Raw genomic sequence first — 288,358 nt, 5'->3', positions numbered from 1 at the left:
GCCAACCAGAAACCCGATTTCTAACAGTAAGGAAGAAGCATGTTGTCTTCAAGCTGTAATGAACATATTTTATTGTAAGAATATGGACAGGTCATCGACCTGCTTCTTCAGAAGCAGCAGGAGAATGTATAAAATACTGAGTTACAGCACTGTAAGAAATATGGTTATTTTTTTTCCTAGCATTTTATATAGCGCAAACTTGACCCGAAGGTTTCAGGTATCAGAGCGCTTTACATGAGCACCTCTTGTGTTACCAGAGGACACATTCAGTTTTGTTTGGCATGGGGAGATTAAGTGATTTGCCCAGAATCACAGGATGTTGAGCATCCCTGCAAAGACTCGAACCCGGTTCCCCAGTGTCGCGGTCGACCGCTCTAGCTGTAAGGCCACATCCTCTCTTATTGGTGGAGGGGATGAAATGCTACTCAATCACAACCACAATCCTTGTCACTGTGAACCACAAAAGTCACTGAATTAAGCTGTGCTTAGCCCTCTGGTAGCTTGGCGCAAAAGATTTCTGGCTTAACTTATAGTCACTGTGTAAAGAATCTATGCAGCAAACAGTAATAAAGTGAAAACATAACACAAGAAAAAACCATCCCAATTTTGAAAAATAAGATACATTATAATAAATAAAATAACACCAATACAAATTAAATCCTATCAGTACAAACAGATTTTTTTATGTTTTCAGTGAAATCTAACACCTAAAAGACCAAAATGCCAACCATGCGTATCTGATTGCATAAGACCCGGATAAGGTCAAAAGTTACGTTTTGCCATGATGGAGCACAAGTCTACACAAGGTGGATTGGGCCTGGTCTTGGTTGACCTTCAGACTGAGATGAAATTTTGAAAAAGGCATGCTGCATCCAAAGAGGAGTTGCTATCGCCGGAGAGCGCTGGACAAAGTCTTGGTGAAGCCATAGACAATGGCAGGAAAAAGCTCTGAGCAGAAGTAGCATGATTTCCAGGCTGAGGAGTTTGTCATCATCGAGGGGGAGCTGGTCACCATCAAGCCCAGTGAAGATTTTTAACTTCAGACTTAGACAACTTTTTGGAAGTCAAGAACCTCCAGTGGGACAGAGTTACAAGCTGTAGCAGAAGAGGGCTCCATGAGGCCAGACACTGTCACTGAGATGTCCTGGTGAACAGGATTTGCTGCTGCATAGAATAACATAGCAGGAGCTACTGCAAAGCCAGACCAAATGGCAATGCACGTTGGGCAGCCACGGCCGCTGCAGGTAAGAGCGATGGGATGGTGGGGCTGGCTGGGAGGGGTTTCGAGAGACGACCACGAGGTGAAGTTAAATAAATAATTAATTTTCCCTTGTGGTCGTCTCTCGAAATCCCCCTCAGCCGGACCCACCGCACCACAGCTCTTACCTGCAGCGTCCGCGGCCGACCTTAGGCAAATCAACTGTCAGATAGACCCTTGTTTTCTGCCAATTCTTTGGGTACATTCCGTGAAACTATTTCAAAGTCCCATGTTTTAGGGTTAGGCAAGAGCAGCACCTCTAACACCACTTTCGAGAGTGCAGGACCTGGGAGGCACCATTTGGGGGGGGGGGGGGCGGGTTAAGGCTCACTTCAGCAAAAATGAGGTGCAGAGTTCAAGGTTTCTGAAGCTTGTTATGCACCTGCAGCTCACAATGAAGGCCAGCCAACTATCCCTTGGACTCATGTCTGGTGGTCCTGAGTTCATGGAGATGGTACAGTTCTCCTTCAAGCATCAAGGCAGGTCTCTAACAGCAGGGCAGGCACCAAATGCTCTACCATTCTGCTCTGCTCTAACGCTCTGACATTTACAGCCAGACCTGTCGACTTTAGAACTGGTTAACCAGGTTCAAGTCTCAACATCAGCTCAACATTCTGTGATTCGGGGCAAATCACTTAACCTCCCAATGCCCCAAAAAATTTGTTTTTTTTTAACAAATTTTATTGAGATTTTATTGGTAGTACAGCATGGCCTGAAAGGCCCATATCGAAACATATCAATCGTGGCACAGTTCTGAGCAATAACAATGTTTCAGAACTTCTAAAACACGGGCACAGCCCGGATACTACATCCCATACCACTCAGAATATCAGTCAACTGCAGTGAAATAGTGAAAACTATGAGCTGTTGTTGTGTCCATGACTATATTTCTGTATTTCCTGCTCTGTGAGGATTACTAGGGGCTGTGCATAAGGCAGGTCAATACCCCTGTACTCTGCCCACCGCTTAAAGATTTTTTTGTGTTTCTGAGGACTTCCCCATGCCTGGAATACTTCCAGTTCCATCCCAATAAATCTGCCCATGGCTTACTACCACCCACCCACCGAGGGTGGGGAGACCACTTCCAGTGTTGAGCAGTATCTCTCTTGGCATGTGTTGGACCCAAAAACAAGAGGTTTTGTTTATGCCTGTTCCCTCCGATCGCATCTGTGCTATGTAGGAAAACTAGTTTGGGTTCAAGGGGGAGCTTCCAGGACAACACTTGAGCTAGCCAAGAAATGATCCTGTGCCAAAAAGGTAGGAGTGCGGTGCAACTCCATACCATACCGTGTGGAGGGCAGGTCCCCTCCTCCATGCTGCATCGGAGACATGTGGGGGAAGATATTACTCCCATGCACCAGAGGCGGGGCCTTGTGTCATATCCTCGGTGTAGGTATTTGAACTGGATTAAATGATACTGTGTTGCAATGGCAGCACCTCTGGGACCTGCCAAGGTTTTTGTCCAGCCATCGTCATTTAGGTCTGTGATATCATCCTCCCACGTCACCCGCAACACACCCAACGTGGTGTGATTATGTGTGACTAAAGTTTGGTATAGTTGTCTGATCTTGTGGGCACCCATATCACCCATGTAAATCTGTCAGATCCTTAATATACGGTGTCAGTGCATGCCTAGGTTGTAGATACTTATAGAACTGGCTACGGTGGAGCTGATATTCATCCTGCAGCTTTTTAAGGATTTGAGCTCCGCCCCCGACATAATATCTCCTAGTGTGGATAGTCCAATAAGGTCCCAAGCACTGAACCCAGGCAGCCCAGCCACCTGCCACACATAGATTCCATTACACAGTGGGGTCGCCTGAGTCAAAAAATGGGACCTTGTTTAATGTAAATATTGCTGATGTAAAGCGCTCCAATGCCTTAGGGTTGAGTTTTCGTCAGAAAAAAATTACTGCAAAATGCACAAAGAGGTAATAACAAAGACTTAACATAATAAGGAGACACTATCACACGCATTTAGTGACTGATTTTTACAAAGTGAATCGCGGCTTCCCTCCTAACATTTTGTGATCTTAGGCATATTTTATTTCACAAGCACTTTCAAATAAGTGTTTCAGAATACCAGCTGCATAAAATCCTACTGTGTTTGAGTCAATTGACCGCAAAGTTGCTTGCTAGTGATCTGGGATGCAGACAGGGTTCACATAACAACTGTCTTGCCTCTTATTTTACTGAAGCCGCAGTCACCAATTTAGGGTCGGGGCAGAAATGGTTCTAAATCCATGGTTTTAAAACTATCACTTTTTTTTCTTTTTTTTAAATTTCAAGGTATTTTTTTTTTTTTTTACAAAAACATGTACATTCGCATTTTCGTTAAGGGTTCCAGATAAACGTAGCTGACATTAAAAAAATTACATGATACTGTTTTGAATATGTCCAACTGGACCCCCCTGTGCTGTCTAGCAGGAAAAAATTATAGACAGGGTAGGAAGAAGAGAGTAGAAGGGAGAGATAGAGTAGAGGTAGGGTATTAGTAGTGTTCATTCGCTCTGAGCCTAGTCTGGGGTTGTGTCACTATGTGCGGGCAAGTACTTTTCAGTGCAGCGCTATCATGTGACCTATTAATGTCAAAACTTCCCAATATTAATGCATTTGTTTTCAAGGTCCAGCTCCTGCACGGCTCTAAGAGCCAAGGCAGACCCTTGGTTTGGCTGTCCGTGTTAATTTGTTGTATAATCACGCCTGGGTTGAATAGGGAGGCAGAGAGGTGTCATGTGAAATATCACCACCAGGCAAATGTCTACATGCAAATAAGGAAAGCTTTTGCTGCTTCTGTCCATGTAGTATCTCGAAGGCTTTGAACATGTTTTATTATTGAAAAGCCAAATTGTTTTCTTTATCCATTTTTCCTCTCATTAATTCTCTCTCGTTCGTTTTCAATTGTGAAATTATTCCTTGTTCCCCCTTTGGTTTTTGCATTATTTCCTTGTTTTTTCAATTACTGTGATGCTTTCCTCTCCCTTTAAATTCTGTTTAACTCGTGTTCATTTGACTCTATTTCCTTAAACTAATCTTTTAGTTTTCTTTAGCATTGTATTGTATTGTACTGTAATTGCAGTTATATAGCGCTTACTATCTCTGACGAGGTGTCGCAGCGCTTTTTTGCCGAGTAGTACACTACTCCGGAACCCATATAGGATTAGTGGTGAATTAGTATAGTGAAATATGAAATTAATTTGAGATGTGGATATGTTAATCTGTTCTTTGGTTTGTGAAGGATAGTAGAGTAATAGAAGAGGGAAAGGTTTTGCATTTATATAGTGCTTGCTACCCTGATGAGGTGTTGAAGTGCTTTTAGGCGAGTAGCACGCTACTCCGGAACCAAAAAAGGATTACTGGTGAATTAGTCTGGGGAAATATGAAATTATTGTGAGCGGTGGACATGTTAGTTTGTTTTTTGGATTGAAAAGGATAGCAGAGGTACAGAAGAGGGAAGGATTTGCATTTATATAGTTCTGGCAACACCTGATGAGGTGTTGAAGTGGGTTTTGGCTAGAAGCACGCTACTCTGGAACCCAAACAGGATTAGTGGGTAATTAGTATAGGGAACAATTTAATTAATTTGAGTTGTGGACATATTAGTCTGTTATTTGGATTGAAAAGGAATAGTGGAGGGCTAGAAGTGGGAAGGGTCAACTAAGTATTATTTTTTGGGGGGGAGTTTATGGCAGTAGGAGGGTGTTGGGATGAGTAATGGGGAGGTGGAGGGGGAATAGTCAGAGGGAAGGGTTAATAAAGGCTTGTTCGGGAGATCTGAATAGTAAAAGAGGTATGAGATGATGCAAGGAGGGGTAGAGAAGGGAAGAGTCTAGAAAGGGTTTTTTGGGGGATCATAGTAGTGGTATGGGGTTTGGGATGAATGACAGATGTAGAGGATATATTGATAGAGGTATAGGGAGAGAAATAGGGTAGTGCATTGGAAAGAGTGGTAGAATGAGGTTTGAAATTAGTTAGAGAGTTGAGGTAGAGGATATATTGAGAGCGGTATAGGATGAGAAATAGTGCAGTGCATTGGAGTGAGTAGTAGAATGAGGTTTGAGATGAGTCAGAGTGGAGATAGAGGATATATTGCGAGAGATATAGGCTGAGATGTAGAGTAGTGCATTGGACATGTTGAATTAGAAGCAAAGTAATAAATATAAAGATGCAGAAGTACATGGAGGGTATATATATATATATATATATATATATATATATATATATATATATATATATATATATATATATATATATATATATATATGCATAAGAAAGGTAACATATGTATATTAAACGTGCATTTAATAAACTCAGACTTTCAAGTGTTGCTGTACTTTAATTTAATTTGTTTGAATTTTTTGTAATTCATAGTGAAGCAATTGTAGATAAATAGTTATGATAAAAAGATTTACTTATTTATGTAGTCACTTATATACATGTTAAACATAGAGTAATGTAACTGTAAGAAATATGTACATTTCTAAGCAAAACAAAAATCTATATCTTTAAAAACAAAATTATTATGCACACTTATACAAAGCAATACACATATGTAGGTACACATCTACAGTCCAAATAAATGCTTACATACAGAGGGATTTGCTGTATATTTATGTTTGAGTAAGGTGGCTGTATGGGGAAGAGCCAGTTTTTGAGTAATATTCTAAAGATAAGGTGGTTATCCATGGATCTTATGTTCGGGGGGTAAAGAGTTCCATTGTTTGGCTGAAGGATGTGCCACTCATGTTTTTTTCCTTTTATGAAGAGCAGTCCTATCCCATGTATCGCTTTGTGGGAGATCCAAAGCAGCTTGAATGTGGGTCTTCTGGCAACCGGTAACCAATGTAGGGCTTTCAAGGCAGGGGAGATGTGGGCTTGCATCTTTAGAAGTAAGAGCAGTCTGGCAGCAGAGTTCTGAATCAGTTGTAGTCTTTTCATTGTTATTAAAGGTGATCCGTGGTAGGGGGGCATGGCCAAACCAAGCACCAAGATGATGGCTTGATTCAGGACCTCTCGGGTGGCCGTTCTGATTTAGCTGCTCCACGATGCTGTTTCGCAGTAATCCTGGCCCCTGAAAGCTGCTGCCGCCATCGGATACATCAGTGCAGGGATGGAGTGAAGCGAAGCTCGCGAGGGTGCTCCTGATCCCCAAGTGCGCTGCCCCATAGCGGCGACCTGACGTGGCCCTCGGAGGCCCAGCGACAATAGGGGTCCCGGGCGGGCCTGAGGGCGGGGCCGCCGCTGCGGCAGTGACAGAGACCGCAGCTTTTTGGCCTATGAAGGAGGAGAGGCGGTGATGGCTGTGCCATGAAGAGTTTATTGGTACTGGAAGGGGTGAGTCTTGCTCATAATCCTGGGCTCCCCCAATGAAGTGAAATCCGCATCCTGCACAAACATGGCAACCGCATAACGCCAGCGCAACTTAAATGGCCGGAACTGCGAGGAGTAGCACCCGGATCATAAAGGCATGGCTTTCTTGCACTATACACTGCGTGGCAAGGAGGATATCGGTGGGTGATGCTCCCACTCACCCTATGCGCCCTGATATTCCTGCTCTGGAGTGAACTGAACTTGAGGCCACTCCTGGCTCCATTTAGCATTTAGATTGGATCACTGGTAATGCGACCATGTGGTGGGATACCCGGGATTCCTAGTATCTCCAACTGGGCATCATATTAAACGTATTGTGCTGCTGCAGTTCCTGCAACTGGGGAGTACTTGTTAGCCCTGCAACCATCCGTACACGTGCATTTTGGCCGCCTGCCTGTTCGTCATGGGGCGTGGTGCCCCCAAGGAGCAGCAGCTCTCCTTTGACACAACTAAGACCCCCTAGACGGGAAGGAGGAGACGACGCAACATGGGGAGAATCAACAGACCCTGAGCAGCCCGCACTGGAGTACGCTGCCGCCATAATGGTGGAGTTGCAGGTGGGCTTTATGGCCATCGACTCGCGTTTTTAAGACCTGAGTGCGCGCATTGACACCATTCATAACCGAGTTGAAAAACATGAAACCCGAATAGATGTGGCGGAAAAGGGCATCTCAGAGGTGGAGGATACGCAAGCAGCAATGTCTAAAAACCTCGACTGCACGGAGCGCCTCCTCAAAATGATGGTGGCGAAAGCAGAATACTTGGAGGTGAGGTCATGCCACAACAACCTTCGGATGGCGGAAGAGGCTGAGACGACCAACACAGGCCCTATGGAGCTCTGTGTTGAGAATTTACTAACCAAACTGGTTGGCAGAGACTGCTTTTCCACTACATTTGCTGTGGAAAGAGCCCACGGATCTCTCGCTCATAGATCGTCTCCTGTAGCTCCCCACGCCCCATTATAGCGTGACTGCTTAACTACCGTGACTGTGATGCCGCCTTGTGTAGAGCCAGAGGTGGGAGATCTACTATTTCAGGGTACGTCACTGTCCATACGCGCAAGTTTCGGTTCTTCAAACATATTTTGAGAAATGCCAATGCCCGCTATGCAATGCTGTACCCAGTGCACCTTCGCATACAGGTTGACGGCAAAACCTCAGTCTTTAACACTCCTGCAGAGGCGTCTGAATTCTGTATGTGCCACAAATCAAATAGAGGTTCCTCTCCTGGCAAGTTACCTACAATTGTCTGTAATGGTTTATGCTCTGTAAAGCGGCACTCTGGGCACATATGATGAACTCATTGTATGACAGCTCTATAAACATTTCAAAGACAATGTAGCAGTATCTCCCTTTCTATTTTCTAGCTGACTATTGCTTTGAACCCCCTACGTGAGCAGTTATATACATATTTGCAACCTATACCATTCATGTTCAGCGGTTCACTCGGGGAGTTGCTGCCTCCCCAGGAGATCTCCTAATTCTTGTAATTCTTTGTTGTCTTTTCTTTTTTTTGTAGAGATGGGTTGGGATTCACCGGATCCAAGTTGGGTGGTTATCCGATGATGGAGGAGGGTAGTGGGGTGGGCAATTAAGTTGCGTACGGTTCAATTTGTTTATATGTCACAGGTTGCTCGTATATTCACTGGGGCGCTATTCATATTTGTTCATAAAGACGCATTGATCCTTCTAAGTCTGCATTTAACTTGAGGGGCAATGTACAGGGGGTGGAGGGACTGGAACTTAAATGCATTACATGGAATGTGAGAGGGCTCTCAAATCCCCGCAAGGATGACAGATACTGGCCTATCGGACACAACACAAAATACATATTGCTCTGCTTCAAGAGGCCCATTATGCCCCAAACTCGAATAATCGATTTGCTGCTTCCTGGGGCAATAATAGATTCTTCTCAAATTACAGCACTTATTCCCATGGTGTGTGTGTGCTCATACACAAGACACTTCCCTTTGTATCCCAGTCTGTCATTACTGATCCTGAGAGGCGAGATCTGCTGGTGACTGGAAGTATTGGTGCAAAACAAATACTTATCATTGAGGTATATGCCCCCAATGTGGATGCCCGAGGCTTTTTTAATACTATATCCGCACACATTATCGCCTTACCAAGAGACTCCATCATATTTGACGGGGATTTCAACCTCACACTGCAACCGAACGCAGACACCACGGGTACAGGTCACGTCACAAAACCGTGTTCCACTCCAGAACTTGAGGCATTGCTACGTGCGCATTTATTAGCGGATTCATGGCACAACTTACATCCAATAGACAGGGGATTGTCATTTTATTTGGCACCACATGGCACCTGGCATGGCACCTGGTCTCGTATAGATATATGGTACTTGACACCGGACCTTTTGGTTTCATTACAAGAGGTTGATCACCTACCTCGTACCCTGTCGGACCACTCGCCCGTATTGTTGTTGGTGCTCCTGCCCACTGTTGCATGCCCCTACAGACCCTGGCGTTTTCCCACTGATGCCATATTGGATACTGTTTTTAAGAGAGAAGTTCAGGATGCAATTGTAGATTATTTTCATACCAATATGGGCTCTGTATCGCGCTACGCCACCATATGGGAGGCCTTCAAATTTTATACTAGGGGTGTTTGCATCACTAAGCAAGCTGGGGTATTGCGCACACTTAGAAGAGACCTCGACAAAACTGAGTAAGCATTGTGGGACCTAGATGCCAGGACCTTGGGATCCCTTCCATTACAACAACGGGCGAGTCTCTTGAGTGATTTCCAGGATCTTGCATTGCACAAGGCCGTCTATTTGGGGAAGTATGCGTGTGCTCGAGTGTATGGGGAGGGTGAGAGGCCAGGGCGCACGTTGGCCCGTCGACTTACCCCTCGACAGCAAATTACATATATTACCCGACTCCAGTCTGCGGACCACGCCTGGGACACACACAACGCAGATATCCTCTCCACCTTTAAGTCATATTATACTCGGTTATATGCCTCATGCTCCCTGCCGACTGGTACAGCCCTCTCGGACTATTTGAACGAAATAGCGATGGTTTGGCTGGAAAAGGGGCAACAGCCCTTCAAAGCTTCACCTATCGGTGCGGATGAAATTGAGGAGGCCATTGACAGGCTGGACGGCCCCCGAGCACCTGGCATGGATGGCCTTACTGGGATGTTTTATAAAAGTTATAAAGCTTCATTGATGCCACACCTTTTGGAGGTCTATGCGGAGGACCTAGAGTCGAGTGAACTACCTACTACTATGAGAGAGGCAATAGTCACATTGCTTCTTCAACCGGGCAAACCGCATAATAGGTGTGCGTCCTACAGGCTGCTATCTTTATTGAATCAAGATTATAAAATATTGCCAAAGGTCCTTGCAACAGGGATATCACTCATAGTTGATCAGATAGTTACTCCCCCCAATCAGGCTTTACTCCAGGCCGCTGTACATCTGTAAATCTATACACGCTGTTTGCCATCATAAACCAGATTAATCCCACACTTCCCGCAGCTGTGGTACTACTTGATGCTGAAAAAGCGTTTGATTCTCTAGAGTGGGAATTTCTCCAGGCAGCGCTCACCAAACTTGGCTTTCCACAGAATGTCTGCTCCTTAGTCCGTTTACTGTACACGAACCCGGTTGCACAGCTTCGGGTCAATGGGTTATTATCGGATGAATTTTCCCTATCACGCGGCACCAGGCAAGAATGCTCGCTATCATCCCTATTGTTCTTAACAGCGATAGACCCGTTGGTGCCGCATCTAAAAGAGCATCACCTCCAACGCGGGATTGGGTTCCACTGGGGCCCCCTTCTGGCTTCATTATATGCGGACCACATTCTCTTATTTGTTTGTGAACCCACCACAAACCTCTTCCCGATTATCCGTGACTTTGGTGCGGTTCGGGGTCTTCTCGGGGCTGGTCATAAACTGGTCCAAGTCTGAAGTCTTGCACTGGACTTCCCCTTGTGCTGGTGCAATGATCCTCCCAGATATCTTGGGGTAGTCTTACACCGCCCAGCTGTGGAGGTCATCTGTCTTAATTACGGCATGGCCATAGTCCGTCTGACGGGATAAATAGACCGCTAGATATCGCTTCCATTATCTATCGCTGGTCGTATAGCGATCATTAAAATGGTAGTACTGCCCCGTTTTCTGTATTTGTTCCTGAATATCACGATCCCACTCACGGTTACTTTGTTCAGCACCCTCCGTGGCATGTTGACAAGACTGATTTGGGCAGGGGGGCAGGCACGGGTGAAATGGCAGATACTCACTCAGCCGTTTGAGCGGGGTGGGTTTGGAGTTGCTGATTTTTATTTATACTATTTAGTGACGCAGACACACTATGCATATTTTTGGTATTATCCAGATGCGCAATTGCAGTTTCTTAAACCAGAGTTTACCCACACGCCCTTCTTCCCTCTCCTCCATTCTCCTGCTTGGGCTCACTAGGACTCCTGCTGAAATCCACACTTTGCAAACCACTAGCTGGGCTTGGGGACGTCTTTGTAAATATTTAGGGACTGAACATTTGTACTCTCCACATTTGCCCTTACTGGACAACCCATGGCTGCCTCCTACTACCGAAACACTGACGCAGTGGGCGATTGCCCACAACTGCCTTCAGACTTTGGGCGATATGTTTGATAACGGTCAAATGCGCTCCATAGCATATTTGACGAAGGATCGAGATGTGAGTGTATTGGACCACTTCCTGATACACAGAACGAGCACCTCGTTGGCTACAGCATTATGTCCCCTGGCAGCAGAACCCCCTGAATTCATGCCCCTCACCAAAATAATTACAACACATGACAATGCACACCTGGTCTCTAGAGTGTACCATCTCGCACAGACACTCCGACCGATGGTGGGTGGGCGAGGGTGGCCTGGAGGGAGATTTGCCACACCCTTTGACAGACAAAATGTGGACCTATTGTTGCGAACAGACCCGATATGTATCGAATAATTATAAACATAAACTTCTGCATTTTTAGTTTTTACATAGAATGTATGTTACTCCCATGTTGTTTGCCAAGATGAATCACGTTAAGCCAGACAATTGCCAGAGGTGTGCGATGAATCATGCCGATTTTATCCATTTGGTGTGGAATTGCCCCGCTGTCTTAACTTTCTGGGAGTCAGTCTTTGAACATCTTGGTTTAATGGATGAGACCAGCCTTACACCTTCACCGTTACTGGCGCTGCTGGGATATGTTCTTCCTCTGTGGGTTTGCATAAGGCATTTTACTGCAATTGCGCTCCTGTTGGCCAAGCGACAGGTCTCTTTGGATTGGGGTAGAATTTACCCACCATTAGTGAAGGTGTGGCTAAAGTATTTGAGGTACTGTGACACTATTAGCGATGTCTACTCATCCTTGCTTCCTCCTACCTCCCGGCCAAAAAATATCTGGGAACCGCTTTGCTCCTACTTGCTGCTTCATTCCAAACTCACTGATTGATGTGTCCTTCCACTATCAAACAATTGTGATGATGGCTGGCCAATTGTGATATAATGTGTTCTACAATCCACTGTTATTCGAATCTGCACTGTGTTGTTTATTGGTTATTTTGCTCTCTTTGCTATTATTTGTTTGCTTCTTTTTTGTTTATATTCCATATTTGTCAGTGTAATCTGCAATGCTCATCTATATGTCGACTTGTAGATCAGTATTATGCGCTTTATGGCTATTATTCTTTTGCTTTAAAAAAACCTCAATAAAAACAAGTTAAAAAAAAAGGTTATCCGTGGTAGAGGCTATCAGCATAATCGAGTTTGAACAGAACAAGAGATGGTAGCAAGAACCTTGTGTGTGAATCCCAGGTGGGAAAAGATCCATCGCAGAGTTTTGATATTAAACTTGCTAGTTTGTCCACTTTGGTATTCATTGATAGCTTGAAGTCCATGGTCATTCCAAGGTTTCTTACTTCCTTTGATACTTGATAGTTTGGTAGCAAACTTATCGGCACATTGAACCCACACAGATGCCAGTGTGGGATATTATGAAAAATGCACACAGAGGACATCTTAGAGATGCCTCCTGAAAATCGACCAGCCCATGTGTGGTTCCTGAATGGCTACCCACCATTTTCCACCACCAGACAAGTTTCTGGACCCCTGAATAGAGAGCCTCTACTCTCTGGTACTGAAACAAAGGCCATCCTGGGCAGAGGTGTCATGCCTCTCCCAGGATGAGCTGGATCGACAAGAGGGGAAGCTTCAAAGCCTGACACCTTTGCACACTGTCCCTGCCTTTTACTGCCCCCAGCAACTGTCTCCCACTACTTTTGGCCCCTACTGTGGGCAGGAGAATAGGCAGGAAATCCAAGCTAGGAAGAGAGAAGTGCCCACCTATGCCAACCCCACCCCTCCGGTGGGATAGGCGAGGTGAAGCACACATCTCAGTCCCCTCCATCTTGAAGATGTTGAGACTCAGCCAATTAGGAAGAGTATCATACACCCTCCCAGTGGAGGGTGGCATGATAGGGGGTGTACCCGCCCAAGGAAGGGACCTATTGGTCCAGACCTGCACATTCCTTTAATGCCCCTAAATCTAGTATTTAGGGGCAACCCTGAACCTTGCCTCTTCAGGTTTGAGGAAGAAAGAAGAAGGACCGAAGAGCCGTGCTGATCCAAGAAGGAGAAGAGGACACCAACTGCCTTGGACCCAGCCCTACTAGCCTATCCCGGCTATGACCTGCCAACAGCAAGAACCCTGGCTAGTCCAGCAGCCAGCAACCCCTACAGCCCAGAAGACCTGCCCTGCGACCTTCTCTGTCTCCCTTGAGCACCGGATTTGCTCAACCAAAGACTCACCTCCAGAATCCAGATTCCATTGCACCACTCTGCACCGGACGCCCATGACCCGAGTTTGAGTGTCCCGACACCCCAAGGAGGGCTCCCCAGTGATCCTGGCCTGGAATCTGGCAATCCTCAACCTCCCACAAGACTCTAGATGACGACTGAAGGGTCTCCCAGCCGCCACGAGAGCTGGTAAGAAAAGCCGATGCCAGAAGACACCCCTGCATCCAAACCCCCACGGCCTTGGGTGGCCCAACCAACTGTGCCCTGGTATCCCCCAAGATCCGTTCTTACTTCCCCAGCCAATGGTCGCGCTTCAAACAGTTTCCCAGCCCGAGCCTTCAGCATCTTTCAGAAACCGAAGTTCTCCATTGGAAAGCACAGGGTCCCTAATGTCCAATTTGCACCCTGCACCTGGCCGCCCGAGTGCAGCTGGTGGTGCAGCTGTGCTGGACATTGGGTCCTGCAGTGCTGATATTAACCCCAAGAGCTTGCCTCCCACAACCGAATGGCCTGCTTGTCAGCAGTCCCTAACCCAAGGCCCCCTTAGCCCCATTGGCTAACATTGGGCCCCTGCACTCTACACCCAGCTGCCCCAGTGCCGTTGGTGGTGCAGATTGAGTGACCTTGGTCCTAATCCCCAAAACTCACCCTTGTAGGTTGTGTACTTACCTCCAAAACCACTAACACTTTTCCCACATAGGAACCCATGTAAAGAGATATTGGGCCTAAAAAATATCTAAGTGTTGAACTGTGTTGTATGAAGAAAAGGAATTCCTGCAAAGTATAAAAAGTCATACTTACCTTGTATGTAGGTATCTTAAGGTGTACTCACTGTAATCCTGAAGTAACGAAAAAGTAATCTGAAAATACTAACTCTATGATACAAACTGCATTTAAAAGTGATAGAAACCTGTAACAACTGCAATTTCTAGTACAACTGCATTTCCATGAACAGTATTGCATTTTAGGTATATTTTACTCACCTGTGCCAAGTCCTGCTTGGTTCTAAAATAATACATAAGTATGTCTTTTTTATACTTACGTCATTGGTCTGGAATCGGTATCTGAGTGTGTGTATTAGTCCTTGATTAAGTGAATACAATAAATGCTTAACACACTCTCTGGATAAGCCTACCTGCTCACCCATACTACCACAAAGAGAGCTGTGGGTGCCTACCTAATTCAGCCTCTGCTATACCTCTGGAGACTCCCTGGACTCTGTGAACACTATACCTTACTTTGGTATAGTATATAGAGAGCCAGCTTCTTACACTCTTCCTGGACAGAATCCTGTTTGGAAATCTGAAAGTATAGTATTATCTTCAATGAACTGGTACATCTGGGCAAATGCTGCTCTTTCTATCAGTTTGTCCAGGAAAGGTCCATTTGTAATCGGTCTATGGTTGTCAGGGTTCAGCGGGTTCAGGTTTATTTTTGGGCGTATGAATTACTTTTTTAGTTCTTCTGGAAATTTTCCTATAGTTAAGGAATTGTTAATGATTTTTTCTTAATGGTGTGGCAGCAGAGGTTGTTAGAAGAATACTCTTGAAGGTTTGTGGTGGACTACTTGCTTTGACAAGGTTGATAAATTAATCGTGTGAAAATTGTTGGAAGAAATGGAGAGGCTGGGTTAGAGTATTCTTGGGTTGTTTGTTTTGGAAAAGGGTCAGTGATGGTGCTTTTTTGTTTTAAATATGAGTACAATGGTTCTGTTGTGGCCATATAATGATTCAACAGTTTGTCTGTGAAACCTTGAGTAACGGGATGAGCTCGTTCTACGCAATTTGGTTTACGAAATTCAGTGAGACTTTTATAGAATTCTTTATTTACACATTTAGCATTTTGAATTCATTCTGAATAGTACCTTTTCTGAGATTCTTCGATAGCTGTCTTGTATAATCTGTTAGGTTTCTTCGGCACAGTTTGTCTTGATTGGTGTTTGTTTTGAGCCAGGCCTGTTGCAGCATTCTAATTTGTTATTTTATCTTTTTTATCTCTGTATTTCTCCAAGGTGCCTGTTTTCTTTTGTTCTGTTGTTCAGATTTTAGTGGTATTACGATATCAAAAGCTTCCTGTAGCCACTCATATCGTTTTGTAACTGAATTTGTAGTATCTACATCTGTACTGGATGTTAGCTGTGTTTCTAAGTGTTCCAAATTGAGTTTGTTCCACGGTCAGTAGGTGGATGCACGTAAAGTGGTTTTAGGTGCGTTGCTTTGCGTAGTTTTATGTTGGAAAGCAAGCAAATGGTGGTCTGACGATGTGAATCAAAAGTAACATTTAGGATGTGTCCAGTAATGTGTGTGGGTTTGTGGAAGATCTGATGCAGGTTCAGTGCGTCTAGGCCAATGAGGATCGTTTTTGGATGGGGGCATATTGAGTTTGTCAAACCAAATGTTGAGGTCACCCAGAATGCATAGATTGGAATATAGTGTTATCATGTTTTAAACTGTGCCTAGAAGTTTGTTGGGGAATGTTGCATTGATATGTGGAGGACTGTAAAGAAGCTGGAAGTACCAGAAGGAAGATAGTGTAGGGTTGCATCTGGTGAAGAGTGTAGTGTGGTGGAATCTGATTGCATGGTTGCCCCCACTTTTTTCCTGGTGTTTTGATGGTTTTTGACTTAGTTTGGCTGGGAACCTGCTATTCAGGTCCCCAGCCTATCTGCTTTCTCTTATAAATTGATTGCATGTACTTTAGGTACACTCCAGATTGGATTCTGTGGTACCCTTGTGAGTCCCTAGTATATGGTGTACTATGTACCCAGGGCATAGGTACCCCAGAGGCCTACCAGGGGCTGAAGCATGTATTGTGCCACCCCTGGAAAGCCATGCAAAATGACACCACAGGTCTGCTACTGCAGCCTGGGTAAGGTGGTGCATGCACCCCTTACTGAGGTATAGGTTCACTTTACCTCACCTATCACTGTACATAGTAACCTATTAGTTACCCCTATGGCAGGCCTTATCATTCCTGAAGGCAGGGTGCTTGGTTATATGTGAGAGGGTGCCCAGGCATGAGCTGAGCCCCCCTGCAGCCTTCGGAATCTCTTCTCCGGGGTAGTCAGTGGTGCAGCCTGACCATATACTCTTAAGTGCATTATATCTAAAACAGTTAATGCTAACTTTGGACTGGCTGCAGGGAAACATGTTGTGTTTGGTGTCAAACACCTTGGAATCATAACCCAACATCAGTTCTTGATGTGATGATATGATCCCACCCTTCTAGAGGGAGAGAATTAGCAGTACTGGTATACCTGGTAGAAATCTAATAGAGCCCTGGCATCACAAAATGGATGCTGCAGCCACAGACACGGGTCTGGCCTCCTGCTGCTGACCGAAACTCCAGCAGGGAAGGCCTGGATAGTAGGTTCCCTGTCACAGTTCTGAGCCTAATCAGCATCTTATCCTTCTGAGCTGGATATAGTATGCATCAGAGTACTGACACGAAGGGCCCAGTCAGCTCTCCGTCATTCCAGTGTGCTTTAGAATGCTGAGACGAGGGTCATAGTCAGCATCTTATCCTTCAGAGCTGAATGTAGTACGCACCAGGGTGCTGGCACAAGGGGCCTAGTCAGCATCTTATCCTTCCGAGTTGAATGTTGTACACATCAGAGTGCTGGCACGAGGGGCCAAGTCAGCATCTTATCCTTCCCAGCTGGATATAGTATGCATCGAAGAGCTGACGCGAGGGGAATTTTCAGAATCTTATCTTTCTGAGCTCAATAGAGTGTGCATCGGGGTGCTGGCATGAGGGGCCTAGTCAAAATCTTATCCTTCCAAGCTGTAATATGTATGCATCAGAGTGCTGGCACGAGGTGCCTAATCAGCATCTTATCCTTCTGAGCTGGATATAGTACGCATCAGAGTTCTGGCTCGAGGGCCCAATCAGGATCTTATCCTTCCGAGCTGAATATAGTATGCATCAGAGTGCTGGCATGAAGGGCTTGATTAGCATTTTATCCTTCTGAGCTGTATTTAGCATGCATCAGAGTGCTGGCACAAAGGGCCTAGTCAGCACTCCGTCCTTCCAAAGTTGATACAGTGTGTTTCAGAGTACTAGGATGAGGGGCCTAGTCAGCATCTTATCCTTCTGAGTTCGATAGAGTGTGCATCAGAGTGCTGGCACGAGTGGCCTAGTCAGCATCTTATCCTTTCTGAGCTAAATGTAGTACACATCAGAGTGCTAGGATGGGCCTAGTTAGCATCTTATCCTTCTGAGTTTGAAAGAGTGTAGATCAGAGTGCTGGCATGAGGAGCCTAGTCAGCATCTTATCCTTCTGAGCTCGATAGAGTGTGCACCAAAGTGCTGGTACGACGGGCCTAGTCAGCCCTCTGTCCTTCCAAGGTCGATAGTGTGCTTCAGATTGCTGGGACGAGGGTCCTAGTCAGCATATTATCCTTCTGAGCTTAATGTAGTATGCATCAGAGTGCTGGCAAGAGGGGTCTAGTCATCATCTTGCCCTTCCGAGCTGGATATAGAACACATCACAGTGCTGGCACGAGGGGCCTAGTCAGCATCTTATCCTTCAAAGCTGGATATAGTATACAGCGGAGTGCTGGTATGATGGGCACAGAAAGCTCTCCATTCTTCCAAAGGTCGATGTGCTTCAGATTGCTGGGACAAGGGGCCTAGTCAGCATTTTATCCTTCCAAGCTCAATAGAGTGTGCATCAGACTGCTGGCAAGAGGGGCTTGATCAGCATCGTATCCTTCTGAGCTGGATACAGTACACATCAGAGTGCTGACACGAGGGGCCTAGTCAGCATCTTATCCTTCCGAGCTGGATAGAATATGGATCAGAGTGCTGGCATGAGGGGCCTAATCAGCATATTGTCCTTTGGAGCTGGTTATAGTACGAATCAGAGTGCCCACAAGAGGGGCCTGATCAGCATCTTATCCTTCCAAGCGGGATATAGTATGCATCAGAGTGCTGGCACGAGGGGCCTTGTTAGCATCTTATACTTCCGAGCTAGATATAGTATACATCAGAGTGCTGGCACGAGGGGCCTAGTCATCATCTTATCCTTCTGAGCTGGATATAGTACGCATCAGAGAGCTATCACGATGGGCCTATTCAGCCATTCGTCCTTCCAAGGTTGATACAGTTGGCATCAGAGTGCTGGCACGAAGGGCCTAGTCAGCATCTTATCTTCCCAAGCTGGATATAGCACGCATCAGAGTGCTGGCACGAAGGGCCTAGTCAGCATCTTATCCTTCTGAGCTGGATATAGTACGCATCAGAGTGCTGTCACGATGGGCCTATTCAGCCATTCGTCCTTCCAAGGTTGATACAGTTGGCATCAGAGTGCTGGCACGAAGGGCCTAGTCAGCATCTTATCTTCCCAAGCTGGATATAGCACGCATCAGAGTGCTGGCACGAAGGGCCTAGTCAGCATCTTATCCTTCTGAGCTGGATATAGTACGCATCAGAGTGCTGTCACGATGGGCCTATTCAGCCATTCGTCCTTCCAAGGTTGATACAGTTGGCATCAGAGTGCTGGCACGAAGGGCCTAGTCAGCATCTTAGCTTCCCAAGCTGGATATAGCACGCATCAGAGTGCTGGCACGAAGGGCCTAGTCAGCATCTTATCCTTCTGAGCTGGATATAGTACGCATCAGAGTGCTGTCACGATGGGCCTATTCAGCCATTCGTCCTTCCAAGGTTGATACAGTTGGCATCAGAGTGCTGGCGCGAAGGGCCTAGTCAGCATCTTATCTTCCCAAGCTGGATATAGCACGCATCAGAGTGCTGGCACGTAGGGCCTAGTCAGCATCTTATCCTTCTGAGCTGGATATAGTACGCATCAGAGTGCTGTCACGATGGGCCTATTCAGCCATTCATCCTTCCAAGGTTGATACAGTTGGCATCAGAGTGCTGGCACGAAGGGCCTAGTCAGCATCTTATCTTCCCAAGCTGGATATAGCACGCATCAGAGTGCTGGCACGAAGGGCCTAGTCAGCATCTTATCCTTCTGAGCTGGATATAGTACGCATCAGAGTGCTGTCACGATGGGCCTATTCAGCCATTCGTCCTTCCAAGGTTGATACAGTTGGCATCAGACTGCTGGCACGAAGGGCCTAGTCAGCATCTTATCTTCCCAAGCTGGATATAGCACGCATCAGAGTGCTGGCACGAAGGGCCTAGTCAGCATCTTATCCTTCTGAGCTGGATATAGTACGCATCAGAGTGCTGTCACGATGGGCCTATTCAGCCATTCGTCCTTCCAAGGTTGATACAGTTGGCATCAGAGTGCTGGCACGAAGGGCCTAGTCAGCATCTTATCTTCCTAAGCTGGATATAGCACGCATCAGAGTGCTGGCACGAAGGGCCTAGTCAGCATCTTATCCTTCTGAGATGGTTATAGTATGCATCAGAGTGCTGGCACGAGGTGCCTGATCAGCATCTTATCCTTCCGTGCTGGATATAGCACGCATCAGAGTGCTGACACAAGGGGCCTAATCAGGATCTTATCCTTCCAAGCTGGATATAGCACGCATCAGAGTGCTGGCTCGAAGAAGTGCCTAATCAGCATCTTATCCTTCTGAGCTCAATGGACTGTGCACCAGAGTAATGGCACAGGGGGACTAGTCAGCATCTTACCCTTCTGAGCTGGATATTGCACGCATCAGATTGCTGGCACGATGGGCCTAGTCAGCCTTCCGCCCTTCCAAGATTGATACAGTTTGCATCAGAGTGGTGGCACGAGGGACCTAGTCAGCATCTTATCCTTCTGAGCTCAATAGAGTGTGCATCAGAGTGGTGGCACGAGGGGTTTGGTCAGCATTTTATCCTTCCAAGCTGGATATAATACGTATTAGAGTACTGGTACAAAGGGCCTAGTCAACATCTTATCCTTCCAAGCTGGATCTAGTATGCGTCAGAGTACTGGCATGAGGTGCGTAATCAGAATCTTACCCTTCCAAGCTGGATAGTGTTTGCATCAGAGTGCTGGCAAGAGGGACCTACTCATCAACTTATCCTTTTGAACTCAATAGAGTGTGCATCAGAGTGCTGGCACGATGGGCCTAGTCAGCATCTTATACTTCTGAGCACGATAGAGTGTGCATCAGGGTGGTGGTACAAGGGGCCTAGTCAGCATCTTAACATTCCGAGCTCGATAGAATGTGCATCAGTGTGCTGGCACAAGGGCTAGTCAGACCACCTTCATTCTGAGGTACTGTGTGCATGGGTGTTCTGGAAATCTTCTGCATGCTTACAACAGCCAGATTGTCTGCAGAAGGGATGACAGGACTAGCTAGCCTCCCACCCTTCCGAGCTTGATACATTGTGCCTCAAAGTACCGGCACGATGGGCCTGGTGAGCCTCCCATCCTTCCGAGCTCGATACAGTGTTCTGTGCCGTGATGACTAGATAGATAGATAAGAAAAATAACAAATGGGGGAGGGAGTAAAGAGGTAACGAGATTGAATCAACCTCCTGTTCAACCTTTTTATAAACAATAAGATTCTACCCTTCAATACGAAGAATTGTTTTTCATTTTTTTGGGATAAGGGAAAGGTGTATTAGTGATCCATGAGATGTCATGGAAAGGCACTAAGTGTTTTTAAAATACCCCTCACACACTAAGAATTCCTTAGTGTCATGCTTCATCATAGGGGTCTTCCCGTCCCTCTAAGGGGCGGGGCGTGCTTCAACCTACGAGTCCGTGGGAGCACTATTTTGTGAAAATAGGTAATGTATGCTGTTGGAGTGAGAGAGGTAGGGTCTGTGAAGAATATGAAGTGAGTTATAAAAATTCCCTGGCTAGTGGAAAAAAACTAATTTTATTCACTTCCCTAGCTGAAAATATTTTAAATGGGGATGCGTAGGGGGTATACTTTAATGTGATGCCCCCTACTGGGTCAACATGTTTAGTAAGCCGTCCCCACGGCTTGCTCGTCAGGACCTAATATGATCCCTACTGCACTCAAAATATATCTATTGTTTTTTATAAATATTGTATGCCTATTTTTCAAAACAAAACATGCAACATTGGCATGTCAGAAAAAGAGGGGGAAATCGCCCTAGTAGCCTCGAAACCAAATTGGTATCTATAAGGATAGAAGAACATTGAATCAACAACGTCGATTGTATTGTTAAACACATCACCATAACGTGGAACCACATATGTGTGTTTCATTTAATAGCCTTGAGTTATCACCATTTGGGCAATATAACACCCGCTTTTAAAGAATAAGTAGGGTGCACCTGAACTTAGAGAAAATATATCTATAGATAGACAGACAGACAGACAGACAGACAGACAGACAGACAGACAGACAGACAGACAGACAGACAGACAGACAGACAGACAGACAGACAGACAGATAGATAGATAGATAGATAGATAGATAGATAGATAGATAGATAGATAGACAGACAGACAGACAGACAGACAGACAGACAGACAGACAGACAGACAGACAGACAGATAGATAGATAGATAGATAGATAGATAGATAGATAGATACACACTGCGCACCTTAGACACACCACCCCAGTTTTTTAAAATCTTCATAACTTTTTAAAGGAAAAATGGTTCTAATGTACTGGCAATTGCTGTCTTCAAATAAACATCAGGGACTTGGTTCTTCATGGTTTTGGAATGTTATCCTTCTTGAGAATCCCTTACTGCATACCTGCGTCTCATGAAAGTGCTCGGCATTAGGACCGCTTATTTTGTACATGCCAAGCATGCAGTGCCCTTAGGGCTGAAAGGGCTTCAGCCCCTCCCGTCGTGTGTCCCAGCCCATGCTGCTGCAGCTCGGGCTGCTGTGGGCTAGGCTGGGTAGTGTCTGGAGTGTCCGGCACGCCCAAGTTTTTTACAGGTCTTTAAAGACCATTTGCATATTTACATACCTTTGTAAACTGGTCACCGAGGCTTAGTTTTTTTTCTGGTTCCAGTACCCCCTGGGCCCCCTTACATTTGTATTTTACATTTACTGTCGTAGTGTAAGAATGCATTTCATGAAAAGGAATGCAATGTAAGGTTGCCGAAAGAAAAATGCCAGCCATGTGTTGTTTAAAGAGCCTGCAAAGACCTTGTCTTGACCCTAAATAGGGTTATAAATAAAAAAGTATGTATTCATTTGTAATGTGACTTCTCTGTCTTTGTTCCCTTTAATTATCAGTCATGGATCATTCAGGCAGCCCTAGAACACAATTAAAAGTGCTTTATATATATATTTGCTGTTTGAAGTATGCACAGACAAATGCTGAAAATACGGCATTATGTGACAGTTCATTTTTGTACCGTCTGGGACATCAAACTAATGAGCTGGCAACCCAATCATAAGACTGGAAGTTTGTTGCAGGATCAGCACATTATTTATTTCCTCTTCCCTTAATCCCTGATTAATGCCATAATAGCAGGACTTTAAGTGGGCCGGGTCCTGCCGGTGCTCAGCACTGCAGTTCTTAAAAGCAGGTGCCGGGACGGGTATCTATAGGGCTCTACATTTTCACCTTCATACTGGAATGGAAACAAATCTTAACTCTGCAGCAGTTCACTATTTTGATGTAACTTTATTTTTTTTGCTGTTCTGTATTGCCAAACTCAAAGTGCTTTACATCAACACCGTCTTCATTTATTTTTTGGTAGGCACGGACGATTACGTGATTTGCCCTTATAACACAGGATGTTGAGCCGACGCTGAGACTAAAACCTGCTTACTCAGCACCAAAGTTGACAGCTCTATCCATTACGCCATAAATGCTTGCGCAAGAACTAAAGCATTTTCTATTATAATATACCACAAAGCCATAGTTGCATGTATACACGTAGTGTATTTATCTTTATGCAACTAACAACCTTTGACAAAGCCAATAGTCCTGGCTTGTTGTACGTGCAATGTTACTTATTTGGAGGCAATAACAGAGGCAGCGAAATACCAGTCGGGTGGCACATAATGCTGAGCACAGATTTTTAGCATAAATGTTTTCATCATATCATCCACGCCCCTTTGAGAGAACCCCCCCCCCCGTTTTTTTATCCCACTCAAAGCCCTACATATTAGCAATAATTTAACTGATATCTGAAACCCTACGCCACCTTCAATAACATGCTGAGTTACTCCAAGTGTCTGGGAATGCACCCTGCATTCAGACAACTCACTCCTCATTCTCGCCCCTTCACTTTCACGCTCACCATGCACTCAAAGCGATCACAATGCACTCACACTAATCACCATGCACTCACACCATTCACCCGCTCACCCTGCATTCACAGTGATAACTCTGCAATCACAATGCACTTGCGCTGTTCACCCTGTACCTCACCCTGCAGTCACACGAGAACACTACTCACCCTGCACTTATGTGACACTTTACTCACCTGTCGCCCTCAATGCTCACTCTGCAATCTCACTCAAACAAGCCCATCACTAACCATGCATTCATTAGTCCCACTCTGCACTAACATGTGTGCCCAAATTCATATGGTCACCTCACTCACCGTACTCTCACACTGTCCCATCGCTCACAGTGCACTCACATGGGCCCTCCTGCCACCCACACAGTGCAGAGGGTTAATGTGCCTGCTACCAAGAAAATGTACCATGCAGATCACAGAACTGAGTGTAAGTAAACTATAAGTAGCGCTATAAAAAATTAAATTTTTGTCAGAAAGGTCCTACAGCGAGATGAGGTGCATTGTTGGTGACTGGTAGTGAGGGAATTCATGAAGAAGGAGGAAATGGGGCAGAGGGCCCCAAAAAAGACTGTTACACTGTGAGCAACCAGTGCTAAGGCCAGCCCTGGCTGGGAGTCTTAGCAAACCCCCTCCCCCGCCCCCGAAGTTCAGGTCTTGTGCTCAGGCACGCAACGCCCATTGGACTCAAAGGGCTTCAGCACATTGTGTGTGTCAGCGGGGGTTGAGAAAGCTTCTCGGGCACACACAGAACAGCACCCAAGTACTTCAAGGGTCTTTAAAAGACCTTTTGCTTGCTAATGAGGCTTTGATGTTTTTTCACCCTTTCTTAGAGCCCCTGCAGCTCGCCTCTGCATTTTGCTTGAAGAATCAGCCCCCCCCCATAATTTCTTCTTAGCCCATCCCCCCCCCCCCCAACCCCCCGAAATGTGGCTCTAGTTGCGCCTCCGGTTGTGCCCTTGGTACATGTCCGCACCCAAAGCGCTCTGGGGCAGGGATTTTGTGTCTTGTAGCGCTTTACCAAAACCCCATTATAAAAATAAACTTAAAAATTATCATAATACATATGACAATATACAACATAGCGCTGTGCTTACACAGATGTAAACCCCTCAATTAATTAAAAAACGAATGTCTGGCAGATAGTTTTAAAGTTGGAGCAAAGTACACGCATTTCACACTACTAATGCGGCATTTCCTCTGTTGCTTTTTAACTGAGTGAAAGCGTGTCCGAAATACAAGTTAGAGGGAAAACAACTCTTACAACAAGGGCTCCTAGTAAAATAATACGAACATAGAAGACATGCCACCAAGCCTTTCGGGTCATGTGCAGTTTTAAGCATCCTGTTTACGGACTGCCGCTTCCAATCCTACGATTTCCTTTAATTTGTAAACTGGTGATTTCCTTTTACAATTGTCATGAGTGAATCGACAAACGGCGTCTTAACCCTGTATGAATGCGATGGCTCCTCGGCTTTAGAGCAGAAAGGTGCAGTTCCAACAGCAGCTTGTCTCGGAGCGCTGCTGCTTCTGCCTGCTAAAGCCGAGGCTTGCCTCTCCAGCGGTGGGCGGGGCTTCCGTGGGCTCGTCCGAGGTGTCCAATAGACAGGACCTCCGGATTCTGCCGAAGGCAAGGGGATACACGATTCCGAGGGGATACCAGATATTACACAACACCACATTTTACCTCAAGAGCAGTCAAACAATGCGAACGACCAGAACACTGACTGCTCTTGCTTGGAACATGTGTTCTTTTTGTGTTTTTTTTTTTGGGTTGAGCGCGAAATGTGTGATACGCCATTTCCTGGACCCGTACACACACGTGTTTCCTCCACCCTCTCTCTTCCTCCACCCTCTCTCTCTCTACCTCTCTCTCTACCTCTCTTCCTCCACCCTCTCTCTCTACCTCTACCTCTCTCTACCTCTCTCTCTACCTCTACCTCTCTCTCTCTACCTCTCTCTCTCTACCTCTCTCTGCCTCTCTCTACTTCTACACCTCTCTACCCCTCTCTCCACCTCTCTCTACACACCTCTCTCTCTCTCTACACACCTCTCTCTCTCTACCTCTCTCTGCCTCTCTCTACTTCTACACCTCTCTACCCCTCTCTCCACCTCTCTCTCTACACACCTCTCTCTCTCTCTACACACCTCTCTCTCTCTACCTCTCTCTGCCTCTCTCTACTTCTACACCTCTCTACCCCTCTCTCCACCTCCCTCTCTACACACCTCTCTCTCTCTCTACACACCTCTCTCTCTCTACCTCTCTACTACCTCTCTCTCTACCTCTCTACTACCTCTCTCTCTACCTCTCTACTACCCCTCTCTCTACCTCTCTCTCTACCTCTACACCTCTCTACCTCCCTCTCTACACACCTCTCTCTCAGGGGCGGTGGGTGAGATTTGAAAGTGGTGGGGCGCAACCGAATTAGCATACAGCACCGTAGCGTGCGAGCGCAGCGAGCGAGCCCGAACCCCAAAAGGGGGGTTTGGGGGGGTTACCCCCCCCAAGAAAATTTTGGAAAAAAAGAAGAAAAATCGTGCATTTTCAAGCAAATTTGAGAAAGCAGGAAGGTTAAAGCAGCAATTGTGAAAGTGCAGTTATTACATTAATAGATGGCATAACATAGGTAGCTGCTTATTCAGTATTACCACAGAGCTTCATACTTTCTGTCCTATTTTGCTCAGGTGCTGAATTCAGACTATAAGACTCATGGAAATCTCAGCTCTAAGAGTAGAAGAAGTTGCACAGCAGTGTAATGGTTGCCAGGCTCGTTCCGCAGGAGCGTCAGGAACTTGAAGAAAAGTCCACAGTCTTCCCCTACGGCCTTCCGACTCTATTAGAATAGACTCTAGAGTAACGAATGGCACGCAAGGGGAAAACAGGGAAACAAAACAAGGAAAGGCGGGGGAAGAAAAACAGTCTTACAACATACTGAATATTAGACTCTAGAGTAACGAATGGCAAGCAAGGGGAAAACAGGGAAACAAAACAAGGAAAGGCGGGGGAAGAAAAACAGTCTTACAATATACTGAATATAAAAGAGGCAGCGCAATGCGCTGTTACCGTGATTCTGGTTGAGCTGAACTTTGTACACACACTTCACATAGGTCCACGCAAGTACCCCAAATATAAATGGTATAAAGCAGTGTTTCCCAAACTGTGGTCACATTCCCAGGGGGGTCCTCAGGCAGTAATTTTAAAAGCACAAAAAAGTTCCTTGTAGAATCAGCAGTTTTCCAGCAACAATAAAAGTGTCAAGATTACGTCGGTGATTAATGTACCTGCTGGAGAGAGATGAGAGTTGTGTCAAGTGGCAGCTTTGACTTATCTAATGTAGCACAGAGGGTTAATATGCCTACTGCAAAGAACGTGTACCATGCATTTTGAAAAACATTTTTTATGTGCCTAGGTTAGTGGGTTACTGCTTTAGTCACAGATTCTTTTGTTACTGTGCAGTTCATAAGTGACAATAGTAATCTAGCACAGTGACCTATAAACTGTCATCAAAGAGCTGCTTGCAAGCTGCATGATACAAGTTAGAAACATATGTTTGTTTCAAGTCTTTCATTATCCTAATCCTGCTAAAAAGGTTTATTTGGGTGGAAATACATTTTTATTGTTAAAGTCAATGCTAACCAGTGTTATGTTCTGAATCCTGAGTTTGTGCTTCTCCAGACCAAGCACTCTTTAAAAATGCCTACCAGTATGAATAACATGTGAATCCTACACCCTGTAGTCGCATTTGCCTTATGTAACATTTTCTATACACTGATTTACACGTATGAATCATTGTCTCCATGGGGCAGATTTGCAAGAAAATTGACTGTGTGTGTCGCAAGCCATTTGGCTGCGCCGCACTGAGTCACTTTCGAAGCACAGGGATGCGACATATTTACAACAATATGTTGCATCTCTGTGCTTCCCCCTGTGCTGGCGCACAAACTGCTGCCATACGCCTGCACAGGCACATTTGCACCATGGTGCAAGGATGCCTGTGTCGTGGGGAGATTGTTTATGTGCAGGAAGTAACCCTTCCTGCATGTAAACAATCAGAAATGGCGTTTTTCAACTTCTAAGTGTGCTGCATTAGCACACATAGAACTTGCAAAACGTCATTGTTTTACTGATTGTTTATGTGCATGAAGGGACACCTTCCTGTACATAAACAATCACCAGAGGTAATATCCTGTTTCTATGCGTGCTTCAGAATGCAACATGCATAGAAAGAGGAGAAATTAATAAATTTCTCCAAGTTGCCCCTCCCTACGCCTCCCCTGGGGTGGCGTAGCATTCAGACACATTTCCAGATGTACGATTCCTCGTAAATCTGGAAATGTGTCTGGTTCCATGGGTTATGCGTGGGAACACCCACAGCAACACTCATGGAACGTCCCTTTCACGTAAAGTGCTGTGTGCAATTGGGCCATATTTACAAGACCAGTAAAAGTCACGCAGGGTTGCTTTTCCTGCCTTGGAAATATGGGGCACTAAAATGCGTCACTGGTGCATCACTTTTTGTGACGCACCTGTGGCGCAAGGGGCTTGTAAATCAGCCCCTATATGTGTGTGATTTAAGGTGCTCTGACATCCTTCAATGGTATGAGAGATGTTATAAAACAAATTAAATACATGTGACAGAGGGGCTATGGAGAGATGAGAGGCACTGTTGGAGGAGGATAATATGGGAATCATTGAAGAACCCCAACAAAGATTGTCATATCCTGGTGCATAGTAAGGTCATCATTTACTACTCTTTAAAAGCTGATACAATTCAATATATAATGATACATTTGTTGTAGACTGCACCATTATTTCCTAAATTGTCTTGGGGGGAGAGCCTCCCAAAGCCCCCTTTGTAGTGGTCAGGCGCACTCACTGCACTAGGTGTGCACTGTATGGGGACTGGTCTGAAAACATTTGCCTGGGCTGCTTTGGGTTTCCAGTCTGGCCCTGGCAGGAGTCTCATACTGCGAAATAAAACCAACCATTTAAAAGTTAGTCATGGAGATGCAGCGCTAACCCTCCTGTTTTTTGCAAATTCTTTCAATATAAAATACTAAAATCCTTAGTAATTCGAGTATCCGTTTTGTGTGCACACGTGTGTTTATTGTTTTCGAATTACTGTTTTAATGTTTGAAATTTAAGTCATACAAATTGCTTGGGGGTCCCCGGCTTCCAGTGGTGACTCAATTGGGGTCCTCAGGAGTAAACAGTTTGGGAACCACTGGTATAAAGGTTTTCGCAAATTGCCAAGGGGAAAGGTTTGATAGGCAACACAAGCAACGAATCGTTCACCCTGCGGGAGACAGGTCCGGCCAGTGAACAAAGGTGAGCAAATCTGTGTAGTCTCCAAATAGAACAAACACTACAAAACTTTTAAAAACAGAGATAACAATGCATTTCTTACCTCAATCAGAATTTTTGGTATTCAAACAAGTAGCAGCATTCACTTTTTGTAGATGAAATCCGCACGTCTCTCTTTCAGTGTAGCAAACTTGTCAATTACTTTCATGTTGAAGTCCGGTATCTTTTGGACTAGCTTGCTCTCTACAGATAGCATCGCCAAAGCATTTAGTCTTTCCTCTAGCATGGTGTTCCTGAGGAATGTCTTTATGCGCTTTAAGGCTGAAAAACATCGTTCAGCTTCTACTGTTGTCATTGGAGTCGTAATCACAATTTTTAGTAAAGTCACTGTCTCTGTAAGTGAGTTTTCCATATGCAGTTTATGAATTAAACTCAGCAAAGTCAAGGCGCTTGTGGCCTTCCGGTACACAGGCATTCCGTAGAGTACAGTTAACTCAGTTCTCAGCTGCTCTTTTTTGAGCATAGGATACGCTTCCACAGCCTGATTCAGAGCACGCTCAGGGAAGGATTCATCATATTGTGCAAACTCTTTACCTTGCAATAAAGTCGCACTCACCAAATGTTTTGTGAACGAAAAGCGTTCTTTCGCCTGCACAATTACAATGTCACATATCTCCTTTCCAATTCGAACCAGAGAGGTGATGTTTTGTCTGCGGTTTGCAAAAACAGAATGCTGCGGCAGTTTGCTCTCTAAATCTTCAACCCCATCTCTCACTTTCATAATCTGTTGTACAAATGCAGATGTATTGGCTTTCACAGAGACAGTATCTAGGTCTTTTCTTTGCAACTGATCGTATAACACATCAACAGGAATCATTATGTCATGAAATAAAAACAGTAAGAACTGAAACTCTTTGTCTTGTAGTGTTCTAATAAAGCCATGGGCTTCATTCTGACTTGTGTGATCAAAGTCTGCTCTGGATGCTATGGCGACAAAACATTTCTCAAGGCCCTCCCTCTGTTCAAAGATTAAGTTGACTGTACGAATGTGAAAGTTCCAACGAGTTGAGGATCCCCTTGGTACGCTTTTGTCCACAATCTCATGAAGGGCTTCTGTTCTTTTGGGGGAACGTGTGAAGAATGCTGCTATGCCTCCGATATCCTGAAAGAAGACTCGTGTCTCTCTGATCTTTGATACCGCCTGTTGCATAATAAGATTGAGTTGGTGGGCGTAACAGTGCACAAAATGAGCATTAGGGTACACATCTCGAATTCTCTTCTGAACTCCACTAAGGCTCCCACTCATTACGGATGCACCGTCATAGCTTTGTGCGATAAGCTTTTGTTTTTGAGGCAGGTCCGGGAAAATTAAGTCCAGTTGACACAGTATTGCTTCAGTGATGGTTGCTGCACTAGAGTCACTTAAATGCGTGAAGCCATAAAATCTTTCCACAATGTTTCTGTCACTGTCAAGGTACCGAAACACTAACACGGACTGTGTTTGAGTGGACACATCAGTGGTGTCATCAGCCTGAATAGCCACAAAGTCTGTGTTTCGCAACTCTTGCACAATATGGCTTCTTATAATTTCGAGCATACAGTCAAGGAGTTCATTTTGTATTGTATTAGAGGTGCCCTTAAAGACTGTAGCATGTGCTAAATGTCTTTCCAAATCCTGGTCTATGGTTGACATTAAATCCACTAGGCCTCGGAAGATCCCAGGTTTTGAGGAAGTTTCCGATTCATCATGGCCTCGCAATGCCAGTTCGAAAGCACCACAGAAACGAATGCAATCAATGATCTTGGATAGATTTTGTCTGTTCTTATCCACAGCTTCATTGTGTTTTTGAATGGATTTGCGATACGCATCATTTATCTGCTGCTCAATTGGTGCGTCTTCCCCCAACATTCCCAGTCTTGTCAGGTTTTCCAGATGATTTCTTGTGAGAGCATGCTTCTTTATTTTTTCAGTGATGTGCTTCAGGTCGACCATTCCTTGCCGTGTCCAAGAAAAGTCACCGCCAAACAGCAAGCAGGGGAAGCAGAACAGAGAATTGCGTATAGGGCAGCCTGTAAGCCAATCAGCTTTTGTGTACCAGGCATTTGAGAATGTACGTTTTGACATTTTTCCTCTGTCCTGGGTAGTTTGCTGTAGGTTTATTTCAGGCTGATGAGGTCCCAATTCTTTTAACTTCAGTTTTTGTTCAAGTGGCCGTGACTGGAATGACTTTGTAATCAGCTCTTGTACTGTATTCATGATGGGGTGTCGGGTGTTGCTGGCCTTACCAATATATATATATATATATATATTAAAGAAACCTGTCAATAATCAAAGTACAACGTATAAGGTGCAGTGCAATAATATCAAATTTCAGTATAAATACATTATACATATATATTGTGCATTATCCTAATACATCTCAAATGACTGCTAAAAATAGAGCCGTACTGCCTCCTGCCTCTCTGTGCCATAGTGTTGCTGGAGGCACTGAAAGACACTGCTTGAGGGCCTTGAGAGTGACCACATGACATACATGCTCTAACTACGATGTAAAAAAATATATAGCATCAGTTGCCTTACCTTTAACACTGGTGTTTGCTGGGTTGTAGCCGGGGTCGGGTGAGAGAGCAGCAAAGGAGGTTGGGGTCCTCTTGTTGAGAGAGCAGCAAAGGAGGTTGGGGTCCTCTTGTTGTTTGCTGGAAAATTGCCCCAAAATGCGGTAATGTTTCAGGTTGTCAGGTGCTGAAAATGAAAAGATAACAATTTATTTTTGAAACAGTAGGGTAATGAAACAAAGACTGTGGGGAAAAAATATAACGCTCCAATAAGCATTAATATTAACAATACCCATTACAATTCACAAAACAATAAAGGCAGGCTCGCAACGCACTGGGAAATTCACAGATTTCATTTGAATCAGATTAAATATTCACCAGTGTACATTCAAAAGTTAAAACTTTTATTTAGCTATCCGCATGTTTTTGGACGTCAGCACACGGTGGTGAATTAATGAGCCTTGACATTTCCCTGCCTACGATCTGCTTGTTTGAAGTTTTGAGAGCGGCTCCTGAATTATTAATGAAAGAGCTGGTAAAAGGCACTTTGTGCCGTGTAAAAGTCGTGCTTGCGCTCTTCATCTCCTGCTCTATGAATTTGTCCTCGAATTGTTGGACACTTTCTAAAAGCCGCAGTCTCTATACGGGGCATACTAAGTTTGATGCATGTGGCCCCTAATGACTCAAATGGGACTTTCTGTAACATGGGAATGAGAAAAATAGGCTATCATTTAGGGTGAAAATCAAATGAAGACTTTTATAAAGGCGTTTGTGCAGGCCTTTTTTAATCCATTTCAAAGTCCACCTTCCCTTCTCGGCCCCATATTCACCTCCCTTCTACCAGACACTTAGCACAACTAACCTCTCCAACTAATGATTTATCTATATGCTGCATTTCAATTCACACCTCTTCCAAATGGAGACGGTTCAACTTCCCTGACACCTGCAGGCACTTAGAGCAGAGATACAGCCCGCTCTCGTCCTCTTGACAACTGCTTTGCATCTCAGTGGACCCCATATTGATCCCGTGGATGTCAGCTTCAATTCCATCAAACACTGCAACGCGAACCACAATGCAGTCATGCCTGCGGCAACATTATGTCATGTATGTGCTTTGGAGGTGTGCTGCTGCAGGATCAGAAATTTGAAACGCAAATTCACGTTTTTTTCTTACCTTTCAGAAGCATGGAGCGCAATGGCAGGCAGACAGAGGGTGATGCAAGTGTTGTGCACTGGCCTGCCAGGTTGCTGGCAGTGCATACACCACCCCCGCCCCCCCTCCCCTGTGTGGCAGCCCGGGCTGAAATAGCTTCCAGGGCGCACACACACACACGCAGCCGCCCCCCCACCCCGTTAATTCGCCTGTTAATTGGGCTTTGTTGGTTTTTCACCCCTTCTGGAGCCCCTGCATCGCCACTGACTATTGCTGGAGGAATTAGCACGTTACACAATACCAAGCCCTGTCAGCTGAAACCCCCGAGGAATCGGGTTTTTGCTTGCAGGAATCGGGAGGCGGGAGACTAGCCTTGAAATCGGTAGTCTCCCGCCTGAATCGGGAGAGTTGGCATGTCTGCTTGAACCCCAATCCTTCATGGACACTGGAGGCCTGTGCTTGCTATGATAAAATATTCCCCGTCCCACCTGTATTCTTTAATGCTGTCTACGTGACCTCTCCCTCTGGTGCTCATGAGTGCAATGCTGGGGTTGCCTGGTTACCAGCCTTGTATACCACGTTCCATTCACAGGATTCTGCTTCTGGTGCCGCTGGGACGGCACGCGCCTTTCAAATCAATATAAAATGCAGGCTTTTCTAAGTCTTTATTTTAAATAAATGAAACTTTTTATCATAGGCCTCATTACCATCCCTTGCTCAAACAGCGCTCCTTCATTGTACAAATTAAATGATTTTTACTGGGCCACATCACCGTCTCCAAGAGGGGAGAGGATGTGGTTTAACGGCTAGAGCGGCCGACCTTGAAGTTCGGGACGAGGTTCCAGTCTGACAGGGGGCTCAAACGCCCTGTAAGTTTTGGGCAAATCTCCCCCTGCCTTAATAATTAATGTGTTCCTCTGTCATGTAACTGGTGTTCAAGTAAAGCGCTCTGATAGCTTCGGGTCGATTTAGCGCTATAAAAAACTGCAACAACAAAATCTCCCCGTCTGGCCTGCTCCCCCCCCTCGAGTACTGTCCAGTAATGCACTCTTTCCTGTGTTACGAGTTACTACAGCTGTTAGACACTTCTGAGAAATTACCTATTTCCATTTTATGAATTGTTTGAAGAATACTTACATTTGACACTTTCTACTGTTTTAAATCCGTTGTATACAAATTGAACGGGATTAAAAAGCCATTCCACTCATTAACACGTAGAGAAGCCCTTCCCGTCCCCCTGCATGTCCCGGCACATTAATACATTCGCCCTGAAAGTTTTGGGCAAATCTCCCCCTGCCTTAAGAATTAATGTGTTCCTCTGTCATGTAACTGGTGTTCAAGTAAAGCGCTCTGATAGCTTCGGGTCGATTTAGCGCTATAAAAAACTGCAACAACAAAATCTCCCCGTCTGCCCTGCTCCTCCCCTCGAGTGCTGTCCAGTTATCCACTCCTTCCTGTGTTACGAGTTACGACAGCTGTTAGACACTTCGGAGAAATTACCTATTTCCATTTAATGAATTGTTCGAAGAATACTTACATTTGACACTTTCTACTGTTTTAAATCCGTTCAGGCTGGGCTCAGGCAGCGACGCGCACGAGTCAGTCGAGACAGAGTGAAGAAGTGAACCCGACCGTTACTTACGTCACGCGCTCGGCATCCAATATGGATTGCCCGCCCCTGCGGTGACCGGCCAATCCTGGCGCAGTGGCGCTGCATGCAGCACCAGGATTGGCTTGGAGGGCACAGTGACTCCTCGCCCTGTCGCCCTTTTGCTGCCAGCGCTGCCGCCAGCAGGTCCTGCACTCCCCCCCCCCCCTACTAGCTAATGGGGCCGGCCTGGGTGCGCATGCTCGGGCAAGTTGCTGCCCGAAGCATACATGCGGGGATAAACGTTTTTTTAAACACAGACACCAGCCAGCCCGGCCCGCCCCCCCCCCCCCCCCTGCACACTCCCGATAAAGTCGGGTGCTGCCCGGCGCCGTGGAATAAGTAATTAAGGTAATTATTTCGAGTTTCTGTTTAACATTTATTTTAATTCTTTAACGCGGGTCCAGGGCTGGTGGGGCTACGCCCCTACGCCCCAATGGACGCACCGCGGCTGCTCTCTCTACACCTCTCTCTCTCCACACCTCTCTCTCTCTCCACACCTCTCTCGCGCTCTCTCTCTCTCTCTTACACACATCTCTCTCTCTCTCTCTCTACACACCTCTCTCTCTCTCCACACCTCTCTCTCTCTACACACCTCTCTCACGCTCTCTCTCTCTCTCTCTCTCTCTCTCTCTCTCTTACACACATCTCTCTCTCTCTCTCTACACACATCTCTCTCTACTTCTAAGTGGCAGCCGGAGCCTGATAGCACTGATTGTCCTTTTAATAAAACAGGTCTCGACCTTGCTATCGCGTAAGCGATCGCAAAGCGAGACTATTGTAAGGGGGTTTGAAAAGTGCTCCCAAAAAGCGGATTGCATGGCTAGCACGCGCACAATCACACGCATCGTGCCGCCATGCAATCCGCTTTTTGGGAGCACTTCAAAGGGTCCGCTCCCCCGCCTGGAATGCGCTCCCCCGCCCCCAAGCGCGCGCGCCCCACGCTCTGCCAGGCTTGTCTTGTTCTTCTTGTTCTTTTTAACTTTAAGCGCGAGGCGCGCGTGCGGCCAATGCTTGTTTTTTTTATTACAACATTGTATCGGGAGGACTTTTTACCGCGTTATAAGTTTGAATAGTTTTCACAAAGGTTGTTGGCTGTGTTTGTTATTGCCGTATTTTGAGCACTCTGGCTCTGAACTGTTATCTGTTCCCCGGCATTTTTTTTTTCATGTAAACATTGTATTGGGAGGACCTTTTACCATGTTATAAGTTTGAAGAGCTTTCCGCGAGGTCGTAGGCTGTGTTGTTTTTGCCGTATTTTGAGCACGTATTTGAGACTTTCCAGCACCCTGGCTATTTATTTTCGTTTTAGTAATGAGCGAGGTCCCCCGGGCGGCTTGTTCAATGCTTGGGATATGCTTTAACTGTGAGCTCGGCTCCCTTGCGGCCGATACTTCAGTGTCAGCGTGGCGGCCGTTTCAGGAGCGCCTCGCTAAATTTTACAAATGTTTTGTTTGGGATGTACCATTATCGAAGTAGAAGGGGAGTATTTGTTTATATGGGTGTTAGGACAAATCCTTAACCATGCGCTATAATTGGTACAAAGTTCTTTTTAAGTTCCTTTAAAAAAAATACATTCAGTTCCGCTAGTGCGTATGCAATGTTGCGGAAGTGCGCTTTAGTGTTTTCCGGTAAATAAAGCAATAGTCTTGTGTCAACACAGGCAGGCAACAGAATGCCTAACCTTACGTAAGATCTGCCCAGCCTGCAGATGCTCTTTAACCTCTTTAAAACAGCTTCTACAGAGGCCGATGACGGCTGTTATCAGGCGCGCAACACCCATTGGACTCAAAGGGGTTCAGCCCCCCCCCCCGTCGTGTGTGGCAGCCCGGGATGAGACCGCTTCCCGGGCAGACACAAAGCCGCGCCCGAGCACTTCACAGGTCTTTAAAAAGACCATTTGCATGTTAATGAGGCCTCGCTGTTATTTCACCCCTTCTAAGAGCCCCTGCAGCCCCACTCTGCCTAGATTCAGCCCCCCCCACCCCCGAAATCAGCGCCACTCTGCCTACTGTTGAAAGATTCAGCCCCCCCCCGAAATTTTTGCTTAGCCCCCCCAATTCCCCCCCCCCCCCCCCCGAAATTTGGCTCTAGTTGTGCCTCTGGCTGTTATACAGGTAAAACGACTGGGCAGACATGCCCAAAGCAGACAGGAGACACGGCAATGAAAGTGCGCAGGTTTCGGGCAGACCCTGTACTCCGGACAACCTGAAACGTTAGCTGAGTGGCAACGCAGACTTAACCCCATTAACAGCTGACATAAAATTAAATTCCGGCACAACCAAACACCACATAGTCCCAACCAGCCCTGGCTACATAATGGGCGGGCAGGAAGTACATAACCACACCTGTGCCTTAAATTTCAGACACAGGATGCACTCGGTACAGGCTGCAAACACAATTTCAGCATGCACATGAAGTGAGGCAGCAGAGAGACTCGTCTCCCCACCAGGCAGCAGAGGCAGAGCCAAGACAGGGAACTAATACACAGCAGCCTTTGCACAGGCAGCAAACATGCACCTCGGTCAATGAAGCTTGCAACTCCACCAAAAATCAGTGTGCAGCCCTCATTTCGTTGACTTCATGTAGTTGCAGTACTGGCAGCAACAGTTACAAACACACCTCTCAGCCTCACCACATGTAGATGGAAACTAGATCTTAATTCCGAAACTGCACGCACGGTGCTCCGAACGCCTCCTAACAAGCCCGGGCATGTGTTTCATTCACTGCCAGGCAGCCCCGCACAATGGGGAAGAGAGAGGGCCTGGGACCTGGTACCCGTACTGGGCAGTGAGAAGTACTTGTGCCACAATGCAAGAAAACAAAGAGGAGCCTACCATTTGGTGCATATGAAATTTTCCCTGTTATGCATGTGTAAGGGTCACTGTGTGGACGCTCCATGATAAACAAACATAATGGCTAAATGCATAAAAAAACATTCAAAGGAACTCTTTAAAATATTTATGCAAGTTTACACCAAACTTTACGCTAAAAAAATAATGCACGAAGCCTGAAATCCCACTTGAAATTCATGCATCTAAATGTTATTATTAATATAACTGGGAATCAGAATTTTTTTTTTATAGTATTCACGTGAGGCACACTATGTTGCGAAAGACATCTGGCTTGTTTTAAGAGTCCCTTAACAAAATCGTTCTGCTTTTGAAGCTGGCTTGAAAATAGCAAAGTCTGAGTAAACAGCTCTATCACCCCTGTTACTGAGAGGTTACCGCGAGGTCCTCTTTCAGCACAAAGGGGATTAGCCTCACTGACAGACGTGCCAATTCTAAAGCTGGCGAACCAGGTTTGAGTCCTGACATCTGTTCCCCATTCCGGGATTCCGGGCAAAGCACTCAATCTTCCCGTGCCTAAAAACATGAATCTGACCTTCTGTAACAACCTAGTGCTTGTGTAAAGCGCTCTAATGCCGGTCAAGCGCTATACAACAAACCGTGGCAGCAGCGAAGGTAAGGGATATAGGGTTAGCTTATGCAAATTAATTTTTAAAGCACAAATATTACTTTAGCCACCACCAAAGGCTGCTAGCAGTCATTGCGCACTAACAGTACGCTGTCAGGACATTTTTACACATTGTAGCTGACACTTTTCCTAGAGTGCCCGTACCATGTGTTTTACGTTTATTTTATCTATAGCTTCTTTAGAAGCGTTTAGAAGCTAAACATATTCACTTCTTCTTAACAGAAATAAAAGCATCTATGTTTTCATAAAATATATAATAATGTAAAAATAAAAAAAAAAGGTAACATCGCGGGAAGGATTCTGGGTAACAAAGGAGTTAGTGTCTGCTTTCTGCCTGCTTAAGAGTTGGTGTAGATATCTGTTTTGTGTCACTCAGACAGCAGGGCATACAAAACATATGTGCTAAAAAGCTCCTCTCTCTGACAGGCATAAGTCGCATTTTGAATTCGGCAGAGGGTTGTTTTGCCATTGTCCTGAAGTTCCTTGCACATGTATGCCAACAGTGCGTAGTTTTATGTGAAAAACAACAACATTTGGAATGCAAAGTTTAAGCTATTGCTGTTGCATTATTATTAGCAACGCCAATAGCTCAAACTTTCAGTAATGCGAGACCTATTGCATTGCAAATGCTTGTTCTCCCATGGGCTGATGTTATTGCTGGTGAATGGAATGTTTTATATCCGTTAACATGCAGGGGGGACTCCAGCCAAGTTTCTTGCAGGTACAAAATGTTAAAATCTTCATCAACGTTTAACCATAGGGGATCACTGGCTTTAGATAGTAAGCCCCCCACATTCCAAAACAATGTTTTGCAAGTAGGTGATCTACCATTACCATCTGCACTAATTGTGATGTCGATATTATTGCATCCAATTCTATGGTGTTGATCTGTGTTTGTCGATATGTCCTGGACCTGGGCAGGAATATTAGCCAGAGATTGGAGGTTAAGGTGTTCCCCCTTGATAGTTCTCTTGTTTACAGGAGAAACAGGGCTTGCAGGAGTTCTGTATACATCAATTTTACTAGTTTCGGCACCACATATATCGAGGGCAATGTGTCAATCTACATCTTCTAGGGTAGGCAAGAAGTCAGAGCGGTTAGACACTGGAAAGTTATAGAAGTTAAGGAAGGTAGACTGGGGACTCCTATTCTGTATTCTTGATTCAATTACACAATGTGGCTGGGGTAGAAGTACCCCAGAGGCAAGATGTTAATGCCTGTGGCCATTATATGTTGGTTACCAGCTCTGGAGAGAATACCATGTATTAGATGAGGGGATCTGAATGTCAGTACTACACAGTCACCAGACAGCATTTTATGGTCTCCGCTAGGCCTGGGCTAAAATTCCGTTCCGCTTGCGGAAATTGCGATAATTTGACATTTTCGCGTTCCGTGGAGAACGCGAAAATGTCAAAATTTCCGCTTTCCGCAATCCGCATCTTACCGGAAATTTTTTTCTTGCTCGCGCTGTAAAAATATACATTCTCGCGTGCGATCGCCTTACCTGAATCCCCGCGTTCGCCGACAAGTTTTCCCGATCCGGTTGCGTTCTCCACGAGATGTCGGATTGTTGGTAGCCATTTGCGCTGTCTCGCGACAGTTCGCGCCCGCATTAACGTCATTTGTCACGCAATCACGTCATTCGTCGCGCGATCACGTCTTTCTTCTCGTGCTCATGCACCGCGAGAGTATGAGATGATTGAGATCTCGCGCCCGTGAGCAACCGCATGGGTAAGTTGGCGAGCCGCGATCACGCAGAAAATACCGCAAATGGGTGGGGAAAAAACTTCTGCGTCTTCGCGATATTTCCGTGTGTTTGCGGAGATTTTTAACATTTTCGCGATAGTTTGCAAAAGTGAATTTTGCAAATTCCGCCCACCCCTAGTCTCCGCCAACCCAGCTAACCCTTCTAGCCATCTTAAACTCCTCAAATAAAGCCTCTGTTAAACCTGTTTTTGGCCCTAGCCAGAAAAGGGCTTTATTTCTCAAAGCGTCCCAAGAATCTTTTATCTGTGTCGAAAGGACTGGGACGTTGGCTAAGACAATTATGTAGGGAGTTGCTGCCGGTGGAAGATCTAATGTGCAGCTTTCCATTAATGAATTCAGTGGAAGTCTAGGAGGGGGCTGCTGATGCACTCTCATATTTTGATGGGCAGGTAACCTCATTGTATATGGCTGTTAGCCATGTCACCAGTTATGGCAGAGGGGATTGATCCCACAACTGGATAAACAGGATTCTGTGACAACATTGGACCGATCATTTTATGAGGCTCAGCGCATAACGGTCCACCGTGCTTTTGCCCCTTTAACTGGGTCATGGATTCTCTCCTTGGGCAGGTGTCAACAGTAGCCTTTACGGGAAGATGTTGACTCTTGAGTAGGTCCTCAATTACTTCCACCCTGGCTGATAGCTTAGTTAATGCTTCGGTTTGGGTTATATGTAAAGCATCAATTTTATCTGCTATCTACTAACTGACTGATTAGTGATTAAAGAGTTTCCTGCCAGCATCATGTTTGCTAGATTTATTCATTTTCTTACGTTCCTTGTTAATGTCTGGCATTGTTGCTGAATTTATTATACCAGTATAGTTAGTATGATTAGGGCCTATCTCAGGATTTCTGGGACGCTTTCATGGGGGCTGTGGGTCGCAATGTGGCTCACTCACATATGTCTTCCCTGATGTGTTTTGGACACAGCCGTTCCCAAGTGAATGACTGACAGATACTTCGGATGGGGAGGTACATACAGTTATCTCGGGGTTCCTATCCGCCCCTCCTACTACCTTCCCCTGTGTTAGTGACTCTTCCACTGAGGAAATTTGTTTCTCAATGGCTCCCATTGCCGCAGTTAGATAATTCATTAAGGAATGCTGTGCGCCTCCTGCCGATACAGAGGTACACCCCACTTTTCTCTTACCCATCCCACACCCTCTCGTACAACCCTCTCTAACAGCGGTAAGTATAATTACAGTGATTGGTGAACTTAGTGCGTAATGCCCACTGGTTATAGGAAGTGTAGAACTGTCTACATGCGTTCAACAGGCTAGACAAGCTAGATATCCAGAAGATCTATCACCAGAAATTTAAAGAAAACAGACCTTCAGTAGGGTAGGGATCGAGGTCCCACACAGTATACACACCAATATACGGTTTTCCTAAAATAGGTGAGATATGTTGGAGAAATGACCCACAATGGTTGGTCTAAGTCCGCGGATGCCTGTTAGTAGAAAGTTTTGAGGCAGTTTACCCTTGCTTTTACACACCCCAAAAACACCATCCAATGGCTATCCCTAACAGTCTATTGAAAAGGAAAACGCTCCGGATGTAATTATGCAAGATGCAGGACTCCCCCCTGAAGAGTCAAGCGTCTGTTTGTGTATTCTCAGGGGCATGGCCCAGCCCAGTCTCTTTCGGGCTCTGACAGGCTAAGACGGGCCCGTCTTGGCCCGGTCTTTGCCTGGGCACAACCCGTGTGCCTCCCGCGCTGCAGTCGTGCAGCAAAGTTCAAGTGGTGCTAGGATGCCGAGTGCCCCTCCTCCGTGGCCAGCAAGGGACCGGAATAAGGTGCAGCGTGCAGCATGCAGGGTCCATAGGTCCGTGGGCAAAGTGACGTAGCTTTGTGTCAAATTGTATGACAAAAACAAGTTACTAATATTCAAATGTTTCCAGGGCATGTGACTACTGAGCAGACTCTGTAAAGTACAGTTCAACAGCATGGGGGGTTTAAGCTGCATTTGTACATGTTGTAAAAGGGACATATCACTTTGTATGATGTCAAAAGCTGATGATATAATGTTACTTTGAGAATAAATTCTAGTGGATAATGTAGTCATACTATTGTCAACCACTGCTAGAGCCTTTTCTAAATTTACTCTGTCAATTTCACTGCTCACCAAACTTTCCACAATTCGTTGTATATAGCATACAAAAATGGCTTTTGTTGTGGTTTTCTATTAACTACCAAAAGATCCTGTAAATTCATGTTTTCTGAGACACAAGTTTTCTTTCACCTCATTTAACGTGGAATATTTTGCCATTCTAGGCAAAATGTTCCCACGCTATATGTTGTTACAAGCCCCTAGTGTTATGTGTGCGCATAACGTGGGTCTGACCTATCGATCCTCAAACCCCTTGTGCTGTGAAAAAAACATGCAGGACACCCTTTAGTATCTATTGGCCCCAATAGCCACCCTCTGGACTGGAACATAAAGGATCAAATGTACCATTCTTGAGCATGCTGTTGAATGTGTTCTCTGTGTAATATGTGAATTGCTGCCAATTCTCAAAATGTGCAAATGTTTAAAAATTTGGTCTGTTCATATCCTTTATCTTGCCCAGGCCGAGGCAGAATGATTGCTGCACATTTTTGTTCCAAAACATAATCTGTCTTGATATAACGTAATCTCTAAACAAAACCTTGTTTGCCTGCATTTGCCAGTTTTTAGTTCCCCATACAGATTTTAAATCAATATTTTCTTTCCATAAATCGGACCTGTGTATTGACAACAGGGAAATAAAGGAATAAAAGGGGGGGGGCGAATAAATTAGCTGTGCATCAGTTAGCATATTTTTCTTTGCCGGGAAAGGGTGAAGTCTATAATAATAAAACTCCAGGTCTGTGGGGTTTTTGCCAGAAAAATGTGCAAACTTCAGTGCTAATGTTTTGGGGCAAGCCCATGGTGGCGTTGGGCAATGTTCCCATTCTGTGTAATTAAATACTGCATGTGGAGTTCTTGCTCTGTGTGTATAATGGTGTGCATAATGGTGACAACGGAACAGTTCATCATAATTAGATGTTACACTATACATATCTTCACTTTTCAAATACAGGATAAAGTCCTAATCCATCACATAGACCTCACTATACCAATGTCTCAATCATCAGAGATACTGCCAGGAGAAATAACAAAATTCAAAGAACTTTTAAACACATATAGTATATGCAAAGTCACTGTTGGTCCACATATATCATAGGGGACCTTATCCCAAACAATTCCATCAATTACTGGAGCTGCTGAAAGGTTCACCAGGGACAGGTCTCTTCACTCATTGTTTGATAAAGAATGAGGCTTCAATTCCTTGGTTACCAGTTCAACAGTAGAGCATTCTGGGAGATAGTGTCCATTCATAGGCAAAAAAAAAATACCGTCACAAAGCCAATCCAAAGGAAAAGCAATGAGATGGAAGTCCAAATGTAGATCCAAGGTGGAATGAAAAATGTGTAGTTTTTAGCCAAATTATAAATGCACCAGTTCTGTGCAGTTGTTTTCTGACTGATCCGAGGAAAGTAATCAATGTCGACAAAATAGCCTGAGGCAGTTTGCGCAAATATAAGGACTTCGTGGGGTTGCATAGAACTGGAAAATAACTCCAATGGTGGATCATAATAAACAACATCGTTGTTGTAATGTGGTGTTATAACCTGTGAATTTGCATACAGTTTTTATATGGTGTTGGCAGATTTTACTAGAAGTAGCAGAACTTCAGTGTCAAGCAACCTTATGGTTAAAGCTTGCAATGGGATTTCCTGTATGGTAGTGAGAGGAGGCAGGTAACTACCCAGGGGCCCTTGTGGCCTACCACATAGAACATCAGCTCTATTGACATAAACCTTTTGTGTTTACTACCAGGGTTGGTAAAAATATACTTCTGGTACCTTCAACAGCCACGAATGGCACTGGCGCTCAGTAAGATGGGCCGAGCTCCTTTTGTCTCCAATATTCTCTCGAACCAGATCCCTGATCTTTAGAATCTAGCCAGGAGTTGCTGGTAGTGCCTTTAGCAGTGGCAGAACATTTCACAAGCTTGTTGCTTTGCTCGTTTCTGAAGTCTTTCAGTTCCTGTAAAGCAGCCAAACATTCCCTGATATCAAAAGGTGTTTCCGCCATCATTGTACTAGAATTGTCAAGGTCTGGAACCCACATCTTGACCCCAAACAGGACTTCAGAGGTAGTCAAACCACCCAAAGATCTTGGCAGATTGCTTAAGTCTCTCTGTATCCCATACAGGTGATGGACCCAACTGCGATCGGAACCTAATACTCTAGCTGCTAAAGACTCCTTTAAGTCATGTTTTTTCCTCTGGATGATATGGTGAGGACTCGGAGTAGTGCACAGTCACACTCAATGTTCCATGGTATCCTGGTAAGCCCTAGAGGCAAACGTTGGGCCCTGGTCTGAATAGAATGTGGCTACTGCATATCTGCCAATGAAGACTTGAAAATCTTTCATATTAGTTTGAGCATCAGCTGATCGCTGTGGCCACAGCCATAGGATTCGAGAACAGGAATCCCCTGCTAACATAATGTATTTAAAGGAGCCATCAGTGTGTAGGGGCCTGCAGTGGTTGAGATAAACACAAGAAAGAGGCTTGTTTGAAATCAGGAGAGGCGTCTATGGTGGGCATGCTGTGATGTAAACCTTTATTTGTTGACAATTGTCACATTTAAGTACATAATCTCTAGTCTGTTTATATAGACTTGGCCACCAGTATTGTAACTGCAATAGTAGAACTGTTGCCGCCACCCCTGTGTGATCAGATTCCGGAACCTCAAGTGCTGCTGGTATTAATTCTAGCCTGTGGTCTGAATTTAAAATCACTCGATCCCCTTCCATAAAGATGAGCAAACTGAATGTTTTGTGCACTTAGCTGGTAGGAGTGTTTTGCTGGAAAACCTTTAGGTAAGGGTGTGACAGCGTGAGCTGTAATGGCCATCCTTATTTCTCCATCTTTCCTCGTGTTAGAACAAGTCACTGCAGCTACGACAGCAGTTTGCACTGCTGCCTTTGCAGCCTCACCAGGCAATGACTACATTTTGCCACTTGTCCCCAAAGCATCTTGTGCTTGATAGTTTACCCTTTAGAATCTCTGAACCTACTCTGGTTCCAATAGTGTAGATACTCATTTTAAGACTGGACACAGTAATACGAATCCCATACTCTATTTGTGTGGAATTCAGGATCACTATTCTCAAGTGTCAGAATTAGAGCTTTCAGTTTAGTCAGCTGTGCGGTGGAATCACCTAGTGACTGTGTAAATGTTTTTAGAGGTTAGAAAACTCCATCTCCAATTTTGCCCTATACTGCTGCGCAAGTGGCGGAGAATCATTATTTTGTTCCGACTGCAGTATATATTATAAAGTTGTTCCGATCTAGAGGCATTATCTCACTGGGCATACATAATTCTTGCTCATATTGTAGGTATGCTTGTGTTTGTAATGTAGAGTCAAAGACATAATCTATGTCTGTTGCTGTTAGTGAGTTGGCCCACTGTATCAACCTTGGATGTAAAGTTTTTGCATTAAGGACTCTGGCCTTTGTGACAGTCAGTAAGGCTGGAATTGGAGTCTTGACAATTATGTATTTCCACTGAGCCATTGATCTTTCTGTGACTACAGCTGTCTGTACTGATGTCAGTATCTTGGTGCAGAACACATTTCTGAATTGGAATATAAATGTGATTTATATGCAGTCGGTACTGTGTCATCCTTGTTGAATATGAAATATGTATAGCCTGTAGTTCCCACAATAACGCGGCTCACCAAGTTCTTAGTGTTAACACATGTGTGTAAGTGTTTTGAAGCTAGCACATCAGCTTGTACTAATTGCAAGATTTGTGTGTGTTCTGGTGTCCAATGTGTGCTTGAAAAGTCTGGACGACTTAATTCATAAATGGTTATACCCATTGTGCAAAATCTGGTATGTATGTTCTACAAAAATTTAGGAAGCCCAATAGTGATTGTTGCTTTTTTATCGTGTTTGGTGGTTATAAGTGAGCACATTTCTTTAAGAAATGTGACGCTAAGCTCTTGCCTTCATTTGAGAGCTCAATTTTTTTTTCCATTGAATGTATAGCAAATTCCACAATAATGCGATCTACTCTGGCTAAATGTGTTTGTAAGTCATCCTCTGTTAAGTATATATCATCAACATAGGGCAATGCTTCATGGTCAAAGTTTTCTAACAGTCCTGTTACACAGGCTGAGAGCAACCCGGGGCTATTTTATACCCTTGTGGCAATCGACAAAATTGGTATGTGGCCCACCGCGGTAAATGCAGTTAAATACCGGCTCTCAGGTGCTATGTTTTGGCAGAAAAAGCCATTTAAGATGTCTAATGTTGTTTTGTATTTTTTCCGCACTAAGTTGTTCATTAGTGCAATGCTGTGTGTATTTTGTACTACGAATGTGCGAGTGTGACTATTTAACTGTTTATAGTCTAAAACTAGGCGATATGAATGATCTAATTTCACTACCAGAAACAATTGATCGTTCATTGGTCAGCTGAAAGTCTCAATTACACCTTGACATTCAAGTTGGTATGATTTCTCTAACCTGCCATTTTGCTTCATGTTTAATGGGGGACTGTGGTTGTACTTGTGAGTTGGGCCTTATGGATATCATATGGTAAGGTGAATTTTCATCCCAATCAATGTGATTGCGGTATAATGCCAGGGCTTATGCTAAGGCCCACTCCTTGGCATATGAATGTTTAGCTGATTCTGGAACAAGAGCAGAGAAGGCTGGGAATATCATGTTTTTTTCTTGCAGGACATCTCGTACAAACTCTCGCAGCCAATCCCTTTCCGCCAATAGAATAATTTAGGCAAATGTTAGGTTCTTTCAAAAGAGAAGATTTAATAGAGTGAGGCATGTCACCATACATTTTTGTAGTCATAAATTATATAATCTGCTTGCAGCACTAGCTCTCTGATCCGGTGTTTCCACCTTGACAAATTCATTAGTTGCTTTAGCCACCAGATATTTTTGAAGATTCTGGTGAACTATTGTGACTTCTGCGGCACTATCTGCCGGAATCAAAACCCACTCCTTGTTCAGAAGCAGAGTACTCAATGTGTGTGACATGTCTAAGTGAGGCCCCAGCCACCTTCTTTTTAAATTGAGGATTTTGCTGTGGAAGCTTCGGAGGAGATCCGCCCCATGGCTTAGTCCCTTCTTTATTATTCTTATCCCAGCATTTTGTTTTAGAAGACTCTGGTGCCTTTTTTGAGCTATCCATCTCAGGATTACCCTTAAGTTGTGGTAACAGGACTGTTAGAAAACTTTGACCATGAAGCATTGCCCTATGTTGATGATATATACTTAACAGAGGATGACTTACAAACACATTTAGCCAGAGTAGATCGCATTATTGTGGAATTTGCTATACATTCAATGGAAAAAAAAATTGAGCTCTCAAATGAAGGCAGGAGCTTAGCGTCACATTTCTTAAAGAAATGTGCTCACTTATAACCACCAAACACGATAAAAAAGCAACAATCACTATTGGGCTTCCTAAATTTTTGTAGAACATACATACCAGATTTTGCACAATGGGTATAACCATTTATGATCCAGCGCAATTATCCTAACCTATTGATGTATAGGTTTTGGCAATAATTTTAGGTAGTGCGCACTCTTGGTCTGCCAGAGCGACCTGTGCAAGACGTTGGCATATGTCCAATACTGCTGCTTCCCCTTTAATATTTCTTAATATGATAGAGGGAACTGTAACAATATTGCCAATTAATTTCATTCCAAAATCCAGGGCTGGGGCTACTCATATTCATTTTGAATCTGTTTAGGCACCGCTGTTAAAACAGCTATTGATGGTGTAGCATATGTTATTGTATAGATTGCAGCAAATACTGTGCACCATGTGGCACAGTCCTCTACAGGGGGAACCATCCCCAATGGAAGGCACACTGTGAGAATTCTAGGTTTATCTTGGAGTCCTGTATCGGGAAACACTGCTTCAAGCTCATTTGGATCTTGTTCAATCTAGAATGGAATCTCCTCCCATCTGATGGGATCCTTACCCACAATTGCATTAATAGTCACTGGACTCATTGCGGGCATTGCCAAATGAGGTTGCGCAGCTTGAACAGCCCTTGCTAGGGTTATAGTCATTGTTAGGACAAGGAATTGAGTTAGTCTTCTGCATAGAGTAACTATACCTGTGTAAAGTCTACAAAGTTCTGCGGCTTTTAGGACTCCTATTTGCATATATGATGTGGGACTTGCCATGGTGCCCCCCTCATTACTGAGGGGACCCAGTCTGATATTTTCTAATGTATGTGGTAGGGCGCCTTGGAAACAGTTCACGTGTTCCTGATATTCAGTAGAACTTCTAAATCTTCATATGCTCTATAGTTGTTTGGTACTGGTGTTTAGTGTATGTGTGAAATTTTCCTGTGTTGGCATTTACTGCCGACAATGTTACCCTTGAATAAAATACCTCTGTTTTATACACTTTGTGGGCTTCTACCATGAAGGTAGCATTCCAAATGGTGATACAACAAGGGTTCCCTCTTCCTAGAGGGAACCCTTGTTGTATTAACATTTGTGTTCATGCATGTCTGCAATTTAGCAGTAAAACTACCATTTCTGGATTAGTCATTTGACAATGTGGGTTTCAGCGAGAGTAGCTATTGTGGGGTGATCCATTTTAAAGGTTCAAGCTTGAACAACCTTCAGCCAAAATAGGGTTTCCTTACTTTGCTGGAGAGTTTTTTTCCCTACACCATGGATGTATCCAAATTAAATGGTGAGTAGGGTCTTTGGGCACACAAAACAAAACTACTCAGGAGACCAATTAAAGAAGTACCCATGGTAGAACTTTGGTGGTGCCATATCGGATGGTTCCTCCTAATTCAGTAAGACTGTGCGTTTGGACAACATGAACGGCAGAACTATGCAGGATTGAGGCAATGCACACCATCAGTATATGCCGACCTAATTCCTGGCTAGCTCTTAGTGTGCCATCTAGACCTTTAAACCTTACGAGGTACTGGATGGAGTCTGCAACCTCAGAAGATGACAACCTTGATTCTTAAAAAAAAACATGGAAACAGATCTACCGTTTTGTTTTTGACTTGGGCATGCCCAAAGTGGAGACAAGAAGTACACGAACTAGCATTTCAAACATTTATTGAAGCAATTGGATCCAATGTAGAGAATGGAGCAAAACAGTGTTATCAATATTACAAGAATGGTGAAAAGAGAGAGGCGTTGTATCTACCGGATTCTGTGGAGAATGATTGTCATGTGCTAACTCAATTGTAATGCTATGTTTCTCTCTTGCTCGAACTTAATAAAAAGTTATTTTAAAAAAATGGTGAAGAGAATAAACAGTTCAACCGCTGTGCAATTGCATGGATTATATGAATACATATAATTATACTCCTACCTAGTGCTGTCTATCCTCGAAAGCATAAGGTGTGCAGTCTGTCAGAATACCTTACAGTGGCCTAACTCCCCTTTTAACTTTGGGTGAGTGTCATCTGGGAGCCAGTCTTGGTGCAGAGCAGGCCACTGTCCTTCTCAGAATGGTGAAGGGATTCAGATGGGCTAGAATTCCAGCATGGGGCGAATTCGACAACCCGTCGAAATGCTCCTCTACCTGAAAAGGGGTTGGTGCAGTCAATACCCAGCCAGAGTTGTGGTCGAATGGAGAACAACATTTTGCTCAGTGTACCTAGTCTTTATACAGAATGTTCTGAGGCCTGATAATTTGCCTACGAAGAAGTGTAAATGAAAGTGAAACCATCTTTGGAGAATATTATCCCATACAAACGCGCAAGCAAATGTGTGTAAAAAGAAATCGCTGTAAAAAATTTCAACTTTAAACATGGAGTAAAAAGGAGGTGCTTGTGCCCGGGGCCCATGTAACCTAAAGACAGTAGAAGCTATGGCACAATTAAGCATGCAGGCTCCTACCTCTCTTATATGACACTTAGTATGTTTGAGATAAATTCTTGGAGTGTAGGATCCATAGTCAAAATCTGCCATTGTTTGCACAGATTTTATACATTGTACTGCTATGACTATTGTATGGTGTAATTAAAGGACCAGTCTGTTTGGTTTTTTTCGTACATTTTATTAATAAAGAACAATTCACTCTAAGGATTCTGTCTTTGGATCTACAGAGAAGAGTACTAGTGTACCCTCTATCAAGGAATCTCATTTCCATTATCAACAGTTCTTGCTGGAAAACAGTATCACCACTACAGTTGTGTCTAACACGAGTCATCTCTCCAAAGGGGATGGATTGTATTTGGTTCCTTGGGTGAGCAGTACTATCATGTAAAATTGCATTACATACCGTGGGTTTCCTAATACAGTTTATTTCCATTTTTTGAGTCTGTGTATAAACGGTTTGTGGTAATAATTCACAAGTAAAGGTAAGTCCATAACTTCTTTATTTATGAAGATAAAGCATACACCCTCAGCTTGCTGGTGTCAGAAAAACCGAACTCAGGTCCACCTTGACAACATTCTAAGGCAGCCTTCCGTGAAGGTTCTAAGGGTGAACCAAAGGAGAGGTGGGGTGGGGGAGAGAGGAATAAACCATGGGATAAATTACAACACATCTTCCTCCCTGAAGAGAAGAGAAAAGGGGAAGGAAGAAGGAGGAAGGGGAAAGAGAGAGAATACTGGAAGATAAGGTACAACCAAACTACAGAAGAATAGCAATAAAGGTGTCTTACGCAGAAGACAAAAATGCATATACAGTTACAATAAAATTGCCTTTCTGACCCCACTCTGTAATCTTTGTGCCAACCAGGAGCAATTCAAAATCTTATTCCTCTTCTCACTTGTACATCACCAGACCTGGTACCAAGGACGGGGGGCCATCTGTCCTTCCTATGTCCTTCAACCTTGGGGCCTATGGTGACACGATCCATGCTCAATTTTTTCCCATCTTCCATAATGACCACATTTTTCTTAACCTCTTTTCTTTTCTCAGGAGCATAATATTTGTTACCTTTACCACAAATGCCTTCAGGTTTTCTTATGTGAACTTTTTGACCCGGTCGTAGATTTCTATCCTTCGCACCCCATCTCTTGTCATACCATTCCTTGTACCTCTTTTGTTTGGATTCCACCCTCGTACTGAAATCCTCCAGATTGACTTCTACTTTATCTTTCGGGCACAGCCAGTTGGGAGACAACTTTGAGCCCGCCTTCCTCCCCCTAAGCAATTCAAAGGGAGTATTACCAGTGGTGAGACTGGGTGTTGTATGGTATGACCACAGCATGTCTCTTATGGCAGACTCAATGTGCTTTCCCGATTTTACAGCAAGTTGGATGCACTCTTTTATCATACGAGTTGCCCTCTCAACTTCTCCATTTGCCTTGGGACAATACAAAGGGGTTCTTATGTGGGTAATGGACATGTCCTTTAAAAACTCTTTCATTTCCTCCGATACCAACTGAACTCCATTGTCAGTAATTATGGTGGAGGGAATACCTTCCTTAGAGAACACATCACTCAAAAACACAATTAGGCTTTTCGTGTTGATGTGATTCACAAATGTATATGTGATCCAGTTCGAGTGATAGTCAATGAGCGCTAAAAGGTACCAATCCTGCGGTCCCCTTGCAGATATTGGGCCTGTGATGTCAAAACCCAGCTTGTCCCAAGGCGACTTGGGAACTTCAACAGGTATGAGAGGGCTATGTCTGGTGCTTCTGGATTTATCACTCAATCCACAAGCACAACAGTCCCTTACCTTTTCTTTCATTAAATGATCCATGCCAGGGAACCAATATTCTGCTCTTAATCTCGCCTTGCAAGACTCCTCCCTAAATGTCCCTCATGAGTGAGCTCAATAATTGGAATTCTCATCCCTTTAGGTGGAACAATTTTCCCTGATTTGAGAAGTAGATTTCCATCAATTGACAGATCATCTCTTACGTTCCAGTAAGGTTGTATGTCTTCAGGAAGACTTTTACATTTGTTGGGCCAACCATTAGTTACATATGTTTTTACTTTCCTGATGACATCATCCTGTTCCATGTGATGATCCCATTGAATTTTTGTTACAGCAGGAAGTCTAACCTCTAGTACACTCTCATTACCTGTAGCATCTACGTTATCCTTCTCAACAGGTGCTCTAGATAAGAAGTCTGCTACTTTATTCAGTTGTCCAGGTACATAGACCATCTTGAAATTGTAGCTTTGAAGACCCAGAGCCCATTTTGCAATGCGGGGAGTCATGTTTTCCATTTCTTTTTTTGTGAATAAAGACAGTAAGGGTTTGTGATCTGTACATACTTCAAAAGGTAAACCCCAAACGTAGAAACTGAAGTGTTTAATTGCCCAAAACACTGCTAGCGCCTCTTTTTCTACTGTGGAATAGTTTGTTTCAGCCTTAGACAAAGTTCTGGAAGCAAATGCCACAATTTTAACCTTGTTGTCAACTCTTTGTGATAGTGTGGCACCAATGCCTCTTCCACTGGCATCTGTGGAAATGATGGTGCCCTTACCTACATCAAAATTGACAATGAATGGGGCCGAAATTATCGCTTCCTTTATTCTCTCAAACGCTTCCATTTGATCATTACCCCAAATGAACATGCTGTTTTTTTTTATGAGATCTCTGAGAGGTTGTGAAAGCATAGCAACATTTCTAATGTACTTAGCCATATATTCAGCTAAACCTAAAAAGGACAATATGTCTTCTTTACCCTTGGGGATGGGCGCTCTTCTCACTGCATCCACAAGATCAATCTTAGGTTTTATACCTATCTCTGAGATTGTGTGACCCAGGTAGTCTACGACGGTAACACCTAGTTTACATTTGCTTACTTTAGTGGTGAACCCCACATCTCTTAATTTCTTGAGAACCAAGGTTGCATTGGAGTTGTGTTCTGTTTCACTTGAACCATAGATCAAAATATCGTCCTGAAAGCACATAGTCTTAGGGCAATCTTTTATTGCATGTTGCATTGCTCGTTGAAATGCAAAAGCAGCAGACGCGAGCCCAAATGGCATCCTTAAAAATGTATAGTTGCCAAAAGGGGTGGTCAATGCTGTCAAAGGTTGCGAATCAGGATGTAATTTGATTTGATAATATGCCGAGGAAAGGTCGAGCACACTGAAAAACTTAGCCCCTTGAATCGTGCTCACCATCTCATGGATCCTCGGTAAAGGATGTCTATCTACTACAATGTTGGCATTCAAGGCTCTCAAGTCCACACAAAGTCTAATACTGTGTCCCCTGTCCTTGGTTGTGAAAACAATGGGTGCCAACCATGCTGAACTTTCTATTTCCTGAATGACACCTTGGCTGACTAGTTTCTCTAATTCTATTTTTAATGGTTCTCTCATGATCAAAGGTATTGACCGTGTTTTGTGTATTACTGGGATAGCGCCTTCTTTTAGGACAATTTTGTGCATATAGTTCTTTAACAAACCCACATTTTCAGTAAAAACATCAGGAAATTCTTTTGTAAGATTGTCACCAATTACTGGGGGATCAATTAGTAATTCTTGTTCGAGATTATTTGGGTCCAGAGTTATCCCTAAATTTTTTTGATGTTTCCATCCTAAAAGACTCAAACCTTGCTTGGTAATGTATACCTTCCCCACAGTGTCCTTAAAAGAAATTCTCATTCTCACCATACCTTCCAAGGGTATAGGTTCTCTGTTGTACCCTGATGGACTTATATCAGCTTTTTCCCGTTTTATGTTGTGTTTAGAGAATTTCTCATCAAAAATCCTCTTCTCCACTAGGGTAAAAGGGGAACATGAGTCGGCATACACAGGGAATTTTTCATCATCTAGTCCAATCTCACATGTAGGATACTGAGTATTTTCCTCCGTGCTCCCTTCCTCAATCTGAAAAACAAATACTTTCTCCTCCCCTTCCTCTGCCACCTGATTCTCAACGACATGTACTTTGGGGCTAAAAGTTTTACATACTTTGGAAAAGTGACCCCTCTTGTTACATTTCCTACATAATATGTTTCTAGCTGGACATTTCCAATTGTTAGCCAAATGATTAAGACTTCCACATCTAAAACACTGCAACTCAACTGATTTTTTACTGGGTACTTCTCTATTTTTAGCACTAACTTTGCAAACAGCATCCTCACTATTATATGCCTTAGGTTCGCCCTTCTCTTTTGGCACCTCTGTTATTTTCATTTCACGCATACATAGTGCAGTGTGTTCCAATCCCTTGGCTATACTAATAGCTTCATCTAGGTCAGGGTTTCTAGTAAGTAATTCCTCCTGAATTTTTCCATCCTTAGTGCACCTCACTATTTGGTCCCTAATTAATGAGTCTGTGAGTGCACCAAACTCACAAGTGGCAGCCATGCCCCTCAGCACCGCTACGTAAGAAGAAACTTTCTCATCCTTTTTTTGACATCTCTTAAAAAATGTATGTCTTTCAAGTACCACATTGACTTTAACTCTAAAGTGTTCCTCTAACTTCCTTAACGTATATTCATATACATCAACACCAGCTTCCTTCTCCAAAGGTTCATCCTCCACTAATCTTCCTGTAATATCCTCAAAATCTTTTCTTCCCTGTATTCCTAGGTTGTGCAACAAAATATAAACGTCTCACCAAACACTCCTGACGCTTAACGGATCATGTCCGCGCTAGCTTCATTACCACTGGGTGTCACTGGATCACAAATGCCGAGGAGTGGACGACACGCACTTCAATAACCCACCGGGGAGCGGGACTTAACCCTTGCGCTCCGATCCTCGATAAGCTCCTCACGGACGTAAGAGGCGCAGCTTGCAGTGACGGTACTTCGCAGCAAATAGAAAATGTCTGTCACACCAGAAAGATGTAAGCCCCAGGATGCGTAACTCAAGGATCCATCCTGCTAACTTTTCCGTCGGCATGCACACACGATACAACTGAAGACAATTCTTGTTCGTAGCCGATGGGGAACAAAGCACAAAGGCAGCTCTCTAACGTGGGTGACAGGGTAACACCTTCCATATATCAGCAACCATTGAACTGAAGATTTCAAGACTGCCACCCCACTAGACTTGTGTGGGAGTATAAATGGCCAAGCAAGAACCATTAGACTATAAGTCCAAATGTCCCATAAACAGCACAGTCCCCAAATATCACGAGGGGAATCTGACCACCTGTAATGGACATCAGTATCCACCGTCCATGAAGAAGTTAGTCCACTTCTACTCGACTCGTTATCATCTTGAGCAGACATCCAGCAAGACGAAAGTCCACAGGGGAGGGAGCAGCGCTGTCCCTGTCACAGCATCCCATCCTCGTCGCCAAAATGTGGTAATAATTGACAAGTAAAGGTAAGTCCATAACTTCTTTATTTATGAAGATAAAGCATACACCCTCAGCTTGCTGGTGTCAGAAAAACCGAACTCAGGTCCACCTTGTCAACATTCTAAGGCAGCCTTTGTGAAGATTCTAAGGGTGAACCAAAGGAGAGGTGGGGTGGGGGAGAGAGGAATAAACCATGGGATACATTACAACACGGTTACATCTAAAATCTCAATAAAAGTCTTAATGTATTGATATATAAAGTTCAGATCATAATCATTGTTTAGATGTTAAACAAATCCTTAATGAGTCATCAGTAGCTGTCCAAATTAGAAAAATGTTGTCAATTTACCTGTCCCAAAACAAGATGTTATATGTTAGTGCAGGTATACATGACTTCTATAGATGTAATTGTTCCAAATGGCCAATTGAAAGATTAGCATATATAGGTGAGCAGCAGGCCTCATAGCTACACCTTGCATCTGTCTGTACCATTTGTGGTGATTAGCAGATCAATCATGTCAATAATCTTCTTAGAATGTTCCTAAAGGATGGCTTTCCTATTTTCAAGAAAGTGTTGTATAGCCATAAGTCTTTTGTATTTAGGGAAACAGGTATACAAAGAGCAAACATCCAAAGTCACAAAGGTAATTACTTCTGATAAGGCCATGTCAGCTAACTTATTCAACAGATCTCTACCATCTTGTAGGTATGAGGGAAGATTGGCTACATAAGTTTGTAAGATAGGTAATATATTTAGAGATTTTCTATAGGGGATAGCCCATATCAGAAATAATGGGTCAACCCAGTTGGAATGACGCAGATTTATGTACTTTTCAGAGTATCTAGATGTATGGAAATGTAGAAAAGGTTTGGTTCAAAAATCTGTACTCTAGATCAGTAATCATACATTGATCACACCATTTGTTCAACTTTCTTGTGGTAACCCTAGTAAGGTCTAAAATGGGATTTGTTTGTAGACCTAAATAGGTTCTGTAATCACTCAATTGTCTGTCATTCTCTTGGAAATAGTCTGTTCTGTTCATATTTACTATGTTACCTCCTTTGTCTGCCTCCTTGAAGATATCAAATATAAAAAATTTCAAGGATCTTCATTCGGAGAGTCACATATTAAGAAAGGGCCAGGTTTGTTTCTTCTTTCGATTGTCCTCCAAGAAATAGTTCTACCTTAACAAGTTTGTGATAAAGATTTATATTTAAGATCACATTCTACAGCTGGATTAAAAATGTATTGTGGTGGACTATATCTTGTTGGTGCAGATTCTATGACTGGAACTTCTGTACACTTATGTTATTTGTTATAATCTTTAATGAGTACACCTTAGTAATGGTTCCGGTTTTAACATCAACTGTTGTTTATACGTTATGCTGTTTTTCTTAGGTGGTTTACTCAGCACGATGGAGGGTCTCTCTCTGTAGTTCTTCTGTTACTACCTCTGATGTACAGACAGAACTCACTGATCTGTACCTTCCCAACTCAGTTGTTACTGTTATATTATGCATGGATGCACTTTACTCACTATATACAGAAGATTAGGGATTGGGTAAACAGTCTCTGGTATATTTCACTATTTCTTTGTTACATGGTACTTTTGTACACTTTGTTCTGCTCAGGTCATCTATTGCAGAATCTATAATGGACTTGCACTTATTTCTTTTGTACTTTTAACATGATTATCTTTGGCACTTTTAAGGTGGAGTTAAGACAGTGGTTCTTCTATCCTTACTGTTTTCTAATCAAATAATCAATCATATGTTACATAAGGACTAGCTTCTTAGCTGTAACTCCAGTTCTCTTGTAGGGGAATCTCTATTGAAGTCATAAGCAATGAACAGTCTTACCCACATACGGGGAACCCTGAGCACTTTTTCACAATATATCTTCTTAAGTGCATATGTTCGCCTTTGTTCAGGAAGGCCTGCAGAGTCACTTGAGAAAGAAAAAGATCATGCAGCCTATAGGAATAGGCTACAATGGCGCAATTCTTCATTTGTACTTAAAAAATGGACCAGGAGAATTGTATATGTGTATAATTTCATGATGTTTTCATAAAACAGCATACATCTTTCACAAACCTTTTTTTGATGGAGATGGAGAGCAGGACAGTGTAGCCACTCAGGCTGTCATTAAATGAGTTACAAATAGAAGCCCTGCCTTTAAAAACCCAGGAACCACCAGTATCCCATCATGCTCAGTGGGTGGCTGTTGCTTCAGTTCGTTTTGAGGCAATGAGTGATAATATTTAGGTTCCTCTTTCCACTCCACCAGGAAGGAGGGAGGGTTGCTTTTGACTTCAATGGAGATTCCCCCACGAGAACTGGAGTTACAGGTAAGAAACTATCCCTTCTCTCATAGGGTATCTCCATTGATAGTCATAAGCACTGAATAGAGTAGCAAGCCCATCCCTACAAAGAGTGGTGGAGATGACAGAAGACTAACTAATGTGGCCATTTAAGCAAATAGATTTCGGATGGAGGCCTGTCCCACTCAAGCATCTGCTCTAGCATCAGAGTCTAGGCATTAATGCTTGATGAATGTGTAAACAGATCACCATGTGGCTGCTTTGCAAATATTCGGTATCCTCATTAAAGTAGCAGTAGTCGCTTTAACTCTGGTGGAATGAGCCTTAGGTCTAGCTGATAGTGTCTTCTTAGCTTTTTAATAGCACAATAGGGTACAGGAAACTATCCATCGGGATATGGATTACTTGGAAGTGGCTAACACTGTACGGACTTGACCATAGTTGACAAACAATTGGTTCGACCTCAAAGATGTCACGTGTTATATCAAGATAAAACTTCAAGACTCTCGTCACATCTTGAAGAAATGTTTTTTCTGCTGCCACCTTGGGGGACTGGATTAGCTGGTGGCGCCATTGCACTGAGCGCTCTAGTGCTCAGGTGAACCGGGGGGGAGCTACTATTTAACCCTCCCTTGGCTCGTGCAGCGGTGACGCGCAGCGGTCGTGCCTGACTCGTGCTTGAGTCAGGCCAGAGTCCTGCCCATCTGCGCCCGTCAGCGCCAAGGAGGCGCGGAAGCGGTACCCCTGAGGTAAGCCATTAGGACCTTCCAGTGTCGTTATGGTTATGTTGGATATGTTGCCTAGGATGGATGTGCCATATCCCGCTCCTCACTCGCTGCACCATAAGACAATCGCCAACTCAATTATCCTTCGAGGTGGCCTTATTAATGCTCGTTCAATTTGCACAAATGCTCAGAACATTCATGATCTGATCTCTGACAACATGCTTGATTGGCTATTGGTTACGGAAACCTGGCTGAAGCCGTGGTGTAACCCTGATTTAGCCATAGCCCTACCGCAGAACTATGCTATTCAGCGGTTAGATAGACCTACACAACGAGGAGGAGGCATTGCTATCATTTATCGAAATTCCTTAAAATGTTCTGCCTATGAACTGGTAGACATTAAAGGAGCTGAAGCATTAGCTTTCTCTCTGGCTATCCATGAGTCCTTTACTTTTTCAGGTGTATTGGTTTATCGCCCCCCAGGCCCATCGAAAGATTTTCTGGACAATTTGGGAAATGCACTAAGTGATCTAGTGCTTAGATTTGCCAATTTTACTTTGCTAGGAGATCTAAACCTGCATCTTGATGTCCCTTCAGCTCCTGGAGTTGATTGCTTTATGGAGATCATTAAGGTTCTGGGACTCACTCTCCTGACCAATGAAAGCACACATTCAGGAGGTCATCTCTTGGATTGTATTTGTTCTAATTCTACGGGACTTGCTGTAAAATCACCTTGCCCTCAGATTTGGTCTGATCATTTTTTTATACCTTTTCATATTGCAATAAACCAAAAAAATACGAGACCTAATTCCAATAATAAATTTATTTCCAAGTCTATAGGTAAACCAAATTGGAAGAAACTATCCAGCAGACCTGATGTGATTGAATTTCTCACATCTAGTGCACCTAGGGCAACAGGGAAAACATCTGGAGACAATCAAGGTCTCTGTGATTGGTTAACCAAGGCAAGCCACCGTTTAGACCCTATTAGGTTTCAGATCTCAACCTCTAATATCAGAGCAATAAAGAGGAGGGCCCCCTGGTTCTCATCTGCCTTGAGACTAGAATTGACAGTGTTAAAAAAACTGGAACGGAGATGGCGCAGGTCATATGAAGCCTCTGCTCGTGACAACTACAAACAAGCAAGAAGAAACTATCATGCTAGTATCAAATCAGCTAAGAAAGCCTATTATCTACAGGCCATTTCTATGGTAGCTCCAGAAAATAAAGGAAAAGAAATTTTTAAAATAGTCAAGGACTTCACGAATCCTTCAGTCCTTTTGCAGGAAATCCCTCCATCTCAGAAACTCTGTGATGAAATCTCAGATTACTTTGAACATAAAATTCTTGATATTGTCAAGACTTTCCCGCAAACATCGTCCATTTTAGAAACCACTGGAAACGCAGAGAGCATGAAAGGTTTAACTACTCTAGAAAAATTCTCTTATGTTCCGTTGGAAGACTCTCTAAAGGCCATTCTCGCCTGTAAATCGGGCTCTCCTTTTGATCCCTGTCCTCCATCAGTCTTACAAATTCTAGCCACAGTAACGAACCCCATTATTAATGGGATCATTAATTCATCTCTTGCCACAGCGGAGGTTCCAAATGATTGGAAACTTGCAGCTCTTAAGCCTCTTCAGAAAAAGGCACTAGCTGACCCGACCACCCTTTCCAACTTACGGCCAATATCCCTGCTCCCGGCTGTATCCAAAATGGCTGAGAAGTTCGTGAATTATCAACTCACGAACTTCTTGGAAGGAAATGACATTCTGCATCCTAATCAGTCAGGGTTTCGGTCCAATCACTCTACCGAATCTGCCCTGCTGTTTTCAGCAGAGTCCCTTCGGATGGCCCTGGACCAGGGTAAGAAAGCTGTATTAATCCTACTTGACCTGTCGGCAGCCTTTGATACGGTTTCTCAGAACATCCTTTTGAACCGTCTGGCTGCCGCAGGAGTAGGTGGGGTGGTGTTGGCCTGGCTAAAAAATTTCCTCATAGATAGGCGACAAATCACAGTGTTAGGTGATTTTCAATCAGAGGCCAAGCCCCTTAGCTCCGGAGTCCCCCAAGGATCAAGCCTGAGCCCTCTGCTGTTTAACTTGTATATGGTCCCCCTGATGAAACTAATCACTAGCTTTCAGATTAATAGTATTTCGTATGCTGATGATACTCAGCTTATCTTAGTACTGGACAGTGACCAGTCAGATACTGAGGAAAACTTCAGACAGTGCCTAGCAGCTACTTTTCACTGGATGGCGGATAACCACCTTAAATGCAATGCCGGTAAAACCGAAATCATTCCCTTTGGAAAACAAAATTTGTTTTCTCCAACAACTTGCTGGCCTGACGATGCAGAGGCTCCTCCTATGACCATTACCTCTGCGCGAAATTTGGGCGTTAAGTTCGATTGCCAACTATCCTTTAAACAACAAGCATTGACGGTAGCGGGTTCATGCTTTTGCATAATAAAATCTTTAAGGAAATTTTTCGATCTTTTGCCTTTGCCAGCTAGGAAGACAGTCGCGGTGGCCTTGATTGCCTCCAGGCTGGACTATTGTAATAGTCTATACGCTGGAGCCAATAAATCAGTATTACATAGACTACAAATAGTCCAGCATGCTGCGGCTCGGTTAGTACTCCGCTGGCCTCGTAAATCTTCAGCTTCAGCAGCATTAAATACGCTTCATTGGCTGCCTATTTGCAAAGGGATTCTTTTTAAGATCCTTTTACTTACGTTTAGGGCCTTTTATCAGCGAGGTCCTAAATACCTGTGTAATGGTTTTAAACGTTATCTTCCAGCACGCTGCCTAAGATCATCAGGACTGAACCTGCTTACTGTCCCCAAATTCAGGCTAACCACTAAAGGTGGCAAATCTCTCTTTGTCTTGGGCGCTAAGGCCTGGAATAATCTTCCCGCTTCCATTCGATCCCTGTCTCAGGAGACTCTGTTTAGAAAGGCCCTGAAGACATGGATCTTTTCTCTTACTGATGCAGCCTGTTTAGCAATTGTGTAGGTATTGGTGTTAGCGTGAATTTGTCTGCCCCCCCCAACCATTCCATCTGGTTGGCTTAGCGCCAAGATACTCCCTGGAGTGGTAGCCGCGCTATATAAGTACACCTTTACATTACATTACATTACATTACAGGGATTCTGTAAGAATGTTGCTAGTGAGATGGTCTGATTAACATGGAAATCCGAAATAACCTAAGGGAGGAATTTATTGTGAGTCGCCATTACCACTTTGCCTGAGTAAAAAACTATGTATGGTACATGAGAACATAATGCTTGGATCTCACCAACTCTGGAGGCTGATGTGATCTACAAAGAATAGTGCTTTTCCATGAAAGATGTTGTAGGGATGCCTTGTGAATGGGCTTGAAAGGGTCCTGCATAGGAAGGACTACATTGAGTTCCCAGGGAGGGGAAGAATGCCTACTGGGAGGGAAAAACTTCTTCAAACCTTCTAGAAAATCCTTGCTCATGGGCATTTTGGGCGTTTTGAAAAAGAGGTTTGTGAAGGACGTTTTCTCTAGGCAATAAGGGCTGCCAAGTGAACCTTTATAGAAGAGAATTGCAAGTCAGATTTTGCCAACTGGAGTAGGTATGGTAGAATGACATCTTCCTGGCAAGTTGTAGGGTCCACGTTTTAGAGAAACACCAGCTGCAAAATCTCTTCCATTTGAAGGCATATGCAGAACGTGTTGAAGGCCGCTTAGCCTCCTTGAGGAAGTTGAAGCAGTCTTGTGGCAGATTCTAGTGTCTGGCCTGCACTAGCTCAGGAGCCATGCAGCCAAATTCAAGGATTAGAGATTGGGGTAAACCATCTGGCCTTCGAATTTTGTAAGCAGGTCTAGTCTGCATGGAAGCTTGAGATGTGGACGCTCTGACCAATAAAGAGAGTCCGTGAACTACCATTGACATAGCCACTCTGGAGCTGTTAGGATCATTTTGGCTCTTGAATGGGACAGCTTGATGAGGACTGATGGAATTTGAGGAATAGGTGGAAAGGCATGAAGAAATTTGCCGGATGAGTCGATCCATAGGGTATTTTCCGAGTGTCCCTCGATGGAAGTACCTCAAGGTGAAGTTTAGGCATTTTTTGTTTTCGGCAGTGGCGGACAAGTCAAAGGTTGGAGTGCCCCACAGCTTGAAGATCTTTTGTACGATGTTGTCGTGTATGAGCCATTTGTGATTTTCTTGTAGAACGCTGCTGATTGAGTCTGCCTGGGCATTTTGAACATATTTTGATGAGATTGATGTGATAGGTCAGCTCTCTCTGTGACCACTTGTCCTGAATTTGAAGCTGATCCATGTGGGCTCCTCATCCTAGTAGTGATGCATCTGTCACTATTGTTGGAAGAGGAACCTGCTGATGAAATGGCATTCCTCGAAAAAGGTTGGCTGGAGAGCACCAACATTTCAGGGACAGCTTCGCATGAAGATATCGTTTTATCCTGTCTTCCCAGTTGCCTGTCAGTTGGTTCCTCTAGTCCTCGAGACATTCCTGGAGAGGTCGTATATGGAAATGGCAATTCGGTGTGAGGAAGATACAGGAGGTCATTAAGCCAAGAAGAGACAATACTGCTATTACCGTTGGATGAGAGGCTCTTGTGAGAGAATTACACTTCTGAAGTATTGATAAGTGTCTCCCCTCCGAAGGACACAATCTTGCCTGTATTGTGTTGATGAAGGCTTCCAGATTATGCAAGGTTAAATCTGGGTAGGTGTGGATTTGCTGAGGTTGACATGAAGCCCTAACCTTTGAAGGAGATTGCAAGTCCAGTTTTAATGAAGCTGGGCTTCCTGAGACGTTGATACCTTGATTAGCCAATCGTCTAGGTATTGGTAGACGAAGATTTGGTGCTTTCCTAGGTGGACAGCCACTACTGCCATGCACTTGGAGAATGTTCTGGGTGCTGACTTTAGGCCAAATGGAAGTACTTGGTACTGATAGTGGTCCTGCCACACAATGAACCTCAAGAACTTTTGATGTTTTCTGGTGATTGGAATATGAACATATGCATCTTGAAAGTCGATGGAACGAAGCCAATTCCCCTGGAGTATTTGGAGATAGATTTGATTCAATGTCAGCATCCAGAACTTTTCTAGCTGAATCCATCTGTTGGCTGTTTTGAGGTCGAGTGTGTGTCTGAATTTCACCAGAAAGTATCTGGACTAAATGCCTGTTCCTCAGTGTCTGTGGGGAACGGGTTCCACAGCTTGATTTTGTAAGAGTATGTTGACATCCCACCGTAGCAATGGGAAATCGAAATTGGACAGTTTCGGAGGTATGGATGGTGGAGGACTGGTGAATCTGAGAGAATATACATTCTGCACAATATTGAGAATCCAGGCCGCTTGTGTTATGTTTTGCCATTCTGCCAGATAATGAGAAATGCTTCCCCCTACCAGAGTGGGTAACAGAAGAAGGGGAAGTAATAATTCAGGGTTTCAATCCCGATGGTTGTTTGCCCCCTTGAACAGGTTGCTAGGTGGATCTTCCTCAAGTCTGCTTTCATTGTTATTGCTGATAAGGTAGTGTTGGCTAGAATGATACCATTGAAGTGTTTGAACCCTCTGAGTATAGAAATGGCATTGATAGGGCCTGAAATATTTCCATTGTTCCTTGGGTTTCTCTAAGCCAACTGGCTTAAGAGTTTCCATTTCAGGCTTCATGTGTGCTATCCCATCATCACTGTGGCTTCTGAAGAGGGTAGAACCGGAGAATGGGAGATTTAGCCGTCTCTGTTGAGACTCTGGTTTGAGGGATGTGAGGTGGAGCCAAGAATACCTCCTCGGAACGACACAGTGGCAGTATTTATGTGCCACTAATAGGGAAGAGTCTGCTGCAGCAACTATGACTTGACTGGAAACCATTAAGTCTTCATTAAAAATTCCCATAAAATCTTACCATTTGTCTCTGGGGAGATGTTCTGCGAACTGCTGAATGGATGCCAGTAGTGCCCTATCATTCCTGCCGAGTAGGGCAGTTACACTGGCCGCTTTGGTGGTGGTTGCCGCAGTGCTCCAAACTTTACCACCCACTGAGTCTAGCTTTTGGCTTTCCTTATCAGGAAGCTCTGTAGAAGTAGGAGTAGTGGCATGGTGCTCTTTTGCCACTACTACAATCACTGAGTGGGGAGACAGGCCAGCATGAAGGAAGGCAGGATCTTTCTCCAGAGGACGATATTTCTTTTGAAGTCTTGGAGCCGGTTTAACTGTGGCTGGAGTCACAAAAAAGACCCATAGCCATTTCTAGGAGACCTGGCACCAGTGGCAGTAATGGTCTTGATGCTGATTGGTGTTGGAGAGTTTCAAAGATCACTGATGTTGAGTGGGTCGGAGACAAAATGCATATGTTGAGCTTTTCTGCCGCCCTCACCAAGACCTCCTGTAACATGGTGATATCATCCACTGGTGAAATACGAGATGGTGGGGAATCCTAAAGTGTCTGAGAGTATTGTCCGGTAGAAGTGGAGGATGTATCGGTAGAAAGGTGTATTGAACAAGACCATCGTGAATAGTGACGATGACGGGAGTGCCTGGTAGATGAAGATAAGCGCCTGGAGCTATGATGACTTGAATGTTGGCACATTCTGACAGAGATCTGGGTCTTAGTATGGGAGTGCCTACTGGTCGTAAGATTGGTGCTGGTGTAGGAGGCCTTGGAGGAGGTGGGGATGGTAGTGGCGAAGGTGGTGGAGGAGAATATGACACTGGTGGGGAACACGTTGGCTTGAGGCCTTGAAGAAGGGGAGTATGTCCTGGAATACTCTGAGTCAGGGGATGAATAAATAAGTCTCCTCTTTTTTATTGCCTCCTGTAGTCTTGAAAGACTTCTCAACATCAACCCCCTTCGAGGTCGATCTACTTCTCAATGATGATCTTCGACAGCACCTCAATGCCGATGTGGTCCTTGACGAAGACTTATGGTGGCATCTCGACCTAGATCTGGACCTTGATGGCAACAGTAGTCGATAGACTCCTAGATGTCGAACAAGGTCTGAGTGTTGCATGTGTCTTCAACATCGATCCACCTTGCCTCGACGATGATCTTTGGCACTTCCTCGACCTAGAACTGGCTGTTGACGGTGAGCAGGTGGACGTTGCCTCGCCATCATCCTCTTGATGTTGACTGTGACCAATTATGTTTTCTGCATTTGTTTGCTTGCTTGCCTTTGAGAGACAGATGACTGAGCCCTGGTAGAGTTCTGACCCTCTCCTCGCTCCCAGGTCCAACCTTCAGACTGCATTTGTTATCCTCATCACTCTTTGGGCCCATGGAGGTGAATTTTCTCCATTTCCCTCAGGGTACGTCTTGAAAAGTTCCTGTAGTGGTGACAAGACTCAGGAACATGACTTTCTGGGAGGCGAATGATGCAAACCTCATAAGGGTTCGTTTTAGCCTTCTTTCTCCCACAGGCTGTGGATTTATTAAATAAAGAATGCATTTTATCGGACTAAATAACAGAAAAAGCCAAGGAGAGACAAAAATTGTTGAGTGAAATGGTTGTCTACCAAAACTTCTGAGAGCCTTTTAGAAAAAAAGTCAAAATTGCCTGAGCTCAATGCTCCAGGATCCTGTCAGCAGGAGCCAGGAAAAAGAACTGAAGCATCTGTCACCTGCTGAGCATGATGGGATACTCATATAATGACAGCCTGTAGGGCTACACTCTCCTGCTCTTTCTCATCTCTATAATCTATCAAAAAAGGGTTTGTTAAAGATTTATGCTGTTTAATAAAAACATTATGAAATTATACACATATATAATTCTCCTTGCCCCTTTTTTAAGTACAAGATAAAGAAGTGGGCAATTGCAGCCTATTACTATAGGCTGATTACTTGTTTCCTTCTTAAGTGACTCGGCAGGGCTTCCTGAAGAAAGGGGAACATCTACAATTATATATTGTGAAAAAGTGCTCTGGGTTCCCTGCACGTGGGAAGGACTATTCAGTGCTTATGACTATCAATGGAGATCCCCTACAAGAGAATTATTTGTTCCTACAGCCTTGAAGTCAACCTGATGAAACATGCATCCACTGTATCTGTCTGGTATCAAGAAGGGACTTCTAAAATAAAGGAACATTTACATCACACTGTAACACCACTTTGTACTTTTTGTACAGGGTTTCTACAAAACACTGCTTTGCTGTTGTATATTTGATGCTACCAGCATGTTATGACAATATATCCTGTTGTATTTCAGTACATTGGATGCAAATAATGCTTCATGTTTATCTTATTGTAAGGGAATTAACTTTACAATCATTTAATTTTACTAACATTTCCACATAATACTTGTGTGCTCCAGACAAGTCGGAATATATACCATCTGAAAACATGCCAGCAGCTTGCCCCTGCTCTCGTGAATAAAGGAAATCCTGGTCTGAAATGAACATGCCTTTCTCTTGCATCCATTAAGGTCCTTGTATGTGAAATCAGTTTTCAGCATTTTTCAAGAGAAATGCATGTTTCCGGTACATTCACTTTAAGTCATGGAAAATAAACCAATTATCCTTTATAAAAAAAGGAGAAAAAACAGATCTTGCATATTTTGTTTCAATACTCCGAGACAAAGATAAGCTCTCATAAATAATGTCAATATCTCAATTTCTGCATTTTGCCCTAGTTGTACCTTGGTGGCACTAGGTCTAGGTTCCACAAAAAAAAAAGACTATTGGAATGTTATACTGGAAGAAATGGGCAATAGAACAGGACAACTGGCTCAATTACACTTCCTTTTCTAAAGGAGTCCTATCTTCTGTATGGAAAGTAAGTTATCCATTTAGTCTAGTTGTGATATATTGATCCTCTTCATGAGATTGCTGTTTCAGTCAATAGTAATCGATGAAACAGTTGTCTCAAAGCAGTCCTATGCCAATGACCTTGGGTTTATGGATTTAATTGACACATTTTCGGTGGAACTGAAATAACAGAGTCCTGCGTTTCTGCCATTGGACCCTGTGTGGTAGCCTTCTGTATCACATTCCCTCCCTCAATCCTTCCCCATCATGAGGTGAGCAGAGCATCAGTGCTTGCTCATTGAAAGACCATGTTCTTGGAAGAGCATGCACAGGATATTGTTCACTACAGCTGTAAAGTGGTGGATGGTCCTCTGGCTGTTTTGTCCAGCTAGAAACTGGGCTGCAGCAAGGGAAGCTGCCTGAAGATGCTTTGCAGTGTTGCAGCAGGAAGTGAATGTGAAGAAAATCCGGTGCCTTTGCAGTACTAAGTGAGCATGTTTATCCCTCAGTTTTACCCCGTGTTTACACACAGGCTTGAGCTGCTGCTGCAGATGCTGTCCACGTTCTGTGCATGTGAGGGAAGCTTGCATTGTTTCATACCAGATCGGCATGTGTTCTATTGGTGTGAGGGAGTACCACTCTTGTTCGATGTCTTTAAAGGATGCTTGTACTGGCTGGCCCTGCAGAATTACACTCATTCCATATCTTTGAAGAAAGCTTGCACTGTCCCTGCAGTACCACATTTGTTCTATGTCTTTGAAGGAAGCTTTCACTGACTGGCTCTGAAGTAGCAAACTTGTTCCATGTCTTTGAAGGAAGCTTGCGCTGGCTGGCACTGCAGTACACACTTGTTCTATGTCTTTGAAGGAAACTTGCAGTGGTCCTGCAGTACCACCCTTTTTCCATTTCTTTCATGGAAGATTGTGTTGCTCTGACCAGTACTGTATGTCTTAAGCGTGTGAGCCAAGGATTCACTCCACTCCTGCTCCTTGTGGTCTATCTATTTAGATGTGTTTTAGGGTTAGCTAAAATACTGTTTTAGCTGTCTCACCAGCCTCATATTTTCTTAAAACTGATCCGTAATCTTGCTTAGAGAAAATGAGTCTTAGGTAAGCCCATTTCAGTTATTCATCAGAGTGTCAGTCACATACTGGTTCAGCACTTCAGAACAGCATACATACAATTGGGCCATGGGTCAGCCATCTTTAACCATGGCTTTGTTGCTATTGTTTGGTTCTGCTAGTACACAACCACTGGTCATTAATTAGTATGTCAGATAGTCTAAATAATAATATTTTGCCTGCCGACTCTGTGTTGCTCTGCATCCAGAGGAGCAAGACTTTAGGAGATATTTCATTTAGTTCACCTCCCAGCACCTCACCTGCTCTTGCAAACTAGTGCTAATTAAGTAATGAAAGTACAAGCAGCTCCACTGCCAATACTACTGGACCACAGCTTTCTTATGCAAAGCACCAGGCATCACTACTAAAAACCATGGCACTATCTTGAAATGGTATTTTGCATAGTCTATAATTGTTTCCTGTTCCAAGGTAGCAGACCTGTGCGAAGCTTTACCTTTTCATTCGTTTTTATTGAGGCACATGCCCACCACATATAATTGGCATAGGTTTTCTTTAGTTTTCTTATGTTAGCACATACTTGCAATACAAAGAAAAGAACCATCTTGTTTTTTAGAAGTCAAGTGGGTCTTTTTTTAATGCCAAGGCTCTTTCCTGAAAACTTTTGCAAAGATCAGACTCACATAATCTGCTGCATCGGTCCAAGTGTGGCTGAAGGGAGATAAAATAACCTCAGTGCCTCAACAGCTTTGAATTGCTCTAGTGGACCGATGTACCAGCATAGGTGCCAAGTTTACAGATTCCTTATGTGTGTCATTTCCATGGTTTCAGTTTACTTATGAGTAACATTCGCTGATCAAATGTGTTACACCTAGAGTGACACTTTCTTGCGAGTAAAAGCAAGCAATGAAGTGCATTGAAAGTTATAAATATCAGAACTCACATCCTTTTGAGCAATAGGAAGTTCTAAAAAGATCTTGGCCCCTTGAAATGGAAGGTCACTAATTACTTCCCATTTCTAAGATGATAGTAGTGTAAAACAATTGTCACTGGCCTTCTTCAGTTTTCTGCCCTACACATCCTACACATCCTCCTTCAAAACACTATTCTCCAAAATGCTTCAATGCACTTGCACAATCTCCTGAGATCCTACATTTAACAGTTGCTGCAATGCAGCTCTTGCTTGCAGTACAATGGACAAAACATACACTTACCACAAGGCCAGTAGCAAAGCCAGAGGGTCATTGACTCTAGTGCAAGTATGGTAATGGGTCTGCTGGCTGCAGATTGCATTATGAAATATAATAATAATCAGGGTTCAGTCATGGGTACCTCAGGCCCCTGGGCTGCACCCTGGGCTGCACCAATGGAAGCTACGTCCCTGCACAAGACTGACCATTAAATCCAAACTTCCATAGAGATACAGCACATTAGTCTCCAATCAGACATCATGATCACTCTCTAGCCAGTGTTTGCCCTATGTGGACTAGTAGCAACTTGCCAACTGCTAGAAAATGCTGTGTCTCAGCTGTAGTGGTCTCTAGCAGCGGGGGACTGATCTTCTCTGCTAATTGCCTCAATGCTGCTGGACTCAATGGTCGTGCTGGTGTCATGCTGATAGTTGGGCTGCTCTGCACCTCAGTCAGCCTCTCTTGACTTTGCTATCGGGCGACACCAACAGTGATGCGGGTGCAGTCCACACACTGGTCAACAGTGCCCTTCAAAGACACCAGATACAAATGCATGTGGCCCCCACCGCCCCAACACATGTGAAGGACAAGTATTGTTTTCATCTGGGCTTCATCTGGGCAGCAGCTAGTCTGCCTGTGGGGCGTGGCTCATCAAGGGGAAGAGTGCAGCACTTGTAAAGCATCTTGCCTGGTGCTGATCACGCACAAGACCTCCTCCACAAAGCAGCACTTAGGGGTTTTTCATTTACTAAGGAGGTGGCATTCTGTCGGCAGGCATGGTGTTAAAAAGTACACTTAGGAGGGATGAATAAGGATCCAGAGATCATTTGTAGATGAATCAGTTTCTTTAATTGAAGATGTAGGTATTACAGCTCAGCCATCCAACTGCCAGCAGATTCATCTCTCTCTAACTCCCAACATTCCTACAACCAGCTCATGATGAGTTGGCACTCTAGAACCCCATCACCTCACAGAGATGTCAGAAATGACATAACACAAAATTAGCATATTACAACATATCTCCCTCCTTACATTTTACATTGAAAACACAACAAACAACATAACATTATACAACATAATCCTTCAAATAAGAAGGTGTGCGTGAAACTCTGGTAGGTCGTGAAACTCTGGTAGGTCTTATTTCCTCTTGAGGAACTGCTTTCTTTGTTGGCAAGTCTTGAGAAAAAAACACTTCCTCATTTCTTTTACACAAAGCTACCCGACTCAAATTCCACACTCTGTGATCAGCAGTTCTTATTGCATTATTAAAAACTTTTATCACTTTAATAGGTTTGGAAAATTTAGCACCAGCAACACAAAACCCAGGTTTTTTAATCCTAACCATGTCGCCAACTAACACTTTTGTCACTTTGACAGCATGTCGCATATCATAGTTTTCTTTACTCTTGAGACACATAGAATCTTCCTTGTCTTTCCAGGAAATAGAATCCTTAACCCCACCCTTGGTCGACAGAAATTTGTTCACCCAAGGAGGTTCTAGAAACGTATCAGGATTCCTTCCCCGAATCCCAACAAAATTTCTCACCCTTTTTTAGAAGGTTCCTTATGTGATATGTTACATCTGCACAATTCTTTATAAATTTATTGTAGTATTCAGCCATGCTGAGGAAGCGCATTAGTTCTTCCTTAGATGTGGGAGCCATCAGATCTTTAATAGTGTTTACCAGCTCAGCTTTTGGAACAACCCCATCAGCACTTATGGTATGTCCCAAGTAGTCAATCTTTTCCAAACCAAACTTACACTTTTCCCGCTTAATAGTCAGATTGTGAGCAGTAAGTCTACTAAGCACTTGCCTCACTCTTTTCCCATGCTCCACTACATCAGATCCATACACCAATATATCATCTTGATATACACAAATTCCCGGAACATCAACCAAAACCTTCTCCATGACTCGTTGAAACACTGAAGCGGCAGAAACCAGGCCAAATGGAAGCCTTATAAATCTGAACGTCCCAAAAGGCGTAACAAACGCAGTCAAATCTCTAGAAGATTCATCAAGTAAAATTTGATGATATGCGGACGTCAGATCGATTGTACTAAATATTTTCGCTCCTGCTACCATGCTCAATAGTTCAGAAATGTTTGGAAGGGGATATTTATCTACCAGTACACACTGTTAAGCTGTCTAAGGTCCACACACAACCTCAGAGACCCATCCGGTTTTCTAGCAGCTACGACTGGAGCCAACCAAGATGTCCCTTCAACTTCTTCAATGATTCCCTGAGATTTAAGTTTGTCAATCTCTTTGAGCATATCTTCTTTGACAGTAAAAGGAACATTCCGCACCTTGCTAGAAACCGGAACCAAACCTGGGATCAATTTTATTCTATGGCAGTAGCCCTTAAGACAACCCAACTTTTCACCAAAGACCAGGGGATATTCTGTCATAAGCTGTGACAGTAAGGATGTGTTGTCTATTGACTTAATGACATTCCTATCTTTGATAATGATGGGAGGTATACTATTGGGATCTAACATGACACCCAAGTCTTTTTGGTGCCACCAGCTAATAATACTATCCCCCTTTTTAGAAACATAGATCTTCCCGGAGGTAAAACGATCCTCAAATTCAATTAATCCCACAAAGTACCCTTTCAATTCAATGGGATCACCACCATATGCGGTGGGACGAATGTCAGGTTTCAAGAGTTTTACTTTGGAGCTCAAATTGTCATTAAAGAATTTATTAGAAACAATTGTAATCTTAGCTCCTGAATCAAATAACACTTTTGTTCTATGACCTTCTACTAGTATAAAATCCAAAGGTCCATCACTTCCAACCTGAACTATAATTTGTCCACATTCAAAATCATGTAGATCTGTTGTATTTTCTTGAGAAACTTCATTTATTGCGCTTTTAGAAGCCTTGATTCTACATGCACTCACCATATGACCCTTTTTTTTACAGAAAGAACATATAGTATTTAGGGCAGGACAAGACTTATCATTCGCCCAGTGAGTTGTGCTGTTACACCTGTAACACTTACCACTCTTTTTGAATTGAGCTGGAGACTTAGTACTTGACTTGTCCTTATTCAGGGATTTCCCTACAGACTCAGTAGGTTTGTGGGACATATTAGTATTAACCACTGTAACATCAGAAACTACCTTGTCGAGATCCTTTTTTATTTCCTTAACACACGCTAGTGAGTGTTCTATTCTTTTAGCTATTACTAAGACTTCATCAAGAGATGGTTCATCTTTTAGCCACAGTTCATCTCTCACTTTCTCCGAGATGCAACCAAGCATAAATTGATCTCTTATCCTTTCTTCAATCAGGATATCAAATTTGCAAGTGGAGGCTAAACGTCTGAGATCTGTTACATAATTTTCTATGCTTTCACCTTCTTTCTGCATCCGCCTTCCAAAGTGATAGCGTTCCAAAATAGTACTAACTTTAGGTAGGTAATGAGTGTCAAGCTTATATATGCATTGTTCAAATTCATTCAAACCCGCTGCAGCACTGCTTGGAACGTCAGGCAGATGATCGAAGACATCTTGACCCTCAGATCCAAGACAGTGCATTAGCAGAGCCGTTTTCCTCTCAATACTGAGAGAGGTACCGCATACCCGAGCATAACGCTCAAATACCTTTTTCCACTTAGACCACTTAATAGGTGGATCACCTGGAGATTGTAAGAAAAACGGTGCAGCCGTAACATTTTGCATGACTCAGAAACTTTGAAGATAAAAATTATTGATATTCTTAACCTATGTAGCCACTCAAATCTCACCAAATGCTAATATCATAGGTATCAATTAAGCTCGTCTTAGTATGAACCTGGGAACAAACTGTACAGACATAGTATTAATCAAACTTAATTTACAACAAAAAAACATTTGTGTCAAGAAACGTGTGTCAGCAAAGTGTATTGAGCTGTGCGTGCCAGCGTAATCTGACAAATTGACACGCAGTACCAATTGTAATTGTACTTACTGGAATGAGTGATGCATATCTAAGTGATAACGTTCACCAATCCTAGAAGCTGTGCGTGTCAGCATAATTTAGCACAATGACACGCAGTAACAATTTAATTGTACCTACAGGTAAATAGCTGTGCGTATCAGCGTTGTATTAAGAGTATCAGAAAGATGATCCCACGAAGTGGTCCACAACTCTGCTATGTAATGAGCACATTAAAGTAATTTTTTTTTTAAACTTCTCTCAGAAGCTGTGCGTGTCAGCGTAATTTGGCAAAAGGACACGCCATAGAAATGTAAACTGCACTTACTGGTAGATAGCTGTGCGTGTCAGCGTTGCTCTGTAATTGTTGAGGAAACGTTTTCACCGTGTGGCGTACAAATCAGTCAATACAGTCGTCTGGAAAACCACCGAGAGTGAAGGTGCGTCCTAGGCTGAGAGGCGTAGCGTTTCTGCTTTGCCGTTGCCAAGGAACCAACTCGGAAGGAGACGCTGTTTACACTGCTTACACTGTTCAAATGAGTTCCAGGAAGCTGTGACGCTGTGACGTTAGATGCGTTCCAACAAGCTCGGAAGAAGACGCTGCATTGCCGTTGCCAAGGAACCAACTCGGAAGGAGACAATGCGTTCCAGGAAGCTGTGACGCTGTGACGTTATATGCGTTCCAACAAGCTCAGAAGGAGACGCTGCTTACGCTGTGACCTTATGTGAGATGCGTTCCAGGATTGCTGCGGGTGAGTGACGCTGCTGTTAACAATGGCGATTCACTCGTATGCAGAGTACGTCAGAACAATGCTGCACGAGAACTGGAATTGTGCTCGAGGAAGAGCGCGAGCAAGAAAAAAAAACTGTAAGTCACAAATTTAAATCGTTTGAGAAACCGGACCAGCAAATTTTACGAAGTTACATCCAAAATAAGTCAAAACGAAAGACCTGTGTTCCTACACCATATCTTCCTGAACTGAAATATGTCCCACGTAGAAACACTTGCTTGCAATATGATTACAACAGATAGTAGTGAAGTCAGTTAGCGTTCAGAACAGAAGCGTTACGATGGGTTGTATGGTGTTTGATGTGGAATGCTGATGTTGCCAGACGAGGTGGGTCAGACATCAAAATAAGTATAAAGAAAGTCTTACTTGAATGTTCAGCAATGCAGTGAGGATGAAAACCGTTTCTTGATTAACACTTCATGCTGTTGTCTGGAGTTGAGCTGTAGAATCCCATCCTTGTCGCCAGTGTTAAAAAGTACACTTAGGAGGGATGAATAAGGATCCAGAGATCATTTGTAGATGAATCAGTTTCTTTAATTGAAGATGTAGGTATTACAGCTCAGCCATCCAACTGCCAGCAGATTCATCTCTCTCTAACTCCCAACATTCCTACAACCAGCTCATGATGAGTTGGCACTCTAGAACCCCATCACCTCACAGAGATGTCAGAAATGACATAACACAAAATTAGCATATTACAACACATGGCAATTACAAATGAAAGTTGCTGCGTGCCGCTTCAGTGCCTAAGGGGGCCAATAAGCACACCACGTGGCCATTGTGGGGTGGTGCCTTGATGGAAAACAGCAACAGGCAAGGCGGCTGGACTCGAATTGATTAAAGCTCCGGTTGCCATGTGCCAATAATGTGAGTAGTTGTTACTTTGCAACTTGTCCATGTCAGTATAAAGAGGACACAATGTATTCCTAAACACTATCAGCAGGCTCTCAGGCAGCCCAGAGAGTGCAATCACATGCACGCATGCTTGCTGCTCTGCAGCTTCTCGTTCAGCATGCGTCATTGTGGGGATTTCAGGGTGGCACTATAATGCATCACAAATGCATTTTAGTCCAGTGATGCCAACACCACACCAAAATGTGTTAGTCTAAACCCTGATACGTGATACTTGGCAGGAATGCACCAGATATACATATGCCTCCTATGCTACCCTCGACCCGAACTCTACTCCTACCTACTGAGTGGTGTACCTGTGTGAGACCAGTGTGTTTATGAGTGTGCAGGCTAGTCACCATATTGTGTGAGTGCACTGTGAGGCGTGGCTGCGTGAACGAAGGATGAACGTTGTCTTTTGTGAGTGCACAGTAAGTGATCTACAGGTTGAAAAGTGTGCCTGTGTAAGAGCAGAATATGGCATTTGCCTGTGTGAGTGCAGCTATGTGAGGGCAGCAGTGTGTGCATGTGATGTCTGTGTGCCTGCACCTTTCAAGGGCCAAACCTATTGGCTTTGGTAATGCATATTAGAGTTATGGCTTTTACTTACATAAGGCATAAGGGCAGTGCAAGGAGTGGACATACACTAGTGTGTGCATGAAAATGGTAGTGAGTTTTGATATGGCAGATGCACACTCAAAGGAGTTTCAGGAGGGTTGGGGGCAGCTGACAGACTGAGATGTCACCCTAGTTAAGGCTCCAGTTACTTTGCTTGCAATAGGGCCCAAGGCACCTGCATAGAGCCAAGATACTTTCATGAAACAAAGGATTGATGGGAAATGTTCCCATATCTGACCAGAAATAGTTTTCCCCTGCTTTGAATGTATTGCCTCTGCATGTTCCAGTGCACATCTTTATGGCCAACTGTTCCTTCCTTTTTTGATTGTCAAATTATTTATTATCATAAGATTTTGATACTTGAGCATTTGCACTTTAGTCCTCTTTTTTGTTGCTGTTAGTTATTGCATATATACTAAGTTTTTTTAGAATCTCATAGCAATCTCTTTATAAACGTATTTTAGCAAATGCACAGTTGAAGTCGTCTAAAAACCAGAGTGCTTCATTTGATTAGTCTAGCCGTGAAATCTTTGCATTTGAACGGATCTTGCGTAATTATCATGTACTGACAAACTGTCCTTTATATGAAAATAGAATAGAATAGAATTTTCCATTTTTAAGTGATGGGTACATTGATAAATTGTATATGTTTTTATGTGGAACTCTTCTGAGTTCCAAATCATAATAAATACATTCAATTGAATTGAATTGTATTGTCATGGGAGCAGCCCAACAATGGAAGATACTAAGGGGTAGTTGGCTTCACAGTGTCTCTCTAATACACATTCTACAGGCTAGTTGGTGCTTTCCCTCCACCCCAGTGTAGAAATGACCAGAGGTGTGCCTCCAATAGTTAGTATGAGTTGTGATTTTTTAAGGTGGCACACATTATTATTAGCTTGAGATGCCAGCACGTGCCTTCACTTTTAAATATACACTGCCCCTGTGGAGTCAGTAGCTTCCATTGGAATGAACTTCTAAAGAGAGAGAAGTGACCAGGGTCTTGAATCCGTGACCCCCTCAAGGTTAGAACAAGTCTTGCTGCTGTGCCCTGCCTCTTTTACTTTATTTTGTATCTTCTGCATTCTAACCCCTGACTATACTTTTGATAAATCTTGAAGTTGTACATGTTTTTATAGCTTAGTAGTGCACTACCCTATGGCCACTACTGCATTCAGCCATATTACTACTAAGCGCCACTGCCTCTTTCCTGAACATGAAATGGTAATGCTGCTTTGATGATGATGTAGTCCTCTCTTCTCCACCCTCCATGCCCTCCTGACATACTAAATTGAAATAAGGCATCTGGGGAGGAAGGTTTGGCAGTACTTATCAACTTTAAGTATACTACACTATATATTGCATGTGTATGTTCGCCAATACAAATAACTGGATCAACTGATCCTAAAGGCAAATGAAAACTATACATGACTGTGGATGTGAGCAGAATAGAGTCCTACAGGTACATGTAAAAAATGCCCAAACTAGGAATATTCCTGTCCTGATAGATATTTAGACTTATCTGCTGTTTGTGAAAAAAACGTGGTCTGGAGTAAACCAATGAGTTATGAACTTTAGATAGACTTCACTGATAAATTGAATTTATTTGCACATGATTTCTACAGCATCTTTGCTTCAAAGACCCATAAATCAAGTTTCCAAGGTTTCTCTCCTGGGCGGCCAATTACAGCAAGACCAGCTTGTGTCAAACACCAACCCATTAGCACACTTCATAGGGTATGTTCTGCCACCATCACATTGGTAGAACCTGGAAGGGTCTTCTGGATCGGCATAGAAACCATCAACTTTCCCAGAGCAAAAGCCTTGGTTGACTGGCGCAGTGGTCGTGCTTTCTGTCGGTGAGGTGGTTGGAGTAGTGGTGTCATCAGGATATGGGTGTGAGATTTCAGGTGCTGCAAGAAAATGGAAGAAAAGACTGACTAGATAAGATTCATTGCAGTTATGGAATGTTTTTATTGCCAATCTCTCTGCCCAGGATATAGCCATGGACTAAGGGGCTCATTAGGATGGCGGGCAGACCTGAGTCTGGCCGCCATCCCCGCGGTCCTGCACCACAAATTAGGATGCGACCACCACCATGGCGGTCGCATTCTGCAATTTAACATGGCGGCGGGTGCTGCTGACAGCAGCACCTGCCGCGATGTTAAAATCGCATGTCTAGCATTTCACTGCACCACATGGCAGGCACCACACGCAGCGAAATGTAGGGGGGTACCATAGGTAACCCCAAGTGCCAAGGGGCCCCTGGACCCAATCCCCACCAGCCTTTCCATGGCGGTGATGCTGCCATTGAAAGGCCTTTCATTTCCCACATCCTAATATGTTGGATGGTGCCTGCTAGGCACCGCCACCATATTAGTGGCCCTGCTCCGCCCGCCAGGCAATCATTACGATTGCCCCTGGCGGTAAAGTGACGGACGGACTTTGCGTCCGCCGCGATACCCACCGCCATCCTAATTTGGCAGAGGGTAAATCTCATTGCGATGGCGGAACGATAGCCAGTGCTGGCCCGGCGGTGGCGATCGTTTTGCCATCGTAATGAGCCCCAAAGTTACATTAACCAGCCCGGAGGACGGACAGTTTCTGAGTGTATCTGTGAGCTGGAGTTGTTTCCAGCACAAACATCTCATCAAGCTCAACTTCCATTTATGTGATGAGCAGTAAATGTATTAACCTGGTGGTAACTGTTTCCAGTGTAAGCAACAGACTCAAGCTCTGCTAGTAGGGATGGCCCTCTCCAGTGATGTTTCCACTCAATGATTTTAGTGAAGATTGCTCTTTCACTTGACACCGAGTAACTGAGAACTGGTTGTGTGCCAGAAGTAAGAGGTTCCCAAGCAAGCTCTCTCCTTAAATGTAGAACAAGCTCTTCCTCAACCACTCAGGAATCAGTCTGGTTTTTTTTATATTTACAGATATATGTGAAACAGTCCTAGTCACATGATGTATAGCAAGCAATGGGTGCTACAGCAATTTCACCAGCGACATATTACTGATTACAACAAACGTGTTTCCAGAATTTGGAGAATTTTGGTTATATTAATATGACTAGTATCATTTCACCAAAATGGCTACCAGTAATGACATCATACACATATTATCTCGCTGCAACCTCAAAGCAAGCGACATACCATGACCTTTCACTGCCAAGCAAAGCCTGTCATACAGTTGTTAACCATTCTTTATTGGGAAGTGGAGGCTGCAGCATGTTAATAAACAGAGATTTGAAACAGGCTCAAACATGTAAATGCACTAAAACTAGCAAAAATGGAAAACATCAAGAGCTTATTTCAAAAGACCATTAGCTGGATAGGGTTAATCACAAAGCACATAAATCAGAAAGAATTGCAAACAGGAACATTCTCCCAAAATGATGAACTTGCTTTTATCCTGAACTAGATAGTCAGTAAAAAATATCTTATCTTGTATGACATTATTAATGAGAACTCAATAGTTCAACTAAATATCACAAATTGAAGCCGCTTCCTTTGCAACTCTTCTATGTGTTGATGTATTATCATAAAACAGACTTCCACCCTTGATTTGGCTCAGATGTCATGCTTTAATTGATTCATTGTTTTAGCGTGGAATAATCTTACATAGTAATAGTATCTCTGAAGAGCAGGAAAACAAAAGGTCTGAAATGTGGCGTATGTCATGTATGCTGTACTGAAGCTTTATAGCCAGGGCCACTGGAAAATGTGTGGAATCCTGATTTCTGTGAATATTTATTGTTTGTGCATCGCTAAGTAATTGTTTTGATTTGTGTTGATCCTATTAAATCTCTGTTTGCAGCACACTTCAGAGTTACAAAAAAAATGTTTTATTTTTGCTTTCCTAACTGCTGAACGAATACAGTTCATTTAAAGGTATTTACATTTAGCTGTGTGTTGCAAAAATACGCAGTCGCGCCCCATGCAGGTGAGCGCGATGGGGCTGTGGGGTGGAAGTGACAGATGACGGAATTGGTCAAATAAATAAATAAAACCACTTACCTTGCGATCACCGCATCGCTGAGTTGTTTGTAAGTAGTTTTATTTATTTATTTTACCTATTCTATCATTTGTCACTTCCACCACCCACTTAATGAATTGGCTCCGCCCATAACCATAAGCCTCAACACATCAGCGCTACCTCGGGGGCCTCACACCTACATACCTGCCCAAGCACCTGGATACCCTCTTGAGTGATTAGTTCACTATACAAATCAATATTACATAACATAATATAACATTTAGGAAGCCTATGACAACAACTTAAAAATGAACTCAAATTAGAGAATGTATATAAAACTCAAAATGGAGCTTTAGGAAAGGTCATTTGAGTACATGAAGCAGTTTTGCAAACTAAAGAGAATGTGCTTCTACTGCACTGTTCAAAAGAAAGGAAGGGATGAAGGAAGGAATACATTAAAGAAGGCAGCAACAAATGCAGGCGCGAAGGGGGGTACTGGAGTGAGGAAACAAATAAGTGATGGATGAAAGAAGGAGAAAATAAGAAAAAGTGAAAGGAAGAAATTAAGAAATAGTGCGAGAAAAGAAGTGAACAATGTGTAATCGATAAATAGAAAGAAGAAAGGAAGAAGAGCAGAAGGAAGGTTTGAGGATAAGAAAGGAAGAAATTAAAGAATGGGGTGCAGGAAGGAGAAGGGAAAAAAAGAAAGTAAGGAATAAATGGAGGAAAAAGTGCACCAAGGGAGGAAGGATGGGGAATGAATGAGGATGTATGGAAGCAAGAATGGAAAGAAGAAAGGAGGTATGGATGGAGGGGCGGAGGAAGAGAAAAAGGAAAAAGATGGGACGGAGGAAAGAAAGGAGGTCAAGGGAATGTATGCGAGTTTGAAAGGTACTGGATGAAGCAGGGACAGAGGGAATAATGACAGTATAATATTGCAAAGAAATTGAAAAACAAAAGATTAAAATACATTTATGTGTCCTTAACACACCATGTATGTTTGTAAAGCACATATTCACCAGAGCTGGCCTTGACACCAAATTCAAAATGTTGCTATCCAGCTCAATGGCACTCATTTTATCGACCCCAGAAAGATGAAAGACTGAGTGACCACACCAAGATTTAAATGTATGACCCTGAGATCAAACACAGATTCCTGGAGTGGATATAAAGATATGTACGAGAAGGAAAAACATAAAAGGGAAAGGGAGGAAGAAGGAGAAGTCTGAAGGCAAGGATAGATACAAAGATACAAAGGTAGACAAAGAATGTGAAAAGAAGTGGGGAAAGCAGGAAATTGGGAATGCAAGATTGGAGTGAAACATGATGAGAATGAAAAGTGGAAAGAGTAAAAGGCAAGGGAAGAAGAGCAGACAGCGGGGATCGCATGAAAGGAGAGTGTAAATGAAAGATGGAAAGGTGTAAAATGAAAAGCAGTTATTGAGGGGAGGCGGCCATTAAGAGGAAACGTGGACGTAGGGCAGAAAGTGAAGGAAAAATGGAGAGAAGAAAAGGAGTGAGGTGTGAATGGGGGAAGAAAAGCAGATACTGAGGGACAGCCCCTTCTTCCCCTGCCCCCTCCACAGTTCTGGTGTAGCTTTCCTGTGACCCTGCTCCGACCACTAGGAGAGGACTAAGGGGATATGGAGTTATGTGCTTCTCGCATTTTGGACTGAACCTTAAAGAAGGAGCATAGAGAGGGGGTGATCTTTATACGTTCTGTTGATTTACTTACTTCCTTTCCTCCAGAAATCCCTAGATGTATAATTATCACCAGACTCATTGGGAGGGGGCAGTTACCAAACCCTGCGGTGTTTGAGATGGAATCGCTGTAAGCTTTCCTTTTCAGAGTTTGCCTTCCTCTGTTCCTGAAATGTTTTGAAAAGAAGGGTGGACCTGGGTTGGCTCTACCCAACTCGAGACCCTAGGCTTTCTTGTGGGACACCACCGGCACAAATTAAGCACTGGGAAGGACGCAAGTAAATTGGCAGTGCTCTTGGGAGGGGCAGACACAGGTGAGAGAAGGAAACCCTTCGAATAAGAAGCAGGCAAAAGAGAATGGCAGGAGATCCAATCAGTTGTAATCAATGGGAGGGCTCTAAGCTAATGTATGGTCTTAGAAACCCCACAATATGCCTTACATCAGCGCATGCACTGTCTTGGAGGGTCTACCTACCACGGACCAGGACACAGACCTGGAGGCATAGAAACATACAATGAAGCTGACGCATGGTCTGATAGATCAGAAGACAGGCTAACACATATACAGAGAGACCACTGGATGTACGGAGAGATAATATGGGCCCTTAATGATTTATACGCTGGAATTTATTATTATAACGCAAACTCTGAAAAAATGACAGGCCAGCCAACTTAGTAAAGAGTGTGGAGGAATTCAATTACAGATGTCTTAACCTCAAAATTATAAACTGTGGTCCTTGTTCTGGCAGCCTCTGCTCTCCTTAATTAAGTGAAATGCGTTAATTTAGTGTTGCTCGCTGAATCTTAGTGAATACACTTTAACATGCAAGTTTATGGGTGTGCACAGCCTCATGGGGCATTCCAAACCAGGAACTAGCGCTTCCCGCCTACTTCTAGTCCCTGTATGCAGTGCTGTGGAAAGGTGGCAAAGTGAGAACTTTGCAAGAATCCAGAGCCAGATATAAAAGGAGCCACGGCATAATGAAAGAGGCTGTTAAACTGATATAATGAGAACGCTGCCCTAATCGGTCTACTCACCGCATGGCAGTAAAAGGGTAAAGTAATTTGGAAGCATCTTATTCCTTGCACAAGAAGATATTGTATACGACTCCCCATCCCTGAAACTTTTGGTTCAAAGTGGGAAGGGGGGTGGAGATAGTTTATTTTCCATCTGGTTACTGCCTTGGTTGGGCGGAATGTCTTCAACCTGGTAATCCTCGCTCAGTAACGCCATGTTATTAATTAGTCAAAATATTATATTGAGTTAGACAGAACTCTGGGCAAACAAACACCAGGTCAGATATACATATGTCATAGAGTCACGGGTGTCAGTGTGCCCACAACAGCTCTAAATAGCGCAGAGCATCATAAAATACAAAATATTAGATGGAACACCTAACACACTTCCAGCACTGCACAGGTGTACCACTTAGATGTATATTACTGTGCCCACAACAGCGCTTGCACACACCATCAGGACCCACCAACATACAACAGAATGTGTGTAAACAGAGCTCCTTAACTCCACACAACACAGCCCACGAAAGGCATCAGTTGGATATCCAAGTTCACAAACAGCACCCACATCATCAAGTTAATACACACATATGCAAACTTGTATGATAATAAACAAACCAGATCACCAGTTGGCGCATAAGCCTGGTAGATAGACCTCCGGCCACACCCAGGAAACGGACAACACATATCATTATCAACAATCAAACATTGTCACACTGACTGCACAAATCACTTGGCATGAGCACTGAAAGATCCAGTCTGCCATGAAATCCTTTAAAAGAAGGTGACAAGACACCATTCGCAGTGGGGTTTATAAGGCAATACCCCTAACAGCCCGATGCCAAATAATTATAACAGATCACTTGATTATGATTTATTTGGAATTTTAAAAAACAAAAATCGAACACAATACAACAGTCCTTACACAAACAAACCTTATATTCACAGATGATATTTACACATAAACTTTATCAAATCGATACATTAACAGTTGAATATAAATATGCATGCACTCATACCTTTCCTCCGGCTCTGTCGCTGCCTGCCTCTTGCTTCCCCTGCCCCTTCTCTTCCTAGGTATCTGTACGTTTCTGTTCCATCTAGTGTTCTTTCTCTCTTTCCTCACACTCTCGCTCTCTGCGCTTCACCTTCCTCCGGTTTTGTTTGCGCTTCTTCTTTTCTCTTCTCTCTCGTCCCCATTTTTCTACTTTTCATCATCGTCTCCTCTCCCGCCACTTCTTCTCTTCCCTCCTCACACCCCGTCCCTTCTTGGCAGGTCTCTGCGCCTCGCTCAGCTGTGCTAGCATGTCCCGTTACTCTGCCCTTCCCAAAGTTATGGCCTAGAAACGGAAACAAGTAAGATTCCCCGGCGCCCCTCTCACCCCACTCCTTGTTACACAAACCCCAGCACCCCCCCCCCCCCACACACACCGAGAGCACTGGGGACTGACACAGCCACGTCCTGGCCAGAGAGAGCCGAGGTGGAGGCTTGAGGGGAGGGGGGATCTCGCTCCTGTTGTCCCCGAGCATGGTTTGTCTGAAGGAAAGTTTTGCATTTAAAGTATGCAAGGTGTCAGGGAGCGCAGGACCCCTGAGCTGTGTCAAGCGTAGCCCTCCTTTGTGGCCGGGGTCTTGGATAGGGACAACCAACCAACCAGCTCTCGCGCTGCTAGGAGTGCCCCGGAAGCCGATTTTTGTGCTGAGACCTGCCTCTTCCGTTCGCGCCGAGGCCTGCCTGTTCAATTTGCTCTAAGGCCTGCCTGTCCCTGCAGAGCCTTGAAGGTGCCTCCGACCACAGCCCTGCTCACCACTTCATTCCTTGCTCCGCAGCTGACGGACCCCGATCAAGCCTCAAGCAGTGACATAAACTCCACCATGAAAAAGTAAGCACCTGCAACACACACCTCTGGAGCATAACTATGCTCACAAATACTATAGACCCGGCCCTGAGAAATAGGTGCCGGTGCTTAGCACCGGAAAGCACCGGCACAAATTAAGCACTGGTGCACAGGCACGTTCGTCCAAATTCTAAATGTGTTTACATCTATTATTCAGGGATAGTGATGTGTGTTTTCAATATTGTTACACAGCAGGTCCTATTTCCTTCAAAAATAAACTTTTTCATGAATATTACATGAAACATGAAAACAACATTCCTTTATAAAATGTCTGTAATAAAGTCGCACACATCAACTACATTAAAATAAATTAACGGTAATGGTATTTAAAACAATATGTTTAGGAATTATTCAAGGTCACCAGGGCAAGACTCTGCAGATCAGAGCTGGCTCTTTGAAGGGGCGGGCCTGAAAGGCGGGGGGGCATGGACCAGAGCCCACTGTGCCCAGGCCTTAAAACGTCTCTGCCTGCCAGGGATGCCGAGGTAGTGACAGAAGTGTCCTACCCTCTTCATCTGGTTTCCGGTCACTATCAGAAGTTAGAATTTACCAACAAACCATATCAGTGGTTTTCCAGTATCTGAAAATTAACTTGTTTCATAAGTTATTCCCCAGATTCAGGATTCAGCCTGACGTCGGGGGATAATTCATCACAGCAGACCTAGAACAGACAGCGATATATGGCAAACCCAAAGGTTCATGGACTCTCTACTCTTACCCCGTCCATTCCATGGGACACCCGGCCACTATTGCTAGGTACTCCACTGTGGCTCTAAGAGAGGCACAAGTCCTTCGGGCAGTACAATGCACTTCTCTGCTTCACACCAGCCAGTGGCTGTAGCCTCCGATGGCGGACTGTTGTTACGCCGGGATTTAAGCATCACACTGAACATGGACTTTCAACACTTTTGTGATTTTTCTCCTTCTCCTGTGTCCTCATTACCTTCAAGGAATTCCTTGAGCTTGTTTATAAGAGGGTGCGGGCCCTTGTTGCAGAAAGTACCCGCAAAGTCATCCTGGTCGATGGCCCAGACCATGCTGCCTCCAAATCCTTGCTCCTTCACAAACTTGACCTGTAAATACATAGAGAAAAGTTGTGAAAAGACTCATCCATTCATTCTGTTGTATTCTTAATAGGTGTGTGTTCAAAGTTACATAACCAGGCAGAGTTAAACCTCATAAATCGAATATGGCCAGGGTAGGAATTGGCAATTGGGCCATATTTTTTTTCTTTTTTTATGAAAAGTTTGTGTTTCCTAGCTGATAGTGATCTAGGCAACTGCCTAGAATTGCCTTGCACTGACCCTATCATTTTTTTCATTTACTCGTTTTTTTTGTACTGCTGTGTAGTATGACAGGGTAAACAATGTTAACATAGTATCAAAACACAATAAGGAAAGCAGAACACTTTCTTTGCACCAGTGACAGAACAATTCTGTATTGGTGACAGGTTCGTTTGGCACCTGCAATTCCATTGTCTGACCTGTCTAAAGTCACATTTGAGCAGACCAATGAGCACAAGAAGGACCTTTACATAGGTGGCTCCTCCATTTGAGCAGAAGAGCGTTGACTAACAAGCCCCAGAGTTCAAAAATAAAATGGTAAAAAGTTAATTGATTACCTTTTTATTTTTCTGCAACCTGTCCTGAAATAAGTGTCAGGACAGGGCAGTGCCAGCACTGCAGAGTGGCAGCAGCAGAGAGCTATGCGCTTTAAAAAGGGCATGTTTCTTTGGCCGGCCGTCTTGTGCTGGCCAACCAGACATGCGCATTTTAAAGTTCTTGAACCTAGCTGTCTTAGACAGCTGGGTTAGAGAAAGCGCAGGCCACCAGTGCTCTTAGGAGCGCTGGGAGAGCCTACTCTATCTAATCCTGGTGTTGCTTTCATCCTGTGAAAGCAGCCCCGAGATTGGGCAGTGCAGTTTCCTGCATCAGGAGCTTCCTGAAGACACCCGAGGGAGGAGAACGTCGCGCTGCGAAGAAAGGAAGGTACGTTTACTTTAGTTTATTTTTGTTGTTGTTGTTTTTCCCCCCTCGCCCCCCCCTCAGTACATGCCAATTGCCACTGCATTTGCATTGGCTAAAAATACACTTTTGCAGTAGTTGGCCAGTGCAAACGGGGGTTAAAAAAATAGTTCAGTCACAGGTCTACTACAGGGAGGCAAGTTTGTAGTGCAGTATGTGACACACTGTGTCCTGTGCATACTCATGGGAAATTGCTGCTCATGTTAGGCTACATCTGTACTTCCGGACCAAATCTACCTAATGGATTTTGTTAGCAACGCCACATTTATGTGTGCAACGTGTTTTTATAATTTTTAATCTGATGTTTGCTTCTCAATCGATATTTTGGGTGGTTTGCATCCCGATTAGACGACTATAGACTATAGTGCTATTAGTAGCATTGACATTGCTAGGGAGCGTGCGAAGTTAGTCATATTCAGGAAGTTTATTTTTAAAGTGTTTAAAAATTTTCTCAACTTTGGTTACTTCATTTAGTTTGTGAGAAATACAAAAAAAATTATGTTCAAAATAGCTAATATAATTGCATTTATATAGCCCTCAAGAGGCATCGGAGTGCTTTTTTCGATACAGTATTCAAACCAGCGCCCATCAGCTTGTATCTGCATCATGGTTCGGGGCAGATGTACGAACGCATTTACTAGTCGCAAACGTACATTTCAGGGTACAAAATCGAGACATCTAGTGAAGATAGCCAGGGCATTGTGGGCATTTTGTCAAGAGCAAGAAATATCTTTTGGAGCAGAATATCATCCGAGTCAGATGGATGAGATGGCAGACTGGTATTCATGGATTCTTTATGACAGCAGTTAATTACAGTTAGAGGTCACAATTTTCATGTGTCCGGTGGCCCTTCAGTAGAGATCTCTTTACCTCCAGACTGACTGTATATGTATAAAAATATATATATGTATATATATATATATATACATATATATATATATATATATATATATATATATATATATATATATATATATATATCCCAAAAATTGCCCAGCAATTGAGGCCGCACAATACTGCGAAGAAGGAAACATCCTTATATATGGGAAACAGGCAGCTTCCGATTGCGTAATACATCCTGTGGCCTGACGCGTTTCGATGGACTTTCACCATCTCTTCAGAGGCCTCGTGAGCAGGAAAAAGTTACGTGCATGACTAGCCGCCCCTCGCATTCTTAAGTGCACAGTACCTTAATTGGCCTCCGGTGTGCCGATATTGTTGCATTCTGGGCAGCGTAGTCTATTTAAGCACCATTTATCCCCTCCAGTGGGTTACATGCCCACGATTGCTTGCAGGATAAATGTTTTTAAAGCCCTCCATTAGGAATATATATTCAGTGAAAAAACCATGGGTTTCACACACGTTATAGTTAGGAATTAGCATTTAAAAAACCTTGCAAATTCAGTGAAAAAACCATAGGTTTCACACACATTATAGTTAGCTGGACATTTCACTCGTAAAAAACCAATGAAATTCCCCCGTTATGGTTAGTTAAGCCAACTATAACTCGCGCACCCGCAATCCACTGCTGATAACGTCACATATTACATCACTCATGACATGGTCAGTGACATCACTCATGACATCACTGATGACATCTCAAATGACATCACTGATGACATCATCCAGTGAATGTGTATTTTTCTGAAAATTAAATATGTTTTATATATGTATATCTCACGGACGATGGAAGAATAAATGGGTATATAAGTGTCTAAATGGATGATTTGTTTTTGAAAAATTGATTGTATAACTGACTGATTAAGTGTATCTTAGTGAATATATGGCTTACTGAGTAATGTTTAAATATGTAATTATCTGTATCAGTCTCTCACTTTGTGTATAAGTGGCTGCATGGGTTGGTGAGTAGCTACATGGGTGTTTATATAGGATATTAGGTGGTTTTTTGAGTATCAGTCTGAGTGTCTGCATGGTTCGGTGGGGGGTATTACGTAGTGCATAGGTGCATGAATGAGTGACTCACTGGTTGTATGTGTTGAAGACAGCATGTGTGCAGGACTGTATGGGTGGATGAGTGTGTGTATGGGTGTGTTAGTGAGTGAATGACTGTCTCAATAGTGTCTTTATGAGTAACTACATATGTTTTAAACTAGTATATGTGACTATTGGTGTATATAAGGGAGTATATGTGAGAGTGAGAGATTGAAAGAGTTCCTGTATGAATAAGTATGTGTTTCTATAAGTGATTGTTTAAAAGACTAAGTATGTGTAAGTTTCCGTAGAAGTAAGTGTGGTGGTGTGTGTATAACTGTATATGCAAATAAATCTATGTTTGATTCTTTATTTTCATGAGTGAGTATGTGTGTCAGTAACTCTGTGGATGAGTGGCATTGTGTAGCAGGATGTATAGGTGTATGAGTACATATGATGAGTGAGTACATGTATGAGTGACTGTACAGGACTGTTCGTGAATGAGTGGATGTGTATGTGGATCTTAGAATTACTCAAGAGGTTGTTGTAACTGGTATTGGTATGTCCATTTTTTTGAAAATTTTAGTCTCTATTTTTGAATGTGTGTTTCAAAGGTTATATTAGGGTGAGAGGAGGTCTGCCACTCTGTCACAAGGATGATGTCATCAGTGATGTCATTTGAGATGTCATCAGTGATGTCATGAGTGATGTCACTGACCATGTCATGAGTGATGTAATATGTGACGTCATCAGCAGTGGATTGCGGGTGCGCGAGTTATAGTTAGCTTAACTAACTATAACGGGGGAATTTCATTGGTTTTTTACGAGTGAAATGTCCAGCTAACTATAACGTGTGTGAAACCTATGGTTTTTTCACTGAATTTGCAAGGTTTTTTAAATTCAAATTCCTAACTATAACGTGTGTGAAACCCATGGTTTTTTCACTGAATTTGCAAGGTTTTTTAAATGCTAATTCCTAACTATAACGTGTGTGAAACCCATGGTTTTTTCACTGAATTTGCAAGGTTTTTTAAATGCTAATTCCTAACTATAACGTGTGTGAAACCCATGGTTTTTTCAGTGAATTTGTATGGTTTTTTAAATGCTAATTCTTACCTATAACGTGTGTGAAACCCATGGTTTTTTCTTTGATTTTGTATGGTTTTTTAAATACAAATTCTTATATTAAACGTGTGATTTTTTTTTTTTTTTGCAAGGTTTTTTACATCTTTTTATTTTTACTTTATATTCACTTTAAACACTATGCTTAAATTTTAAAAATTCTGCAATATATTATTTTTTCTCATTTTTTTTTTTACCAAACAGGTGAGATATATTAGTAAAACATAGTGATTCTTTTTTTCCATTTTTTTTTTTTTTTTTTACGTGCGCGTACGGTAAGCTTACGGTAAGCGTACGTTTTGCGTAATGTACGTAATATTTCTACTCTTTTTGCGTATGGTTACGCAATTTACGTAGACGTGCGTACTGCGTACGCGGCGCGTAAGCGCATATGTTACACGCGTACGTTACGCGGAAGTGTTGGGGCGTGCCTGTTATGCGCATGCGCGCGTACGCGTGTCTTTTATACGCGCATGCGTACTTTTACCGTAAGCGCTCCGTAAGCGCTCCGTAAGCGCTCCGTAAGCGTAACGTACGCGCACGGTGGGTCATGTGATCAAGAAACAAAACTTTTGATTGGTTTAAAGTACTTTCAGTTCTAGAACTCTCCTACACCACACCCATTCCCCTCATTTCTGCTTGTGATCCCTTAGGAGAAGGAGCTGAGTTGTCTTTGGGATACGATGGCAGACCAGCACTCCTCTTCTGAGAGTGAGGCTAACAGCACCACCATCAGGCAGAGAAGGAGGAAACAGAAGAGCTCTTTTATATGGGAGTATTTTACGTTTCCTGAGGGCCAGAAAAAAGTAAATGCTGCTTTAGTGACTTGCAAGCTTTGCCAGCGTGTACTTTCTAGAGGTAATCCTAACAAGAAGAATTCCTTCGGGAATCACACTATGTTAAGACACCTTGAGGATGTACACCCTAGGACACATGCTCGACATACTGGAGGAAACCCTTCAGTAAGTCGACCAAGCACATCCACAGCAGCTCAGCCGAGTCCATCTTCGGCAGCTCAGCTGAGCCCTTCATCTGTGGGGGGAGATTCACCTTTTTCTGGTCCTCTGGAAACTAACCATCGATTTGCGAGGGTTACAATGCAGTGCTCAAATTGCCATGGTCTAATTGTTCGTGGGGAGACCAGTGTTCCCCTAATTAACAACAGAATAGACCAGCACATTTGTCCTACCAGCTAATATTCCCATTCTTCCTTTCCTCTGTCCCTGCATGAACACAACGGCTCTTTTAAGAGCCAACCTTACCTCTCAACTTTTTTTAATTTTTTCTTAAAAACTTTTTTTTTTTTGTTACCATAAGCGTATTTTTTTTTTTTTTTTTTTTAAAGCACTAAAAAACAATTACCACATTACAAGGTCCTTGAGGGATTAATAACGAAATACTGAAAATCTGTTTGAGGAGAAGTGGAAAAAAGGGACCATCAAATTTCTGACTTACCTGACCCACCCAAAAATTTAATTATCAATTTAAATTTTATTGAAATTGCTTGAAAAAATGGTTTTATTTTTCGAAAATGTTCTTTCTCAATCTGAAAAAAAAGAAAAAAGTATTAATATTTAATAAAACATTTTATAATACAGTACAGGTATTTACATATTTTCCCAAAACAATTTTTTGCCATTTTTTTGCTGTTTTCAGAATATATTGCATTTCACTATAAATCGTGAAAGCAATTGCATTCATCACTTAACAGCGGGCAAAAAAAAAATAACAATCTCAAAGATTGTTTTAAAAAAGCCCAGAATCTCTTCTCACTTAAACATAACATTATAGAAATGCAAAATATTCAAAAAAAATATCATCTAATAACAATAACTATTTCTAAAAAATACCGTCTGACAATTTTGTTACAGAAGCATAATCACAAAAATAATATATCTCAAATAACTCCACAATACATCTGGTTGCCTTTCCTTTAGGCCAAATGATAATTTTAAAATTCTTTTTTGATTAAATTTCCAATGGTAATCCAATAAAATTCCAAAATTTAAATTGTACAGATGTTACCTGGTGAATGTAACCTGGGTGAATGACTACACTCCAGCAAGGGCAACCAGCCTTAGTGATGCTGAATGTATTTGCATTACTCACTGCAACCTCAAACCCCACTCGGTTGTGAATACTATGCATGATTCTACAGGGTAAGCAGCTGGGTGTGTGCTAAGAGTCTGCTTCTGCAGAAAAATAGCTGCCCCTTTCCTACTAATGCAAATCTAAAATTACCAGAGTAATACGCAATAAATCTCTGTCAACAATTCCTCTTTGCACACAGAGTCATGGTTAGAAATTAGGCAGAAAACGAAATTTCTTTGCCAATTTGAAAGCACACTTACTACTCATTTTTTGGCAAGTGATAAGTACTTTTACTGTCTGACACATTTTCAATCCACTTTTCAGAATCTGAAAACAGCACATGTCCAAACAGCTTTTTGAGACCAGGAACATGTGTAACCTGGGTGAATGACTACACTCCAGCAAGGGCAACCAGCCTTAGTGATGTTGAATGTATTTGCATTACTCACTGCAACCTCAAACCCCACTCGGTTGTGAATACTATGCATGATTCTACAGGATAAGCAGCTGGGTGTATGCTAAGAGTCTGCTTCTGCAGAAAAATAGCTGCCCCTTTCCTACTAATGCAAATGTAAAATTACCAGAGTAATACGCAATAAATATCTGTCAACAATTCCTCTTTGCACATAGAGTCATGGTTTGATATTAGGCAGAAAACGAAATTTCTTTGCCAATTTGAAAGCACACTTACTACTTTTTTTTTGGCAAGTGATAAGTACTTTTACAGTCTGACACATTTTCAATCCACTTTTCAGATTCTGAAAACAGCACATGTCCAAACAGGTTTTTGAGACCAGGAACATGTGTAACCTGGGTGAATGACTACACTCCAGCAAGGGCAACCAGCCTTAGTGATGCTGAATGTATTTGCATTACTCACTGCAACCTCAAACCCCACTCGGTTGTGAATACTATGCATGATTCTACAGGGTAAGCAGCTGGGTGTGTGCTAAGAGTCTGCTTCTGCAGAAAAATAGCTGCCCCTTTCCTACTAATGCAAATCTAAAATTACCAGAGTAATACGCAATAAATCTCTGTCAACAATTCCTCTTTGCACACAGAGTCATGGTTAGAAATTAGGCAGAAAACGAAATTTCTTTGCCAATTTGAAAGCACACTTACTACTCTTTTTTTGGCAAGTGATAAGTACTTTTACTGTCTGACACATTTTCAATCCACTTTTCAGAATCTGAAAACAGCACATGTCCAAACAGCTTTTTGAGACCAGGAACATGTGTAACCTGGGTGAATGACTACACTCCAGCAAGGGCAACCAGCCTTGGTGATGTTGAATGTATTTGCATTACTCACTGCAACCTCAAACCCCACTCGGTTGTGAATACTATGCATGATTCTACAGGGTAAGCAGCTGGGTGTGTGCTAAGAGTCTGCTTCTGCAGAAAAATAGCTGCCCCTTTCCTACTAATGCAAATGTAAAATTACCAGAGTAATACGCAATAAATCTCTGTCAACAATTCCTCTTTGCACACAGAGTCATGGTTTGATATTAGGCAGAAAACGAAATTTTTTTGCCAATTTGAAAGCACACTTACTACTCTTTTTTTGGCAAGAGATAAGTAATTTTACAGTCTGACACATTTTCAATCCACTTTTCAGATTCTGAAAACAGCACATGTCCAAACAGCTTTTTGAGTCCAGGAACATGTGTAACCTGGGTGAATGACTACACTCCAGCAAAGGCAACCAGCCTTAGTGATGTTGAATGTATTTGCATTACTCACTGCAACCTCAAACCCCATTCGGTTGTGAATACTATGCATGTTTCTACAGGATAAGCAGCTGGGTGTGTGCAAAGAGTCTGCTTCTGCAGAAAAATAGCTGCCCCTTTCCTACTAATGCAAATCTAAAATTACCAGAGTAATACGCAATAAATCTCTGACAACAATTCATCTTTGCACACAGAGTCATCTTCTGATTCTATGCAGAAAACAGTATTCCTCATTTATACCAGTACACATTAATTTATGGTGAAAACATAGTCCATAATATTTTACATGTTCCTTACATTTAAATTTCTCCCAAAACACAAAATGATAAACACAACTTCAACAAAAGGAATTCCAATTCTATTATTCATTTCTTAATTTACCACATACATCCCCTCTCAAACTCATAACTCACCTTTAAAATTAGTTAGTTGTGAAAGAAAAGCAGATTATCAGAGCCAGGATCTCTGTTCTGTACACCTCTCTCCTCTCAGCAGAACCAGATAATGGCAATGTTTCCCTCTCTTTTTCCACACATATACATGTTAATTTCAAATCTCAGTGCTTCCCCCTTTTTTTCAAATGTAATCACACATTTCTATTGGTTGAAAACCAACCCTTTTCCAAAAGTACCCTTCCCCCAACTTGACTTCTGCCTAGTACCCTTCCCCCAACTTGACTTCTGCCTGCTACCATAGCAACAGCTCATGGAACACTGCTGTGTGGAGTCAGGTCAGAAGTTCACCACACAATGTTTCATTTTCAAAGTGCAAGAGTGCTTGACTTTTCAAACCTAACAGCAAATCCATAGTAATGTTCTTTGGTAACACATTTTTCTGTACCAATACAAAACATGCTTCTATAAATTTACACATACAGCCTAGTTTTTAGTGTAGAATGGTGTGAAACAGCCAATGAGTTCGTTTTATTTAAAAAAAATATGTATGCCTCCATTTCCAAACTGTCTTTCATTTCTTTTTCCCATTCTACTGAAATACACCTCCTGAGTGCATCCAGATCTCCTTTGAAGATGTTCACAGTGTGGATTGTAGGGCACAGCTATGTCTTCTGGAGTGAAAAGTATGCAGAGAAAACAGGTATGGTGAGAGACCTTGCTTTGCCAAATGTAGACATTAAATGGATTGGCCAGAGAGGGTTAAAGTGGCACCAATTGATGCCATTGGTGAAATCCTTCATGCAAATCCAACACCCTGACCTCATAATAGTGCACTGTGGTGGCAATGACCTAGGCACTTTGACTGGGGTAGGTCTGGAAATGCTTATGAAGGACACCTTTGCACAACTGTTTTCACTTTTCCCTAAAACTGCCTTTGCGTATTCTAACATATGCCAATGGCAAAAATGGAACTGGTCCAATCATTTTTGTCCACAGATTGACAAAGCAAGAAAGCACGTCAACAAATCTGTTTCTGCTTTCCTCCGAGACTATGGTATGGGTTCCATTTACCACAACAACTTGCGTTACAACATGCAAGACATTTATAGAGGAGATGGTGTACACTTCACTGATGAAGGGAACAGAGTCTTCCTCTTGAACCTTAGACTCTGCATCGGTACTTACTTGTAGGTACCACTAAAAAATCACTTCATAAACACAACGGCTCTTTTTAGAGCCCCCTAATATCTAAACACTTAAATCTGAATTTTATTTCTGTTTTTATTTTTTTTGTCTACCGTACGCGTACGGTAAGCTTACCGTACGCGTACCCCGCAATTTTTTTTTTAAATTAATAAATGTTTTTTTCGTACTTTTGTGTCCTTCTTTGACCCCCTTTCAAATGTTAGGGGGTCTGTAACTCTCTTCCTTGCCCCCTTTTCACGTTATCTCCCTTTTTTTTTTCTGTGTGAAACACACGAAATGGCGGCCGACACTTCCTGATTTCGTCCGATTCGAATGTTTACAGTCATGTGACAACCAATCAGATTTGAGCTCGCGCTCGGCACCGTACGCGTACGGTAAGCTTACGGTAAGCGCACGGAGCGCGCTTACAGATATATATATTGATTTAAATGCTATTTTCTCAGGAACTACTGAACAGATTTACACCAGACCTACAAAAGGCACATCCTTGACCTGCGGACTACCTCTCTGCCAAATTACAAGTAATTCTGTTCAGCCGTTCGGGCTGTAGCTGTGTCTAAAGGTCCTATGGAAAAATGCATGGGGAAAACGCGTTTTGGGACCCCCCTTTTTTCTCAGCCCCCGCTTGACGAATCACCCCGAGACTTTCAGGGTAGGAGCGGAGCGTAGCGCCCCATTATTTTTGAAAAATTCGCGAGGATTCGTCAACCGGCGCCAAAGTAATTCAAAATAGAATTTTCAGATTTCCTATGGAAACACGGTCCTAACTATAACTATCTACTGGCGACCGCCAGTAGATATATATATTCACTTAAAAAACAGCACTGTGCTAGTCCTATGCTTAAAGACTTTGCTGTTCAAATGGCAAAAGACTTTGTCCTTTTCTATCTCGGCGTGGATGGCACTGTGCTAATCCTATGCTTAAAGATTTTGATAGAAAAACAGACATTTGAGGTGAGCAGATCTAGAGTGTCGCTGGTATTGTGAGTACTCCATACAGGAGCTGCTTTCCACCTAAACTTGAGAACTACCCAGAGTTCTCTGCTTCTTTTTTGCATAATTTATTCGTCACTCTATGACTGAAAGGGTATTTCTTTGACTTATACTGGGTGCTCCCTTGTGTCTGGACAAAGCTATACCTCTCTGAAGAGCTCTAATTAGAGCGAAACACTGTGTCAGGGGTTGCTTTTACTCATTTCAGGTTGGCTTGATTGGTATTTTACCAACTCAAAGCTGTAATACTGTGCCTGGAGTGGTAATTGGCTTTTGTCATTTTACAGCTCGGCAAGGACAGCACTGTGCTAGTCCTATGCTTAAAGACTTTGCTGTACAAATGGCAAAAGACTTTGTCCTTTTCTATCTCGGCGTGGATGGCACTGTGCTAATCCTATGCTTAAAGATTTTGATAGAAAAACAGACATTTGAGGTGAGCAGATCTAGAGTGTCGCTGGTATTGAGAGTACTCCATACAGGAGCTGCTTTCCACCTAAACTTGAGAACTACCCAGAGTTCTCTGCTTCTTTTTTGCATATATATATATATATATATATATATATATATATATATATATATATATATATATATATATTCACTTAAAAAACCATAGGTTTCACACATGTTATAGTTAGGTGGATATTTCACTCGTAAAAAACCAATGAAATTCCCCCGTTATAGTTAGTTCAGATAACTATAACTCGCGCGCCCGCAATGCACTGCTGATGACGTCACATATTACATCACTCATGACATGGTCAGTGACATCACTCATGACATCACTGATGACATCATCCTTGTGATAGAGTGGCGGTCGCGCGAGTTATAGTTATCTGAACTAACTATAACGGGGGAATTTCATTGGTTTTTTACGAGTGAAATATTCACCTAACTATAACATGTGTGAAACCTATGGTTTTTTAAGTGAATTTGCAAGGTTTTTTAAATGCTAATTCCTAACTATAACGTGTATGAAACCTATGGTTTTTTCAGTGAATTTGTAAGTTTTTTTAAATGCTAAGTTATGTATGTATTATTATTTTTTTTATATATTTATTTTACAATAAAGTACGTATTAAAAACATTTTTTTTTGGTTTTACACGGTGAGCGCACCCCCGCAAATTAAAAAAAAAAACTAAAAAAAAGAAATCTGCCTTTGCAGTCCTTCAGGGACCCCCTGACAAAGGCTAGGGGGTCAGGAACTCTCTACCCTGCCCCCTTTTCACGTTCGCCACCTTCCTTTTTCACTCTCGCACTGAAACAAACAAAATGGCGGCCGACACTTCCTGATTTCGACCGATTCGAACGTTGACTAACATGTAACCACCAATCAGAATTATGCTCGCGCACGTTAGGGTGCTCGCACGGTGAGCGCACGGTGCGCGCACGGTACGCGCTTATAGATATTTACATGCTTTTAAATGCTATTTTCTCAGGAACTACTGAACAGATTGACACCAGACCTGCAAAAGGCACTTCCCTGACCTGAGGACTAACTCTCTGCCAAATTTCAAGTAATTCTGTTCAGCCGTTCGGGCTGTACCTTCGACTAAAGGTCCTATGGGAAAAAGCATGGGGAAAACGCGTTTTGGGACCCCCCTTTTTTCTCGGCCCCCACTTGACGAATTGCCCTGAGACTTTCAGGGTAGGAGCTGAGCGGAGCGCCCCATTAGTTTTGAAAATTTCTCGAGGAATCGTCAACCGGCACCAAAGTTATTCAAAATAGAATTTTCAGATTTCCTATGGAAACACGGTCCTAACTATAACTATCTACTGGCGACTGCCAGTAGATAATATATATATATATATAAATATATATAAATATATATATATATATATATATATATATATATATATATATATATATATATATATATATATATATATATATATTACCTACTGGCGGTCGCCTGTAGCTAGTTATAGTTAGGACCTATTTTCCGTAGGAAATCCGCAACATTCTATTCCCGATAAGTCTGGCGCCGGTTGACGAATCTTCGTGAAATTTTCCAAACTTTTGGCCAGCTCCGGTCCGCTCCTATCCTGAAAGTTTTGGGGTGATTCGTCAAGCAGGGGCTGAGAAAAAAGGGGGTCCCAAAACACATTTTCCCCATGCAATTTCCCATAGGGCCTTTTGACGCAGCTACAGCCCGAACTGCTGAATGGAATTAGACCAAATTTGGCAAAGAGGTAGTCCTCAGTTCAGACTCGTGCCTTTTGCTTAAATGGTGTAAATCCGTGAAACAGTTCATGAGAAAATTAGAGTTAAATGTACATATATATCTATGGCCTCGGAGGATCCGCGCACCCTATGTGCACACTGAGCGCACCCTCTGCGAACTGTGCGCGCACCCTCCCGATCACACGCTGAATGTTAATTGGCTGTCAAATGTCTGTCAACATTCGAAACCAGGAACTGTTGGCAGCCGTGTTGTGCCTCGGTAGAAGCGAGGCTGAGGAAGTAAGGGAAATAAGTGTGTGAAACATGTAAAGGGGGCAGGGTAGAAATACTCTGACCCCCCAGGGCCACCTTTTTTTTTTTTTTTAAATGGCAAAATGCACGCAGGGTGCGCGGATCCAGACGTAAAAAAAGATAAAAACGAAGCGCGGGCTTTCGCGCTTCCTTAATAATTAGCCCCCGGGGTGCCAAATCCCGGGGCAAAATGCATAAAAAATTTAAAGGGAGGCCCAGGGGGGCCCCAGCCCCGGGGACCGCCAACCACCCGGGGCTACAAAATAAATAGGGTGGGGGGGCTGAACAGCCCCCCCAAGCCCCTAGGACCACCACTGACCATGTCATGAGTGATGTAATATGTGACGTCATCAGCAGTGTATTGCGGGGGCGCGAGTTATAGTTAGCTGAACTAACTATAACTGGGGAATTTCAATGGTTTTGTACGGGGGAACTGTCCAGCTAACTATAACGCCCCTGAAACCTATGGTTTTTTCAGTGAATATATATATACATATATATATATATATATATACATACATATATATACATATATCAAAACAACCAGTCTCGGTGAAAACCGAGAACGCCATGTCCTTGCCGCTTACGACGGCGGTCCGTGGTGAGGGGGCGAGCCTCAAAAAACCAATCCGATCGCTGAAACTCTCCAAAGGCATCCAAAGGAAAAACAGCAACCACGGACTGTTAAATGCTTAAAAAGCAGTATTTTTATTTAGCAAATTATCGGCAACTCGGGGTGTTTCAGGACCTAGTCCCTTGATCACGAGTGCTGTCAGTGTATTCTCGTTTGTTTAAATAAACTCATGATTTCTTAATTCATAGTAAGTGAAAACAGACTCAAACTTTTGGCCAGCTCCGGTCCGCTCCTATCCTGAAAGTTTTGGGGTGATTCGTCAAGCAGGGGCCGAGAAAAAAGGGGGTCCCAAAACACGTTTTCCCCATGCAATTTCCCATAGGGCCTTTTGACGCAGCTACAGCCCGAACTGCTGAATGGAATTAGACCAAATTTGGCAAAGAGGTAGTCCTCAGTTCAGACTCGTGCCTTTTGCTTAAATGGTGTAAATCCGTGAAACAGTTCATGAGAAAATTAGAGTTAAATGTACATATATATCTATGGCCTCGGAGGATTCGCGCACCCTATGTGCACACTGAGCGCACCCTCTGCGAACTGTGCGCGCACCCTCCCGATCACACGCTGAATGTTAATTGGCTGTCAAATGTCTGTCAACATTCGAAACCAGGAACTGTTGGCAGCCATGTTGTGCCTCGGTAGAAGCGAGGCTGAGGAAGTAAGGGAAATAAGTGTGTGAAACATGTAAAGGGGGCAGGGTAGAAATACTCTGACCCCCCAGGGCCCCCTTTTTTTTTTTTTAAATGGCAAAATGCGTGCAGGGTGCGCGGATCCAGCCGTAAAAAAAGATAAAAACGTAGCGCGGGCTTTCGCGCTTCCTTAATAATTAGCCCCCGGGGTGCCAAATCCCGGGGCAAAATGCATAAAAAATTTAAAGGGGGGCCCAGGGGGCCCCCAGCCCCGGGGACCGCCAACCACCCGGGGCTACAAAATAAATAGGGTGGGGGGGCTGAACAGCCCCCCCAAGCCCAGAGGACCACCACTGACCATGTCATGAGTGATGTAATATGTGACGTCATCAGCAGTGCATTGCGGGGGCGCGAGTTATAGTTAGCTGAACTAACTATAACTGGGGAATTTCAATGGTTTTGTACGGGGAAAATGTCCCCTGAAACCTATGGTTTTTTCAGTGAATATATATATACATATATATATATATATATATATATTCAGTGAAAAAACCATAGGTTTCACACACGTTATAGTTAGGAATTAGCATTTAAAAAACCTTGCAAATTCAGTGAAAAAACCATAGGTTTCACACACGTTATAGTTAGCTGGACATTTCACTCGTAAAAAACCAATGAAATTTCCCCGTTATAGTTAATTAAGCTAACTATAACTCGCGCGCCCGCAATGCACTGCTGATGACGTCACATATTACATCACTCATGACATGGTCAGTGACATCACTCATGACGTCACTGATGACATCTCAAATGACATCACTGATGACATCACTGATGACATCATCCAGTGAATGTGTGTTTTTCTGAAAATTAAATATGTTTTATATATCTCAAGGTCGATGGAAGAATAAATGAGTATATAAGTGTCTAAATGGATGATTTGTTTTTGAAAAATTGATTGTATTACTGACTGATTAAGTGTATCTTATTGAATACATGGCTAAGTGAGTAATGTTTAAATGTGTAAATACCTGTATCAGTCTCTCACTTTGTGTATAAGTGGCTGCATGGGTTGGTGAGCAGCAACATGAGTGTCTATATAGGTTATTAGTTGGTTTTTTGAGTATCAGTATGAGTGTCTGAGTGTCTGTATGGTTCAGTGGGGGGTATTACGTAGTGCATAAGTGCATGAATGAGTGACTCACTGTATGTATGTGTTGAAGACAGCATATGTGCAGGACTGTATGGGTGAAAGAGTGTGTGTATGGGTGTGTTAGTGAGTGAATGGCTGTCTCAATAGTGTCTTTATGAGTAACTACATATGTTTTAAACTAGTATATGTGACTATTGGTGTATATAAGTGAGTGTATGTGAGAGTGAGAGATTGAAAGAGTTCCTGTATGAATAAGTATGTGTTTCTATAAGTGATTGTTTAAAAGACTAAGTATGTGTAAGTTTCCGTAGAAGTAAGTGTGGTGGTGTGTGTATAACTGTATATGCGAATAAATGTATGTTTGATTCTTTATTAGCATGAGTAACTATGTGTGTGAGTAACTCTATGGATGAGTGGCATTGTGTTACAGGATGTATAGGTGTATGAGTACATATGATGTGTGAGTACACGAATGAGTGACTGTACAGGACTGTTGGTGAATAAGTGGATGTTTATGTGGATCTTAGAATTATTGAAGAGGTTGTTGTAATTGGTATTGGTATGTTCATTTTTTTGAAAATTTCAGTCTCTATTTTTGAATGTGTGTATCAAAGGTTATATTAGGGTGAGAGGAGGTCTGCCACTCTATCACATGGATGATGTCATCAGTGATGTCATCAGTGATGTCATTTGAGATGTCATCAGTGATGTCATGAGTGATGTCACTGACCATGTCATGAGTGATGTAATATGTGACGTCATCAGCAGTGCATTGCGGGCGCGCGAGTTATAGTTAGCTTAACTAACTATAACGGGGAAATTTCATTGGTTTTTTACGAGTGAAATGTCCAGCTAACTATAACGTGTGTGAAACCTATGGTTTTTTCACTGAATTTGCAAGGTTTTTTAAATGCTAATTCCTAACTATAACGTGTGTGAAACCTATGGTTTTTTCACTGAATTTGCAGGGTTTTTTAAATGCTAATTCCTAACTATAACATGTGTGAAACCTATGGTTTTTTCAGTGAATTTGCAAGGTTTTTTAAATGCTAATTTCTAACTATAACGTGTGTGAAACCCATGGTTTTTTCAGTGAATTTGTATGGTTTTTTAAATGCTAATTCTTAGCTAGAACATATGTGATTCCCATATTTTTTTTTATTGATTTTTTATGATTTTTTTATTATAAATTCTTATATTAAATGTGTTTTTTTTTTTAAAAAAAACAAGTTTTTTTAAAACTTTTTATTCTCTTAAAACACTATGTTTTTTTTCTAAAAAATCTGCAATATTTCAAGTTTTCTCTTTTTTTATTTTACCAAACAGGTAAGATATATTAGTATAACTTTGAAAATATTTTTTTTTTATTTTTTTTTTTTAGTGCGCGTACGGTAAGCGTACGGTAAGTGTACGGTTTACGCAATGCCCGTAATTTATCTACTCTGTTTGCGTATAGTTACGCAATTTGCGTAGCCGCGCGTACTGCGCGTGGGGCGCGTAGGCGTGTACGCTACACGCGCACGTTACGCGGAAGTGTTGGGGAGTGACTGTTATGCGCATGCGCGCGAGCGCGTGTCTTTTTTACGCGCATGCGTACTTTTGCCGTAAGCGCACCGTAAGCGCACCGTAAGCGTAACGTACGCGCACGGTGGGTCATGTGATCATGAAACACAACTTTTGATTGGTTGAAACTACTTTCAGTTCTAGAACTCTCCTACACCACACCCATTCCCCTCATTTCTGCTTGTGATCCCTTAGGAGAAGGAGCTGGGTTGTCTTTGTGATACGATGGCAGAACAGCAGAGCTCTTCTGAGAGTGAGGCTAGCAGCACTACCTTGAGGCAGCGAAGGAGGAAAGAAAAGACCTCTTTCATATGGGAGTATTTTACTTTTCCAGAGGGCAAGAAAAAGGTAAATGCACCCTTAGTGACTTGTAAGCTGTGTGGCCGTGTACTTTCAAGAGGGAATCCCAACAAGAGGTATTCCTTCGGGAATCACACCATGTTGAGACACCTTAAAGATGTACACAGAAGGACACATGCTCGACATACTGAAGGTAACCCTTCAGTAAGTCAACCAAGCACATCCACAGCACCTCAGCCTGGTCCATCATCTGCAGGGCCGAGTCTATCTTCGGCAGGTCAGCTGAGCCCTTCATCTGTGGTGGGAGCATCTCCTTTTTCTACTCCTCTGGAAACAAACCATCGGTTTGTGAGGGTTGAAATACGGTGCGCCACTTGTCATGATCTAATTTGTCATAGGGAGACCAGTGTTTCCTTAGTGAACAATAAAATAGATCAGCACATTTGTCGTACCGACTAATATTCCCATTCTTTCTTTCCTCTGTCCCTGCATGAACACAACGGCTCTTGTAAGAGCCAACCTTACCTTTCAACTATTTTTTATATATGTTTTTAAAACTTTTTTTTTATTTTTTTTTTACCGTACGCGTACGGTACGCGTAATTTTTTTATTTTTTTTTTTAAACCACTAAAAATCAATTATCACATTACAAGGTCCTTGAGAGACTACAATGAAAAACTGAAAATGTGATTGTGGAGAAGTGGAAAAAAGGGACCATGAAATTTTTGACTTACCATACCCACTCAAAAAAATATTTATTAATTTAAATTTAATTTTAATTGCTTTAAAAATGGTTCTAGTTTTCGAAAATTTTCTATCTCAATCTGAAAAAAAAGAAAAAAGTATTAATATTTAATAAAACATTTTATAATACAGTACACATATTTACATATTTTTCAAAAAAAAATTTTGCCTTTTTTTTTGCTGTTTTCAGAATATATTGCATTTCACTATAAATTGTGAAAGCAATTGCATTCATCATTTAACAGCGGGCAAAAAAAAAATTAACAATCTCAAAGATTGTTTTAAAAAAGCCCACAATCTCTTTTTGCATAAACATAACTTTATAGAAATGCATAATATTCTTAAAAAATATCATCTAATATCAATACTTATTTCTTTAAAATACCGTCTGACATTTTTGTTTCAGAAGTATATCACAAAAATATATCTCAAATAACTCCACAATACATCTGGTTCCATTTCTGAGACCAGCAACATGTGTAACCTGGGTGACTGACTACACTCCAGCAAGGGCAACCAGCCTTAGTGATGCTGAATGTATTTGCATTACTGACTGCAACCTCAAACCCCACTCGGTTGTGAATACTATGCATGATTCCACAGGATATGCAGCTGGCTGTGTGCTAAGAGTCTGCTTCTGCATAAAAAAATAGCTCCCCCTTTACATCTAATGCAACTGTGAAATCACCAGAGCAATACGCAATAAATCTCTGCCTGTAATTCCTCTTTGCACACAGAGTCATGTTTTCATATTAGTCAGAAAACGAAATTTCTTTGCCAATTTGAAAGCACACTTACTACTCTTTTTTTTGGCAAGTGATAAACACTTTTACAGACTGACACATTATGAATCCACTTTTCAGATTCTTAAAAAAGCACATGTCCAAACTGCTTTTTCAGACCAGCACCATGTGTAACCTGGGTGACTGACTACACTCCAGCAAGGGCAACCAGCCTTAGTGATGCTGAATGTATTTGCATTACTGACTGAAACCTCAAACCCCACTCGGTTGTGAATACTGTGCATGATTCCACAGGATAAGCAGCTGGGTGTGTGCTAAGAGTCTGCTTCTGCACAAAAAAATGGCTCCCCCTTTCCATCTAATGCAACTGTGAAATCACCAGAGCAATACGCAATAAATCTCTGCCTGTAATTCCTCTTTGCACACAGAGTCATGTTTTCACATTAGTCACAAAACGAAATTTCTTTGCCAATTTGAAAGCACACTTACTAGTCTTTTTTTTGGCAAGTGATAAGTACTTTTACAGACTGACACATTTCCACTTTTCAGATTCTTAAAAAAGCACATGTCCAAACTGCTTTTTCAGACCAGCACCATATGTAACCTGGGTGACTCACTACACTCCAGCAAGGGCAACCAGCCTTAGTGATGCTGAATGTATTTGCATTACTGACTGAAACCTCAAACCCCACTCGGTTGTGAATACTGTGCATGATTCCACAGGATAAGCAGCTGGGTGTGTGCTAAGAGTCTGCTTCTGCACAAAAAAATGGCTCCCCCTTTCCATCTAATGTAACTGTGAAATCACCAGAGCAATACGCAATAAATCTCTGCCTGTAATTCCTCTTTGCACACAGAGTCATGTTTTCATATTAGTCACAAAACGAAATTTCTTTGCCAATTTGAAAGCACACTTACTACTCTTTTTTTTGGCAAGTGATAAACACTTTTACAGACTGACACATTTTGAATCCACTTTTTAGATTCTTAAAAAAGCACATGTCCAAACTGCTTTTTCAGACCAGCACCATGTGTAACCTGGGTGACTGACTACACTCCAGCAAGGGCAACCAGCCTTAGTGATGCTAAATGTATTTGCATTACTGACTGAAACCTCAAACCCCACTCGGTTGTGAATACTGTGCATGATACCAGAGGATAAGCAGCTGGGTGTGTGCTAAGAGTCTGCTTCTACACAAAAAAAATGGCTCACCCTTTCCATCTAATGCAACTGTGAAATCACCAGAGCAATACGCAATAAATCTCTGCCTGTAATTCCTCTTTGCACACAGAGTCATGTTTTCATATTAGTCACAAAACGAAATTTCTTTGCCAATTTGAAAGCACACTTACTACTCTTTTTTTTGGCAAGTGATAAACACTTTTACAGACTGACACATTTTGAATCCACTTTTCAGATTCATAAAAAAGCACATGTCCAAACTGCTTTTTCAGACCAGCACCATGTGTAACCTGGGTGACTGACTACACTCCAGCAAGGGCAACCAGCCTTACTGATGCTGTATGTATTTGCATTACTGACTGAAACCTCAAACCCCACTCGGTTGTGAATACTGTGCATGATTCCAGAGGATAAGCAGCTGGGTGTGTGCTAAGAGTCTGCTTCTACACAAAAAAAATGGCTCCCCCTTTCCATCTAATGCAACTGTGAAATCACCAGAGCAATACGCAATAAATCTCTGCCTGTAATTCCTCTTTGCACACAGAGTCATGTTTTCACATTAGTCACAAAACAAAATTTCTTTGCCAATTTGAAAGCACACTTACTTTTCTTTTTTTTGGCAAGTGATAAACACTTTTACAGACTGACACATCTTGAATCCACTTTTCAGATTCTGAAAACAGCACATGTCCAAACTGCTTTTTCAAACCAGCACCATTTGTAACCTGGGTGACTGCCTACACTCCAGCAAGGGCAACCAGCCTTTTACTGATGCTGTATGTATTTGCATTACTGAGTGCAACCTGAAACCCTTAAAGTATTCCTTATTTTTACCAGTACACCTTAATTTATCGTGAAAACATAGTCCATATTATTTTACATGTTCCTCACATTTAAATTTCTCCCAAAACAGAAAATGATAAACACAACTTCAACAAAAGGAATTCCATTTCTATTATTCATTTCTTAATTTACCATATACATCCCCTCTCAAACTCTAAACTCACCTTTAAAATTAGTTAGTTGTGAAAGAAATGTGGCACTCAAACAGCAGATTATCAGAGCCAGGATCTCTGTTCTTTACACCTCTCTCCTCTCAGCAGAACCAGATAATGGCAAACTTTCCCTTTCTTTTTCCACACATATACATGTTAATTTCAGATCTCAGTGCTTCCCCCTTTTTTTCAAATGTAATCACACATTTCTATTGGTTGAAAACCCAACCCTTTTCCAAAAGTACCCTTCCCCCAACTTGACTTCTGCCTAGTACCCTTCCCCCAACTTGACTTCTGCCTGCTACCATAGCAACAGCTCATGGAACACTGCTGTGTGGAGTTAGGTCAGAAGTTCACCAAACAATGTTTCAATTCCACAGAGCAAGAGTGCTTGACTTTTCAAACCTAACAGCAAATCCATAGTACTGTTCTTTGGTAACACATTTTTCTGTACCAATACAAAACATGCTTCTATTAATTTACACATACAGCCTAGTTTTTATTCTAGAATGGTATGAAACAGCCAATCAGTTCTTTTTTTTATAAAAAAAATATGTATGCCTCCATTTCCAAACTGTCTTTCATTTCTTTTTACCATTCTACTGAATTTCACCTCCTGAGTGCATCCATTTCTCCTTTGAAGATGTTCACAGTGTGGATTGTAGGGCACAGCTATGTCTTCTGGAGTGAAAAGTATGCAGAGAAAACAGATATGGTGAGAGACCTTGCTTTGCCAAATGTAGACATTAAATGGATTGGTCAGAGAGGGTTAAAGTGGCACCAATTGATGCCATTGGTGAAATCCTTTATGCAAATCCAACACCCTGACCTCATAATAGTGCACTGTGGTGGCAATGACCTAGGCACTTTGACTGGGGTAGGTCTGGAAATGCTTATGAAGGACACCTTTGCACAACTGTTTTCACTTTTCCCTAAAACTGCCTTTGTCTTTTCAAACATATGCCAAAGGCAAAAATGGAACTGGTCCAATCATTTTTGTCCGCAGATTGACAAAGCAAGAAAGCACGTCAACAAATCTGTTTCTGCTTTCCTCAGAGACTATGGTATGGGTTCCATTAACCACAACAACTTGCGTTACGACATGCAAGACATTTATAGAGGAGATGGTGTACACTTCACTGATGAAGGGAACAGAGTCTTCCTCTTGAACCTTAGACTCTGCATCGGTACTTACTTGTAGGTACCACTAAAAAATCACTTCATAAACACAACGGCTCTTTTTAGAGCCCCCTAATATCTAAACACTTAAATCTGAATTTTATTTCTTTTTTTATTTTTTTTTCTACCGTACGCGTACGGTAAGCTCACCGTAAGCTTACCGTACGCGTACCCCGCGATTTTTTTTTAAAATTAATAAATGGTTTTTTTGTACTTTTCTGTCCTTCTTTGACCCCCTTTCAAATGTTAGGGGGTCTGTAACTCTCCTCCTTGCCCCCTTTTCAAGTTATCACCCTTTTTTTTCTGTGTGAAACACACAAAATGGCGGCCGCCGCTTCCTGGTTTCGACCGATTCGAATGTTTACTAAGATCTGACAGCCAATCAGAATCGCGCTCGCGCACGCCACCGTACGCGTACGGTAAGCGCACCGTAAGCGCACCGTAAGCTGGCTCAGATATATATATTGATTTAAAGGCTATTTTCTCAGAATCTACTGAACAGATTTACACCAAACCTACAAAAGGCACTTCCTTGACCTGAGGACTACCTCTCTGCCAAATTTCAAGTAATTCTGTTCAGCCGTTCGGGCTGTAGCTGTGTCTAAAGGTCCTATGGAAAAATGCATGGGAAAAACGCGTTTTGGGACCCCCCTTTTATCTCAGCCCCCGCTTCACGAATCCCCCCGAGACTTTCAGGGTAGGAGCGGAGCGTAGCGCCCCACCTATTTTGAAAATTTCGCGAGGATTCGTCGACCGGCGCCAAAGTTATTCCAAATAGAATGTTGCGGATTTCCTATGGAAACGTGGTCCTAACTATAACTACCTACTGGCGACCGCCAGTAGGTAATATATACATACATATATATACATATATCAAAACAACCAGTCTCGGTGAAAACCGAGAACGCCATGTCCTTGCCGCTTACGACGGCGGTCCGTGGTGAGGGGGCGAGCCTCAAAAAACCAATCCGATCGCTGAAACTCTCCAAAGGCATCCAAAGGAAAAACAGCAACCACGGACTGTTAAATGCTTAAAAAGCAGTATTTTTATTTAGCAAATTATCGGCAACTCGGCGTGTTTCAGGACCTAGTCCCTTGATCACGAGTGCTGTCAGTGTATTCTCGTTTGTTTAAATAAACACGTGATTTCTTAATTCATAGTAAGTGAAAACAGACTCAAAATGTATAAACATATATTAAACATATTGTGACTATTTTTAACAGAGTCAATTATAATTATAATGGAACCTCTAAAATTAAATTCATTCTGGCAGTCCGGGTCGTTAATACTTTTAACAATCGTTGTAGATAATGAACTCATTGGTAACATTAGCCGAACAATAAACAACAATGAAAAACAGGTCACATTAATCATTGCCCCTGTGTGCAATTTGAATCGTGAAATTTTATTCTTCACTTTCAAATTAACGGATCTTAAAGTTGTTTCTCAGATGGATATTAGGTTCTATAACTCCATTCTTAGTGCCACAAATACTGCCAAAAATACTGCTTTTGAAGCATTTAAGAGTCCCTGTTTGCTGTTTTTCCTTTGGATGCCTTTGGAGAGTTTTGGCGATTGGATTGGCTTTTTGATGCTCGCCCCCTCACCACGGACCGCCGTCGAAAGCAAGGACATGGCGTTCTCGGTTTTCACCGAGACTGGTTGTTTTGATAGTTTTGTTTGACCTTGCCCGGAAAGTGGATATCGAGGTACGGATACTTTTCAAGGAAGCAACTGCACGATATATTGGAGCAGTCACAGAAGTGCAACTTCCAAGACGAGTGAAGGAGTACCGGTGGATAACTTTGCAGACGGAATGCGATTCAGTTTCCAGTAAGTTGCAACTGTTTCGCCGCGCTAAGCAGTAACGCGCTAATAGCGTAATATCTATAATAGCAAGAAATGGCAATGTTGAGGAACAACAAGCGCGCTGAAGCAGCGGATAAAATGTTTGACCAATGTTGTATGGAAAACAGCTCTGAAACTAGCCCAAGAGATGGTGCTGCTAATGTAACACCAACGAAGAAGATACTTTGGGACAAATTATGGAAAGCCCTGAAAACAGAGCAGAATAAATGGTGGGAAGTCACCACGCTGCAGAAGTATATAGAAGTAGGGAGGATACCGAGAGGTTTGCGAATTTCCATCACCCCAACGTTTAATGATCCTGACCCCGAACTGGTTACGGATTGGGCAAGTAATAACCACCAATGTTCAATTAATATGCTACAAATGTTAGTGAAATATGCAAAGAAGTATGTAGAGAGGCTGGTGAAAGAAATTGAAGAACACACGGAGCAGCTGAAAGCACTCTGTGGTGGAGAAGAATTTCAAAAATAAATGGATAAAATGGAGACCAGCTTGAATAAAATTGAAGAAGAAATTAAAGTTAAAAAACAAAGAAAGTTTCAGAGAGATCTAGTAGATTACCAGAAGGGACAGATCCTTACCTTTGCAAAAAAATACGATAAATTGAGAAACCCAATACCAGTACCAACAGGGGGAGTGACACAACCTGCATCACAAATAGGTGAGACGGGAGAACAGCAAAGTGTGGATAATCAGACAGATGGAAGCATAACCAGTGGCAGTGACTTCTCCAGCAACTTGGATTTCACTGGAGTAAAAACCAGTATTTTAACAGAGTTCGACATGGTGGCCAAAGGAAGGCAAACAAACAACAGGCAAGGGGGATTTTAAAATCAAAAAAGAGGAAACAGAAGCGGAAGAAGAAAGAATACCTCGACATTAGGTGAACTAGGAAGCCCTGTGGGAAGTCGCACAAGGGGCCAGGTGAAAGCATAATAATGGAGAGGAAGACAGCTATTAACCTTTCACTAAGAGATCTCACCAAGTTTGAGGTAGAACTTTTATCTATGGGCCTTACTTTCTGTCCCTCCAGTGATTTTAATTACACCCAGAGCCGTGTAGACTTATTTTTCTTCACGAGAAAGTTACGCATAAAGAAGTGGTATGCAACAAAAGTATTTGATAAAGTAGATGTTGAAAAAGAAAATCATTGTGACATCAGAATTGCTGATGTTGAATTATTGCATGTGATGAATGTTTTAGCTGAGGTTGAAAATGTGGAAAGTGATCCATATGTAAATTTGTTAAATGAGAATGTACCTCTAGACCTCAGTGCTAAGAGTGACTTTAAACCGAAGTCAGTTTTCCTGCCACAAATTAAGAATGATGCGTTGAAAAAGGTGTCACTAAAGAACTACCAAGAATCTCAAAAGATAAATGGTCCAAGGGGTAGAGTAATGTCACACCAACACAGAGAAAAGCAATAGACAATTTAAAAAATGATAACACAATAGTTATTAAGAAGTCCGACAAAGGCGGAAATGTTGTGGTTTTGTCGAGGAAGAAATATGTGGATGAAGGGTTGAGACAGCTTTAAGATACCACTAAGAACAGCAGAAGCAATAGAATGGAATATGAACATGCAGTGAGAATGTTTAATGTGCAGTTAGTAGAATGGAGAGATAATGGTTTACTAGAAAAGGAGGAATTTAAATTTCTTGAATGTAAATTCCCTAGACTCCCAGCCTTATATCTGTTACCACAAATTCACAAGGATCAGGAAAATCCCCCAGGAAGACCAATAGTCTCATCAAAAGGAAGTTGTCTAGAGAACACCTCAAGATACGTAGATCATTTCCTTCAGACTTTAGTCCAGAAACTTCCATCTTATTGATCCTAAAGAAAATGAAGTCGAAAAAATAAGATTCATTACGACTTACAATAGACAAGCCAAGTCTTAGTAAATTCTGGCCAGTCCTACAAACAGACCCAGATGTGGCGAAAAGTGTAGATACCTCCCCTCAGGTCACCTTCAGGAGAGCCAGATCCCTGAAAGACTCATTGTGTAGGGCAGTTGAACCACCGATAAATAAATCAACAGGAATTCAGGGATTTTACACATGCAGAAATTGCAAGGCCTGCAAAAACAGTAAAAATATGAAAGAGGCCAGATTGTCACCGGAATGTGCACCATTTCAGTTAACAAAACATACTTCTTGTAACACTGAGTTTGCAGTTTACGCACTTTTCTGCCCCTATAAGAAAGCGTATATATGCAGCATGATCCATAAAGCTAAGAAAAGGATCTTGGAACATCTGCGGGCTATAAAGAATGGGGACAAGCAGTACCCAATAGCACGTCATTTTCAAAATTATCATGGACAAAATACAAATCTATTAAGTTTCTGTGTATTGGATATGGTTAAACTCAATGAGAGGGGTGGCAATAGAGTACAAAGTTTACGCCGCCTAGAGTCAAAGTTAATTGCACAATACAGGACATTGGCCCCGATAGGGCATAACTGTGATGAGGAGCTATCAGTACATTTAGGATAGCACCTGTGATTTATGATTTTGAATATAAGATTCTGGTTTTTAGACGGTACAGTAGCTGTTTCCATCAGTTCTCTCCTCTCACTCTGTATTCAACTCGAGGTGAGGTTTTGATAGAACCTTTTTATAAGAAAGTATTAATATAGAAGTGTGATAGGGCTTTCCTGAATTGTGTCTCTCTTTTTTACAATTTAAATGAATAGAGCTTAGGATAGGCTTCAGAATATCGCTTGTTGATTTTTAAGTCACCGTTAGTGTAGGTTTTTGAAATGTTTTCACTTTCATGTCATTTATAATTATAATTTTGTGATTGTAAAAAATGATTTTTTTGATTGTATTTTTATTGTTTTTTACAGATTGTGCCTTATTCAAACGACAGAAGAAATGCTAAAAGAGCTAAAGTATCTGGGGTTTCAGTGGGAGCCAGGTCAATATTACGAATCGAGATTTTGTTCTGCGAGCCGGATTTGAATTAGAATGACAGTAAGATACTCATTAATATAAGGATGCACACTAGGGCAATGATTCGAAATTTAGTGAGACGCAAGTTCGTTTTATTATTATTATTGTTGTTTTTGGCACTAAGAATGGAGGCATAGAACCTAATATCAATCTGAGAGACAACGTTAAGATCCGTTAATTTGAAAGTGAAGAATAAAGTTTCACGATTCAAATTGCCCACAGGGGCAATGATTAATGTGACTTGTCGCCAATCAAGAGACAGGTTGTTACCTTAGGACACAATGTTAAAGAAATCATGCCATTTTTTTTAACGCCCACTGGGGCAATGAACGCTTGTAATCACACAGCCCACTCACAAAACAAATGAAATAAGTTTCAAGATCGTATTGCGGGCAACAATACGAAGTAGTACGAAGTGAGTCTGTTTTTCATTGTTGTTTATTGTCCGGCTAATGTTACCAACGAGTTCATTATCTACAGCAATTGTTAAAAGTATTAACGACCCGGACTGCCAAGATTAATTTAATTTTGGAGTTTCCATTATAATTGACTCTGTTAAAAATAGTCACAATCTGTTTAATATATGTTTATACATTTTGAGTCTATTTTAACTTACTATGAATTAAGAAATCACGTGTTTATTTAAACAAACGATAATACACTGACGGCACTCGTGACCAAGGCACTAGGTCCTGAAACGCGTCGAGTTGCTGATAATTTGCTAAATAAAAATACTGCTTTTGAAGCATTTAAGAGTACGTGGTTGCTGTTTTTCCTTTGGATGCCTTTGGAGAGTTTCAGCGATTGGATTGATATATACATATATATATATATACACACATACACACACACACACACATATATATATATATATATATATATATATATATATATATCATCACAGAAATGGCTCCGTGTTGCCGACCCCTGGCGCTTCTATTTTCCGGTGCGGAACCTCGGCAGAGCCACGCCGATGCACATTCAACATCTATTTCCTTCGGAAATAATTGGCACGCACTCACAGTCTCTGAAAATATTATCCCCAAGGTTCTTTATTCAGCTTACAGCTTGCAAGATTAGAGGGACAAACCAACGCGTTTCGCTATCCGCCGATAGCTTGCGAATCACATGACTTTGTATTACCTTGTTTTTATTGGTGGGTTTGAATGAGGCATATTGACCGTGATCAAGCTATCGGCGGATAGCGAAACGTGTTGGTTTGTCCCTCTAATCTTGCAAGCTGTAAGCTGAATAAAGAACCTTGGGGATAATATTTTCAGAGACTGTGAGTGCGTGCCAATTATTTCCGAAGGAAATAGATGTTGAATATATATATATATATATATATATATATATATATATATATATATATTAGCTCACAAGGTTGCCCCTCCGGTTAAGCAGCACTCGAGATATCAACTTGCTGTCTCCAGCCTTTATTCGGTATGGACGCAGTATCGTTTGCCAGTTCATTAAAACAGCTGCCTCGTCTTTACAAGCCTGACGCGTTTCAAAGTTTTATACCACCCCGCTATGAATGGGGGCCACGGAGCTTGATAATCATCAAGTTTCATGTGTGGAGTATCAACTGAGGATTGAGGATGGGTACGTCTGCCTAGGCTCATCTGTGGGCTTAAAAACGACAGTCATTGCAAGTGCATCCATTGGTGGACTAATTTTCGGAACCTCATTTCCCAGAATGCAGTGCACAGAATCATCGGATCTGCCCATCCAGGGGCGTGCCATATCGCGCTTAAAAGGAGAAATGAGACCGTCATGCACTTACCTGTGTTCGTCAGCCTCTGAAGAAGAAGTATAAAACTTTGAAACGCGTCAGGCTTGTAAAGACGAGGCAGCTGTTTTAATGAACTGGCAAACGATACTGCGTCCATACCGAATAAAGGCTGGAGACAGCAAGTTGATATCTCGAGTGCTGCTTAACTGGAGGGGCAACCTTGTGAGCTAATCTATTTGCGGCCGTCCTGTCGCAAAGCCTGCACCACCCCGCTATGAATGGGGGCCACGGAGCTTGATAATCATCAAGTTTCATGTGTGGAGTATCAACTGAGGATTGAGGATGGGTACGTCTGCCTAGGCTCATCTGTGGGCTTAAAAACGACAGTCATTGCAAGTGCATCCATTGGTGGACTAATTTTCGGAACCTCATTTCCCAGAATGCAGTGCACAGAATCATCGGATCTGCCCATCCAGGGGCGTGCCATATCGCGCTTAAAAGGAGAAATGAGACCGTCATGCACTTACCTGTGTTCGTCAGCCTCTGAAGAAGAAGTATAAAACTTTGAAACGCGTCAGGCTTGTAAAGATGAGGCAGCTGTTTTAATGAACTGGCAAACGATACTGCGTCCATACCGAATAAAGGCTGGAGACAGCAAGTTGATATCTCGAGTGCTGCTTAACCGGAGGGGCAACCTTGTGAGCTAATCTATGTGCGGCCGTCCTGTCGCAAAGCCTGCACCACCCCGCTATGAATGGGGGCCACGGAGCTTGATAATCATCAAGTTTCATGTGTGGAGTATCAACTGAGGATTGAGGATGGGTACGTCTGCCTAGGCTCATCTGTGGGCTTAAAAACGACAGTCATTGCAAGTGCATCCATTGGTGGACTAATTTTCGGAACCTCATTTCCCAGAATGCAGTGCACAGAATCATCGGATCTGCCCATCCAGGGGCGTGCCATATCGCGCTTAAAAGGAGAAATGAGACCGTCATGCACTTACCTGTGTTCGTCAGCCTCTGAAGAAGAAGTATAAAACTTTGAAACGCGTCAGGCTTGTAAAGACGAGGCAGCTGTTTTAATGAACTGGCAAACGATACTGCGTCCATACCGAATAAAGGCTGGAGACAGCAAGTTGATATCTCGAGTGCTGCTTAACCGGAGGGGCAACCTTGTGAGCTAATATATATATATATATATATATATATATATTTAAGCCAAGATCCTCCTTTCTGGTGTCCTCAATCTTTAGAGGGTGGCGCGAGACCGGCGGAGCAAAACTGGCAGTAAATATGTCCAAAAAACGAAGTTCCACTCGCACTCTCAGACGGCAAATGCAAAGAAACAGCGGACTCAAATCCAAAAGTAAAGGGGGTTTATTTTAAGTCATAGACCCGCCGTGACGCGTTTCGCCACTGTCGTCACGGCGGGTCTATGACTTAAAATAAATCCCCTTTACTTTTGGATTTGAGTCCGCTGTTTCTTTGCATTTGCCGTCTGAGAGTGCGAGTGGAACTTCGTTTTTTGGACATATATATATATATATATATATATATATATATATATATATATTACCTACTACCTACTGGCGGTCGCCAGTGGGTAGTTATAGTTAGGACCTAATTTCCATATTAACAGAGTTTTTTGTTTTCCCAATAACTTTGGCGCCAAATGCCGAATCTTCGCAAAATTTTCAAAACTCTTGTGGCGCTCCGGTCAGCTCCTGTCTTGAAAGTTTCGGGCTGATTCGGCAAGCGGGGCCCGAGAAAAAAGGGGGGTCCCAAAACGTGTTTTCTCCATATTATTTTCCATTAGAAACTTTAGACAAGGCTACAGCTCGAAATGCTTAACCGAATTACACCAAATTTAGCAAAAAGGTAGCCCTTGGTTTAGAAAGAAACGTTTTGTTAAATGGTGTAAATCCATTCAGTAGTTTCTGAGAAATTAAAAAAATAGAGGTCGGAAAATCAATTTCCCATAGGAAACTTTCGACACGGCTAGAGCTCAAACTGCTGAACGGAATTACACCAAATTTGGCAAAAATGTAGTCCTTGGTTCAGAAAGAGACCTTTTTTTTAAATGGTGTAAATCCGTTCAGTAGTTGCTGAGAAAATAAAAAAATAAAAGTTTCACTATATAGAGACGCGGTGCATCCGCGGACCCTCCCGACCACGAGCTTTATTCTAATTGGCTGTCAACACTCTAGACCAGGAAGTGTTGGCAGACATCTTGTGCCTCGGTGACCGAGGCGCAAGAAAACAGAACAAAAAAAGGTGAAAAATAACAAAAGGGGGCAGGGTAGAAACACCCTGACCACCTAGGCCTGCTCAGGGGGTCCGTGGGACCCCCAAGGGCAAAAAAAGCATTTTTTTTTTAAAACGGCGATATTCGCGCACCCAGCGTGAATTTTGGTTGAAAATGTTTTTTAAAAACGAAGCGCCGGCTCCTGCGCTTCGTTGTATTTGAGCCCCCGGGTGGGCCAGGTCCCTGCAGCAATGTCAATTTATATAGCGGTGGCCCACGGGGTCCCGCAGACCCGGAGACCGCCACCTCCCCAGGACTATGAAGTCTCATAGCTATTGAACTCGGAGTAACATTAGAAATGACAGGATGCAATCCTCGCAAGAGGCATTAGAGGGAGCAGTGACTTGCATATAGTCACTGTATGTTTGTGTGCGACCCCACGTGTCAGCAACGGCAAGGCTCACATTGGGTGGTTGGCTGTGGGCGGGGGCTGGTGTCTCACCGCAGCCGGCTGTCTGCAGCGACAAGCAGCATCTCTTCTTCCTCCTCCTCGTCTTCCATTGTGCGTTGTACATCCTGCCCGCAAAGGCACGGAAAACATTGGCGATCCTCAATTATTTCTACCCTATCCCCAGCCGCTGCCTTCCTCCGCCACCCTCTCTGTGTCAGCCATGTGTTGTTGCCGGTGATTTCACCTTACCAGGGCTCCCCAACCCCCTTCTGCTGGGCTCACAATGGAAAAGTTGTCAGCAGAAATTTCTGGCGTCACTGCTGCCCTGTGCCCCTCCTGCGGGTCACTGCTGTGTGGGAGGGCAGAGGGCCAGGCCGGAGTTCTGGGCTTCCCCGCTAAAGGAGGGGAGGCACCGGTGAACACTGTTATTCCCGCCTGGCCGAGGTGCAGCGCATCCGCCGGCCTCCTCTTCCTCCTCGCAGTGCAGCAGTGCCGGGAGTCCCCGAGGAGAAGCCTGTTGTGAGCGATGGTGCAGTTTGTAGTGATCCTCCGATCAGCAGTCTAGTGTTCCAGCATGCTGCAACACACACTGAACACCCACCCACCACAGGTGTCACCAGTCAGGTGACCCCGACAATAAAAGGGGCTGAGCGCACGTGCTCTGGGCCAGTTATGTACCCTAACGATCTGAGTCCGTGTCCATCATTTTATCTAGTATGAGGTCCTAGGGCCCAAATACCACAATGGCGATGAGCGGGCTAATCCCGTGTGTGCAGCCGCCTGTTGAAAGGTGGTGAGGGGGAGAACTGGCCGTGCAGGCAGCAGCCCAGCTGATTGAAATAAAGGGGGAGAGAGCTGCCAGTCTCGAGGGCACCCCCACAAGCCGGGGCAGAAAACGCCCGATGGCCCGCAGGGCATGTGAAGAGCCCTGGGCCTGTGAAAGCGAGGTGACTGGGAGCCCACCCCACACCTCAGGAGCCTGCATGTTTTGATCCGCACCCGCCAGGCGTGAGAAGTGCCCCGGGCGGAAGTGTGAAGGTCGGGAGCCCACCCCGCCTCTGAAGTGTGTGCTGCCGAGTTGTCCGGAACGGCAGAGATGCAGCGCGAGCAGGGCTGGACTGCCAGGATGCCAGCCACCGCCGCAGACTGCAAGAAGTGAGTGGCGAGCGGGCGGAAGGTGAGCCCAGAAGATAAGGGGCAGTGAAGCAAGCCACAGCGGGGAAGACAGAAAGTGGAGTAGCTATCCACTCCTCCGCCCCCCCTCCTTTTCCCCCCAGGCAGAGTGACTGATGCCTGGTAGAGGGCCCGGCGCCTGCCCATGCCCCAGTGAAAGAAGAGGTGGCGACTGCCGTATATGTGGGCGAAAGGGAGCAGGGGCGAAGCCGTGGCGTGACCTGTGTGATCGACCTGCCCCGGCCCTGTCCGGGAATCGGAGCGGAAGCCCACCCCGCATACAAACAATGCGACAGCCTGCAGGGCATGAGGTGAGCCCGTGCGGGTACAGTGAGAGAGGCCCCGGAGAGTCACTGGCACGTAAGGCTGATAGGTGCCCAAGCTGTAGCTCCGACCCCGCACAGCACACAAACTGAATGAAGCTGCTGCGGGTGGGAGGGGTAGCCGAAAGAAGAAAGTGTGCCGCCCGCGGATGAATGGAGCAGTGCCAGCACCCCGACTGCGCAGCCCATAGTGAGAAGAGGCCTGCGGCGAGAGGCAGAATACGTCCAGGGGCAGTGTGCGCCCAGCGCCGCCACAGAGGCAACACGGTGTGCGGCTTAGCAGGTGAAGGGAGCGCCGCTGAGCACCGGGGGCATTATTTGCAGCGACAACAGTAGAAAACTTACTGAGGCGAAGATGAGTTCTCCTGCTCTGGCTGGTGGCCCATTCATGTCCAGGGTGGTTGCGGCATGCGGAAGGGATGCCGGCTGAGGGGAGAGCATCCAGTGGTGTGGGACCTACGGGCAGCCTCAGGTTTCGATGCACCACCTGCAGGCAGAAGGCACGCGTGGCCGGCAGGATCAGAGAGGCAGGAAAGCAAGGCCCAGCGGGTGTGAAACTTCTGTGACTGATCGGAGCGCTGTAGAGCAATGAATAGAGCAGCAGCGCCACCTGGTGGCCATTGTGCGATACCGCACTTGTGAATAAAAGCAGTGGAGGCAGAACAGACTTGCAGCAAGGACTACACTGCTGTGGTCCATGGTTAACCTGGGAGTATAGTGCAACGTAGTGGCAGCATTTCAAATGTGGGGAAAAGACAACTCTTACAGAGGAGGCTGTTGTGCAACCGGATGCGAAGAGAAACAAGGAGAAGACAACAGAGACAGGTAAAATGCACAGCATGTGCGGATGAAGAGGCAAGGAGAAGCACAATGCCTGGAATGCAGTGGTGCCGCTCTGGGACAGCGGCTACTCAGTAAACCAGAGCAAACCAAATGCGCAACTGCATAAGCGGATAGGGGGCAGACCCCCACAAGTGTCCCTGTAACGTCTTTTTCAAAGGACAAGCAGACAAGGTGCGAGTGAAGGAATGCGGTGATGCCCACCAGCAGGAGATGATCCCTGCAGCAGGAAGGAGGACAGTGGAGCACTGCACGCGGACACCGGGCAGAAGCCAAGACAACAGCCCAAAGCAGCAAGTCTTAAAAGTGCGCGAAGGGCGCAGTCAGAAGCGTGCCGAAGTAATGAGACTGCGGAGAGAAGGAGAAGTGGTTGCGCGGACCACCAGAAGCACGAAGACCCGCAGTAGGAGGAAGAAGCTGACCAACCAGATGGTCGCAAGGGAGAAGCCGACCAGCCAGATGGTCACAAGGAAGACGCCGACCAGCCAGATGGTTGCAAGGAAGGAGCCGACCAACCAGATGGTCGCAAGGGAGAAGCCGACCAGCCAGATGGTCGCAAGGGAGAAGCCGACCTGTCAGACGGTCGCAAGAAGGACGGAGCCGACCAACCAGATGGTTGCAAGGAAGAAGCCTACCCACCAGATGGTCGCAAGGAGGATGCCGACCTACAAGAGGTCAGAGAGCACACTGACCTGTCAAGAGGTCAGAGCGGGAGTGAAGAGGAAGACCGAGGGGACGTCAACGAAGAGGACCCCAGGAGAGGTCCGCGAAGAGGACCAGAAAGAGACGGACGAGGAGTCCAACGACATCACTTTGAAGTCAGAAGTAATCGTGTGAAAGAAGGTCGCGACGACCGGTCCAGTCACAGAGTGAAAGGAAGACAGTGTCCTAGTGCTGGGGCAAGACCAGAGGGAAACGTGTGGAGTGCACGCTACACGGAGAAGCCTGGTGAGGACGAGTAAGAAGGCAAGAGGACCGGACCGCGTCGCAAAGGAAGGAAAAGAAAGACAGATCCTGAGTGGTGCGACGCCATGACGAAGGAAGAAGAGAAGGAGAGGAGAAGAGCAAAGAGGTGTGCGTGACAGATCAACACAACACACACCAAAAGGGGAACACCCGAAGAGGAAAGTGAGAAGGTGCTTGGACATCCGAACACAGTACTTGGAAAACATCAGCACCACTGGGAGTACACATCTATGTGCAAACCCGAAGGTCACCCGGGGGCGACAGAGGCGAGCAGGCCGGTCCGTTGGTAACAACCACCTCTGGGATGGAACGGACATAGGACCGTGGATATCCAAGGGGCAGAGGCCTCAGGGACACCAGTGGCAGCGGGTCCCGAAACGAGAGATGGACTGTTGAAGTTTGCTCTGGAGATCCTGGGAGAACAGAGGTAGTGCACGAAGGACCAAGTGCCAACAACACCCTTTTCAGGTGGAGCTTCGAACATGGAGAGAGGACCCGTAGCGACTCCTCCAACGTGGTTGGAGCGACAAGGCGGCAGTCCACCGGTCCAGTGGAAGACTAGCAGCAAAGGGCCTATGGGTCGTCCAGTGAGCGGGGACACCTACGAGAGAGGGGTATCCGTGAGAGGGATATCCTGCAACTGCGAATCCTGTTGGAGACTATCACCGGTGGGAAAAACACCTCAACTAGGACTATACAGTGGACAGCAACACACCAATGATCCACTATCATCACATCTGCACCTTTCACTGACTGCAGTACAAGAAGGAAGAGACTGTAAAGCACACTTCCAAGGTGCAAGTCCAAACGAGCACATCCACAGAGCACCCGGACATCGTGCCAAGGAGATAGAGTGGTCCCGGCTGCAAGGATACCATCGCCGGCAGTTGACCATCAGCGAAGAGACTACGTGGAAGTCATTATCACTGACTTATATTTTGTTTGTAATTTGTGTTCTCTCCCACAGGTTCAGACTTCTTTCTGTTTTGACCTTTATTAAAGTTTGGGAAGGATGTAGTGATCCTCCGATCAGCATTCTAGTGTTCAGCATGTTGTAACACACACTGAACACCCACCCACCACAGGCGTCACCAGTCAGGTGACCCTGGCAATAAAAGGGGCCGAGCGCACGTGCTCTGGGCCAGTTATCTAACCATAACTTCAGTGTCTGCGTGTATCCTTTCACCAGCATGTGGGCCTGAGGCCCAAATACTACACAGTTCACAGCCCTTAACCCCTACTGGCCCCTCATCCGCTTCCTTGTGCCGCTGGGTATCATCAATATCGCCATCGACTTTGGGAGCATGAAATGTACAGCGAAACCATTCTGTTCTGTCACCCCCTTCCTTTGGCTGTAATCAACCCATTACAACCTGGTGGTGGTGGGGGGTCCACATCGGCCATTTACCTAAAGGATAGCAGAGGAGAGACTGCTGTTTATGCGGACATGAATTTATCACATCTCCTCCACCCTGCCATTCATCCACCCATCAGTTTGCTTATTTACTTAAGTACATGCTATGGAATGCACGTGCTCCCTCTGAGAATGTTGCTTTCTTATATCATATGGCACTACAGTTCAAAACAGGAACGTCACTAAATATAGTGCTTTATTAAAAGTATTGGTGTTATAATAAATCATTCATCCACGTGCATGGTCACGACAAATTGGTGCCGATAGTGCAGTGCACCTGCCTGTACTAAAGCCATCCCATGCTAGAGATTTGGGATTGCTGAAGGATGAGGTTGGCATTCAGTCGAAGGCCTGGTATAGCACAGTCATGCTTCAAAAGCTATGTTTGGGGCATACGAGTGAAAGTGATGGCGTTTGGGGGCGTAGATAGCATGGCTTTCATTTTTAGGTCTCGCCTGAGACAGCGCTTTAGCGCTGCTCTGGCGAGACTTATAGTAAGCGAGTTTTGGAAGTGCAAACAGTGGCTTTTCAGGCCTCCAAATACAGTGCATGTGCGTCGGCCGGGCGCGCGCACCATTTGGAGGCCTGAAAGCACTCGTTTGCTTTCACTTTTGCGGGCCGCACGGCCGCTTTGATGTGATCGCGATCGCGATTACTTTTCCCTCTGTTCACTTTTGTGTCTTTCACTATTAGATTTGTCCTTTTATATCTTTCTTCTTTTTATTCGCTTTAGCTTCATGTTCATGCTTCATCCTTTCCCTTACCCTCTTTCATTTCAACCATCCTTTTCACAGTTACCCCCTTTTCTCTACAAATATATTTCTCCATCTCTTGCTCTCTCCTTTTCCCCATGTTTATCTTCGCTCTCTCTGTCTTGCTTGCTGTATTTGTCTTGATTAGAATGTTTGAGCCACACCATTATGAAGTTTTCTTTGAAAACAAAAGCATCCCATAGAAACTCCTCTAAGTGTGTTTGGCCCTGTGACAACCTACTCCCCCTTCCTTCTCCCTCTTTGCAGCTGCTAGAATGGGGGTTTGTGACGCCTCTGCCCTCTGGGATGGCCAGAAGCAGCCCCTGCGTTCTACAAAGCCAGAAACTGCAGCAGCCAGCCCCATATAAAACCAGCTAGTTGTTTACGGGCCACAGTGCGCCCTCTTCTCTGCCCCCGCCCCACACCCCTCCTCCCCCATTCCCTACGTGTTCATTAACCACATGTGCCTTGAAGCTGTGAAGATAGTTCTTCTTCTTTACTATAGAGTTTCTATGTTTAATGAACTGGCCACATCCCCCCCTCAATGCCTGTGCAGTGAATCTGGAAGCCTGAATATCACAAAAGTGCCTGGCAATCAGGCCGTCGAGTGATGGATAAATGCCTCTCTCCTGAGTGCCTTCCATTTCCGGCCAGCACACATCCGCACACGCCCTCCATAATTCATCGAGAGCCCCATTCATATCGGCGCGAGACTTCATTTCAAAGCGGGCACTTCACTCCCAGCTCCGGCGGCTTAATCAAAGCACATCTGTTAATGAATTCCCCCTCCTACCACCCCCTGGCACCCTGGGCAGGCCCAAGACTGTCCACCTTCCCCCAGCTGTTACTTTATTGAACCTCTTCTGTTTATTTCACAAACACTCCCTACCATGTTTATTTAGTGTATTAATTCGGATGTTTATATAGCGTGTTGAAGTCCCATAGGGTGAGAGTATACACTTGCAGCAACATAAAATGTGACTAGAACACATATTTAAAGAAATAGGCCTGAAAGCACTCGTTTGCTTTCACTTTCGCGGGCCGCACGGCCGCTTTGATGTGATCGCGATCGCGATTACATTCACACACGCACATACCCTACCACGGTCAGTGAGTTTAGCAGAGTGCACTTCAACCAGCTTGCTACTGCATTTGCTCTTGCAGCTTTAAACAAGCATTTGCAATGCAATAGGTCTCGCAGTTACACGAGTTAAAGCTATTGGCATTGTAAATGACAATGCCAATAGGCATTGTTATTTGCAATGTCAATAGCTCAAACTCGCGTAAATGCGAGACCTAATGCATTGCAAATGCTTGTTAGCAAGAGTTGCCAATCTAATGGTAATAAAAAAGTGTTATTTTGGTAAGCACACCTAGAAGCTTCTTGAGAATCTGTGCACGGGGCAACCCTGGTTGCCTATTCCTAGTTACACCCCCTGTCAATATGGCTGGCCTGACACTGACACTTGCGCTGGGGTGCGATAGACATTAGTAGTTCACCCAGAAACATCCACTTCCCCCGGCTCGGCAGCCAATGCCATGGACCGTTTGATACTACGTGTCCTATACCGGCCTTAGCAGCCCCCTTTTTAACTGCCGGTGTTTAATTATTTTGTACTTGGCAGCCAGTTGGTGCTGTTCTTCGTGCCTGGTAGAGTTCAATAATTAAAAGTGTTGTAGCAGATGGGGGTCGTTTTCATAATTTATCTTTAAACATCAATCATGCATACCTCTTGAAAGTGGGCGCTATTTCAGTTGAAGACATTTGCATCATCTTGCCTAGCTTGCCCTGGTGTTTTAATAACATGTGTCTTGTATGGAGAAATGATGATAGCAGTTCGTAGTTTGTTTATGTGCCCCCTTGTCTCTTGCGCCCCATCCAGTGCTTCTTCAAGCTCATACAGTGACTACTGGCCAGAACACCCCTGAGGCGTTAATCTCCCCCACCGAGGCGCGGCTCTCACAGATAACAGCCGCAGCAGGCCAGAGGTCACACCAAAAGCGCCAACCAGCGTGTCTCTTTTGCCATGCAAAATGATAGTTCTGTCAGAAAAAGGCGGGCACTATGAACTCAGCATTCTTTTTTAAGACAATACGTGTTACTTGCATCGGAAAGCCCAATGGAGTATGTTAATTACTCTGGTAACTGTTCTTCCTGAATACTTTTGAATTTGAATGCTTACTCATGTTTCCAATTAATGGTACCCCTTCTGTGCACCCTTATACTATTAGTAGTACCACTAACCACTACATCCCCACTATTACCACCGGCACTGGCATCCCAATAACCCCCAATAGTACCACCATCAGCACTAGCATGGTGACTTTCACTACTTCAACACCACCACTGCAATCACTTTCATCAACACTAGGAGTGTCATTACTACAACCATTACTACTACCAACACTTCAACCATTAATATTAATACCACCAGTGCTTTAAATGGGCGGGTACTGTCCGGTACTAAGTACCGGCACTTTTTCAATTTGAGATGGAGAGTGGGTGGGTATTAAAAAAAAGGGGAGAAAAGTCCAAAAGAAGAGTGTTATTATTGATTATTTTGATATGGATATGGGAGAGTGCTAGTGAATTTTTTCTTTTTTTTCTCTTTTTGTTTTTGGCTCAGCGTTTTCTATTAAATAGATATGGCATTAATTAGATGCCTAGCTTGAAATGTTGCTGGCTTGAATGCAAGGTCTAAAAGGCAACTAGTTCGGGAAGAATTTAAGACATACAAGCCCCACGTAGCACTCTTGACGGAAACACACTTAGCCTATAAAGATCGTCGACTTTTGGAACATTTTGGGCTAGAGATAGTCGTATGTACTTCTCAAAGTATATCGATTAGAGGAATGGCTACTCTAGTGCCAAAGTCACTGCCTTGTCAGGTTCGTAAAGTTTTAGAAGATCAAAGAGGGAGGTGGGCCATTGCTCAAATAGAAATCAATGGTGCTTGCTATGTTTTTTGTGTTTTATATGGCCCGAATACTGATGATCCTACTATATTTGATAATCTGTGTCTAGAGTTAGCTGCCTGGCAAGGGGAATTGATATTGATGGGTGACTTTAATTGTGTTATCTCTTATGGGATAGACTCTACCAGCCAACCTCTAGTTTCAAGAATGGTGAAGGTGAGAGCTTCCATCTTGGAACTGGCTAGATTATATTCTTTAAAGGATGCGTGGCGTACTCTATACTCAAATAAACCAGGCTATACGTATTATTCAGCACCACATCGTCAATATTCAAGAATAGATATGGCCTGGGTTTCAGAAACCTTATTGCCACTCGCAGATATGGAGATATGTTCCAAAATGACCACTGATCATAATCCCATAATTTTTTCCTTTTATGCAAAACATCCTACTAAAACTGCTGGAACCTTTACGTTTCCTACGCATCTGGCAATGACTGAAGAGTTTGGGATTTGTATTGGGAAACAAATCTCTGACTTTTTCATAGATAACATTGGTTATTCTTCATTTTTGATTGTATGGGATGCGATGAAAGCTTATATTAGGGGAGCTATCCAGCAGTTTATATATCAGCAGAATAGACACTTGAGCGGTCAAATTAAGGATGCTTTTCAAAAGCTTATTAGGGCTGAAGTGGAACATGCTGATGCAGTTTACTATCAAATGGCAGAGCAAGACCACCTGTATCGACTTCTCTTGGAGCAGAAGGCGATTGTAAATAGTTTTCTAATGGAAAAAGCAGCGGCCTGCTATATGAGGCATAAGACATTACAATATGAGTATGGGGACAGGATTGGGAAAGTTCTGGCCTATCAAATTAGGGATAACCAACAAAAGACTAAGATCAAGTCTATAAAAGGGGAAGGTGGTGTTCTTTTTAAGGATCCCGTGGAGATAGTTAATCAATTTTCTATTTTCTATCAACAATTATACTCTCTAGAAATAGGCCAGGATCTGACTGATCCGTCTGATATGATGAATTACTTATATCAGAGCAACCTTCCGTCTCTGACCGAGGAAGATGCAACCTCCTTAGAACAAGAGGTTACAGAAGAAGAGGTTTTGAATGCAATAGAAGGCCTTACATTAGGCAAAGCTGCAGGAGATGATGCTCTTCCAGCGGAGTTCTACAAACGTTTTAAAAATCTTTTAGCTCCTGCACTGTGCAACGTCATATCTCAAATTGCTAGCTCGGGTCAAGTACCTGCCTCTTGGAATATTGCTAATATCGTCTTTTTCTTTAAAAAAGGCAAAGATCCTGAAGAACGAGCCTCATATCGCCCAATCTCTTTGATTAATACAGATGCAAAGGTGTTTGCCAAGATATTGGCCACCCGGTTAGCTCCAATGATGTCAAATTTGGTTTCTCCTCAGCAACATGGGTTTATTTCTGGGAGAGATACAACTGCCCATGTTAATACAACAATAGCTGCCTTTGATGCTGCTGAGAAGCTAAAAATCGAACTTGGCATGATTTTATTGGATGCGGAAAAAGCATTTGACCGGGTGGCCTGGGACTATCTTTGGGCGACACTTTTGGCATGTGGGGTTAAAGAAAGTTTTCTAAAATTAATAACTGTTATGTAAAAGGATCCGAAAGCTAAATTGCTTTATTTTAATACCAACACTAATCCTTTCCCTATAAGGCGTGGTAGGAGGCAGGGTTGCCCTCTCTCACCTCTTCTATTTGCTCTCTATATTGAGCCATTTATTCGAACACTATTGGCTAATAAAGCAATCTTCCCGCTGAACATTGAGCACCGTCTCCTTAAACTGACGGCATATGCCGACGACATAGTTATGTTTACTACAAAACCCAAGGAGACTATAGAACAAATAACTATGGAGGCAAAAAAGTTTGGTCAATTCTCTGGCTATAAGTTGAACCGCAGCAAAACTCAGGTTTTGCTTAATTTTCAATCACATGATCTGATTGAAGGCGTCTGTGAGAAGGCTACTTATTTAGGGGTCCAAATTTCCTCTAATATTAAGTTAATACACTCGCTGACTAATGCTTTTTTACTAAGTAAAGTTGAAAAACAATTAAAAGCATGGCATAAGCTACCTCTGAGCATCTTGGGTAGATGTAATGTTATTAAAATGAATATTCTCCCTAAATTTCTTTATTTGTTTAGGTCGATTCCATTACGTATTCCGAATGCCTTCTTTAAAAAATTAGATGGAATTTTTAGTAGTTTTATTTGGGGATACCGGAAGGCAAGAAGGGCTATAGCATTAATGAAATTTCCTTATAATCAGGGAGGGTTAGATCTACCTGATCTTAAATCTTATTATCTCTCAGCTTTTGTAGACCGTCTAAGGAGTCTTTTACATCCCGAACTGGTGGAGTATTGGCATTGGTTGATTTTAGGGGCCGAAAGCAAATTATTTCACGCGCGTTAAGTTTAAGACAATACGGGACTTGGTCTATATATGGAAAAATATTGAATCCAGACTCTCTCTTCCTGTAATCCATAGTAGATTTCCTATATGGGGTAATCCAATGTTTCCTGGCTTTTATCAAGATAGTATTGCCCTTCAATGGGCTAAACATGGGGTACAATCGCTGGGACAACTGTTTGATTGCAATGGTCTAAAGACATTTGAGAATCTTTCTGTAACATTTAATATCCCACAAACCTTTTTCTTTAAGTATCTACAAATTAAAGATCATTTGGTTAGGAGATTAGGAATACGGTTGGTTAAGGAGGCTAGTATGTGGGAACTTATTTATGGCCAGAATCTACATGCAACTATTAGCAGGGTATATCAAATGCTCTGTGAGAATAGGGCAGATGGATGTGAGAAACTGGCACTTAGATGGAGTGAGAATTTGGGGGAGGCTATTACAAGTGATAGGATAAAGCTGGCTTTTGACTATATCTTCCGATCTGTACACTCCACTAATCTTCAGCTTCAACAATTTCGGACATTGTGTTGTCTCTATTATACACCTGAAAAAATTGCTCAATGGTCTGCAATAGGGAATTTAAGCTGTGCTCCCCAGCAAGGCTTGCCCAGAATTGCCCTAAATGTGGACAACACGCGGCAGATATCGTGCACATGTTTGTGCTTTGCCCCTTGTTGAAGGGGTTTTGGGATAAGATCTCGGCGACAATATCAAACAGATTTGCTATGGATATAAGACAGTCAACTACAGAACGGATGCTAGGTTATAAGGAAGAAAGTGTTCGACAGAATGGCCCCTTACTCTCTATAATGATTGTTACTGCACGATTAGTAATAGCTAGAGCATGGATCTCTACCAAACCTCCTACAGAGATGGAATAGTGATCAGCTCTCAGAGAAATTGGGGAAAGAGAGAAAGCTCTGGCTAAGAATAGGGGAGCTTGGGCTCTCTTAAAATACAGATCAGTATGGGGGGTCTTAGATTAGGAAAACTCCAAGTCATTTATCATGTTTAAAACAAATAAATTATGTGAATGAAATGACTGTTTAATAAGGTAATTCAGCCAACCAAGAATTTGGATCATGGATCATGGTCTTGATTTGGATCTCGATTTTATATTCGAGGCTACTATTTAGCTTATTTATGTGATTCCTGCTCTATAATTTAATTTAATGACAGACTACTGTATTCTGCTTTTTGCCTTTTTCTCCCATATAATGTTATATGTATTATTTCGAAATGTATGATTATGATATCTCTTCTTTTTGACAATAAAAAAAAAAAAAGAAATAGGATGGTTATAGTTGCAAACCCTGAATTTTTGCAATCCACAGGGATTGTAACCGCAAAGACCCTTAGTACATCAGATCCTTATTGTAGTGTGCCCTAAGGTGAGGACCTACGTTGTGTATATTGGGATTGCTCTGTGGGGCTACGGGGAGCTGACATGCAGACAAAGCATTTTTTTAATGAAAATATATATTTCTTATTGACACTTTTTATTAAATAAAATAGCTCTTCTAAAGAGAAGAACCAACTTTACAATAACAGAAAGGCAAAAAATATATGCAACCTATAATAACTTTTACGAGGGCTCCAGATACTAAAATTTTAAAGCATCACTTACAGTATATCTAGCATTCATTAAAAATTTTGGTCATTTATAGTGTCGATATAAAGAAGGGATGTTTATCGCAAACAAAGGTTGTGTGCAGTATTTTGGACTCCTATGCCACATACGGTGCATATCCGCTCTTCTTTCTGGAACATAATATATATTTATCCATCTCTAGAAGTAGCAGTTCTGTTTTAAACTTAAAATTAGACCATTACATTTTTGGATCACATATATTATTTAGTTAATTATATATTTACCTAACTCTGCAAGTTAGAATAACCTAAAAATATCTAGTCAATGATATTCCTCAAATAGAGGACCCTGCTCTTTTGTAATCTTTGTAAACTGTCTCAATTTCACTTTTAACCAAACCTCTGGTTAAAAACATGTACATTTTCTACAGTTAATTTGGCAAAATCCACTAAACATAATGCACAATTAAACAAAATGTCACCAAATCCATTGGTGGAGCCTTATGTCCAAAAAAGGAATACACGTTTTTCTATAAAAGAGGCAGAAGATTGTGCATGATGTGACACACACAAGCGGCTATTTTGATCTAGAGTGTCACAGTCTTCACTCAGGCTGCTCCTGCCATCCCGTATTCCTCAGTCATCCCACTCTAGTGTGATTCCTTTCTCCCCTCTCAGTCACATTTGTTTTTTTAACTTTTATTAACTTTCTTATTTCTTATGTGCTGCTCTACTGCCCCCTGATGTTTGCAGAAGGCCTAGAAAGGGCTGCCACCTGCTACTCTAGTGTAGAGTTGCTAGTGATAGATAGGAGCAATGTTAGGAACAATTAGCAATGTTGAATTGTTTGTGTTTTTCACCATTCTAATAATCCTTTATAACAATGATGTACTTCATCTTTCTAATCATCACAGTTCACATTTTATCTACAAGGATTAGAGCTTGTCAATAAACATCTGAAAATGCAAAAAAAAGAGATGGAGAGTACTGGCACTGTTCAAGAGTGACGTAATACTTTTATTGGAGAGTACCGGCACTTCTTGGAAACAAGCAGGTACTCTATTTCAAGCACTGAACACCAACGTCAGCACTCTTACTGCCATCACTACAGCTCCTCTACTACCGCCATCGTCAACACTCTTACCACCAGAACTACCATCACTGCAACCATTGATCTACTACCACCGTCAACACTACTACCACTGCATTTACAATCACTTACGCCTCCAACGCTACTACCATCACAAACAGTACTTCCCCCGTACAAATTATCTCCACCATAACTACTACACCACCATTACCATCACAACCACAACTACCACCTTTACTGCTGCTGCTACCAACATCACTACTACCGTCATTACTGTAACTACTACCAACAGCACTACCATCACGATAACTATTATTACTAATAACATCAGCACTGCTACCAGTCAATACACCTTCCCCACTATCACTACTACCTCTACCTCTTCTAATATTCATGCCTTTACTACTGATTCTACATCTTTAAGTAGTAATAAATATAATAATAATAGTATAAAAGTAGTATATAATAATTTACTTTTAAAAGCACCTGCTACCGCGCGCTGCGGTTTCGGGGCGCCATACATTCTATACCCCGTGCTACTATCAATGCTTTAATGCAGATGTTCACGCAGCAACCTAGCAAATTCAAAAGTAAACTATTGCGTCCGACAAAGCGCATGGTTTATTTATCATTTGCCTCATGACTGGGATAACAGTCAGGCTGGTACCGCTGCTGCTCATTCCTTGCACGGTTTGCCTCCGCCTCGCTGTAATGATAATGTGCTGACTGATGGGGCGAGAGGTTGCCGACTGCCTGCTGCTCGCTGGCTTCCATTCCCACAGTTGCCTCTTTGTTGCCAGATCCCGAATGTGCACAGTTTAGGTTTCTCGTTCTCCCTCCCTCCCTCCCTCCCTTGCGGTGACAAGGAAAGTCAGACTCTCCATATAGCAAGAAACAGTTCCTAGTGTGATTCTGGGACAACACTAGCGCGTCACTTAGAGGCGGAGTTTGGGCATTCGTGAGCAGGGCAGGGGCATAACAAACACCCCCGCAGTCCCCGCGGTGCGTTGGGCACCCAGTCTTCAGTATCTGAAGGGTGCCTCCTCAGCTCATCGGTAGAGAGCTGTATATCTCTTGCTCTGAAGCAGCTGCAGTGTGCAGCCTGCTCTGAGCTCTGCGCTGACCCAGGAGTGAAGAGAAACAAAGTCAGTGCCAGGTGAAAAAGGATGGGGGCCCTCAGAGTTACAGGCCTGGGATGTGCAGTTACAGGGATCTCTGTAAATAGGTGTTAACCCAGTGATCTTTCTGCATGGGGCGGGAAGGGTGACTGATTATGCGGAAGGTTTGCTCGTGGCTGGCACTGTCCCTTGTGGTGATCTGGCTAGAAGTGCTGGTACTGTCCATTTAACGCTCTGGTGTCCCTTTAGAAGTGCTGCACTTTCCTTTTAGGCACTATGGGGTACTGTTCAGAAGTGTCGCCACTGTCCATGAAATGCTTTAGGACCTGTATGTACTGCCTATGAAATGTTACGAGGTCTGCACGTATGTACTGTCCGATTTGTGTATGCACTTCGCATTGGAATGCTGTGTGTCTTTTTAGAAATGAGGTTCTGGCCTATGAAATTGTCTGAGATCTGTTTGGGTGTGCCTATATTTTCCCTTGAAACGTTTGGGACTTTCTAATTTATTTGGATCTGTTTGTACTGCCACATGAAATTCTTTGGAATCTGTCGGTACTGTCCAAAGAAATATTCTGGGAACTGTTTATACTGCCCCATAAAATGTTCAGGGATATGTTTGTACTGCCCCATGGAATGCTTTTAGATCTGTTAGTGCTACTGCCCCATGGAATGCTCAGGGATCTGCTTGTACTGCCCCATGGAATGCTCAGGGATATGTTTGTACTGCCCCATGGAATGCTCACGGATATGTTTGTACTGCCCCATGGAATGCTCAGGGATCTGTGTGTACTGCCCTGTGGAATGCTCTTAGGTCTGGTGGTGCTACTGCCCCGTGGAATGCTCAGGGATCTGTTTGTACTGCCCCATGGAATGCTTTTAGATCTGTTAGTGCTACTGCCTAGTGGAATGCTCAGGGATCTGTTTGTACTGTCCCGTGTAATGCTCTGAGGTCTGGTGGTGCTACTGCCCCATGGAATGCTCAGGGATCTGTTTGTACTGCCCCATGGAATGCTCTTAGGTACGTTGGTGCTACTGCCCCGTGGAATGCTCAGGGATCTGTTTGTACTGTCCCATGGAATGCTCAGGGATATGTTTGTACTGCCCCATGGGATGCTCAGGGATATGTTTGTACTGCCCCATGGAATGCTCAGGGATATGTTTGTACCGCCCCATGGAATGCTTTTAGATCTGTTAGTGCTACTGCCCAGTGGAATGCTCAGGGATCGGTTTGTACTGCCCCGTGGAATGCTCTTAGGTCTGGTGGTACAACTGCCCCGTGGAATGCTCAGGGATCTGTTTTTACTGCCCCATGGAAGGGTGTTAGTTCTGTTGGTGCTACTGCCCTGTGGAATGCTCAGGGATCTGTTTGTACTGCCTCATGGAATGCTTTTAGGTCTGTTGGTGCTACTGTCCCGTGGAATGCTCAGGGATCTGTATGTACTGTCCCATGGCATCCTCTTAGGTCTGTTGGTGCTACTGCCCTGTGGAATGCTCAGGGATCTGTTTGTACTGCCTCATGGAATGCTTTTAGGTCTGTTGGTGCTACTGTCCCGTGGAATGCTCAGGGATCTGTATGTACTGTCCCATGGCATCCTCTTAGGTCTGTTGGTGCTACTGCCCGGTGGAAAGCTCAGGGATCTGTTTGTACTGCCCCGTGGAATGCTCTTAGGTCTGGTGGTGCTACTGCCCCATGGAATGCTCAGGGATCTGTTTGTACTGCCCCATGGAATGCTCTTAGGTCTGTTGGTGCTACTGGCCCGTGGAATGCTCAGGGAACTGTTTGTACTGCCCCATGGAATGTTCCAGGTTCTCTTTGTAGTGACTATGGAATGTTCTGGGATACGTTTGTGTACAGTCCCGTGAAATGCTATGGTGTCTGACTATGCTGTCCCACGAAATGCTGTGGAGTCGGGTTGGATGTATTGATACTGTCCCATAAAGTTCCGTTGAGAAGTGCTGCTTCGTGTCCTAGAAGATGCTCTTAGATCTGTTTGTGTTTTTACTATTTCACCGCATGTGCAGCAGACTCACAGAGATCTGCATCATTCGTACTGCCCCATCAGCAGTGGCGGATGCCTGCTGACACTGCTGGCTCTGCCTCATTAAATGTAATCAAATTCTTCTGAAAAGTGCCTCTGCCGGCCCGTGGAAAGCATTGCAGGTATGTTAAAACGTGCCCGGGGTGTCCCATTAAAAGTGTGCTAAGCGTCAAGCGTGCACTGTCCTTTTAAACGTGATGCACCGTTCTAGATGCTAAGTGCTGCTACTATGCCATTGAAAGTGCTTGAAGGGGTGAAGCAGGCAGTGTCCCCTTCAATGTGATGTAGCTGTGGATGTGAACTGCTATCACTGTCCCCTTGGTGCGGTTGCAGGTTTTGGTTGTGAATTGCCGGTAATTTGGCTGATTTATTCTTCGTAGTGTATTGGGTGAGTTACTGCGTTTGTAGCTGCTGTTATCACGTCACCGTTAACTCATTCAGGACAGTGGGGATTTTGCAGGCCATACAAGCAGAGAATTGCCAATGTAGTTACATGAAAGTGCCAGCTCTATCTGTAAAGTGCCGCTACTGACTAAATGAATGCCGTCATGTTGAAAGTGCTGGGACCGCCCCACGTAAAGTGTCGTGTTCCTCATTGTGAAGTGCGGCAAACAAGTAAATTAAAGGCGATGCAGTTAGAAAAAATTAGAAGTGCCTTACGCCCACCTAGGCGGCAGTGTAAGGCTTGTTTTTTTATTTATTGTTTATGTTGGCCTTCATGTCCTTTTCTTTAGCATCAATGGTGTTCTTGCAGAGTGTTGTGTGAGTAACTTTGATGTATTGGTCAAATCTTTGTGTCTACATCCAACAATGAAGGATTTTATTTCTTTTTTAGAGTTTTTGAGTAGATGAGTTTGTCAGGTGTCCCTATGACGTGTATATGACGTTGACATGGTCGTGTGTGCTGCTAGACCCCATTGGATCATAATCAGTGTCACTTCTACAGCGCGTAACAGTTGCTCTGCGGATAAGTGTGACAGCCTTGGCCACGAAGAAGAATGTATGGTGGGCAAAGCAGTGTTGGCCACAAGGGGGTTCTTCCTTTGGAGATCTATAAAATCCATCAACTAATGGACAATTCCTGTGGCATTGTGACCTATACAAAGTGGGGGTCATCCCTACATACTCCACAGGGGCCTACAGCTGTGGTCGTGGGCACAAAAACATGTTGGGCCAGTCCGGGGCATGTCAGCAAGAGGACTTCATGGGGTCACACCTTCTTGAAGGTTAGCAGAACACTAGCCATGAAAGGACAGATGCTCATTTAACAGATCAAATATATGTTTTAAAGTTTTCATTTTGAGGGGTTTTGCATCAACGTAGCAGCTAATGGGTAGCGTAATATCACTTTGATTGTCGACGGTGGGACACTACTCAAGCATTTGCCTGTCCCCTTGAAAGCAGAAACACTTCCCTAGTTACACAGGTAGTATAGTCCGATTTTCTCAATTGATAAGTGAAATTTGTGTTACAAAATCATCAAAACCAGGTCCTGTTTTTCAGGAATTTGTGAGTGTGGCCCATACATAGTAGAGGAGGGGGCGGAGGTTGTAGAGTCCAAGGAATTAATACTGAGGCCTAAGAATAAGCAGAGATCAGCGGCGGGCTGGCCTGTCTCAAAACTGGGACATTTTCTGAAAAGATCAGTGTCTCTGAAAGCTTGTGAGGGTCAGGACAGAGTCAGTCGTTTCACAGGCAAACATGCTTAATTTGTGCTGGTGGATGCATGTTGTAGACAGGGGCGTTCAATATTTGGGCATCCAGAATTATTTTTCATTTCCAAAGATTGACCTAGTGCAATAGAGAGAAAGGCAGGCAACGGAGAAAGAAGCAGGAAGAGAAGGATACGACCGTAGCAGTGATAAAAGCAGGAATCTGGACAAAAATAATCCCAGCTGTGAGCTAAGAGGCAGGGTGGGAGTGTGTAGTGGAAGAATCAGGCATGGGGTGGAATAAAATCTAGGCTCCCAGTTTTCTATTGTGCCTGTGAAAGGCTTATCCTTTGCTCACAGCTTGTATCTAGAGAGATGGGTGGGTAGATGAGTGAATAAATTGATGGTAATATGGACAGAAGGTCTTGGTTTGATATGTGTTTCAATGCAAGAGGGTGGATGGGTGGGGATGGATGAACGGTTGGGTTGATGTGTTAGGCTGGCTGAATGGCAGGGTGGGTGAATAGATGGATGGGTTTTGCTAGTTTGATGGATAAAGGGTTTGGATGGATGAATAGATGGGGTTGGATTAGTGGGTGGGCGGATGGGTCATTTGGGTGGTTTATTTGGATGGGTAAGGATGGATGGCTTACGACTTGTGGATGGCTAAGGGGTGAATAAAAATACAAAAGACAAATGTGTAGCATTTGACTAAAAAATGGTCACACAAAAGTGTCCGATATTGGCACAGCAATGACGTTGTGATTAAAAATACTCCCGCCCTCGCCTGCATAATTGTGGGCATCCTCATAATGCGGCCATATTGCTCTCGCTGGCTGTTGCTCACCCATATCCATTATTGACTGTTGCCAGGGCAATTTTTTCTGCAAGTGTGTGGTTTTTACACCAGTTCTTTGGAATTACCAAAGAAATAGTATTGGGTAGTTCCCCATTAAGCTTCAATTGCCAGCCCTCTCTATTCGAGTAGCATGTGGGTTGGCGGGATTTAAATGTCCCCCATTGCATTAAGCTTCCCTCTTCTCACAAAGGGCGTGCAGATGTTAAGTGTCTTGCAGCATCTTCCATGGCATGTGCGAGCTACATCAAAAATGTGTGCAGTCTCCTCAGTCCTACAAGTTTCCTCACTGGGTTTCACTTTTGAATCCAGTCCTGGATTTGCTCTAGTAAGCTGTCGGTCAGCATGGGCATTTGACCATGAGGGATCATCCACCTTGTCCCACCCCTAAGGACCATCGGTGTTTCAGTGGGTGACGGAGTGGTAATCGAATAATTTGGAGGGCATCATGGTGGGGCGGCTGGGCGCCGGCCAGAAATAAAAATAAAACATAGTGTAGGACGGTACATACTTCACCCACTCTCCATCTCATGCCGGTCATACACCTGAAGGAAATTTGCCTGCATATACTATAAAATCAATAGATCAATCTATAAGCAAAATGAAAGCCTTTCCAAACTATATCTATATTTTAGTATTTCTACTGGTGGTTGTCTAATCTCACATCCGGGGTCTAACGGAGTCAGTATATATTGATGAACATCATGAGCCCGGTAATAGGCAATGTTTCCTTAATTCGCTCACTGCTTTAACTTGTTTATCTACTTTAGTTGACCATTGTCGTACTAAATCCTATTTTAAGTCATCAGTGATATACTAAAGTCTTTAATGTGGTTTTAAGTTTGGCTCTATAATGTTTGCTGTGCTCTCATTTCTCACGTATTTCTCAGTCATGTATTAGTTATTCCTGAAAGACATTCCGGCAGTTTGGCCATTCACCCCCCAAAACTTAGAGCTGCCTTTATCAAATGCCTCAGAGCATTCTACGAGGAACAATGTGTATATATACCTATCTGTGATAAACTCGGTACTTCTACCACTTGTGAGTTTAACCTGAGGAATTGCTGGACTGAGATGTCGAGATGATCTACTTTAGGTGGTGGGCCGGGCCGCCGGGGGGGGCCATAATGTACTTTGCAGGGGGCCCCCTCAAGTTTCGGTTCGCCACTGGAGCAGGGGTCTTCCCGTGTTCGTTATTATTAATTTCAATTCCGATATTCAAAAAGGCTAGAAATCAGTGATGAGAATACAGCTTTTATTTCAGCACCTGGGTCGAGTAACCATGACGGGATGCTGATAACAAGTAACAACCCGATCAAAAAGAGGAAGACAAACACCCTGGTTCCCACTGCCACAAGCAAAGTAAACAACAGTGACTGGAATCCCATTGTCACCAGGTGTGGGGTGATTTCTGCTGTATAATGACACAGCAACGAGGGCAAAAAAAGGGCACTGTAGAGAATGGCGCTCCGTAGTCAGATGCTCTGTCAGCGAATGCTCTATCAAGTTCACCAGGTCAGGGGACCTTTTGTCCTACAGTGGCCTGCTGCGCCCAATCCTTTTGTTTTTCTATGGCTCATATTTGCATGATTTACGTAAATAGGAACATAGTTATTTTATACTTTTTCACTTATACAATTACTAATACAAGCACACACTCATCTATGTAGATACTCTTACAATCACTCACTCTCACGTATAGTCAATTATGCATCCCAACACTCTGATATACTGTCTTAAAACATATATAGTTAGTCACACATATACAACTGAAACATCGATTCACTCACCAACACACCCATACACATACTCACCCACCGATACAGCCCTTGCCAGATGCACTCTTGAACCCATACACCCAGTGAATCACCCACTCACACATCTGTGCAGAGTCACATACCCCCCCCCACCCGCACAGACACTCAGGCACCCATACAGATACTCAGACAACCAATCAATAACTCATATAGACACTCATGTAGTTACTCACCAAGCCATCCAGCCGCTTACACACCAACCGAAAAACTGATCCAGACATTCACACAGTTTAGTGACTAACTCATGCATTCAGTAAGACACGTTCAATCACTCACTTATACAGTCAGTCACGCATCTACTAAATAATCCATTCAGGCACCTGTACATCCACTCATTCTTCAATGCACCTTGGCATACATAAATATGAAAAATATTTAAACTTTACACAAACACACATTCACTGGTGTCATCAGTGATGTCATTTGAGATGTCATCAGTGATGTCATCAGTGATGTCACTGACCATGTCATCAGTGATGTAATATGTGACATTATCAGCAGTGCATTGCGGGGGAGAGGGTTATAGTTAGGTGAACTAACTATAACGGCGGAATTTCTATAGTTTTGTATGAGTAAAACGTCCAACTAACTATAACGTCCCTGAAACCTATGGTTTTTTCAGTGATTTTCTAAGGTTTTTTAAATGCTAATTTCTAAATATAACGTTCCTGAAACCTATGTTTTTTTTCCAGTGAATATATATATCTATCTATATATATATATATGTATATATATATATATATATATATATATATATATATATATATATATATATATATATATATATATATATATATATATATATATATATATATATATATATATATATATTCAAAATAAGATTCTCCTTGGCATATAGGAAATAATCGTCCGGCACTCCAGAAGGGTTGAATCACTCGGATCTTTATTTAGATGATAAACATCTACGCGTTTCAGCAGTCTCAGTTGCCTTGTTCACACACTTCCATGGCACTCTGCTAGCTGTGCGTTGCCTTGCGACCGAGCCCGGCCGCCATACAATCTCCACACACTTCCCCCAAGGGAAATAATAGGTCGCACTCCAGCATTTATGCGTTACTGTGAACAAGGTCTCAGTGGAGACCGAAACGCATAGGTTTTGTTTGTTTGCCTAAGGAGTATTTGCAACCTGTGGAAATAAAGCATCAAAAGCTTTGTTGAAAGTAAATGCCGTAGTGCGACCTATTATTTCCCCTGGGGGAAGTGTGTGGAGATTGTATGGCGGCCGGTCTCGGTCGCAAGGCAACGCACAGCTAGCAGAGTGCCATGCCAGCGAAAGGAGCCAAAGGAGGATTGATATATATATATATATATATATATTTTTTTTTTTTTCTTTTTGTTTTTTTGTTTTGTTTTCCAAACAAAACCTGACACGAGGAGCGCCTAAGCCTCTCGGGTCGGGGCACATCCCAGGTGTGTCAGACACCTCCAATATTCCAAACGAAAACACGTACTCTTCAGCAACGTGAAACAGGTCACACCAACAGTGCTCAATAGATTATTTTATTCCAAGGCAAACAGGCATGTTTCGACGTTTCAAAGTCTTAATCATATGCCACTGTTACATCGGTGGATTTGTTAGCTTTTAAATAACGTAACTTCAAACATTGAAAAAGGACTGGTGTCCACTCATTTAATTTAAAGAGGCATTCAATGTTTCAGATTTTCCACAGTTCCATTGTGCAGCGATGTTAAGTACTATCATTTCATTTAGTTCAGGTTAATCCTTTCGAAAACAAGTGTTTCTTAATTCATGTTTTCCATCACTGCAGCATTTATTTAGTGTTTTTCCATAGTCACCAGGACCGCAATGCCCCTAATGCATCATTACTGCCATTTTTCACTCTCATTTGTTGTTCAATGTTGTTATTGGCAAAACTAAACTTGTTAAAACTGTGTACCGAGTGCATCAATCGTCTTTAAAAGGAAAGTTTCATAAAACAGTCACAGTATAAACCAGGAAAGCTCCGCTATCACCAGGTTATTACACAGTTCATTACTTGCCTTCCAAGCTGATAACCTCGAGCACGAAGTGCATAGGGAATCCCTTTTGTAGACCCTGGCTGTTAAAGATTTCACTTGCTAAGTTGAGGCGGGCCTCTCAACGTGGCCCTTCCATCCAAACTTAGTTCATTTCCAATGTCAGAGCCGGTGGGCACTCCTTTTACACATATTCCAAACGAAACCTGACACGAGGAGTGCCTCAGCCTCTCGCGGCGGGGCCCATCCCAGGTGTGTTGACATAGGACATGAACCAAGTTGGGGGATGACTGATGTCATTTGAGATGTCATCAGTGATGTCATCAGTGATGTCACTGACCATGTCATGAATGATGTAATATGTGACGTCATCAGCAGTGCATTGCGGGGGAGAGGGTTATAGTTAGGTGAACTAACTATAACGGCGGAATTTCTATAGTTTTGTATGAGTGAAATGTCCAACTAACTATAACGTCCCTGAAACCTGTGGTTTTTTCAGTAAATTTCTAAGGTTTTTTAAATGCTAATTTCTAACTATAACGAGCCTGAAACCTATAGTTTTTTTCAGTGAATTTCAATGGTTTTTTAAATGCTGATTTCTAACTATAACGTCCCTGATACCTATGCTTTTTTCAGTGAATATAAATATATATATGTATGCGGTCAGTCAGGTGTTTATGTGTGTGTATATATAGAGAGAGAGTTGAGCTGTCTAATTTATATTATATATATATATATATATATATATATATTTATATATATATATACATATATATACATATATATATATTACCTATTGGCAGTCGCTAGTAGGTAGTTATAGTTAGGACCTATTTTCTACAGGAAATCCGCAATATTCTATTTGGAATAACGTTGGCGCCGATTGACCAATCTTCGCGCAATTTTCCAGACTTTTGGCCAGCTCTGGTACGCTCCTATCCTGAAAATTTCACAGTGATTCGTCAAGCGGGGGCCGAGAAAAAAGGGGGGTCCCAAAATGCATTTTCCCCATGCATTTTCCCATAAGACCTGTTGACGCAGCTACAGCCCGAACTGCTGAACGGAATTACACCAAATTTGGCAAAGAGGTAGTCCTCAGTTCAGACTTGTGCCTTTTGTTTAAATGGTGTAAATCCGTTCAGTAGTTCCTGAGAAAATTAGAGTTAAAAAGATAGATATATCTGGGCGGAGCCTAACCACACATCTCATCGTGAGATTTGATTGGCTGTCAGTACTTCATCCAAGAAAAGTTGGCAGCCATCTTGGGACCAATATACATGATAGCACCTCATTAAAAAGCATTGCAGTTAATAGAAGGTTTTAAGACTTTAGTTACATTATAAATCATTTGTTGATGGTACCATACTCATTTAGGAATCGTGGTGTGTTCTAAGGTGATTTTACCATGTGAAAAAGCCTTCTGCTGTGATATCATGAATCATGTTTGAGAGAAAACTATTTTCTCATGCTTTTCCCACAGAGGTTTGGAAGGTGATCTATAAGCTAAACTGAGAGCATATTTTCTATAAATTCACATTATCTTTCTCAGTCATGTGAGAATGAAGTCTGGCATTCTCAGTAAAACATGTACATCCAACAAGGGCAGAGACTGTCAGTTGATTTCTTTATGTTCTACTGCAGCTTCCCAGAGTGTTCTAAAGAACAACTAGAGCGCTAACAGTCCTACTTATGACACACGTATTGCACACCTGAAGCCATCTTGATTGGAATAAAGTGGTAACTCTTAAAACATTTAATTTAAAAAGGAACAAAATGAGGGGGTTCATTTTGCCACAGAAAGTATGATTAGTGCTGCAGAAAGAAAAAATAGGGCACATTTTGAGTGACTTCTCAAATCCTCTTCTATTTCATTCTAATGAACAACTAGAGCGCTAACAGTCTTACTTATGACAAAAGTATGGCACACCTGAAGCCATCTTGATTGGAATAAAGTGGTAACACTTAAAACATTTAATTTACAAAGGAACAAAATGAAGGGGTTCATTTTGCCATAGAAATTATGATTAGTGCTGTAGAAAGAAAATTTAGGGCACATTTTGACTTCTCAAATCCTCTTCTATTTCATAAAAACATTCTGACATGCAGACTGAAACATGCACTTTGAATACCAGCAGCAGACTTCCCTGTTGAGCAGTAGCTTTCCTACAGTGATCTAATGAGCAACTAGAGTGCTAACATTCAGAATTTATGGCAAATGTGTGACACATCTGAATGCCTTCTTGATGGAACCAAAGTAAAAAACTGAAAGTATTTCCTACTGAGGAGACTGCAGTAAATGAGGAAATTAGGAAACTTCATAACAAATAAATCTCCCAAGATGGCCACCAGAGACAAAAGAGCCCAAATGTAGCCCAAATATCACCCAGATGTAGCCCAATTATAGCCCAATGACAGAATGTCCCAGAGTGTTCTTAAGAACAACTAGAACGCTTACTGTCTTACTTATGACAAAAGTATGGCACACCTGAAGCCATCTTGATTGGAATAAAGTGGTAACACTTAAAACATTTAATTTACAAAGGAACAAAATGAAGGGGTTCATTTTGCCATAGAAATTATGATTAGTGCAGTAGAAAGAAAATTTAGGGCACATTTTGACTTCTCAAATCCTCTTCTATTTCATAAAAAAATTCTGACATGCAGACTGAAACATGCACTTTGAATACCAGCAGCAGACTTCCCTGTTGAGCAGTAGCTTTCCTACAGTGATCTAATGAGCAACTAGAGTGCTAACATTCTGAATTTATGGCAAATGTGTGACACATCTGAATGCCTTCTTGATGGAACCAAAGTAAAAAACTGAAAGTATTTCCTACTGAGGAGACTGCAGTAAATGAGGAAATTAGGAAACTTCATAACAAATAAATCTCCCAAGATGGCCACCAGAGACAAAAGAGCCCAAATGTAGCCCAAATATCACCCAGATGTAGCCCAATTATAGCCCAATGACAGAATGTCCCAGAGTGTTCTTAAGAAAAACTAGAACGCTTACTGTCTTACTTATGACAAAAGTATGGCACACCTGAATCCATCTTGATTGGAATAAACTGGTAACACTTAAAACATTTAATTTAAAAAGGAACACAATGAGGGGGTTCATGTTGCCATAGAAATTAGGATTAGTGCTGAAGAAAGAAACATTAGGGCACATTTTGAGTGACTTCTCAAATCCTCTCCTATTTCATTAAAAAAGTCTGATATGCAGACTGAAACATGCACTTTTAATACCCGCAGCAGACTCCCGTGGTGAGAAGTAGCTTTACTACAGTGATCTAATGAGCAACTAGAATGCTAACATTCAGAATTTATGGTAAATGTATGACATATCTGAATACCTTCTTGATGGAATCAAAGTAAAAAACTGAAAGCATTTCCTACTGAGGAGACTGCAGTAAATGAGGAAATTCGGAAACTTCATAACAAATAAATCTCCCAAGATGGCCACCAGAGACAAACGAGCCCAAATGCAGCACAAACATCACCCAGATGTAGCCCACATGTAGCCCAATGACAGAAGTGTGCAAAACACTTATTTTTGTGTATTTGCAGTTTTATATAGTGCAGACTTGTCAGGAATTGGAGTGCTTTACATGAGCATTGGTTACATCACACAAGATCAAATTCATTTTGGTTGTAGACATGGGGAGATTAAGTGATTTGACCAGAATCACAGAATGTTGAGCTGAAGCAGAAACTCCAACCTGGATCCCTAGTTGCAAAGTCTGCAGCTCTGGAAGTAACACCACATCCTCTCCCCTAGGTGCAACATTTAATCAAGTGGTCAACTGGATAAAAAAACATAAAGATTACAAATAATTTAAAAGTTCTTTGTCGCTATTTGAAAACTCCGAAAATATGTCCTCATTTTAGTATTTTAGAGCACTAACCATAATTTTGATGCAAATAAGACCCTCTCATATATGTAATTTCTAAAGGAAATGCTCTAGGTATTACAGTTTTGATTACATCAAGATGACATCAGGCGTTCCACACTTTTGTAATAAATATAGAATGTTAGCAATCTAGTTGTTCATTGGGATACTGTTGAGAGGCAGAGGCCAGGGGCACGGACTCTGAAAATTGAAGGCTGGTAGCAGAGTGCAGAGGCAACAATTTGACCACACTGGGCAGGCAGGAAGGGCAGTGGCAGCACAACAGACTATGGAGGGCAGTGGAAAGGGGGGCAGGGGAAACAAACCAACAATACAGGACTGGCAAGAGAGGCTGTGGCAATATCATAGACCATTGTGGGCAAAAGGAAGAGGCAGTGGTAGTACAACCATACATGCCAACAGACCCGTTTCAGCCAGGAAACGTCCAATGTTTTTAAGCTCAAGTGGACTTTATTTGATCTGTCTCCTGTCTACAATCTCCTCTTTTTCAATGTAACTCAAAGGGGAAAATCAATATCCCAGTTTTTTTTCAAAATCTCCCTCTTACCAAGTTCAAAATGTTCGCAAGTATGGTACATTGGATCATGGTAGGTAGGAGGAATTGGGGTAGGGACATGGACTCGGATAACAGAGGACAGGAGGGACATGGAGAGGTGCACCAAACTGACCCTACAGGGCAGGCATCAGGGTTTGCAGCAGCACAATCCACCACACAGGGCATGTGGGACGGGAGTGCAGCACAACAATCCATAGAAAGCAATAGAGAGGGGACAGGACCATGCACATGGACAACAGAGAACAGAGGGGAAAAAAGGCAATTGTAGCTAGTTGACCATAATGGACAGACAGGAGAGAAAGCTGCAGCATAACAGACCATAAAGGGCAGGAGGGACGGATCAGGGGCATTACAATGGAACAGACAAGCCAGGAGGATGGGAATAGGGGTCTGCACATGGAAACAGAGGGCTGGGGGAAAGGGGGCAGGAGCGGCAAGATGACCATGGAGGTCAGGCAGGATGGGCACTAGAAACAAGACACACCTTGGAGAGCAACAGGGAGACTAAGATGGCATACACACAGACCATGGAGGGAAGGTGGGAGGAGGTCAGGGGCAGCTAGCTGACCACACAGGGAAGGTGGGAGGGGCCATGGCAGCACAGAAGACCATGCATGGCAAGCGGGAGGGTTAGTGGCAGCACAATGGCTATGATGGGCAAGAAGGAGGGTGCAGGGGCATGCACAAAGGACCATGGAGGATAGGAGGGAGGGTCAGGACCTGGGCACAGACAAGAGAGTTCAGGGGAAGGGGCCTCACAACAGACCGCACGGGGCAGGCAGGAGGAGCAGTTGCAGCACAACAGACCAGGGAGGGCAGAAGGGTGTGGCAGTAAAATGGACCATGTAGGACAGGAGGTAGGGGATAGGGGCAGGGCATGTGGACAGGCAGGGTGGAGGTGGCAGGGACAGGTTACAGTCATCTGACAATGTTAGGCAGGTGGGAGGGGAGTGGCAGCTCAACAGAACACTCAGAGTAGATAGGAGTGGCAGGTCCATGGAACATGGTGGCAAAAAGGATGGAGCAGGGGCATGAACAAAGACATCGGAGGGCAGGGGGAAGGGGAATAGGGGCAGCAAGCTAAGCACAGAGGCTAAGCAGGAGGTCAATGATGGGCCATAGAATTGGGCAATGGAGGGCAGGAGGAATGGACTGGTAAATCATGCTAAATGGAGGGCAGTGGCAGCACATCAGACCATGCAGGGCAGGAGGGAGGAGGCTAGTCCATGGATTAAGACAACAGAGGATAGGGAGGAGGTGGATGGGGCAGCAAGCTAACTGTTCAGAGAAGGTGGGTATTAGGAACTTTATTGTTTTTAAAATGTGTGTCTGTGCGAACTACTTAAAATATGAACAAGTTTGCAGCATAATCTCACTTATATTCAGGAAGAAGAGGACGTTTGTGACTGTGACTCTGGGCTCACTTGGCAGAAACACCCCCTGACCCTCCAACCCCCATCGCAAAATGTAATGCCCATGAATAGAGTAGGTGGACGCAGTGTTATATAGAACATAGTCCTGAGAGCAAGATTGAAAATGAAAACTAGATATAGCATATGGTATAAACTATGCACCAAAAAGTGTGATATAAGATGAACTGGGGCGTGAAATATAATATGCAATACATTGTGGGCAATGACAGATTCATTGGAGAGCGCGAGATAGCACAGGCACTAGCGCGTGCTATGCGATATGCGCCTTGGAGTGTAATATGCACAGGGCAGTGTTGTGGAACCAAACTAGTCTCTAAAGTTGTAATATAAAATATGTGCTGGGGAGTGTAACGTTGCATATGCACTGTGACAAAGATATGGATCCCAGATTGTAATATGTATGGCATATCGCTGTGCGTTATAACATAGGCATTGAGGAAGGCACGTTAGATGGGGCAATATAACCCGTGCAAAGGCAAGTGTGGCATGACATATTCACGGGGTGGTGTTACAGTGCACATGGGCTAGAGAGTGTCATAGCATACGCACTAGCTGGTGGAATACAACACAGAGGTGTGTGGCACTCGGCGGGCACTGGTGGGTGTAACACAGGATTGGGCTCAGCCAGGAGCACGCTGTGACTCTCAAGTGAGGATCGTCTCCTTTCCAGAGAGTAAAATAAAAAGTATTACACATCCGGTGGTGGATGTGTGTTTTATTAGCTGTGAGGGGGGTTTCTTGCATAGTTTGGTAGAATTTTTGTCGAATCCCCTTTGAATGGCTTGGTGTGCGTGTGTATTAAATGTGCCCGTCAATAGCTACCCATGTTTGTATACATAAACGACAAGGGTGTCTACTTGGATAGTACCCACCGGCGGGGGCGCCGGGGTTAGGCACGGTAGGGCGTCAGACACATCAGAGCTTCACTAGCGGTGTAAACACATTCCACGTGGATTCATTGTCTGCATAATCGCCTTTTAATGAATATCACACAAATCGTCATGATGATAGGTACATACGGTTTGTCCAGCATGTCCTAGGTGTTTCTATAAATATATATTTTTAAAAAATTATAAAAAGCAAAGGCCGGCCCCGGGGGATGGGGTCCCCGGGGCCATAAGTGGCCTGAGGAGGGGGGCAACGCAGCCCCTCTCCTAAAGAATTTTTTTTTTAAAAGGCCATGACCCGGGTGTTGGGGTCCTCGGGGCCGATTAAGGCCTTGGGAGGGCCAAATTTATTTTTTTCAACAAAAAAAATTAGGGTGCAGGCCCTGGGGGATGGGGTCCCCAGGGCCAATAAATTAGAAAAAGAAGGGGGCCACACAGCCCTCCTTAAAAAAAATTTAAAAATAAAAGACCGGCATCACGCCGGAGGCCACGCACCCTCCTTGCAGCACTCTGCAAACGCGCCCCCTGGCCAGTTGTAAGTTGGGGAATTAATTCCCCTTCAATACTGAGGGTCCCTGAGGGCCAACTAGCCCAACAGGTATCTCCAGTATGTGCCAGGGAGCTGTGTTGCAGACAGGTGTTCTGAGGCCACGACCCTTTTTACACCTCTATGCAACGCAGCTCTGTGGCGCTTACTGGGGGTACCTAGTGGGCTAGTTTGACCCTAGGGACCCTTAGGATTCAAGGGGACTTAATCTCCCAACTTAGAACGGCCACAGGGCGCGTTTACACAGTGGTGAAGGGAGGGGACGGGGCCTGAGGTGACATGTGCAAACACGCCATGTGGCGCGTTTTCGGTTGGGGAAATAATTCCCTTTCAATCCTGAAGACCCTGGGAGCCAACTAGCCCACCAGGTGCTTCCAGTAAGCGCCACTGCTCTGCGTTGCAGAGAGGTGGTGCTGGCCGTGCCCCTTTTTACACCTCTTTGCAATTTTGCTTACTGGACGTACCTAGTGGGCTATTTTGCCCCTAGGGACCCTCAGGATTCAAGGGGACTTAATCTTTCAACTTAAAAAATGCCCACAGGAATGTGTTTACACAGTGGGGAAGGGAGGGGACAGGGCCTGAGGTGATGTGTGCAAACACGCCCTATGGCGCATTTTAAGTTGGGGAAATAATTCTCCTTCAATCTTGAGGGCCCCTGGGGGCTAACTAGCCCACCAGGTGCTTCCAGTAAGCACCACTGAGCTGCGTTGTAGAGAGGTGGTCCAGGCCGTGCCACTTTTTACACCTCTCTGCAACGCAGCTCTGTGGCGCTTACTGGAGGTACCTAGTGGGCTAGTTGGACCCTAGGGACCCTCAGGATTCAAATGAACTTAATCTCCCAACTAAAAACGGCCACAGGGCGTGTTTACACAGTGGTGAAGGGAGGGGACGGGGCCTGAGTTAACGTGTGCAAACACGCCCTGTGGCGCGTTTTAAGTTGGGGAAATAATTCCCCTTCAATCCTGAGGGACCCTGGGGGCCAACTAGCCCAACAGGTGCTTCCAGTAAGCACCCCTGCGTTGCAGAGAGGTGGTCTAGGCCGTGCCCCTTTTTACATCTCTCTGCAACGCAGCTCTGGGGCGCTTACTGGAGGTACCTAGTGGTCTAGTTGGACCCTAGGGACCCTCAGGATTCAAGGGGACTTAATCTCCCAACTTAAAACGGCCACAGGGCGTGTTTACACAGTGGGGAATGGAGGGGACGGGGCCTGAGGTGACGTGTGCAAACACGCCCTGTGGCGCATTTTAAGAGGTAGTTTAAATCCCCTGCCCTATTATATACAAGGGACTTACAGAGGAGGTCATGCTAATCACAGGGGGACACCAACGCATAGTGTTCCCTAGTGTATGTAGGTGTTTTCACAGTATTCTGAGTGTCTTTGAACAAAGCACTGGCTCTAGGACTGGTTAGTCAGACTCCGTTACCACCAGTATCCGTCTGAAAAAGTTGAGGGTACAGGATGATTTTGCAACAAGTCTTCTTTCTGCTCTTCTGTTTGTTCTTTCTGCACGTTATCCTTCTTCCTGCACTTTTCTTTGAGGACTTCTGTTGCTTCTTTCTGCATTTCTTTTTTTTCTTTCTGTGTGTTTTTTCTTCTTTCTTCACATGTCCTATCTCTGTAGGCATAGTTAGAAATTAGCATTTAAAAAACCTTTGAAATTCACTGAAAAAACCATAGGTTTCAGGCACGTTATAGTTAGGAATTAGCATTTAAAAAACCTTAGAAATTCACTGAAAAACCATAGGTTTCAGGGGCGTTATAGTTAGCTGGACTTTTCATTCGTACAAAACCATTGAAATTCCCCCGTTATAGTTAGTTCAGCTAACTATAACTCGCGCGCCCGCAATGCACTGCTGATGACGTCACATATTACATCACTCATGACATGGTCAGTGACATCACTCATGACATCACTCATGACATCTCAAATGACATCACTGATGACATCATCCTTGTGATAGAGTGGCAGACCTCCTCTCCCCCTAATATAACCTTTGATACACAGATTCAAAAATAGAAACTAAAATTTTCAAAACAATGGACATAACAATACCAGTTACAACAACCTATTCAGTAATTCTAAGATCCACATACACATCCACTCATTCACTAACAGTCCTATGCAGTCACTCATACATGTACTCACTCATCATATGTACTCATACACCTATACATCCTGTTACACAACGCCACTCATCCATAGAGTTACTCACTCACACACATAGTCACTCATGCTAATAAAGAATCAAACATCCATTTACTTGCATTTACAGTTATACACACACCACCACACTTACTTCTACAGAAACGTACACATACTTAGTCTTTTAAACAATCACTTATAGAAACACATACTTATTCATACAGGAACTCTTTCAATCTCTCACTCTCACATATACTCACTTATATACACCAATAGTCACATATACTAGTTTAAAACATATGTAGTTACTCATAAAGACACTATTGAGACAGTCATTCACTCACTAACACACCCATGCACACACTCATCCACCCATACAGTCCTGCACACATGCTGTCTTCAACACATACAAACAGTGAGTCACTCATTCATGCACCTATGCACTACGTAATACCCCCCACCGAACCATACAGACACTCAGACACTCATACTGATACTCAAAAAACCAACTATAAACCTATATAGACACTCATGTAGATACTCACCAACCCATGCAGCCACTTATACACAAAGTGAGAGACTGATACAGATATTTACATATTTAAACATTACTCACTAAGCCATGTATTCACTAAGATACACTTAATCAGTCAGTTATACAATCAATTTTTTAAAAATAAATCATCCATTTAAACACTTATATACCCATTTATTCTTCCATCGACTTTGAGATATACATATATAAAACATATGTAATTTTCAGAAAAACACACATTCACTGGATGATGTCATCAGTGATGTCATCAGTGATGTCATTTGAGATGTCATGAGTGATGTAATATGTGACGTCATCAGCAGTGCATTGCGGGCGCGCGAGTTATAGTTAGCTGAACTAACTATAATGGGGGAATTTCAATGGTTTTGTAGGAGTGAAAAGTCCAGCTAACTATAACGCCCCTGAAACCTATGGTTTTTTTAGTGAATTTCTAAGGTTTTGTAAATGCTAATTGTTAACTATAACGTGCCTGAAACCTATGATTTTTTCAGTGAATATATATATAATTTATATATATATATATATACACACACACACACACACATATAAATTAGACAGCCCAACTCTGCTTTATGGAGTGTGTAGGCTTCTTTATTCAAATAAACAAAAAAATGCCTGCTGGGGATCTTGATGTTGTAAGTACAGCACAGTCGTGCAGACCCTGATGTGATGTGAGTGATGTGACGGGAACAAGAGGAGTATTCTCTGGCTAATATGCTTTCCTCTTTGTTTACTCCTCTTTGTTTACATGCACATACAGAATATAACTACAGGCTCGTCTCGGATCCGTGGACCTATGGAGCACTATTAAGTGTTACTACATGTATGTATTGTGCACCATGTGTATGGTGTGATGTGTGTGAATATTTGAGCACCAGGGCAACGTCTTCTGTGAAATGCAAAAGTGTTCACTTCAGTATGGAACATAGCACCTACCGGATGATCGTGCCATTATATTTGATCTTTCATGTGCTGGATACGGCAAGGTGCTTAAAGATAATGGCAAGTATTACCATTAGAGGATATGGTGTTTCAATGTCATGCTGGATAAACGACACACAAGACTTTTCCCAGTGTCCTGGGACAATCATCACTAAACTTCTTTATCGTTTCAGAACCAACGTAATTATAACACCAAGTGGGTGACAAAAAATCTTTGGCATGTATGGCATTGTGACAGGAATGTACTGTGCACAAATCACATAAATATTAAAGGAGTGGTTTCAGGGAGTGAACTGTTCGGTCTTGACAAAAGCCACAGGGACGGTTGGCAGAAACATATTTACCAGCTTTTAGGAGGAAGTTAGGGCTATATTATTCCTAAGAACTTCCCACTTCTACATTCCCATTTTTAATCATATCGACTGAAGCATTTATTAAAATCACAGTAGCTATCAGCCAGATTTTTTAACGCTTATAACCCCCTACTCCGATTTTCTTACATATCATTAGATATCAGTCTGTTCTCCCGTGTAACCCACTGCTGGCAGCAGGCCCCGTTCCTCAGCAGAACGGGAAGAAACATTTGTTGCTTATTTGGATAAAGAAGTCTGCACAATCCATATTGCAGAGTTGGGCTCTCTAATTTTTGCATAGCATGAGTGTGAAGAGGATGAACCCCAGTCCCCCACCCATCTATTCTACCTCTTCTCTCCCTCTTATTTGTAGTATAATATAGGACTACACAATTAGACAATGTTTTCAGCTGGAGACCAGAACCGGTAGCTATAACTATGGTTGCGTTTCTTCAGGACTGGTCAGGTGGAGCTTATTATGCTTTACCGCCATTCACAATGATTTCCAGATGTCTGACTCAGATACGCCACCAGCTGGTGAGAGTAGTAGTGGTCGCCCCACTTTGGAGAAGTTACCCATTTTATTCAATCTTGTTGGGGATATGCAATTATGCTCCCAACTTGTCTGCACATTCTGAAGAATCCGCAGGCTCAGATCCTTAGTCTAGCCATATGAGGCAATCTACAGCTAAAAGCAGTCAATCTTTCAGGCCACTCACAGACTTACTAGGAATTTCAAAAGATGCTTCAGGGTACATCAAAGCGCCATGGGCCCGGGATACACTTAAATCATATAAGTCAGCATGGGGATCCTGTTGTTCCTTGTGCTTGGAAAGGGGTATGGATCCCATTTCAGTGGATGTGATTGGCAATCTAAAGGTCTTGGCTTCCTTAGCCGTGGTTAAGTGCAATAGAACCATTATTGGATACAGATCAGCTATTTCAGTAGGGTATGAAAAGGTGGAGAGAAAGCGTGTACGTGAACACCCTTTAGTATGTGGATTGAACAAAAGGGATTGGCTAGTTAGTCCTTCACAAGCCCAGGCATGCTTGTATGTGGGATGTGAATAAATTGTTCTATTCATTTGAGTCATGGATAGATAATGAAAGTTTACAATTTAAACATCTGTTTGATAATTAGTAATGGTATTATGTCTGGTGTAATTCAGAAGAGTTTAAGATGTTAGCGCTTTGGATACTGATAGAATGGGTTTTTCTCCAGGTCATGTTCAGTTTAATGTTATGTGCTGTACGAAATTATGATCTACATACATACATACACTTTCCACGTTTCTAATCTCATCCACAACTGTGTGTAGTAAGATGCCTTAAGAGGGTTTGTGGTGGTAACTAAAGACCTGAGGACAGAAGCTCCTCAATTATAGATAACCTCGCGTAAGCCCTCTTCTCTTCCACCACACTAAGTAGTTGGGTTAAACACATCATTAGCTGAAATGGATACAAATTATTTTGGTGCCCATTCGACAAGAAAAGCAATGGCTTCTATGGCCTTTTGGGTGGGTACCAGTCTGGAAGATATCCTAAAACCTTCCGGTTGATCTTGGTTTTCAACATTTATGGCTTCCTATTGCAAGCCGATAGAACATGCAGCAACAACTGTAGTCATTATGTGTTAAAAATGTATAATAGCAGCCTCCTCTCTTGTAATAAAATTGTATTGCAGATTCTCCTACTCAGTTGTGAAGGAGAGCCCTGATTTTCTTAAAGATAGGGAGGTGAGTATTATGCCACCTCTGTATTTTTTTTCTGTTAGCTGGTGCACCACCATCAAATCAAACTTCAGGCTGACCAACCAAGCTTGGAAGAGGCTTTGGACGCCACTATGTGGACTACAAATGGAATCTGGGAAAGGATTGGACGACGTTGTTTGTTTATGTTTTAGAGTTCAATTATTTTTGTTTCTTAGAAAGGTCAGATTTTAACTTCTTTGCATCAAGAAAAGAGGTGGATCCAGTGGTTAATAGCCTTTATATAGACTGAGCATTTTTGGTCCTTATTGATATGTATGGCTTTGGAAACTGAAATGCATTATGGTATATGTAGTGGTTTCAAAAGTTGTAAATAAATAGTAAGAAAGTAGACTGCATACTAAATCGCCTCCTTGTCTTTAATAATATCAGGATTCTTCTTCACAACTGGCAAGGAGAATCTGCAATTCTTTTGCATTTGTTAAAACTGGATGTGGTGCGTATAGCAGGAGGAGCATGAGGGCCTAGCTTTGGAGCTCTAAACTCAGCAGTTGAGGATAAGCGATGGTTGTGCTGTGTAGTAGAGGACCAGCTAGAGGAGCTGCGGCAAAGAGACTGTGTGTGTGGGAGGGATGAGGGATATGCTGATGGATTAGGGGGAATGAGATGGAGCACAGATGGAGATGGTGGGAGTGTTCTGTTTTGAAGGGTGCAGTCAGATGGTGGGGTCTTGCTGTGTGGTTTTGTGTGATAGAAGAGAGTGAAGTAGTAAATTTCGGATCTACTTTTTGTTGACAAATTCTCAAACATAAAAATGCTTTGATGGAAAAATCTCAAGCACAGAAGTCTTTTTGAAGCGAAATTTACTTACTAGAGAAGTTCTGTGAAGTTCCAAAAAGTTGTCAATTACACCTAATGACACTACTCTAGAAATACCTAACAATGACGATCAGCTGAGAAATAGTATTTATGCTATTTGGTGCATTAAAACATAAAAAAAAAAGATTTAAATTATTTAGGTAAATATAATACCAATTAGTAAATTAGAACATTTGTAAAGATACAACAAATTCTATTGGGACATGAATATCACCTGCATAGTGTACAGGTGTGCTCCCCCGCAACGAGAGCCCGACTGCAAGTATCTGGTATGCTAACTTTTGGTTTTGTACCTCCAGTAATGCTACTCTACTGCACGTGGAGCTGCCCATGTCTAGGGCCTGGTCTCGTTCTGTAACCGGGAGGGACGAACCAAGCGTGTCCTAAGTGTGCCCACATTGACAGACACAGGATTACTGTGACTGTTATGGGTTTAGCATATAGTGGGGTGGTGGCAGCTTAACTTGTTTTGAGTATCCATAATGTGACCAGGCCTTCCTATCTGAGTCACTGAAGTGGAAATATACTGGCCTACTCGTTTAAAGTTCTACTTTTATGTGTGTACGCAGTTTCATGCTCTAAAATCCTGTGTGCATGTTATCTGTGTTTGATATATGTAGCCTGCGTGGTACACGTATTGCATGTGTGAATGAGTGAGAGTAATGGAGGCCTTTGGAATGTATTTAGGCTACCCATGGCCTGGATTTTCACAATATGGAGGTGAGGTTGTGTTTACAGAGAGAAGAATTGTATTGCTCACATTTCTGAAGCTGGAGGGAGGAGACCTAGACACTAAAGTGAGGGAAGCAAAGACAGGGCTCTTTTTGATATTCAATGAGGCATTTTGCTTAGCAAGGAAAGGCTGATTAGCCTTCCTGAACACTGCCACTTGGTGGATGGATGGAGTGAGGGATGGGACTGCTGACTCTACTGAAAACATTAGGTGAATGAATAAAAATCTTAGAGTGCAGCTGATATTCAGAAAAGGCGGGCTTGGCACTAGTTGAGGCAGAAAAGCACAGATGGGGAATAGGATCAATATACTAAGGGAAGTTAAAGAACCACATTTTAAGATTTGTTTTCTGAAAGTGGATTCCGACTTCATAAAGTGGAGATCAAATGAGTTCCATAGAGAATATGCCAAGAAGACCAAGGATCTGCCCCCCTTCCTGACCTTTTGTGCTTGTGTACAGGTTACCAGTTAAGTTTTGAGTATAAGGCATAAGGCTGAAGTTTAGGCAGTTTGAAGCCATTGACTCAGATGGCATCCTAGAAGACCCAAATAAATGGAATTGCGATAATTCAGCCATACAGTGATTAAGGTATGAACTACTCTTTTACAAATAGGAATGGCCAGGAAAATAAGAACGTTCATAAGGTCACTCAGTAGTGATAAGCATGTTGCAGAGACACATGAAAACTGACAAGCAAAAGAAAAGTTTTGATTGGATGGGATCCCGAGTTATATAATCATGAATGGGGAACAGCAGGTTAGCCAAGGTCTGAAGACTGCCATTTATTAGACCAGAGTGGTGCCAAATCACAATACCTCAGTGTTTTCACTATTACGTTTGAGGTAACGTCATTCATTCATTTAATTTCATAAGGCTTTATTCGAACATAAAATAAGTTCATAAAAGCACAGTTAAAAAGACAACATGATTAAAGACAACAGAGGTAGAAAAATCGACAGTGTAACATTGTTTAAAATAGTTAAAAGAGCATACTTTTCCTGACATTAATGGATTTAAGAAGAAAAGTAGCCGTATAAAAGCACACATCTGGGTGATACAAATTAAAAAGTAAACACATACAGTCACGTAATGATTTGACCCCGAATTTGACAAACAAGGGTTTTAAATATGCTATCCGATGGTATTTATACAGCTGACAATGCAGAAGAAAGTGCACAGTGCTTTGGGGGGTAGAGTTGTCACATGGACATGGACCAGCTGGGGGTAGGTTCAAAGACGGGAAGGCAACCAGGTTGTGGGCTACTCCCATTCTAAACCTGGTCAATACATACCGGTGTGCCTTCCAGGTAACTTGAGATAAATAAGGTTGATAACCCACAACTTCATTCATTTCATGGTAATAGGCATAAGATGAAAGCTTAAGGCTAATATGGTGTCGTTTGGTAGAAGCCTGGTGTAGAAAACACCGCTTAAGATCAGATTTGGACAACATATCTGCCCCATGGTGATCCATAGTAATGTTAATATTATAGATCTCCCGAAATTTATCGGTTACATACTTTAACCATGGGATTTTGGTGTAGTGGTCCAAAGTAAGACAATCAGAGATAATAGCTCTACACAGAGAGGTCTCTTCTTTGGTCCATATGGAGCGCCATAGGGTCAATGGTCTAAGTAAAATCAAATCGGAAAGGTAGTCAATGCCTAATTCATTATGCACTAAGGCGTTTGAGACAGAGGTTGGTAGGCACAAAAGTTTCTTCAAAAAATCATTTTCCTCTACCTGGAGAGATCCTGCCGGGGCATAGCCCCATATACCAGCTCCGTATAAAGCAATTGAAACACACCGTGATTGGAATATTTTCAGCATGTCATTTACCCGCCTATCTCCCAATTTGGTTGCCATGGTAAAGATTCCATATGCGCTCCTGGCCATTTTAGACCGTACATTCTTATGCTCATTTGCCCAAGAATTTTTATTTGAAAAAGTGACCCCCAAATACGAAAAGTTATCCACAGCCTGGACCTTTTGGCCCTCTATATAAAAGGAGGGCTGTTTCTTTCCTTGCCTGCGCCCATATTCCATTACATAAGTTTTAGATTTGTTTAAAACTAACTTTCTGCTTTTGATAAATTGCATAAAACCATCCAGCAACTGTTGGAGACCATATGGTGTACGTGAGAATAAGACCGCGTCATCCGCGTAAAGTAGCACAGGGACATATTCATTGTTAATTTTGGGAGCATCCACTGACAAGGATTTCAGAAAGGAATCAATCTCATTAATAAAAAGTATAAAAAGCAGTGGGGCTAGCACACATCCCTGGCGTATTCCACGACCGATCTTAAACATGGGAGTGCATTCGCCTTGTGATCCATAACGGACACATGCTCTCAGTTTGGTATATAGGCGTGCTAAAAAGAAGACAATACCATCCGGGGCCCCCATTTCTAACAACTTTGCCCAAAGAATGCCGTGATCCACCAGATCAAAGGCACTACTTAGATCTGCAAAGCAGAGGTAAATCGTGCCAGTCTTGGCCAAAGTATATTTGCTAATGGGCAGCTCTAAATTTAAACACTGCTCGATCGTGCCACGACCTTTCCTAAAACCAAACTGACTCTCAGCTAAAATACCGTTTTCCTCCACCCATTCCTCCAATCTCACTAAGAGCACTCGGCTCATGACTTTTACGGAGGAATCCAGCAGGGAAATTGGTCGGTAGTTCTTGGCTTCCCCACGGTTACCTTTCTTAAAAATTGGAACTAAAATAGATTCTTCCCAAGTCGGGGGCATTTCATTACTAACAGCTGAATTAAAAATGTTAGTAAGCAAAGGCCCCCATATTTCTGGGACTAACTTGTATACATCAATTGGTACCCCATCTGGGCCTTGAGCTTTACCCCCTTTGCTGTCCCGAATGCTATTTAAAACTTCTGGTACCGTAAAATTTAATAAAAGATGCGGCCATCTATTCTCCAAAACATGAGAAGCACCATCTGACTGAAAAATGTTAGAGAAATGCGAGACCCATTCTGCCTGCATAACGTTCGAGGTTAGTTCCGGAATTTTGTCATCTTTAAGTAATGGAGAATTGACAGTTTTCCAGAACAGGGAACAATTATTCAGTTCAGCCGCCTTAGTCAGGTTGTCCCATGCCTCCTGCTGGAGTTCTAATTTCCTGCGTTTGAGGGTTTCTTTATATCTGGCTCTTAAGTCTACGACCAGACCCCTATCTCTAGGTTTGGTTGATAGGGCAGATTTCAATTCCCTCAGGGCCAGGGTACAAGTTGAGTTGAACCAACCCCGCGGTCGATCCTCCTTGTGCTTACATGTACTTGTAAGTTTGGAGTTGATGGCCGCATTAATATTGATAAAATGCTCTATAGAACCAAGGGAACCAGAGTTATCTTCTAGGATCGCGATAATATCTTCTAGGCAACTGTGAATGATAAAATCAGACGTAATGTCGGCCTTGTCCCCCTTCCATCTAAGTCTTGTACCATTGGGGCGTTCGGCCTCAATACTAGTGATAGTACGGCCCAGAGTACTGGCATCATCCTTATCCCATAACATAACCTTTACTACCAGGCAGTTATGGTCACTAAGTTGGATGTCTATTACTTTAGGGGCCGTAATCCAAGCCTCAAGACCCGGAGAGATACAAATAAAATCTATTATTGAATTTGTTCCCCGACCTGTAAAGGTAGGACAAATCTCCCCCTTTGAATTTTTCTCATTGGCCATAATACACATATTATATGTAGCAAGAAGGTTATTTAGGGCGTCTCCGTAATGATTATGTTGAAAATGAAGAATCCCATCCTCGTGGTCGTCCACCAACCCGCAGACATTAACCTCTGAGAAAGGACAGGTAGTAATATTAAAATCCCCGGCCAAAAACAAATCAAAGGCTTCATTAGATTCCTTAAAGAAGTCTACCAGAGCCCTTAAAAGATCCTCAACCGGCTGATCCCTAGAATCATTAAAAATATTATTGTAAAAATTAATTAAAAGAATGTTCCTACCTCGACTTATGTGCAGCCATAAAAGCTGGGAGTGAGCCCCAACCTGAACATATTTAATAACCGACAAAGGGGCTTTAACTGAAATCAAAACGAGTAGACCCCCTTTGGCTCTTCCAGATACTGAGGCGGTAGCGGGTAACTGATATGAATTAAAACCACAATAGCCTTTAAAGTCGGTGCACCAAGTTTCCTGTAGACAGATAACATCAAAAAGATCTAAAAATTCCGTCCACCCCAGACTATCTGATTTTGATCTAATTCCCGCGATATTCCAACTTACAATATAACAGTGATCCCAAATTAATACAATTACCGCCCTGTTGGGGAGCAACGATGATAGGGGTATCCTTGGATAACTCAGGGTGACCTACTAGATCTCCTTCTTTACCCTTAGTCATACAAATTATACTTGACCCAGGAATTGCCTCTTCCACCCCAGGCAAACATACAGTTGGGCCTATATCCAATAGGACTTGATTCCCCTGGGTTACCGGTGGTACCACACCCACCTCTATTTCAAAATCCAAACGACTTCAGAGACGTCCATCTTATCCATTAATATGGGCTCTTCTATTAATCCTAAAACAACACTGTCCTCCTGTCAATCATTTTGGTCCAACCCACTCAAGCATTGAAAACGGTTAGCTGTATCTATCTGAAAACTGTTTACCAAGCTAGACACCCCTTCCCTCCTTATTTTCCCTCCCCCTCGGTGCGTTGAAAAGTGTTCTATATGCTGACTATAGAAAAAACCAAGGGGGCGGAGTGTAATCCCCTGGTCAATACTAGGGCGGGACGTAGCTCTAATCAAAGCTGTCGTGGCAAGGTGGGGAGAACTAAAATTTATAATAACACAATCCCCAGGAATGTTTTTTGGGGACATTCCAATCCAGTTAGTTCTAGTAGTAGCCAAAATCTGATCCGCCATAGCCACCGGAAAACCACATTCGCGGTTAAGCCATGCCACAGTTTTGTTCTTAAGGGAATCATGTGATTCCACAGAGTGGTAGGGCCTGTCCTCTCTGATGGGTGGTACATTAGTCAGGACTGCCACATATGGTGCGCAATCAGGGGGCAGATTTGGTTGCGAAAGGCGTCGATTATTAAGAATCCCCCTTCCAGATGTCCTTGTCATACTTCCCGGGGCATGTGTATCTACATTTGGGGTGATACCAATAGGACAAGCAGGTATAGCTGGGATAACACTAAGTTCACTCCCAGAAACAGATCGTGTTACATTGCCAACACAACCTTGTCGTTCAGTAGCAGGAGTAATCCTACTCTTTGACTGTGTGGGAGTATTAGTGCCCACGCATAGCTGGCCACTACTAGATTGCTTATTAGGGGGTTGCATGCTTTTACCGGTCAAGCCTACATTCCCGTTTGCCACAACGGGCAATTGAGGGCTATTGTTAGAGTTTAAACCGGATTGTACCATTTCGCCTAATCTGCTCACTTCCCTAGATATAGCCTCGAGTTTATCTAAAAGAGGTATGATAATATTATTTAACTTACTGTCAATCATACCAATTAGCAGCTCGAGCTGGTCAGGAGCTAATGTCAAATGGGTAGAATGAACCTCATTATTAGAACAGATATGTTCAGAGGGGCCTGTGTTAGAAACAGAAACAATGTTCTTTTTTCTTTTACGGTCCCCTTTTTTAGAAAAAACCGGTCTGTTAAGATGTGACCCTGATCTTAACACACTATGTATATTAGGAACCACGGGGGTAATGTAAATTGATACTTGTATAGCGCACTACTCACCCGCAAGGGTCTCAAGGCGCTTGTACGAATACCGCTGTGGAACCCATCCTAGCTTTCCCTGTGAGGCGTCCACTCCTGGGCACCCCCAAGGTGGAGGCCAGGCATCCTTAGCGTTGTGGGGGCCGTTGTGGAGATTAAGCAAGCTATTGCCCAGAGTTACAGAGTGGGACTCCATGATTGGAATGGCACCGAGGCAAGAATTATCAGGTCCGTGGAATTTTTGAGCCCAAGACCCGCCGAGGCGGGGAATTGAACCCTGGTCCCGGGCTAGACCTCTGCATCAGGGTCTGCCGCTCTAATCATTGAGCCACACTTCTCCACGGGGTCACAACAACGATATCGTTGGAAGACCTAAGAGTATCAGATACCCCAGCGACATCAGCTTCTAGCGGGGAGACCTGAGTTGGCTCAATAACACATATACCCTCCCTCACTGGAGAGACTATAGGGGCCGAGACTTGGATGTCATCAAAAGGGTGGATCTCAGCAGGAACTGATTGGCTCGTTATCTCTGGTCTGTCATTACTAGCTAGACCCAGAGATAATCTCCGTTCCTTGTTGATCTTGTCTACAACTTTGACCAAGTAATTGTCAAGTGTAGATACAGTGGGGCGAGGGGTCCCAGTTGACTTGGACATGTTGCCTGAGAATACAATAGATAAAATATATGACAAACAAAAACAGCCAATTGAAATTAAAATAGCACTTACTATGAAATGATTTCGATTATTTAAACATTACACATGACACGTGCGCTAAAAAACAAGAGTAGACCACAGCACAACCCTTATTTAAAACACAAATTAGTAAGGATTGTATATCAACACAAGTCTGTGATTCACCAATATTCCTGGGACGATAGGGTACGAAGTGCACAATGTTGTGCAACGAACTTAAATCCACAACTTGCAACAGCAACACTAATAGTCCCAACAAATGTAAATGTCACAGTACCTTGCGATAGTGGTCTTATCAAAAAATATGAAGGGGGTGGCCCGGCCCGGCCCGGCCTCCTCTGGCCCCTGACGGCCACAGACGGCCCGCCCTCTGCCCGGGCTCAGCCCGGCGCCGCCCGCGCGCGTCCCGCGACGCGGGGGGAGCCGCTCGTTAAAGTAGCGCCTCCGGGCGTGCAGGTGACCGGAAATGAGGCGGAAGGCAGGAGCTAAGGATGATGGGAGCTGTAGTCTCCCCCAACGGCGGCCAACGGAGGTGAGTGGCGGCGGGGGAGACACACAGCGTGGGTGTCCCAGATCGATTCCGCAGAGTTTAATCAGGTAGGTCCGCTAGGTATGGGCCCTCAAGCAGAGAATGTTTGACATGACATGCATGCCCTGAAGTTCATCTGTGGCAGTAAGAGTCTGATATCTTATCAACTGAGTGTCATCAACATATGATAATATGCTAAATCCTTAACATTGGACTAACTCAGCAAGAGGTGATGTTTAAACATTGAACAATGTGGAGATTGGCAGGGATTTCGGAGGAACTCCTTAGGGAAGAGGAAAGGAAGTAGGTTTATAAGGTGTAAGAGAAACCAATTGTGATCTGTTGGTTAAGAAGGAACTGAGCCATTTCTAGGGGTGGGTGGTGAACTCCACTCCGCTTGAAGCATGGAGCTTGGCTAAAAACTCCACAAACTCATCCATGTGGTGGAGTTCACTGCTTTACCCCCTCTAATTCTTCTTACTCCCTCTAATGCATCTCCAGCCAGCTTCAGTCTGATGTTTGCATGAGTGACAGAGAGGTAGAGTCTGAATAAACCTCTCCCAACATGCGCTGTCACCAGTAGCAAATGGTGCTCTACACCTTACTCCCACACTCTTTGGTTCCTGCTAGTTCTTGAACTCGATGCAGTCCAGTCGCCCGACTTCTCCACCGGAAGTGTCTTTCATCCTGTATGTTGGTGTCTCACTGGAAATGCAGAAGTCCTTTTTCTGCCTTTGCGTTATTCAGTCTGGAGAATGGCAGTGCATGCTCATGTTGACTTTTATCCCCTGCTGCATGTTTTAGATTGGCTGCTAATGCCCACCTTTCACATTTCAGCTTGCTAAAGGATGCTTGCCCACAATGAGAACTATTGCTGCTTCGAATATGGGGGGGGTGACTTCTCAATAAAGGCAAATGAGCATTTTTACACGCAGGCACTGTATTGCTCTTTATTAAACCGGTTTCAGCAAGTGTGTGAAAGTGGTTTACCCAAACCCGTGCTCTCCGGGCTGACAAACTGCCATAGATGGTCGCTGGGGGATGCAGCCGTCGGGTCGGGGCGGGAGGCGCCTTCGAGAAAGCAGCTGCCCACTTCCTCTCCCTCCTACCACTCGCCTCTGCCCCTGTTCTGCGGCCAGCTCCAGTCCAGTAACAAATATTGCAAGCTGTGGCATCGGGGGGCTCACCTGTGAGAGGTCGCAGGTGACTGGCAGTACCTTAGACCAGATTAGGAGGACAGAGTGTACACAGTAGAGTGTAGAGAATCTCCTGTAGGAGGACATGAGTGGCTGCAGAAGATCATCCGGTGACGCTGACGGATGGTCGGAGAAATTTGAGCCACGTGTGGATACAGTCCTTTTATTGTAGCTGGTAAGGGGAGAAGGGGTCAGGGTGGGATTCCTGGAAATGCGTCTGGCAGGGAAGATGGAGTGAATTGGCCAAAGAAATCTCGAGCGTTAAAACCGAATTAGAAAAAACCATGTCAGCAGAGGAACTAAGTAAAACTTTGGCGGATATAAACACCTAACTAGCGAAACACACACAAGAGGTCAACGAACGAAAAATCCGCAAATTCCGCAGACCATACACCCAAAATACTGATACCTCCTCCACGGATAGTGACAGTATAAGTCTTTCAAAAAACGCCGAGAAACCCTCGACATCAACAACGGTCACTACAGCGGCGCCTTTTTTAGAATCAAGTCGCCCCGATCGGGACGACCCAGGAGGGGCAAAAGAAAAAGACAAAGAACATCCACAAACTCGCACGGTAACAGCCAAGAAGGACAAGGGCAAGTAGGGCCCACAGACAACCTAGTTATCAACATCTCTGACTACAAGTTCAACGAGATTGAACTAAATACATTACAAAAGGGAACTTCATTTGTGCCAACCACTCACACCAACAGTTTATAATTAAACATCAGTTTCTTCAAGCTGGTGAGAAAGCTCAGATTACGTCATTTTTTTGAGAACATCATAACTGAACCTATTGACAAACCAGAAGATTTATTGAAAGGACTCAAAGCGAAAAGTACATACATGGCCCTGGTGAGCCACAAAAGCTAGGACATCTTTGAGCTATTGGTTAAACAAGACATATCTAAATTAAACTTTCAAAAAGCATCTAAACATAAGAACCTTACGACCAAAGAAATGGGTATATTAAAATCCATTGCACAAAGGACTGAAACGACTTGTCAAAAAGCTGATAAAGGGGGAGCCTTAGTCATCATAAACACCAGTTATTACAATGCACAGGTGGAAACTCACTTACAGGATACAGAGACATATATGAAATTGGATTCGAACCCAACAGAACAATTCAAAGAAGTTCTTATAAACATTGTGAACAAAGCCCTTGACACAGGCATAATTGATGAGAAGGTTAAAAAATATCTTATACAAAAGAACCCCAGGAGCCCGACCCTATACATGGTGCCAAAAATTCATAAGCACCCAACAAAACCACCTTGTAGACCAATAGTATCAACTCGAGGAAGCCTACATGAACCGGTGGGTAAATTCCTGGACCAATACTTACAACCCAGTGTTACATCTATGAGGACCTTTATAAAAGATACCACAGACTTTTTGGACAAGCTACATCAAGTCCCTACTACAGACAACAAAAATATACTTTTGTGTACTATAGACGTCAAATCTCTATATACGTCTATTCCACATCAACTTGGCATAGAGGCGGTGGAACACGCATTACTGCATACTGAATATGAAGAGCGAATTAAAGTATTTTTAATGGAACTTCTAGAATTTACGCTACTTCATAGTTATTTCAAATGGCAGGATTCGAGGTAATCAACAAAAAAGAGGAACTTCAATGGGCAATTGTGCTGCGCCTTCGTACGCAAATATCTTTGTGAACCGTTTTGAAGAAGACAACATCTTGGATGAGCCCATATGGAAAACACACTTAGTGTTGTTCCTAAGGTTCATGGATGACATATTCATAGTATGGAAAGGGGCGAAAACCACATTGGAAGAACAAATCAATAGGTTAAACATGATTGACCAACAAATCCAATTCACGCATGAAATACAGAAACACACCATCACATTTTTGGATGTGAAAATCACTAAGACGTCGACAGGATTTGATACCGTCTTATACAGAAAGGATACTGACAGAATCAATATTCTTCTCTTTGGAAGCTTTCATCCTCAGCCTCTCAAACAACATCTACCGTACTCACAATTATTAAGAGTGAAGAGGATAATAACAAATCCCACAAGAGCAGAAAAACAAACCAATAACATGTTACTCAGATTTAAAGCACGTGGATACCCTGAACATGTACTAAATGAAGCCAAAAACAGGAGTTCACAACAACTTGGTCTCCGCCAGGAAAAGACCAAGAACCGCATCACAGTGGTTTCTAAATATTTGACGATGAGTGCAGCATACAAAAAAATCATACAAAAACATTGGTCAATTTTGAAACTCGAACAACATTTTAATCACATCTTTGATGAAGAACCTATTTTCGCGTATACAGGAATAAAAACGTGGGAGAAATACTTAAACACATTGATCACCCCCAAACGCAAACTATATTCAAAGGCAATACCCCGTGTTGGAACTGTAACAACTGCAATAACTTGATTAGAGGATTATGCATCACTCACCCTATGAAAGGCTATAAAATCAAACTAAGGGTGAAGGCCACATGTGATTCGCCAAATGTAATATACATGCTAAAATGCCCGTGTGGAAAACCTTATATTGGACAAACTGAACGGAAAATTAAGACACGCTTGAATGAACATAAAAGCAACATAAGAGTGAAACAGACCAAATCCACAGTGGCACAACATTTTATTGAAGCAGGTCATAACACCAGCCAGTTGAAATTTTGCGTCTTGGAGGTGATAGAAAAAAAAGAAGGAAGAGACAATCACAACTTTTTACTGCAACGTGAAAACCATTGGATTAGCCATTTGAACTCTTCGAAACCTGACGGGATGAATGAGCGCATGGAATTCCAATGTTAGACTGAAAAATGTGCCTGTATTTTGTACCTTTTTGTTTGTTTTTCGTCTTTTTGACCTCTTGCAATTGATACCACACATGGTTAACCGATGGTTCACACTTACCATCTCTTAGTTATCACATTTACAAACACGCACTGCACCATACATCCAGGGACATTTGTCTTGGTTCCATGAGTTGACTAAAGCTACGACTGTCTCCCACATGATATCTTTTTCTATGTTTCTTATTATTTTTTCATACTGTTATTTTTCATGTGTTACGATCCGTAAATTGTTATAACATAAAAATTAGGCAATTGATAGCGGTATACATTAGAACACGTCAAAATGTTTATTGTATTGTCTTTATTCACTTGCATTTGTTTCATTCATGTACTTTTGAATCACTGCTATTCACCGTCTTCGTATTCATACAGTCTGCTTTCTATGCACATCTTTTCCACAAACGCCGTTAAATACACATCCGGGTTTCCGAGGCTCACTAACTGCATTTTCTGTGAGGAGCGATACTTGGACTAAACTTGTTAGGATACGCGATCACGGTAAGAATAACGCCCGACCCTCCTCATGGGCGCTAATATATTAATGACACCACGCAACTATGTTTAGCTAAAGCCACCGAACTCTTTCTAATAATAAACATAACTATCTTTTTATCTCACGTGTGGTCAAGAAGTTTACAGTTAACTTCGCTATTTCACAATATATTCTATAACTATCCGCTTGTGCACCTTTTTTTCACGCATGGTTAATAATATCAGGAGTTTTACTATCACACTAACTCACCACACAACAACCTCGGACACTTAGGAGGCACACTTTTACCCACTGTTTTTAACAATCACGCAAGTATACCCAGGGAGCACTAACAATCATTTAGGCATTCTTCTAGTATGACATAGACCCAAAGTCAATTACATTTGTTCACAGAGAATCCCCTGATGAAGGCTTAAGGCCAAAATGCATTGGGCTTGAAAAAAGCATGATCCAAAGCTGGACATGAGGTAACAATCCTTCTGGATACTATGCATTTCCGGTCTTATACCAGACCATTACCATTGGGCTATATCTAATCTTCTTCTTTTTCCTTATTTTTAGACACTGATTGCGGGACGGATTTGCACCAGAATCTTGTTCTTGTGTAGCCGCGTGGTTTCCATGGATATTCTTTACAGGAGGGATCAAAACGCCTGTTTCCACAGGTGACTCTTGTAGTCCTTTCTTAGTTTTTCTATGTGTTCCTCAAACTCCTGTCTTTTTCTTTTAGAGTAGTGAGGCAGCTGGGACTGCTAGGAAACACATGCAGATGACACTGTTTCAGAGTTCATATTTCAGATTTTAAAGGGAGCACGCTTCACAAAGCAGTGTTATACAAGTACTTTTCATGATGCAAAATCGGCAGGGTTGAGGTTCAATGGGCTGTGTTCTTGATCGAGTAGGGTTGACTTTACAGTAATATAAAAATAGTCGTGCAAGACAATATTGGAGATAATTATTATTGCTGCAGAGATAATTATTTTAGAACTTGTCAAAAGGTTTTTTTTTTTTTTTAAATAAAGAAGCACTTTATTCTTTTCCACAATACTGGTTCCCCCAACACAACCCCTGCAAACTCCACTATCAAAATTTAAATTTGTCATTAAATGACAACAATCTAAGGTAAGTCACTACACATTTAGCGCAACAACGGCCCCCGTTCCTGCTATTTTGACCTCTCACATGTTTGAAGACTTGAAATTCATTCGACATATTGCCCAATTGGGGAGTTCAACTAAATGCAGCTTCAGTGGCTCTCGTAGCTCCCCTATCAACAGGTAAGGAGCATGCTACTACACAAAGGGAGATTGAGAGAACAAACTGCTCATTGTTGCTTTGATTAGAAACATTCCTGGCCTAACTAATTATTTTCCACCTGTCTGCACTTGGCGTGTTTGGTCAGCGGCACTGGTTCCCTTCATCTAAGAACTTTTCCATTTATATGGCACCAACCTGCATTACTTTCAAATACTGGGTCTCTTGGTCAGTGGTGCTCCCGAATGTTTGTGAATGGGTAAGTTCACAAGTCGTGGTTATAATTACTTCTTACCTCGCAGTTTAAATTAACCTCAAAACACTAAAGCCAATATCTCATCTCTACGTCTGAAATGTTTTCTAAAACTGGCTACATTTGCCATTGCTTAAGGAATTTCCAACTTGGACCTCAGCATTTTTTATTTATTTTTCTCAGTATCTTTCGGTATTGTGTGGCGAAGGTCTTAAATACAGGCCCCAACTTCGTATTCTTCCAATTATGTGATTCTTATACTTTCTCTCAGGACTCATTTTTTTGGGCCCTTGCATTTGTTCATTTGTCGATATTACCACTTTTTAGTTGCACTATTCCTTGATCACTCATTTACAACCAGTGTATGTATGTCTTTTGTAGTCTCATTTACTGCTGCTATTAGGTAAGTCTGGGAGGTTCTGATTCATTCTTTAATCAGTTTCCTAAAATCTTCTTTTAGGTTTGCGGTAGACCATATGTGGTCAATTATTATCAGGAAAGTAGGCTTATGCACAAAACTTGGGAGTAAGTTTTAATGATTCTCCTACTTCCTCTTATTCTGGGGGAGCCTCAACTCGACTACGTGAGATAACTCCATTCTCAACACAGGGACTTCAGGTTTTCACTGGATTGGAGTATCATTTCCAAGATGATAAGCCTTCTGTATCTCTGTCCCATCTTGGAGACACCAATAGGTATTGTAGTCAAATTTGACATTCTAGGGGCTCTGCAGTGATTGTCAAATAAGTAATCTCCTACAAAATGTCACCATCAAAATATAACAATTCCAGGCTACTAAGGGAGTAACAATTTAATTATCAAAGTCAGTCAAACAGTTGCATGTTACCAGCTTTCCAGGACAGTACCAGCATCCACCCAATTGTGTTGTGAAAATCCCAAAAAATCACTCTAGCGCAGAAAGGTGTTGTCCTGCCCAGATTAGCAATCAGCAACCCTCTCAAATCTGTAGATGCTGCACAAACCCTCCACCACTAGTTTTCACATTTAAATAGATCAGTGCTGCATTTTGGCCTTTGAAAGTTATTTAAGGGTGCAACATCTGGCAACCTGTGCCATACAAAGCTCAGAAACCGCACCTGGAGTCTCTGCCATTTGGCAATTACTTCTCAGCAAGCTCTCATGTTTGCATGCTTTCCCAATGCTTGTTTGTAAATCATTGTTAGAAAAACCAAAGTGCTGGCGGTAACGCAAACACAGGTATCGCAAAACTGAACACTGAATTCAACATATTCAATCTTTAAGAAATGCACAGCTTATTTTTTAACTTTTACCCAGGAAACTCTGGAACACAATTTAAAAAGCCAATTGCATGATATTCAGCTTAATAATAAAACATTGAGTTAGTTGCACATTGTTAGAATTGGGGATCTCTGGTTGGCACGGGTAGGTACTTGTGACAAGCAGGGACCCTCTCCTCTAGTCAGGGTAAGGGGTTACACTCCTAAAACAACCCCTGCTCACCCTCTAGGTAGCTTGGCGCGAGCAGACAAGGATTATCTCAGAGCGTTATAGGTTAAGCATTTGTGACCACATACAGTAACTCAGTGACAACACCACAAATGGACACCACACTAGATTTATATCAAAAATAGTGATCTTTTATATAAAGACTTGGCACAAGACCAAATAACGACAAAAATGACATACACAGTTCAAGAATATGATTTCAGAAAGAGTTCTTAGGTTAGCGACAATCATTCACCTTAGCGTCCGTTTTAACCCACAGTACCTTATGATGCGATAAAAAGTTCCTAGCGGCACTCCAGCGTTGAAAATCAAGGTGTAGCTTATTCAGTAGAAATTTACTCGCTAAGGCACAATGCGACAAAATTCGGCCCGCTAACGAGCGGGGCGACAATTTCACCATCTTGGTTGGGTCTGCGACGATTTTCGCAGCGATAAAATTACTCACGCTAACGAGCGGTGCGATGATCTTGGCTTGTTCTGCGACAATTTCACACAGCAGCGGCAGGCTCTGCGACGAAGTTCGCAGCGATAGAATTCTTCCCGCTAACAGGCGGAGCGTGGATCTTGGGCTGGTAGCGATCAAATTCGGCCCGCTAACGAGCGGGGCGACGATTTTCCCAGCGCTGATCGGGCTCAGCGGCAGCAGGCTCTGCGACGATGTTCGCAGCGATAGAATTCTGCCTGCTAACTGGCGGAGCGGGGATCTGGGCTGGTAGCGATCAAATTCGGTCCGCTAACGAGCGGGGCGACGATTTTCCCAGCGCTGATCGGGCTCAGCGGCAGCAGGCTCTGCGACGATGTCCTCGGCGATAAAATTCTGCACGCTAACGAGCGGTGCGTCGGAAATTTTCTCGCTAAGCCGGCTGTGCGTGAAAGAGTGGAGATCTTTGGTTTCTTTCTTCTTGGCCAGCTTCCCACAGCAGGCACAGCTCCCAGAGGCCCCAAAACTGGTTCCAGCACTCTAGGAGGGGCAGAACTCACGCAGCAGAGTTCCGGGGGAAGCTGGGGGTGAAGTCCTTTTGTTCCTGGGACTTCTTAACAGGAGGCCAGCTCTACTCAGGCACTTGGAGATCTTTTTAAGCACAAGTTGAAATAAAGTCTTTTGTAGTCTTTCTCCTCTCCTTCAGCAGCAAGGCAACCGCTGCCGGCCAATCCCGCCGGTCAGGGACAGTACTCCTCCTTACAACTTTCCCAGTTCCTTCTCCTCAGGCAGAGGTTCTTCTTGTTTCAGCAGGATCTAATTTCTTGGGAGCAGGGTCCCAATACTTATACCCCTAACTCCTTTGTTCCTCTGGGGTAGAGGGGCCTTTGCCCAGCCAGAACCAGTTCCTGAGCACTTTGTTGACATGTCTCTGACTTTCCATTCAGGGTGCAGGGCAGAGACATCAGCCGCTCCACAGGAGGTGGAACCAGTATTGTGGTGGCAGAGCACAGCCCTATTCAGAGTCCAGGTGCACTCCTCCCACCCATCTGGATGTCAATCTCTCTATTCACCACCAGGCTACCTAGCCCTGCCCTCTGGAATTCCCCAGCCCTGTCACTCACAGAAACCAGACAGCAGATACACATCATAGCAGAGGCGGGCTGAAATGGTTAGGCAAGCAAATGCCAGCTTTCTAAAAGTGGTATTTGCAAACCCAGAATATTAAAATAAACTTTACTAAAAGATGTATATCATTATTCTGAGTTCAGGCATACTAAACTCGAATTTCTACCATGTTCCCTGGGTCTGTTAGGATCATAGAATGTAACAATTCTAACAGCCCCTTCTGGCCAATGAGAACAGGTAGCCTTGCAATAGTGAAAAACGAAAATGGCCGTAATTCACTATTAGGACATGCCACACACATCAGGGCTTGTCCTACCTTATGCTTACAATGCACCCTGCCCTTGGGCCTACCATAGGGGTGACTCACATGAAGTAAAGGGAAGGTTTAGGGACTGGCAAGTGGGTGCACTTGCCCAGTCAGCATGACAGTATCAAACTGCACGCAGGTTCTGCAATGGCAGACCTTAGACACATTTTACAAGGCTGCTTCTGTGGGTGGCACAACCAGTGCTGCAAGCCCACCAGCAGCATTTGGATTTACAAGCCCTGGGCACTCCTGGTGCACTTTACTGGGGTCTGACAGTAAACCAAATAAGCCAATCATGGAATCCAACCAACATATACATTTTAAATAGGAAGCAATTGCACTGTGGCACTGGTTGGCAGTGGCATAGTGCTCTGAGCAGCTAACACCAGCAAAACACATGAGGCACAGCGACAAAAAGTGGAAGGGAGACTCACGCCAAGGTGCCAGGTCTAACACACATACTTAAAAGAACCAGGAAATGTGCAAATGTAAATTGGCCATTTACTTTCCACGGGGCATATTAGCAAGTGCTGGCAATATAATTATCGCCACTTTAGCGTCCGTTTTTGGGCGAAAAGCGGCGATAATTATATCGCAATATCATCAAGGACACGCTAGCGCGTGTTTCCTTGATGTAAAGCCCGTTTTTTCACAGCCTCGCCTCGCATCTCTAATGAGATGCAAAAAAGGCGTGGCTGTGAAAACAACACATGTTAATATCGTGAAGGCAGCTTCGCGATATTAACAAGGAGGTGCAGCGATTAAAAAAAAATCACGCTACCTCAGCCTTAACTCAGGAATTTAACGTCTGTTAAATTCCTGACTAAGGCATACTTGTAATAGGAGATGGATTATGCTGATAGGACCACAGGGTCCTATCTGCAATGTTATCGCTGTTTTCAATGGAACATCGCTGGAAATCCAGCGATGTTCCATTGAAAACACCGCTATCGCTGAAATATTATCGCCATAGCGCTATGCGTTGTAAATATAGCGTTATCATGGCGATAATATTCAGCGATAGCCGGCGATAATATTTCTGTCGCTATGTACGGCCAGCGATAATTATCGCTGGCCGTTGATAATATGCCCCCTAATGACTAGGAATTGGAATACATGCTCCAGATGTAGGTGTTCTGCAGCAGTCCTGCACCAGATTTATGGAGTACACATCTCTCCGGTCACTCTTTCGCCTCAAATAAAGGCTGAGTGCAGAATCCTGCCCCCTTCCCAGTGTCAGAAATTCTGGCTTTGTGTGTCATGGCTTAGGCTCCCATGCAACATGTGGAAAGCAGAAGATACAGAAATTCAACACGATAAAGTCTGCCCTTTAGTGAAATCTGGGAAAAATAGACTTCTTGCTGTGCTTTTAGGGACAGGCCGGAAGGGATGAGGTGCAACATGGTGAGTGTAAGGATTTAAGGGGTAAGAAGCACATGGAAAAGAGTACAAAAAAACACATTGATGCCATGGAGTGCTAAAAAGAACAAGTATTTGCAATTCAGTAGGTCTCGCATTTACATGAGTTTGAGCTATTGACATTGTAAATGACAATGCCTTTTATTTATGTTTTGGGTTTTAAAACATAAATAAAAGATATTGTCATTTAGAATACTAATAGCTTAAACTTTCACAAATTCGAGAACTATTGCATTGCAAATGCTTCCCCAAATGCGCTTGCAGCTATGTTCTGATTTTTCATCAACACCAGCATTACTGCAAATACTCCTATTTTCTTAGCTTTAAAATCATTTCTTTAGAAGTTTCACAACCCACATCAGATTAAACAAGCATTGGCATAGCCAATAGGTCTCGCCTTTGGGACCTTATAAGTGTTTAGCCATGCAACACTTGATGTTGTTGCACCAAGGATATTGTGCTACTAAACTAAATACTTATAAGGTCCCAAAAGCGAGACCCATTGGCTATGCCAATGCTTTAGTCCCATTATGGCACCACCCCACCCTTACCACAACAGAGTATGCATGCATAAATAAATACACAACACAACTTTAGTTTGGGAAAATATTGCTGCAGGTTTATTCCATACAAAAGTATGCAATATGGTGGGTTATCTTACTGGCGATCCAAGGGCAGGCAGCTGTACAAACCTATGCTGCCCTGCCCGCCTGATGAGCCACGCACTCTGGAGAAACCAATCAGTGCTACCCTTATGGGGGGTGATCCCCTTACTGGATCACGGGTGATCCCCTTACTGGATCATGTGACACATTGGTCCCTTATTACTCACGCCCCTTTCAGGGCGGAGCGTAGCAAGGCAAACCGCCGGTTGTTCAGGCCCACAACCGCCCGAAGGACTAACGGGGGGCCAACGTAGTTGTCCCAGGACCCTCCACACGAGGTTCCTGTGATTCGGCTCTGGCACCCCTATTGTGCTCTTGCAGAGGTAACCTTTCTGTACCCATATGCTTCCAGATCTCCCTGTAACTCCGCCTGCAACGACAAAGAAAACATTACAACATCCTATGTACTACGCCTGCCAACCCCACGCCGGGTGAGATGGGAGACGGCGTGTCCGGCGCAAAGAGGACGCTAAGATGGCCGGGGGAGGCATAAATACCTCCCCCCTCCTCTACGTGCCGGAAGTGACGCATCTGGCAAGGGGACTCCTCCTAGAGTACCCCGTATTAGTGGGGGTGGGGAAGTGCCCAAGTGGGACTAAGGGTGGCCGCCCGTTTAGGGTGGCCCCCTGCGGGGGCCGCGGGCAGCCGCATAGTCCCATTATGGCACCACAACCCACCCTTACCACAACAGAGTATGCATGCATAAATAAATACACAACACAACTTTTGTTTGGGAAAATATTGCTGCAGGTTTATTCCATACAAAAGTATGCAATATGGTGGGTTATCTTATGGGCAATCCAAGGGCAGGCAGCTGTACAAACCTATGCTGCCCTGCCCGCCTGATGAGCCACGCACTGTGGAGAAACGTTCCTGTGATTCAGCTCTGGCACCCCTATTGTGCTCTTGCAGAGGTAACCTTTCTGTACCCATATGCTTCCAGGTTGCCCTGTAACTCCGCCACAGCTCTGGAGGCGGCCACCGTCGCCTAAAGAGCCCCCCCTACACCAAAACAGTTCCTTTCTCACTGCCACCTGCAACTTCACGGGCCATCTTCATGTCCAGTAGGAACAGATCCAAGCCCACCTGTGCCAAGTGCACCCCAACTTTGTCAAAATAAGCTTTGGTGTTCGCCCGGTTTGGCTCATGCCTGATGAAGCCAAAGCCCCTTGCCCTGCGAATTTGCGCATGGAGCGGTGTATGCTTCTCTGGGAATGGACCAGTGCCTCGCATGCCCTGCAAGGATGTGATGGCCTCCCAGGAGGGGGCTCTACTCTTAAACATCGCTATCTTCCATCAAGCTGAAGTGGCTCCCACCTCCTGAACCCTGTAGTAGCAGCTGTTCTAGCCTTTGTGCACATAAGAACATACATTTGGCCAAAAGAACATTGGTTTGCTTTGGCAGGGAACAAATTGTTGCATCTGCCACGCTCTAAATAGTGGCAATTTGCAGTTCTGAAGCATTCTACCCTATAGGGTGGAACTACATACCCCACAGGACCACGGAGTCGTGTGTATATTACCAGTGATACTCTTAGAATCTAAGGTTCCCAGTGTCAATTGCTGACTATCCCGCCATGGACTATGAGACAGTCACTGGGTATGCCACTTGACACCCTTCAGGGTGGTGATACGGAACCTCCACCCAGCAAGCTGAAAGTCTTGGGTTGCCATCATACCACCTGTGTCCATTGAATCACCCCCATTTCCTCCCCGCAACAGTCATACTGGTAAGTGGGCAATCAATTCACCATCCCTCCTTTCCTGCAAGACTGGTGCCTGTTCAGTTTTATCTGTGGTGACTGCACCCAGACTTCCCATGCAGCTTTACTGCTAAAATTGTGAGCAGTTGCTGACATTGAGGGAAACTCACGCTTGCAACTACAGTGAGTATTTAAATTATTATGATACTGAGTGTCTGGTTGAACTATGCACAGGTACTTGACACTCTCCCACATGTAGTTGCTGTGAAACGTTTGAACTAGTCCATCAAATTCAGCCAGCCACCCCCCTAGGTGGAGACTTGCACTCCCAAACTTCTGCTAGTGTAAACCCCGGTCACACCTCCTGTTCAGTAGAATTTAGTAATTCACGACACTGCCAACCCCAGGGGCCTAATACTGGGCTGTGTATACGCGGCCCCAGGTGACCTTAAACAATTGGCTTGGAGTGGATGGGTGTTAACCTGGACTGGCTGAAGTGCAATACTTTTGACAATGTTCCCGTAGGTATTTTGCCGTTGCTACGGGTATCAACTTATTTGGGACACGGTCGAAGAAGATGCCCCTTCCAGTCTCTGGTTTTAACCCATGGAAGGATAACCCGTGGGACAGACAAGTCTGTTGGAACCGGCGGTGACCAATATGCGCAAGTCCCCGCCCCTGTCTGGATATTGGGAATGCCAAATGGTCTATACCACCTTGTCATTATTTGTGCTCTAACGCCGTGTTCACCCAACTTTTTGCATCGCAGTCTACTTGTTAGATGACACCTACCACAACCCGCCTGCTGCCCTGGCTAAAGTGCGGGTGAATATGTCTAACAGAGGCTACCTGTAACCTGCCCTTGTTTGCAGAGGGCACCTTTTAGCTGCATCTACCATACATAGCAAGACACGACAATATTGCGAGCCCAATTCCCACACAACGAATATTAAAACATGGTCCAACAGGGGCCGAAGCCTTGTCTTTGCCCTCTGTGGTGTGACCTGGATTGCTCAGACAGGGCGACATGAGGTCACACAATCCTGTGTACCTGTTCTTCTTGTGCCACACTTGCTGGGGGATTTGTATGCTCCTCGCCTGTTTGCTCGGAATTAGTGATGGTCCCTCGAGGGGTGAAAGGTCTCTTTTCTTTTCGTGCTCCTACAACATACCTGCTGCTCTCAGTCTGCCGCGAAGAGCAGGAACACATGGCAGATGTCTTGTGTATTTAACAGAGATGATGATGCTTTTTTTGTTATTTACTGTGGCGGTCGCCATGTGCATACGTTTTAGCGTTTCAGAGTGCTTGCGTGTGCAAAAAAGTGCAAATGTAAGCAGCACCTCCCTGCCCGGACCCCACCATCCATCCATGGGCGTAGGAAGTGTGGGGGACGCGGGGGATATATCCCCCCCAGATTTTGGAGTGGGGGGGACACGGGGGACAAGGGGGGGGGACGAGGGGACAAAGGAATTTCCCCTCTCCCTTCTGTTATCGCAGGGCCATTAGCATGCGAAAGCGCTACCTAATGGCACTGCACTTGACCTGCCTGGAGTCAGAGGCCACCCGCCCTCTGCCTTTTGTTATGCTGCAGGAAGGCTCAGCCGTTCTGGGAAGGGGAGAGAACGGAGAAAAAATAAACGCTGTCTCTTTTCCTTCATGGCAAGGACCGTGTCCACTACTCCTGATCTGCCTCTGGCGGCTGCCCTACTCTCTTTATTTCTCCATCTCTTTCTGTCTCTGTCTCGCTCCTGCTTACGTGCTGATTTCAAGAGGCAGCTCTTAAGGTACTCTCTCTTGCCTCTCCTTTTCTTTATTTGTTCCCCTGTGAAATTGATCCAAAAAAGGCTGAACACTTTGGCTGTAAATGTCCTCATTTTCTGACCGTTTTCTATTGAAAAGAAAAACCTCGGAATGGAGAGAAAAAATAGTTAAATACCTAAATAAAGCAATACAGAGTGGACAGCAGACAGGCCAGACTGTTATTTACACCCACACACATTAGCGCCACTTTACAGAGTTTGCCAGTGAAAGCGCTACTTTCTTTTTATCTTCTTTGAACAACATTGTTTTCCCAGGGTGGGTAAGTGCGCCATTCCTAAAGGGACTGCAATACCTGGTTGATGGGTAGAGTGGAAACGTTTAATATGATCGTTTTCAACTTTTTAATTATTTTAGCTTATAAAATGCGGCTCTGTGTTTGGGGATGTGGTCTTTTTTAAACCAAACTGAATACATTTTGAAGGGATATAAGCAATGGACATTGAAAGGGGTCCCTTCCTGGTCCTGTAGCCATGTCTTGAACTTTTCAGGCAAAATCACTTACTGATTTCTGAATAATGAGTTTAAAACCGTTAAGGTAACCATGTTTTTTTCTGATTACAGTTCACATGCTGTAACGCCCTGAACGTCTCAGGATCGTTTAACAGACACGACAATGAGGACGCAACCACTTGTGAAGGGTTAGTTCTTTTAATGAAGGCAAATAAAATACAAAGAACAAACAAAAGTTATAGTCACTGGAATCCTCCAGGCTAAGTACGTTACCAGCCCACAGCACGGATGGTCCTAACCGTCCTCTGCATATACGCCGATCCCGGCGTATGCCAACAGAGGGCAGAAATGAAATGGCCGACAATGCCAATCGGTAGGCTGTGAGGGGCACGAAGAGTGTTGGGGAGAATCGAGGAGTCAGGGAAACACCCAGCCGGGGTCTCTACCTGAAGGGAGCAGCCGCTCAACCTCTTCCTCAGACTGCACCGGGACGCGGAGTCACCTCCTGGTGATGCGTCACCGATACCCCAATCACAAGCAAGACGACTGAACCGAGAGCAGCCGCTCGATCGATCCTGTGGACTTCCGAGTCTGTAACGCGGCAAACACCTCCTGGTGTGCGTTACAGCTGGCAGTCCCTGTGTCTCTGGTCGGGCTGGGAGTTACGACTCCAACCAGCAAAAGCGCCACTGCGCTTGGACTCAGCCGAGTCAAAAAGCGAAGCTCAATGGTTGACCGGTAGAGCTTCCGGGTCCTTCACAGGTGACGATGGGGCAAGACACGGCCCAGGGAGTAACGACTCGACCTACCTCCGTTCTTGCCTTACTGGAGCACCACTCCGGAACACTGCTCTTCACAAAGCAGGTACGTCGGTCTAAACACAATATCCGACAGCCTTGTACCTCCCGGTTCCTCCCTTTATAGGGCGTGTTTTCCTTGAGTTATGTAACAGCTCTCCTGTTTACATAAGGGCGTGTTTCCCTTGAGTTATGTAACAGCTCTCCTGTTTACATAAGGGCGTGTTTCCCTTGTATGACAGGAATTCTTGACAGTACATCCTCCCTCTCAGCGGCTCCCCACGGGTCCAGCGCTGGCAGGAAAACGCCGATGGAACAAGGAGACCAAGCGCGGAGCATGAACCCCTTCAGCCGGTTCCCATGAATGCTCCTCCGGGCCATAGCCTTTCCACGCAACCAGGTACCACAGCTTCCCCCTGCGCCATTTGGACGCCCGTATGCCCGACACTTCATACTCCACCTCCGACTCCACGCATACCGGCCTAGGTGTCCCAGACGGCTTGGAGGGTGCTGGTTTGAGCAATGATACATGAAAGACAGGGTGTATCCGCAATGACTGGGGCAAGCACACCTTCACGTTCACGGGACCCATACACTTGGTAATTCGATAGGGGCCCATGTACTTGGGATGGAACACACTGTTCTTTCGAAACCTCATGTTTCTTGTGGATATCCAGACGTAGTCTCCAGTGCGGTACAGTGGCCCGGGCCTTCTCTTCCTATCTGCCGCAGCCTTGTATCTTCTCTTGGCCTCTATTAGGACAGCCCTTGAGCGCATCAACGTGTCTTTTATGTGTGCCACCCTGTCCGCTGTGGCGGGAATCCTGTCCTCTCTGAACGGATGTAGAAATGGCAAGAACCTGGGATGTTGGCCATAGTTGCTATAGAACGGAGATGACTGTGTGGAGCTGTGAGTGGCGTTGTTATAGGCGATCTCTGCAACCCATAGCAAGTCGACCCATTCTTCCCTGCCCTGGTCCACAAAACATCGCAGATACTGTTTGAGCGTTTGGTTCAGGCGCTCGGTTTGGCCGTCCGTTTGAGGGTGGTAGCTGGTGGACAGGGCGGTCTTAACATGCAGCGCAGTGCACCAAGTCTTCCAGAATTGCGCAGTAAACTGCGACCCCCGGTCCGACACGATCACCCCAGGTAATCCATGCAGTCGTACCACATTCTTTAGGAGTAGTGACGCCAATTCACAAAGGGGTTGTGTTTCTGTAGCCACGGCAATCCCAATATGACGCCATATTGGGGCGCTCGGATGATGTTAAAATCGATTTGTTCCAAATGGTTCCTCCCATATCTCATCGGAAGGACCCCCGTGTGCTGTCCGATGGGCCCCGTCACCAATCGCCTTCCGTCTACCGCATAGACGTCTTCGGGTACTGCTTTGGGAAGAAGCACTAGCCCTAGCCTGCATGCCTCGTTGTGGTCCATAAACATGCCAGTGGCCCCTGAATCCACCATGGCCACAACGGGTATCCACTGGTCATGCACTCCCACGTGCACCGTGATAAACAGGTGTCGTTGTCCCTTAGTGACCGAGTTGGAAAGTGAAGGGATGGATGAGTGACTCCGAGATGCCCCTTCTCTGGTCTTGGAGTCCTCTAGTTTTCCGCCGGTATGTCCACCACGGCTGTTACCGACCGGTTGGCCCGATAACGTGACGTCTTCGGTTTGGCAGGGCATTCACGTACGTAGTGGCCTTTTTTGCCACAATATAGGCACAATCCTTGTTTACGGCGTGACTCTTTCTCCGTGGCTGTGAGGCTCGCTCGTATTGCGCCGATGTCCATGGGTTCTCCCTTGGATGCGGTGGAAGTTTCAGGACTTCCCACCGTCACATAGGATGGAAGGGATTTTCCTTTTCTCCCATGATCCCCCTTTCTTTCACTTAGCCTATGTTCCAGCCGTAATACCAGGTTGATAAGGCCCTCACATGTCTTGGGTTGAGGGTCAATATGAGCCACGGCGTCCTTGAGCCCATCGCACAGCCCTTGATGGAAGAGCGCCGTCTGTTTAGCAACAGGCCACTTGGTTTCCGCAACCAGCCTTCGGAACGCGTTGAGATACTGCACCAGGTCGTTGGATCCCTGTCTCAACTCAAGCATTTCACGGTCCGCCGTGTACGAGTCAGCCCTTCTGTCGAATACCTTCAGGAATTCCTCGCGAAAAGCACCCCAATCACATAAGAGGGGGTCGTCCCTGCTCACCAGAGGTACGGCCCATTGTGCCGCGTTTCCAGCCAAATAGGATATAAGGAAAGCCACACGAGCCTGACTCGTGGGGAACGCCTTTGGTTTGCACGATAAATGTAGCGCCACTTGTGTGAGGAATACCTGCACTGTGTTAGGATCCCCACTGTACCTCTCTGGTGTTGCCAAGGGGATGGCTACCGGCATTTCCACTACTACCGCAGGGGTCTGGTTCGTGAGGGAGGTGCTGGGCGTGAGCGGGTCCAATTGGATAGCATCCAGTCTGGCTTTTACATCGGCTGTTTCTTGCCTAGAGGCAGCCACTTCAACTTGCATGGCCGCTAAAGCAGCCAGCACATTATCAAGTGTTGCCATGTCTGTTATCGACCGGGAGACAGTTAGTGTTATTAAGGTCGGATATTTTGTAACGCCCTGAACGTCTCAGGATCGTTTAACAGACACGACAATGAGGACGCAACCACTTGTGAAGGGTTAGTTCTTTTAATGAAGGCAAATAAAATACAAAGAACAAACAAAAGTTATAGTCACTGGAATCCTCCAGGCTAAGTACGTTACCAGCCCACAGCACGGATGGTCCTAACCGTCCTCTGCATATACGCCGATCCCGGCGTATGCCAACAGAGGGCAGAAATGAAATGGCCGACAATGCCAATCGGTAGGCTGTGAGGGGCACGAAGAGTGTTGGGGAGAATCGAGGAGTCAGGGAAACACCCAGCCGGGGTCTCTACCTGAAGGGAGCAGCCGCTCAACCTCTTCCTCAGACTGCACCGGGACGCGGAGTCACCTCCTGGTGATGCGTCACCGATACCCCAATCACAAGCAAGACGACTGAACCGAGAGCAGCCGCTCGATCGATCCTGTGGACTTCCGAGTCTGTAACGCGGCAAACACCTCCTGGTGTGCGTTACAGCTGGCAGTCCCTGTGTCTCTGGTCGGGCTGGGAGTTACGACTCCAACCAGCAAAAGCGCCACTGCGCTTGGACTCAGCCGAGTCAAAAAGCGAAGCTCAATGGTTGACCGGTAGAGCTTCCGGGTCCTTCACAGGTGACGATGGGGCAAGACACGGCCCAGGGAGTAACGACTCGACCTACCTCCGTTCTTGCCTTACTGGAGCACCACTCCGGAACACTGCTCTTCACAAAGCAGGTACGTCGGTCTAAACACAATATCCGACAGCCTTGTACCTCCCGGTTCCTCCCTTTATAGGGCGTGTTTTCCTTGAGTTATGTAACAGCTCTCCTGTTTACATAAGGGCGTGTTTCCCTTGAGTTATGTAACAGCTCTCCTGTTTACATAAGGGCGTGTTTCCCTTGAGTTATGTAACAGCTCTCCTGTTTACATAAGGGCGTGTTTCCCTTGTATGACAGGAATTCTTGACACATGCTTTGCTTATTCTTGCATTCCCTATGAGTGTTTGCTTTTTCCAGGGTGTTATTTTTTTTTTTTCAGGCAGCATTTTACTGTTGTCTAGTGCATAATTTGAATTTAGTCGCAGCACAATTGAGTTGTGCTGAAGGCAGTGCGAGTTTCTCTCAGTGGGGCTGTATGGTGTTCAGTGTGGGAGAGAATGTGGCACTCTGGCCAGAGCTGCTGAATTTGGAACTGGAGAACCATGTTCAGACCTTCATGACCAGTTCACCATACCACACTCCTGACAGAGCTTATTCCGATGCTACACCTTAGAAGGCCCGATAGACCTTAGAAGCCCAGGTGTCTTAGCACCCGAGGTGGACCTGTCCACCACAATCCATACAGCAGTTCACTTCCAGTCTTACGGGCAGGCATATGAAGAAGCACATCCTAGATCGACAGTGAATCTGTCACTGAGGTCACAAGACCCTTGAGGCCAGTCCCCCTCGCCCATTGGTACCTCCATTGGCCTTTTTCCAGCACTAGCAGTGCAACTTGCCAGGGGTTGGCAATGTAGGATTTGTATGCACACCAAACTTAGGGGGTGATTATAATGGCAGTGGGACCGCCACGTCACCCCGTCAGTGGCGGTCCCACCGCCATTGGTGACTGCATCACAGCCCGCCATATTACAATGGCGGGTGGTTACCTGGCGGTCGGAAAGACCAACCACCATGCACCCGACGGGCTTCTTGAGCCCGCCGGTGTGGTGGAGGGGCTCGTGGTTCCTACAATGCTGGTGGTGTCTACCATGCACCGCAGCAGGGATTATGATGTCCCTCACCCGCCAGCTTATCAATGGCGGTTCACCTGCCATGGAAATGCTGGCGAAAGGGACATTGGGGGCCCGTAGCAGGCCCCTTTACCCCTGGCCCCCAGACATGGGTCCTGGGGGGCATCTATGATGCCCCACAACATATCACTGCACCATGTGGCAGGCACCAATATATTTAACATGTTCCTTTTTTTTTACTTTGCGGCGGATGATGCAGCCAGCAGCACCTGCTGCAATGTAAAAGATAGGCACTGCGAACACCGTAGTGGCAGTCGCATTGTAATGCCTATCGTGGGGCCTCCACCTTGAAGACCAGCGGTCCCATTCCCCGATTCGATGGCGGTGGTACTGAAGTCCGCCTGCCATCGTAGTCAGCCCCTAAGTTTGCATTTTATGAATATGATTCAGCGGGAAATAAATTGATGTTTGCAATTTAATTGACTTTGGTTGGCCTCTTATCTATGAGATTTCCCTGTTGAATGTGCCTTTACATTATACATTTTCGGTTGTATGAATTGATTGCATACTACACTCTCCTACAGGTATTAACTTGAGTGTCATTAGGAGTGTCTGGGACCAATTGTTTTCTTAGGAATTGTTTTCTTTACTAACCTTTGCAAAGGGCCCTAAACTTCACAGCAACACAAGTCACATTTCTTTTAGTAATTTCGGATCCGTTTGACCTACAAAATTGTTTTGGAGGAAATCGTTAGATTATGCAGCAGATGATGTATTATGTGGCAAATATGATACAGCCATAGTTAAGTGGAATACATTTTTCCACTTAATTTTGCCCCAACATTGTAGTTGATCAATTTGTAAGTTCCCCAAACCCAAAAGTCGAGTTTGGGCACAATTTGCATTTTAAAAGCAGCCCTATAACACAGGGCTACTTTTAAACTGACCTCAGGCTTCAGCAGTGCACATATGCAAGCGCAGAAAGGGCTGCTGGCCTCTAAACTGCCATACCTAAATATATTCTAGGGACTTAAAAGTAGTTCTAATCCCCCTGCCCTATTATGTACTAGGGCCTTATAGGAGAGGTCATGCCAATCATAGGGGTACCCTAACCCATAGTGCACCCTAGTGTATGTAGGTGTTTTCACTGTATTTTTAAGTGCCTCTTTCAGAATAGCACTGGCTGTTTAGGCAGAGGCCAGGGTCAGTCAGTCAGGTACCACCAGTACCAGTCAGCAAAATGTTGGGGAGTGCCCAGGGCGGCTTTGCAACACTAGAGAAACACAAACTCAGAATGTAAAACATAACACCATGGTTGGGGGTTCTCTTCAATAATCAGAATTGATTTCTATCCTAATGAACCCATTTTCCAACATTAGGATAGGGAAAGACTGGGGAAAAATCAGAACGTTCTAATCTATACATTGAAGTTTTTATGCAGCTCTTTGATGACGGTTAATAGCTCACTGTTCAATGTTAGGATTTTAACTTATAAACTTCAAATACCAAAAGAATAACTCAGACAAAAGCAGTAACTCACTGACCTTTTGAATTAAAACTTTCACTAGACAAGCCTTCGATCTCTCTCAAAAAAAGAACATTAATCACCAAAGTTATCTTCACATTTTTATTGTTGCCTGAAAATTGCTGGAGACCAGGAATGCAGCAGCAGGTACTTTTCAAACCCTAATGCACTTGCAAACACGACGCCCCCACCCTAAGTCAGCGGCCTTTGTTTGCTTTGTGCATTAAGATGCAAGATTCATATATATGTTTTTTTTAAACATTTGGTCTCATTACTATATGAATGTAAATAACAATAAAGCATACCTGCAAACTGTGACTACATGCCTATTTTTCTCAATATTTCACTTCGAAAGTATGCGATTGTATTTGTTTAACGGGCGGTGATTTGTATAGGGTCACTGGAAAGTGCACAAGGTTGTCCCTGTCCCCCCCAGAATTTTAGTGTCTCCTACGCCCCTGCAGCCATCCCATCACGGAATAAAAAAAAAAGCGCAGGCATTAATCACATTAGCGGTGGGACAGATTGTTGGGAGCCCTATGCTTTGTCATCGGCATTGTTTGTTATTGTAAGGGAATCCATCGCAGGCCTGCTGGGGAGAGATAAGCGGCGCTTATCCGGCTTGGCAATCTTTATCAGAATGCGGATCAGGGCCCGCCGCTTATCAGCAGCTGACATCTAGCTGCGAGCACAGCAGAGGAAGAGTGGGCAGCCCGGCTCCTGAGACTACCGCGACTTTCCAATTCAAGTTTGCCTGTGTGCATGTGTGTGGAGGAAAGGTCCCCGTACAACAGGAACCGCCGCAGCGTGGCACTGGGCTGGCGGCCAGGTGTGATGCGAGGCATCCTGAGTGAACCGTGTGTGGATGTATTTGCATGTATGGGGACACACTATGGTCGGGGCAACTAGAATAATGCGGCATGAGAGGATCAAGTTATGCGGCAGGAATGACTGACGCAGAACCAACATGGTAATTATTCGGCATTGTGCGGCACATTTTAAGATGGTGTCAGTTCATTATTTTTCACGTTAACAATGGACAAAAGCTTCACCGTATGAGTACTAGTTTAACACCCAAATACAGCAATATGCAACTGAAAGGCATATGAAACTGAAGGATGAACAGTCAACTTTTGCGAACTGCCATCCCCTGCACAGCAACAAGCGTCGCCGCATTTTTAGTAACTTTTGATACGTTTGAGCTTAAAAAAATTTTGGGGCAAGATTTTCAAATTATGCAGCAGGTGACGGATTATGTGGCAAATGTGGCAAATCCATAATCATGCAAACATCGCCGTAGCCACAGAATCAATTCCAGAGGGGCACCGCCCATAATCCACATTATAACATGGCTGATAACAAGGGTTGGTAATAACAGTCCAGTGGTACCGACTGGAGACGGTACCGAAACCCCAGTAAACACCCATCATACGTTTTTGGGCTAGCATGGAAAATAATAGGCAAGTCCAAGAATTAATGGGCCCTTCGTGCAAGCAATTCACACCACCCGTGGTCCTTTTCGGCAGACATCTTCCAGATATGTTCCATTTTCTGCAGACATCTTCCGGATATGTTTCAAATGTGTGCAGAAAAGTGAAAGATGTAACCAGGTGAAAATTTGCACTCGGTAAAACGTGTAATTGTGCTGGGTGGTAATTCACAATCACTCATCACTGTATGTTTTAGATTCGACATTTAAATTAATGACCATTATGCCAAACGTGCCTAATCACAAAATATTCCAACCCATGCAAAGCGTTCCAACGCCTTCTGGGCCTGTTTGGCGCTTTAAAATGTCCATGAATAAAAATATGTTTCCGCTGAATTGTTTGGATATGAACAGAGATGCTCTATAGATGTAGTAAGGGGGTGGGGGCATAGGGTGTAAAGTATGGTTCCCACATCAGAGCTGCGATCCGGACCCGCCCCCCTTATCTGGCGGAGCCCACTGTAACGGCTGAACAAGTTCAATCATGAGAGTTATGTGGAAGTTAATAAAAGTGCTCTGGCCCTATCTCTGCAGAATCCGCTCCAAGCCCTTATCAGCCCGTCACATCTCGCTAAAAGCAGAACATAGAGACAGGCAGGCAGCTGGAGCGGCTGGGGTTTTTCTCTCGGCTTTGATAATACTAGGGGCGGGGGGAGGGGGAGTCGGGTATAAACTTCAGCATCAATTTAAATCAAAACTCATTAGATTATAAATTTCCATAATCTACCACTAGGCAAAAGAGAGCTGAGAGTACAGGAGTGCATCTCACTTCAGCTTGCAACCAAGCTTCACAAAGGGTGCTCGCTCTGGAATAAGTATATGGGTGACTGCTGGCAAGGGTACCCCCCTTGGAGTATCAGAGTGCTCACAGGAGTGCTCCCCTTGAGTAAGTACTGGAGTGTGTGCTGGCAAGGGTGCCACCCTTTGGAGTAAATATCTGAGAGACTGCTAACAAGGGTGTCCCCCTCCGGAGTATCAGAGTGCTCGCTTGAATGCTCCCCTTAAATAAGTATTGGAGTGTCTGCTCCAAGGGTGCTCCTCTTTGTAGTAAGCCTCAAAGAGACAGCTGGCAAGGGTGCCCCCTTGGAGTATCAGAGGGGGCTCGCAAGAGTGCTCTCTTGAGGAAGTATTGGAGTGTCTGCTCGCAAGGATGCTCCCCTTTAGAGTAAGTATCTGAAAGTCTGCTGGCAAGGGTGTCCCCCTTTGGAATATCAGAGAGTGCTTGCTTGAGTGCTCCACCCGAGTGAGTATTGGAGTGTCTGCTCGCAAGGGTACTCTGCTTTGAAGTAGTTATCCTAGAGTGCGCTCCCCTTTGGAGTAAGTATCTGAGGAAAAGCTTGTGAAAGGGCTTGCCTTTGGAGTAAGTATCAGCGTGTTTGCATAGGTGCCCCCTTAGAGTATATATCTGAAATAGTGCTCACGAGTGTGCTCCCTTTGAAGTATTCGACTGCAAGCCCATTAGGGTGCCCCACTTTGGAGTAAGTATCAGAGATTGCTCGCACGTGTGTTGTACTTAGGACTATGCATCTGTAAGAACGCTTGTGGATGTGCTCCCATCTGGAGTAAGTATTTGTGTTTCACCATAGGTCTAAGTATCTAAAAGAGTGCTTAGGAGTGTGCGCCCCCCTGGAGTACGCACCTGCGCGAGTTCGCACTAATGTGTGCCCTTTAGGACAAAGTACCTGAAAGAGTGCTTGCCAGAGTGCTCCCCTTAGGAGAAGGTGTTTGAGAGAGCCTCGTGAGTATGCGCCCCTTTCGAGTAGGCCTATGAGTGAGCACTTACAAATGTTCTCCACTTTGGAGTAAATATCTGGAAAAGTGCTCGTGAGTGTGATCCCTCTGGATTATCTGAGTGAGTGCTCTCAAGTATGCTCCACTCTGGAGTATGTATCTGAGAGCATTGATGAGAGTGCTCCCCTCTGGGGTGTGCATGAGAAAGTGCTCACGAGGGTGCTCCCCTTTGTACCTGAAAAGAGTGCTCACGTGTGTGCTCCCATATGCAGTAAGTACCTCAAGAGGAGTGCTCATGTGTATTCTCCACTCTGCAGTAAGTAACTCACGCATGTGCTCCCCTCTGGAGTAAGTACCACAGGGAGAGTGCTCACGTGTGTGCTCCCCTCTGAGGTGTGTATAAGGAAGTGCTTACAAGGGTGCTCTCCTTTGTACCTGAAAAAAGTGCTTACAAGTGTGATCTTCTCTGAAGTAAGTTCCTCACGAGTGAGCTCCCCTCGGGAGTAAGTACCTCAGGGAGAGTGCTCACTTGTGTGCTCCCCTCTGCAGTAGATACCTCAGGGAAAGTGCTCACATGTATGCTCCTCTCTGAAGTAAGTCTCACAGGGAGAGTGCTAACTTGTGTGCTCCCCTCTGAAGTAAGTACCTCACAATTGAGCTCCCCTCTGGAGTAAGTACCACAGGGAGAGCGCTTACTTGTGTACGCCCTTCAGAGGTACCTCTGGGAGAGTGCTTAGGTTTGTGCTCCCCTCTGCAGTAAGTACCTCAGGGAGAGTGCTCACGTGTGTGCTCCCTCTGCAGTAAGTACCTCAGGGAGAGTGCTCACGTGTGTGCTCCCTCTGCAGTAAGTACCTCAGGGAGAGTGCTCACGTGTGTGCTCCCTCTGCAGTAAGTACATCAGGGAGAGTGCTCACGCCTGTGCTCCACTCTGCAGTACATAAGGGAGAGTGCTCACATGTGTTCTCCCTTCTGCAGTAAGTACCAAAGGAGGAGTGCTCATGTTTATTCTCCACTCTGCAGTAAGTACCTCACGTGTACATCAGGGGTGCGGGGCTGGGCTGAGGATGTGTTTTGTCACTCCCCTTCAGTGCTTACAACTTGAAAGGCGGGGAGCGCGGTGACTGCTGGCCGCAGCAACACATCTCACCCAGGCTCATGCTCACTAGAGGCGCATTTCGCCCACCCCGTCCTGCCTGGAGGAGCAACCTTTCCATCTCATGCTGCCTGAGGTTGGCATTTCATACGGCATTCAGCTGCTCGGAGGGACATCTCACCCCATAGGCAACCCTACCCATCTCCTGCTGCCTGGAGGGGCTTCTCGCTACCTTTGCGCGTCGCTTTCACTAGGTTCCATGTTGTAGACCGAGTTGTACCCAGAGCACTTTTGACTTATAACTGCTGGCCCAACTTGAACTTGTTTTTTTTAATTCTGAGCTGGCACGTTTGAACTGTTTTTTTAATACTGTAATTGATTAGGCTGCTGAGCCCTGTGACAGGCCTGCTGTGGGAAGCGACTCCGCAGCGCCCTTATTTAATAGAAAAGTGAAATTAAACGATCCTGCTCTTCAGACAATACCACTCAGTACCACATAATTACACGCCACATAATTACACTCTACTCAATGCAACATAAATACACTCCACATAATACCACTCAGTGCCATATAATTACAAGCCACATACTTACACTCTAGTCAATGCAACACAAATACACTGCACATAATACCACACAGTGCCACATAATTATATGCTACATAATTACACTGCACTCAATTTAACATACAGTCCAAATACCACTCAGTGCCACATAATTACACACCACATAATTACTCTCTACTGAATGCAACATACACTCCACAAAATACCACTCAGTGCCACATAATTATATGCTACATAATTACACCGCACTCAATGCAACATACACTCCAAATAATACCACTCATGCCACATAATTACATACCACATAATTACACTCTACTGAATGCAACATACACTCCACACAATACCACTCAGTGCCACATAATTATATGCTACATAATTACACTGCACTCAATGCAACATACACTCCAAATAATACCACTCACTGCCACATAATTACACGCCACATATTTACACTCTACTGAATACAACATACACTCCCCGTAATACCAATCAGTGCCACATAATTACACACACTACATAATTACACTCTACTCCATGCAGCATAAATACGCTTCACATAATACCACTCAGTACCACCTAATCACACGTCACAATTACACACTATTCAATGCAACATAAATACACAACACATAATACCACTTAGTGCCACATAATTACACACCACATAATTACACTCTACTCAATGCAACATAAATACACTCCACATAATACCACTCAGTGTGACATAGTTACACGCCACATAATTACACTCTACTCAATGCAACATAAATACACTCCACATACCACTCAGTACCACATAATTACATGCCACATAATTACTCTCTACTCAATACAACATAAATACACTCCACATAATACCACTCAGTACCAAATAATTAAAAACCACATAATTGCACTCTACTCAATGCAACATAAATACACTCCACATAAATGCACTCTATACCACATACCACCAATCAACATAAATGCACTCCACACCATGACACAATTTCACTAAGCATAATTTCACTCAACACCACAGTTCCAGGCCACACAATCCAACTCTACACATTTCCAATCCACACCGCATAATTACACACCAAACAACATATTTCAACTCCAGAACTCCACAATCCACAACGTAACTCCAATCCACACCATATAGTGTCACCACCTGAGCACCAAACATCATTCACCACCACCATTTTGCATCAGCGCACCACCTAAGCATCACATCAGTCTTCCCTTGGAATCTGGCATCTGTTGATTCTCCCCTAGTGTTCGTCCGCTGCTCGTGTTCTAATTAAATTACTGTTTTCCAACCTCCACTTCCCCGTTATTTATGTCCCGCTCCCTCATAACAAAAAAATTATAACAAAAAAGCATGAGAACAGGCAGGAAGAAGTTGCCAGCAGTGCAAGTACAAATAAACTAGAATACATTTTTTATGTTAAAATCTTTTTGTAATCAGGTTTTTCAGTTGTATATAATGTTGTCTTCGTTTGTATAAAGGTAACAAAAATGTTTAACACTTTTATTATAACTTTTCAACATAATGCACAGCAGCTACAATGCTCTACAACAAGGCCAAAAGTTCTGGCTAAACACATAAGGTCCCAAAGGTGAGACCTATTGGCTATGCCAATGCTTGTTAAGAGATGCTTTCAGAGGATGGCATGTGAGACATTACTGAATGCTGCCTACAGGTCCAAGAAAATATAAGTGCATCTGAGCTGCTCTGGTCTAGGGTGGATTGAAGGATTTCTGAGACTGCAAGCAGGGTGGTGTAAGTGCTGCATTCTGATCTAAAACTAGATTGGATGCCATGCAGTGGGGAATGTAACTCTAAATACCAAGACAGTTACTTTTTGGCAGATTTTTCCAGCATTTTCAGTGGCAAAGGTAGAAGGGAGATGGGCCAGAAATTGCTTAATACACTTGGGTGGGCGGTCAGTGGTTTTGAGCATTGGAATTATTGAAGACTTTACACGTAGCCAGCACAGTAGCTGTGGTGAAGGAGGCATTGATAATATTAGTGAGAGAGGTATCAGGGTTTCAGCAATACAATGGTGAATGTGTGGGGTACAATGTTAAAGGAGACCCCGACTTACATAAGTTAAGCCCTGCCAGGGTTTCCTTTACCAGTATGGATTCAAACTAAGAAATGGATGAACCAACTGAGGATATGGATGAATCTTCCATCAATGAAATGGTATCTAACACTGTGCTGGAAAATGAGTGGAGATGTTGGCAATGTTTTCCTAGAAAAAAAGGTACTAACTCCTCACAAAGTTTGGGAGAGGGTACCACTTTTGACCCAGGGTTGAGGGGTTAGGCAAAGACTTAACTAAAGAGAGCATCTCCATTCTATCCTTGAAATAAGTATGGACAGCAATGATGATATGGTCATTTAAAATTGTTGCCCTTCTTTGGAGGTCCATCATAATTGTACCACCATTTGCGTTCTGGTTTTTTTAGGTCCCTTTTGGAGATGGTCTCACCTGGCAGTTCAGGACAGACTGGTCTAATGAGGAGGGGGATCGGTACTGATTTCCTAAGGCCGGCCTTTGTCTATAATGGAATGTGGGCAAAAAACAATGCACAGGAGTGCAGCCTTTGTTTAGAGTGGCACAATGGAGGAAAAAGGATGGATTGAAAGCAGCCCAAGAGCTCGCTAGTGCCTGAGATTAGTTCACGCATTTCATCCACCATCTGGTTGTTTATTGCAGTTGATGCCATGAGTGTGACAGGTGTGCCTAGATATGGGTCCTGTGCTCACTGTGCCATAGGACTCTTGCTACACCCAACTGATGCGCCTTAACTCAGGCGAAATCAGTCTGAGGTTGCTTGCTTTCCCTTCTGGAGTGGGCTTCACCTAGCAGTTTGGGACAGATTGTTCTCATGAGGATTTGGGTCAGCACCAATTTGCATTAGGTGGGCCATTGTCTAGAGTGCATGGTAGGCATGAAATGATGGACTGGAATGTGCCTGAGTGATCACTAGTGGCTGAGATTAATTCCAAAAGACACACAATTGATGGACGGAATGCAGAACAAATCAAAACATTCACCCCCAGTCAGGAGATCTGGGTTAAATCTTTCTTTTGCTCACCATGCCACCCCAGTTTAGACATGGCCATATGCAAATCAGTCTTGACCCTGTGGCTCATGGGAACAGTCCAGCCCGAATTGCCAAGCCAGGTCCTCCCTGGACTGGAAACAAGCATCCTAGGACCGGCTTCGGGGTTTCACCCCTATTCAGCCAGAATAGCTTGATTCCAGTGGCACAGTGAGCCCAGGACCCATGTCTGGACATTCCTGGCGCACTTAGGGCGAGAAAGCAAAAGACACACAATTGACGGACTGAATGCAGAACAAATCAAAACATTCACCCCCAGTCAAGAGATCTGGGTTAAATCCATCATTCCTTTGCTCACCATGCCACCCCAGTTTAGACCTGGCCATATGCAAATCAGTCTTTACCCTGTGCCTCATGGGAACAGTCCAGACCGAACTGCCAAGCCAAGTCCTTGCTGGACCGGAAACAAGCATCCTAGGACCGGTTTCAGGGTTTCACCCCTCTTCAGCCAGAATAGCTTGATTCCAATGGCACAGCCAGGACCCACGTCTGGCCATACCTGGCGTACTTAGGGCGAGAAAGCAAAAGACACACAATTGATGGACGGATGTAGGAAGGTGGAATCTGACTAATGGTTGCCCCCAACTTTTTGCCTGGTATTTGAGTGATTTTTGACTAGTCTGGCTGGGATCCTGCTTTCCAGGACCCCAGCCTATCTGCTTTCTCCCTAAAACTAATGTGAGGTACCCTAGGTACAACCCAATTGGATGCTGGGCATGGGTCCCTCAGTAGGCCTACCAGGGCTGCAGCACTTATTGTGCCACCCTGGGACAGCCATGCAAACTGACACCACCAGACCACTACTGTAGTCTGGGTAAGGTGGTGCTAGCACCCCTTACAGGGATATAGGTACCCTATATCCCACCCTATTACAACACATATACTCTCATACGTCACCCCTATAGCAGGCCTTGGTAATCCTACAAGGCAGGGTGCTGAGGTATGTGTGAGGGGGACCCCTACGTGAGTAGGGCCTCTCTGCAACCTTCGTAAAATCATTGCTGGGTTGTTTGTAGTGTAGCCATACCATATACTCTTAACCGCATTATAAGTCTATCGCGATAACTTGAGAATGGCTACACAGAACCATATCGTGTTTGGTGTCAAACATGTAGGAATCATACCCCCAGTCCAGCCATGGGCATGAGGGTACGATTCCCCCCTGCTAGAGGGGCGATATGGGAAAAGCGGTAGAATTTGGACACCAATTTAAAAGTGCACAAGTAACACAAAATGGCTACTGCCCGCCACCTACACGACCCTGGCTGGCTGTTGCTGGGGAAAACCCCAGCCTCGCCAGCTGGACAATAGGGCTCCTGTGGCAGGGAGGTGCTAGCATCTCCCCAGACAGGATAATGTGGATTGGAACAGGGTGGGTGCACCAAATGTCCTTTCAGAGTTGCACGTAGGCAGCTGCAGAGACCTCATTCTGCATACACCGCTTGGAACCGGTTCAGGGGCATCCTGCCCCTCACCCAGGCGGGAAACACACAAAGGGGAGAGGGTGTAGCCACCCTTTCCCGCCTCGCCTCCCATTGGTGGGCACTACTCTGGACACTCCCATAATCTTGGGGATAGAGGTGAATAACGTGGCCCCAGAGTCTCAGATTAATCTTGAACTTTACAGTCTTGACCTTCGACTTGCTGCTGCCCAGCTGACGGAAGAAATCTCCCTTGGGATAAAGGAGTTATCCCCCTGCTTGGCAGGCACCTGAAACACTGCAAGTGACCCGGTAGGAACTTCGCTGCTCTCATGAATTTCGACGACTTCCAGAAACTTTGAGGTGGGTTTCCAGCGCATCCCAGAGGCCAGTGAGTGTGCTCAACGAGTTTGGGCACCGTGGACCGCGTGGGTGCCGAGATCCCCAATACCCCAGGACACCGGCCACCTCTTGCGTAGCACACGGCCCTGACCAGTAGGGAAGTCGTGCTTTGGCCCGTTTTTGAGCCAACCACTCTACAGCAATTGTGCCAAAGACCAGCGCCCTAGCCCCCTCCGGTGGCCCGTGGGTGCCCTTTCACGCACTCCAATTTGCCGCCTCCCGCGGTCCCTTGTCTCTGGACTTGTGGGCCCTAGTGGAGGTCTATTTCAAGAAACAAGAGTTCCCCTGGTTGCTCCAGGTCTGCTCTACAGTCTCTCCAAAGGAGACTTCTCCCAGACCTCGTGGGTCTGCACTGTAGCCGATTTGTTTATCCTTCGTGGGTTGCAGTTGCCAAGGCTTAGTGGATCCAATCCGGACACTAACACCGCAGCGCCCCTCATCCGACGTGGGACAGTCGCCCTCCCGAAGCTGGCCTTCCTTGAAGCCTCCCGGAGCCCTAGGCTGCAGATCCAAGCTACACCACTTTCCACCTGAAGCACCCGACATCGAAGGGCTCTTTGCTTTGAGCCTCCTGGTCACTTTGCCGTGACCCAGACTCTGTCCCCTCTGCTTTCAGGTTCTTCTCTACAATCTTCACATCTTTGATCTTTACGGAATCATCAACGCTTTTGGCTAGCAGAACTTTTGACTATTTTCCCATTGAAAATCAGCCCGCGACCCGACAGCAGAAACGACCTATGCACCCGGCTTCCCTGGGGCAGGTAACAGTGGTACCTCAGTACTCTCGTGGTAGTGGGCTCCTCAAAAGCTTAAGTCTAAAGTTTTAACTTTGTACTCCTGCTAGAAGTATTTTTAAACGGTTTATTTCCAACCGCGACATTCTCCATAGGCTGTAATAGAGATCCCGATAGCAGCTACTTGCACTGCACGCGCCTCCCGTGGGTCCCCTTCCTCATAACCTGGGGTGGATTCTTAAGGGGCCAGCGATCCTGAATGCCCTAGGCATTGCCTGTAGAATTGTCGTGGTTCTTATACCATTTTTTAAGTATATGGTTTGATCCCCCCCTGGGGCCCAATGTTAATAGTGCTATTTATTGTGTCTATCAATGCTTGTTTGATATTGTAACTTTGCCACAGCTTCATAAAGAGACTGTGGGATTCTGTCTAGAATAAATACATATATTTTATATATATATACCTGTGTGGGCTACTCTTTCATTTGGTTATTCAAGAGGTTATTATGGTAAAACAATAAGCTTAACACTCCTTCAAGACTTAGCCTGAAGGCTGCTCTCCACAGCTACCACTAGGATAGCTTTCTCTAAAGGTTATCTTAAACCTATCATCAATAAGAGTCGAATTGGACTGGTGCAAGGTGTCCCTATAACTAGGAGACAGCATATGCCAGGCCAACTTCTCACAACGGAATGCAGAATAAATCAAAACATTCACCCCAGTCAAGAGATCTGGGTTAAATCCATCATTCTTTTGCTCACCATGCCACCCCAGTTTAGACCTGGCCATATGCAAATCAGTCTTGATCCTGTGCCTCATGGGAACAGTCCAACACCGAATTGCCAAACCAGGTCCTCCCTGGACCAGAAACAAGCATCCTAGGACCGGTTTCAGGGTTTCACCCCTCTTCAGCCAGAATAGCTTAATTCCAGTGGCACAGTGAGCCCAGGACCCACGTTTGGGCATACCTGGCGCACTTAGGGCGAGAAAGCAAAAGACACACAATTGATGGACGGAATGCAGAACAAATCAAAACATTCACTCCCAGTCAAGAGATCTGGGTTAAATCCATCATTCTTTTGCTCACCATGCCACCCCAGTTTAGACCTGTCCATATGCAAATCAGTCTTGACCCTGTGCCTCATGGGAACAGTCCAGCCCGAATTGCCAAGCAAGGTCCTCCCTGGACCGGAAACAAGCATCCTAGGACCGGTTTTGGGGGGAGATTAATTCCAGCATTCCATCCCTCACCTTGTTCTAATTTTTTACAATGACATTGAGCTGTATTCTCCATTTCTGAGTACCAGGGTGCTAAGAGCGTTTTATGTTGGGAACAGACACTTTTGATAGGAGAAGTTGAATCCAGTACTGAGGTAATCCACCTGCTGAAGTTGCCTGCCTCATCAGAGATCTCATAGCTAGGTTTACGAGGGTGTTCTATAAGGCTCTCATAAGTTTCTCTACTGTCATCTTGGCCCAAGCAAGCAATAAGACATAGAAAGATTGCAACCATCTTTCTTGGAGAAAGCTACAGAGGAAGAGACTTTATAATGGTCAGTTCCGGAAAAAGGGATCATTGGTAACTGATAAATTCATGAGGTTAGAAAATGTGATTTAGACTATGTCCTGCAGCACCCATGAAGAGCAGAATGCACTAGGAAAGACTGAGCATGGCTCAGCCATCTAACATCGTATCAGTGATGAGGGCTATCAATATGAAATTTTAAGTCCCTTAAAATGGAAAAATTGGAGATGTTCATTATATGGGGAGCAATTGTATCTATTAATGAGTTGATTAATTCACCTGGGTGCTGGTAAATAAGTGCCCCCAGAGAAAGACAAAATGGGACTAAGGCATAATACAGAGACAATCATTTCAATGCCCTCCACTGCAGCAGTTTTCGACAGGTAGCAGTGTAAGTTCTGCTTGATAGATGATCATCAGTTCACCTTTCGGGATAGCCAGAGTAACATCAAGAGGTGAGGAATCCCAGTGACAAGTCTCTGTAAAGAATATGGCATCAGGCTGAGGGTTACATGAAGTCTAAAATACCGGCACGATGCCTGGGCAGGGATATATCGTGAAAAAGCTGGAATATTGCTGGCCTAGATGCCAAGAGGTCTCATCCTGATGACAGACTGCCAATATAGCTGCTAAAATAAGTGAACAATTCTCTATTCACGACCAGGGTTCTGCATGCTTTGGACATGTTGAGGTTACAATAAAGTGAGCAGGGTATACAACTCTGTCTGTTTCCCTACAGATTTCTGAGATGAAACAGAAACCACTAGCAGCAACATTTCAGGTTCAAATGCTAGAACTGCAAACACAGTAGACATACATGCACACATACCTTACCCTGTGTCCAGAGTTTACCCAATGGGTAATATTTTCCTAGACCTCAATGAGGTAGCAGAAGAGACTCAGACTAACAAAAATACCAGTAAGTAATCCATGTGTGTGAGAAGTTGGCCTGGCATATGCTGGTCACTAGTTATAGTGGCCACCTTGCACCAGTCCAATTCGACTCTTGGTAGATAGGTTTAAAGACAACCTTTTAAAGAAAGCTATCCTAGTGGTAGCTGTGGAGAGCAGCCTTCAGGCTAAGTCTCTGAGGAATGTAAAGCAGCTTGTTTTACCTTATAATCTCTTGAATTACCAAATGAAAAGACACCACACAGGTATATATATCAAATATATATGTATTTATTTCTAAATATACTCTACTAATCTCTTTATGAGATTAGAGCCAGGTAAACATTAATAAGATCAACAGTTCTCAATAAATTAAGCACAAATATGGCTGTAGCCCTAGGGGCGTACCAGACCATATACTAAAATAGTGGTATAACAAACTCGACTTGCAAAAGTAAGAGGCCTAGGGCCTTGGGAATCGCTGGGGCTTCACTGCTGCAGTGTTAGCAGGTAAGTAATCAGCCCACAGGAGACGCGTGCAGTGTCTAAACACGCACGCGGGTTTCAATGCGTTTCAATGGCAAATGTCGCGGTTTGTATTTTACAGTTCTAGGGCACTTCGGAATGGACAACAAGCAAACAACTTACAGGGTAAGTACTTCGATAGCCAATGCACACTTGGGCACCGTAATGCCAGAGTTACCTCACCCAGGGAAGCCGGGTGCACAGGTGTCCTTTGGTGTCGGGTCGCGATGCTGTTTTCAATGGGAATCGTTGTGTCGTCGGGTGAAGTGTCCGTGGAAATCCAACGATGGATTGGAGTTGCAGGCGGCCTAGAAATTGAGGGGACAGAGTTCAGAGTCACTTGCCAGTGACCGGTGGCCTTCAGGATAGATGACCACAACTGTCGAGTCTCTTCACGTCGCTGATGATGTTTTGTCTCTTCGCCCACGTGGTCCAGGAGAGATCGAGGAAGACCAGCAGCTGGATTTGGAGGGTCCCACGACGTCTGCAGCTGATGGCGGTGTCGGCACTCGGATCGGAGCCAACAAACCTTGGCAACTGCAAGTCTCGTGTGGAATGAAGATCTTGGAGGGTTCAGACCAGCAAGGTCCGATGGACTTACCCAGCAAGGGTAAGTGAGGGCAAGCCCATAGCAACCAGGCGAACCCTTGGAGCAGTTCAGATAGTCTTCGGGCGGGCTACTAGCCAACGGGCAAGCAACCGCAAAGAAGCCTTCGCAGGGAAACTTCAGGAGCAGCCCACGGTCCCTCGGGACGAGGTAGGCCGCTGATCTTGGGTTCCAGACCTGCTATGGACTTGGACATTAAGTGGTCCAAAGCACAAGTTTGTAGTTCGTCGTTCAGGGCTTGCACTCGAAATTAGTGCACGGTTCCCTGGTATTGCTGTACCTCGTCACTCGTAGGGTCCAGACGCCACAGCTTCGCTGGGGACTCAAAATGGCCGACGAGAGGTCAGGAAATCAGCTTCAGGAGACGCAGGGACTTCGGGCTCCGGCGGGAGCGGTAAAGTTTGCAACTGTTGTTCAGTCCTTTAGGTGCCTGCCAAGCAGGGGAGTCACTCCTTGACTCCAAGGGAGATCCTTCGGTCTTCTAAATATAGTAGAAAGTTGAAGGGCCAGGATTCTTCTTCGTTGAGCGTCGTCCAGGTGTAATCTAAATTGCATTGGCAATGTGTGGTATCTTATACTGATAAGATGGGAGGGACTAGCTCTATGGCCACTCCTCTAGGAGGGCCAGGGTAGTGGGTGGTTACACCCACTTCCCTTTGTCCAGTTTCGCGCCAGGACAGGGGCAGGCAGCCCCTGAACCGGTTTGAGCTGGCATATGCACAGAGGAGCCTACTGCTCCCCCAGTGCAGGACTTCAAAGCACTCTAAGAGTGCACCCACCCAGCTCCAATACACTAAATCCTATCTGGGAGGTGGTGACACCTCCCTGTGACAGGAAACCCTTTGTTGAGCTCCCTCCACTGCGAGTTTCGGTCAGCAGCAGGAGGGCAGCCCGGTGTCTGTGCTGGTGGCATCCATTTTGTGATGCCAGGGCTCTAGATGATTTCTACCGTGTAGTACAGGGTGTACATGTCGTCCCCTCTAGAAGGGTGGGATCCTACTCCCACACCAGTTACTGGTGTGGGTGTAGGATTCCAAGTTGTTTGACACCAAACACGACATGTTTTGATGCAGTCATTCCAAAGTTAGCATTTACCGCGAGGTTATAATGCACTTAAGAGTATATGGTTTAACCGCATCCACAAACAGCAGCAGAGAATAGATTCTGCCAGCTGCAGAGGGGTCCTGCTCAGGCAGAAGCACCCCCTCACATAGTAAACCATGCACCCTGCCCTTGGGATTGATAGGGCCTACCATAGGGGTGACTGATAGGTTTATATGTGTGTGTATGGTGAGATATAGGAACCTATACCTCAGCGAGGAGTGCTAACACTACCTCACACAGGCTGCAGTAGCAGGCCTGTGGTGTCAGATTGTGAGTGCTTCCCAGGGGTGGCATAATACATGCTGCAGCCCCTGGTAGGCCTGTGAAGTACCAATGCCCTAGGTACCTAAGGTACCATATACTAGGGGCTGATAAGGTACCACAATATACAATCACTAGTGCATCTAATATGCACACCAAGTTGTTTAGAGAGATCAGGTAGACTGGGGCCCTGATTAGCAGGGACCCAGCCAGACTATAGCCAGAAACCAGTGTATACATCAGAAAAAAAAGTGGGGGCAACACAAGTGCAGATCCTACTCTCCTACAATGTGTTACAAGACCTACAGTGAGGTGGAACACTCACCTTGTACTGGTAGCTCAGCACATTGTCATAGCTCACCCACTGGTTGCCCTTGTAGGCGTAGGGGACCTTTTTGACATTTTCCCAGTTGTCAGTTGCACCTTCCAGAAAGTGGCAGAACTACCAAAAGAGTAAACAATCACTTAATCTGAAAATAAGACAATGAGGGAGGCCCTGCAACATTAATATTGATTCCCATCAGCCACATTCTCGATATCCCCAGTTTATTAAGACTAGATATTGTATCGAATTTTATTGTATTGTAATTGCATTTATATAGCACTTGCTACCCCTGACGATATGATGCCAGTCTTTACCTTTGAAAGCTTTTCAGTATATCAGCAAACCACTCCAGGAACTTCACAATACAGGCTTATTCTTCACCAGACATAATTACCTTATATGAGCTGGGAGTCTGCAAAACAATCATCAAGTATGAAACCTGTCTCAGTTGTGATGCCTCATGGATTTTATTTAAACTTCCGAGGAGGAAGTCCTATATTTTTAAAGAAGTGCCAAATTTTGGATCAAACCCTTAAAAGTCACAAGGTAGACTCGTACCGCAGGAAGGTCTATAAATATGGGGCACCATTCCAAAATTCCAATAGAGGATCTATGTTATAAACATGAGAGTTTTTGTGAGCTTTCTTTTTCAAACTGATAATGCAAGGGTTGGAGTGATACTGCCTTTGAATATTGTAACCAGTGTGCGATCCTTTTTTTCTCAAGTATGGCCTGAGTGAAATCAGGAATGGGGGGAAAAGATGGTGTGGTCCAGGCCGTACATAGGACCTCTCCCCGGGACCCTTCAAGCAGTGTTTGTGTGTCTGAGTTCTTGTTTCACAGCCGGAATATGCAGCTGCCAATAGCCTGGGACATGGGACAAAAATGTAAGCATACAGTACAACCCTTCCACAACTTGTGTGACAGCTGCTAACTGCGGATTCCGTGGCACACACAATACTACCAGTAGACTTAAAACACAACTGAAAATAATGCATTTCCACCTTGATGCCTGAGAAGCAAAGCACAAACCTGTCTCACTTTTGACACCTCAAGTTTTATTAAAAGCAGTAGAATGCAATTCCTGGGATCGCCTCGATGGTCCCATTTACTTTTTCTTAAGTTTCCCATGTGGAAATCCTACTTTTTCAGAAAAAGTCACACATTTTGTATCAAAAGCCTTAAACGTTGCTATGATAGGCTCTTTGTCCACGACATCAAGGGCGTACTTAGCACAATTTAGAATTTCCAATAATGGATCAATGTATGAACCATTTGATTCAGACACACAGGGTAAATTCAGGACAATGATGATAAAATTCGGAGATTTGTTTTAGCAAAAGACCAGTTATAATGCGGTCATACATTGTAAAGCAGATGCCTGCCACACCTTTGCGGAAGAAGATATACGCATGAGTATTGTCAGTATTAGTAAATGTGTGGTCTGGCGAGGTAAGGCCTTCTGTCCCTTGGGATGTCAGAGAGAATGGTATAAGTGACATGTAATACATCAATTAGTAAAGGCCATGGTCAGTTGGATATAAATTGGATGACTTTGGAGAGGTCAATGAAGGTTAAACACATTAGCTTTAAAGGGATGATAATCCTGTATGTCCAGAACCCATTTAACAATACTAGTCCCAGCTGCAGCATGTGCATGTAAGAGCAGTAGAGCTGTGGGGATTTCGACAGACGACGACAAGGGAAAATTATTTAAAGATTTAATTTTCCCTCATGGTCGCTGTTATATCCATACTAATCTTATACTTTTGTGTTCTTATAAATATTGGAATGCTTCTCGCTCCTAGGCAACTGCATCTGCATCTTCTGAGTAGTATTCTGGAATGTAGGCAGAGCAGTTACACCGGAAGCAGAGAGCAGACCATCAAGGACCGCTGTCTTCAATAAATCTCCTCTAAGGAAATCTCTGTAAGACTCATCTATACAAAACTGGTGACAAGGATGGGATATTTAGGATTTAATATGATTTTTAAGGCACGTTGTTCCTTCCATCCAAGAAGTGACTTTCCCTTTTCCACTATGTAAAGATTTGCCAACGTTTTCCTGTCTTTGAAACAAATCTCGGTTAAGACAAAACCTATAACAGGAAGTTTATTGCCACAGTAACCTTCTGGTGTGATATCAGTAGGTTGTACTTCTTTTGTGGATAAACCTACATTTTCCCAAATGGATTTATCAATTATAGAGAATGTAGAACATGAATCTGCCCACATATGAACATCTGAACCATTAATCCTCACAAAACATTTGGAAGGAGGATGACTATCTTTTGGCCCATCACAATTGCAAACCTGTGAGGAATCAATCATTAATAATTCTATATCATCATTTTCACTTTCACATGAAAAATCATCTTCTTTTAGCAAATTAATGTTTTTTTTGTGAAGAAATTAGGAGTGCCCTTACATAGTCTAGAATAATGCCCAATTTACTTGCATCTATAACATCTGCTTCTGACTGCAGGACAATGACTTGCATCAGCTGTGTGTTTGGGACTTCCACATCTAAAGCAATATTTGGATTTATATTTAGATTGACCTGATTTTTTCTCATCAGATTTAGAATGAAAAGATTTAATATTTTTCTTGTTAGGATTATTGATGTTATGAACAGATTCGTCATGAACTTCTTTGTTGGTGGAATTACCACTTAATTATTTTCCATATCTGAAGGTGTTTTCCATTCTTTTGGCTATTACAATAGTTTTTTCCAATGAAGGATCCTTCATGCCAAGAACTTTTTCTTGAATCTTGAGATTATAGATTCTATTAATCATTTGATCTCTGATGAGTTCATCTCTTAAATTTACAATTAACAGCAAGCTTTCGTAAATTAGCTACATATTGTTCAATGGATACACTCTGAAGTTGAGCTCGAGGAAAAAAAATTGTGTCTTTCCACTACTACGCTGTTTTTTTCTCCAAAAGTTTCTTCAAGTGCCTTTAACACTATCTCATAAACATCAATGTCATTACTATCCCCACTTTCATTGGTTTGTTCCCAAATATTAGTAATTACGTCAACCTCAGGTAGAGTTTTTAGTACATTCCTTCCTTCTTGACCTAAAGAATGTTTAAGTATGGCTAATTTTCTTTTAGACACATAAAAAAAAAACATACAGTAAATATTGTTTCCCTAAACATCTCCTTCCTAACAAAAAGAAAAACAAATAGTAAATATTCCCATAGTCAACCAAAAAGAGTACAAACAATTCAAAAGATTGATAGATGTTTAGGGAAACAACATTTACTGTATGTTTTTCTTTTATTTGTTAGAAGGAAGATATTATATCCATACTATTCTTATACTTTTGTGTTCTTGTAAATATTGGAATGCTTCTCGCTCCTAGACAACTGCATCTGCATCTTCTGAGTAGTATTCTGGAATGTAGGCTGAGCAGTTACATCAAGAGCAGAGAGCAGACCATCAAGGGCCGTTGTCTTCAATAAATCTCCTCTAAGGAAATCTCTGTAAGACTCGTCTTTACAAAAGTCGTCTGTCGAATCCCCCCCCCAAACCGGCCCCACCGCCTCACTGCTCTTACCTGCACGGACCACTCCTGACGAGTCCTAAATAGGCCTAAAATAAAACTCCTAGTTACCGATCGTTAACTGTACTCTAAATATAACCTCATAATAAAACTTCAATAATATTTAATAGCAAAATCCTCAAGCTACTACCCTTGGTGGGAGGATGGCATTAAATGACAGTACAACTATTCTGCGTTTTCCTTCTTTGAGTTATTGAAGCAATTCTGTGAACAAAGGCATCTCGTCAGCTTCTAATTGTGCTCTATTCTAAAGTGAAAAGCACTGATAAAGGACATGGCACATGCATCATCATGGGCAATGCCTATCTCTACTGCACACTGATTTAGAAGTGTTTTCCTCATTGGAGAAATATAGATAATGTTCACCCATTTACTCCATCGTTACTGACAAACAAATGGAATCAGCAAAATAAAAACAATAGCGGCAACAAACTCATTATTGGCAAAGCCAATAGGTTTTGCCTATGCGAGATCTATTGGCTTTGGCAATGTTTGTTTAGACATGTGTCGCAGCAGCCCGGGCTGCTGTACAAAATGGCTTAAAGTAAAGAAAAACAAAGCACTATGACACGGCCATGGTTGATCTAATCATATTGCTTTTTTTCTGTACTTTAAGCCATGTTGCACAGCAGGCTGAGCTTTGATTGCGATGAATCTAAGATATGGCTTTGGAGGTGCATCCAAAGAGAAGATTATAGAACGGGAAGACACTTTTATTCTTTAACCTAGGAAAACCTGTACAGTTTCTTGACAACAAAGTGGAAGGAGAAAGGATTGTTTGAACTTGAGGCTTAGTAGTATCTTGTTTACATTATATGCTACATCTTGAAACACACCACTGGTTCCAATCTACATGACAATCTTAGCGAAAGCTGACATATTTTTGAGTAATCTAAAGAAATCTACAAATTGTGAAAATGGCAATAACAGAGCCTCCATTTTCCATGTATGATGTTATGCAAATGTAACCTATGAATATTGACACAATAGCAAATTGGTCATACCTTGTTTAAAAGCTCTTGTTTGCCCACTGGAATGAACATGAAAATCACTTATGTTTCAAGGTAGAGGGATTCATATTTGTTTTGTCTTGTCTTCTGTTCTGTTATTCTTATTTTTCTTAGTGACCGAGATGCTTTTGAGACCTTTTTGTTGGAGGTGTTTGAATATGGTTGAGTGGGAGAGACTGATTAATGGGGTAGTGGCAATTCTTATACCGGTGGATTCATCACAATGGAGTTGAATAGCGTTGGCCATAGCTGTATTTGCTACAAGGAGTTCCTTTGGTGAGAGTCACTTGTACCTTCAACCAATGTTTGGTGTTGAAGAGAGGTGGTTTAATAACTTTGTCTTTGAATGTGAAAGCTTTAAATCATACGCTCAAAAAATGAAAATCCGGAAGCACTGTAAAAGACTGAAAGGGAATATCTTCCTACAGGAGCTAAAGATTGATAAGAAGGACTTTTATTGCAACTTGCTTGTGGACTAAAGCTTTTTTTAATCGTATAGAGGATCTGTAACAAGCAATGGGACTTTTTGTGCATCTTATTTCTCCTGAATTGATTAGCGCTGCCATAAATTGCATGAGCACTTAATACACGAGAATGTGGTTATGTTTCATGGTGGTTTCTTTGGTGATTTTCTCCCCCCTTAACTCGACAATTCTGTGACAGCCAATCATTTTTTACGAATTGAGGGTACCCAAGCACACATAGAAATACAGTTGCCAATGATTATATTGCAAATAAGCATGTAACACAAGTGAATCTTCGTCTCTCTCTTGTGAGTTTCTTCAGTTTTAATATTCTTTTTTTCAAAATGATTTCACAATCTTCACAGTGGTTCCCAAGCCAACACGTGTTTCATCGCCTCTAGTAATATTGTACATGCGACTTGTTCACGGCTAGGTACAAATTGATATGGTAATCCACATTAGTTTTGATGTTACACAAAAGTTGCAAACATTTGTTAACAACGTAAACAAATGTGCTCCCAGGGTAGATGTGAATATTATGTGTTTATTCAACAGTCGGTGGTATCATAAGGCTAAAGTGTACTACCGCGCACCGTGAAATCAGGTGAGTACTATCAGTTGGTGAGTGTCTGAAATTTATAAATCTAACGTGTGGTTGACATATGTGAACAATCATATAGGTGCTGGAAGTTCGTTCCAGGTGACGTGTACTAAATGTCTCATGCGGTATGGATAGTCTATGAAAAAAAGGGGGCAGAAAATATCGGTGGTGGCTATTTCCGAGTTAGAGGACTATGAGTGTATATAGCTCACGTGCTATGCTGAAAGGTGGAAAAGAAGTTAAAGAAACTAACCAGAACACTGTCTTATAAGCAGAGTCTGTAGTAAACAAAATCCGGAAGAAAGTATATATGGCTATTAGTGTCACTGTATAAGGACACATTTTTTACACAATGCTAGAGTTGCTGACAAATGAATATCAAGATTATATACATACGTCAAGTACGACGATAATTCCAGGTCATACATTCAAGCGACGGGGGGGGGGCAAGTCTGTGTGAGGTAATGCTTTCAAAAATCAGCTGTGCTCCGTATTCGTGCACCCCGTCTAAAACACAAAAGTAAAGAAGGATATAGTCTCTGCTATACAGCATGGCTAATATGTCTGTAAAGGCGCTTATTCTCAAAGGTCAATGTGTCCGTGCGCCCTGTTAAAATATCAGTTGTGCTCAGTAATCCAGCACCTCATTTAAAGCCTAACAATTAGGACAAGTGAAACTTACTCCCACATTATAACCGCTATCTATCTTGTAAAAAACACTTGCTTTTACGAGGTAAGCTGCGTGTTTAAAGTGCGCCCCTTAATTCGCTCTCCCCTTACCTCCGGGTAGAGAAGGAAGTGGCCGTGATGTGTAGCTGCCCTCAAACCGCGTCTGGCTCCAAATTAGAGTTGTCGGTAATAGTTTAACGGCACGTTTATCTGAGATTGAGAGGTCACATGACCGAAAGTCGGTTGTGTATGAACAAAATGGGGTGTCTCACCTATGGCGCCATATTTAAATTGGTTGTGACTCAGAGTCTGGGTAGAGTCCACCAACCTAAACACTCTGTGCCATTTCCTTTTATTTGTGTAAAACGGAAAAGAACCGTGTATAAAATGTCATGTTTTTGTAACTATATTTAAGTTTATTCTTTTGGATTTAAACAAATATTTCCCCCACGTCATATGCCTATCTTTCACAAACAATAAGGCTTATAGGAGACAAAAAAAATCCTTGTGAAAAGCTTAGTTCATATGAAATAACAGTGCAACTTTTGTGTACGTTCTTTGATAGCTTTACCTCTAAACCTTTACCCCTCATCCCAGTGATCTAGCCAATGACAAGAGGCTGGTTAATGATATTCTTATTCTACACTGTATGTGATCAATATTGAGGGAAAACCAGTTGGGGAAAAAGTACATGCCTGGGTGTGTTGGACAGCTGTGTCTCAGTCATCTGGACACCGAAACCTGCGGCACCTTGCATGGTCCTTTGGTGTCCGGGCCTCCGAGAATGCTGTAAGAAGCCCACATTTGCCTAGGAGTCTCACTTACCTTGTACTCCTGGCTGCTGTTCCTTGCTCCTCCAGCTCCAAAATGGCAGTCAAATTATCCCACAGCTTGTCCATTTCAGGCTTAATTCCTCTTTTTTTTCTTTTTCTATTATGGCTGTTTTTCCCTTGGTTTCTTCCTAATTGTCTCAGTTCATTATGTTTCCTGGTTTGTGGTGTTTGATGTAACGGGCTTCCGTCTGGTTGGAGAATTGTTCCCAACAAAGCTGTGTTCCTTTGCTTTTACCTCACTCTCTTCAATTGCTGATCCTGGCTCTTTGCTCCAAACGAATTTCACATTTGGACTCCTGGTTTCTGGTTTCTTCAGTCCTTTGAAATCTTCATCCAGCAAGGAGGTTATCTACAACTTTGAATTTTTCCTCCTACAAAGTTGGAAGCCCCTCAGGGGCACTTGCCTACCACATATTCTAGGGTGTGGTGACATTGTGGCTTCCGGAAACAATTGCTCTGACATTGGACAGATGAAGACCCAGTCCCTGATTGCAGGTAAGCATCCAGCTCTCAACATGGAGATGTGTAGAAGGTTGTTGGTTGAACAGAGACTATGTAAAGTGCAATTTAATCAGGATGAAATGGCAAAAGAAAGTTTGAAAGCAAAGGGCCAGTTAGCAACAATTTTGAAAAATAAAAAGTCTTAGGAACGGAATAAGTAGCTCTTTGTAAATATCTTTCCTTCAGGTTTTCCTCTTTGTATTGTGAAGGGGAACGTGCACTCCTAAAATTGGGGAAGAATTTACACTGTCGCTTATGAATGCATACAATACCTCCCTCACCAAACAACAAAAGGCCTGGATAATTTGGTCCAGGTTCAATTGGATAATTTGGCTCTATATGCCTCCATAAAGCATCTGCACACATTTACAGCCAAAACCAAAATAATGTTGTCTCGTAAAAAACGACGCTGGCACCAGGCATAATAATTGTAAAAAAAATATGATAGTTGTCACATTTAACTATCTAGGCTATTTAGGTTCATATTGCTTCTCGTAGTTGGAAAGCAATTCCCATTAAGACATAGTGTACATATTTTAAAATGCTTATGAGGGTTTTTCAGTGACTCCAGTCTTGAAGATCCATGAGGACAAAATCGTCCCACTATTGACTTTTTGGGCTGAATACTGGTGAGGTCCTCAATTTGGAACACTGAAACATGATGGACAAAATTGGCTCTGGGTATGTTACCATGGACACCATTTCGTGCTATTCTCAGTGAGTTGGCTTTATTTCTGATAACACGTCCTTTTAAAGGCACTTCCCTTTAAATAATAGATTCTAAATTGAAAAACTTCGCTTGGTGAAGCTTGTATGCTAATGCACAAATGGTTAAACTATTTCTTTCTGTCCATGAGTACTTAGACTACCTTCTTAATCAGATAGATGAGGTTCCTTATTTAACAAACATGCTACATCTACCAGTGTCCTTTGCGCAGGTTGAAGTCATCCCATTGATGACTTGTTATGTTTTCATGAAACCATGTCTTGTAGACTTGAAAACTACGAGAGAACCCGTTACACAATCAATCAATCAATCAGGTGTTTATTAAGCGCAACTACTCACCTGTAAGGGTCTCAAGGGGTTGGGGGAGTCGCAGGTTCAAATCCATCAAGGAGGGGGGTCTGTCAAAGAGCCAGGTTTTGAGGTTTCTTGCGAAGATGGGGAGCGATGTTGTCTGTCTGAGGTGGAGCGGAAGGTCGTTCCCGGCTCTGGCCATGCAGAAGGAGAAGGAGCGGCCTCCCAATTTGGTCTTTGTGGCGCGGGGGACCACAGCGTAGGAGAGCTGGGCTGATCGTAGGGTCCTTTGGAGTGCGTGGAATTTGAGTCGGCAGTTCGGGTATGCTGGTCCGGTGTCACGGAGGGCCTTGTGAGCGTGGGTTAACATCTTGAAGGTGACTCTAGCTTTGATGGGGAGCCAGTGGAGTGTGAGCAGGTGCTGGGAGATGTGGCAGTGTCTTGGCAGGTTGAGGACCAGTCTTGCGGCAGCGCTTTGGATGTTCTGTAGCTTGCGATTGAGGTTTTTGTTTATTCCGGCATAGAGTGTGTTGCCGTAGTCGAGCCTGCTGGTGACCAGGGTGCGAGTGACGGTCTTTCTGTGTTTGAGGGGGATTGATTTGAAGATCTTACGTAGGAGGCAGAGGGTGTGGAAGCAGGATGACGAGACGGAGTTGATCTGGCGTTCCATTTTGAGTTCTGAGTACAGGATGATTCCCAGGTTGTGTGCGTGGTCCGTGGGGGTGGGCGGGCTTCCGAGGGCAGGGGGGCCACCAGGTGTCGTTCCAGGCGTCTGGGTTTGGGCCCATGATGAGTACTTCCGTTTTGTTGTTGTTTAGTTGTAGGCAGCTGTTTTTCCTCCATTTGGTGACGGCTTCCATGCCTTCTCGAAAGTTGTGTCTGGCGGTGTTGGGTTCGTTGGATAGGGAGAGGATGAGTTGGGTGTCGTCTGCGTATGACACAATGTTGAGTCCGTAGGTTCTGACGATGGGGTCGAGCGGAGCCATGTAGACTTTGAAGAGCGTAGGGCTGAGGGAGGACCCCTGGGGGACTCCGCAGGTGGTAAGTGTAGGGTCCGAGAGGAAAGGGGGGAGTCTGACCCACTGCGTTCTGCCGGAGAGAAAGGAGCGGATCCAGTCGAGGGCCTTGTCTTGGATCCCTGCGTCGTGGAGTCTGCGTATTAGGGTGCAGTGAGAGACTGTGTCGAACGCCGCTGAGAGGTCGAGGAGGATGAGGGCTGCTGTTTCTCCTTTGTCCAGTAAGTTGGGGATGTCGTCTGTTGCGGCAAGGAGGGCGGTTTCCATACTGTGTTTTTTTCTGAAGCCGGATTGGGAGGAGTCGAGGATGCTGTGCTCTTCGATGAATGTGGTGTGTTGGTTGTTGAGAGGCTTTCTTGATGACTTTAGCTGGGAACGGGAGCAGGGAGATGGGTCTGTAGTTTTTGAGGTCGGTGGGGTCCGCCAAGGGTTTACTCAGGAGGGGGTTGATCTCAGCGTGTTTCCAGTCGTCGGGGAACGAGGCAGTTGCCAGGGAGCGGTTGATGGTGTGGCAGAGCATGGGTGCAATGGTGTTGACGGCTCTGTTGAAAATGTGGTGGGGCAGGGGTCTGTGGGGGCCCCGGAGTGGATTGACTTCATTGTCTTCAGTGTGTTTACGGTGGTGAGGGCTGTCCAGTTGTCGATCGCTCGCTTCAGGGTGTCGGTGGTGGTTGGTGAGGGTTAAGTGAGTTAGTTGTCTTCTTCGAAGTTGTCGTAGATGCTCTTGATTTTGTGGTGGAAAAAGGTGCTGAGTTTGTCGCAGCGGTCTTGTGAGGGAGGGATGGCGGTGGACTCGCTGGTGGGTTGGGCAAACTCCTTGATGATGTTGAAGAGTTCTTTGCTGTTGTGTGCATGAGTTGAGATTCTGTCTTCAGTTGCTTTTTTCTGGTGAGTTGGTGGTGGGCGTTGGTGGCTTCTGTGGATTTGGTGTTCCTCCAGGCCTTTTCGAGGTGGCGGCAAGTGCGTCTGGACTCTCAATTTGGTGGTGAAGCATCTAGCTTTCTTGGCGTGGGTGTTGTTTTTTTTCTTGAGGGGGGCTATGGTGTTGGTGCTGTCGAGATCCATCTGTGCAGGGTTCGGGCTGCGGTGTTGGGGTCGTCGTTTTCCGCGATAGTTGGGGTGGAGTTGCTGAGTGATGAGGTTAGCTGGTCATCAGTGATTCTGGTCCAGTTTCTTCGTGGGAGCAGGTGCTGGTGTCTGTGGATGGTGGGTGTTCTGAAGGTGAAGTGGACGCATCGATGGTCAGTCCATGGGAGTTCAGTGGTGTGGCTGAAGGTGATGGATTTTCATGTTGTGAAGAGGGGATCGAGGGTGTGTCCTGCTGAGTGCGTGGGTTTGGTCATGATCTGGCAGAGTCCAATGTTGTGGAGGTTGTCCAGGAGGGATGTGGTGCTGGGATCCAGTTGGTTGTCGATGTGGAAGTTGAGGTCTCCCAGTAGGGTGTAGTTGGTGGACGCAATGGCATGCAGGGAGATGATGTCCGTGATGGAGTTGGCGAAAAGTGGGGTCCAGGGGGTCAGTAGATGAGGGTTCCTCAGAGGGTGGAGGTGGGGTTGGCCAGTATCTTGAAGTGAAAGTGTTCCATCAGGTCTGTGGGCTCATCGGGGAGTGTGCTCTGGCGGAGGGTGGATTTGTGGACGATGTCGATTCCTCCTCCCAGGCGGGTGGGGCTGTCCTTCCAGGAGATCTTGTATCCTTGGGGAATGGCGATGTCCGGTCCGAGGTGGTGTTGGTCCAGGACTCAGTAACGAATGCTACGTCCGGGGTGGTACTGTCAAGGAGGTCCCAGATTTCGGTGGCGTGTTTGTGGAGGGATCAGACATTGAGGAGGATGCATTGCAGGGTCTTTGGTTCGGTTGTGTTGTTGCTGGCTAGTTGCGCTGGGTCCATGGTTTTGGCGGTGCTGCAGGTGTGCCGGCAGCAGTGACAGCTGAAGGGTCCGTGGGTGTCGGCTGGTGATGCTAACTTGCAGTTGTTGTTGCAACCTGGGTTGAGAGCGTGGAGTGCCACTGGTTCGTAGCGCTGGCAGTGCAGAGATCCAGGGTTCCTGGTGCTGGTCGCAGTCGGGTCACGGACGGGCTTGCCTTTGGCGCGCCCGCTGCGCAGCCCCGCAGTGGCCGCCATAAAGTAGGGGTCGGGAAGGGCTGGACAGCTGGGAGGCGGGAGTGGGGAGGGGAGCTGGATTGGGCTGGTCGCACTGGTTACTAATTTCTTGCACAAAAATGAGGCATAATGTTCATCCATGCCAATATTATGGTATGTCTTTATAGCAGCTTTTGGTGGGGGCTATATTCAGTGTTGGGATGTTGCAAAAGAAAATGTTAAATTAGAGAGTAAGGGGATTGAAAATCTGAAGTCAAAATCTTGAAAATAGACATATCTAGGATTCTTCCAAAGAAATCAAAACCCAGGTTAAGAAAATGAAAATGACTATAGCAAGCTATTGAGACAAAGAGCTGGGTTCTGGGGCAACATCCAAAAGATGACATGTATACAATTAAAGAAATGCAGTTCAACTATCCTGTCAAATTTAGATAGTGGCAAAAATGAGGAAATTGAGGACTTGTTCCAATCTTTTTATGAGGACATTTCATATACCTGGTGGGATAGTAAAAGATGAGGTAATCAGAATGTACTCAGTAGTGTTGTGCCTATCAAACTCAGTAAGCCAGGAGTTAGACTACCTGATTCCAGAGATATTAAAATTGATTTGTTTTCTAAAGCGCTCGAATGCCAATGGCATTTTGGCACTAATGTCTATCTGCTGCACTGAATAAAGAACGATTGCAAAACTCAGACTTGCCTCTTGCATCTATTCACATTGAGCAAGAGAATAACTAAGTTTTAAGCTGTTTCCTGAAGCTAAATCAAAAGACTGGTCTCTGAGGTGTTCAGGTAGGTTATTTCACGGTTGTGCTGTGAGGTAAATAAAACTCCCACTTCCCCAATTCTTTTTTCAGATTTTACAGACATTGCTGTCCTAGAATTAGTCAAATGTAGAGTCCTACTAGGCACTTTTTTCAAGTAGGCTGTGCCATCCCTATACAGTGTTTATGAGCCAAACATAAGGCCTTGAACCTGACTCTTTTCTTTACAGGAGGTAAGTTAAGCTTTTGTAATGTGCCAGACACTGCCATGAACTTTGGAATTCTCTTTACAAGCCTTGCTGCTGCATTCTGTAGGTCCTGAAGTTTCTTCAGAGAGAGCTGGTCAATTCCTAATTATAAGGCATTACAATAATCCAGCCTTGATAACACCAAGGCTGTGATCACTGATTTTTGGAGCTCAAAAGGGACGAATGGAAGAATCTTCCTGATCTTACGCAAAACTAGAGGAGGTGAGTTCATTAATCTGTGTGTTGAAGAACAAACTGGGATCAAAGATTATTCCCAGATTCCTGACAGAAGATACCGGAATGGGAGGAGAGTCAAGCATCTGGGGCCACGTGTATTGATCCCAAGAGACCAACTCTTTGCTAAAAAGGTGAACCTCAGTCATAGCTGTTTTAAGCATAAGACTGTTATCGTTCATCCATTGTTCAATGGCTCTCATACATCCATTGAAGCGGTGTGCTGTCTCATCAACATCTTCGAGATATAAACAACAATTTCTGTGTTATCTGCATATGCTACTGGAGCAAAACCAAATGACCAAATTAGTCTTGTCAGGGGGGCCATATAAATATTAAACAGTGTGGAGCTCAGCCATGAGCCCTGAGGGACTCCATATGGCAGTGTAAAGGACTTAGAAAGCAAATCCCCCAAGGCCAGTGAGTGTTCTCTGTGTGAAATAAAGGAATGAAGCAGCTCCAAAGCTGAGCCTCCAACTCCAATTTCTACCAAGAGATCTAGCAAGACCTCATGGTTAACGGTGTCATAGGCTGCCGATAGATCTAATAAGATCATCGCCGCCTTCCCTTTGTTATCCAGGGTACTTCTCAGCTCCTCAAAAGCCACAACCAGAGCGGACTCAGTGCTGTGATTTGACCTAAAACCATATTGTGCTGATTCTAGGATTTCATTCTCCTCCACTACTTTAGACAGTGAAATGTTCATATGTTTTTCAAGGATCTTAGCTGGAAAAGGTAACCAAGAAATAGGGGAGAGGAGTTGGCTTATCGGCTAGGGCGGTCACTTCGAATATGGGGAACCCGGGTTTGAGTCTCTGCAATGAAGCTGAACATCATGTGATTTGGGCAAATCGCTTAATCTCCTCGTGCCTAACAAAAATATATGTGTCCTCATGTAACACAACTAGCGCTATGTAAAGCGTTCTGATACCGATACCTTCGGGTCAATTTTGCGCTATATAAATCTCTGTAGAAAAAAAAAATAGGAATATAGTCCTTCACTTATTTGAGATCTAATGAAGGTTTCTTCAATAGTGGTATAATAAAGGCCTTTTTCCACTCCATAGGAAAGAGTCGAGAATCCAAAACGGAGTTCAATAGCATAGTTAGGGGGGAGTAATCACCCCAGCAATCTCATGAACAATTTTCGGGGGGAGGCATGGGTCAGACGGGGCCCCAGATTTTGTATGGCCTATAAGTCGAACTCCTCTTTCTTCCATAAGCAGGGACAACTTAACAATGGTATTTTTACCAGGAATTGTACTGTTTGATTCCAGTGATGAAACCGAAGGCCTGCCATCATATTTAATTTGCCATGCATTTCCTCCACCCCATTTTTCAAGAAACCCACAAGTTATCACAGGCCAGCTGATAACGGTCTATAGTGAAGTTTGAAGATAATCTGGAAAGTATTTAAACTGTTTTAAAGAGTTCTCATGTGGAATTCTTGGCTCAATGAATTTTCTCTGATAAATATTTGGTTTTCTCAATAACAATCAGATTTTTATATTCTTGGATAAATTCATTATATTTAATATTTTCTCCCGTACGGTAGTATTTCCTTCACACTTTTCCTGCCTTCTATATTTTTGTGTTAGTTCCTTCAACTGAGCAGATAGCCAGAGGGGCAGATGATCTTCTTCTGTATTTTTTGCTAGTTTTTGCAGGGGCGAGCTTGGTGACAGCAGCTTTTAACCACTCCGAATATATCTCTACAGTTGGCTTAGAGTCTTTCATAAATTGGGGGTAGATCTGACTAAAACGTCTGCCAGGTCTGTTTTGCAAATTTTATTCCAGGCTTGGACTTTTTTACATTGCACATGTTTTTTTTTATAGCATTAGTGGACGAGACAGATTCTAAATAAAAATTGACTGTAATAGGTAAGATATCTTCAACCTTTAGATATGACTTGTGCTAAAAAATCTTTTCTGAAAAAGTCCTGCTATATGGGTGGGGTAAATCACCTGCTTGTTAAAGCTGTACACTCTCTACCACTAGGCAAATTTCCTGATTAAGATAGTTTCTCAACCTAACTTTTGTTTTCTTCTGTTTATTAGGCATTATACAGAAAGATGCCCAGAACAAGGGCAGTACAAGAAAGTACATCTCTGACATATATAATGCTCTTTTGATCTATAGATAAGCCATATTAAGAAATTAACAATATAAAAAACACAACTTGGTACAGTCTATATGCAATTTAGCATCATCAATGATACAGGATACAATATAAGAGAAGCATTCTCAAACTCCTCACCAAGTTCATCATTCGCCCAGAAGCCTTCAGTAGTGCTGTAAGCCTGCTCAGCACATGTATTTCATACACCTCCCCACTCAACCTTACTTTCAGAAGTAATTCATCCATTATGATTCAATTCCCCCTGTGATTGTGTGGTCCGCATAATCATTTAATCCCGATTCCCATGCATACTCCCTAGTAAGGTGGCCCAGGTGTCCAGATCCTCCTGTAGATTATCATTTCATACGGACCTCCTCTGCAATCGCCAACTCCACCACATCCCTATGCCACAATTTAACAGAGGGTACTTTAGCACCCATCCACCCTATGGCTATTCTCCTCCTGGCCAATACCAGGGCTAACTGTAGGAATTTCCAGTGCATCTTCCCCTTACTACTCTTTTTAATAATGCCAAGCTGGCACATCCGAGGGTATTCCTCAAATACCATTGCAGTGGTCTCCTGACGTTTCGTCACTACCTGCTGCCAAAACTCCAGAACTCTCAGACAGTCCTACACCATGTACAAGAAGGTAGCACCCTCACACCCACATCGAGGACAGACTGCTCCCCTACCACTATACATCTTACTAAGTTTAATCAGCGTAATGTACGTGCGGTGCAAAAAATTAAAGTGAGTTGTTGTAAATGGGGGTCTTTAGTTCTCAATGGTTTGCACCTTTGTCCAAATAGGGACCCTTGCTTCTAGTCAGGGTAAGGGAGTTACGCCCTTAGATAACCCCTGCTCACCCCCTTGGTAGCTTAGCACGAGCAGGCAGGCTTATCTCAAAAGTAGTGTGTAAAGCATTTGTGTACACATACAGTAATACAGTGAAAACACTACAAATGGACACCACACCAGTTAAGAAAAACAGGAAATCTTCATCTAAATAAAACCAGACCAAAAACAAAAAAAATCCAGCATTCGTATATCGGGATATGACTAAAAATAGGTTACTCACAAAAAAAAGCTTGTAGCAACAAATAGCTCCACCTGGGACTATTATGACTTGTGACAGATGAAAATCTCAAAGCACGGCGCCACCCGCGAGGTGCATGGTATCGGGCCCAGAGTCACTCTGACCCCAAAGAATAGTACCTTGGCAAATTATGAAAACAAAGATTATGCATGGCATCAGGGAGGTGATGCTTCGTTGACGCTAGGTGGTGTTGGTTCCTTACGACAACAGTGGCGTTGAGGTGTCCGTTCCTTACTACGATGCAGGGTCGATGCATTCAGGAGGTTACCCACATCAGGTATCGGCTCCGCGATGATAAAGCACCGGCGTCGGTGAGGTTGGGACTGCAGTGTGAGTCAGGGTGGTGCTTCACGAGCGGTGCCCTTAGCTCCTGTGCAGCCAGCAGCCTCGATGACGGCATCGGAGTCTGTGCGGCATCAGCAAGCTTTGGGGCTGTGGTGCAAGTTGTGGTGGTGCATTGTGCACTTCACGAGCGGTGCCCACAGCTTTGTTGCAGGTCGTGGTATCGCTCAACAGTGTCGGTGTTGCAATTTCCCTCTGTGGCACTGAAACAGCAGTTCGTGGTGCAGGAGAACAGAGGAAATGAAGTCTTTGTGTCACTGAGACTTCAGAAAAGGAGGCATGCTCCACACCAAGCCCTTGGAGATCTTCTTCAAGCAGGATACACAGCAAAGTCTTGGTCCTCTCCTTGGCAGAAACAGCTACTGCAGGCCAACCCCACACAGCACACAGGGGGGAGCTAGAGGGCGCACGGAAAGATGGCCGCTCTGTAGAGCAGCTCCGCCGGCCGAGCTCATAATCCATCCAATATCCTCTACCATCTGGCTCTGATCACTGCCATACTAGCAGGCACGGTGGCGTGAAGTGTTGTGGAACACTTTCACCAAAAAATGCGGACCACGAGGACGACTTTGGTGCAGTTTGGAGGCGAGTGAAGTTCAGGGCCTGCATCGGCAGCATGGTGGGCCGGGATTAGACTCACAGCGGGCGGCGCCGGCTGTGGGTTGCGGTCGCTGCGGGTGGGGGGGCGCTTCGACGCTCGACCTGTGCCCGGGGGGCTGTGTGGTGTGGACTGGGAGTTGGTGGGCTCCCTCCTCCGTGATTTTATAGCGCCTGGGGGAGTGGCCCGCCCTTGGGTTTCTGCCCTGCTGTCTGCCGGTGTGGGTTTGCAGGAGCCCCTCTGATCGCCGGCGGTGACCGGGCCTCTGTGGGACTGCCGTGGTCTAGTGCTGGGAGGTGGGTTGTGGCCCAGAGTGTTAGCACCGCAGACCTACCTTCCTGCTGGGGGTCGCTGCAACCATTGCTGCACGGCGCATTCTACTGCTGAGATCCTGCGGACGCCGTCTATTACTGGGCTGGCGTGGCCCAATTGTGAATCGCATTGCGTGAAGTGGCACCACCATTCTTGCACAGAGGTTTGCGGTGAACCGCTGGCCACATGACGGCGACGAACTTGCACTATCTACTGCCTCTGGAGCTCCTGACCACTGAGGCACTGTGACTCCTTTTGGTGGTCCTGCCTGGTGACGTCGCTGAAACACTCCGCCCCTGCGGTGAGGCGCAGCGAAGTGCAGGTCCGATGTGGGTCTGATTTACTGCCCCCCCTTCATCTCTGTGGTGGCGGTATTGTGCGGGATCTCAGGCCCACACGTTCACTTGTCCTGGTATCCGAGACATTGCTGCTATACTTTGCCTTCATCTGCGGCCCACTAACTGACTGGGAGAGATCAGACTGTCATTATTGCCTCAACCCTACTGGACGCCTGTGCTGTATTGCTCTCCCCCACTGTGCGGCTGTGCCACTATACCAGAAACGTGTAGTGTATACACCTCTCTCCTCTGGCCCAGTTTTGATCTGAGACCGGCTGACTGACCGGCACTTCTCCTGGGCGCATGCTGGGTTGGTGATATTGGCGGTGAATTGCAGGTACACTACGAAAATCTGGGTGCTGCAGACTGCTCTGTGCCTCCTTCCTTTCACCACCTCCTCATGTCTCTGTGTTGTGCTGTCTGACAGAGAGGGACTTAATTCTTTTTTTTTGTATTTTGTCCGGACCTAGCTCCGACCATCACAGACTGTGACGACATCATGGGTAAATCCGAGCGCAGCCAGCCGCATCTTACGTTTGAACCACGCAAGACCAGCTTGGCCACTCAACATGCTGCCTCCGATTCCCAGGCGGACGCTCCTGCTGACCATCTTACTAATATTGACAAAACCGTTCTTGCAGTCCAGGCCAGTCTCCAATCCATAGATGGGAAGATTGATCATCTGAATTTGCGCATGGATCATATGTCCGCGAAGCTGGCCAAGCACGCACAACCCCTTGGGGAAGCGGAGACACGTAGCTCAGATGCGGAGGACGGTCTGCAACAGGTTAACGCAAAAACGACATCCATGGAAAAGGTGCTGGCAGTCATACAGACCCGTAGTGAGGACTTGGAAGCCAGATCGTGTCTCAACAACGTGCGCATTACGGGCCTACCAGATTCCACGAACACAGGCCGCCTGGAAACATATGTGGAAAATCTCCTCCGTGAGATATTTGGGGTGGAGCAATTGTCCCGGGTCCTGATCGTGGAACGGGCCCATCGTTCTCTGGCTGCCTGCCCACCTCCGGGTGCACTGGCGCGCCCCATCATTGCTCGCCTTTTGAATTATAGAGACCGTGACACTGGGCTCAGGTTGGCTTGTGAGAAGGGCTCCATCACAAATCAGGGGAACACCCTTGCCTTCTAACCCGACTTTACGATGACGGTTCAGGAGGCTCGGAGAGAGTATCAGCCCGTGAAGAAACTCCTCATTGCAGCAAAAATACCATATGCTATGCTGTACCCTGCGCGGCTGCGCATAGAAGAAAATGGGAAGCACAAGATTTTCACCTGCCCGAAATCGGCAATGGACTTTGCGAAGAACATTACAAGACGAAGTTGATCACCAAAATCCGTAGCGGGAAGTGATGACGAGGGCACTAGCAAAGTGAAAGACGAGCGGTGATGTCTGTAGACCGCATGTGATAAATCTGGTCTATATTTTTGTGTTTTTTCATGGCCGAGATGGCGTCCATCAGCCACATTGACGCACTGAACTCTGCCGCCAGTGCTGTTGATATTCGACATGTATTGATATAATGATAACAATGATGTTTTTTGCTATGTTTGCTCTGCTCAGATTGCTACTGGGGACGGCCAGAGAATGTTATCACAATGGCTTGGCCACCTCCTTTTTCACTGGGAGGGATACTGTGCTCAGGCGCCCCCCTTATGGGTATTCCCCACAACTGGTTACTCCCTTGGCATTGCACTTGGGAATTGTTCCTGGGTGTTGGGGATTGCTTTGGCATGTTGGGGCCGCTGAAGTGGGTGGGGTGTGCTGGTGGGTGGGAGGGTGTTGTAGGGGTTGTTAATGTGACTGTTTTTTTTCTAAATCTCTTAGATGATGCATGTGTGCACTATAAAACAAACATATCATCACACACTTACATGGTGGGGATAGGCTGTTTTGAGGCTTTGGACGATTTCTATATCAAGAATAGATTGCTGCAATTATACATAACAATGTCATGTCCGTCTCTTGTTTAACATGGAACTTAAGGGGACTTAACACGCCAAAAAAGATCCGTCAGGTAATAGCGCACATGGATCGCCATGGTATTGGCATTGCCCTTATACAAGAAACGCACCTGACGTCGACTACGGATAGACTGGTAGGGAGTCATTGGGCTGGTTATCGGCTTGCTTCTTCCTATTCCTCCTATAGCCGTGGGGTTCTCACACATGTAAAAATAGGCCTCCCTTTCACTGCAATCCAGACTTATGTTGACACTGCAAGTCGGTATGCCGTTATACATGGGAAGCTGATGGGCACAGTTGTCACCATTGTCAATACCTATGGTCCCAACACAGATGACCCTGCACTTTATGATCGTCTATTTGCCGTTCTACATGGGCTTCAGGATGCTGTGGTTCTCTGGGGCGGGGACCTAAATACACACTTAGACCCAACCAAGGATAAATCCAGTGGCAGGGCAGGTCACTCTTCTGGGGCGGCTCGTGCAATCACAGATGGAGCGGCTGACCTGGGACTGTTGGATATCTGGCGACATAGACATGCTGAGACACTAGAAGGCACACATATCTCCACAGTACATGGCAGCTGGTCTCGCCTTGACTACTGGCTAATGAGTGAGGGGGCAGTGGACTGGGTACCGGACGTAGAGGGATTGCCACGCACACTATCAGATCACTGTCCTGTCTGCCTCACCCTTTCTATCCCGCAAACTGTCCCCAGGTCCTTCACGTGGCACTTTCGACCTGACGCACTATTGGACCCTCTCTATATGGAGACGGTTCGTGGGGCCATCACACAATATTTTGCACACAACAAGGGTTCTGTGGATAGCGCTGGGGTGCTCTGGGAGGGGTTTAAAGCTACTATTCGGGGCACTTGCCTAGGCACATCAGCTGGCATCTTGAAAGACCTGCGAGGACAGTTGGCTAAGGTGGAGGCAGCTCTGAAAAAATTGGAGCAGGACTACGAAGCAGCACCATGTGAGTCGACCCTAGCCTCCATTAAGGGCACCGTACTAGAACATGCGAAGTTAGCAGAGGAAGAGATGAGATATGTCTCTAAACGCCATGTAGTTTGTGCTTATGGGGAGGGTGGTAGGCCGGGACATTACTTAGCCACTAAGATAAAACACCGTTTGGAGAGGGAGATCATTACTAAGAAAACGGATGACACGGGTCACGACCACTATAACGTTCCAGACATTACTGACCAATTCTGGCAATTCTATGCGAAATTGTATACCTCACAAGGCGAGACTGACATTGCTGACTTCGACAATTATCTCTCACAGATAGCCATCACATGGCTGTCGGATGGTCAGAGGGAATACCTCAATCAGCCGTTCAATGTGGAAGATATTCTAATGGCGATAAACTCCCTACCCAACAAGAAAACCCCCACTAATTGTGAATCATACAGACTGCTTTCGCTTATCAATACGGATGTAAAGATTCTGGCCACTCGTCTCCAGCCACTCATGCAAAAATTGGTCCTGCCAGATCAGTCTGGTTTTATTCCAGTGCGTTCTACCTCCCACATCTTGCGAACACTGTTTGCTATGCTTCACACTCTTAATCCTGAACTACTGGCGGCGGCTGTCATGCTTGACGCCGCAAAGGCGTTTGATTCCATAGAATGGGGTTATCTTTTCTATGTGTTACAGCGGATGGGATTTTCACCTGTCTTTGTTAATTGGGTGCGACTACTATATGCAGGTCCCACTGCGCGGTTCCGGATAGAGGGCTACACTTCCAACCCAATACAGATTGCTAGGGGCACCCGACAGGGGTGCCCACTTTCACCGCTGTTATTTGCCCTGACGCTGGAACCGCTAGCTTGCCTTATTAGGCAATCCCACAAACACGCGGCTATCAACTTCTTCCATGGGCCGGTCATTATCTCTCTTTACGCGGATGATATGCTGCTCTTTATACGCGAGCCCCGCACTTAGCTAGCGCCAGTTCTACGTGAGTATATCCGTTTTGCTTGTTTTTCTGGCCTACACATTAATTGGTCCAAATCTGTAGTGATGCAGCTGACAGAGTGTACCCTTCCACGTGAACCTGAGTTTCCCCTCGTGTGGGCCACAGACTCGGTTAAATATCTGGGGGTGTGGGTTCACCGGAACCCAGAGGTCGTTATCCGTGAGAATTATGGGGCTGCCGCCACAATGCTGGAACAACAAGTGGATAGATAGGTGAAACTCATGCTTTGTCTTGCAGACCACATTGCACTGATCAAAATGATAGTGTTACCTAATTATTTATATCTTTTCAGTTACATACCGCTCCAGCTCACGCAACATGTTTTTAAAACTATACGAACCCTGCTGCTTCGCCTCGTCTGGGGCGGTCGACAAGCACGGGTGAGCTGGAAGACTCTCACACTGGATTACAAGTGCAGAGGTTTCAGTTTCCCTGATTTGTATCTATACTACCTTTGCGCGCACACACAATAAGCACACTTCTGGTTTGCCTCCCATGCTTTTGTCCCGCACGTGGCGGTAAAACACTGGGACGCACATATCATCCCATTGAGTTCTATGTTAACACAGGACCATAGGCCTGCACCCCGAAACACATTTAACACTATTTTTTTGACGATTGCTGCCTGGCAGGCATTGGGCCGTGAGGCGGGAAATCTGCCATTATACTCCCCGCTGCTGCCATTGACTTATCACTCGAACATATCAGTAACGCACGAACAGGGAGCTCTGCGTACACTGGCGCAGGTATGCATTGACAAGCTACAAGACCTATATCCTGGTGGCACCTTTCTGTCTACTACCGATACTGATTATATTCAGAACAAGACACCACTCTTCATTTTTACGTACATAGAATGAAAAAAGCGATGCAAGCCCACTACCCCACATTTCCAGCGGAGCCACCGGAGACACTGGCGTTGCGCACACTGCCCCTGAGCCCCACCCGACATAAACTGGTCACTAAACTCTACCACACTGCTAGAGAAGACAGGACCCTCCCATGCGATAGGAGCCTAGGCAGGTGGAACGAATATCTCGACCCGCAACTCACGCAGAAAGAGTGGGAACTCTGCTGCCAACTCACTAGCGCCCTCACCACTAATGGAAACTTGCGTATCATACACTTTAAATATCTACATCAGGTTTACTATACTCCGCATAAACTTTTTAAATATGGGCTCCGGACACTGATGCTTGTAAACTATGCGGGGCCTTGGGGGCAGACTTCTGGCATCTAGCTTGGACCTGCAGGCGAGTGTCGGAATACTGGCCCGCTGTGATCACTACATTGTCTAAGATTATTGGAATTGTTTTGCAATGTTCCCCACAGATATGCTTATTGGGTCTTGTCCCCTTCCTAAAGGGTGTCACGGGCAGGCTGACGAGGGTGGCACTGCTTATTGCCAAACGACGAGTGGCGATGGTGTGGGATAGTACACTGAGCCCTACAGCGAAACAGTGGCTTAGAGACTTGACATTTTACAGAGAAAATCTAGTGTTGTATGCGGGGGAGCTACCATCGTCCGCCAGGCCCAATGACATCTGGGAGCCTTTGTTGATATACTTGCGTTCTGTTGCCCAGCCGGATCCCCCTGACAATGAGTCCCTGTGAACACATGTGCCACATGCTATATGAAACGATGTCAGTAGGTTTAACATTTATCCCATGTCAGCTTAATTTACAGTCACGTGCTGTTAATGGTTATTTCTGCATATGGTTGTACCCAATGATGTTTTTCTCTTCACCTGTACACTGTATGAGACTTTATGAAAATCAATAAATAAATTAAAAAACACACAGCAAAGGAAAGTATTTCTCCTTCAGCTTTCCCAGCTTTTCTCCTTGGCAGAGGTTCCTCTTGAGTCCAGAGGTAATTTAAAGTTCTTGGGTCTGGAGCCTACTATTTATTCAGAATTTCTCTTTCTTCTCTTGTGGCAGAGAGATTCTCAGTTCAGTCCAAACCAGTTCTGTCCTCTCTGGCCCAGCTTCTTACCAAGAGGTGGAGACAGCATTGTCCAAGGCAGACTAGGCCTATTCAGGTGCAGGGAAATCTTCTCCCACTACCCTAAATGCAGCCCAGGTCTATTCATCCCAGTCCTGACTCATCCAGGAAAGGCAGGAGACACCACAACCCCCCCTCCCCCCAGTGGCTGTCTGAAGAGAATGAACATCCCCAGCCATTGTCACTCCATAGCCAGACAGTCAATCCACAAACCAGCAGAGGCACACAGGATGGATAAACAAAAAAATACTCAGTTTCTAAAAGTGGTATTTTCAAACAAACAAAATAAAAATCATCTTTACTGAAAGGTGCATTTTTATATTCTGAGTTCAGGCATGCTTCACTCCATCTTTCTATCTTGTCCCAATGGTAAATTATGCTAATAAGATGTTATAAGAAAACTCCAATTCTATATAATAGGACAGATAGCCTTTCAATAGTGAAAAACGATATACACTGTATTCCACTATCAGGACATGTTACAGACACAAGTACATGTCCTACCTTTCATATACACTGCATCCTGCCCACAGGGGTACCTTGGGCCTCCCTTTGGGGTGACTCACATGTAAGAAAAGAGAAGCTTAGAGCCTGCAAGTGGGTGCACTTGCCAGGTCGACATGGCAATAGAGACTGCGCGCAGACAAGGCAGGGGAAGGTCTGAGACCCCTTTGAAAGGCTGCCGGTGTGGGTGGCACAATCAGTCCTTCAGGCCCACTAGCAGCATTTGACTTACAGGGTCTGGGCACATACAGTGCATTGGACTAGGGACTTAGTAGTTAGTCAAACAAGCCAATTATGGAAACATAAATCCATATGCACAATTTACGCTTGCACTTTGGCACTGATCAGCAATGTCAAAGTGCCAAAAGCATCTAGACCAGCAAAAATGAAATCCAGCACAGCAAAAATACAGGAGGCAGAGTCAAAAAAGACAGGAGAAACCACACAAAGGATGCCTGGTCTAACATGAGTTAACTTAAATTGACAGCTCAGATGCTGCATCCCAATCTGAGTCAGGAAGCTGCTCTGACAACTCCTCTCCCCATGTCCACCTTGACACTGGCTCCCTCTGAACTATATCAGTCTTAAGCGCGTTGCAGAGTTGCGTAACTAAATGTCTAGCCGGCCCAACTGTCAGTATCAACTGCAATATGTTCTTCACCCGATGGGCAACCAGGAAGTTGGTCCAAATCTGTTGCACTGTATGCAACAGTTTAGCATAATGGAGGAATTGCCCCCTCCCACCGAAAATGCCTCCCAAAGCCTCCGCGAAGGTAAGGAAGGTCTTCCCTTGGTATAGATCCTCCATCATTTCACTGCCTCCTTCCCTCCATCGCATCACTGACATATCTTCCGCAATGTGCTTAAATTGGAGCAACGTCCATATACCCAATTCTCTAGCAAATGGCAGACCTTAAGCACCCCAGTGACCACTCGCTCGCAAAGTTCTGCTACCTGTCGGACCAGATACGGGGGAATCATGCAGTGTCTGAGATCCACGCATAAGAAGTTCCATCAAAGGATACTTATCATAGGTGCCACGGAGCAACCTCTTCTCCCAGTTATCATCCTCAGGCTCGCACTGCACCGCATGCTGTAATTTTGATCCGGAATAATAAAGCTCCAAGTCTGACAAATCCATTCCAACCCCCAACATATCAATCTTGAGCTGGGGCAATAGCACACAGCTCCTTCCTCCAGCTCAGACACGAGAGACCAACACATTGTCCACCATCTTATACAGGGTGCATGTGAGAGTAAAGAAGACCTTCTGTATCATAGACAGGCACCAGGGAAGGAACAACATCTTTGCCACAGCCACTCTTCCCACCATAGAGATCAGAATGTGTTCCAGAAATGTACCGAATTAGTCAAGCCACTCAGCTACGGCTCTATGCAGTGCCGCCGCTGAACCGCTACAGTGTGACCCACCCTGATTCCAAGATATCGAAAGGCATCCATCACCCAATGCAAACCCAATGATCTGTGCACTGGATTCCCACCAGTGCCCCTATTGAGAACAATACAGATTTACTTCTATTAACCCGAAGTCCCGCTAACATCTCAAATGTCTCTAAGTAGGACAGAAGCCATGGTACCGCTTCCCAAGGACCCCACAGGTAGAAAAGCACATCCGCATAGAGTGAAATGAGGTGCGTCACATCCCCCACCTTAATACCAACATCATTCATAGCAGCCCAGATGAAACCTGCCAGCGGCTCCATTGCTAAGGCAAAGAGTAATGGTGAGAGTGGGCATCCCTGTTGGTGCCACATCGCACATCCCACGCGGTTGGCATCAGACCTCCACTGTGTAACCTTGCCCCGGGTGCAGTGTATAGTATTTTCACCTAGTGTCGAAAACAGGGGCCAAAGCCCATCTTCTGTAGGATGTGTTGTAAGTAACCCCATTCTACTGTGTCAAATGCTTTAGTTATATCTACAGACACAAATGCAATTTCTGCACTATCAACTCTGGTCTCACGTATGACGTGGGCAAGCTTACGCAAATTGAGGGCCATGCTACGTCCCGGGATAAAACCACACTGGACCAGTGTTCCCATCGTAGCTGGCAGGCAATTCTACAGCAGTTTATACAATACTTTCATGTTCACATTCAGCATTGTGAGAAGGCTATATGATGATGGATCCATTACATCTCCCCCTACTTGGGCACCAAACATGCTACCCCTTCCCTAAGTGTTGGTGGATAACACACCACTCCCCCTTGCCTCTTGAAATACTTTTAACAGCGAACCCACCAGCTGCGCTTATTTGCCTGGTAGAACTCTACCAGAAAGCCGTCACCTCCGGGCGACTTTCTGCAATTCATATCAGTAACCACCTGTTTCACGAGTAATATCTGACTCTAGCTCATCTCGTAAGAGGGATGGCAAATCAGAAAGTTCCATACTTGCTGGATAATCTGACATTGTCATATCAGCAGTCACACCTCCCCCGTAAAGGTGTACTAGGTGGTCCCTCAACACTTCAGTAATAGGTTGGTGTGTATTGACCATGGTTCCGTTATCACGGCAGAGTGTCATAATGGGGGCTTCTCTGTCTCTCTCCTAAGTAACCAGGCTAGCCATCTACCCATTCGGGGTCCCTCTCTGTGTAGTTTCTACCTGTGCTCCCGTCTTATCTAATCTATCCCATGTATCCCCCAGGCGTCTTTTGATATCAACTAAGGAGTCAGCTACATCTGGGCTCTCATCATCCAACAGCTGGGCCTCCGCTAATTGCTTCTCAAGGTCCCCCAGTTCGGCCTGCAGCTGTCTACGCAGACCACTTATCCTACTCAAACATTCCCCACATATAACAACTCTGAGCGCCTCCCACTCCATGCCCCTGCTCGTCGTGGTGCCCCAATTACACATCAAATATTCTGTAATCTTTTCCCAAAGGGCCTGTCTAAATGGCACATCCAGCAATGCCTTCATCTGCAATCGTCAAAGTCTCCCATCAGATTGCATCCAGGCTCCATTCCACTCCAGTAGCATGGGGGAGTGGTCAGATAAGAACCTACCCAGGTAGACTTGTTGTATTTTACATAGCTTGCTTTGTAATAGTTACCATGGTTGTCATGATGTCATGATGAATTGGAATACTGCGGTCCCCTAGCAACATCCATCTGTTTGTAAACTGGTGGCAGAGGAGTTGCAGTTGGACTTGTAAGCAGAGGTGTCCCAGGGGTCTGTACTCTTCTACTAATAAACTCCTGTTCCATCAAGAAGCGTGAGTTACCTGCTTCCCAAAACTGGCGACGAGGATGGGATCAACCCAACAAAGAATGTACTTTGGACAGTCGAGTTAAAATTATTGGACCGTGAGTGACCCCTGGATTATTATTTTTTTTTTGTTTCAAGTGACACTAGGCGCTCTTTTGCGTTGATAGAGCCATCATCTATGACTGTACTTTGTGCTTTCAATCTGCAATGGATATATTCTGCAAGTGGCACATTTTAATAGATAGCGGAGCGATCCTGCGCGCATAGCAACAAACTTTTGTTGACGTTTTTTCATCGCAGGGCCAAGCTGATACCTTGTGGGGAGCTGCGTTTGGCGTTTTTTTTAAACTGAGCAATTTGGGTTCAGCTGTGTCGCTTTGTTCGTGCTGTGCTGACGCTGAAGCTGGTGCGTGCCATCGAGTGATTTGTGGGAAGGTCAGCGAGGGATTTCGTTGAGTTGTGCCCCACGAATCGGCAAACGACTGTTTCTACCACCGAGGGATTTGTGTGGGAGTTGGCGAAAGGATTTTGTTTCAACTTGTGCACTCGAGCAGTAAATCGGCATTTCTGCATTGTTCAAATTATAGCAAGCGTGCACGTACCTGGAGTCTTCGTGCAGCAACATTCTAATGGTTTTCTCCTCGTTCGAAGCCACGGGAGTGTTTCTTCCTTCTTCGTGAGGGATCCTGGGTAAAAACACAGAAAAGGGACTATTGTTACTTCCTTGGTTACCAAGAACACTAACAAAGGTTCGAAGCTATGTATCCAGTTTAAAACAGGAGGAAAGGAATCTAAAAGAAATCTTATTCCATATCATTTGGAATTATTATTATTATTTTTACGCAAATGTTATAAATTTTATTTATTTATCTACTATAACAAACAAAGGAAAAAAAAAATAATAATAATAATAATTATTTTTCTCATCTTACCTGTTTCTAAAAGAAGCATTACAAGGAACGTAGCATCACTCAAATTTGATTGGAAATCCACCACAATTGTGTGTGAACAATGTCGTCACAAGTGATTCCAGCACCACCTTACTTTCTCCCAAGTCCTGGTGAACCGTGCATGTTATGGGAGCACTGGAAGGAAACTTTTGAAACTTATTTAGAAGCTATTGGGGGTGACGATTACGTTTCAAAAAGAAAATTAGCAATTTTAAAACAATTTTTAGGCTTGGAGGGAAGAAATGTTTTGAAAACATTACCTGCAATGGAAGCCATTGTGACTGAAACCAGCGCCGATAGTGAAGCTTCTGGAGACAGTAACATTGACATTTTTGAAATTGCGTTAAAAGCATTGGAGGAGAACTTTGGAAAAAAAGTCAGTGTAGTGGTGGAGAGACACAAGTTTTTCTCACGGGTACAGGCGGCAGGAGAAACTATTGAACAATATGTAGCAAATTTGAGAATGCTGGCTGTTACGTGTAAATTTAATGATATGAGGGATGATCTAATTAGGGACCAACTTATTAACAGAATGTCTAATTTAAAAATACAGGAAAAGTTATTAGGTTTAAAGGATCCCTCTTTAGATAAAACATTGTCGGTAGCCAAACGGATGGAAAACACTTCCAGATATGTGAAAGAGTTAAATACACCTTCCCCAAAAATAGTAAAAGAAGATGATACCATACATAACATAAAAAGGAATACAAAAAAAGTAGAAGTCAAACCTATATCTTCCAACAGACCAGAAGGTGTGAAATTTAAACCTAAAGTTTGTTATAGGTGTGGAAGCCCGAAACACACAGCAGATGCTACCTATTGTCCTGCAATTAAAACAAGGTGCCATAAATGCAAGAGGTTAGGACATTTTGCAAGATGGTGTAGAAGTGTTAGTTCTTCTGCGACATCTAAGTCTGTAAATGCATTAGTTCAAGATGATATGCCTCATAAGGAGGAGTTATTCTATGATAGTGAGGGTGAGAATGAGGATATTGAAGTTATGGTTATTGAGTCAAGTCAAGTTCTCAAATGTGAAACTAACAAACAAGATAGTTATCGTCCTCCCAAATGCATCATCAAAATTAGGAACAAGGATGTACACGTATGGGCAGATTCTTGTTCCCCATTTACTATCATAGACAAGTTTATTTGGGAAGGTTTAGGTGGTAATTTGAATGAATTGCAGTCCACTGATGTTATTCCAGAGGGGTATTGTGGTGAAAAGCTTCCTGTGTTAGGTTGTATAGAAACTGAGATGCGTTTCTTAGACAGGAAGATTACAGCAAAATTGTTTGTAGTAGAACAAGGAAGATCTCTTTTGGGGTGGAAGGAACAGAGAGCACTCAATATAATTTTGAACCCTAACCATCCTCAACAAGTTTTGCTAACCTCACCTAGTACAACTTCCAAATGGGTTAATAAATTTCCAAAATTATTCAGTGAAAAATTAGGATGTTTGAAAAAGTTCAAACACAAAATCATTTTGAAAGCAGATGCTACCCCCAAAGTACATAAGGTAAGAAATGTACCTTTGGTTTTAAGAGAAAAACTTAAAAATGAGTTGGTCAGATTGTGCAATGAAGATATTATTGAACGTATTGAGGCGTCCGAATGGCTAAGTCCAATTGTTTTGGCCCGGAAACCTAATGGCAATATTAGGATGTGTATTGATTTGAGAGATGTAAATGATAACATATGGATAGATCGGTATCCGCTCCCACGAATAAATGAAATGTTAGCTACTATCAAGGGGGGAACATATTTCACCACTTTAGACCTGTCTAATGCATACCACCAAATACTATTACACGAAGATTCAAAGCACATCACTTCTTTCATTACTCCAGAAGGAGCTTTTCAGTTTAAGCGCATGCCATTTGGGTTAGCGTCCGCTTCAGCCGTTTTCCAAAGGGTTATGCAATCAATATTAACTGGTCTTAAAAATGTAGTGGTTTTTCAAGATGATGTGTTGGTATGGGGGAGTGATGTAAACAATCATGATTTGATCTTGGAACAGGTTCTCATCAGACTTTCTGAGGCTGGTCTCACTATTGCGTTAGAAAAATGTAAATTTGGTGTCAAGGAAGTGGAGTATCTTGGTCATACTTTGTCCAGTGAGGGTGTAAAACCAAAACGTAGTTTGATTGAAGCCATTGAAAAGGCTCCCGCCCCAAGAGATAGAGATCAACTCAGGTCATTCTTGGGGTTAGCAGAGTACTACTCGAAATTTGTTCACCATTTTTCTGACAAGGTACAAGAGCTTAGGAACTTGATGAAGAAAGGTGTCAAATTCGAGTGGACTGATGCTTGTCAACAAAACTTTGTTTCTATCAAGAAATGCATCATAAATGCTGTGTCATTAAGGCCATTTGACCCTAATGACCAAACTATCATCACTACTGATGCCAGTAATAATGGGTTAGGTGCGGTACTAATTCAGATGCACAAGGGACAAGAAAGGGTAGTGGCGTTTGCGTCCCGCACACTAAAAGGGGCAGAACACTCTTATTCAACCATCGAGAAAGAAGCTTTAGCATGTTGGTGGGGCATACAGTATTTCAGGACATTTGTGTGGGGAACTAAGTTCCAATTATATACTGACCACAAACCTTTGATAGATCTTTTCTCCACCAGAGGCGCAAGCAAGGCCACTCCCAGAATAGCCAAATGGTTGTACCGTTTGCAAGAATATGCTTTTGATGTGAAGTATATTCCGGGTGCAAGGAATGTAAATGCAGATTGCATATCTAGATTACCGTTAGAAAATACAGATGAGGAGGAAGATGATGAATGGATGGTTGCCGAAATTAAGGATGTGTGTACAGCCATCAGTGAAGTTGAGTGGAAGAAGGCCATGGAGGAAGATGTTGTACTGGGCATGGTTATAAAAGCTTTAAGTGGTGAACAAGGATGGAAGGTACATAAGGATCTTAATTCTTTCAAATTGATATGGTCGGAGTTGAATGTGATAGAAGGTACACTTAGGAGAGGTAATAGATTAGTGGTCCCTGAGAAATTAAGAAACAGATTACTAAATATCATGCATGAAGGGCATGGGGGTATGTCAGCCATGAAGAGAAGGATTAGAGTAGATTTTTGGTGGCCTGGCATGGATGTGCAAATTGAGCGTTTTGTTCGAGATTGCATGGCTTGTGCGTGTAGCGACAAGACTCATTCTTCTCAAGAAACTTCTATAAGTGCGTCACCCATGCCTAAAGGTGCATGGGATAAATTAGCCATCGATATATGTGGGCCTTTCGATATTTTAAATGCATCAGAGAGATTTGCCATAGTTATGGTAGATTATTTTTCAAAGTGGCCAGAAGTTGCCTTTGTTAAAGAGGTCAAGGCTGCAAGTGTTATTTCATTTTGTGAAGACATTTTTAGAAGGGAAGGTTGCCCCACTGAGCTAGTTACAGATAATGGACCCCAATTCATATCGGAAGAATTTGAAAGTTTTCTGAGGAAGTGGGGGATCAGGCACACCACCACGCCAGTCTATCATCCAAGGGGAAACGGGTTGGTGGAGCGTTTCAACAGAGTACTGGTTGAATGTATTCAATTGGCATGCAAAAACAATGAGTTATGGAGGCAGTGTGTAAAGGACATGTTGTGGTCGTACCGCACTACGCCGCATTCTGTGACTAGGGAAACGCCTTTTTCTCTACTTAAGGGAAGGATTCCTTGCTCTGTGGCTGTTCCACCTTGGATGAATAGAGCGGGGATATACAATGCAAACTTAGAGGAAATGCGAAGTAGAGTGGAAAAATATCAGAAAAATTATTGTGATCGTTTTAATGAAAACATTGTGAAGCCAAAACGTTGTTTCATGCAAGGAATGTTTGTGAGAGTATTTGTTGGAGACAAGGCTAAAAAGGGTCGGCCTAAATGGTCTTCTCCCAAAAAGATTATTGTTGTTAAGGGTAACAGTGTTAAGTTGGATGATGGAAATTGGTGGAACACTAGGAAGGTATCACCATGTTCTGACACTGAAATTGTCATGCCTCCAAGTACTCAACAAAATATTGTTGCATGCAGAGTTAATACTGATCCTGTTGGATTGCCTGTTGCTAAGGTCAGAACGAATGTAAGACAACGTACAATGCCTACAAGGTATAAAGATTACGTATGTACATAGTTTTATCAGGACAAATGTAAGACAACGTACAATGCCTACAAGGTAAAAGATTACGTATGTACATAGTTTTTTATTTTATTATAAAGAGGGGAGATGTGTTGTATTTTACATAGCTTGCTTTGTAATAGTTACCATGGTTGTCATGATGTCATGATGAATTGGAATACTGCGGTCCCCTAGCAACATCCATCTGTTTGTAAACTGGTGGCAGAGGAGTTGCAGTTGGACTTGTAAGCAGAGGTGTCCCAGGGGTCTGTACTCTTCTACTAATAAACTCCTGTTCCATCAAGAAGCGTGAGTTACCTGCTTCCCAAAAAGACTACCTTCTGTATATCCAGCTGCATATTGGATGTACCCAAGGCACGGTCTGAATGGCTGTAAGTATTATGTGTGGCAGAATAGCAGGAATATTCCCACCCTGTTGAATAACAATCTCTCCACACATCTACACATTACAAATTATTCATAACATCAGTTAGAGTGTCCACCATACCTAGTTTAGTCATACCGCTGGTTGGCCGTCAATCTATATCTGGGTCTAGGACACAATTGAAGTCCCCCACCACAACAGTCGCTCCACCATATTACCCATCAGGAGTGTTTGCATCTTTGGGAAGAACTCCCTGTCATCAACATTGGGAGTGTAGGTATTCAGAATGTTATATCCACTCCGTCTAATAACCCCTGCACCAACACATGTCTACCTTGTGTGTCCGCCTCTTAATAAAGCAGGTAGAAAGGAACCCCAGGAGCCACCCAAATAGCCACCCCACGTTGATCCAGGCTCTGTGAGGTGGGCCTCCTGAAGACAGGCGATGGCTGCACTTGTGCGCGGCAAATAGGAGCACACTCTATATTATTTTACTTGGCTTCGAAGCCCTTGTACATTCCATGTGATTGTTTTATAGTCTTGCACCATGTGAGTGTCTGGAGGGCCTGCACCCCCCAATCTGCAGTCTCATAAACCCCAGCAGTGCATGACATATCAAGTCCAGTACCAACACCAACACAACTGTGAAACTCCCCCTGCCCGTCCCACCCTAGACAATCTGATGACAATTAGGAACAACACCATCATGATCGCCCGCCATTTAATGACCAATAGACTCAAGAATGCCCCCCTTTTGCCCCTCTGTGATTAAACTGATTTGTACTCCGATTCTAAGAGTGAAACCGAACCCTTGCACAGGAACTTAAGGCCTGATTATGAGTTTGGTGGTCCGTGGACCACCAAACCCATGGTGGTGCAGCGGTGGCGTTCTGACCGCCGTATTATGACTCTGGCGGTTAGACCGCCATGGGACCACCGCCACCACCGGGAAACTGCGATCCCTGGTGGTACAGTCTCGATCTGATGCAGCAATATGCTTGGCGGTGCCGCTGTGGCACTGCCAAGCATATTACAAGTTTTCTCACCATCAGCGCTCTCATGGCAATGCTCATGCCATGAAAATGCTGGCAGTTAGGAAACTAAGGGGGCCCTACAGTGCCACCTGTTGCCTCTGGGCCTGTGGATACATGCAGGGGGGCACGTGGTGTGCACCCCTGTGTGCATGCACCCCCTTTCTTGCAAAGCATGAACTGCTCTGTCCAAGCCAATCAGGAACAGGCTTTGGTGTTCCCTTTGCGGTGCCTTTCTAATAGGCACCGCTGTGGGACCACCAAAGGACTGCCTGCCAGACCACAAAAAAACTCATAATCTGGCAGGCAGTCGAGTTTGGTGGTGTCGGAGTGGGGTGCGGGCGTGACAGCCCACTCTCACACTGCCAAACTCATAATCAGACCCTTAGTCTAAACCCCATATAGTGCAGGGGAAAGTGATACCAGCATTTTCCACCAGCCCCGTAAGAAGCAGTGGTCCATGCCAGGTCTCATCCCAGCTGACCTACTAGTGTCTTAATAAATGGAGAAGGCCCTGTGGGAGCCAAAATGCAATAGCAGCACTCTCAAATAGGAAACATTCCACTTCAAACACAGAAGGCAATCAAGTACCCAAAATCCGGTGTGCATCCCACAGGTCAGGACAGGCGCATTTCACCCATACCCCCAATGTACTTGCATACAAATGGCAGCATACTGTCTCTGCCAGTCTGTGTGACAATGTTCTCTAATGGGGTCGGCGGTACCTCTCCTGCTCCACTACTCTGGATACTAGCCGAGCAGACGTGGTCCGTCAACACATCTGCAAGCGTGCCGCCCTCTTGAACCTCGATCCGAGAATCAGGTAGGTCGCCAATCAACAACCGTCTCTGTGAGACACTCCATGGGGCTGTGCCCTTAAACCCCCTTCGTCTGCTCCGATCAGTCCTCAACGAACAACATTCCTCCTGTGATACTTTATCTCATCTCTCAAGCCACACCCAAGCATCCTCTGGTCGATCGACGAGATTGGTCTTACCCTGGGCGACTACATGAAGCCCAGCTGGGAACAGTAGCAAATAGGAAAGCCCCATAGTCTGGAGTTGCTGTTTGACTTCCACAAATGATTTCCACTGTGCTTTTACCTTCTGGTGTAGTCTGGGAGGATGGAAATAGTATGATTGTCATATTTGAGTGCGTCTGTGGTTTGAGCTGCCTTAAAAATACAGTCCCTTTCTCGATAGTTGAGGATCCGTGTAATCAGGGCCCTTTTCGGGGCCACCAGCTGAGGCCATGCCATCAGCGCCTGGTGCACATGCTCTACTGCAAATGTGTGAGTCAAACTATCAGGTCGGAGGGCCAGGTCTCTAGGAATTATTCTAAGGAGTGTCCCTCTGCTCTTTCAGAAAAACCCCACCAGTTGGATGTTATTGCGCCAGGAACAACCTGCTGCGTCTTTCACTCTGTTTTTGTCGCTTTGATCAATTTAGCAACCTGTTCTTTCAGTGTGGTGACATCTTGGTCCAGGCCACCAATCTTTTGTTCATAAGTGGTTACTCTTCCCATACTTTGTGTAGGTCCGCCTGTAGTAGACCCACTTCTATGGCCACAGTATATGCTTTCTCTTCCAAGGCATTGTGTCACGTGAACCCTGTATCGCCTCCATCAGGGCTGCTCTTGACATCTCCCCCTTGGCAAGCTACAGATTTAAGCGCACCAAATCCATCCCCCAGTTGTGCCATCTCTCGTTGTCGCTCTGCAGCACTCCACACTACCGGTGAGGACAGCCGGGCCTCTTCTGTGAGGCCGCACCCCATCCCAGGCACCTTTGTTGTCACCGTAAGGCTCTAGGGCAGCATCCTCTATGTATAGGCCTGCACAGGGGCCAGGCCACACCACCACAAGACCCCGGCATACCTGCACTCGATACGGAGCAGCGCAGGATCGCTTCCCCTGTCACCCTCGGTATGGTGCCCGGCGGAGGGGTTCCTACAGGAACGCAGCCCTGGGACCACTCCCACACTCTGCTGTTCTAAGCCTCCGCCTACTCCTGAGACTGTGGCACAGCCATACCCCGGGGAAGCTCTAGTGTCTCAGTAGTTACAGCAACCGCTGGAGGGATTAAAAAACACCAAAGGCTCAAAACTCGATTTTGAGGGTTGTAGATAAAAGCAGTAGGGCGCAGGAGACCACTGCACACACTTAGGTCACTGCATAGGGCTATCACAGGCAAGATGGTGTAGAATTATACACTGGGGAGGAGGAGCTTGGACTTAGTGCATCCGAGGGTCACACCCCCTTCTCAACCTAACTTTACAAATTCTTTCGTCAGAAACTCTGCCGGGACATTCATTAACTTTTCCTCTTTGGGTGAAATCCTAGCTACAGTCAGTGGCTATTATTATTATAGTCATCCCAAATCCAGAAAATGACACAAAATTGTGACTAATTTAAGACTGATTTCAATGCTAAATTTAGACTGTAAACTCCATGCAAAGATTGTGTCATGATCACCCAATAGGCACATACATAAAATAATTAATCCATCACAAACCGTTTATGTTTGGCAAACTGACAAGCGGCAGCATGAGACTGGTTGTGTCTAATAGAGGTGGCAAAACAGTTTGAAACACCTTTAGCAACTGTCTTTTTGATACACTTGAGGTCTTGTGGTTGTTCATTAGCAGGGGTTATACAGACATTTTATTCTGTTGAGGATTTTATTTTATTGGAATGCTGGTGTATAATGCCCCTGAAGTAAAGGTTAAAGTTAATGGATTTCACTTGAGTTGGTTCAAGTAACATCAAGGTACCAGGCAGGCATACCCACTTTCGCCATGGCTCTTACTGTTAGTGCTTGACCCTCTCCTGAAACAATGAGATTATCTGTTGACATTCACAGGGTCGTGATTGGTAAAGGTAAGTATTGATTAGCAGCATATGCAGACAATGTGATTTGTTTTTCATCACATTTGGATCACAAGTACCATAATTTTTTAATATTAGGAAGAATCTAAAAACTTTGACTGTTTTTTAACCAAAAAATAAACCAGAAATGAAAGCTTTAAATGTTGGAGGGATATTGTAAATTCATTCAGTTTAAAGAGGCAACAAGAGGGCTATAGATGCGTGTATCTTACATTTCTTGACAACTTAAAAAACTAACGTGAATATATTGAGAAAGAATACCAAACAAAATCATGGAACTGGAAATGTGTTTGTCCTCTCAGAACATAACATGATGGGGTATGCTAGAAAGGGTGAATATTATCTTGATGCTTATTGGTTAAATCAAACTTTCCTAAAGTGACATTGCAAATTTCATCTCCGTTAAGATACAGTATAAAAAGACTGCCATTTTACCACCTGTGAGGAAAGGTCCTCTGCCTCGGATTATCACCATCAAGGTACTGTCAAACTAGAGGACGATCCTGCATGCCAGAGATGCTGCCGCCGTATCGTGCTTTCTACTGAAAGCTAATGCTGAACTCCCCCCAGGCTTGTCAGATCCTTACCTGGAATCAGGGACATATGCCACATTTGAAAGACTTCTATAGCGGTGAAAAACTCCAGATGAAAAGGGAACTCATTGAGAAATTTGCATTGACCAGACGCAGCACGTATAGACTCACACAGGCACTACATTGGGTGGGGAGGAATCCTGTTCATAGAGCATTGCAAAGGGAAGAATCTCAGATTGAATCCCAGTACACCAATAACATCAGACACAAAGGCATATCATGGCTCAATCATTACATTTTGAATATAACTCCCCTTAAGAAACCTTCATACGTAACACAATGGGAGAGGAAATTGGATATGAACATTCATTAGGAGACCTGGAAGACTATATGGCAGAGGGCCTTCAAACCCTCAATATGATTATGCTATAAAGAGAATGCTTACAAAATGCTGACACAATGTTATCGTACTCCCATGCAACTACACAAGATGTGTGGCAGCTTAGAACTGTGCTGGAAGGGGTGCAGTAATAGGGACACTGTATTACACACATGGTGGACATGCTCACAGATCTGGGTCTTCTGGGACAAAGTCCTACTCATCATACGAGCTAAACATAAATGTCTCCTTGCCCCAAAAACCACTTATCATTCTCCTGGGGGACACTGGGGAATACAGACTCTATCCTACGTTGAACCCACTGGGGAAATTGTTTTTTCACCTCCTTTTGGCTGCACGCTTGAGCTTGGCCCAGCTGTGGAAACAACAAAATCCACATTCGCTCAATTTGGGGTGGGGGAAGATATGGTCAATCTATGCCATGGAGAGACTTATGGCAATAATCTGTGATCGGGTTGCATAATTTGAAAGAACATGTGCCCCTTCGGCACATACTTAAAAAGAGTACAAAGAACAGGTGGAATACATATGACAATGTCCAAGACTCTACGAGCTTCAGACGTGTGTGAGATGTCCTCCTCCGGAGCCGAAAGCCAGTCACCACCAGCAGCGAACTCGAACTAAATATCCTCAAGGTGAATGGTAATCCATAATACGACCAAGTTGAGACAAATCTTATGGACCTGAGCGTACGACGAACACTGCTATGTCCACTTGTATCCCGTTTTTCCTAATTGCGCTGTCCACTTGTATGTTTAATAATGTATATCGTAAGGGACTGCGATATCAAAGTGTGTGTCCACATCCCCAATAAAATTCAAAATAAAGATGTAAAGAAAAAAAATAGCTGATACCGAGCCCAGGAGGAGTTGATGCTGATGCTCAATGCATGTTTGCCCTTTTCAGGAAATACGACCTCCCTGACTCCTGATAATTACAGAGGTATGCAGTTAACCCTGGGCGTAGTGTGCGTAGCAGGGCTACGCGGAGGACCATGGAGTTGGAAACAAACTCTGTGGAACTCCGCGGAGCTCCGCTACGCCACCCGCCTCCACCCCCCTATTAAGATATGAGTTACTAGGCATTTAAAAAAAACTAAAAACCACTTACCTGTTTACCGCGGCATCCCCGGGCTGCCCTCCTCATCCTCGCCATACGGGTACTGTTTGAGAAAACTGCGCATGCACGTGCGCCCGCTCATGCGCATTTCTCGTACCCGTATGGCGAGAAAGTGGAGGAGGGCAGCCCAGGGACGCTGCGGTAAACAGGTTAGTGTTTTTTTGTTTTTGAAATGACTGGTGACTTGTATCTTTATAGGGGGGTGGAGGTGGGCGGTGGGCCAACTCCGATCTGCTGCGGAGTGTGCGGAGATTTGCCTACTCTGCGTTCAACCGCGGAACGCAGAGTAGGCCAATCTCCCCACACTCCGCGGACAGAGCGGAGTTCTCCGCCCACAGTTATATGCAGTGTGCCCATTATTTCTAAGAAAATCTAGCTGCAAACTATTTTACATTCCATGCTCTTCTAGCATGGCGCATAGAAGTAGGTTTTAGGGTGTTACGTATTATGGATAACATTTTAACCATGGTTTGTTTTTAATCCCCACAGTGTCCCTAGATCCCTGTTTAGGGACTGGTAGTAACTTAAAAGCATTGACACAACTTCAACTGTGTATTGGGTGAGGTTCTGCGGGGCTGCAAAAACCTGTGTTTCACATTCCAGTATGGTACATAGAGCTAAGTTCACTCGTGTCACTCATAGGTGTGAAATCAAACCTTGTAGAGCTAAGCCAGAGACTCAGTTTATGCAACATGACCTGCCCATCAGACCTCTGCAAGACTCAGCCCTCAGTCCCACTATACTCAGCATGCCCTATTCCAAGTGATCTTTGAAGACTGTCTTTCCTTAGTAGCCAAATCTATGACTTCCAGCTACCTCAAATTTAACTCATATAAAAGAGAGCTCATTCTTTTCAGATGGGCATCCTTGATGTGGCCTATTGCATGGAGTCCAAAAGATCCTGACCATCATCCAAAACCATTATGCATCCAAAGATCTGGGCACCAGTACTGATGCCAATCTCTCTTTTGCCCCACAGACCACCTCCCTATCTGCCACCTGTGTCTCTCTTAAGGAATCCCTTCAAATATCCCTTGAGTATATTCCTTCCACTGCTTGCAAAAGAGTGGTAAATCCTTAATTAACCCTTAGACCTGACTATGGTAAGTTCCTCTTGCTGAGCAGCTCTAAAGATTTGATACAGCACCATCAATTTGTACAGAATTCTGCTGCTAGATTGATCCTTAACATTCCAAAATGGCAACCTACTTTACTATCACTAAAACTCCTTCCCTAGCATCCCATTATCAGGATAATCCAATGTAAGTTTTTTTTTTTTACATTAGGGCAGTTCAGGACAAAGCCCCAATTATCTTCTGCATACGTTTTCCTGGTATGCACTGCCAGAGCCTTGGGGATTATCTGGACTTAGATGTCTAATTTACCTTGAATCCACAGATCCCATGATGGTGGTCGTTCCTTCGCTTTTGGTGCTGCCAAACTCTGGAACTCCTTGCCATTGCACATTCGCTCTGTTAAATCTGAACATTTTTTCAGCCACAAATCAAAACCTGCCTCTTTTAGTTATAGCTACTCTTGTTCTTCTTACTCTGCTTAATCACTGACTGATCTTCAGCACTGGGATGCCCAGGTTTGAGCAGCTGTGTACCATTCATTTATTTATTCATTCCTTGCAAATTCAGGTAGCATAACACACTTTGGTGTTAGGAATTTTTAAGGGATGTTCACCTCAAAATAGGTTAAGATGCCTGGCTCCTTGGTATATTCACCAGGGGAGCCTGGGCCAGTGATCTGAGCTCCCGGCTTTGTGTCATAACCAGGGATGGTGAATGACCACCTATATGTTGGAAATCCCATCAGTAGCTTCTCTGCTGGTGCACCCTTCTCCTTCCAGTAATTCATAGCATACTCTTGGAGACACAATCACAGCAATATGGTCAAGAGTGAGAGTATTATGGAACACATCAAAGTTTTCTGCACAATGTGCTTAGGTCCTATATTTAGCAAAGCCCAGGTCCTAAAGTTGACACATAAATGACACAGTGGCTTTTACAGTTCACAAATAACAGCCATTACTGCTACAGTCATTAATGCATTACTCAATAATGGCAACTGACTGTTCCTATCGCCTTAGGTAAATGTTTTGTTTTCATAACAGATTTGATGTCAATTAGAATCTGGTGACAAACCACTGGTAAACCAGGACAGAGGCAGTTATGGTCCCTGCTCCCCTTCTGGAAGACTGGTCACCAGATTTAGAAATCCTCGGCTGCCTTCCGGGAACTCGTGTTTCTGCAGTGAAGCCACTGTGGTGGCACCACTGAAAGCACTGATCATTTGCTGTATGGACACCATCTTTGATATGCCAGCTCAGCGACGTATATTGGTTTTCAAAAGCGAACTTCCAAAAGTTTGTTATCATTGAAAGTCAAAAAAGCAATGGCTGGCCCTGATGCACAGAGTTTTCTCCCAGCGCATGGGGGTAATTTCTGTTGCTTGCTTCTTCAGGACTTCAGGCTTTCCCGGGCGATCCCGACCCAAAACAATTTACTGCACATGGACCGGCCTAAAGAGGCGGTGGTCCTGACCTACATTAACCAACTGCACTATTGTGGGTGGGCCGTTAGTCTAAGGTTTCAGGCCACAAAGCCAGCTGAGGTTCCACCTGCTGAAATATGGCACCTTTAAAATGACAGAGACGAACCATGAGTTTGGCGGACAAGGCATCTGCCCCTTTTCGACAGATTCCCCATATCCGCCATACTCTAAAAAACTCCATACTTTTAAACATGTCAAGAGATATATAAGAGAGCACCCAAGACAGATGGATGAGTCCTCTTACGCAGTTGTAGTATGCATAGCCTCCCCAGTCGTTGTTTCCTTTACTCAGAGGACTGTTGAAGCCTGTGGTCCTGTCCCAGAGTCCTTGGAAGTCAAAGGTCATTACGCTGATGAAATCTAGCAGCCTTGCAAAAATAAATACACAACAATCACTTATCTAAGTACGGCAAATTATTCGTGTCGAGACTTTTGAGACTCACCTGGATATACAGACATTAGAAAATCAATATGTCAGAATTTTCCACACTGTAAAAACTGGTGCAGCACCACAGCTAGCAGTGTCTTCACAAATGAATTCCAGACGGCCCTCAGCTACTCCACAACAAAAGGAGCACGAGTTAACGAAGGGTTGTAGGTGCTACACACTCTTGGTAAACCCAGTCCTATTTCCACTATTACCCAAATATTTAGAGGAAGAATCTTCTTACAAACTAGCCAAGAAACCTAGGATTAATGCTTTAGGTGACAACTTGATACTGAATAACCAACTAGATATGGTGAGCAAAACCTGCAATTACTAATTTAAACTCTAAATGCTGCCTGTCCTCCTCCCCTTTCTGATTCGGAGTAATTATATTTCATTGCATTATCTGGTCCCCAAATTATACCACCTGCTAGTGACCATTGCCTTCTTAACCAAGCTGCTACTGGAGAGTCAAATACACCAAGGGAGTCTTGGCAGGTGTTTGTACCAGTCACCAAATAACCAATTCCTTGGATCCAACCCTCAAGTCTTTACCTGCATTCTCTCCTCCCTGTCACCAACACTCTCCTCCCAAAAAAGGCAAAGCAAACGTCGAGGCTGATTCATTTGTGTCTCAGCCCACCCCATACACCCCATACACGTGGCAGAGTCACCAAAGAAGAGCTATGATAAAATGATCTGGAAGTGTGTAGTTATGCTGATGTCTGTATAAACACCATTAGGCAGAGATTTCACCGGAAGTAAGACACTGGCAGCATGCGCATGTTGAAAAGTTCCCAACAGTGGCAAGTGTTAGAACTGCCTGGCCTAATGTTTCCTAGTGTTGTAGAACCCAAGGCCCTGAGACATCAGCAATACATGACAGTGCCCATCACAGAGCGGTCGCCACTCACTACCTAGGACTGGAGGTAAGCACCCTCAGTCATCAGAGGAGATGGCACACCGCCTCAAAAGGCTTACAATCTCCATGTGCCACATGAATGCCACAGACACTAATAACTTTTCATTGTGATAAGTTAAAATGAAATTTCCCAAACTAGGTACTGGGCGCTATTACTCCACCAAGATTAATCAGCCTCCATAAGCCAACTCTATGGCCATCGCCCCTACTGTGGGTTTACTCCCATCCGCTCTATGGAAGGTGCCAACAAGAGGTCTTTGGCACACAAGGTAAAAAACGTGAAAAGTCAGAAGAGTACATCATTCAGATGGAACGCGAGAGTGAGGATATAAAACCCAACCCACTGGTCTGCACTTCAGAAAGACCTTCAGTGAAAGCCTCTGTGTGCATGAAATGTCTTCCTAAAGTGCAAGATTGCATCAGTTTCCTTTTGATGGTAGCCGTCCAGTCCATTTGGTGTACTTGCTCTCCAATTTTTTTAATTTCGTAGCAATGTCAATGGTTCCTTTGGCACCAGACACAGCCGCAGCGACAAGCAGTCTGGGGCGCCCTGTCTCTTTGCCTTCAGCTTCAAAAGCTTCAAGCAGTTCCTGGTTAAAAATACAGACAAGAAGTCACAATTGTTATGCATTATAGTAAACTGCAAAGAATATTTGTCTGCAAAAGTACGTCACCATGATCAATACACTAACTAAGGGGACCTGGGTCATTGTAAAACCTTCTCACTGTTTCACTTGTTCACCTACAATGTCACTCCTCCCTTACCATCTTCCTGTTCCATGACCTGTTCGAGGGGCTTATTCACTAGCCCATTGCGCCGCCAGTCCGTCACATTTATTGATGCACCGGCAGCACAATGGCCTTCCCCATGTTTACAAGGCCATGTAAAGTCACCCTACGTGACATTTCATGGCCTTGTAAACATGTTTCCCTTTCACACATAACTGCGTGAAAGGGGCGTTCCACTGGTGTTGCTGTGAGTGTTCCCACGTAACATCCATAGAACTTGAGGCATTTCCAGATTTACAACATTTTGTAAACCTGGGAAGGCGCCAGAATCGTACGACTCCCTAAGGGAGGCATAAGGAGGTGCAACGAAGAGAAATACTTTTATTTCTCCTCGTTTTTAGGTCTCACCTAGGCAGCGCACATGCGCTGTCTCTCCGAGACATCAAGTAATCTGTATCAGGGGTGAAACTCCACCTATTGCCGGGTAATTTCTCCTGCCGCTTGCCATTAGTAAACTCTGGCATTGCTTTTCTATGCGGGGCTTATTATTGGATGTAGATCCGATGCATCGATTCCGTTTATTCCAGAAGCAAAACCGCCTAACTGCAGTTTTCGTCCACTCTTTGTTGTTCATGTGTGTCCAAAGGGAACTTTCTTTTTAAGGCCCCACTTGCGCATACATAATCATCACGGAGCTCATCACGAGCGTCGCGCTGTTAATTATACATAATCAGCAAGGCGCTCGTCATGAGCAGCACTTGCTTCTGAGCTGCATTTTTCCGGTGACCCGTAGGAGTGTATGCTTCTGGTGTGTGTGTCTGCTAACAAATAGGGGCTTGCATAAATGTACACACTGCTATAACAGGCCATAGCAGGACTCGTCTTTTAATGCCACAGATTCTCGTCTCCTTGCCTGTAGTCACCTTAGTAACTGAGAGTAGAAACAGCACCTGGTACGTCTCTCTGGCTCGCTCGCACTCTCTCTGCCAGCAGTTCTGTCTTGCCTTGTGGGGTGTATCTCTCTACCATTAACTCAGCCCTCATACACCTTGAAGTGAGACTCAGTCTGGTATGTGGGAGGGTGACATTCCTCATTTCTCCCCCCACAGCGCTTCCCCTCTGTCTAACACTCTGTCAGGGCACTGAGCAAGCGCGCCTTTTGTTTACACCTAAATGTGGCAACAGGCAAAGACGCAGCGCGAGGAGAGGCCTTGGTGTGTCAGTGCCTGGAGTGTCTGTACTCGGTGTCCCATCACCCCCCGGGCTCTCAGGACGAGGGCGAGAGTTGCATACAAGGGCCACCTATCTGTACGCCCTGCTATCATGTCCACTGCTGTCCGAACTTTCACTCTCTGCCATCTATAAACAGCACACTCACCTCAGGAGTGCAACACTGCTCTCTGTCACCAGAGCACACGACAAACACCTCCCACATGTGTACTTTCACTCTCTGCCATCTATAAACAGCACACTCACCTCAGGAGTGCAATCGTTCTCACTGCAACACACAGATTACTGTTGTTTGCTTATAAGTTTAAAGAGCTCTCTCTCAGAAAATTACTTCCTGCAGATCATTAAATTATTGTCGATCATCAATGAATTTCTTCACATTTTCCCCTCAATCATCTAGTTTAAGTATCTGTCAAAACCTATTACTTTCGAGTTGAAAGAGAGGCGACTGGCGATAGGAGTTGGCTCTGAAGCCTTACAGGTAATTTTCAACCCAGAGGGAAGACGAATTTACTCGGTAATGGGATTTCATAATACACTACGCATTTATGAGTTCGGTTATGCGTCAATGTATGCTTGGTGTAAGTAAAGAAATACAGAAAAATAAAAAATAAATCCCACTTGGGTCGCTATTTTCCTAGACGTTGTTGAAGTTCATGGAACTAGAATGTACACAGCAGTTTTTAACCAGGGGTGCTTGATAAAAGGGGGAGGCTGTGTCGTGCACGCTGGGCCCCGGCCAAAAACAACCGCCGTATCCTGTGAACAGGGGCAGCCGTAATGATGATGTAAGCGACGTAGCACCACTTTTTTTACATTTATGCGAGTTTGAGCTATTGACATTGCAAATAACAATGCCTTTTATTTTTGTTTTCGTTATTAAAACATACATAAAAGGCATTGTCATTTACAATGCCAATAGCTTAGACTCGCATAAATGCGAGACCTATTGCATTGCAAATTCTTGTTTCCTCTTTCTATGCGTGCTGCAGAGGAAGGTGTCTCTTTCTGCACACAAAAAATCATCCCCTCAGTGAAGGCGCCCTTGCAAAATGACGCAAGGGTGTCTGCGCTGGTGCACAGCTGCTGTTTGTGCTCCAGTGCAGGGGAGAAGGACAGGAATGCACCGTATCTTGTAGATACAATATATTCCTGCCCTTTTATTTTGACGCACAGCAGCTCAGCAGGAAGGCTTACTGCACTGCCATGCATCAAATTATTGTAAACGAGGCCCTGAGTGGTTATGGCTTGCTGAAGATCAAGCCATGAGTCAACGGCCACGAACTCTCACTCCTCTACTACAGCAACGGATCTAGGACGCTAGACATGCTGCAAGGGGTTGGGTGATGCAAGGGTTAGCAGAGGCGCCCAGAAAAATCCTACAAATGGCCACACTTTTCCCAAACACTGTACTAAGAAGTCCTCATTATCCCCAGAGCAGCAGACATTCCCTTACATTTTCTTTGTGGCATTTAGAGGTATGGAGAGATTGGTCAAAAGTAGGGTGGCATCTACTCATTCCCCGAGGTGAAAGTTAGGAAGTGAACACATCTCACTGTCCAGAGATTGGTCAAACGTAGGGAGGCATCTTCTCATTCCCCAAGGTGAAAGTTAGGATGTGAACACATCTCACTGTCCATCACTTAGCAGGGCTGCGGAACATGGAAAGGCAGTGTGGGAAGCCATGGAAGATGGACAGCGTGTGGGGAGGAGGGGCATATGGACTGGCACAGGACAAAGCTATGGGACATGCTCACCGTGTGAAGGGCAAAGGGCGCATGACTGGACTTTGGAAGGAGCCATGGAACAAAAACAACATGTGAGGAGCCTGGGAATCACAATAGACCATGTGAGGAGTCATGGCCACTGGCACAAGTTTACAGAACGAAGAGGGGGAAGCATGAACAGGCAGTGAAAAAGGAAGGGGTAATATGGACATTCTATGAGGGGTGTTGAAGGAAAGTACAGACAGTCAGGGTGGCTCGGGCACACAGGCAGGCACTGGGGGGAGCTCGGGAGTCGGACAGAAAGGCAAAAAGTGTGTGCACACCAGAGGCACATGAACACATTTGAGGAGCAAAGGGACAAACGGTGTGAAATGCACTCTCACATGAACAGTGTACAGAGGATAAAGCACAAGGACATATGCTGGGAGGAAGCCAGGGCACATATAAAAAGATGGACCCACATGGCAGGCAGCCTAGGGAGATGGGCACACATGGGCACAGGTTGAAGAGACAGGGGCACATGGAGAGACAGTGAGTCTGATTCAGACAATAATTGTACATTTATGGGTACCTGGGCAGTTGCAAATTCATTGAGTAGATTTAAGATTTTGTACGCGAATTACAGACTTATTTGGCATGCTTCAGACTAGTTTGTGATTTGCAACTTTTGCACCATGATTATTACTCCTTATCCTAGTTTGCGGAGTACACATGTGCAGAAACCCCATCTGCCTGGAATTAGGATGTTTGTTTGCTTTCACAACTATTTTTTAAACTCAGTGTATACTCAGAGAGTAGTACAGCAGCATGATGTAAACTGATGGGTCTCCTCTGTGGAATGTGACGAGGGGCCCTTGTGTCTCCCATAGCTGACGGATAATCATTGACCTTGGACTGAATGGGGACCCCTGAAGTGTTTGGGACCTCTGAAGTGTTTGGGGCCCACTAAAGGGGTGAGGTCCCTCCACACCTCAAGGTTGCAGTGGCTTGAGTTACAGCCTGGAGTAGTGTTTCAATAGATGTTCACCTCATTTACATTGCATTCCTTCGAATAAATAGCCTGATGCTCCCCTGGAAACACTCATTAACCCTTGAGGTGTTTCTAATAAATACTAATGAGTAACATCAGTGCATGCAAGACGATGGCCATCCTGGCTCTGTGAATCCATTTTTAGAGCTGCTTTCAGAGTTTGTGAATCTTTGTGTGTCCGTCTGCTATAGACACAGTCAGATTTTGGGGAATTTGGCCCAGTGTGAGGAGCTGGGGCCAAATGGATGCAGTGAGTGGGGTCCAAGGATACATGGAGACATTGTGAAGAGCAGGGGATAGAGGGTTGATGGAGAGACAGTTTGAGGAGTAAGACACAACCACAGCTGTATGGGTAGACAGTATGAGCGGCTTGCATTGAGTAGAAATACAGGGTGAGGCAATGGGCATCAATGGTCCTTGTGAGAAGCTGAGGCTGTACATAGGCGAGGGAGGCCCTTGAACACAGCGAGCAGGGCTAGAAGGAACATGGGCAGTGTGTGACGAATTAGCCAATAAGACAGCACAGAGGGTTAAACGTGTGCCAATCACTGGCTCTGTCCCAGCTCTACTATCCTTTCGCGGGTATGGGGATATTGTACAATCTCAATATGACAAGACAACCCCCTGCTGTCTAAAATGGCTTCTAATGACAAGTTCATCAGATTTTAGCCATTTACTCCGCCTGTGACAGTTTTAGGAATGAGTTCAGCTGCTCCCTACAGGTAGGACAGTCTCTGCATAGATTTCATCTTTATACATGTTCTCTGACCTGAACCAGGACGGTGAAGCGCTGCTTGTCCTCTGGAGGGCTCCCTCTGTCCGCATTCCCTGGGTACTCCCAATCCAGGTCCAGTACGTCTAATCCATACAAACGCAGCCAGTCAATCACCGACTCAATGAATATTTTGAGGTTCGCCACAGAGGCAGACATAGCTGTGAATCTACAAAACTGATCAATCACAAGGTGCTCTTGCTACATGGGCATATTTTATACCCTGGGTCATCAACTGCAATCACTGTGGTAATCAGTATTGACATTTCTAACTTTGAGACTTTACTTATCAATTTCAACTTCAATGAAAGCTTAAAACTCCATTAAATATTAGGAATATAATCCCCAACTTCAGTCTACCACTTGAACAGAATTTCTGTACAACCACACATTTCAGTATTCATCTACAACTTCACTTTATATGTCCTTTTTCAGCCCTGAGTTTAGACCTATGTCCATCTCTAATCTCACTGACTATTCCCTTCTCTAACTTCATGGAGCATCTTCTCAGACTTCACTGTCTCCTTCATAGTCTTACTCACTATCTCCTCCCAACTCTACTCTCTGATAGTTCGTCAATGTAGATCACTGACCACACTTGCATCCCAAAGTAGAACATTCTGATTCTAAAAGCAGCTCTTACTTTGCCGTGCCAAAGGTCCATCCTCCAATGGCCAACAGGATGAGAAGTTCAGGATTCCTATGGAGAAAAAAACTGTTTTATTATTTAGAATGATGACTTTCAGTGCAAAATCTCACCCAAGAGGTTTAACAATATCACCTCCTGAGACACTTGTAAGGACGTTATAGTTAGGCTCAGTTTCCACTCGTACGAAACCATTTAAATTCAACAGTTAAAGTTAAAGTGAGCTAACTATAACTCACGCCCCCGCAATGCACTGCTAATAACCTCACATATTACATCACTCATGACCTGGTCAGTGACAACACTTGTGACATCGCAAATTACATCCCTGATGACATCCTCCACTGAGTGTAAGGGTTTCACAAATGCTTTTGAGACTTATAGCTATATACTAAGCAAAATTACTATTTTTTGTGTACTACTGAGCAACACCATTTCTAACATATGTCAACTGAATGCCCGTTCATTTATAATGGTTTGTATTAGTGAAATCTGAGCCTGTAACCTGTGGTTTTTTCAGTGAATAAATATCAAGTTAGAGAATATATCATTAGGTTCCTCTATCCTTAAATAGTATCAGTCTCCCCATAGTGGATACCTTATATAATATTCTATAACTTGATTAACTATAACTTTCTTGTGGAGGGAACTGCTGGTTTTAAGGGATTTATAAGTGTAAGGACAATCTCTGCCTCTAATATAGAGTGTATTAAGGAGATGGTCGAGTGGCTAGTGAATAAATTGCCAAAAGAGTACTAATAGAAATTTAAGGTTGAGGCTAAAGAAATGGAATTTATAAGTGTCCTGAGGACAGAATCGCGTTGTGCTGCCCGTCACCCCAGGAGGGGTAGAAACCAGGGACTGCTGCCGCTGCCATTGCTGTTGTGCTCGGGAAAGAGCATCGCACGGGACTCCATTGTCCAGGAGTCCGTGCGTGAGCACACCTGCGCGGAGGACCGCCTTCCTGTCCACACCCTTCAAAAGAGCTCGCGGAACCCGCTGACGCGGGTCCCGCTTCGCACCTGAGGACAGAATCGCGTTGTGCTGCCCGTCACCCCAGGAGGGGTAGAAACCAGGGACTGCTGCCGCTGCCATTGCTGTTGTGCTCGGGAAAGAGCATCGCACGGGACTCCATTGTCCAGGAGTCCGTGCGTGAGCACACCTGCGCGGAGGTCCGCCTTTCTGCCCACAACCCATGACCATTGGTTCCCGCTCATTTAAAAACATCTACCCTCCGCAGAGCGGGACGCGCCGCGGGACGCCCAGGACGAAGCCCGGACTAAGGGCGGACAGTCTGTGACAGTCCGGGACAGGAGGGGGCTGGAGGGGGCCGTATACAGGTCTGTCCGTCCGCAGTTATTCTGCCTAACCCGTTGTGTGATTTGTCGTAACGTTATAGTCATAAGGGTAGGGCAGTGATCCTTACTGTGGTATTACGGGAAGTTTTCATGTATGCTAGACTGTCTTTTCTAGTACAGGTTTGCAGGGTGCTGCTTTGTGGTGCTAATCTATTTTAGAGTTTGGGTACCGGTCTAGGCCGGCTCATTATGCCCAAAGCCAAATCAGCGGTTGTTAAGTCCACTATGGATAACTATTTAGTCAAGATGGTGGATAAAATCAACAAAGAACGGAGGAAGTCCCTTGGACGACCGGGGTCTCAAAGCCTGAGCCCTACCTCTCCTGACGGATCGGTTACTCAGTCAACGATCTATCAGGATGTTAGTGTTTTTATAGATCCAATGGATAGTTCTATTTTGGCTGACACACATGATACCACAATTGAGGCTATGGTTATCTCTGGGCCCCCTAACGATGCGGAACCTGGCCCAGAAACCACTATTGATCCGTCAGTTCCTAAAGTGCAGGCTCCGAGGCCACAAAGATTAATACGATCTTGTAGAAACAATAGCAAGGTTAATCAGCCTAAACGAGGAGGGAACCGCCCCGTTAAAAGAACTGATCCCTCATTGTCTAATGCCCAATGTGAGCAAAAAAAAAGTTACAGGATGGTACCACGATCAGTTTAGACAAGGAGCAATTAGATCTTTTAATTAATGCTATTGATGCCAAGTTTGACATACTTGTTAAACCCCTATTGATTAAACTGGCAACAATATCAGACGAAGTAGTCAGATTGGGAGGTTTAGTGGATACATTTATTAAGGCCGCCAAGGGAGCAAAAACTAATGATAATGAACTTAGCCCTGTGGAGGTACCATGTAACTCCCGTAACTTGGTTGTAACGTCGGCCGTGAGCAGCACTTTTGGTCCTGGGAATGTTTGTGTAGCTCCCTCAGCTGTTCCCAATTCTCCCCCGCAGTTGTCGGCCCAAGCTAAACCATCTTTTAGCTCAGTTCTAAGGAAGCCGGTGGGTCCCAATGCAAATTTTAATAGATCTAGTAGCCATCAGCCAGATTTACCTCCGACTTGTGCACCTTTTGTGGCAGTTTTAACCAATGTTCCTCCTTTAAGAATGACTGGAAGCAACCACGGTTCTGATGAATCCCATTCATCATTAAAGAATAAAACCGTGGATTGGCTCCACCGGCAGTGTGGTTTCCCCGTAGCTTTGTCAGGGGATATTTTAAGCACCAGAAGAACTAACTGGGTGGGGAAATCCCGCAAGACATGTGGAGGGGATTGTATTGTTATTAATTTTCGAAATCCTCAACTTACCTCCACGGTCCTGATCAAAGCCGCATCTCTTCCTATACGAGATCAAGGAATTTCTCTACGCCCCCTTGGGTTCTTTTATAGAGATCATGATATTCAATTGGATGCTAAGCATCCCCGAGGGAGGATCAGAGATATGAACACGTGTGTTGACCCCACTATCCCCACGTATAATAGATTCCAGCCCCTGAGTGGGCTCGACTGTAACGACTGACTGGTATCTCCTATGGTGGACCCAGGCACTGTGGATATGACCCTGGGCGAGGGGAGTTGTAGTGTGGTCCCTGTGGCTTCAGAATCAGTGGAGGCCATTGTTACAAGTGGTTCCAGTGTTTATAATACTGATGTAACAGTCGATTGTGGAAATGTAAGATCGATCCTTGGGGCTTCAGAATCAGTGGAGGCCATTGGTATTAGTGGATCCAGTGTTAACTCTACTGATGCACCAGTCGCTTGTGGAATTGTAAGTCCGACCACTGGCGATGGGGTAGTATCATTTAAACCCACTGTATCAGATAATTGGGACCGGTGTTCTATAGCCTGCTGGAATGTTGCTGGCCTCTCACAAAAGGAGGCTTGTTTAGGATGGTTAGATTTTATTAATAAGTTTAATATCATTTGTTTTCAGGAAACCTGGAGTCTGGACCCCATTAATTATTCGGGTTTTGTCTCTTACCAATTGCCGGCGGTGGCTTCCACCTCGGGCAGAGCTAAGGGTGGGCTTTTGATTCTGATTTCTGTGGATGCACCACTTATTGTTAAGAAATATGTACCCATTGGGGCCCATTCCCAGATCCTATGGCTATACCAGGAGCTGGGTAGAAATATTCTTTTAATTAATTTTTATAATAATGTTTTTGACAATACTAGGCAGCAGGTAGTGTTTGCATTAGAGTCTGCTTTGGCTGACATAGTAACGGGTAACAATATTGTGTTTGATTTCATATGGCTAGGGGATTTTAATATTGCTGTGTGCCCATTACCCGCCCACAGGGTTTGTGGTTTTGTAAATTGTCGGGGGGAAGGCGTCTCTCATTTTCCCCATAATCCATACGGAGATTCATTAAACAAAATCTTGATGACTTATGACATGGAATTGTTGGAGAATCTGAAAGATGCCTCTGGGGAAATTATCCCTACTTTTACGGGCCGAAATGCAAACACGGTGATTGATTTTATTTGCATTTCAACTAGCCTTAACCCGTGGTGCACAGCCCCCTTGGTAGTTGATAATCTCATTAGCGATCACAACTGCCTAACTATGGAGGCCATTCTTTGGAAGGCGAAACAAAGCCCCTACCCAAACACTATAGCTAATATCGAACCCCACCGTCCAAATGGAATTAGAATTAGGTGGAAGGGAGAAAAAGCTGATACTCTCTCCAACTCCATTATTATTAATTGCGTAAACGAAATTGCCGGTATTTTAGAGAGCCAAGTATTAACGGATGTAATTGTACCCAAGTTTATAAATATTAATCTCATTATTGATGCCAAATTTACTAAGCTTCTTAAGGGTAAGTCGTGCAGGCAAAGGGGGTGGTTCGACCACGCTAGCACCATTGCCCTTAAAGGTTTAAAAGAGGCACTCGTAGCTAAACCAAGGGATATAATTTTGGTTAGGGAGCTCAGAGCCACCTACCAGGCCGCAGTTAAAAAAAGGAAGGCCGAACTGAGACAAGAGGCATGGGACAAGTTAGACCAGGCGGCTGAAACTTCTCATTCCTCCCTTTTCTGGGCAACAGTTAATAGTCCCTTTCTTAAGAACGAGGAGATGCCTGAACTGACGGCTAATGTCAGTGCAGAAAGCTGGGTGTCCCACTTCTCCGTGATTTTTGACTCGGATAAACCTCAGGAGGCGGGTGGTGGGGACTGGCCTGTCATTCCTTTAGACATTTTAATTTCCGAGGTTCAGGATTGCATCTCTGTTAGTAAGGGAGGAAAGGCCCAGGGGCCCGACGGGGTGCCCATAGATGTTTACAAAAAAGAACCAGAGATATGGGGCCCGTTATTAACTAACGTATTTAATGCAGCGGTCCGTTATGGTGTCCCACACACCTGGGAGGAATCTATCATTATTCCCATATATAAGAAGGGGGAGAGGAGGGACGCTAAGAACTACCGTCCAATCTCCCTTCTCGATTCCTCCGTGAAAATCATGAGCAGGGTGCTTCTGGTTAGACTAGAAGAATGGGCCGATTCAAACAATATATTAGCCAATTCCCAATACGGTTTTAGGAAGGGCCGAGGGACAGTAGAACAGTGCCTCAACCTTAATCTTCTCATAGGGAAGTACACGAAGGCCAAGAATGGTTCTCTTTTTCTCTGCTTTGCAGATTTGAGCAGTGCCTTCGATATGGTGAACCATAAGATTTTATGGGAGAAATTATTGGAATTGGGGGCACCCGAGGGCATTGTTTATTTCTTGGCCCGGTTATACGCTAACCTTAGAACTAGTGTTCGCTTTGGCCCGGAAGGGGAGCGTACCCCTAAGTTACCTATTAGACGTGGAATCAGACAAGGTTGTGTGCTTGCCCCTCTACTTTTTACACTTTTTATTAAAGAGATTGACTCTGTTTTAAAGGCTGTTGTGGCTGACGCCCCCAAAACCCTTGATTTTCATGTCCCAGTTTTACTTTATGCGGACGATGCCGTCATTTTATCTAGGACCCCCATTGGTCTTCAACGCCTAATGGACAGGTTTTCTCTGTTCATTAAGGAAAGGAAGTTGAAGATTAATGAAACTAAAACATTTGTTATGGAATGTGGTAAGAGCTGTAAAAAACCGCATTCGTTTTTTATTGATGGGGTTAAGGTCCAAACGGTGGACTCTTTTAACTACCTAGGTATAACATTTTCTAAGTCAGGTAGTTGGTCCAGTGAGATCAATCATGTTAGAGTGAGAATGGCGAAATGCGCACATGGGGTGTTTCAGTTCGCATCTAAAATTGGGGATAAACGGTTAAAAGACATGTTGAAAATATATCAAATGAGGTGTCTTTCTATAGCTCTTTATGGTGCTGGTATTTGGGGGCATTCTCCTAGTGGTAGTCTACAAGTGGAGGAAAATCTCTTCCTAAAAAGACTCCTGTGTCTCCCCACTTCGGTCTCTACCGATTTGGTGCACAGAGAGTTTGGTATCCAACATCTTATAGATTCTGTAGCCCTTAGACCACTTTTGTTGTGGCGTGCTATTTGGGCAAAGGAAGAGACCTCCTTAAATAGAGCTATCATCAAAGATTGTTTCTCTATTGATAATCATCTAAAGATTCCATGGGTCAAATTTGTTTCGGGTAGTTTCCTGGAGATCTATGGTCTTAATGTAATAGAGGATCATGATGCAGTCTCTAGTCTGACCAAAAACGAAATGAAAACTGTTTTTACGAGCCATAAGATAGAGGGGCGTGGGAGGGTCAGTGGTAATTTATCTACCTGTTTGTTCTACGGTAGTTTCTGTGAGACGATGGGTTTTCAACCTTATCTGAGTTTTGTCACCAGACCCTCCCATCGGTTCGTACTGACAAGATTGCGTTTTGGGATTGTCCACCATTTGGTGGCATTTCCAAGTATCAAAAAACGCCCGAATGGTCCCTGCCCCTGTGATAATACTATGGCTCAAAGCACCTTGCATTTTCTATTATTTTGGCCGATTTATGGCAATTTTCGCTCAGCTTTTTTAAAACCTGTTTTTAAGAAATATGGAGTTAGGACTGTAAAAGATACTATGAAATTGTTATTTAACCCGACACCTGATGTATGCTTCTTTACTGACACTTTTCTTCTTCGAGCCATCAAAGCAAGGCCTAGTATGATATTTTAAACTGTTTTTTAATGTTTTTTTAAATGTATTTTAACAGTCTGATTCTTTGTTAATATGATGTTGTTTTTACTGTTGTGTATGTGCTTTTATGGACTTTGTGTTTAAGCTCCGAATAAAGCCTTATGAAATGAAATGAAATGAAGTGTTTTATTTACTCTTCACAGACCTTATCAAGGGGAACTTAATAAATTACGAAATACTGACAATGATGAACTTAGAACTTGGAGATGAAAATCGTTATAAGGTGAGACTTATGGAATTAAATAATAAAATAAATAAATATTTAAAGAAAACTAGTTGGAAGTCCTTACTAGAGTTCAAATAATGGTAATATTTTGTCACCAATTTAGAATTCTTTTTGTGGAACTTTAGAAGATGAAAAAAGAATAGCAAAATCAAGAGACTATAAAAGGTAAATGAGCTTTTTTATTTTTTTATTTGCTTAAATAAATAGATAAATATATGTATAGGTACGGTAAAAGAAAAAAGGTGTTAGGCTAACTGCTTGCGGAGAAGGAATATATGTGCTCAATTGATTTCTGAAGCTAAGCAGGGTCGGACCACCACCTCCCCGGGGCACATACTCTTTGAAATGCGGGGATCCGTAGCGGACACCTGGCCTCAGACCCACCACCTCCCCGGGGCTATGTAAATTAAGGGAGAGGGGCCGTGCGGCCCTCTCCAGGAGCCATTGATGGCCCTGGGGACTGCCACTCCCCAGGGCCGGCTCCTGCAATGTCCCGGGGTGCCCACCCCGGGACATTGCTGTTTGCTATGGCAGGGTGGGAGCACAGCTCCCGCTCTGTCATAGCAAACTCTGCTTTGCTTCATTGAAGCGAGAGCAGGAAAGTGGAGCTGCTCATGTCAGCACCCGCCCTTGCTGAAAAGCAATGCCGGCACCAGCAGGAGGCGGGGAGCTGGTGGGACAACAGGGGCATTATGGCTTCCCCCACGGTCCCCAACGGTTAGGCTGGGCCCCGGGGGATGGGGTCCTCGGGGCCAGAAGTGTCCTGGGAGGGGGGCCAGGCGGCTCCCCTCCCCAATATTTTAAATACATTTAAAAAAAATACACGGAAAGGCCGGCCCCGGGGGAGTGGGTCCTTGGGGCCAGAAGTGGCTAAGGGAAGGGGGCCACCCGGGCAACCTCCTCAAATGTTTAAAAAAATAATAAAAACAAGCCTGCCAGGCCCTGGGGATGGGGTCCCCGGGGCCAAAAGTGGCCCAGGGAAGGAGGGCCATGCAGCCCCCATCCCATAAAATAAAAAAAAATAAAAAGAAACCGGCAACTCGCCGGAGGCTCCGCCCCCTCTCTATAGCACTCTGCAAGCGCGCCCCCTGGTGCGTTCTAAGTTGGGGAATTAAGTTCCCTTGAATACTGAGGGTCCCTGGGGGCCAACTAGCCCACCAGGTACCTCCAATAAGCACCACACAGCTGGATTGCAGAGAGGTGGTCTGAAGCCACGCCCCTTTTTACACCACTCTGCAAGCGCGCCTCTTGGCGCACTAGTGGTGGGGCGATGAGGTCCTCTTGTGTCCTGAGGACCTCAGGACACAAGTGGACTTCATCCCTCGAGCAGCACTGCGCTAAGAGGCGTGTTTGCACAGTGGTGTAAAAAGGAAGCGTGGCCTCAGACCACCACTCTGCAATCCAGCTGTGTGGCGCTTACTGGAGGTACCTGGCGGGCTAGTTGGCCCACAGGGGCCCTCAGTATTCAAGGGGACTTAATCCCCCAACTTAGAACATGCCAGGGGGGGCGCGTTTGCAGAGTGGTGGAGAAAGGGAGCGTGGCCTGTGTCCACCTCTCTGCAATCAAGCTCTGTGGCAATTACAGGAGGTACCTGGTGGGCAAGTTGGCCCCCAGGGACCCTCAGTATTCAAGGGGAATTAATCCCCCAACTTAGAATGCGCCAGGGGGGCACATTTCTAGAGTGGTGGAGAAAGGGGACGTGGCCTGTGTCCACCTCTCTGCAATTCAGGTCTGTGGTGCTTACTGGAGGTACCTGGCGGGCAAGTTGACCACCAGGGACCCTCGGTATTCAAGGGGAATTAATCCCCCAACTTAGAACGCGCCAGGGGGATCGTTTGCAGAGTGGTGGAGAAAGGGGGCATGCCCTAGTATGAGAAGTTAGTAATCCTGCTGTGTGGGACTTACTGGAGGTAATAGGAGGGGTAGTTGGCCCCCAAGGTTGACGTTGGGGGCTAACTACCCCTCCTGTTAGCTCCCAGGAAATCTCACAAGTGGGATTGCTAAGAGGTGTTCAGAGGCCACGCTCACCTTTCTCCACCACTCTGCAAACGCGACTGCTATGTTATAGTTAGAAATTAGCATTTTAAAAACCTTTGAAATTCACTGAAAAAAAACATCGGTTTCAGGGACGTTATAGTTAGAAATGAGCATTTCACTTGTACAAAGCCAGAAAAATTCAACCGTTATAGTTAGTTGAGCTAACTATAACTCGCACCCCCGCAATGCACTGCTGATGACATCACATATTACATCATTCATGACATGGTCAGTGACATCACTGATGACATCTCTGGTGATATCTCAAATGACATCACTGATTACATCACTGATGACATCATCCAGTGACTGTGTGTTTCTGTAAAGTTTAAATATGTCATATATATATATATACATATATTACCTACTGGCAGTCGCCAGTAGGTAGTTATAGTTAGGACCTATTTTCCATAGGAAATCCGCAACATTCTATTTGGAATAACGTTGGCCCCGATTGACGAATCTTTGCGAAATTGTCCAAACTTTTGGCCAGCTCCGGTCCGCTCCTATCCTGAAAATTTCATGGTGATTCGTCAAGCGGGGGCCGAGAAAAAAGGGGGGTCCCAAAACGCATTTTCCACATGCATTTTCCCATAGAACCTGTTGACGCAGCTACAGCCCGAACTGCTGAACGGAATTACACCAAATTTGGCAAAGAGGTAGTCCTCAGTTCAGACTCGTGCCTTTTGCTTAAATGGTGTAAATCCGTTCAGTAGTTCCTGAGAAAATTAGAGTTAAAAAGATAGATATATCTGGGCGGAGCCTAACCACACATCTCATCGTGAGATCTGATTGGCTGTCAGTACTTCATCCAAGAAGTGTTGGCAGCCATCTTGGGACCAATACACATGATAGCACCTCCTTAAAAAGCATTGCAGTTAATAGAAGGTTTTAAGACTTTAGTTACATTATAAATCATTTGTTGATGGTACCATACTCATTTTAGGAATTGTGGTGTGTTCTAAGGTGATTTTACCATGTGAAAAAGCCTTCTGCTGTGATATCATGAATCATGTTTGAGAGAAAACTATTTTCTCATGCTTTTCCCACAGAGGTTTGGAAGGTGATCTATAAGCTAAGCTGACAGCATATTTTCTGTAAATTCACATTATCTTTCTCAGTCATGTGAGAAGGAAGTCTGACATTCTCAGTAAAACAAGTACATCCAACAAAGGCAGAGACTGTCAGTTGAATCCGTTGTGTTCTACTGCAGCTTCCCAGAGTGTTCCAAAGAACAACTAGAGCGCTAACAGTCCTACTTATGACAAACGTATGGCACACCTGAAGCCATCTTGATTGGAATAAAGTGGTAACTCTTAGAACATTTAATTTAAAAAGGAACAAATTGAGGGGGTTCATGTTGCCATAGAAAGTATGGCTGTTTGATCAAGAATAGTTACCGGCTTAACCTCGGGAATGCCTTCAAAGTTTCTAGCGACGAGACGCCTACGGGCAATTGTACGCGCTGTATAAATCTCAAAAATAAATAAATAAATAAGTATGATTAGTGCTGCAGAAAGAAAAATTAGGGCACATTTTGAGTGACTTCTCTAACCCTCTTCTATTTCATAAAAAAATTCTGACATGCAGACTGAAACATGCACTTTCAATACCAGCAGCAGACTTCCCTGGTGAGCAGTGGCTTTACTACAGTGATCTAATGAGCAACTAGAGTGCTAACATTCTGAATTTATGGCAAATGTGTGACACATCTGAATGCCTTCTTGATGGAATCAAAGTAAAAAACTGAAAGCATTTCCTACTGAGGAGACTGCAGTAAATGAGGAAATTAGGAAACTTCATAACAAATAAATCTCCCAAGATGGCCACCAGAGACAAAAGAGCCCAAATGCAGCACAAATATCACCCAGATGTAGCCCAAGTATAGCCCAATGACAGAATGTCCCAGAGTGTTCTTAGGAACAACTAGAGCACTTACTGTCTTACTTATGACAAAAGTATGGCACACCTGAAGCCATCTTGATTGGAATAAACTGGTAACACTTAAAACATTTAATTTTAAAAGGAACACAATGAGGGGGTGCATTCTGCCATAGAAATTATGATTAGTGCTGAAGAAAGAAAAATTAGGTCACATTTTGAGTGACTTCTCAAATCCTCTTCTATTTCCTTAAAAAATTCTGCTATGCAGACTGAAACATGCACTTTTAATACCAGCAGCAGACTTCCGTGGTGAGCAGTAGCTTTACTACAGTGATCTAATGAGCAACTAGAGTGTTAACATTCAGAATTTATGGCAAATGTGTGACATATCTGAATACCTTCTTGATGGAATCAAAGTAAAAAACTGAAAGCATTTCCTACTGAGGAGACTGCAGTAAATGAGGAAATTAGGAAACTTCATAACAAATAAATCTCCCAAGATGGCCACTAGAGACAAAAGAGCCCAAATGCAGCACACATATCACCCAGATGTAGCCCACATGTAGCCCAATGACAGAAGTGTGCAAAACACTTATTTTTTGTGTATTTGCAGTTTTATATAGAGCAGACTTGTCGGGTATTGGAGTGCTTTACATGAGCATTGGTTACATCACACAAGATCAAATTCATTTTGGTTGTAGACATGGGGAGATTAAGTGATTTGACCAGAATCACAGAATGTTGAGCTGAAGCAGAAACTCCAACCTGGTTCCCCAGTTGCAAAGTCTGCAGCTCTGGAAGTAACACCACATCCTCTCCCCTAAGTGCAACATTTAATCAAGTGGTCAACTGGATAAAAAACATAAATATTACAAATAATTTAAAAGTTCTTTTTTGCTATTTGAAAACTCAGAAAATATGTCCTCATTTTAGTTTTTTAGAGCACTAACCATAATTTTGATGCAAATAAGACCCTCTCATATAATTTCTAAAGGAAATGCTCTAGGTATTACAGTTTTGATTACATCAAGATGACGTCAGGCGTTCCACACTTTTGTAATAAATATAGAATGTTAGCAATCAAGTTGTTCATTGGGATACTGTTGAGAGACAGAGGCCAGGGGCACGGACTCTGAAAATTGAAGGCAGGTAGGAGAGTGCAGAGGCAACAATTTGACCACACTGGGCAGGCTGGAAGGGCAGTGGCAGCACAACAGACTATGGAGGGCAGTGGAAAGGGGGGCAGGGGCAACAAACCAACAATACAGGACTGGCAAGAGAGGCTGTGGCAATATAATAGACCATTGTGGGCATAAGGAAGAGGCAGTGGTAGTACAACCATACATGCCAACAGACCCGTTTCAGCCAGGAAACGTCCAATGTTTTTGAGCTCAAATGGGCTTTATTTGATCTGTCTCCTGTCTACAATCTCCTCTTTTTCAATGTAACTCAAAGGGGAAAATCAATACCCCAATTTTTTTTCAAAATCTCCCTCTTACCAAGTTCAAAATGTTCGCAAGTATGGTACATTGGATCATGGTAGGCAGGAGGAATTGGGGTAGGGACATGGACTTGGATAACAGAGGACAGGAGGGACATGGAGAGGTGCACCAAACTGACCCTACAGGGCAGGCATCAGGGTTTGCAGCAGCACAATACACCACACAGGGCATACGGGACGGGAGTGCAGCACAACAATCCATAGAAAGCAATGGGGAGGGGACAGGACCATGCACATGAACAACAGAGAACAGAGGAGAAAGAGGCAATGGTAGCTAGCTGACCATAATGGACAGACAGGAGAGAAAGCTGCAGCATAACAGACCATAAAGGGCAGGAGGGACGGATCAGGGGCATTACAATGGAACAGACAAGCCAGGAGGGAGGGAATAGGGGTCTGCACATGGAAACAGAGGGCTGGGGGCAAAGGGGCAGGGCAGGAGCAGCAAGATGACCATGGAGGTCAGGCAGGATGGGCACTAGAAACAAGACACACCATGGAGAGCAACAGTGAGACTATGATGGCATACACACAGACCATGGAGGGAAGGTGGGAGGGGGTCAGGGGCAGCTAGCTGACCACACAGGGAAGGTGGGAGGGGCCATGGCAGCACAGAAGACCATGCATGGCAAGCGGGAGGGTTAGTGGCAGCACAATGGCTATGATGGGCAAGAAGGAGGGTGCAGGGGCATGCACAAAGGACCATGGAGGATAGAAGGGAGGGTCAGGACCTGGGCACAGACGAGAGTTCAGGGGAAGGGGCCTCACAACAGACCGTGCGGGGCAGGCAGGAGGAGCAGTTGCAGCACAACAGACCAGGGAAGGCAGAAGGGTGTGGCAGTAAAATAGACCATGAAGGACAGGAGGAAGGGGATAGGGGCATGGCATGTGGACAGGCAGGGTGGAGGTGGCAGGGACAGGTTATAGTCATCTGACAATGCTAGGCAGGTGGGAGGGGAGTGGCAGCTCAACAGAACACTCAGAATAGATAGGAGTGGCAGGTCCATGGAACATGGTGGGCAAAAAGGATGGAGCAGGGGCATGCACAAAGACATCGTAGGGCAGGGGGAAGAAGAATAGGGGCAGCAAGCTAAGCACAGAGGCTAAGCAGGAGGTCAATGATGGGCCATAGAATTGGGCAATGGAGGGCAGGAGGAGTGGACTGGTACATCATGCTAAATAGAGGGCAGTGGCAGCACATCAGACCATGCATGACAGGAGGGAGGAGGCTAGTCCATGGATTCAGACAACAGAGGATAGGGAGGAGGTGGATGCGGCAGGAAGCTAACTGATCAGAGAAGGTGGGTATTAGGAACTTATTGTTTTTAAAATGTGTGTCTGTGCGAACTACTTAAAATATGAACAAGTATGCAGCATAATCTCACATTTATTCAGGAAGAAGAGGAAGTTTGTGACTGTGACTCCGGGCTCACTTGGCAGAAACACCCCCTGACCCTCCACCCCCCAACGCAAAATGTAATGCCCGTGAAAAGGGTAGGTGGACGCAGTGTTATATAGAACATAGTCCTGAGAGCACGATTGAAAATGAAAACTAGATATAGTATATGGTATAAACTATGCACCAAAAAGTGTGATTTAAGATGAACCGGGGCGTGAAATATAATATGCAATACATTGTGTGCAATGACAGATTCATTGGAGAGTGCGAGATAGCACAGGCACTAGCGCGTGCTATGCGATATGCGCCTTGGAGTGTAATATGCACAGGGCAGTGTTGTGTAACCTAACTAGTCTCTAAAGTTGTTATATAAAATATGTGCTGGGGAGTGTAACGTTGCATGTGCACTGTGACAAAGATATGGATCCCAGATTGTAATATGTATGGCATAGCACTGTGCGTTATAACATAGGCATCGAGGAAGGCACGTTAGCTGGGGCAATATAACCCGTGCGAAGGCAAGTGTTGCATGACATATTCACGGGGTGGTGTTACAGTGCACATGGGTTAGAGAGTGTCATAGCATACGCACTAGCTGGTGGAATACAACACAGAGGTGTGTGGCATTCGGCGGGCACTGGTGGGTGTAACACAGCATTGGGCTCAGCCAGGAGCACGCTGTGACTCTCGTGAGGTTCGTCTCCTTTCCAGAGAGTAAAATAAAAAGTATTACACATCCAGCGGTGGATGTGTGTTTTATTAACCGTGAAGGGGGTTTCTTGCATAGTTAGGTCGAATTTTTGTCGAATCCCCTTTGAATGGCTTGGTGCGTGTGTGTATTAAATGTGCCCGTCAATAGCTACCCATGTTTGTATAAATAAACGACAAGGATGGCGAGTTCAATACTGAGTGTCCCTGAGGGCCAACTAGCCCAACAGGTATCTCCATTATGCGCCAGGGAGCTGCGTTGCAGACAGGTGTTCTGAGGCCACGTCCATTTTTACACCTCTATGCAACGCAGCTCTGTGGCACTTACTGGAGGGACCTAGTGGGCTAGTTTGACCCCAGGGACCCTTAGGATTCAACGGGACTTAATCTCTCAACTTAGAATGGCCACAGGGCGCGTTTACACAGTGCTGAATGGAGGGGACGGGGCCTGAGGTGACGTGTGCAAACACGCCCTGTGGCGCGTTTTAAGTTGGGGAAATAATTACCTTCCAATCCTGAGGGACCCTGGGGCCAACTAGCCCACCAGGTGCTTCCAGTAAGCGCCACTGCTCTGTGTTGCAGAGAGGTGGTGCAGGCCATGCCCCTTTTTACACCTCTCTGCAATGGCGCTTACTAGACGTACCTAGTGGGCTATTTTGCCCCTAGGGACCCTCAGGATTCAAATGAACTTAATCTCCCAACTAAAAACGGCCACAGGGCGTGTTTACACAGTGGTGAAGGGAGGGGACGGGGCCTGAGTTAACATGTGCAAACACGCCCTGTGGCACGTTTTAAGTTGGGAAATAATTCCCCTTCAATCCTGAGGGACCCTGGGGGCCAACTAGCCCACCAGGTGCTTCCAGTAAGCACCACTGAGCTGCGTTGCAGAGAGGTGGTCCAGGCCATGCCACTTTTTACACCTCTCTGCAACGCAGCTCTGTGACGCTTACTGGAGGTACCTAGTGGTCTAGTTGGACCCCAGGGACCCTCAGGATTCAAATGAACTTAATCTCCCAACTAAAAACGGCCACAGGGCGTGTTTACACAGTGGTGAAGGGAGGGGATGGGGCCTGAGTTAACGTTTGCAAACACGCCCTGTGGCGCGTTTTAAGAGGTAGTTTTAATCCCCTGCCCTATTATATACTAGGGGCTTACAGAGGAGGTCATGCTAATCACAGGGGGACCCCAACGCATATGGTTCCCTAGTGTATGTAGGTGTTTTCACTGTATTCTGAGTGTCTTTTAACATAGCACTGGCTCTAGGACTGGTTAGTCAGTTACCACCAGTATCTGTCTGAAAATGTTGAGGGTACAGGATGATTTTGCAACAAGGCTTCTTTCTGCTCTTCTGTTTGTTCTTTCTGCACGTTATCCTTCTTCCTGCACTTTTCTTCGTCTTTGAGGACTTCTGTTGCTTCTTTCTGCATTTCTTTTTTTTCTTTCTGTGCGTTTTTTCTTCTTTCTTCACATGTCCTATCTCTGTAGGCATAGTTAGAAATTAGCATTTAAAAAACCTTTGAAATTCACTGAAAAAACCATAGGTTTCAAGCACGTTATAGTTAGGAATTAGCATTTAAAAAAACCTTAAAAATTCACTAAAAAAACCATAGGTTTCAGGGCAGTTATAGTTAGCTGGACTTTTCACTCGTACAAAACCATTGAAATTCTCCCGTTATAGTTCGTTCAGCTAACTATCACTCGCGCGCCCGCAATGCACTGCTGATGACGTCACATATTACATCACTCATGAAATGGTCGGTGACATCACTCATGACATCACTGATGACATCTCAAATGACATCACTGGTGATGACATCACTGATGACATCATCCTTGTGATAGAGTGGCAGACCTCCTCTCCCCCTAATATAACCTTTGATACACACATTCAAAAATAGAAACTAAAATTTTCAAAACAATGGACATACCAATACCAGTTACAACAACCTATTCAGTAAGTTTAAGATCCACATACACATCCACTCATTCACCAACAGTCCTATACAATCACTCATACATGTACTCACTCATCATATGTACTCATACACCTATACATCCTGTTACACAACGCCACTCATCCATAGCTACTCACACACATAGTCACTCATGCTAATAAAGAATCAAACATCTATTTACTTGCATATACAGTTATACATACACCACCACACTTACTTCTACAGAAACTTACACATACTTAGTCTTTTAAACAATCACTTATAGAAACACATACTTATTCATTCAGGAACTCTTCCAATCTCTCACTCTCACAGATACTCACTTATATACACCAATAGTCACATATACTAGTTTAAAACATATGTAGTTACTCATAAAGACACTATTTTGACAGTCATTCACTCACTAACACACCCATGCACACACTCATCCACCCATACAGTCCTGCACACATGCTGTCTTCAACACATACAAACAGTGAGTCACTCATTCATGCACCTATGCACTACGTAATATCCCCCACCGAACCATACAGACACTCAGACACTCATACTGATACTCAAATAACCAACTAATAACCTATATAGACACTCATGTAGCTACTCACCAACCCATGCAGCCACTCATACACAAAGTGAGAGACTGATACAGATATTTACATATTTAAACATTACTCACTAAGCCATGTATTCACTAAGATACACTTAATCAGTCAGTTATACAATCAATTTTTCAAAAACAAATCATCCATTTAAACACTTATATACCCATTTATTCTTCCATCGACCTTGAGATATACATGTGTAAAACATATGTAATTTTCAGAAAAACACACATTTACTGGATGATGTCATCAGTGTTTTCATTTGAGATGTCATCAGTGATGTCATGAGTGATGTCACTGACCATGTCATGAGTGATGTAATATGTGACATCATCAGCAGTGCATTGCGGTCGCGCGAGTTAATGTGAAAAGTCCAGCTAACCATAACGCCCCTGAAACCTATGTTTTTTTTCAGTGAATATATATATATATATATATATATATATATGTGTGTGTGTGTCAAGGTGTATTGAAGTATGAGTGCGTGTATGAGTGTCTAAATGGATGATTTAGTAGGTGTGTGACTGACTGTATAAGTGAGTGATTAAACGTGTCTTACTGAATGCATGGGTTAGTGAGTAAACTGTGTAAATGTCTATCAGTCTGTCAGTTGATGTGTAAGCGGCTGCACGGGTTGGTGAGTAGCTACATGAGTGTCTATATGGGTTATTGATTGGTTGTCTAAGTGTCTGTATGGGTGCCTGAGGGTCTGTGTGGGTGGGTGGGGGGTGTGACTCTGTGCATAGATGTTTGAGTGGGTGATTCACTGGGTGTATGAGTTCAAGAATACAGCTGGGAAGGGCTTTATGGTGGGTGAGTGTGTGTATGGGTGTGTTGGTGAGTGAATGGATGTCTCAGTGGTACATGTGTGAGTAACTACATATGTGAAAGGCAGTATATGTGAGTGTTGGAGTATATAAATGACTATATGTGAGAATGAGTGATTGTGAGAGTGGCTGTATGGATGAGTGTGTGCTTGTATCAGTGATTGTACAAGAGAGTGAGTATGTGTGGTAGTATCTGTATGAATAAGTGAGGTAGTGTGTGTATAACTGTAAAGGTGAGTACATGGGAGTGTGATTGATTCTTTGCATGACTGACTAGGTGTGTGAGTAACTCCATGGATGAGTGGCGGTGTGTGTGAGGGTCTGTATGGGTGAATGAGTAGACGTGTATGTAGACCTAGGAATCAGTGAGTGGGTATGTAGTAACTGGTATTGGTGTGTCTATGGTTTCGAACATTATTATAAAGGAACAGTGGTCCCATTCAATTCGAGTAAATTAAGGTGCCACAATTAGTACAATGAAAAATTGGGTTTTATGTTGGAAGACAATGCAGAAATAACTAGAAAATTACAGTAAATAGTGAGAAAAGTAAAACAGTGAGTGAGTTGGTGGCAGGGTAATAGGAAATCAGCCGATTTCCGGTACCCAGGCAAGTGATTTAAGAGGTGACTTTTTGGTGCTCAAAGGTAATTGTTAACAAAAAGTCAGTAAAACATTTCATACTCCGACATTTCAATTTGCAATACACTGGAGTTTAGAAATGGTTGGTTTCGAACATGGTAGTCTGTATTTTAAAGTGGGTGTATCAAAGGTTAAATTTGGGTGTGAGGAGATGCATCAGATTATCACTTGGATGAAGTCATCGGTGATGTCATTTGAGATGTCATCAGTGACGTCACTGACCATGTCATAAATGATGTAATATGTGACGTCTTCAGCAGTGCATTGCGGGGGCGCGAGTGATAGTTAGCTCAACTAACTATAACGGTCGAATTTCTCTGGTTTTGTACGAGTGAACTAACTATACCGTCCCTGAAACCTGTGTTTTTTTTCAGTGAATATATATATAATTCACTGAAAAAACCATAGGTTTCAGACATGTTATAGTTAGCGGAAATTTTACTGATAAAAAACCAATGAAATTCCCCCGTTATAGTTAGTGCAGGCAACTATAACTCACGCGACCGCAATCCTCTGCTGATGCTAATACTGTATTTAGACACTTATTTGCCCATGTCTTCTTCCATAAATTTTTAGCTATACATATATTACAAATATTTTTTTTTCATAAAGACACATATGTCATCAGCAGAAGATTGCGGTCGCGTGAGTTATAGTTGCCTGCACTAACTATAACGGGGGAATTTCATTGGTTTTTTATCAGTAAAATTTCCGCTAACTATAACATGTCTGAAACCTATGGTTTTTTCAGTGAATTTGCAAGGTTTTTTAAATGCTAATTCCTAACTATAACGTGTGTGAAACCTATGGTTTTTTCAGTGAATTTGTACGGTTTTTTAAATGCTAAGTTACTTTACGCCATTCGTGGCGTGCACGCCCACTTAACGCAGTTCGTTCCGTGCGCGCACGGAGAGCTTCGCGCACCGTGCGCGCACAGTGAGCACGCGGTGCGCTTCACGCACCGCGCGCCCACTTTACGCAGTTAGTGCCGTACACGCAAGGTGGGCACGCAGTGCGCTACGCGCACCGCGTGCCCACGTTACGCACCGTGCGCACATGGAGGACATATTATGCGCTTCCTTGTGATAGGTAATCTGTTAAATTTAATTTGTAAGTGATGACAATATTATGCCATGCACAGAGAGTGTTTTTTTTTTTTATTAAAATTTTTAGCGTAAGCGCACCGTACGCGTACGGTAAGCGTAATCGGCGAAATTTTCAAAAAATAAAAATTTACCGTTTTTGGCCTTGGGGGATCTTTGAGGACTCAACTAACATGGCTATGTGCATGGGCGCTGTCTAAACAGCCCCTTTATATGTTTTTTGCCTTTGTTTACAGCCCCCCCCTCAGAGTGCGAGAGAGAAAATGGCGGCCGCCGCTTCCTGGTTTCGACCGATTCGAATGTTTACTTAGATGTAACAGCCAATCAGAATCGCGCTCGCGCACGCCACCGTACGCGTACGGTAAGCTTACGGTAAGCGTACCGTAAGCTGGCTCAGATATATATATTGATTTAAAGGCTATTTTCTCAGAATCTACTGAACAGATTTACACCAAACCTACAAAAGGCACTTCCTTGACCTGAGGACTACATCTCTGCCAAATTTCTAGTAATTCTGTTCAGCCGTTCGGGCTGTAGCCCTGTCTAAAGGTCCTATGGAAAAATGCATGGGAAAAACGCGTTTTGGGACCCCCCTTTTATCTCAGCCCCCGCTTGACGAATCCCCCCGAGACTTTCAGGGTAGGAGCGGAGCGTAGCGCCCCACCTATTTTGAGAAATTCGCGAGGATTCGTCGACCGGCGCCAAAGTTATTCAAAATAGAATGTTGCGGATTTCCTATGGAAACAGGGTCCTAACTATAACTACCTACTGGCGACCGCCAGTAGGTAATATATATATATATATATATATATATATATATATATTATCTACTGGCGGTCGCCAGTAGATAGTTATAGTTAGACCGTGTTTCCATAGGAAATCCGCAACATTCTATTTGGAATAACTTTGGCGCCGATTGACGAATCCTCGCGAAATTTTCAAAATAGGTGGGGCGCTCCGCTCCGCTCCTTCCCTGAAAGTCTCGGGGGGATTCGTCAAGCGGGGGCTGAGAAAAAGGGGGGTCCCAAAACGCGTTTTCCCCATGCATTTTTCCATAGGACCTTTAGTCCAAGCTACAGCCCGAACGGCCGAACAGAATTACTTGAAATTTGGCAGAGAGGTAGTCCTCAGTTCAGGGATGTGCCTTTTGCAGGTCTTGTGTAAATCTGTTCATTAGTTCCTGAGAAAATTGCAGTTAAAAGCATATATATATCTATGAGCGCGCACCGTGCTCGTACGGTAAGCATACCGTACGTGCACGGTGACGTGCGCGAGCGCAATTCTGATTGGTTGATAGTAACCAGTAAACATTCGAATCGGTCGAAATCAGGAAGTACGCGCACGGTGAAAAAACTTTAAAAAAAAAAAAAACATAACTTAGCATTTAAAAAAACGTTCAAATTCACTGAAAAAACCATAGGTTTCACACACGTTATAGTTAGGAATCCTCTGCTGATGAAGTCAGATATTACATCACTGATGACATATGTGTCTTTCTGAAAAAAAATATTTGTAATATATGTATAGCTAAAAATTAATGGAAGAAGACATGTCTAAATACAGTGATGTAATATCTGACGTCATCAGCAGAGGATTGCGGTCGCGTGAGTTATAGTTGCCTGCACTAACTATAACGGGGGAATTTCAATGGTTTTTCACGAGTGAAATGTCGAGCTAACTATAACATGTGTGAAACCTATGGTTTTTTAAGTGAATTTGCAAGGTTTTTTAAATGCTAATTCCTAACTATAACGTGTGTGAAACCTATGGTTTTTTCAGTGAATATATATATATATATATATATATATATATATATATATATTCACTGAAAAAACCATAGGTTTCACACATGTTATAGTTAGCTGGACATTTTACTGATAAAAAACCAATGAAATTCCCCCGTTATAGTTACTGTAAGCAACTATAACTCACGCGACCGTAATCCTCTGCTGATGCTAATACTGTATTTAGACACTTATTTGCCCATGTCTTCTTCCATTAAATTTTAGCTATACATATATTACAAATATTTTTTTTTCATAAAGACACATATGTCATCAGCAGAGGATTACGGTCGCGTGAGTTATAGTTGCCTACAGTAACTATAACGGGGGAATTTCATTGGTTTTTTATCAGTAAAATGTCCAGCTAACTATAACATGTGTGAAACCTATGGTTTTTTCAGTGAATTTGCAACGTTTTTTAAATGCTAATTCCTAACTATAACGTGTGTGAAACCTATGGTTTTTTCAGTGAATTTGTACGGTTTTTTAAATGCTAAGTTACTTTACGCCATTTGTGGCGTGCGCGCCCACTTAACGTAGTTCGTTCCGTGCGCGCACGGTGCGCTTCGCGCACCGTGCGCGCACAGTGAGCTTCGCGCACCGTGCGCGCACAGTGAGCACGCGGTGCGCTTTGCGCACCGCGTGCCCACGTTACGCTAGATGGGCCATGAACGCACGATGCGCTTCGCGCACCGTGCGCACATGGAGGACATATGATGAGCATCGTTGTGACAGGTAAAATATATGTTTTGTTTAGCTCTAATAAGCCATGCACAAAAGGTGCCCTTCGAGCACCTTTTGCACACGGGGTGGGGAGAATGTGGATATATATTTTTTTTTTTTATTATTTCTTACTGTATGCGTACGGTAAGCGTAATCGGCGAAATTTTCGAAAAAATTAAAATTGCCTTTTTTCACTTGGGGGATCGTTGGGGACTCCCTCGACATGGCTAGGTGCTTGGGAGCTGTGTAAACAGCCCCATTACATGTTTTTGCACTTGGTTTTTCAACCCCCTGTCAGAGTGCGAGAGAGAAAATGGCGGCCGCCGCTTCCTGGTTTCGACCGATTCGAATGTTTACTAAGATCTAAGGGCCAATCAGAATCGCGCTCGCGCACGCCACCGTACGCGTACGGTAAGCGCACCGTAAGCGCACCGTACGCTGGCTCAGATATATATATTGATTTAAAGGCTATTTTCTCAGAATCTACTGAACAGATTTACACCAAACCTACAAAAGGCACTTCCTTGACCTAAGGACTACCTCTCTGCCAAATTTCAAGTAATTCTGTTCAGCCGTTCGGGCTGTAGCTGTGTCTAAAGGTCCTATGGAAAAATGCATGGGAAAAACGCGTTTTGGGACCCCCCTTTTATCTCAGCCCCCGCTTGACGAATCCCCCAGGATAGGAGCGGAGCGTAGCGCCCCACCTATTTTGAAAAATTCGCGAGGATTCGTCAACCGGCGCCAAAGTTATTCAAAATAGAATGTTGCGGATTTCCTATGGAAACGTGGTCCTAACTATAACTACCTACTGGCGACCGCCAGTAGGTAATATATATATATATATATATATATATATATATATATATATATATAGATATATATATATATATTTGAATTAGAACTAAAGTTACTGTGCCGTCCCATTACCAGATGGATGTTTGACAAATTATTATGCAGGATGAATCTCTGATACAAAACATGGGCAATTTCATTAAGTTATTTTTATAGATAAACATAGCCGTGGCAAACTTCTTGTTTTTTGGGACACGTTAAAAGCTGCTGTTAGGAGCTTTATTATCTATACTAAAATTGAAAATATATTTAGAACATACTGCCTCATTAATATTTTCTTATCACTCTCCAGAGATGCAAAAAAGTAAAATACATATTAAAAGATTAGAGTTTAATAAAGACTATGGAGGAATGGCCTTACCTAACATCAGACTTTATTATGTTACTGCCCCTGCGATTATGGCAAATTGTTGGAATACTAAAGATCTATAATTAATTTCATGTTTCTGGATCAGATGAATTATTTACCAGCAATCATAAAAATGTTGAGATGCCTCCAAAAAGGTACAAGGCAAATCAAATGCTTGAGTAGGGGATGTAAGGAGGCACGTTTAATAGGGTTAAATGCAGAATTACTCATTTTGCATAATTCAGCACAATCTTGCGGAACTTTTAAGTAGTTCTGCGTGAGTACGCTACAAGGAATTACACAATTTACACCCACCCCCACTTTTCATACTAAATTATGTTATTTTACACACATAAGCTCCTAAATAAGATATGTTCAAGCACATTGCATGTGTTTTCAGATATTCAAATTATATCCTCAGTGGATGGTGGCACATTGTCAAGATGTGTCAAAAAAGGGGCTATCTTTTGGAATAAAATGTATTAATTGATAAGTTTTAGAGCAAAACTAGATTACCCAGGGAGAAGAATGTATGTATAGAGATGTCAATTGCTTATTCACTGATTATACAGTGCTGGAAATTTGCAAAGCTCTGAAAACTTGGTTTATGAATGACCTTTTTTTCCTACACAGTTCGAAATTGCATATTAACTTTAATATATGAAATTTGAATTTAACCTGCTGTTTATTAGCATAATCGGCAACTGAAATGTATCCAATAGCCTACCCAATACAAAATAGGATTAAAGTACTAATAGACCCAACCAGTAATAGCTATTAATGGTGCCAACATGTAGGGAATTTAAAATTGCAAACTTTTGTCCGAGGCCATGAAGGACAATAATGATGATTTTTGGAGGTAATGAGTATCAGAGGTCATCAATGTTCTAAGACTTTTATGAGCCTTAATCTTACTAGTAACAAATTTCCTTAGCCCGTGCCTGCAACTGTAATGAACAACAATGTTCCATGCAACGTGTTTATGTTTTCGTAATTTCTTCAGATTTTTACAAATACTGGGAAGAGATTTAAAAATGGCAAATTAACCGCGGCTGCTGCTGTTTAGCGGGGGTAGCGGGGCGGGGGGAGAGATGGATAAAAAAAAGAAATCCATTTACCTGCAGACCGGCCACTGCCTCTCGGTCCTCTTCCGTCATCGATGCAAAAAGCACACAGGCTCCCATAGCCGATCACAACGCTGCTGTCACCAGCATGACAGCAGCGTCGTGATTGGTCAGAGCGCTGTGGTACAGCGCTCATAAAGCGAGTGGGAGCCTATGCATGTTCTCCACCCAGGCTGTGCAATACAGTCGGGTGGAGAACATGCTAAGTGCGCATGACGATATGGCCGGCCCAAGTCGACTGGCCAAACTGTCATGTGCATTTAGAGAGTACAACCACTCCGCCCCCGGCCCTGCTCTGGCCAGCCCAGCCCAGCCCGCCCCGAAGCCAATACAGAATAATAAACTGATAATAACATTGCGTTATAATCATTTTATTTTTCATTTTTGTACTGCTCACAGAAAAGAGGGGCAATGCTCCTTATCAGAGGAGCCGTTGCTGCAAATTAACCCAATATTAGCTGTTTTCAGGGTTTTGGTGCTTGTTTAATATTTCAGTATTCCCAACCACTAAGAGGGAAAATCAGAAAATCCGACCAAGCAGAGCCCTGCCTTGGATATAGACGGGACTCGGTGATGAAGCATGCCACCAATGGTAGGTGAGGGCTGCATGTTCGAAAAATAATCAGTTTCTCTTATGAACGGACCACTTCCACTGCCATCTTTACCGCTTTTATTAAGTTGTCAATGGCCTGTTGCAATATAATGTAAAAGCACCACAATATTGACTTTATCCTCTCAGCTTTGCCCAAAGACCTTGGATTGCTGCTGTTGATCCACTGATCCCATCCCGTGCCCAATAATGAGGGTGTTTTTTTCTTCTTTGCTGTGAGTGCCGGGGCAGCTTACAGCTGTTCCAGTGTCCTGTTCACAGTTACAAACACTAGGGCCGCTGTCCACTGTGCAGGTCCTTCTTCATCCACACCATACAAGGACAGCTGGGACAGCTGCCACCGCAGCCTCCTCTAAATTTCGATGTTCACAAGTGCAGCTGTCAGCTCTCCTGCTCCATCTTTTCCCTCCATATATTGAAGGTGAAGGAGGACTACGGAGAACTGACAGCTGCTGCACCGGCACATTGTTGATAACTGTACTCTTTTTTACGATTTTTTAGTTGATGTTCATGAACATCAGGTTTTTATTTAATGTGGCGTTTTATCCTCATTAAAATAACATTCTAAAACAAGTGTTCCCTTTGTTACTGGTGTAGCATGTTTTTTTTTAGTGATGTTCATAAACATTGGGAAAATTAAACTAATCAGAATGCTGCTTTTTATTTTTCGAATTTTTCAGATGTTTGCATACATTAAAGAATATTTTCAGATCATGTCCATGCACGAAGGCCACTTTTATTTTTATTGTATATTACCAAACCCACCAAAAGTAACAAATGAAACCAATCAAACATTTCCTGCCTAATTCAGTGTACCTTGATTGTGGCTTTTTTTCCTTTGGCTAATATTGCCTTTGGAAATTTCTACCTTTATACAGAAAGCTACATGTGCACCTTGACTTTGCACTGTGAATTTCCAATGTTTTGTGTTTATTTATCCATGGAGGGCATGAATAATGCAAAAACAGGTTTTTCTAAGGAGCCTTGGGTCAACCTTAACTACAAAGGTGGAAATGCATTTAAATATAGATAATAATTACGGACTTCTCCTTGAGGGCGTTGACCTGCTGGTAGAGCTCTGGGTCATTCTCTTCATAAGTGGTGATCTTGTGGTTCTCCATGCTGGCAAAGTGCGTACACAGCAATGGGTCCACAACTGCCTGCCATTATGTCGCTGGTGCTTCTCTGTACTGTGACCAGTTGGTGAAGTAGTAGGACAATTTGTAGGCTGAGCCTAGAAAGAGAGAACAGAGGATGGTGTGGGTGGTTGCAGAGGATGTCAAAAGCTTTTGTGGGTCCACCTACAATAGGATCCATGCCTCTAGAAAAGGTATGCCAAAGTAAAATGCTTTATTGGCCTTGTGGACAACCTTGAATACACCGGGTGATGCTCTATACCAGGCCTGATCTGGCACCTGTCATAGTCCTCTAGCCCACAGCAGTTATAAAATGGTTCCAGTGCTCCCAAGCAGTGAGCAGCTACCAACCACCAAATGCTTTAAAAAACAAATTAATTTTAAGAGTAACAGTGGGACTTTGTATACTTAGAGCAAGCCACACTCTGCGCACAGACCCTCTACCTCATTTAATAAGCTTCTTAAAATACATGTCTCACATGCATGATGAAAAGTGTTATGCTTCCAACCCAGCACCCTGCCTGTTCAATGAGAGTTTGGAAGATGGCGTCAGTGGGGCAGACCACCACATCTGCTTGACTGGCCAGTATGCTAAAGGCCTGCCCTGTGCCATCCGGGTGCAGGCCTTTTCTGCTTGAGTCAGCTCTGGGTCTTGGTGGAGCTGGCGGGCTTTGAGCCCCAACAGCACCTCAGCAGTGAGGTTTACATGGGAAAGTTTGTATGGTAAATACTTGGGATGGTGGAAATGGGCCTGGTGATTGTGCACCACGAATTGACATTGTGGAAAAAGGCACAGCCACAGTGTTGCATAAAGGGAAACGTTCAAGCTGCCATGGCAATATGTGTTCGACCTATGGGAGAGCGTAGAGCAGGGCATGGCAATGTGTGCCATACATATAGGACAAGGTGGATGTTGACATAGCAATCTGTGCTACACACTTGGCAGCATTGAAACAGGAATAGCAATGTGAGCTTCACATATAGCATAGTAACCAACCTGTGGCGGCAACGTTCGAAATCCATAATAGCATTTGGAAACTGTAAAGGCAATGGTGCTTTCAAACCTGCAATGTGAAATCGAGCATGCCAAAGTGTTCTGTGGGAGAAGCACATCGTGGGAATTGATTTTGCAATAGATGCTGTATGGACTGTACAGGAGGAAAAGGGCAGGCCCTTTACATATGTGGCAATGTGAGTGGTATCATGGCAATGTGTGCTATGTGTAATGTGGGATTGAAAAACAGAATTGCAATGTGCCTCATGCGTACTGTATGTTATAGAAACAGGTGTGGAATTTTTTTGTGCATTTATATAATTGTATATTTTTAGCACTGAGTAAAATGCGGATCCACACTTGAATTTACATGTATACTCATATTTGATGCCATTACCTTTGAAACAAATTTACTATGACACATTAAAGTGCCTTTTCCTGGCTTATGTTAACGAGGCCTCGGGCTTCAACTACATCTTGTTCAAAAGGGATGTCTCCCCCTGCATGTTCACTGTTTATTATTTCTGCAGCACATGATGATGGTGATGATGATGAAGCAAATTTACAAAGCACAAAGATTCTCCTAGTAGTGTCCTTGCGCTAATTAAAGAGCAAGCCAAATTACAGTGTGAATAACCACGTTTTCAATTCCTTCCTGAAAGCAGGTTCCGTAGCTTCCTGTCTCAGATGCATCGGAAGACAGTTCCATGCACATGGCCCTAACAAGGAAAAGGAGCACCTGCAAATCGTTGACAGTCTCACACTCGGCACTCTGGCCAAAGCCAGATGTGAAGACCAGAGGCTCCTCGCAGGATTGTAGAAAAGAATATGGGAAGCCAGATAGCCTGGACCAATATTGAGGAAAGCACGAAAAATCAGCACAAAGGTTTTGAGCAGAATTCTCCTTCTTACTGGGAGCCAGTGCAGAGAGGAGAGTTGACTCAAGATCCTCACTCTCTGGTGGATTTGGTATGAGGCGCGCCGCAGCGTTTTGCATCACCTGCAGTCTATGGATAGCATATTCTGGCAGGCCAAGAAACAAGGCATTAGCATAATCGAGTAAAGTTATGTTTCTTTCTTTCCATTCACGTTGTGCTTGCTGTTCTTGAAGATAACTTTCTAGCATGGGCTCAGTAATGTTGTGATCATTCAAGGTCTCTCCTGCTAGTTCACTGTACTGTATTCATTCACCGTAGTTTACTTTTGGTTTGTAAATAGTTTGTCTGCACATTTTGTATATAGTTCTAATTGTACTAAAATCAAAAGGTACATGGTTAATGCCAGACATAATTAATGCCAGCCATATAAAGTCTGGAGCATGTTCACAGAGACATGTTAAAATACACAGGTGCTTACTGGACAAGTTGCATGCTGCTGTAAGTATATCCTGAACTATCTCATGCTGTCCATGGGCATCATTTAGAGTTCACCAGGGGTCAGAGCCGCTACCCTTGGATTGCCTTTTGCTACTCATGGCACTGCTTTTGCAACCCCTGGTCTCAGAGGTGGCAAAATCAGGGCCTGGAACACAGGGGTGGCTCTTACATACTGGGCGTTGGTTGGAGCTCCACTTGCCTGGTTTCTGTCAATTTTTTTGTTATACAAATAGTGAATAATATTATTCACTATTAGTGTAATAAAAATAGAGTACATTAGCTGAAATATGACCCTATCTGGAAGCTAAGGTAAGTATGGAATGCTGTTAAATGTATGTTGTATGCATGCTCACATGTGAGAGTGTGCTTACATGCACGAGAGTGTGTGAATGTGTTAGCATGTGTAAGCATGTGTATGTGAGTCAAAGTAAAGGTCAAATGGTGTGCATTGTCACTTCCATTACCCCAGGCATTTTGGTGAATTGACGTCCATGATACTGTCCAGTTATCAAAGGAAAGTGCTGCAAATATGACTTATAGGCATGCAAATAGGATGCCTCTGTAGTGTTAAACAGGTGACCAAAGACATGACTAGCAGTCAAAGAGTAAATGGGAGACTGAACGCTGCAGGATGTGTTTCACACTGCGTGGAGTGAAAAGATGCTTACCATTCACTCATGATGGAAAGTGGTTGGCTTTTATGTGAACAGTGGGAGGGAGGGCTAAAACGATATGCTGTAAGTTTCTTTTCCTTTCTGATTCAGAGCAGTTTATTTGTTTTCCTGCAACTGAAAACTGTCAGTCTGTTCCGCGGTTCAAGCTCCCACCGACGGCTGCTCCTCCACTATAACATAAGAGGATCGCCCCCTGCTGCGAGCCAGCTGAAGGAAACGGGAAAAATAAAATGATAATAAATTCAATTTATTATCATTTTATTTTTCCCATTTCCCTCTAGAGCCAGCCAAGTCTGGGCAGGGTGGGGCTTGGCTGTTATCACAGCCAGGAGGAGAGGAGTTGTACACACTGTAAGTGAGCATGACGGTTTGGTCGGCCGTCTTAGGTCGGCAAAACCGTCATGTGCACTTAGGTTTCGGCAAAACCGTCATGTGCACTTAGGTTTCGCCAACCCAGCTGTGTTGCACAGCCGGTTTGGAGAAACAGCACAGACTCCCAGGTACTGACTGAGCAGCAAACAAAGCCCCTAAGACCAATCCTGGTGCTACTCTCATGCTATTAAGAGCAGCGCTGGCAATGGCGTAACAAAGGCCCCAGCAACCCCAGTGGTGCGGAGGGCCCCCTCTGCACAGTACCCTGGCTGGAGAGCTCCTGAGTGTGGCCAGAGGGGCCCCCCCTCCATGTACTTTGCAGGGGGGTCCTCAAGTTTTGTAATGCCACTGAGCGCCAGGATTGGGTGGGGAACCTGTGCTGGTGCCCGATACCATCAGAAGAGAAGAGGAGCACAGAGGCAGCCGACAGCATTGGAACAGGTATTTTTTTTTATTAGTATAATTATTTCCCTAATCCCCTGTCCCATCCACCCCTCCCCCGCACCACCCACTTGAGTTTTGTAGCGGCCGCCAATGGCTCCCACCTGTTCTCTTCACCTGCGCAGCAACAGGCAGTGTGACGTTCTAAGGGACCAAAAACACCTTGATGCTGATGCTGTGTAGAGATGAACCACTCAACCAACATGGACAGCAGCACTAAAGCTCAGGATAGGCAGTCACAAATCTGTACTCTGGCCGAGTTCAGGATCTTCACCTCAGGCACAAGTACAACCGGGATGGTGCTTGTCACAAAAGTACTCAAAGGCTGCTGTCGTGCCATCACTGCTGCTACTTTCCATGGGCATGTACCATGCTTTTAATTTAAAATAGCACTTCTGAAGCACAAAGGAGTGGCAGCAAATGGTGTGGCAATTAGATCACATGTTGCTAGGTGCCTGAATAAGTTTAAGGTAACAGGAGATGGGCAAAAAGGAATTAAAGAAATATCACGTGCTTCAGGATTCAGGATCGGCCTCAAGCGCTGCCGAATCAATTAAAAAAACAATACTCCCTGGCACTGAAGGGAACCTATTTGTGTATGGATTAATTCTTTGTGAAGGGGCAGAATGCAGTCACTCACAGTGAAGCTAGCCAATGACTGAAGGGCTCCATCACAGTGTTCCATGCTGTAAATTCGAGTGGGTGGAAGAAAGATGTTAAAAAAGCAACAATAGACCAATGAATGAAGAGCTGGCAGAAACCCCTATAAGTAAGTTTGTTATATATATTTTTTTGTAAAATCAAAAGGTCTTTGCTAACACCAGACCTAAAAAGGAAAACACCTTTCACCGTTTTGGTTTCTTTTCCCAAAACAATTAATGCTCTGTTAGAAGCTGAAGCCTCACAAAGTAATTAAGTTTTTTTTTTGTTATTAATACCGTCAGACGAATTCACATTCCCGTCGATGTTGGTGTCACACATGACATACCAAAGTCATACTACCTCCGACAAAACAGAAGTACTGATCTTTGGGAAGAATACCACTGCATGGGACCACAGCAGGTGGCCAGCAGAACTTGGACCAACACCCACTCCAATAGACCACGCACGCAACCTAAGCATCATCCTCGACAGCCAACTGACCATGAAACATCAAAATCTTCAGATGGATCTTAACCAACACGAAAGACCGTCACACCACCGTCGTCACAAGCAGCCTTGGCTACGGCAACGCTCTCTATGCCAGAATTTCCACACAGCTCCTCAAAAGACTCCAGACCATATAGAACACTGCAGCCAGACTCATCCTGAACCTCCCCAAACAGACCAGCATCACCCCTCACCTCAGAAACCTCCACTGGCTCCCCATCCAGAAAAGATGCCAGTTCAAGATCCTCACACAGGCATACAAAGCTCCACACAACCAAGGACCATCATACATCAACCATGGACTAAGCTTCCACCTCCCTGCAAGACACCTGTGACCCACCTCGCTCGCCCTCGCACACCCCCCCACATCCATCACAGCTGCAATGGTGGCCACTCCATCTCCTACATCTCTGCCAAGACCTGGAATAAACTGCCACTCCACCTCCGAACAGCACCCTCCCTGGCGAACTTCAGAAAGAAACTCAAGACGGAGACACAGCTCTCCCAGCGCACAGGTACCCTTAGGGGTGACAGTGCTGCACTTTACAAATACTGTTTGAAGATACATAGGTACTGCAAAACAGAAATGTCACACATATGCATGCTGCAAATTTGACAGCTGTGCTTACTAAAGTTATATATGCACAGGACTCAGACTTGTATCTTTTTTATTTTATTTATTTAGATTTTCGCATATAGCAGAAAAGAAAAAAAATGACCACTGGCAATTCAATAGCACATGAACCGTGTGTAATAAAAAACAAATTAGAAGAAGTATTCCATTTCATGAAATGAGGTCTTGAGCACATTCAATGTAAATGCAATTCCTGATAACTACCGTCCAATATCCACTATTCCTACTCTAGCAAAACTAATGGAGAAGTGCGTCCACTCCCAACTATGCAACCATATAGCCCAATTCCAACTCATTGACCAGTTCCAATCAGGCTTTAGGCAGAAACACAGCACAGAAACGGCCATGACCCACATCGTCGATGAAGCACTCAGAATACTAGATCAAAACGAATCCTGCCTCCTAATCCTCCTAGACTTTTCATCAACCTTTGATACGGTCAAACATATCAGTCTCCTCGACCTACTTGAACACAGAATGGGCTTATCAGGAGCTGTCCTAAAGTTGTTCGCCTCCTTCTTAGACAACCAAACTCAAAGAATCAAGATTAACCAATTGCTATTCTCGACCGCACCCATCAACCTGGGAGTCCCTCAAGGTTCCGTCTTATCTCCTACCCTCTTCAATCTATTCATGGAACCTTTAACCGAAATTCTGAAACTCTCCAAAATCCATTACCACATGTATGCGGATTATACACAACTATACCTAAAAATATCATCGCCGGATGACATCTGACTACTAAACCCAACTTTACAAAAAACCCACATCTGACTAACAAAAAAACACCACAAACTCAATGCGCTCAAAACTGACTTTCTCCTAATCTCCCCACCACAAGGACAAGGTTACGTAGTAAACTGGATGAAACACCTAACAGCCCTAAATTGCAACCCTCACATTATCAATTCCACAAGATCACTGGGAATAATACCAGACAAGAATTTCAACATGAGGGAACACATCAGCACAGCCACCAGAGGAGCCAACTTCCATATGAGCTTTCTTAGAAAACTAAAACCCTTCCTCAACGCCAACGACTTAAAAACAGCCGTTCAATCTCTAGTGCTACCCAGAATAGACTATGGGAATACAACCTTATATGGCTTGCCGAGATGCAGTCTGTCTCCTTTAAGAGCCTCACTAAACGCAGCTGCAAGGCTTGTCACTGGCTCCAGAAAGAATAACCACATCACCCCGGATCTAAAGGAACTGAATTGGCTCCCTTATGAGGCAAGAGCGCAGCTAAAGATTGCATGCATGACGCACAAATCCCTGCACCTCAATACACCAAAGTATCTAGTCAATAAACTCGAATTATTAGGCAATAGCAGAACTCTGAGAAGCACCAACACCCTGCTATTAAAACCACAAAAATGTAGGAAGAAGAAAACCTACACACCACTTTCTCTGGCCTAGCACCCAGGATATGGAACGCCCTGCCCCAAGCAATCAGAATGAACCCCTCCACCACCTCATTCAAAAATGAAGTCAAATTACTTCTGATGAATAAAACTCTCTCGTGATCCCAGCCCTGATGCAAGTTGATACCAACCAGAAGCTACTCATCAACCAAGAGCCGTGTTGATCTCTAATCGAGAATGACTAACACAATCATGACCTTCTACAAGAACTAACAACATATACAATCTCTTCTTAGATACTCATTTATATGTGACTAGCCTGCAACTTCTCTTTTGACGTAACTTTTGTAAAGCGCTCTTATACCCTCGTCGGGTCTAGTCCGCGCTATATAAAACCCTATAAATAAAAATAAATAATGTAGCCATTTCTGTGGCCATATCGATATAGTCCCAACTTCGTGGCCTTTATATACAATACGTTAACATTCTCCTCTCTGCTTTCCTCCCTCATGAACAGTACAGTGGTTAATTCGTAAACAAATAAGGGTTGGGGCCCTCGTCAGGAGGCCACCACAGTTTGCACAACACTGAACTTCCACAACTACTTAACCATCACACTGAAGTGTGACAGTGCAGACTGTAAGAGGCCGCCAAAGCTTTAAGAATGGCTTGGGTGGCAGGTATCAGTTGTTGTTAATGTATATTGAATTAACAAACAACTATTTTTCTGCTCATCTTTAAATTACACTAACAGTGCCACTGTAAATCTGATATCAGGATTACCGCTGTCTTCAGTGATGCACAGTGAAGGCCTCGCAGGAGAGAAAATAACGTCTCCTCGTGAGATGGTCAGTGCCATTACTTCCTATGGTCGTGCTTGAAGCTAAAGCAGCCTCTTCAAATGTTATGTTTATAATTTTTATGTACATGTTTTAATGATATTAACTTCGTATTTATTCTGGCTGTGTGTGTTTGCGTTGATGGTTTTAACATTTTGTATTTGTGCCTGTGGGCACTGTTTAATATTTAAAATAAAAATGTATATGTAGGCAAAAAAAATCAATTCTTGTGTGACATTAAAGATGTGTGTGTGTATTGTGTGTGACTATAAACAGCGTGAGCTTATAACTGACAACACTCAAAATGTGTGCATAAAAATAGTATTAATATTGAATAGTGTGGGTGTGTGTGTTCGCTCAGGCAGCTGAGAAGATGTAATATTGCAGTTTGCAAAGCTCCTGAAAGGAGCGGTGTAGCAATGCCTGGCCTACCTCGTTGCAGAAAGAAACATGTCCGAGGTGTAATGATAAAAGGTTAGGCACACACCTTAAAAGGCGCAGGTTCGTCAATCTAGGATCCCCACGTTAATTTAAGGTTCCCACGCGATGCTGTCAGGAGGAGATTGCCCTAGTGTTGGCCCCTGAGTCCAGCTGGGGAATCCCCTCCTGGGACATTCACTGACATAGGCTGACTGCGGTCTGTCTCTACAAGCTCCAACTCCTTCAAAGTCAATCTCTGAGTGGTGGTCTCGCTAGTCATCTCCATTTTGTCTTTAGGTAACTGAAATTCATGGAAAGATTGATATTAATGTAAAACCCATCTTCAAGAAAGGGTATATTCGCCTGCCCACGAAGTATAGGGTCATTAGTCTAACTCACATCATTACCAAAGTATATTCAGAGGTTATACGTCATCATCTGAATGAATGGGTTTGATTCATGAGCTTATGTGTGTTGTGCTAGGTGGTTTTCGTCACAATCACTTCACCAGAAATCACATTTTGTGCAGTGTGGGCTAAAGCTCAGATGGGTGTCTGTTCTGTTGTTTTATAGACTCTGAGCAGCCTTCCACTTAGACGAAGAGTGACTCTGGTGGAAGCCAGCTACTTGGACTATCCCCCTAGACCTGTTATCAATGCTTTGACCATTTCATGATTCTAGTTAGACACGGGCCGCCTATCAAGACGCACCGGTATTAATAATGGCATCCGCAGGGCTGTGTTCTGGCCCCAGCCCTATTAATCCTGAATCTTGAACACTTACCTATGAAACTAAGCAAAGCAAACTCATTTACTCCGAAGATTGTTGGGATTTTCAAATGACAACAGGCACCACTGGATAGAGAACATGCGTCTGTGAGAGAGCATGTGTATGTGTGAGCCTGTCTGTGTGTCTATGTGTGATTCAAAGTGAGAGAGCATCAGTGAAGGAGTGAGTCAGAGTGATAATGAGTGATAGGAAGAGAGTACGATTGAGAATACATGAGAGTGAGGGAGAAAGACAGTGAGTGTAACTCAGTGTTACTGTATGTGAGATTGAGTGAGTCACAGTCTGAGTGAGTCTTAGTGAGTCATTCAATGAGTGGGACAGAGTGAGTCAGAGTGAGAATGAGTGAGTCTAGGCGAGTCAGAGAAAGATTGATGGAGTGTGAATGAGTGAGACTGTATGAGTATGAGTGAGTCAGGGTGATATTGAGTGAATCAGAATCAGTGGGATGGGTGCATCAGTGCGAATGAGTGAGTCAGAGTGAGTGAATGAGACAGACTGTAAATAAGTGAGTCTTAGTGAGCTAGAGTGAGAATGAGTGACTCAGAGTGAGACTGAGTGGGGGGCGTGGCTTGGCGCCCGACGCAAATGGTAGCGTTCGTGGGACGCTCCGCGAAGCAAGCCCTGGAAACCACACCCTGCGGGTTTCCTCTTCACAACGGTGAGGAGTTTTGGATGTCGGAAGATGTCCTGACTTGCACGGAGCGCTCTCCAGGATCTTCTCCAGCCTGTGACACCGGTAATCCACTGTGACGCGCTCGGCATTTGAGCAGCACTGCCCGTGGCCGCCATCTTGCCTGCAACGTCCTTTCTCAGGAGAAATCCCAGCGAGAGAAATGTGGCGCGCCTATGCGTGTGGTGATTTTTTTCTGCTGAAAACTTCAATATTTTGAACTCCGAGGTCTCAATACAAGTGGGGCCTTGTATTTTGCTCAATGTCCATTACTATTCTCTCTTGCTTTGCTCATGCCAAAGTCTGCTTTAGAGGTTAGTCTGTCATGGATCCCTGACAACCTCGCAGATTGCCCTTCTCCTTTGATATCGGAGATGATATCTTTTGCTATTTATATCTGATATACAATGTTCGTTCTATCATATTCTTGCCTATGAGCCTGGAGAAAGCCCTGGTTTTCATGACTGATTAAATAAGGTGCGCTTTGGCTGCTGTGCCTTTAAATCCTGTGCAAGCTTTCTGTTTTTGGAAAACACTTGGTTATAATTAAAAAGGTTTTCACTGTAGTCACCAAGTTGCCTTAGACATTTCACCAACAGGGAGAAAGGTATAACAAAGGTATACCTTTGGACACTGGCAATTATCAACGGAGGTGCTCATACCCCAACCTTTTGTGTGCAAAAACAGACGTGGAAGCCTGTTTGCATGACCCTCCTTACCACCTAACCTTTCTCTTTTGATTATGTTGCTTGTATTGAATTCTATTTACGGCTCATTCAACAATACCTCTTCACAAGGCGTGGTTTTGGTTTCGCTAGAACATAGCAATACTAAGTTTTCTCACATCATTTCCTTGACTTTCATATGGGAAGACTTAAACTAGGCTCCTAAGCGCCATGCATCACGCATACGTTCATCAAAAACTCTAGAATCTTCTCTGAATTCAAGAGATGGAAGAGTCATTGGCATCTGCTTCCAAATCTTTATCTCCCTTGAATGTAGGCACTTCTACATCTGGCAAAGCTACCACCAAAAGACTAAAAAAGGACCCACCTTCGCCACCAAAAGCTTCTTCTCCTGTATCTTTGGATGTAGTATTGGAAGAGATACCGAAGCTTCGCCCCTTTATGGAAGATACTTCCACAAAGCTGCAATTCCTAACGGAAAATTGGTCTCAGATGAATGAGCATCTCACCACGGTGGAACAAAGTATCTCTTCCTTCAATCACACTCATGAGAAGGTAAATACACTTCAGTCTCAGGTTTCATTGCTACACCAACAGGTTGAGGATTTGGAGAACCGAAATAGAAGGAACAATCTTCGCATTTATGGTCTGCCAGAAGGCTCAGAGGGGCCAGATCCCTTATCTTTTTCAAATCCTTTCTTCCTAAAATATTGCACCTACCTGAAGAAACTTCGCTTAATATTCAGCGAGCTCATAGACTTGGCCATCAGCACGCAGACAGCTCCTCCTCCCGGAGACCAAGAGGGGTCATCATGTACTTCCTTGAATACACAGATCTTCTCAAGGTGCTTTCAGCAGCTAAGTCTATTCAACGTATCTCATGGTCCGGTTCTACACTATTTTTTGCTCAACATTATGCTAAATCCACAGCAAATAGACGCGAAGAATTTTTGAACATGAGACCTGCTCTACACGCTAACGGTGCTAGATGCGCCCTTTTTCACCCCTGCCTCTTCAAGGTTACATATACGACGACTTATGAGGATCCCGTTAAATTGCAAAGTTTCATCAATTTTTGCAAAACTGACTCTGTGGACTTTTCCGGAGCCTGTTCTTCTCATGTTGTTTGAATAGTTCTTTTGTTTAATACAATGAGATCTCTTTTCGACTTTATTATTTTCAGGTCTTAACATCTATTACTTCAATTTTCATTATCTGTTAGTTTTTACCATTCATTTAGTTGGTTTAGTCTGTGGCACTGTTATTTTATTGTGCATGTCTTGTTTCCTCGTTATGATGAACATTTTTGTTTTTTCTTCCCTCTCCTCTTCTTTACAGGTTCTTTGATGTTCGCATTTTCCATGTACCCACACCTTATTTGCATTGCTGTGGTTTGTTCCCGTCCTCGTTTCAGTGAGTTTGGACGCGCCATTCGTTCTTCGTGGCTTCACCTCCCCCCACCTCCCCCCACTCCTTTGTGATGTCTTTTGAATAAGGTATGTTGTATCTTTTTCATTGTCGCTCTTTTTTCTCTTTCTCTTTTATATTTGTTTCCTTTTTCTAGTATCACTTTTTTCTCTTTTGCTTCCTTTTTTTGTCCTCTCTCTCTTGGTTAACCTCTCTGTCTTCATCTGCATATCTACTTTGCTCAGTTTCCCTTTTCTATTGTTTTTTCTACTTTCACGCTCTTATATCCTCTTTTTTCTTTTTCTCTTTCCTCTTCTCTTTGTGCTTTATTTAATTATTCTATTTAAGACTCTCCCTGTCTACTCTTTTTGGTTTCTTATCTCATGCTCATTTTTGCATATATTCTCCTTAATTTCTCTCTATCACTATATATTAAGTTTTTATGGTTGGATTGTTAAATATCTTATCCTCTGCTCTTCAAAAGGTCATTGTAGAGCTTCAACTTCGTGTTGTTCTATTGTTGTTCCTATGTCCTTGAGAATTATATCATGGAATGTCAGAGGTCTGAATTCTCACATCAAACGGCAACGTGTTCTAACGCATTTATCAAAATTAGGAGCAGATATTGTTTTCTTGCAAGAATCCCATTTGAATTTTACGGAATCTTTGAAGTTAAAGAAAGGATGTGCTGGAAATATTTTTTTCTCTCCAGGTGACGGCAAGCGCAAGGAGTTATAAAGCTACGTCATAAATCGTTAAATATCAACTTGCTTTCTCAACGTTCTGATGATGAAGGAAGATGGTTGTATATTAAATTGCAAATTGGGGTTGCTCCGGTCTCTTTGCTTAATGTTTATGCTCCCACAAATGGGTATCCTACGTTTTGGAATTGGTTATCTCAGCAAATTTCCTACTGTATTGATGATAATTTTATCCTCGCTGGTGATTGCAATCAAGTGATGGATCCTTTTATAGATCAGAACTCACTTGTTTTTTTCAAACCACATAAAGCCCATAAATTATTTACTCAGACCATTCAACAATATAAGTTTATAGATGCTTGGAGAATCTGTAATCCCACCACCAGAGAATTTACATTTTTCTACCCAGCCCATCAAACTCAATCTCGATTAGATTATTTCTTTGTCTCGCACAACATATCCCAATCACTAATAGGTGCTGATATTGGCTCTATCCTCATTTCTGATCATGTCCCCATCTCAATTCAATTGGATATAATTTCAAAGTCTAATCTACCTAGAAGATGGCGATTTAATAACTCACTTCTTCTAGTTCCAAATTCTCACTCCTCCTTTGTTTCCTTCTTCAATGATTACTTTTCTTTAAATCAAACTGAAACTCTTTACTTTTCCGTAATCTGGGATGCATTTAAGGCAGCTGCTAGAGACTTTATTATTCATTTTTTCTCCAGAAAGCGTAAAAATGCTTGCAAAGTAACCAACTACCTTTTGCCCGAGATAAAGAGATTGGAACACTCTTATTTTCCTCAAAATCCCAAAACAGTCTCTCACAACTTATTAAGGCAAAGTTTTAATTCAATAAGGAATCAACAGATAATGCCTTACTATATTTGTTGAAGTCTAGCGCAAAGTTCTATGGTGGTCAAAATAAGGCTGGCAGGCTTTTGGCGAACTACTTAAAAATTAAAAATAATAAATTTGATATTGATGCCATTCTAGATGATCACAATACACTACGAACTAAGGACCCAGAGATACTTAATGAATTGCTTCTCTTTTATAAATCACTATATTCTCCTGAAACTTCACCTTCAGCATCTGACATCACGCAATTTCTCGCAGACACCCACAAATCGTTTAACACTCAACTTGATTTCAACCTTTTAGAATCTGATACATCACAACAAGTACTTCTCAATGCTTTACAAACACTCAAGAAAGACAAAGCCCCGGGACCGGATGGGTTCACAGTTGAATTTTTCACCCACTTTGCTCCCATCCTTCTCCCCAAGTTACTCAATCTCTTAAACCTTTTCAAGCAATCATGAAAATATACCGGATCCTTGTAGATGCCCTAATATGTCTGATACCCAAGGAGGGGAAGGATTTGAAATATTGTAAGAACTATAGACCCATTTCTCTTGTAAATATTGATGATAAAATCTTCTCTAAAGCCCTGGCTATTCGACTTGACTCCTTCCTCCCTCAATTATTAGGAGCAGAACAATTCTGGTTTTGTTAACGGCCCCCTCCTCTCTGACAATACTCGATTATTTTTTGATATTTTATCAAAAGCCACACACTTACCCCACTCAGTAGCTGCGGTGGCATTGGATGCCGAAAAGGCATTCAATCATGTTAACTGGTCGTATCTCTTCCACACATTGTAATGGTTCGGATTCGGCCCCAAAATTATCTTCCTGATTTCTATCCTATATTCTAATCCAAGAGCAGCCGTTTTTGTTAATGGTACTTCATCTTCCTATTTTGATTTAAAAAGAGGGGTCCGACAGAGCTGCCCACTATCTCCGTTCTTTTTAACTTAGCCCTGGAACCTTTCTTGTCTAGAATTCGTCAAAACGATGACATAAAAGGATTTGATACTAAAGACATACAAATTCAGTTAGCAGCAAATTCTGATGACATATTATTATTTCTCTCTGAACCACAATCCTCTGTCCCTGCTTTTTTACACGAAGTAGAACTTTTTGCCTCTGTCGCTGGTTATAAGCTTAATCATGATAAGTGTGAAATATTACCTCTAACCAAATATACGTTTAAAGATGATTTCAGTTCTTCTAACTTTGCTTGGAATTCACATAATATTAAATATTTGGGTCTTTACTTTACCCCTTTAATTTCGACAACGCTATCTCTTTGCATGGAGAAATGTTTACATAAAATCTCCACTCTAACCACTAAATAGCACCCCTTATATCTTTTTTTGGTGGGGTCACTTACATACCATTAAAATGATGCTGGCCCCGTTAGTCTTAGACACAATT

At 44.0% G+C, this 288,358-nt stretch overlaps 1 pseudogene; it reads right to left on the bottom strand.

Moving 5' to 3' along the window:
• Positions 1-76,642: 76,642 nt before the first annotated feature.
• LOC146870907 (acidic mammalian chitinase-like) lies at positions 76,643-283,398 on the bottom strand (annotated as a pseudogene).
• Between the last annotated feature and the right edge of the window lie 4,960 nt (positions 283,399-288,358).

This window comes from Triturus cristatus, chromosome 1_1, assembly GCF_964204655.1.
Source record: "Triturus cristatus chromosome 1_1, aTriCri1.1, whole genome shotgun sequence".
Lineage (NCBI taxonomy): Eukaryota > Metazoa > Chordata > Amphibia > Caudata > Salamandridae > Triturus > Triturus cristatus.
Note: the sequence above shows the minus strand (reverse complement) of the source record. Positions and strands in the feature narration are given on the sequence as shown.